This window comes from Pelobates fuscus, chromosome 5 (genome assembly GCF_036172605.1).
Source record: "Pelobates fuscus isolate aPelFus1 chromosome 5, aPelFus1.pri, whole genome shotgun sequence".
NCBI lineage: Eukaryota > Metazoa > Chordata > Amphibia > Anura > Pelobatidae > Pelobates > Pelobates fuscus.
This window is the reverse complement of record NC_086321.1, coordinates 104981223-105221877: the sequence shown is the minus strand read 5'-3', so window position 1 is coordinate 105221877 and position 240655 is coordinate 104981223. Positions and strand designations below refer to the sequence as shown.

Here is a 240655-nt window from a genome sequence, read left to right as displayed (position 1 = left end):
TCCAGTTCAAAAGTCATCAACACAAACTGCCTAACCCCCAGACAAGCTGGTCTTGGCCTAGTGAGGCCCACGCGAGTATTCATTTTACCTCACTCTAGTAAACAACAGCCTCCACCTTAGAAGCTCATGGGGCACCGCTGTGTCTTGCCCAGCCGCGGCTGTTACTGTTCACACATTTTTTTTTTTTTTTCTCTACAAACTTTAAGTTGTTCATTCGGATATGGCAAATTTCACTACTAATGCAAATTCAGCCTATTTCAATTGTACATAGCATTACAGTGATGCCTCAATTAGGTTCATGCTTTTACCTACTATATTTGGCCATATCTACTTTTATCATGCAATTCAGGTTGTCACCCTTTATTTTTATGTGTTTCTTTGTCTGCCTTCCGGGTATTCATGCACTCATTAGGCCTACATTATTTAGTATTTATGTGGCAAGGTGTTGCAACTGTCCAAACTCGGGACTATACATGTTGTTGAGGGAAGAAATATATAGACTTTTTATGTTTACTCTGAAAAAAAAATCCTTATCCTGTTTCAAGGGGAATATCTTCTAAATGTCTAAAAAATCTAACTAAAGAAACTCAAACTCTTAAAATTTATCATATGCATTTCAGTTGCCACCCTGTTTTAATGTTTTATTTGTCTGCCCTCTGAGTATTCAGGCACTCATTGAACCTATATTATTATGTGGCTAGGTGTTGCAACTCACTGCCTAAATTTATGTCAGGCCCAAACTCTGGCCTATACATGTGGTTTAAAAAAATAAATTAAAAAAGTGTGTGTATATATATGTGAAAAAATGTGCTGAAAAACTCGGCTTATACTCGAGTATATACGGTATATATATATTCCGTCATTGCAGCACTCCCCTTAAGGACGCTGGACAGAAAATTTCCGTCCAAAATGAAAATTAACCCCTGATTGCCACAATCGCGGCAATCGTGAGGTTAATCTTCCTGTAGTGTGTCTCCATATCGAAGGCACACTACCATGGGCAGTTTCACTGAGTCAGCCCATGTGATCGCTCTGACCGGGAGTCAGAACGATCACACGTGCTGCAGTGAAACCCGATCTGTTTCCCTGCAGCTCCGTGTGAGCTGTGAACTGCAGAGAGACAGATCGGTGCTGATCTGTCTCTGGCTGTAAAAAAATACAGTTAGTTACAAAATCCCCTCCCCCTCACCTTCAAATAAAATAAAATTCAAATAAAATTTAACCCCTTCCCTGCCCTTTGATCACTGCCTGCAGTAATCAAAATACAGATCACAGTATTTCACTGTGATCTGATTTTTTTTTAACCCCTGAGGGTTAACTTTTATTTTTTTTACTCCTCAGGGGTTAAATGTATTTAAATAATTCATTTAAATATTTTAAAATATTTATTTATTTAGCTAGGGTGGGTAGAAGTTAGTGGGGAAATTGGGGGATTTACGGTTAGGCTAGTTAGGGGTTAAAAGTAAAAAAAAAAAATAATTAAAAGTGAAAAAAACTTTTTAAAAGTTTACACAAAGTTTTAAAATAGTAAAATAAGTTGTTAAAAGCTAAATAAAACTTTAAAAGTTAAAAGTTAAACTTTAAAAAAGTTAAAAAAAATAAAAATAAAAAAAAAGGGGGGGAAATTATTACCATATTACCTCTACACTTGGTACAAGCGAGCGAAAAAAATGATACCACGCTAAGGTTTCAAATATGCCTTTTGAAACACCCTGGGGTATCTTCTTTAGGAAATAGTATGCCTTTGTGAAGTAATTGGAATACACAACCTATTAAAAAAAATTCCAAAGTGGGACATGGACCCAGCGTAAAAATTCTAACTTAAATGGCTGTGTCTCAAATGTGCCCCTTCAACGTTGTCATATACCTGGTAAAAGTGCATGCAGGGGTATTGCTGTACTCAGATGACATAGCGGAGCAACATATGATGTATTATACTGCTGTAGCACATATAAGGTTTGGTTTGCAAAATATATATTACAAACTCATTGAGTATGTCAAAAAGGCATAAAAAATGCGTATTACCACTACACTTGGTATAAGCTAGCTGAAAAATTATTTCACGCTAAGGTTCAAAACACGTCTTTTTAAATACCCTAGGGTGTCTTCTTTAAGAAAGGGTATGCCTTTATGGGGTAGCTGGAATAATTAACCTACAAAAAAACCTCCAAAGTGGGGTATGGACACAGCGTAAAAATGTAAAGTTTGAAAAACTTAAATGGCTTTGTCTCAAATGTGCCCCTTCAATGTCCGCATATACCTGGCAAAGGTAATTTTGGGGGTATTGCTGTGCTCAGACAACATAGCTGAGCAAGATAGGAAGTATTATATAGCCGTAGCACACATAAGGTTTGCAAAATATACAGTACAAACTCACTATGTGTGTCAAAAAAGCAGAAAAAATGCTTATTACCACTACACTTGGTACAAGCTAGCGGAAAAATTATTTTGCGCTAAGGTTCAAAATACGTCTTTTGAAATACCCTAGGGTGTCGTCTTAAAGAAATGGTATGCCTTTATAGGGTAGCTGGAATATATAGCCTGCTAAAAAACTCTATAGTGGGGTAACAACACAGAGTAAAACTTCAAAGTTTGAAAAAAACTGCAATGGCTGTGTCTGAAATGTGCCCCTTCAACGTCCACATATACCTGGCAAAGGTACATACGGGGGTATTGCTGTACTCAGACAAAATAGCTGAGCAACATATAAAGTATTCTAAAGCCGTAGCACACATAAGGTTTGCAAAATATACAGTACAAACTCACTGTGTGTCAAAAAAGCAGAAAAAAATGCGTATTACAACTACATTTGATACAAACTAACGGAAAAATTATCCCACGCTAAGGTTCAAAATTTGCCTTTGGAAATACCCTCGGGCGTCTTCTTTAACCCCTTAAGGACCAATCTTCTGAAATAAAAGGGAATCATGACATGTCAGACACGTCATGTGTCCTTAAGGGGCTAAGAAATAGTATGCCTTTTTGGGGTAGTTGGAAAAAGCTTGCTTACATATTTAAAAATAGAATACGGACCCATTAAAACTCTCCATGTAAATTCACACTTGAACTTGTCAACCTGAACTTGTCACGTCTCTTTCACAGCACTGTAACTTCACAAAATAGTGTCTAGGTCATACATTGGGCTTTTTGTTTTACTCAGAAGAGGTAACTGAGCATACTTAGGGGGGATTTATGACAGTGGCCCTTATCAAATGTAAGAAATACCCAGCGAAAATGCAACATGTATGCAAAAAAAATTTCAAAAAAATTCTCACCACAAAATTTGAAATAAATTGGTGAAAAAATGGTGGCAAGTTAAGGTATAATATATGCCTAATAACATACCCTGGAGTGTCTGCTTTCTCAAATGGAAAGGCCTTTGTGGGGTTATTTGAACAGTCAAATGGCTATAATGCCACAAAATCAGACATATGACCATCTATAAAAATTCCAACTATAGAAACTGATATAGCATGGTCTCCTATATGGCATTGTAGCTTCACAGAATAGGTATACAATGGGGGTATCGTTTTACTCAGCAGATGTAGCTGAACACAATATGGGGTTATGTACAGGGATAGCACACACTAGGTTTACAAAATACACATTACAAAAACCTTGTTATATGTGAATATGCCAAAATAGAGAAAAAACACAATTTTACTCCAATATTTAGCAGAGATTGGCGGTGAAATGGCTACGCAAAAAGTGTCAAACTAACCTTAGGTAAATAGCCTGTGATGTCTGCTTGATATAAATATATACTTTTGTGTGGCAATTTTGCTTCCTGTAATGGGTATTAAACTTCCAAGACAAACATACCAACTTCTAAAATTGTTTCACATTGAAATTTTATTTTAGACCTTGCAGTTTGTGACTTGTAACTTTCAAAATAAACTGAAATCCTACACATATTATGCATTTTGTAAATCAAGACACATAAATGAATTTATTTTGAATTACTTTTCCTAAGCTGGACATATTATACACACATTATTATTGCCAAAATTTGGGTAAAAAAGCATTTTTTTGTTTTTTTCCACATTATTTTGCATTTCTTTTGTAATAAATGAGAATTTATATATGTATATGTCACATCAAATTAAAGCCCTTTTTGTTGTCTAAAAAACGGTATATAATATGTGTTGGTACAGTAAATGAGAGAGATGCAAATTGCATTTGAACACAAACAGCAAAAAATGCAAAAATTGCTTGAGTCCTTAAGGGTATGTCCAGCTTCTGAAGCTGTGTCCTTAAGTGGTTAAGCCTTAACTAACTGTAGCTCGCCAATGTTGTCCTGTTTTCTCACATGTTTGCCGAAGTTACTTTCACATTTTTTTGGCAAATAACATTGTATTAATAGTTTGCTATTGTAGGTTATTCCAGGGTCATTTTGTATGGCCTACTGCTTACATTTCTGTATGATCTCTATTAATGCTGTATGCACTTGAAGGGACGCGCCGCTGCCCAAATACAACGAAGTGGAAATCACATTTATTTATGTAAGTTTTTCATGCGGTATACACTAAAACCGCTTGCAAAATCTGCAGTTCTCTTGTCTGCTGCTTCTGCCTGCTCTCCCTTCTAACCCTGCCGGGTATTTCTGTGGTTGTCCAATCGCACACTAAGTGCTTTGGGGGTCAAGAGTGCCCCTTTGAGTAAGTTTTCTCCAGTCATAAGCAATTTACAAGTAAGTATTAAGCCCTACTTTACGCGTGTTTTAACGTGCCCTACTCTGCCTAGTAGGGCTTTCAATTCGATTACTGCATTTTATGATTTGTCTGCTATGGCCTCATTCTACCACTCAAGCACATCGATTTTCCACCTAAATTCAGTCCGCATTTGACCGCGCTGGTTTCCTTATACAGTACAACCTCATCCACTTTTTTGACACTGTTAACTTTTCGGCCCACTTAGGTCGCTCGTTTATTGGTTGCACACATGTCAATCATATTTGCCCATATCAGGCCGGCTTAGGTATTGTGATTACTTTTACTGTCTTATTTGTAGGGTCTACACGCATTATGTAAACCTTATTCAGTCATGTTCAATTTAAGCAAGTTTTAGCTGATGTTAATATTACTGAGATATTCTACCATTGTTCTAGCATTTGCTGTTGCTTTCAACCCTAATCTTCCATGCCTGTTGTGTATGCATAAGTATTTTTCATCTTCCTAAGCATTCCACATGTAGTTTTTTATTTATTTATATGTATATCTTATAGCTCCTGTCTCTTCCTATCGATTAAGTACGGTTGTCATGGCCACTAACCTGTTCAGCCACTGTGGCATTCTAGAGGCCTCTCTTCCTGTTTAATTCTGTCTGCCAACACCCTGTTTTATTTGGCTCCATGGGTATGTATTTTATGATGCTTTATAAGTGTTTACATACAAGTTCTATTCAGTTTTACCATTTCATAAACTAGATGATTATTAGTAACTCTATCAGGTGCTCTACCATCTCATCACCAACATGTCTTGGCCACATACAACTTCTGCATAACCTTCACCTGCATTAATCCCAACACAGCAGCACAATCCTCCTGTAACTCAGGACACAAATTGGGACACCTTTTGGTATTCTACGCAATTTCTTACTCATGACTTTCACTACGCCTTTACAATGTGCGGTCATATGCCCCACAGTGGGCTACATGCCATGTCTTAATTCAAAACCTCATTTAGGCATTTCATTTGCATAACATCGGTCTTACAGGGTTTGCATACTACCCCATTATTCTACATGTCATTGGCAACATATCTATCGTTAAGACCCTCATTTGGCCATTCTCATGGGGTAGTTGTAATCCCTCCATTATGTACACTATCTTGACCTCACATTAAGCACTTCGGTTCTCCTATATCAATTTGGACGAGTTATTATATCCTTCATAGATCTCATATTGAAACTGCTTACAGATAGCAAGGTTGTGAATAAATGCTATATTGGTATTGTTTCAGGTCCAAGAACTTCACATGCGGCCGTACTGGGCCTTCATTTCATTCCCATCATATGTGGGCAGCCCAATATGACTGAATGCATAAGTACCTTTCGATGCATGGGGGTTATATGTATACACCACTCTTTCTTACAACATTTCATTATACCACTTATACTCGCTAGACCTATACAGCCCTAATTCTTCCTGCAAAACTGCATGGTATGTTAATAGCCTTATTCTATACATTGTATCCTTACTTCACATACTGTCACTTTGTTCTTGCACATGATTAGCAATGTTATGTCTCAATTTAACTACATTGAGACACCATATAATCTATTGTGTTGGTTGTATACTTGTCATCCTTTGGCATGGGCCTTATAGTCTGCCTCCACTGCATGCCATGTTACCATCCTTCTAGCCTAACTAATAATTCTACCTTTACAAATGGACTGGACCAAAAAAGAAAAACTAGGTATTCACTATTGGCCATTTCACAACACCTGCACCTTGGTATGCTTATCCTTCTTTTGTGCGTTCCATACATCCATACCCCTTCATACAGCCCTATTTCTCCATCCAGCAGCTCAGGACTAACATTGAGCACTCTGCCTTCCACTACAATACCTCTACACATGGCCCTCACTAAGCCTTCACTCCATACGTTTACACATGGCCCTCTATGGGCACTATGGCAATTCCGGCCCCTCATTTGGGCAGTTACATATGTCAATTTCAGCCCCACATTTGGGCAATTGCATACGTCAATTACGGCCCCTCAGTTTGGCAATAACATACGTCAATTTTCTAAAGTACGAGGGTCAAAGAAATACAACCTTTCATACTACATTCCAATATTACACATGGCCTCATTAGGCCCACGCAAGTCTTTTCCCTCTCTTGGCACACACCGGAGAACCTGGTACCTATCACTATGCATTTAACATATCCAGGCTTCTTAGGTCTGTCACTATTTTAACTGTTTAGTACCTCCACCTTAAGGTACTTGCTAGTTCTGGTATTTCAATTCCTAGAGTACACTATGGGATTTGATTAATGTGATGGTTGGGATTTTTCAGGGTGTTCTTTCTCATACACACTTCAGGTCCTTCTAGTGGAAGGATGTGCAGAGGGAACTCATGCCTAAATTTGGTACAAACAGGTATTGGGTCGGGGCTTTTGATGTAAACTGTTAATTTTCAGTTACTCCACATGTCTGCACTGTTATGTTTTATAATATGCCTTTCTGTCACTATGCCACTTGCGGCTGGTTATCCTCAACTTGATAATTTGGGAACCGCACCCTCACCTCCTGACATATACTTCACAGGGGTCTTGTTGTTCAATTATTCTGGCCAATCTTTCATGACCTATATCATGAAAGTCTCACCAGGTATGCTCTATGCCGACCATTGCATATCTGGAGGTATAGTCAACTGAGCCATTAATCACACTGTTCAATTTTCCTTTGTTAGTTTGGTAAAATATATTAATAGAGTATTTTGTGTTCTGGGCTCTTTGCACTTACTTTACTTACCTTACCGGCAAACTGGTGCATTTTCATTGGTGTTGGTGTCGTAGTTCTGAATTGGGTCTCTCTCTCTGGTTGGATCTCGGTAAACCTTTTTCTTTTGCCCTCCACTTTCCATTAACCTATTCTTACCATCAATTTCTAGCATAGCTTTCATTTATCTGCCAGGTGTATATCTTATCATGCCACATTTATTCTTTTGCATTTACGTTTAAGTCACCACGTAAGTGACTCGCTTTACGATACTACCTCCATTCTTACAATAATCACGTGCTCTACAAAACTTATCTTTAGCTTGGACTGGCTGTTAGGGAACCCTAAGTGGCCATAAGTAGTTTTCGGCTTCTTGTGCCATTATATAGCTGTCCTGCGAGGCCAACTCCCATCCTCAACTACGGAGGTATTCACCCCTTGGGCCAAATCATAGTTACTGCCTCGCATCTCCGCCCTCTTGGCAAAGCAGATAGGGCCTCACCAGTCACAGCCAACTTATTTTGAATCTCTTTAATCCTCACCGAGAGGCCAACACCCCACCACAACGTTCAGTGGCAAACATACCCAACGGGCCAAATCATAGGTAGAGCCTCTCATTGCCACTTGGCAACTAGTTAGGTTCCCAAGTCACCAATTTAGCTTAATTGTTTCACCACTTGGTATAACAAAGGTCAGCCAGTATCTTTGTGTTATAGGGTATCTCCCACTAACCAATTTTCTCTTTCAGGTATGGTTATAAATGCTGATAAAATATATTGATAGTTTAATGTAGACACGTATTAAGGTGTTAGACTATTAACTTTTTGCCCTCTTTTTACAGGCCTACTCGAATGTCGGTTCCGGCACACCACAACCGACTTGTGCACCACTAACATAACTCGGCTTATTGTCCCTGACTCTATTTCTATTTCTATTTCTATTTTTCTCATTTGTTAATTGTGGTGGACGAGATAGATTTCTCTTTTCCTACAGTCTAGAAACACATTCAGACACACATTCAGACACACACACAGACACACACACACAGACACACACACACAGACACACACACACACACACACATTCAGACACACATTCAGACACACATTCAGACACACACTCAGACACACATTCACTGACACACATTCACTGACACACATTCACTGACAGACATTCAGACACACATTCAGACACACATTCAGACACACATACACTGACAGACATATTGACACACATTCAGACACACATTCAGACACACATACACTGACAGACATATTGACACAAACTAAGACACACATTTCTTACCTTTTGCAGAAGGGTGACTTTCCTGGTTTCAAGTGTGCTGGATAGGGAGGTTGGAAGTTAGACTCTGGCACACCTGCCATGGTCGCCCCCTCTCTGCCTGCACCCCCTCCCGTCCAGCTCCAGTCTCTCTAGGAGGAAGTGACAGGCTGTCACTTCGTTCCATGCTGCCCATGTGAAAGGGGAACCCAACTGACTCCTGCTGACATATGCCCACCAGGTGGCCCACAGTGCATAGGCCACCCTTTTAGCCCTCTTAGTGTGCTGGCCCGCTGCCTGCAGCTATTTATTTTAGGATTGGCGATGCTAAAATAAATTGTTCTGAGCAGAGGGCAAATGTGACAGCTGCTTTGAGCCCCCCAAAGTAACTGGGCCCAGGGCAGCTGCCCCATATGCCCTGCATAAATGACGGCCCTACCAGTAATTAGGCAGTGTTAATTAGTAATGAAAATGTTGTATTATAAATTTAATTACAAAAACTGTTATTTGGAGTCTGTAACAGTAACATGTGTTGCAAGAGACAATCATGTTCTAATCTCCTGCCTGCAATAAACAGACTCCAATCCATATCTTTACAAGAGCCGATGGACATTGACTCCTGTAATCTACAGTTCAATATTTGAACTACACTCTACTTAATATATTATCAGAGAAAATCAAGAGTTCTCTAGTAATAAGTAATTATATATTTATCAGAAATTATAAGTAAAAAAAATTATATTGCAATCAGTGCTCTGGAAATATAGAAGTTGTTGTTATGGTGCCAGGAGGCCCCTGGTGCTGGCTCCTTATTATGAGTTATATCATTTATGAATGGTTTAACCACAAAGTCTGTCCTCCGGTGCTGGATCGCTCTCTCTCCCTGTCTTTCTGCTTCCTGAAATTCTAGTAAACAGGAGGCTCGAGCAGCATTGGGCAGGGTATATGTTTTTTTTTTTTTTTGTTTTTTTTTTATAAATGGGGAGTTACTGACTGGCTTAGAGCATGACCTGACCTCTAAATGTAAGCCAGCACCAAGGACCTAAGGGAAAGCATTGGATTGGCTGAGATCATCAAGACTGATGATCTCAGCCAAGGAGGTGAGCATGGGCGGGGCAAGTTGAGACTGGACCTGCATGGTACTGGAAAAAGCTGAGTAAATTACATTTTTAGCAAGGGGTAAGGTGGAATAAATGGCTATTTAGACCTATAGTGTCAGAAATAAACCCTTGTATAGCTAACACTATAGTGTTCCTTTAAGTGAAGTACTCAGGATTCATTATAGGCGAATATTGGTGCTTTTGTACTGCTTGTTTCACCATGTTCACCATGACATTGTTAAACTACTACTCACTGTAGTGAGAACTCCTTCAGCCCTGCTTGTATTTATTGTAATTTACAATTATATAATTACAAATTGTATATCAATTTGATATCTACTAGATGGCGGGACTCACCCACTCAGCCATGACCCTTGGGGACCTTATAGAAACTCAAGCCAGATCAATTTTACCACATGACAGGAGGCTTCATATTTGCATATCTTTCTTTACTGAAAACTCCAGCAGCATAGAAACAGTAACAACCAATCAGAGAAAAGATATGCTGCCCATAAAAGGGCCTGTCTATGACATCACTTCCTCTTTCTTTGCTGCTCCAGCCATCAACAGGTCAGAGTATTTTCTCCTACTGCTTCATTTACGTTTATTTTGCTTGATACTCATTAGTGTGTACTGTTTATGTTAGTTTTACATCATTATTGCCCTGACTACTTGTACCCGTTTTTCCCCTCTCTATATCTAACTGTCCCTGTATTTTGTTCGAAGTCTTTTCACCTTTTTCTCAGCGATCCGCGGGCGCGGACCTGCCTTTTCTGTCATGCAGGGGCTTGTGGGGACGGGTGGAGGGTAGCCGGGGTTTGTTTCTCCCTTTTACCTGTGTTTTGCCGCGTTCGGCATCTCGCTCGCGGCCGCGAGCGGGAACCCATTCCTCACGCGGCCGGCGGCCATCTTGGATCTTGCGGTTATCGCGAGATCCGCGGCGGCCGTCTCTCTCCTACACGGCGGTCCGGTACTCACCCGACCGCCGCCACGATACCGGGGATTGCCCTCAAGGGTACTTCCCCGCCTTCTCCCCTAGCCCCTTTCGTTTAGGCAGGGGAAAGTCACGTTCTACTACCCCCAGAGGGTAGAAGTTTTTGTTGTTTCGTTTTTCTCTGTGTATCTGCCTCAATAAGGCAAGAATAAATGCATGCACTTATATATATATGTATTTGAAGGCTCATTACTATACAGTTTGCATTGTCCTTACACTGACAGGACACATAACAATTTAAAGAGACATATGCTTATATTTGCATCCCTCAAGGGATTTGCTGGTATTACTTTACCCGTTCAGGGTATTTTCATATGGTTACCCTGCACAGGGTCATATTTCATTACTGCACCCAAGGGTGAAATTTATGTGGGTGTCCTCTGGGTATTTTTGCATGGCACACCACCTGGGGTGACCCCCCAGATACGCATGCAGGGCGATACGGCCCACTTTTTTGGTTGATGTGGGTGTCCTCTGGTTTCCACGGCACACCACCCGGGGTGAACCCCGAGAATATGCACGAGGGCTTAACTTATTCTATACACAGCCCTACCTGATTATATTACGTGCATAGAGCCTTCTATACATATACCCCTACACCGGGTTACTCCGGTTGTGGCGGGAACCGACATATAAATATATTTGCAATACGTTAAACCTCCACGTTTTTTTCCATTGAAACTTGTTTTCGCCCCACAGGTCAAAGATACCCCGGATCATGGAGGATACACAAAATAATCCAGACTTTCAAGCCATGATCAATACTGCCGTGGCGGCTTATGTGGAGAAGGCCCTCTTGCGAGCCCTCCCCCACAGTCAAGGCGACACTAGCCCGCCAGAACGCACGGAAGCGTCGGGCTCAGAAGTGTCCAAGGCCAAGAGGCACAGAAAGGCCTCGAGCCCCCCCTCCGCCAAAGCGAAGGGCAAGATGCCCGTCAAGCGGGTGAAGAGCGCGGACCGACAACCCGCACCCTCCGCACCCTCCGCACCCCTGTCCTCGGACGAGGCCTATGGCCCACACCCCCTGAATATGGTGGACTAATGGCAAAGGGACAGCTCACCCTCGGACGACGAGGAGTGGCAAGACCTACCACCCACTTCTTCGGCTTACGTCAAGGAGACCTTCTTAGGCAAAGATGCCGACGACGACCGCCCCTCCGGTCCGTCCGGAGATGGTGTCTTTATGGATGACCAGGGGATGCTGTTATTTGACCCGCGTACCATCCGGCATCCTCACTCCTCTGAATGGACATTGCCAGAGCATCTGGCGAAATTCATACATTACTGGTTGCGCAAGCCATTGGAAAAGGAGGTACGGACGCGCCTCCGGGCCGAATGCCCCAGACCGCTGATCCCCGACAAAGTGGCACTAACGCCAGAATTCGATGACACAATGGTGGTGTTTATGTCGCGCTCGGGCAGAGACCCATGCAAAGGGGTGGAAGAGGGCATGAAGGCGGCACAAGACAAAGTGCTAGATCTGCTAGGCCCCATAGCCAAGATGCTGTATTTCGCTGACCTGGCCCTCAGCCAAGACTCGCAACTGGACCCTCATGTCATACGCGAATGGGCCCAACGCGCAATATGTCTACTGGGCAACGCTAATGCAGCACTTTGCGTCGAGAGACGCAGATCGGCGCTGATCAAGATCGACAGCAAGCTCCTGGAACTGGGAGCCAAGGAATTTGGACCAAAGGCCCAGGGTCTACTATTTGGTGATGCCTTCATCTCAGAGCTAAAGCGACATGTGAACTTGTTCACAACCTTAAACAAGGCTCAGACCTCCCTCAGGCAGGTGTTCCACACTCCTCCCACAAGAGGTGTTTTTGGAAGGGCTGGCCGACAGCGGAACCGTGCCGCCAGCCGATTTTGGACCTCAGGTTCCAGGTCGTTTCCACAGACTTCAACCTTCTTCCCGTCCTCATCACAAAGGCCCTCTACGTTCCGAGGTGCAGGGAGGACCAGAGGTTTCAGAGGCCGTGGACGCAGCCGCTTCAATAATGGTGAGTCCTTCCGTACAAACCAATGTCCCAAAGTTTATTGCAGGCAACCTGTCTTCTTTTTTCGAGAACTGGGAACAGATTACCAAAGACGCCTGGGTTCTCCAAACGGTGCGCGGCTTCGTAATAGTCTTTGCCGCGCAACCCGTCCAAACCACCCCCCCTCCCCCGATCCACATGTCGTCAGAACAAAACCGACTGGTGGACGAAGAGATCCACACGCTCTTCGAGAAGGGCGCGATTCAATACGTGCCAGACGGGGGAGGCTTTATAAGCAATATATTCTTGGTCAAGAAGAAGACAGGCGAGTATCGGCCGGTTATCAACCTCCGACAACTAAACACCTTTGTGGTCTACAGACACTTCAAGATGGAAGGAATCCATCTTCTACAAGACCTTCTCGTCAAGAACGACTGGTTTACACACCTGGACCTCAAAGACGCGTATCTCACGGTCCCCGTGGACAAAGATTACCGTCAGTTTCTCCGCTTCAGATGGAGAGGACGGGTATGCCAATTTACTTGTCTGCCATTCGGCCTCAGCTCGGCTCCGTGGTGCTTCACGAAGCTATTGAGACCGGTGATGGCTCGCATCCGTACAAAGGGCATACGCTGTCTCGTATACTTGGACGATTTGCTGATCTTCTGCGAATCCGCGTCCAGGCTACGATCGCAGACGAGATTTGTAGTTCACTTACTGGAGTCCCTGGGATTCGTGGTGAACAGGCAAAAGTCGTCTCTCTCTCCATCCCAGTCGGTACAATTCCTGGGCTTCGACATCGATTCGAGGGAATGCGTACTACGCCTCCCCTCGAAAAAGATTGCCTCAATAAGGAAGGAAATCAGGCGAGTCTTGAAGATGGACTCGATACCGCTCAGGATGCTCGCTTGGATTGTAGGACTCCTGTCCTCATCCATTCAGGCGATATTCCCGGGCCCTCTACACTACAGGGCCATGCAACGGCTGAAAGCGGGATATCTGCGCATCGGACATTCCTACGACCACTGGATCCCACTCACTCGGGAGGTGAGATCAGAACTGCGATGGTGGTTGCTACACATACAAGCCTGGAACGGCAAGGCGATCTTCGGCCCCTCCCCGGACTTCATCGTGGAATCGGACGCCAGTTTGTGGGGATGGGGCGCCCACTGCTCAGAGGCCTCCATGGGGGGCCCATGGCAAGGAGAGGAGACCGACCTACACATCAACTGCCTGGAGTTGATTGCGGGTTCCTTCGCCATACGCAGTCTGGCCAAAGACAAGTTGATTTGCTGTATCCTACTTCGCATGGACAACATCTCAGCGGTGCAATACATCAACCGCCTGGGCGGAGCGAGGTCCAAAGACCTGACCGAAGCCACGAAGGACATTTACAGCTTCTGCATACGGAGGAACATCACGATACAGGCGGAATATCTCCCAGGGGTCTCCAACCTGACGGCGGACTGGTTCTCCCGGCACTGGAGAGACACCAGCGATTGGACACTCAACAAGGAGGTATTTCAGACACTACGACAACGGATGGGTCCGCTATCAATAGACTTGTTCGCCTCAAGGACCAACCACCAACTACGGAGATACTACAGCTGGCTTCCGGACCCGATGGGCGAAGCAGCGGATGCATTCCTTCAAGACTGGCCCTCTCTCGGGGCCTACGCCTTCCCTCCATTTTCTATGATTCCACGGGTACTACGGTACTTACGCACCCACAGGATATCGCTCCTGCTCATAACTCCTTCGGGGCTGGCCGGACAACCCTTCTCTATCGCTGAAACAACTCTCAGCCAAATTGGCCCTGTTGTTATGCCTCGTCTCTTTCCGACGGGTGTCTGACATTAGGGCTTTTGACGTGGACGGTTTCTCTCTCACTCCAGAGGGAGTCACTTTTTCCATTGCGAGACGGACTAAATCAGATTCGTCCTCTGTGTCTTACCCATAATTCGAATCAGACGCCAAACTGTGCGTCGTCAAGACACTTAGGAGATACGTAGAAATCACAGCCGCCCTCCGGCGCTCCGTGTCGGGCCAGTTGCTGCTTTCCTACGTAAAGCCTCACGGTCCAGTGTCTGCGACAACCCTGGCCAGATGGTTTCGCTGGTTACTACAGCTGGCAGGAATCGAATCTAGCTTTGGAGCACATTAGGTCAGAGGGGCGGCAGCATCCCAAGCATTCTTGGCAGGCGCCTCCCTAACCGACATTATGCGTTGTGCGGACTGGTCTCGGGAAAGTACGTTTCGTACTTTCTACTTCCGCCAAATTTTGCATGCTTCCTTCACACTAGTTAGGCCTAAGCTTTAAAAATGCAAATATAAAGCCTCCTGTCATGTGGTAAAATTGAAGATTATATTAGCTTTAGTGTACTAATAATCTTAATTTTAGTAATGACAGGAGGCGAATATTTCCCACCCTAGGGATGTTTTCCCCCCCAGTTTATCTAGGGTTTCAGGATTATGTCCTAGTGCTCAGGTAAGCATGCAAGCTCTTGTTGTATATGTTTTTCTTATTAGATACGTTGCTTGTTATTATATGTGGATTGTATAACTTATCAGATTTCCCTTAACTAGGTTGTGGTTGTTATGTTTTCACACGCTATGCTTTTGAAGTCCTATGTTTAATTGCATGATTACGCATCTTATTATCCATTAATGGTCAGATAGTCAATGTTTATGATATGCGGACATACTGCCACGCCAGAAACCTTTCACCTTTTTCTTTTTCTTTCAGCGTGAACATCCATTCTACAGGACGAAGACTCGTTTTCCACACCATCACATCATGGACCTACCAAAGTTTATGTTCCTAATATGTTGTTGAATTGTTACTCTGTATTGGTTTTGCTGTATTGACTGTTACTTTTTTCGCCTCAAAGAAAGAGGAAGTGATGTCATAGACAGGCCCTTTTATGGGCAGCATATCTTTTCTCTGATTGGTTGTTACTGTTTCTATGCTGCTGGAGTTTTCAGTAAAGAAAGATATGCAAATATTTGCCTCCTGTCATTACTAAAATTAAGATTATTAGTACACTAAAGCTAATATAATCTTCAATTTTAGACATACAAAATGCTAGGTCTAGTGGTGCCAGGTATAAGTTACGCTAAACGTGCAACACTAGTCTCGCTTCATAACATAGCCTGCGTGTCATTGCTAAATTAACCCTTTCATTCTGGAGTGGAGAGCAGTAAAATGAAATGTTGTCTTTTGTGGTGCTGAAAGAGAAATAAAATAGTAAAATTACAAAATAATACATCTAGGATCTGTGAAAGCTCAGTATGTATAAAAATAAAAATCCTTCTTGACTCCAGAATTCCAGTCAGTTTTTCCTTGAATCAAAAGGGGGAAAAAATCCAGAATATGTACAGAATCAGATAAAACAACCTAGGCTGATAATTTCATACCTTTGTTATAACTTTTACACGCCAAGCACCATAACTACCACAGAACACTGTAGTGCCCTTAGCAACATCGGACTGATGTAGCATATTGTTGCCTAGCCTGTTTTGTCTGTTTTTTTTTTTGTTTGTTTGTTTTACTTTTTCTTATATTTCAGAAGTGTACCAGCCTGGTATTTACTCTTGTCATCATGAACATATCCTGAAATTTATTAAGTGTTTCTATGTCTCATACTAACTCCTCGTGTCCCACCCCGATTCCCTCCTCCCCCCACCCCCACCTTATAAATTCAATCTTATTGAGAATTCCTGTCTATCAGTCTTGGTTTCCCCTACCTGCTTCCGAGAGAGAGAGCTCATCTTGCATCCTTTACATTACAATAATTTTTTTACAATGTTTTCTGCCCTTTTTAGGGAATTTTACACATTCATCCTTTTTTCTCCTATCTTCTTCCCTGTCCCCTCCCCTCCCTGTAGCTGGATATACATTGTTCCCTTGTTGATTATTGCACACTGTGATCAGAGAGGAGAAAAGATACAAGGAGAGAGGGAAAAAAAAAATGAATCAGAGAGTGCAGGAGGTCTCGAGAGGGAAATTCAGCACTATTGTGATGTATATTAGGTAAACTATTACATATTCTTTATCCATGTATCCCAGTCTTCTATTTGAGTATATCTATTTCCTAAGTTCACCAAGATACCCCTTTCCATTTTTGCCTGTCATATGACTTGTCCTGGGAATGTCCCTAATTTTCCAATTTCGCGCTAAAAGTGATTTAGCTGCCGTGATGATATGCAGCGTTAACATTAGTGTATTATTTGTCATTTTTGGCCAGTTCAAGTTTAACAAGACCACTTCAGGCTTTAAGACTAATTTCATTTCAGTTATTTGATATATTGCTTTGATTACCTCTTCCCAAGATTTGTTTATGGGTGCGCATTGCCACCATAAATGGATCAAATTGCCTTCATTAATGTTGCATTTCCAGCATCTATCTGATGATTCAGGGAAGATTTTCTTTAGACGTTTCGGTGTAAGGTACCATTTATTAGAGAGTTTGAATTGCGTTTCAGTAAGGTTTAGACAGTGTGTATATATTTAAATAATTTGTTTAGGGAACCTATCCACTCTTCTTCTGGTATATGTATATATGTATATGATCTTTTTCCCATTTATTAATCAATTCTATTGATTTATCGTGTCTCCATCTATATGTAACTTTGGCGCATTTTGGCAACAGATTTTTATAATTCTTTAGTTCAATTCTTTAGTTCAATCTTACATAGTTTAACTCTGTAAGATTTATATTTTTCTCCCCCTTTTTTTTCCAAGAGGTATTCTGTTATGAAGCCCTGAATTCTCAAATAATTTTTTTCTTTGAGGGGATATTAAATTACTCCATAATTTGATTTAAGGACTTGATTTTATGTTACATTAATATGTTTTTAAATTCCGTTATCCCCCCGGTTATCTATTTTAAGTATCTATTTTAATATTGTCTAACATATCTAAAATCATAGAGATTGGGAGCACGTCTATTATTCTGTTTCTGGATCCTATGTTCATTGCGAATTTGTCCTACAAGCTTGTTAATTCTTTGAGTATCTGTGATTTAGTTTGTGCCTACTGGCCTGGTAACATTTTGATATTTCTGGGTACCCCAATCCTCCATCTTGCCTAGCCCTCGCTAAAACTTTCATTTTAACCCTTGCTTTTTTACCTCCCCATACAAACTTAAAAAAAGATGAATGTAGTAATGATAGCCAATTTTCTGGGAAATTTAGAGGGATCATTCTCCATAAGTACAGCCATTTTGGTAAGATGTTGGTCCTGCCCGACCAGGAAAAGCCCAAACCTTTCCAATCCCTTTACTTTTTATTTGTTTGTTTTAATAGAGGTAAAAAGTTGGCTCCTATTAGATCTTTCAGATCTGAAGATAAAGTTATGCCTAAATACTTTAGCCTATCTTTATTTTCGGGGAGCCCGATGTTTTGTACGAGAAAGTCAGTTAACCTTTTATTCATATTTTTAGCTATAAATTCTACAGATTCATTCTGTAACCTGAGACTTTAGAGTATTTACTTTAGAAACTCTGGGACCGAAATTTTAGGTTCTTCTAATGATAGTAGGATATCATCTGCGTAGATATTTAATTTTATTTGTCCTACTGCATTCGTAAAACCTTTAATTTTGTTATTTTGTCTTACTGAAATTGCAAGGGGTTCTAACACCATTATATACAATAAGGGAGAAAGAGGGCACCCTTGACTGGTCCCGTTTTTAATATTGAAGTTTTGTAATGTAAAACCTGACCCTGTTACCATTGCTGATAAAGAGATTTAGAGAGCGGATATGGCTTGTAATATTGATCCAGTGATTCCAAATTATTTTAAGGTGGCGAACATGAAGCCCCATCCAACCCTGTCAAACACTTTCTCTGCGTCTACTGACAGTAACATTAGACATTGTTCTCTGTGTCTTCTAGTTTGTTTATTATTTTTCTAAAATTGTTGATTGAGGACCTCCCTGGTATAAATCCTACTTAATCATTATTATAATCACTGTGATATAACTATTTTTAATCTGTCAGCAAGGATAGTATTAATTAATCAAATGAGTCTGTACTTGGTAATCAGTTCTGGTTCTTTGTCTGCTTAAGGGATGGGGACAATATTCACTCTCAATAGCTCTCCAGGGTAACATCCTGGTTTTTATTATGCAGTTAAAATGGTAGTGGGTTCCCTTTTTTTTTGTAAATCTTTCTTTTATTATGGCACATGCGTTATGGGGTACAGAATAGAAAGAGGAGGCATTGCGGGGTAACACAGGTTAACAATAACAAGGTGGTATGCAATACACTCCTAGGAAAGACTGAAGTGCATCAAAATTAAATAAAATAAAGTAAAGAGAACTATCAATGCTTAACAATATTAGAGCAGCTACCCTGGTGCAGTCCTAAATTACCAACAGGTTTGTCAATGCACCTCATCTTATATTATGTCAACAAGCTTAAACCATTGACAAATAGCAGGTAAGGTATGTGCTGGACAATGCACATTTTTGATAAATAGGTATCCCTTATTACTGATCTATTATTTATTCATAAGACTCAGCCCAGATTTGGCCCACAATTGTGTATTCACATCTCTTAAAGGTACAGTACCTATTTGAGCAGCACCTCACCAGTACTTATTCCATTATCTACCTCTAAGCCACTAATATTAACTAGCTCCTGGATTATTTGCACTATCCTTTTGAGTGTTTGTCCCTGTCATTTTTCCATATAGGTTTCGGTTTACAGTTTACAGCTACCTAGTACTAGTCTTATTCCCTCTCCTCTGTGTGTTACATTAGGTATACCAGATTCACTTTCTTCGGTGTTCCTTCTTTGTTTGCAGTGGCTGCCATTTTTATCATGTGGCCTCTAGCTATGCTTTTGTAGACGCACCAGACCAGCCTAGTCTGTTGTCTTTAGCTATTTATAAGTCATTTATTGTCTTACTTTACTCTACTTAGTATTACTTATAATATAAGTTCCTGGAGCATTCCTCATCCCAAAACGTGTAACTTTGCATGTATCTACATTAAATATCATATATCTCATGATTGCCTACTTACAACCAGATGAGGATGATGACAGGCTCTGGCTGCAGTCTGGCTCCACTGGTTTGGTGTAGAACAGGCTCTCTGGAGGCTGTTTGTAACTGTGGTCACAAAAATCAATGCTTTGGGGGAACGGGACGTGTACACGGGTATGTGTAACGGATGCAAGGTGTGTTTATGTGTATGTAAGGGATGCATTGTGTGTGTCTGTTAAGGGTGCATTGATTGTCTCTAAGGGGTGAAGTGTGTGTGTGTGTGTGTGTGTGTAAGGGATGCATTGTGTGTTTCTGTGTGTAAGGTATGCAGTGTGTGTGTAAGGGATGCATTGTGTGTTTCTGTGTATGTGTGCAAGGGATGCATTGTGTGTTTCTCTGTGTGTAAGGGAAGCATGGTGTGTGTGTAGGGATGCATTGTGTGTGTGTGTTCATGTGTATGTGTGCAGTGGTGTATTTAGGATTTGGGCTGCCCTAGGCAGGAAGGTGCTCGGGCACAACCCTTCCCCCAATTTAAATTTTCCCCACCCCTTCCTGTCAAGGCCGCACTTTAACATACGCTCACTCACTGACAGACGCACACTCTCATTGACAGACGCACACTCTCATTGACAGACGCATACACTCATTGACAGACACACACTCTCATATACACTGACAAACAATGACATACACACTGTAACGGCACTTTCAGGTATATGAGGGGTTAATGCTGTTTAGGATGTTCCCTTCCAGAATGCGAAGGCAGCTAGCGAACACTCCAACCAGCTGAACAAGAATCATATGAACACTCTCCACTCCAAACAGCCAAACAGTAAATCCATACGAATAAATCCCCCCAAGTACGAGACAAAGCTCCATATTGAAGGTAAGCAGAGATCTTGTTTAATGGGGCTATCTGCCCGGTATTTATGCAAGTCTTCCACCAGGTGGACACTCCCCTAGGGGACCTGGTGGAAAACTGTGACAATAATAATACAGTATCCAATCACAGTGTTACAGGCATAAACACTCCCCTTTAGCTGTGAAGAACCCTCCTCTCTACCCTGGAGATAATTGAGAAGTAATTCAATTATCTCCCAGGATAGAGGCAAAACTCCATTTTACACGTGGCAGTAAAAACACATAAAAATATATAACATGAAAACTACTGAATGCACTAGGTACAATTAACATATCCCCAGATATCTTAGATCTGAGCGCACATTATTACCGAATGGCGCTCAGGTAACAAACATACAGTTCTATCGCCATGGAGCCAAAGACTTTCACATAGTCTTTTGTTATACGAATGGGCTTCATGGCATACCTATCTGGGGTAAGTCCATTCGTTCAGAAAAGTACCGAACGGGCCGGCGTTCGTATGCTGGATGAACAGAAGAAGGGAGGTCGGCGGCTTAAGCGGTGTTAGTGAGAAATAGTGTCCGTTTTTAGTTCCATGAAACCTTCGATGAACACCGCTGGGCATTCGTACATACGAACGACGACCACCCAGTCAGCATTTGACAATTAGGAAGTGTCTGCGGTTAACCACAACGTTCTGATGAGGCCAAGAGGTTAACCAGCAGCACACTTCCCTGCTGGGTGGCCGGCCGTTCGACAGTTGTTCGGTAAAAATAATAAATAAACGTAGGGGCTGCACAGACAGGGGAAATAGGCGAACAAACAGACGAATGGAGGGAAAAATAAAAGTAATTCACAGACAGATGGGCCTGTCACACACACTATTACTTGGACACTCACTGACAGACGCACGCACTCACTGACAGATGCACGCACTCACTGACAGATTCACGCACGCATTCACAGACGCACGCACTCACTGACAGACGCACGCACTCACTGACAGATGCACGCACTCACTCACTGGCAGACTCACGCACGCACTCACTGACAGATGCACGCACACACTCACATAGACATACACATTCACTTACAGACACACACATTCACTTACAGACACACACACATACACACTTACAGACACACACATTCACTTAGACACACACACACACACTTCTCCCAACACTCACAAATTATTATTTTTATTATATTTTAAATCCACCCAGCCTCCATGGGAAAGCTGGAGTGGATTCCTTACCTGTCCAGTGTGGCTGCTGGTCGGGTAGGCAGGGGGTGCACAGGCTGAATAGGTGGCGCTTAGTGATGCCGGGAGCCGGTCTGACGTCATATTCCGGCTCCCGGCTTCATCAAGCAGCGCGGAGGGAGCTGAGCAGGAAGTGAGCCGCCTGGGTGCTCAAATGTGGCCAGCCGGCCGGCTCTTGATCCCCCAAGGACGCGAGGCAAGCAAGGGATCTGCCTGGGCGTTTGGGGGGTGGCATTTTTTGCCTCCCCCTGCAAAGTGCCGCCCAAGGCAGATGCCTTGTTTGCCTAACAGAAGACACGTCCCTGCATGTGTGTGTGTGTATTGTGAAAGAGAGCTTGTGGGGTAGGATAGGGGCTGAGAGGGGAGCAGGAAAAAAAAAATATATATATATATACTGTATGTATGTGTATATATATATATATATATATACATTTATATATATATATATATATATATATATAAACATGTTTTTGTTGTTGTGTCGTACATCCCCCTTCGTGTATCTCTTGCAAGCCCTCCCAGCCCCTTTGTGTGTCTCCCTCCCAAGCCCCTCTGTGTCTCTTTCTCCCTTACCAACACTTTTGTGCTTCTCTTTCCCCTCTTCCTTAGCCTCTCTGTGTGTCTTCCACTCCCCTGTTCCTTAATAATCTCTTTCACTCCCACCTATCCTTTGGTGGTTTTCTCTCCTCCCCCTGTCCCTTAGAGCTCTCTCCTCTTGTCTCTTACTGCTCTCCCCTCCTGTCCCTTAGAGCTCACCCCTCCTGTCCCCTATTGCTCTCTCCTACCCGCCACCCCATTAGTGGTCTTTCCTTTCCTCCTTGGTGGTCTTTCCTCTCCCCTCCCCTAGTGGTCTCTCCTCTCCTGTCCCTTAGTGGTCTCTCCTCTCCCCTCTCCCCCCTTGGTGATCTCTTCTCTCTTCCCCCTCCCCTAGTGGTCTCTCCTGTTTCCCCTCCCTTAGTGGTCTCTCCTCTCCCCCGCCTCGTGTTCTATCCTCTCCCAACGCACCCAAGTGTTCTCTTCTCCCTCCCCTCCCCAGGTGGTCTATCCTTTTCCCCTCCTCCCCTGGTGGTCATTACCCTCCCCCCATGCCCAGGTGGCCTCTCCTCTCTCCCCCCCATGCCCAGGTAGCCTCTCCTCTCTCTCCCCCCCTCCTCAGGTGGTCTCTCCTTCTCTCTCTCCCCCCTCCCAGGTGGTCTCTCCTTCCCTCTTCCCCCCTCCCTCCCTCCTCCCCCAGGTGGCCTCTCCTTCCCCCTCTCTTGCCCGCTCCCTCCCCAGGTGGTCCTCCTACCTCTCTTTAGTGTAGCGTGGATGAGCTCCACTCCGGTCCACGGTACAGGAGCTTCTGTTTCCTGTACCCGGCCGGATTGAAAGGAAGCGCTCACTGAGTGAGCACTTCCTGTCAGTCCAGCCAGGTACAGGAAACAGATGTTCCTGTACCATGGACCTGAGCTAGGCCATGTTACATTGAGGGACTGGCAGGAGGGAGAGTGCTGCGTCCTTCCTAAGCGGCACCCTAGGCGACTGCCTAAGTTCCTATAGGAAGCGCCGGCCCTGAACACATGAGTTACATTACCCATTGCAAGATGAATTAAAAAAAGATTAAAGAGAAGTGGCCCTAAAATAGAGCCCTGAGGAATGACTTGAACTACTCCCTGCATTCTATCTTTGCAACTACTCTCAGCACTCTATATTTGAGCAAGTGTTTGAAGATCTTCTTCCTTCAGCCATAAAAACATGGCCTAATGAGCTTATAATGTTTTCTGGTTTGTAGTCTTAAATTAACATGCATCATGTTTTCTCCAGGTTTAGTGCACTTACACCAATAAATTAGATACAGAAGTCTGCCTGTGAGTTTCTCCAGCAAACAGCGCAGACTTTGTAAATAAATAAACTATAAAAAAAAATCAATGTCACATGTGAAACAGTGTAATGTAACAATAAATCCAAGTTAAAGTGACAGGGTAGGCACCCAGACCAGTTCATCTTATTGAAGTGGTCTGGGTGCAGTGTCCTTGTCCCCTTAAGCCTGCCACTGAAACATTGCAGATTTAGATAAACTGCAATGTTTTGTTTGCAGTGTTAAGACTGCCTCTAATGGTTGACTACCAATCAGCCACAGAGTGACATCTGTATGGTACATCTGTAAAAACAAAGGCAACATGTCAAACATGACAGGAGAAAATAATTTGTTTATTTCTGTAAGTACACTTCTCCATCTACAAAGTGCAGTCTTCGGTTGAGGATCTCAGCACAGTCAGAGGTTGCCACTGTGCGCATTCCATTCTTTTATTCATAGGAAGTCTTTTAAAAACTTTAGTGTAATATATTCTCAAGTGCTGCTTTAATTTGTTATAAGAACAAGTCACAGCAGATGATTTCACTATTATTATTATACATTTATTAAGTGGTAGCTCTCATGGCAAAGGTGCATAACTCATTATTGCACTATGGAATATTGTCTTTGAAGCTGGGACCTCCACAGAGGTCAGATGACAGAAGGGGTAGTGTAAATTGCATAGGAATGTGAAAAGGGAAAGATTAATCAAAGGCTCTGACAGGTGTGAGATTCTACACTTGAAAACCCTGAATACCTGGCTTCAACCATATGGCCGGTACTTATTAATTGATGAGTCAATTATTTATATGTTAATGGCTATTAGCCTTGTTCCAATATCATATCCAAAATAAAAAACATTAATATTTACCCACAGAATAATAATTAAGCCTCCTTTTTGTTATATTGGGAATGTGACAAGCGGCATCTTCTAAACAAGCTCAAACATGTTTGGCATAATTTAACCATAGGGGAAGGGATTGTGATGTCCGCTATATTGGGTCGCAAGTAAGGTGTGTGACATATATCTATGGAATGGAAAAATAATAACAAATTTGTAGATGCAATTATTATTTTTGTGGCATGTACATAAGAGAAGATAGAACCAAATGTTTCAATTTGGATTGATGTGGGTTTGGACACAAGGGGGTGGTCACTTGGTGTCTCTTTAGATACGCCTTAACTCCACCTCTGGGTTAGGTGTGGTAATCCACAGGGTATAAAAATAACAGAGAGAAATGTAGATTGGTTAGCTCCCCCTTAAAAAGAAGAAAAGGAGAGCTCGCCAATCAGCCTGGTATTTAGAAAAGAACACTGATTGATACAAAAAGATATCAATAGGTGTATCAAAAGATACCACGCATCTCTACAGGAAAAGCATATACTGGAAACACTCAATACAAATGTATCCTAACATAAACAGTGAGACACTGTAACTTTATTAGACACACTGTAGAGAGGATACAAAGTGTCAGTGTCCAGAGAAAGATGCTTTAAATCCTAGACATCCTCAGTGAATATACTCCAATACCCACTTAATAGTAGGTTAAATGCTAGCGTTTAGCGATATATTCCTATTGGGTACTCCACTGTGGAATGCCATAATAGATGTGATATCTCGAAATCTTAGAGAAGTTGGACAGATGAATCAATGGAGACAGTGTAGCATAGTGTAAAGAGGGACGTCGTCCAATGGCTTACAAGTAGTATTATTAGATAATAAGAGAGGACACAACCTGTCCGTTATTTAGAAGGCTTGTAAATCACTTATTGGATGCCTAAGAGTGATAGGGTAGGGTATATACAGTGATATAGGTGGTAGCATAAAGGACAAAAAGTGCCCAATAATTACCACTATTCTGGACTGTTATCCACTCCCCCCAACACCTTCATGGGTGTTCTAACGCTAGTAAAGACAGTATAGCATGATATAGGAGAGGATACAACCTGTCAGTATTCAATAGCTTACAGATAGCTTATTAGATGTCTAGGAGTGATAGGAAAGGGTATATACAGTGGTATAAATGGTAACATAAATGATAAATTCAATGCCTAATAGGCTGAGGCCCCTGACGAAGGAGTCCTGTACTCCGAAACGCGCGTCGGGTTTTTTGTTTGTGGATTTCCCTCACTCACCGAGCACACCACGATGCACGAGGGAATCCTTTTCTGACACCCGCTTTTTTTCTTTTTTTCGTTTGTTTAAATGATTGTTTATTTATTTTTCTTTTGAAGCTGGACTAGCATACTGACAACAGTCCAAGGGGACAGAGCATAGCGATTTACTAGAGCTAGAACACCCATGAAGGTGTTGGGGGGAGTTGATAGGAGCTCAGAATAGTGGTGACTATTAGGCATTGAATTTATCATTTATGTTACCATTTATACCACTGTATATACCCTTTCCTATCACTCCTAGACATCTAATAAGCTATCTGTAAGCTATTGAATACTGACAGGTTGTATCCTCTCCTATATCATGCTATACTGTCTTTACTAGCGTTAGAACACCCATGAAGGTGTTGGGGGGAGTGGATAACAGTCCAGAATAGTGGTAATTATTGGGCACTTTTTGTCCTTTATGCTACCACCTATATCACTGTATATACCCTACCCTATCACTCTTAGGCATCCAATAAGTGATTTACAAGCCTTCTAAATAACGGACAGGTTGTGTCCTCTCTTATTATCTAATAATACTACTTGTAAGCCATTGGACGACGTCCCTCTTTACACTATGCTACACTGTCTCCATTGATTCATCTGTCCAACTTCTCTAAGATTTCGAGATATCACATCTATTATGGCATTCCACAGTGGAGTACCCAATAGGAATATATCGCTAAACGCTAGCATTTAACCTACTATTAAGTGGGTATTGGAGTATATTCACTGAGGATGTCTAGGATTTAAAGCATCTTTCTCTGGACACTGACACTTTGTATCCTCTCTACAGTGTGTCTAATAAAGTTACAGTGTCTCACTGTTTATGTTAGGATACATTTGTATTGAGTGTTTCCAGTATATGCTTTTCCTGTAGAGATGCGTGGTATCTTTTGATACACCTATTGATATCTTTTTGTATCAATCAGTGTTCTTTTCTAAATACCAGGCTGATTGGCGAGCTCTCCTTTTCTTCTTTTTAAGGGGGAGCTAACCAATCTACATTTCTCTCTGTTATTTTTATGTATATACTAGGGTTCAAGCCCGCATTTAGGTGGAACTGGAACCACCACCCTGACCTCTCACCCTACTCTCTGATCCATAAGTTTACGGACCAGAGACGACGGGTTTCATAGCTTTACTAATCCACAGGGTATATCTCTAGTGATTCTGAAGTGTGCCTGGTACTTGCTTGAGGGGCAGAATTTAATTCTAAGTGAGTCACCATCTTTCCTACCAGAGATCCCCCTGGTGCATAAGTATTTACATTGAAGAGCTGCGTAAGTGATTAGGACTTTCAGTTATTTTATCCCTTTTGTTTTTATCTGTCATTGGTGTAAATAATTTTGATTGTCATCTATATTTTTGTATGCACTGTGACTATTTTTTGCTCATAATAAACATTCCTTTATTTAGTTCTGCCTTTGTCTGAGAAAGAATCACATTACCTGAAGAGACTAATGAGTTTTGTTGCAATTCCTTGAATATTGTGCTAAGTTGTATTTGGTGAGTTTTTATTATTGATTTACCTTTGGGACCAAGGCACCCCATTTATAAATTGAATTGGTGGTGGCAGCGTTAAAATAGTAATGGGTGGTGTTAAGTGTGGGTGGTGTTAAGAGCAATTTTGTCATTATTTCCGGTCTAGTGCAGACAAATAGTCACCACTACAACTACTTCACGCACACTCTTGAGGTAGGGTGCGTTCGTGACAGTAACCTGTGTAGATAGATAGATAGATAGATAGATTACAAGAATTGAGAATCCTACCCCTAAACTTATAATCTAGCATTTACACTGATCAGCCGCAACACTAAAACCACTGACAGGTGAAATGAATAACATTGAATAGGCAGCAATTAAACAGTCAGTTCTTGAATTTCAGGTTTTGGAAGCAGGAAAAATGGGCAAGTAAAAAGATCTGAGTTACTTTGACAAGGGCTAAATGACTGGGTCAGAGCATCTCCAAAATGGCAAGTCTTGTAGAGTGTTCCTGGTACTCAGTGGTTAGTATCTACCAAATGTGGTGCAAGAAAGCACCACCAGTAAACTGGCATTAGACTTAAGGACGCCCGAAGCTCATTAATGCATATGGGGTGTGATAGCTAGCTCGCTGTCATGGTAATAGCACGCAAGAATAGTCCAGATAGTCTAGAGGCAAGAAACCGATACGTCTTACCGGACCTTAGAATGGCCGGACTAGACGAGTACAAGAAAAGACAGAGTCCAGAACAAGCCGAGGTCAAGGGAACAGAGAGACAGCGTAAAGTAGAACAAGCCAAGGACTGGTACACAGGAGAGCAAACCGGCGGACTAACCAAGCAAGGATAAAGAGAAAGCGGAGTCAGGAACAAAGCCAAGGTCAAGCACCAAAAAAACCAACTGAACGAAGCAAGCACTAAAGGGAACTGAACAGAAACCACGATAGGGCAAGGTACTAAGGAACAGGTGAGTATAAATACCCTAGAGTTCACTTTGATTGGCCCCTGTCATATCTATGCCCCCAAAACGTGAGTGTATGGGGAATGTGGCATGACAGGTGCCAATGGGAGACTGTTTCTAATTTCGGCTCCCACTGTCACTTTAAGAGCGCGCCCGAGACACGCGGCACGCTCTTAGAGTCAGGCGGGACACGTAACCGCTTCTCGCGGTCACTGCCCGCCTTCCGGATTTCGCCGTCGGATGAGCCGCGCACGGCTCGTGCAGAAGCAGGACCGCGCGCAGCGAGAAGAGAGGACCCCGGCCGGCCCCTGGAGAGGGTAAGTACTGCTACACTCGCCTTTTCCTATTATACAAAACAACTACTTTGCTCAAATTCCATAAAATATTAATGCTGGCCGTCATAGAAATGTGTCAGAACACACAGTGCATTTCAGTTTTCTGCATATGGGGCTGCGTAGCCGCACACCAGTCAGAGTGCTCATGATGACCCTAGTCCACAGCTGAAAAGCACCTTCAATGGAGACATGAGTGGCAGGACTGGACCATGGAGCAATGGAAAAAAGTTGCCTGATCTGATCAATCATGTTTTCTTTCAGATCAGTTGGATGGCCGGTTGCATGTACTTCATTTACCTGTAGAAAAGATGGCAGCAGGAAGCACTGTTGGAAGAAGACATGCCAGCAATGTTCTGCTGGCTTAATCTGCGCTTGGCATTCATGTGGATGTTACTTTGACATGCCCCCCTATCTAGAGATTGTTGCAGACCTGATGACAGTGGCCTCTTTCAGCAGGATAGTGCATCCAGCCACACTGCAAAAAATGTTCAAGAATAGTTTGTTGAACATAACAAAGAGTTTAAGGTGTTGCCTTGGCCTCCAAATTCCCCAGACCTCTATCTGATTGAGCATCTGTGGAATGTTCTGCTACAACAAATTTGATCCATGAAGGCACCACCTTTAACTTGCAGAAATTAAAAGATTTGCTGCTAATTTCTTGGTGCACGATACCAGAGGTCACATTCAGAGGTTTTGTGGAGTCAATGCCTCGACACATCAGAACTGTTCTGGCAGCATGATTCAGACTTACAGGAGATTAGGCAGGTGTATTTAATGTTTAATTAAAGGCTAAATTGCTACAATTCACATAGCAATTCTGTTTATTTTTTATCTTTATACAAAGCAAACTGAATATGTAATTTTGGGGACCACAGATAAAAGGCAACCAGTATCTAGTTAGTGATTAGCTAACTTGTCCAAATTATCTATAATAACCAGGTTAATCATCTGAATATAAATGGAAGCAAATCTCACTCTGATTTTCTTAAGCATTGTATTGCATAAAGTCTGGATGGGCAATATGGGGAATGTACTTTATCCATTGCTACACATATTTGCATGCAACATGCAAAACCAGCATACTAAATTTTAAACTAACCCAGTTGCACTTGGTTATTTTATGGGGTGTGTTTCTTCTCTACCACCCTGTGCCAAATCTGATTCTCCCGCTGACACACACACATTCACTGACAGACACACACATACTAACACACACATACAGACACACTGACAAACACACACACACACACACATACTTGCTGACAGACACACACACACTCACTGACAGACACACTGACATACAGACACATACTGACAGACAGACCGATACATACAGACACACTGACAGACACACACATACTCACTGACAGACACACACATACTCACTGACAGACACTCACTGACAGACACACACACATACTCACTGACAGACACACGCATACTCACTGACAGACAGACACACATACACTCACAGACACACACACACTCACAGACAGACACACACTCACTTACAGACACACACTCATACAGACACACTGACAGACACACACACACTTACACACACATACTTTTTTTTTTATTGCTTCTTACCTTATGGAGCCGATGTGGGGCATCTCCCTGGGGTCCTTCCTGCTCCTCACTGCTCCCTCGCGTGGTTTAGTGGTGCTGGAATATGACGTCATATTCCTGCGCCCGGCTTCACTTCGGACGGCGAGCGAGGAAGCAGTGAGGAGTTGGAACACTGAGCTCCCTCGCTGGCCCTCCTCCTTGGCCGGGTAAGTTTTAGCAGAGTAGGCATCTGCAATATGGGGAAAGCAGGTGCCTACTCTGCTATGTACTCGCGGCTCGCCGGGCCGCAAAGATGGTCCTTGTGGGCAGCATGCGGCCCACGGGCCGCGAGTTTGACATGCTTGCCCTAGAAGGCTGTGGTTACTGTAAGATCTGTGACAAAATCCTACCTGTAAAAGAGGTGGTTTGTTACAAACTAGAAAAAAAAAGTCCTTCTTGACTCCAGAATGGCAGTCAGATTTCTCCTTGGATCAAGTAGCTATTACCCCGCTAATTAAAAATGATGTCCCTGTGTATTATATTTTTGCAAGTATTTATCTAATTGCTGTTTAAACATCCATACAGACTCTGATAGAATTAACTCTTTAAGCAGAGAATTCCACATCCTTATTGTTCTTACTATAAAAAAAAATATTTTCCTTAGACTAAATCTCCTTTCTTTTAGTCTAAATGCATGACCTCGTGTCCTATGTATAGTCCTGTTTATGAACAGATTTCCAGACCGATTTTTGGCTCTGAATATATTTTTATAATGCTATCAAATCTTCTCTGAGGCGCATTTTACAAACTATTAGATTTAGATTTGTTAACCTTTCATAACTAAAATGCTCCATTCCTTTTATCAATTTTGTAGCCCACCTCTGTACTTATTCTGTTGCTATAATATCCTACTTTATAACAGGTGCCAAAAATTGCACAGCATATTCAGGGTCTGGTCTTACCAGTGAGTTATCAAGAAGCAAAATTAATACCCTTATTTATACATGACAATACCTTACTGGCCTTAGCAACTGCAGATTGATATTGCATTTTGTTGCATAGCATGTTGTCTATAACAATTACAAAATCATTCTTATGTGTTATCACTAATTCACTACCATTTAGGGTGTATGTTGCTTTGGCATTCTTTACCCCAAAGTGCATAACTTTGTATTTTTCTACATTAAATTTAATTTACCATTTAAGTGCCTCGTCCCCCAATCTATCTAAATCCTTCTTCAACAAAGCAATATTCTGCTTACAATATATTACTTTACAGGGTTTTGTGTCATCTGCAAACACTGAAAGATGGTTTTAAATGCCTATTTCAAGATTGTTTATAAGTATGTTAAATAGAAGCGGACCCAGAACAGAACCCTGAGACACACCACTTACCATTTTTGTACAGCTTAAAAATTTAAATCTGCACTTTTTGCAAAATTAAAAAAGAGGACACACTCTTCACACATAATGCTTTTCAGCAAGATAAAGTTCTTTAGGGGTCTGGAGTGACCCTTTAATGACAACTCTCTGTACTTTATCTTGAAGCCATTATTCAACCCAAAAACAAGAATCTTTATCTAGATCAAATTCTTTTAGTTTGAACACTAACCTATTGTGAGGAACTGTATAAAAAACCTTGGAAAATTCCAAGTAGATTACATCCACTGCAACAGCTTGATCTATACTTCTACTTACTTCTTCATAGAATGCAATTAGGATAGTTTGACATGACCTATGTTTTATAAAACCTTGCTGATTATTGCTAGTATTAATATTCTTCACAATGAATTCCTGAGTATTATCCCTTAACAACCCTTCAAATACTTTCACAGCTACCGAAGTTACGCACACATTGTATAATTTCCAGTCAAATATTTCAAACCCTTTTAAATATAGAACCCACATCTGCCTTCTTCCAATCCTCCAGTACAATTCCTGAAAGAAAAAAAAATATTGAAAGATTAAAAACAGAGGTTCACTTATTTCCACAGCTCCTTAAATATTCGTGGGTGAATACCATCAGGCCTCAGAGCTTTATTTACATGAACTTTCTTTAGCTGCTGTAGCACCTTGTCTTGAGTCAACCAATCACAATTTTGCTCATAATGTGCAGCAATAATATGCATATCTCTCTCCATAGGATCCTCCTTAATATATACTGATGAAAATAGTTATTTTAAATGTCTGCCTTTTCCTGGTCTTCGTAAACGAAAACACCCATCTCTGTTTTTAGTGTACCTATGCTTTCATTTTTTTTTTTTTTTTTTATGATTTATGTATTGAAAGGAATGTTTGGGGTGTTTTTTCTCTCTTTGGTTGTCAATCTCTCAATTTCTAGCTTAGACTTTCTAATCGCATTTTAGCATTCATTATTGGCATCCTTATATAAATATCTTATATAGGGTGCCTCTGATTTAAATGTTTTAAATACCCTTTTCTTTTATCTTTAGTCTCTTTGTTTACTTTTATATTTATTACCAAATGGTACATACTAAGAAATGTACGTTTATAATGTTTTTGTGAAGATATTCCATTTATCCTCTTTCTTTTTTCCATAAAGAGTTTATGCCATTCAATATGTTGTAAAGCTGCCCTTGTCTTGCTGAAATAAGCCTTTTTAAAGTTACATATCTTGTATACCCCATGTGCTTTTGCTTTTTTGAGTTCATTTCAAATGACACCATATTGTGATCACTATTTCCTAAGTGCTCCCCTACCTGAATGTTGGTCAAAAGATCAACATTGTTTGTTATAACCAGATTTATGAGCGGCGGGTGGGGGCTAAATGTAAATTGAAAGCAACCAATCACAGTGTAATGAGTCAAATTACACTGCATGGGAAAATTCCAAAGAACTGTTTTTTTCAGTTTCTTTTGCGCTCTGGTTTTTTATTTATTTTTATTTTAACAGTTACGACGGGTATTAGGGATTTATATTTCGCCTTTTTGGGGATGAAAAATACGATTTTAGAAAAAAGACATCAAATGGTAAGTTATTTTTTATTTACAGGTGTTTAGTTTTCTTGTTCCCCCCTCACTATTTTTAGGATGAGGGGGGGTAGGTAGGTCTTTATTAAAAATATTTCAGGTGGGGGGGTCCAGTGAGCAGCCTTAGGCCCCTACTCGCAATATAGTTGGGGCTGAATTTACTAACACTAAGTTATCTTTACTTAGTATAAGTAAATTTGGCTGAAAGACCAATTTAGGTCTTTCAGCCTTTTGGTAGATAGATCCCTAATACCGATCCGAACAAAGTCCCGAATTGTGTCCTAACACGAATGGAGAAACTGTTCGGGACGTTTGGGAATACTGACAGGAAGCATCGCGAGATCATGGAGGAAAAGTAAGAATTGTGGGAAAATTTCTCTGACCACAGGAAACGGAGCACACTTTGCTCCTCCGCTGGTCATAGATGGTCAGGTGCAAGAAACCTCCATATGACAAAATAGTACTTTGTCTTATATTTTAAAGAAAACTAGAGTAGACAGGAATAAATGAAGAACAGATTCTGACAGAGGGAGAGAAGAGGAATCTATTGGGGAAAGGTAAGTTTGGCATGCCAGTGCCACTTTAAGCCTAAAAGAACATTGTTCCTCATCTCAATGCATGATATGACATCTAGTGGCTGTTATAGAAACTGCAATCTACATATTTCCAATACAATTCAAAGCATGATTTGTTCTTTATATAAATACAAAATTTTTTACAATTTTACTTTCATAGCCATAAGGGACATTCCAGGCACTACACATACACTACACATACATACAAAATAGAGAAATATTTTTTAAATTAATAAGTAAATGTGTGTAACTATAAAAGTTCTAAAGGCCTTTAAACTTACCTTTATTTTAGTGCTGAGACAGCTCTCCTCTCAGTTACAGGCAGACGGCTACACACAGTTACAAGCAGACAGTCACACAAGCTCAGTTACAGACAGACAGTCACACAGACACACACTCTGTTACAGACAGACAGTCACACACACAGTTACAGGCAGGCAGTCACACACAGTTACAGGCAGGCAGTCACACAAACATAGTTACAAGCAGACAGTCACACACAATCAGTTACAGGCACAGACAGGCACAGACAGACAGGCACAGACAGACAGGCACACGCACACACTCAGTTATAGGTAGACAGCCACACACAGGTACAGACAGACAGTCACTGTGACGAGAGCAATCTCGCCACTTGCATTGGAGAAGCCTGGTTGCTGGCCTGCTGCCTTTGGACTATGGACCAGACTTTAACCCCTTAAGGACCAAAGTTCTGGAATAAAAGGGAATCATGACATGTCACACATGTCATGTGTCCTTAAGGGGTTAAAATACTTTATTTTCCCTGCAGAAAGGCTTATTCGTGCCTTTCTGCCGGGGTGTTCGGTAGATTTTATCTACCGAACAAACTGCCGAAGGAGCGACCACCTGGGAGCTGAAGTGTGCGGCCAATTTACCTCCCTGAAGCTGCGGTTAACCGCAGCTTAATTGACGAATACAGGGTGGTCTTTGTTCGTTTACAGAACACGTGGCGGCGGCCATTTTAAAAGTCCTGAGCGGCCAGCAGTGTTCAGCGCTTACACCATGGATCTAAAAATGGACACTTATTTGCAGGAACACCGCTGAGCCGTCCGCCTCCTGGTTCTTATTTGTACCGATTGAACCGAACACAGGTTCATCCGGTATTTTATGTTATGTGAATGTGTTAACCCAGATAGCTATGCCATGGAGCCCATTCGTGTAGTTAAAGACTTTGGCTTCATGGCAATTGAACTGTGTGAATAGGATCTGAGCGCTATTCAGTAGTTTTGTGCGCCCAGATCCCAGCTATCTGGGGATATGTGACATGTCTGTGTTTTATGTATAAAATGTGACTTTGTGTATTTTAAAGTATTTTAATGCTTTGTGCTCACCACGTGCATAATGGAGTCTTGCCTCTGTCCTGGGAGATAATTGAATTACTTCTCAATTATCTCCAGGGCAGAAGGGAGGAAGCCAGGATGCATTGTGGGAAAATATTGTAACTGTATGTCCTAAACTGATACCTGTCTGTCTTTTGTTACAGTCTCCCATTTGGTCCCCTATGGGAGTGTCCACCAAGTGGGAGACCTGCATAAATACTGGGCGGGTAGCCCATAATAAACCAGACCACTGCTTGACCCTCAACACGGAGCCTTGTCTCGTTCTTGGGGGGATTTACTGTATGCTGTTAGAGACTGATTGCCAGGAGTGTAAGCTGATTGTCTGCTTTTCCTGTTCGTCTGCTAGCAGCTATTTGTGAGGTTCCAGTTCGGGAGGTGGAGTGCTATTTTGTATCCAGTTCGGGAGTTTGGTGTTCTGCAGTAGCTGTGCCTGTATCTTTGGAAGGGGAAGATCTACTAAACGGCTTTTAACCCCTTTTATGCCTGGGGGTGCCGTTACAGTCACACACACAGGAAAAGTCACACACACAGGTACACAAAGTCAGTCAGTCACACACACTTACCATTATGGGCTGGCAGGGGGGGGATGGGATGGAGGCAGTGCAATTCCTGTATTCTAGTTGTTGGGGAAGCAGGGATAATGTGAAGAGAACAAGAAATTTTTTCCAATAAATCTTTTATTCCATGTGGAAAAGGTTCATATGAGTGTCAATGTATGTATGTATACACGTTTTATAATGGCCCCCCCTACGCTTGTCACTGGCCCCCCATGTGGTCCCCCTAAATATGAATGCTGGAGACGCCACTGCCCCTACTGCCTGCAGCATTACTCTGATCTAGGCATGTGCATAGGGAATATTTTCGGTTCGGCATTCCGAAATTCGGGACTTCTGAAATTAGGGACTTTGGTTCGGTTCGGCACTTCGATACTTCGGCATTTCGGAATTTGGGCACTTCGGGACTTTCCTACTGTAGCTCTGAGGTAGGCAACATTTAAGATAGACTCTACACCTTCACATGTCATTGTGACTGTGTGGATCTACCTTCTTTCTTCCTTTCATTTTTTACTTTTTTTAAAAATTGTATACAGTGTAACATTCTTCACTCTTCCACTGGGTAAGTATATTAATTCTTAGGCAATACTGTGCTTTGGAACTTCGGCACTTCAACACTTCGGAACTTCGGCAACTTCGACACTTCGGCAATTCGGTAATTTCAGAGCTTCAGGACTTCGACAATTCATCTATTCGGACAGTCGAAAGTACCTGAATGTCCGAATTGCCCAAAACGAATTGCACATGTCTACTCTGATCTCCCACCAGTCCTGCAGAGCCGGCAGGGGAGAGGGAGGCACAGTTCCCGGTACTATCATCATAGCACCGGCAAAATATCTTGCGGCTCCCCTGTGTGCCCATTGCAGCGTGGCACACAGTTTGGGAACTGCTGATCTACTACATTATTACAATAAAAGCACATTGAATTTAAAGGACGATAGCAACATCTTCCCTTTCCTAGACATGCCGCATCTAAAAGCATGGCAAGTGGGAGCATAAGAGAGGAACGATCAAATGGAAAAAAGTTCAGACAAAACCAAACGCCATATGGACAAAGCGCTTTGGATGAAACAAGCTTTTTTGTCATGCACAAGTCTAAATACTATCTACTTTATAAAAATATATACTTTCATGCTTCAAATTTGGTTTCTGAACCATGCAAAATTTTTCAAAAATGATTTGGTATTGTGTTACTTGTAATTTGTGAGCTGTAACTGCGAAAAGTACATTGAAATCCTAGGCTTATGATGCACTCTATAATTCTGGATAAATATGCAAAAAATGAAACACAAAATGCAGCATTTTACAGTAATCAATGCATATACCATGATTATGAGTGGGGAAAAATGTACTTAACACTCAACGGGTGTGGCCATTGGCTAGCCCATGCACTTAGTGCCACCCAATGAGCAGGGTCCAAGTCGGCACTGTGGCCCTTTAACAGTGCGACCAAACCCTGTCAAATAGGTAGTGCTGGGAAGAAGTGAGTGCAAGTCACTTCCTCCTAGCTACATAAAGAGCCTGTACAGTGAGTCAGAAGGGGAAGGAGAACAATGAGAAAGCCTTGCCACACTTCCATCACCCTCAGCCAGCAGCAGGACCCCAGGGAAGCCACTGTTCTGCACACAAAATGTATGTTAACGGAAGGGTGGCTAAAAGTATAAAAATGATGACATGTATTTGTCATTGTGTTTATATGTGTGTATCTGAGTGTTTGGGCATGTGTAATCATGTTTCTGAGTGTTTGTGTGTATGTGTCGGTGTGTGTATCTGTGTGTGTTTATGTGTATGTGTATCTGCATAAGTATATATGTGTGCATACATTCCAGCAATCAAACGTCAACACTACATATAAACACACCCTGGCAATCAAACACAAACATTACATACAAATACATCAATTCATTCCAACAACAATGCTACACACAAATGTACAACCATATTTAAAAGCCAACTTTAAATATAAACACACTTGCCAATCAAATGCAAACATTACATACAAACACACCCATTCATTCAAACACCAATACTACACACAAACGTACACCCATATTTAAAAGCCAACTATACATACAAACACACCAATGCAATCAAACACACGTTACATTCAAACACAACACTGTATTAAAATTCCAAAATTATATACAAACACACCTCTTCACTCAAGCAACAATATTATACACAAAAGTACACCTGCCTTCAAAAGCAAACACCCCTTCAAACACACATACATACAACGCATTCCAATGGCAACAGTACATACAAATACACTACTACATGCACACACACATGAACCATACAAAAACATGCTTACAGACAAATACTGACAAACACGACCCTAAAAGGATGGGCAAATGGTAGAGCCTTAGCGGCATAACATTGTAGGAGTTGTACAACAGATGTGGATCTACCTTCTGGCCACCCTTGCACTAGAGGAGTGCAATTTTGTTTTCTTGTGCCAGGGTCTTATCTACATCAGTTCCACCACTGTTATCACCTACTGTATATTAGAATTCCGTGTTTTGGAGATGCTTTTTGTATGGTCCTCTCTTTATACATAGCAAATATTCAACCACATCCACTTTCAATTCCGCCTTAAAGATTTCAGATTTAAAAATTGCATGTGATAATATACACAACAGGAAACCATAGTCAGAAATGTACTACATCCCAAGAGCATGGCAATATAAAAATGTACAACTGTGAATTTTTTTCTCACATGCATTACTAAGAGTAATGCACAAGTTTATAATGCACACTCAGCTGCCTTAACTGTAGTTCTTAAAGTCTTTAGGCTTTTTCGGTACAGAACATATTTTTTTCGTTTTGTTTTGTAACTACATATTTCCTCTTTTCTAGTTTAAAGCTGACCTCTTACTTGGGTGTTTTTGTGGTTTCTGCAATAAGCCACACAAGCTATGTCTGCACACAAATTAAATTATAATGAAAAAAACTGTTAACTTAGCACAGAAACAGTCATATTCTTTCTACAGTACAATTCTCGGCAGCCTCAATGACTGTACCACCATTCTACTCTTGTGCAAGAGCCACCGTGGAAGTCAGTGCTCTAAGGAAAGCTCTGTGAGATACCTGACATGGGTAGTATCTCTTGCAATCACCTATATTTTTTATAGGAAGCTATGCATGTGATTTTGGTTATCAATGAAACTGAAATGCTGCTTGACACATTGAGATCCATATTTCAAAGTTATGCAATATATTTGAGGTATGCATCCACACTAAATCTTTATATTTAATTGTTCTAGAAATGTAAAGCAAGTCCACTCCAAATAATAGGCATTTTAACAAACAATTCGTTTTTGTTATTAAAGGGACACTCCAAACCCATGAAGTACTTTAGCTTGCTGAAAAACTTTACATGTGAAGAGTGTGTCCTCTTTTTTATTTTGGAAACAGTGTACATTTCAATAGAAACTGACGCTTTTATAAATTATACTGGTTATACCCCTCTGACTTTCCAAGCTGATAACTCATCTTGTTACTTCCTGGATGCTTAGCTCAGTGGAGCTGAACTCAAGAGACATCAACTCAAGTCTGGGCGTGGTTGGAAGGGGTGGGCTTACAAAGGCAGCAGACAAGAGAACTGCACGTTTTTGCAAGTTGCTTTGATATATAAACCCAATGAAAAATCACATAATTAAGTTCATGCTTTAATTTGGGGTATATCTACTAAACGGTGATTGTAAAAGAAATTGTATTTGGGCAGTGGAGTGTTCCTTTAACTGAACACTGCATTTCTTTTTTTCACAGTTTAGTTAATATATACCCAAACAAAACTTTTTTTTTGTTTGGAGGTACATGAAAAAACAGCTTGCAAAAGCTGCAGACCTGCTATCTTTGCAAACTCACCTTTTTTCTCACACAGGCTTTCAGTCTGCGGTGGGGAATACACCAATCAGAGGCTTGTCACTGAGAAGCCCTTTACCGTAGCCACGAGTACACATATTGTGTGTGGGGGTGCAGTCTGTGCGTGTGTATGGGGTCAGTATATGTGTGTGTGTGTGTGTGTGTATTGGTAAGTCTGTGTGTGTGTGTGTATGGGTTAGTCTGTGTGTGGGTGTGTGTGTGTGTGTATAGGGGCAGTCTGTGTGTGTGTATTGGTAAGTCTGTGTGTATGGGTCAGTCTGTGGGGGGGCAGTCTGTGTGTGTGTATGGGTCAGTCTATGTGGGGGTGCTAGTCTGTGTGTGTGTGTGTATGGATCAGTCTGTGTGTTTGTGGGGGGGTGGTCAGTCTGTGGATTTGTATGGATCAGTCTGTGTAAGTGTCTGAGCTCCAAGAGAGATATCTTTCATCTTGTGACCTTCCCTGTACCGATAGATAGGCAGCCTTCTCAACTACCATGGAGCTGTTTATGCCACCCCCTCCCTGCAAGGTAAGATCAGGGAAAGGGGAATATTATTTTTTTATTTGATTTTTTACTCTTATTAAAGAACACAGTACACCATCACAGACAGTGAACCCCCAACATACAGTAAACTCCAACCCACACAGAGTACATATTTGCATACACACACAGTGCACCCCTCAAACACGTCATCCCACACATCATCTCTTCACCCACATACACACTTCATCCCCATGTACATTCACCCCCACACAGACATACATATATACTTCACCCCATTACACACCAAATCATACACACATACACACCCCATTACATACACACATACACACATACACACTACAGCTCCTTGATAAGCACACAATGCAACCCCAATACACATACACTCACACTGCAGTCCCTAGATGCACACGCACACACTTTACAGGCCCTCTAAGCACACACAATCTCAAAAGCTCCTATACGTGAGCATGTGCTCACATCAGTGGTGTATCCTGGTTTTGTGCTGCCCTAGGCAGGACAAAACTCAGGTGCCCCCCCACCCAACCCTTCCCCCCGACCCCCGCCTTCTAAATACACACACACACACACACATTCACTGACAGATACGCATACATTAGCTAACAGAAACACACACACTCACTAACAGACACACACACACTCACTAACAGACACACTCACTAATAGACATACACACACACACTAACAGACACACTCACTGACATACACACTCCAACACTAACAGACACACTCACTAACAGACATAAACACACACACACACAGACACACACACACTAACAGACACACTCAGTCACTAACAGACAGACATACACACACTCACACACTAACAGACACACTCACAGACATACATACACACACACACACACACTCACACACTAACAGACTGACACACACACACACACACACACACACACTAACAGTCACACTCACTAACAGACATACACACACACACACACACAGACACAGACACACTAACAGACACACTCACACTCACTAACAGACACACTCACACTCACTAACAGACAGACATATACACATACACACAAACACACACTCACTCACATTAACACATTTTTTAAATTTTATTTACCCCCCCCCCCCCCCCCAGCCTCCTTACCTTTGGGAATGGGGGTGGGGGGTTCTCTATCTCCCTGGGGTCTTGTGGGGCTGCCAGTCGGACTGCTGGGCTGGTTGCTGGGCGGGCGGCGCTGGCGGGCGGCTGGCGAGGGAGCACTTCCTCTGAGCTGTCTGCTCAGCTCCCTCGCGTGCTGCAGAGTGAGGCTGGGAGCCGGAAGATGACGTCATATTCCGGCTCCCAGCCTCACTCTGCGGCGCGCGAGGGAGCTGAGCAGACAGCTCAGGGGGAGCTCTCCCTAGCCAGCCCATCATGACAGTTAGCCGCAAGGCTAACAAGACATTTGCCCTGGGCATTTGGGGGCAGCTTTTTTTGCCGCCCCCTGGAAAATGCCTCCCAAGGCAAATGCCTTGTTTGCCTCGCGGCTAAAACGTCCCTGGCTCACACTACAGCCCCTAATTACACATAGTACACCATAAACAGACTCCTATATATACACTTCACCTCAGCCCTTTCTAAACACCATGGGAAATTATCTCCTGAAAAGGTTTTCCAGTTTCCATGAAAAGGTGTCTTGCCTGTAATAAGGAAGGTGCAGCGGTGGAACTACACACAGTGCTCACACACATATATACACGTTTTATAACTGCCCCCTTACTTTTGTCCCTGGCCCCTCATGTGCCCCCCCTAAATATGAATCCTGGAGACGCCACTGTGCGCAACACATTAAAACGGTTGACAAAAAACACATGGTAGCATAAATTGTTTTAAAAAAATGTGTTGAAAAATTGCCAAGCAACAATTCCAAAAATATAAAACAGAGGAAGCAGTAAACAAAACCGTGGATGGGTTGTGCGTTAATATGCCATCTCAACACTCATATTAGTTTTATATTTTTTTATATTTTTTTTTATTGTATATATATTTTGTATGGGGTTTTGGAAACTTTTCAATAAAGGTCAATACTTTTTTGAACCCAGTTTATGCTATTATATGTATTTTTGGGGCGTTTTTTTTGTGAGCTGGATTAGACGTGAAAGATTTTTGCTTTAAAGCCACGCTGCCATTTTTATTTTCTCTTTATGTTTTCCTTTCCTTTTGTTCCTATATCTTAATTATTATATACATTATATATTCTATTATATATATACCTGCCTTTATTTATTTTCATTATCTTTTTTTTTCTTGTTCCTGATCTCAATATCCAGATGCCTCCATGTTTCTCCTCTATCCATGATGTCTGCAATTTGCCCTTCCATGAGATTCTTTTGACTAATGGATTATGGGTAAATTAACTTGACAAATAAAACAGAAGATCATGCTTTACATAGTATATAAAGATCAGAAAGAAAGGGGAAATAGAGGGACAAAAACTGATTATGGGACACCCCTGACCCCTATAGCAGTTTAGAATGCTGCAGTGCTTTACATGTCAAGTGTTTCCTTTTTTTCAATTTTATAAAAAGTTCAGATTGTAAGAGAAATTGGAAATTTTATAAATTAACCTTGTTACACCCCCTGGCTGTCAATCACACAACCGGTCCTGTTACTTCCTGGTTTGGCTAGCTCAGTAGAGCTAAACTCAAGAGGCAGCACTTGCCCAGAGCACCTGCTTTGCAAAGACTTCTCATTTAGCTGCATTGAAAAGTTTGTGATTGGACAGCCACAGAAAGTCTGGACGGGGTTAGAAGGGGAGGGTTTGCAAAGGCTTCAGACACGAGAACTGCAGGTTTTGCAAGCTGTTTTTACATATACTCCTAAATAAAATGCATAAATAAATGCATTCATGTTTTAATTGGGGGTAAATCTAAATAGTCATTTGTATTTTAATTGGATTTAAAATACAAATGACTATTTGTCAGTGATTTAACTCTTAACTGGCAGTGTAGTGTCTTTTTAATTTGAAGAAAAAAACCTGCAAAGTACCAATACTTTAAAATAGATCAATAATTAGATACATGCAAAATGCACACAATCATGGAATTTGTTACATATTCTAATCATTTATTTTCTACTGTGTAACTTTGCTTAGTTCCTCAATAAATGCACCTCACTGAGACGTGAACACCCATATCAGTATGGACAAAAGACTAAAGGGAAACTATAGTGCCAGGAAAACAAACTGATATTCCTGGCACTTTAATTTCCCCCTCTGTCAAGGCCCCTCCCATGTGGTGCAGAAGGGGTTAATGACCCCTTCAGTGACTTACTTGGGTCCAGCACCGATGTCCCTCGTCGCAGGGTCAGGTTCTGCCCACGCTGCTCCCCTGCCGCTGGCAACCGGCGGGAAGACATAATGCACATGCGCGGCAATGGCATAGTGTGAGGACGTCCAGCGTCGCTTAGATGACCAAATGGAGGTGTGAATAGGGCTATATAAACAAAGTAATTTAACCCCTAACTGGCAGAGAATTGAGCAGTGAGACTGCTGGGACATGATTTATACACCAAAACTGCTTCATTAAGCTAAAGTTGTTTTGGTGACTATATTGCCCCAACCATGCAAGGTAATTATTGCAGTTTATAAAAATTGCAGTGTATAATTACATGGTCAATGTTAAGGGTGATGGAAGTTGGCAACCAGACCACTTCAATGGACTAAAGTTGTTTGGGTGCCTACAGTGTCCCTGTAATAGCAATAATAGCTATTATATACTGGATAACAACATAGTAACATACTATTACAGTTAAATACTATGAAAAGATATGTGCTTTTCCTGTATACATAGTTACTATAACAATGACAATTTACTTGTTATACAATGATCTGCAGCAAGAGAAAGAAAACCTCCATTGACATGCATTGGGAAGTCTGTGATTGGACTGAAAGTCTGGGAGCTGCAGGTATGCAAGCTGTTTTTAGATTAACCCTCCAAAGTTTTCATTTAGAGTATATCCACTAAGCAATGATGTATTTTATACTTGGGCAGTGAAGTGTCCATTAACACATGTTTAAACGGACACTCCACTGCCCAAATACAAAATAAATTAAAAGAAATATGGTTTAGTAGATATCTCCCCAAATGAGAATGTGTATGCTTTTAATTATGCATTTTTAATTGGGGTTATATCCAAAAACAGCTTGCAAACCTGCAGTTTTCTTGTCTGTTGCCTTTGCAAATCTTCCCATTCTAACCCCACCCAGACTTTCTGTGTTTCTGTGGCTGTCCAATCACAGACTTCCCAATGCAGCTCAATGAGTTTTTGCAAGTCAGGTGCTCTGACCAATTCCTGCCTCTTGAGTTTAGAACCACTTAGCTCAAGAAACCAGGAAGTAACAGGATATGTTGTCTGACTGACAGCCAAGGTGGTGTAACCAGGTTAATTTATAAAAGTGCCAAATTCTATTGAAATCTGAACTTTTTGCAATTTGCAATTTGCAATTTTGTCTTTAACATGGATGTATGGACTGCTTTGTCTTTGCTTGCTAGCCAGCAGCTTGATAATGATTGTCAACAGTTGTGGAAAGGAGATTCCAGATAGTGTTGGAGTATTTATATGGAGCTAGGCGGATGAGACAGCTATCACTTGAAAGAAGTACGCATGTGCAAAACGTGTCTTGAAGCTGTAAGATGAGAAGTGGGTATCACCTTGGGTAATTAGCCACAAAAGTGTTTCTACATGTATTGTCTACTCTTGTCCTTTACTTTACCATGATGTATGTAAATGTAAGCATTTATTCTTTGAAACAGATTGTATTGCCTTAACCTCATTGAGTCGTGGAACTTTTCTGCACAGGATACTTTTGCCCTGTTTCCACTGAGCGGATCGGTTCGCTATTTTGGGTGTTTCCACTATGAAAGTGGTCCCTATAAGCGAACCATACCGATCCATTCAGGGTCCTGCTTCAGATGTATGGCCATAGGAAATGGAACGGTTCGGTAAGGGCGGAGCTACTATACAATCCATTGATTGGTGGACAGGAAGAGCATTTTTTCTAAACCCCGCATGGCCCTGAAAGGTCTGACATGCAGTGAAAACGCTCACCAGAATGGGCTGATCCATGCTAAACCTTCCAAACTGTACTGACCCGAACCGATCCGCTCAGTGGAAACGAGGCATTTCATTACCTGTAGGTCATACTGTCCTGAGGTTTCATTATATTTGTATGTTTAATATTGAGCCAAGTCTAGACTCTACTTCTCGTAAGTGACTGGAACTAGTGTTTCTCTTATAGAGGAATAGTCTATTCTCGTATTTTATGTTTTGTGGATGTAGTTATTGTTCCTCCATTTTACCTATATGAATATCTGTATGTCTATAATGAATTAAGTATTTTGCACATTTAGTGGTCTTTAGTTCCAAGGCATTATTACATATTTGCATAATTGCTAGAGATTCAGCTGAACAAGTTGGTAAAGCCATACTTAAACACAGATGTTTTTTTTTGTTTTTTTTTAGTACTTTATTTTTGTGTAAAAGTCTTGTTACAATAACAGCATACAATGGTTGGTGTACATTAGGTATAAGACATATTCAATTACAGTATTCCATACGTATTGTCGGTAGTTCTTTGTCTGCTCTTAGTATCAAGCATGTTATATAACAATGACATTTCACATTTTATGATATACACAAAACTTGGATATCCAACTATCGGTGTTCCTGGATCGATAAACTATCTACGCTATTGTGATCCTTTTAACCAAATTAAATCCTGAATTTCGGTAGTGGTTTGTGTCACCTTTCCCTCTTGGTGCTATCCTGGTCCAGCCAGGTCGTGTGATGCCTATGTTGCTTAGGGATTTGGCACTAAACCCTTTTCCGAGATTGGGATAAGAAGGAGTTAAGTAGTGAAAGAGACGAGAAGAGAGAATAGAAAAGGGGGGGGAGGAGGAGTAATATAGGAATAGTGGAGATGAAGGGGAGGTGTGCGTCAGGTCGGTGGGAGCCGGGAGTGTCCGATGCCTCTCCTTTTATGCTTATCTATTGAAGGTGTCTCTTTTAAGTGCATGCCTCGCCCAAAAGGTCGTGAAATGATGCGTCATAGGTTACGTCATTCGCGGAAAAGTTCGCTACTTGTCCATGGTTCCCAGATCTTTTCGAATCTAGCCATGGAGCCGCGCACCTTGGCTGTCAAATTATCCATGAGATATACTTCCTTCAAATTGGATATCACCTTCCGAATGGAAGGTAATTTTACCTGTAGCCATGACTGTGCTAGTGTTCTTCGTGCTGCCAGTGTTACTTTATGTACTAATTTTTGTTCCCTGTTAGTCCAGTCATCTAGGGATCTATTTAGCAGGTACGTCCAGGGGTTCAGCTCGGGCGCCCTGTGGAAGATCTGTCTAAGCAAGTCGTATATTTTCGACCAGTACGTTTGTACCTGAGGACATTCCCACCACATGTGGAGATATGTGCCCCTGTGGCCACATCCCCGCCAGCAGTCGTCGGATGGTGTTTGGTGCATATGAAATAGTTTTACCGGGGTGGTGTACCACCGAAACATGGTTTTAAAGGATTGTTCCTGGAGGGATACACATATGGATACTGCATTGTTCGCTTCCCATATTTCTCTCCATTCTGTTCCCTCCAGGACTTCTCCCAATTCTCTCTCCCATGTCTCAGTGTATGTGAGTGTTCCCCATTCTGCTGTTTCCGAGCATATGTGTGCGTACATTGTCGTGATAAGTCCTGCTGGTGTGGATTCGTTTAAGCACATTTTTTCATAAAATGTCAACGGGGTTTTCCCTGCTTGTTGTACGAGTGGGCGTCGTGCGAAGTCTTTAAGCTGTATGTACCGAAAAAAATCCCTGGGAGTGAGATGTGTCTCCTGTTTCAGTCGTTCGAATGTGACTATGCCTGCGCTTTCATACAGGTGGCAAGCCCTCTGTAAGCCTGCTCTTTCTAGGTTTGCGAATTCCCTGGCCTCCATTCCCGGAGGGAAGGCCCTGTTTCTTAATAGTGGTAGTAGAGGGGAAGGGGAGCTTGCCAATTTATATTTGGATGCCGATGCGTCCCAAATTCTCAGGGAGTTTAATATTGCTGGGCATGTGGTTCTGAGGATGGGTCTATCTTCCCTGGGCACCCACATGTGGTATTGTGGTAGATCAGGGCCAGTGAGGTGGGACTCCAGGTCCACCCATCTCCTTACTTCTAGCGGTGCATGCCACATGGCCACCTGTGCTAGTTGCGCCGCTAGGTAGTAGAAATAAAAGTGTGGGAGCCCTAAGCCTCCTCTCTGTCTATGTCTGTATAATATGTTTCGGGAGATTCTGTGGCGCCGATTTTGCCATATGAAGTTCCCGACTCCCTTTTGCAGTGGGGCTAAGTCGGATTTTAACAGTTTGATGGGTAGCGCTTGAAACAGAAAAAGGATGCGGGGAAGCACATTCATCTTAATAGTGTGAATACGCCCGATCCAGGAGATAGGTTTATCCTGCCATTTATCCAGGTCTCGCGTTAGTGTTCGTATGAGTGGTGTATAGTTTAAGTGATATAGTTTGGTATGGTCATTTGGAAGTTGTATCCCTAGGTATTTTATGTGATCCCTAGCTATGGGTATGTTATGAGTTGTCTGCAACGCCACCGTTTCCTCCGCGGACAGGCCCATGAGTAGGGTACTATATTTTTCCAGGTTGGCTCTGTAGCCTGAGAATGTTCCGAAACGAGACAGGACTTCGTGTAGTGCCGCCATTGACTCCTTCGGATTTGTAACTGTCAGTAGGACATCGTCTGCATAGGCAGACACTAAAAACTCTTGTCCTCCCACCGTTATGCCGCTTATATTCGGGTGCTTGCGCAGCGCCTGGAGCAATGGTTCCAGGGACAGCGCAAACAACATCGGGGAGAGGGGGCATCCCTGTCGGGTGCCATTCCCCAGTTGGAAGGGGATGCACCTAGCTCCGGTAATTTTGACCTGGGCAGATACTTGATGGTACATAGCTTTGATTGTGGCTATATACTTTCCCGGTAATCCCAGATATTCCAGTAGTTGGAACAGATAGGGCCATTCGACCCTGTCGAAGGCCTTCTCTGCGTCTATTGCGACTATTGCCGTGGGAATCGCCGTGGTCCGCTGTCTCCAAATGAGATCTATATTCCTCCTGGTATTTTCGAAGAGTTGTCTATCTGGTATAAAACCCACCTGGTCCGGGTGTATTAATGTTTTCAAATGAGGGTTGAGGCGATCTGCTAGGACTTTCGCTAGAATCTTTATGTCGTGATTAATTAGCGAGATGGGTCTGTAGTTGTCGGGGAGTAAGGGGTCTCTACCAGGTTTTTGAAGGAGTATAATGTTTGCCAAGGACATTCCGCTCTCCGGGGTGCCGCCATTCATAAAGTCGTTAAAAAGTCGCTCCAAGTGAGGTGTAAGGTCTTCTCTATACGTTTTATAGTAGGCCCCGGCGAACCCGTCTGGACCAGGGGCTTTATTACCCTTAAGCTGTGCGATTGCCCTGTCTATTTCGTCTCCGGTGATGGCTTCATCCATGCGTGTCGTCGCCACTGTCGGGAGTTTTGGTAGGTCAAGCTGGTTTAAGAAGGTGCTGACATCATTATTTGCCGCTGCCTGAGCGATGGGATCTCTTGGAGAATGGTTGTAGAGCGATTTGTAGTAATCTGTAAACACTTGCGCAATTTCCGATGGGGTGTTTTTTATGGTGCCATCTCTGTGTTTGATTGCAGTGATGTGTGTCCTATGTTGTCGTGGGCGCAGGGTCCTAGCTAAGAGAGTGTCCATCTTGTTGGATTTCTCGTAGAACAACCTTCTAGACCAGGTGATGGCTTTGGCAGCGTCGTCTAGAAGCAGTTCTGTGATAGAATGTCTAGTGCTTCCCAAGCGTTCCAGTATTTGCGGGGTTGGTGCCGTCTTATGTTGTTGCTCCTGTTTTCTCAGCACGTCTAACAGTTGGGTTAATCTCTGCGCCTTCAGTTTTTTCTTTCGAGTGGCCAATTTTATGCACGTGCCTCTGATCACTGCCTTATGCGCTGCCCAAATGGTGCTCGGGGACATGTCTGCAGTATCATTCGTATCGAAATATTCTCGTATGTCTTTTTGTATCTCCTCACGCGAGTCCTGATCCCTCAGTAAGTGAGGACGGAGTCTCCAATTCCACGATGTCGCTGTACACATGTTCCCCAGGGTAAGGGAAATATCTGCGTGGTCTGACCACGCTATGGAGCCTATCCCCGAGTCCAGGACCCTAGCCATGCATACGTTGTTCACAAGGAAGTGGTCGATCCTGGAGTAGGTCCCGTGTGGGGCTGAGAAAAAGGTGTAATCCTTCGTGCTGGGGTGTTGTGCCCGCCAGGCATCAATCAGACCAATGTCCTGCATGAATTCATGCAGAAGTTTGTCTTGGCTCCCCCTGCCCTGTGACCTCAATTGGCCTGGTTTGGAGCTCCTGTCCGCGGCCGGACACGGTACGGCGTTCATGTCTCCCCCCACAATGAGCATACCGTGTGGGAGTGCTTTGAGTTTAGTGGATAGGGTGTCCCAAAAAGCTACGTCTGGTGAGTTGGGAGCATAAATGTTAACCAGATGTATGGTATGGGAATGCATGGTGCCAGTGAGTATGATGTACCTCCCTCCTGGGTCTTGGTCGCTTGTTGTGATGTGTAATGGGCATCTACTGTGTATAAGGACCGCTACCCCATTGTTTTTTCTATGGGATCGCGCTTCATATGAGGTGGAGTATGTGCGGTCTCTTAGTTGGAGTGTCGTATTTTTGGGTATGTGCGTCTCTTGCAAGAAGGTGATGTCGGCGCCCATTCTCTTAACTTCCCTGAACATCAGTCGTCTCTTTTTGGGAGCGTTCAGTCCTTTAACGTTAATAGACGTCAGTTTTAGGGCCATACTTACGTTTGTGATGGGGGGCCGTGCTTATGCGTGTATGACGTCTGTCTTACGTGACACCTATGTGGGATCCCTATGGATGATTCCTGAGCACCACTCGGAGTGCCCACCGATTCCGACGCAGGTAGATGGGTGACAATAGAGGGGGCAGAAGGGAAAGTATAGAAAAGCTGAGAGAGTAAGAGAATAGTAAGAAATTGAAGATGTCTGGACTTACCAATCGCCAGACCGGAGTGGGGTGAAGTTATCCGTCCCATGTCCCCACTTTCAAGAGGGATATGAGACGAAGGTTCCTGTACCACGTGGTTGCCAGACCGCGTATATGGTACTTAATTGTGTAACGCAAACTGTTTTTAACCTTATATGTTCAACGACAACCCTTGCCTGGCTGTTCCTGGGGAGTCTTCAACCATGGGCCTTAACTATCATGGACGTGGGTGGGGTAGTGTGTCCCCATGCCCTCGGTAAATGTTCTGCTACACGGGCGGGGGGGGGGAGGGCAGAGGGCATCACCTAGACTTATATCTCGGGACTTTTATTTATTTATTTATTTTTTTTATTTGTTATTTTTTTTTTATTTATTTTTTTTTTTTTTTGGTTGTAAATTAGCTGATGTCCTATGTGTTAGTCAACAGGCACAGGCGTGTATCTACTCCCTGGTGAGATATGACGTGGAGCGCGAGGCATGCACACGCACGTCGCAGCTGCCACTGGTATACCCTGTCATGTGTACCCAAAAAGTGGAGGACCATCCGGGGCTTCCCCGTCTCAAAAAATGCCGCAGGGCCACAGGGTTGTCACACCCAGGGGAGGGGAGGGAGGGAGGGGGGGGGGATGCAGGTCCCTTCCCTTGGTCACAAAAAGGAAAGCATAAATACAACCTTATCTAGTCCATAGGGGCAAGCATTCGCAGTTCTAGTGGAGGTCTGTATGTTCCGCAAATACAACATTTAGTAACCACATTATCTAGGCACAATATGTACTTGATCTGGTTCCCCAAACTGCAAATATTCCCGATGTATTACCGTAGATGTTAATTGTAGAGGCTGGTCCCTGCCATCCGTAACGCACCCCCTCCCCCCCATGACCCCCTCCCCCCGACTCACCAGACAGTGCCCCCCGTAAGTGTGCACGTATGTCCCTCCCGCCGCCCATTGAAGTCCTGTCTTATGGTGGGGCTGTTTAAGCCGTCCGGATGAGCACCAGTAAGGTGTGTCCGTCAAAAGCATGGTCCGTTTAATGATTATGTCGTGGTGGATGGGTCAGTTCTGATACAGTATTTATAAGTCACTTCACTGTGGGTAAAGTACATAGCGGTCCCCTTGGGAGTGTGTGGGTTACCCTTCTGGCTAAGGGGTTTGTCCCTAGATGGTACGTTTACTTCAATGTGGTCGTCCGTCCGGTAGTAGTCGGTGGCAGGGTCGGGTAGTTATGGCGTCCTGGGGGATAGACAGTTATGTGGTTGGAGCTATCCGGGTTGGTTGTTGGCGTGTACTGCCATCGGGGGCCCGTGTACAGTCGTGTGTGTGTGTGTGAGTGGTATGCCCTGATTAAGTCTCATATTGGGATCATGGGTAGTAGTTTGCAATAGTCAGTCATGGTGTAGGTGTATAGGAGAACCAAAACTTAGCCGCTGGGGGCCATGCATATCTGCCAATCAGCACATACATTGCAATTAACATAATATTAGTGCCGCAAGTATAAGTAAGTGTCCCATACGCTGCAGTAGTTCTTATATCTGTCTCCTTGTAGGTGAGCCTGGTTTCCCCATCGGGGTATGCAGCGCTAGTATGCGGCCATGTCGGAGCTGCGTCATCCCAGCTCCTTTGTCCCCAGTGACTGTGCTGCCCCACCCAGCCCTCTTGTGGCTTAAGCGTTCTATATTTACAGTTTTACATTTGTCCCTGGCCCAACGCTATGTCCCGAGGCGGGACCTCCAGAGCCCGTCTCCAGCTTTCGTACCCCCCGTCCCCCTCCCCAATGTCCATGCCGCACACAGTTCCCGGTGAGTCTACATGTCCCACATCCATGTGTAAGTCTCCCCAGTTAATCTAGGTTGGTTGATTGAAACCTGTTTGCCCCAGTACCTTACTCTCCAGCGGTTTGCCATTCACTAGGGAGAGGTGGCAGTTCACCCGCGTCGTTCATCATGGAGGGTATCTGTGCCGGAGCCTGGAGCCCAAGGGCTGCAAATAGGGCTGTCACATCGTCGCCAGGTTGGAGGACGTAGGTCTTGCCATGTTTGAATGCTAGAAGTTTAAAGGGGTATCCCCAGGCGTACTTCACGTTGGCTGCTCTCAGGGTTTCCGTGATGGGCTTCCATTCCCGCCTCCGTTGTAGAGTAGCTGGAGCTAGGTCATGGTAGAGCGTGATGTCAGCGCCTTGGTAGCGGATTGGGCCTTCCCTGCCTCTCCTGATCAGTGCCTCCTTCGTCTGGAAGTGCAGGAACCGCATTATGATGTCTCTCGGGGTGTTAGTGTCTGATCTCCTGGTGCGCAGCGCCCTGTGGGCTCTTTCAATATGCCACAGGTGGTCTGGGAGCTCAGGAAGTAGAGGTTTGAGTATAGCCGTTACCACATCTATGACAGGGCCTTCCCCTGAGTTCTCTGGGAGGCCCCTCAGGCGTAGGTTATTACGGCGTGACCTGTTCGCCATGTCTTCTATGGCCAGCTCCGCTGCCGCCATTCTGGCGGTTAAGTGATTCACTTGGTGGATTGCTGTGTTATGTGCTGCTGTGGTAACCTCCAGCCTATGTTCTAATTGCGCGGTGCGTTCACCAATGGCGTGCATTTCGCTCCGCAGTACCTGTGTGGAGCGTTCAATTTCCCCTGCCAGGAATTCTTTCACCTCCGCCAGGGTCGCCAGTATAGTCGCTGTGTCCATGGAGCCCTGCTGCTGATTTCAGTGGGGATCTGGGCGATCCGGCGGCTTCTCGGCCTGTGCCGCCGCCATCTTGTGTACACGCGGGCCCACCTCGCGGCGTCGTAAAGAACTCAGCCACCGATGTTCCCGCGTCCGGTCCCCTTTTCGGGAGTTTCTTGGATTGCCGCTTGTCCATTCTCGACGGGTAAGCTCGGCTGTCGCTGGTTATTTTAGCAATCTGCGGTGTGGACGGAGCGGAGCTCTAGGCACACACGTCCAGCTCGCTCAGTGTCCAGGCCACTCCCCCTAAACACAGATGTTTTAACACTGTTATTGTTTAAAGATTTATGTTGCCTTATCAATCTGCAAAATATTGTGTTTGGCCTATTTTTTTCTCTTTTACATGTTGATGATTATCCTGAAAATCCAAGATACATATGAGTAAGCGTTACTTAGTACACCCCTGTATTTTATTGTTGAATAGCGTTATAGTAGTCATGCTGCTTGAAGTGTTCCTTTACTTCATTAAAAACCATAAACAAAAACAGTTTGGACTTGTTTATAGAAATCACATTACACCTTATATCAGTTTGTGCAAGGGTGATTTTTATTCAGGTGTATTTTGTATGTATTTTCACGTCCACCCGCATGACATCCCAAACTCCCAAAAACACACTTTAGAGAAGCCTATCAGCTCTCCCCTTAACCCCTTAAGGACCAAACTTCTGGAATAAAAGGGATTCATGACGTGTCACACACGTCATGTGTCCTTAAGGGGTTAAATCCGTATCCTCTGTAACCTTCATCTGCCACCACCCATCTACTGTGCTCCCTCCTTTCAAACCCTATCACATCATTATGTACAGTCAGATCTTTTCATTTTCTCACTTCCTTTGGCTATCTGTCCCTCATCCCTTTAGATCAGGGGTGCACAAAAGGTAGATCCTTAAAGGGACACTCCAGGCACCCAGACCACTTCTGCCCATTGGAGTGGTCTGGGTACCAACTCCCACTACTCCTAACCCTGCAAGTGTAATCATTGCAGTTTTCTATAAACTGCAATAATTACCTTGCAGGGTTAACTCCACCTCTAGTGGCTGTCTACTAGACAGCCACTAGAGGGAACTTCCTGGATTATAGCACAGATTATGCTAAAGCGTCGCTGGACGTCCTCACGCTGTGTGAGGACCTCCAGCGTCGCTCATTTCCCCATCGGAAAGCATTGAAAATCTTTTTCAATGCTTTCCAATGGGGAGCGCTAATGCGCATGCGTGGCATTGCCGCGCATGCGCATTAGATCTCCCTGGCTGGTGGGCGGGATCAGTCTCGCCCACCGGCCGATGGAGACAGTAGGAGGAGCGGCGCGGAGGAGGAGACAGCGACGAGGGACATCGTCGCTGCCTCAGGTAAGTCACTGAAGGGGTTTTCACCCCTTAAGTAACCGGGGATTGGGGGGTGGGAGGGAGAGGGAACCTGCAGTGCCAGGAAAATTGATTTTTTTCCTGGCACTGGAGATTCCCTTTAAATATTTTAACTACAGTTTCCATGATGCTTTGATGTTCTACCACATCTGGATCTATCTTGGGCACCCCTGCTTTAGCTCATACGATTGTATAGGAAGGACCAAACTCACCTACTGTCACCATATGTTATTCATCTATTGATAGAAGCAGTTACAGCACTGTGGAATATGTTGGAACAAAATAAATAATTGTAATTTAATTTCCAGGATAATAAAATGCTTCTCGAAACAGCTGGGAAATTACTTATGCTTGTAGGAGAAAATATTATTTTTCTGTGCGGTGACTGTCCATCAAGTAGCTCTGTGAAAGAGCCGACGTGCATATTTAAAGCAAAGCTGATACCAAAGGTTATGTACCTTGTGATACCTAGCCAACTTCCTTTAAGAAACTGTAACCAGGTTGATGTTTACAGGTAGGTAAAAGTCTGTTAAGTTAAATGAAGTGGTCCATCCTTAAACCACTAAAATAAAGGATTAAACCACTGGTAACTATAACAATAAAATGATGTGGACAGCTACATACAGGAACAAACGACTTGAAGAGAAGAGACTCAAATATAAAGTATGTAGTATGTGCGCTCTTGAATTGTATACAAAACGAAAAGAACTGTTTCCATAGAAAAACAAATATATATTTAAAAATAAAATAAAATCAAACCCTTAAAAAAAAAGGAGATCCTACTGTACTCCTTCCTCCTCTCTAAAGCACTCAGTTTCTATATAGAGACACTTCTCATATACAAGTGAATCCTGATAGTTCTAGATAGGCAGATGTTGAATACCTCAATCACAGCAGACTGTGGCAACAAGTTGTGCTCAATAATCAAAATACAAGGCTTAATTTATGGGACGAACAGGAAAATTGTGATATTTAAATATTCCAAAATACAAGTAGTAAAGTCTCAATAGATTTCTATTCCAAAAGAACGGGAGAGATATATACTCTAGAGACCAAAAAACTAGAGCTATATACTCTAAAGACCACAATCCCGTAGGATGTCAAAACAATTTACGAAAAAAAATCGAATAAATAAATAAAAATTCATAGTTAGGTCACCAGAACACTTCAAGCCGGAACTGTTGCAACAGTATCAATAAATGAAGCAACGTGTAGCAACCCAGCGTGAAGGGTTATGAAGTGTCAATATGTAACAAATATGAAACACCTAAATGTTGTGTCCCTCAGTACTGGGTCGGTGCTCGTCTATCTCCGATGTCACACGAAGAAGGGGGGATGACGCTAATGTGTATGCGCGGCGAGGTCATTAGGCCCTCCCCCGAGGAAAGTGTTGCCACAATGCTTTCCTATGGGGATATTTCTGATGCTGGATGTCCTCATGCAGAACATGTGGACATCCAGCATCAGTTAGGTGACCAAAAGTTGCCCAAAAAGCAGAGCGCCACTAGAGGCAGTCTTAACCCTGCAAGAATTAGACAGGCACTTGAGGCAGTCTTAACCCTGTAATGTAATTATTGCAGTTTATCAGAAACTGCAATAATTAACATTGCAGGGTTAAAGGAACAGGGACATTGCACTCAGACCACTTCAAGGAAATAAGGTGGTCTGGGTGCCTATAGTAGTGCTGGCCCGTCCATAGCCCAAGGTGGAGCCACAGCTCCAGGTGGCACTCTGGCAGGGGCAGCATTTTGCCGTCCTGTCAGTGGCGGGCTGGCGGCTCTCTAATTAGGCGGCTTGCCTAAGGTCTCGCGGCCGCCTAACTCGCCATAGGGCAAACAGACTATGTCAGGTCCTCGGTCCGTCACCGAGGACCCGACAACAGGAGGGAGCCCGTTGGCTTACCCGCTATGCTGCCGGGTGCAAGGCGGCCCCTCCAGTCTGTCCTGAGATGCAGAGAGCCAGCACAGTCTGCAGTGCTGCCGGGTGTAAGCTGCAGACTGTGCAGTGTCTCGCATCTCTGGCCAATCAGAGCATTGCCGCAGGTTACCACGGCAATGCTTTGACTTCTGGATATCGCAAAGCACTGCACAGTCTGCAGCTCACACCCGGCGGAGTAGCAGACTGTGCTGGCTCTCTACCTCTCAGGGCAGACTGGACCACCAGGGATCAAAGACACTGGACCACCAGGGAAAAAATAAAGGTCATTTTAAAATTACAATCCCCTCACTGTCACCCCACCGTGTCACCCTCTCCCTCCCTCAGTCACTCTACCACCCCCTCCCTTACTGTGTCACCCCTTCCCTCCCTCAGTCACTCTACCACCCCCTCCCTTACTGTGTCACCCCTTCCCTCCCTCAGTCACTCTACCACCCCCTCCCTGCCTCAGTCACTCTGCCACCCCCTCCCTCCCTCAGTCACTCTGCCACCCCATCCTTTACTGTGTCACCCGCTCCCTCCCTCAATCACTCTGCAACCCCCTCCCTCACTGTGTCACCCCTCACTCCCTCAGTCACTCTGCCACTCCCTCCTTAACTGTCACCCCCTCCTTTACTGTGTCACCCGCTCCCTCCCTCAATCATTCTACCACCACCTCTGTTACTGTGTCTCCCCTCCCTCCCTCAGTCACTCTGCCACCCCCTCTCTCCCTCAGTCACTCTGCCACCATTCACCCACTCTGTCACCTGTGTCACCCCCTCCCTCAGTCACTCTGCCACCCACTCTGTCACCCCCTCAATTACTCTGCCACCTGTCACCCACTCCCTCACTGTGTCACCCCCTACAGATGGCACTCTTGCATCTAAGATGCTTCAGATGCTTGCGGTCAATAGATCTCGTGAGGTTACATCTTATCGTTATTAAACGCTTGGTTCAATGTCAAGCTAATATTTTCCCATCAGCATAGAATAAACATAGAACCCGAGAACACATAATGTAAATTCACTTAAAATAACAAAACATTGCATAAAAATAAACTGGAACACGTTAAAAAGTATTTTTTATTTATCTTGCAGCCTAATTTAAAAATTGACAAAGTTATAAATAAGCAAAATAAGAGCTTAATAATAATTTTTATCCCAACAGTACATGTGTGAATGCAACTCTGGTACAGTTCAGAATAAAAATGGTAAACACTCTAAAACTTCAGAACCAGGTAATAAATATGTCTATATAGTGCAGCCCCCTGGTTTCATATATTTATATTTGGGAGTCTAGCCAGCTCCTTGGTTTTGCACCCCTCCCTGTCACAGGTGCCTCATCCCAGAGCCCTATTTAGCCTTGTACTGCAGAGAGCCCCAGATGGAATTTGTTCCCCAGGTAAATGGGTTGACCTCATAAGAGCAGACATTAGGCTGTTAGAGTAGGACCTGTCAAAGATCTGGTACATTGACGTTGTGGCAGGCTTATGCAATGTATGATAATATAATGCAACTAAACCAATTTTGCCTAGATTAGGTGTTTTTTTTTTTTTTTTAAATAATAATAAAATCTGTAAACATTGAAGTTCCTGTTTAGTGGATAAGTGAGTGCGCTGTATCTTGTGTATTATAGTGCAACATAGATATTTTTTTCTGTTCAATTAGGCTTTTGCAATATTAATCGATTTTATACATATTTATCATCACAGGTAATCTGGACAAAGACTAATATACATTGCTACAGTGTATTTTTCATGCTGAGCACCTACATGGTCAAAGTTGTAGTCATTGCTAGGGGGAAGCTTATACTTTATTTCACTCAAACAACCAAATGAAAGATCACTAGAATAGTACTCCACTGCAGCGTAACTTACCTGATCGGAGCAGCAATCCGATGATCCTGTACGGGCAGCACACACCGAACGGGTAAGCCATACGTGAGACCAGAATACCAGAGGTGCGAACACTACTCGTATTTGGAGCGCTTTCTTAAAGACACACAAGGGGCACCACATAAATTCTGGTTCTACGTGGTCCACATCGATCCAGCGTCCCCATTCATGCATGATTTTGGGTCGCACGTGTGATGTGGACTAAAAAAAGAAAATCACACCCAATAGTATAAAAGTTTTTTTGCCACCATCTACTATGCACTATCGTGGTTCCTTGTTCCAATCTGATTTTTCTGGTATTGCCCAGGGCAAGTTTTTGACTCTGAGTATTTCTGGTTAGTTTATACATCCTTCTGATTTTCCGTTTTCTTGACTCTGGCTAATTTTAGGATTCCTCGGTCTCTCCATTGTCCTAACCTAGACTTGTATTTTACTAGGATTTCTCTAGGTATGTCTTCTATCTGGTCAGCTATTGTTATTGTAGGTGTTAAGGTGGGTAGTTGTAGAACAGAACTTTCCTATACATCTTCTATCAGTTAAGAAGCATGGTGGGATTGCATTGAACACCTGGCATGTGCTTGTTTATGGCTATTCTTTTACGGACATCCTGGCGAGAATCAGCAACATGCTGTACAAGGAGATGTAAAGAGAAGGAGAGATAACAGCAAGCAGGGCTATGTTGTGACATTTTTCTGTCTATCTGTTAAGAGTAGGGGTTACATAGAAACATAGAATGTGATGGCAGATAAGAACCATTCAGCCCATCTAGTCTGCCCAATTTTCTAAATACTTTCATTAGTCCCTGGCCTTATCTTATAGTTAGGATAGCCTTATGCCTAAACTCCTTTACTGTGTTAACCTCTACCACTTCAGCTGGAAGGCTATTCCATGCATCCACTACCCTCTCAATAAAGTAATACTTCCTGATATTAATTTTAAACCTTTGCCCCTCAAATTTAAGACTATGTCCTCTTGTTGTGGTAGTTTTTCTTCTTTTAAATATAGTCTCCTTATCAGTTATCAGTTGCTTTGGGCTCAAGCCCCCATGTACTTCCGGAACCTAGCAACGTCCCTGGTCAAAATGTACAACATACATATTTTGTCCAGACCTCAGAGTTCATACAGATAATACATTGGTAAGCCTCTGTTCTTTAGAATATTTGGTCAAGATAAGCTAGGAATTTTTAATGTTTGTAAAAGGGTTTATTTGAATATTGCAATTAGGTATAAAATATATATTTGGCATATGATTTCATTACACATGTACTATAGCTCCAAGACTTGTGTTTTAGATTAGAATATACTTTGTTTTATATTTTAATGGGGATTATGTTTGCAGCCAAGAAGTTTCATTTTCATCCCCAGTTTAAATTACAAAAGCAATTTCTCTTTAATGATATTCTGTGGTGGGCATTTTCTGGTACTCTATTGCGCATATAAAAGTGATCTTTAACAATGTCTTCATATGAATGCATGTTTTTACTCATCGTTACAGTTTTCACACGTCTGTACTTAATTACTTTGTAGCAAAAGCTATTAGAGAAAAGTATTTTTTCCTTTCTGGATACACTACAATGCAGCGTTAACTAACTCGAGCTAGCTAGGTGGTCGAATTACACTAACTTTTCAATCAATGTTTAATATTTGTATAATAATTCTTTTTTTCTCACCATTAGTTAGATTCCATAGAACACATTGCACCGCAATTTGTTATGTGGGATAGATCACAGTCAAATTGACAACAATTCATATAATTGGTGACTTTTTTTTTATTGGAGATTTACTGAATTAAGAGTAATTGTAATATTTGTTTCCTATTTAGATGTGTCCATGCACAATGGTAGATGTCCCTGAGCAAGATACTGTATTTACATTGGCAATTAAAGTATTGTTGGATTTTGCTACATTGTTTGAACCCCGTCTTTCTGTCCCTTGCCAGGAGCCATATAGTATAGTTATATAGTTATATAAATTGCAAGCCAAGTATGGAAGATGCTTTGATTATCAATTTATGAATGCTTGCAGCATAGGAAGAGACTGGTTGATTTTTATGCTTGGTAGAGTTCATAGAATACTGTGCAATGGATTTAAGGCATTACTTTAAACCATGACTGTGCACCATGACCACTTCAGTGATTTGAAGTGGTCATGGTGCCTGGAGTTTATATGTGTAGCGTTTCACTTTAAAATGTTGTACATAAGGACTTTGTCAGATGTGTAACTTTACTTCCAGTAGTCTCATGAGCCAGCCTGAAACATGAATTGTGAAAACAAAACCCTTTAAGATATACTAGTGGAAAACAGTTATGGACACCTGATTTAAATAACAAGAAAAAATAGGTTATCTTATTTAAAATCCATGAAAGTTTCTCAGTGAGGAATAAAATAATTCTTTATCCAGTAACTATTACAAACCAAGACTTAATAGTGCTGCAATAAAGTCACATGCCAACGCCTTTTCGAGTTAAATAGCATACAAACCAGAGATGTTTCTCTATGGGACCAGCACATTTTCAGTGAGTTCCAAAGGAGAACACGTCCATTGCATCTTAGATCTCTGCCAGGTTTCTGCACTTGTGAGTTGCTGGTTGCCTTTAATTTCAATACTGCCTACAGACACCAGAAAGCCACTAATAATAATTCATTTTAAAAGGAAAACGTTCACGTCCCAGCACTTTTAATATTATGCTTAACTTATCTCTACAAGTGACAAATGTGTATTTGTGGCGTGCGTAAAATATAATTAAATGTAGAAATTCACACATCTTTATCCTGCAGCTGAGCTCATCCATCTTGGCTCCATATCTTTCAATGTTATAACCGCTGTCCTTTTCACATGGCAGTCAGGCATTATAGAGGAGCAAACAAACATTGGGGGAGATTTATCGAAGTTTCTGTTCTGCAAAGTGATGCAAATTTTAAAAGGGGAGGAGTTACCAATGAAATGTGCCTGTTGGTTCCACTAGCTTCCATTTACCCATGTTTAGTACTTGAGTCAACATTTTAGAACAGAACATTTTAATAACTCCCCCCAGTGTTTCGATATCGCCTCATTTACAATATTTGTTATGGACGTCATTGGCTGAACTGGATTATGTCACTTGCTACATGTTTGATACAAAATTTAGAAAAAAAAATGAGCATTTTTTGAAAAAATTGGTTAAAACAAGTTGTAAGTGATTTTCAATGTTTTATTCAGTGATGAAAGTTCTAAAATAGTGATAGTTTGCCTTTAAAGGAATTATTTAAAACCACATAACCAACATTATTTTGTTACCCTGGATGTTTTTTTATCAAAAAGAGTTCTCCTACCATATCATTCACATTGAGTTAATGTCAAAAGAGTTGTACTAAACATTTGTCACCTGTTCTGTTGGTTTTCAACTGTCATGCTGACTTTTTCATGTCATATAAATAAAAAATGTAAGACAAAAAACAAACACGTAACCAAATGTGCTTGTTGTACAGGACATGCATGCACAGTGGTTTCATTAATATCTAAGATGCATATCTAAGAAATAGTTTCTGTGCTTGAGATTACGAGATATGGCCAGAATTCCCACTGAGACCAAAGTGGGTGGGATCAATCAGCTGATGTTCTCAACCAATGAGCTGACAATGCACTACAGGACTTTGCTCACGAGATCTAATTTAAGCTCCTACCTGGAGCCTCCAGCTTTCGGGATTAAAAGAAAAGGGCAAGGGAGAAGTCAACTGGTCGGCCCTGGTTAAGAATTCAAACTAGCAACAAATGCTTCTACTACCATTTTACTATTGGCGAGTCCAGAGCATGCCGCCACCAAAAACACCACAAAGAGTTGTGGTGGTTTATGGTGCTTGAAGTGTTCCTTTAATGTAATTTAATGGGTGTAAAAGAACAAAAGCTTAGCAAGTCTCTTTTAATACAATTCATTCTGTATTCATTTGTGCAACCATGCAAATTCCACAAGAACCATTTATCTTTTAACGCAAGAAATAGTTGAGCACTTTATAGCACCATGAACAGACGGTGTAAACCTAACAGGTGTTTAATATAATCTTGAGTTAGCATTTTGATGTGCACATGATTATCTTGCAATATATGAAACATTTGGTTGTGGTATGTACTTCCTGAAATCGTAATTTATCTGAAATCACAATGTAGATGCCACATATTTTATATGCAACATTATTAAAGAGATTTATTTTTTTCTTTGAAATCATGAAGCTCATTATTCATCATTAATCAGCCAGAGCAGATATAAGGCACGCTAACATGCCAAAAGGTACAAACCTAACCGAAGTTACCTACAAAATTGTACATCACTGAAAACATAAAAAAATTCATCCACTGTAAAAAAAAAAAAAAAAAAAAGCAGCAAAGCCATACAAAATATAGGCTTTTAGAACAAAAGCAAAAGAAAGCTGCCTTTTATTCATTTACATATAAAGATCATACAAATGCAAATAGTATACACATTTGACATACATTAAGAAAAAAAATGTGCTAAAGTTTTTTTTTTTTTTTATTTATTTTTTTTGCATTATGTCACCTTGTAAAAGGCCATAAATATTCTTATCCCAGATGCATACTTTCAAGGTATGGAGTTTCCTGTGCATTTTCCTTTGAAACCACTGCTTAAAATGTGGATTTTTCATTTAGAAGCTATTATTTTGTCTGGTGTACAAGCATTACAGGACCAAATCTGCATAGAATAATTACGAAATAAAATATGTGTCCAGGGAGAGTCAGAAAATAGCATCACAGAAAAAAAGAATGAAGCAAACTGGTTCAAGTTTTATTTTTAGCAAACGAAATACTATTTTCTGAATGGTCCTTTAATCCTTCATAGCTCCTAGTTGTTTTCTTTTTTTTTCTATCCACATAGAATAATAAGGCCCTTGTATATTATTCAAGAGTTTAAATATTGTCTTCGTCCAACATTTTGTTGACACCATCACAGAGTCTTTGGAGATGGAGTTTGTAAGGTCCAAATGGATTATACAAAGCAGCCAAAAACTCACAATTGGAAAAGTGGTCGAACACATTATTGACACGTCCGTGAGACTTTGCTGTAAGGTGGCGTTGGATGACTTGATGAAGTAGCTCACTACACTCGTTCAACAATTTGGACAACACATTACGGTCAAATGTAAATTCAACTTGATGAAAGCTGACCACTGTCATAGCCAACTGATGGACCTTCCGCTTGAATTTTTCCATCATTGCAATTTCGTCCTGGTTAAACTGATTATTTCTATACAAAACTGCAAGTTTTATAACAATTTTTATGAGGTTTTTAATGATTTTTTCAGCCTCTTTCTTGCTTTGGGTGTATTCTTTCGTTACTTGATAAAGTTCATCTAATACTTCCCCACTGGTATCATCAATCAATGATGTTGCTATGTATTTAGAAGATGCCATCTTGCCAAGGATCTTCTTTTGGGCCTGTACTGCCAAATATTTGGAGTTGAAGACATCGGTTGCCACTGAAAATAAAGAAGAGTTAGTTAGTAGTGACCATACTAATCAATCAAGCAGCCTCCAAATTCCTCTCAGCAACAAATTTATATGTATACATAATTTTACGCATTTTAAATAATTTTTGCTCACTTACCAGGGTCACCCCTTTAGCACACAAAATCTTATGAAGTGAATTTTTCAGTCGCTTTGCATGTCAGTCAGAGTGTAGGGAAGGGTTTGTTTACATGTTACACTTAGTACATCGTGCCAATAGATTACTAGATAAAGAGATTGGAGATGACTTAATTTGCTTCATGTATTGATCCCTCACCCTTTTAGATTGTCACCTTGTTTGTGTAGGGTCCTTAACACCTACTGTTCCGGGATGTCAATCATGCTTTGTTAGAATTTAGGGTCTGTTTTGTTTACCTAATGTACAGCGCTATGAAATATGTTGGCGCTATAAAAATAAATAAATAATTGCAATAGTGATGTAGAAACGGTGTAGATAGAAATTTGCACAAGAGTTAAGGGGGTCATGCATTAATCACAGGAACATGCAAAATTATAACATTATTACAAAAACAGAAAAGGCTGCACATCTAGGTCAGGTTTTTTCTGAGACATGTAATTTAATTAGGGAGATATATATTAAAGCCTACTAAATTACAGCTTTATGACTCAGTAACGGTACAATCTACACCCTTGTCTGCCGTGATCTGGCAATAACACTTGGGAAATAGGCTCTATAACATGGACCTCATTTGTGACATGCACTGTACGCTGTACCATTTAAATTGCCAGTAGTGGCAGGACCTGGCTAATGCCAGACTCCTCACTAGTAAGGCAATGTGGCAAAAGCGCCCGATGACTGCCCAACAACATCCAAACACAGTGGCATCATACCACGGCATCTGAATGTGATCTGTGGATAGCGGAGCACCAAGTACATGTCAATCATGGCATGTCCCGGACTATTGCTGGATATCTCAAGCATGACACATCGCACACATTTTTTCAGAGGCTACACAGGCATCAAAACACTGTGACAAGCTGTCAAAGCATCCTGGTGCCTGGCAGCACATCATATTGTGCTGCAGGCTGTCTCCGGGTGCCCATATTGGAGAGTATGGAGCTGCTGTTGGACTTATTCATAATAAGGCAGTGCAATACTGCTTGATCATAACCACTACAGCAGGCTGTAGTGGTTATGATGCTCAGCGTAACATTCTAATGATAACAAATATACAATTATTTTCAGTTTTGAAAAAGGTTATATACATATTTCAGCCTGCCTTGTGTAAGACATGGATGTTTCTTTGCAAATGTACATCTGGCAACTTCGAGAGAGCTTTACTTCATACGAAATGTGTACATGTGTGCTAGTTATGGTTCTATGTATGAATTCCATGCACAAAGAAATCAGTGACTGTGGGCTAGTGGGTGTTGTTTGGAGAAATGAACAGTGTTTACATTTCCATAAAAAAAAATATATATATATATATATATATATACAAAGGCATGTACCTTTAATTGTACATTGTTAACATTTCATAGTGTCTCTGAAAATCCAAATGCATTCAGAATGAGGATACAATGGCATGTATTTATTGAGATAAAAGTCATTTATCCAATAAAATCCTATTTCCTGGTGGCAAAATAGTTACCAGAGTTAACGTTAATATTTCTGTTCCAGTTCTACGTTTACTTATCTCCCAAAGACTTAGCACCAATTAGGGAACCCCGCAAGGCACACACTCACATAATACTTCCCTGAGTCAAAGGGCCACCTTACACGCGATGACCCACAAATCGATAAAACCACTACCGGGCACCGCAAAACCCACAAAAGCCACCACCATGGCAGAGCCAGCTCCTAAGCCAATAGCACATTTCCACCGCCCCCAAGGCCCCCTAGGATCGGGGTCACGGACCACACTCACACCGCACAATCAACAACAAGGCACACAGGGCGACTTAAGGACAGGGATAACTAGGTTCACGCACAACAGACCCGGCCACAATGTCCTAGCCTGGGGTCACAATAGCGAGTTGTGTGGTACAAATCTATCGCCATGGCCACCACTAGGACACGCTTACACGAAACAAACGGTACACCTTATGTGGGCCTATGGCGATATAATGATAGATCTAGCAGGATTGTTGTAATATGTAACATTAATTATAAAAAACCTGTGCACTGTCTACTAATGCCAACTGTTTACCTATGTTATCTGTTTGAATACCGGAGAGAGCTGTTGTTGGATCTCTATCATTTGTGATATGCAATTGCACAACAAAAATAAAGAATAAAAAAAAAAAAATCCTTTTTCCTATTTCCATGCTTATCCTCTGTTATTTCCATGCTTCACTGTGGAACACGCAGGCTGCCCAGCTGCTGACAGTCATCCATTTCTAAACACAAGCAGATAATTAATAATAACAAGGAAACCTAACTACCTCCCTTTACTGATAATAGGGAAATGATTTAATAGGCCTGATGCTGACGCTGCTAGTGTCTGTCTCCTGTTAGATTGTCAGATCTCAGCGAGGAGCAGGGAATTTAAAAATGCTTGTGTCTATAAAAGTACAGGTCTGTTTTACATTGCGAATGCTCCAGGCCATGCTGGGAGCTCTCCAACGGTCACTACAGGTAGATGTAGCCCTACTCCGCACGGGGCCTGGTAGGCCGTATAGGCGCAGTAGACGTTACCTCAGAGCAGCACACTCAAACTATCGCTCAGCTCCGGCTAGACATCCAAACGCTTACGACAAGACAAGTGTAAACCTATGTTTTAAATAATGCTTACTGTAGCTGTTGTGGCTTTGTGAGCTTGTGTGTCATATCTTTGCACAAATAAAATAAAGCATTTGAAAAAATAAAAAAATACAAATTTGCACATATACTATTTGCCACAACACTACTACAACTTGTATGACATGTACTGCTTGACATTACTGTTGGGGCTTTGCAAGCCTGTTTGTAATATGCTGCACACAAAAATAAAGAATTTAAAATAAATAAAATAAACGGTTTGTAATGTATTTTTAAGTAATAGTATGTACCATACTTGTTTTACTGGTAACGTGTTAGCAAGATAACGATATCACATTTTTTGGGGGTTATATTATTCTTATTTAGTAATACTATCCAAACATACACAGATATCTTGTTGTTGTTTTGTACATAGTTTATTACTATTTATATTCCAACTTAAAAGCACAAAAGATTCATCTATTTTACATCTGTCTAAAGCACATCACTTTGACCTTCTTCTAGCAGCGAGCGATAAACGTATGGTAAATATGCAAAGAGTACATAAATCTACTTAAAAAACAAATTTAGTATAAAAACATGTTAGTAACTTTACTGAGAAAGATAAACCTAGCCAAATGCACAGCTTTGCCAAAATGTGTTCTGAGCACAGATTTATGCAGTATGTATTTCAAATAGGCTGTCTTTGAGTCCAAGCTCCTGACATTTTAATTGCAGGAAATAGTTTTTGGGCTATTTTTGGTTACAATGCTGGTCAGTAGTACAATTTAACAATTCATTTTCTTATTTCTCAGTGAATAGATTTTGTAAGTTGTGAAACATTTTTTTTTTAAATTCTTTATTTTAGTCATGCAGAGAATAACACACAAGTATGCAGTGACATTTCATGAGATTACATTTGACATGTGTAAACTATATGAGTAGTATGATATGTCAGAAATACTGCACGTTTTTTTTTTATAAGAAAAAGATAAGGACATCACAAACACAATTCTATAATGTTAGGTATAGAGAGAAGTCAGAGCGCTGTGGTATAGAATAGTTGTGAAACATTTTGAGGCATGACTCAGCTATGTACTTAAAGAGGAACTCTTACATGGCAGATGTAACATGGCAGTGACTAAATTACTGTAAAACGTTACCGCAGGCACTGGTTGCATTAAAGGCATACTCCAGTCTAAAAGTCATTCCCATTATTTGCATTGTATATATAATGCATTTAAATATATATATATATAATAAACAATACACAAGATCCAGCGCACTCTCCTATCTACTAAACAGCAACTTCAATGTTGACAGATTTTATTAGTTTTTAAGTTTTTTTAAAAACACCTAATCTAGGCAAAAAAAAATATAATGGGGATTTAGTTACATTATATGATCATACATTGCATAAGCCTGCCACAACACCAATGTACCCCATCTTTGGCAGGTCCTACTCTAACAGCCTCATGTCTGCTCTTATGAGATTAACCCACTTACTTGGGAAAAAATTCCATCTGAGGCTCTCTGCAGTACAAGGCTAAATAGGGACCTGAGATGAGGCACCTGTAACAGGGAGGGGTGCAAAACCAAGGAGTTGGCTAGACTCCCAAATATATATATATATATATATATATATATATATGAAACATGTATTGTTTATTGTATAATATGGCCCCCAGCAGCACCCCATTTAAGCATGTTCAGGTGAGTGCAACCATCCCCCATGTTCCATATATATATATATATATATATATATATATATATATATAATTAAAAATAAATAGAATCTACCGTACATACTCTAATCTATTGCGCCATCGAATCTAATGCGCATTCAAATTTTGGAAACTTTATTTTGCCAGTAAAGGTGCGGATAAAAAATACGGCAATTTTTTTCCCCCTTTTTTCTTTTTCATACCTTTAAAAATTCCTACTTTAGACAAACAGGCAAATCACAGCAACAAGTTCCTTCCAGACTATAAAGAGACTCAACCAATCAGGAGGCTTTTATTATGGTCTGCCGGGGCTGATCTTATCCTTTAAACTCTGCTCGGCAGGTGTTTATAGGATGTGAACTTCAGCCCTCAGTAGCACCGTTCACTAATTCTATAAGTGCATCTGGTGAATATGGAAAAAGCAGCCTTACCATTGCTGCTTCCAGTGTATGGTTAACCCTGTTCGCAGTTTTGTAAATTAGACTAATCACAGAGTTTGCCTGAATTGCCAACCCTGCATGAACACAGTCACAACTCAAACCCGCTCAGAAAGTCAGACAGTGTTGAGAGGGGTGTGTATGGCATGTGCCCACATACCTGACATGAAAATGTTTGTGTGCCGCAAACCAAGGACGTCACTGGTGATGCAAAATCGGCGTTCCACTATCCTTTTGTCTTTTGGCGCACTGTATGACACTAGCCAAATAAACTTTGGTCAATTCTATTTAAACCTCCTCCGCATGTCCATAGTTGCCCTGTTGTAGTTCTTGTTTGCCAAATAGCGCATTTCTATTTATTACTATACTTTCTTATACTGCCCTTGACCTTGCCTTTCTAATCTATTACATTAAACCTGGCCGCTCGGAGGACTGGGTTTGTGAGTTTGGGGTTCCTATATATCGTGACAAGTCACAATGAAAAAGGGCAAATTTATAACTGCAGTGATTTTTGCTAATAGTTGTGCAAGGACACAGAGAAAGGGGACCTTTTTCTTGCATAATTCAGCAATTAACATATACGTTTTTATAGTGCTTTTTATTTATTGTATGTAAAAGGAGTGTTATTACACTATATTGATGAAGCTCACCTTGTCTGCTTAATTAACTTATTGAGAACCAGAACTTCAAAAATCTGCCATCCCACTTTTTTTTAAAGAGTTTAATATTAGAGATACCAGCGGTTCGCACCTACACATTCCAATGACATACCTGGTGAAAGAATGCTGAGTGAACGGTGTAATCATGAGAGGGGTGCAAACTAAATTCCTACAGATCTAGTCAGATACCCCTTCTTAGTGCTCATGTTTATTCTGGATAAGCAGACAGGGGTTGGTTTTGTTTTGGGTTTTTTAAGCAGACCAGTCTAAACTAGTACAGTTTCACTTCTTTGAAAGAAACGGTTACAGGATATTGCCGTGCTGAGCAGGCTACTTATTCACCAGCTGCACGGACGGACAAGACAACAGGCTTTCTGAAACAGAATAATGAAATAAAGCACTTGACAGAATGAATAATGGTGTGATACAGGTGCAAATTTTCCACTCGTCCACTTTATCACAATACGCCTGACTGGCACAAATGACTTCTCACTCTATTTCAGCAATACCACTGTCATGGTGTGCTTACCCAGTACGGATTAGAGGTGCAGGCCACAAACAAGGGTTCTAATGAAATGAAATCAATTGATTGTTTGGCTGCTGTACTATAATACAAGTCGCAATAGGCAACTAAATCAAATGTCTATGTTGGCAAGTAATCATTTCAACACATCTGAATACAGACTTTCTTCTAGGCTTGGCCACACCATCTGTTTCTAATCCTTCTCCCATTCCTTGCCTTTAAATGTTAAATCTAATGCCTATGACAATCCTAATAAAAATTTAGGTGAAAACAAATCTGATTACTCATTGTTTGGTATAATTATAAATGTTTATAAATATATTTCTTTTTATTTATTTATTTATTTAAAAAAATGTTTAAACCATACAAAACAAAATTTCCGTATAACACATTATTCAAATTGAACTACCGTGTTTATAGTTCAGCTATTTTTGCTTAAAATGTGACATTCACTTTGGATCCCTGAAAATTCACATGTTGGAGAATAACCTGGAGTGATCATGAAAACAAGGATTCACTGTACCTTCTGCTGCTAGCTACAGTTAAAGTGGTAACATCACTTAAACTTTACATTAATCAACATAGAATAAACAGACCGTGTGTGTTCTGCTACTACTTATAGAAACAGCTCAGTAGGTTTTAAGATATGTTTAATAAACGTAACCCTCTGTGACATGGGGCAACATTGTGCTACTGGCGTGGATTACATCTAATTACCCCACTTTGTCAAAAGACATTCTAAAAACAAAGGCATGCAACAACTATTAAAAAAATAAAATAAAAACAACATCATATCGTGAGTAAAGAAAAAGCTAAATAAAGCAGCATAACGAAAATAGATTAAGAACACTGGAAATAGATTTTAAAAATATATATTTATATTGTGCTTCACAGATTTCACTTTTTTTTTATATCCACCTAAATTATTGAAAGTAAATGGTGAAAGTAAATGGTAAGGGGATTTTTGATGTTGTTCACTCCATTGGCACTTTGCGCTAAGCAAAAGCATGGCACCATCTTTACAGAACAAAGGTCAGGTAAATATTATATATCCACGGTTTTAAAGTAACCATTAACCAAAAGAAGAAATAGCACATGATGCTAATCCAACCGGTTTCGATTTATAGACTCGGTAAAATGCATTTTATTGTAAACATTTCAAATAGTTTCAGCTGTAGAAGATACAAGTCTTTAAGTAAAAGCAGAATTTTCGCAAATTGCATACATTTGGTAAGCAAACAAAAATATTTTGTAATCTACTGAACCATGGCCCTGTCAGTACATGAACACAATAATAAAATGGCAAGATGTTCTTTGGAAGGGATGTGTAACTTCCAGAAGTTCTTCCAAATTTCACTTTTACTCCACTATACTTACAACCCACTGCCTGTTCTTATGCAAATTTATAAAAAAAAAAAACACAAATACAAAAAAAATTTGAAAAATGAAAACAAAAGTGTAAAAACAATAAAAAAAAAAAACTGTTTTTAAATAACTATAGGATATCGAATCCAAACATAAAAAAGGGAATCCATTGTATCTATAATACTGGCATTCCGTGCTAAAATAGTCTATAAAAATCCTTTTCAGATTATTCTCGCATAAAGTATTTTTCAAAAACATTAAGGTGTGTTCACTTGGTATTCTGGATATTAACCGAGAATATCTAGCGTGCCTAGGAAAAGTGATACAGTTCTGTTGTATGTAGCACAACATTAGAAGAGCTTTATATTTTTCAAGTAAATAAAATAAAAGGGTTATATAATAGCAGGATAGTAGTTACTCATCACATGTGAGCATAAACCTGAAAAACGTCTTCAAGGAGACTGAATGTTCCTACTGTAACCTTCAAATACATGAATGTCATAGAAAGAGGCATTTCTAAATATAACTGTAATAAAGACTAGTATCTTTATTTCTAGTATCTTTATCTTTAAGGTTGCAGTTAGAGTATAGTGGATACTGGGGGAAAAACCCTTCTAGGGAAGACAGCAAAGGGTTAATACAGTAAATAAATCCAAGAATGTGTGGAATGTGCGTAAAGCTATTCAGAAAAAGAAATAAATAAAATATTCATCAGATTTCATAAGGGTAGACTGGTTGGGCAAGGGGTAGGTTTTATCTAGCATCACAATCAAAGAAAAATAATGGTAGAAAAAAATACTAGAGCTTTTTAATTTAATTTTACTACTCATGTAATTGGTTTTATAAGATGCTAGAACATTAATGAATTATAATAAGTGTGGTCACAACGTGACTATTCTCTAAGATGGGCCATGGCTGGTTACATAGAGGGGTAAATGAAATGGATGATGTGACGGTGCCCCCAAAGTCCCAGGCCCTATGCCACTTCCTTAGGTTGTCTTGTGGTTAACCTGGCTGTGGACCTGGAAAGCTAATTTTTAGAATACATATGAACAAATGACTTGCAAAGGTAGGCATAATGGGTATTGCTGTTCTCCAAAGCCAAGAATCAACCTTTAGGCCAAAGTTGTTTTACAGGAACGACTCTTCCACAACATTTCTCACCATTGATAAACACAAGTGGAAGAAATAATTGCCTCCTTCCATAAACCCCTCTATTGATCTGTTTACATGACATTGAAATTCGAACATTTTTAGTTTTATTTATTGCTGGCATTTATAAAGTGCCAATATTTTCTGCAGCACAGTACAATTGGGGAGAAAGACAAACAAAATAAAAACAGACCGATACAATAAGTAGAGGACTAACATTCCTGTTCTAATGTAATGGAGCTAAAATGACAACACACTTCATTTAATTTGGCACCCATAATCTGGAAAACACTGTATTACACACTGACTTGATTTCAGATACTGTCAAAACACATATCTTGAAATGATCTAAAATAATTATTTATAGCCTCCATACATACAAGGTTTTATTACCAGCAGTAAAAATTAAAGAGCGTAAAGCAACACTTAAAGCACCATATCCACTGCAGCGCTCTGTAGTGGTTATGGTGCCATGAGTGCACCAGACCCCCGAATGTAAGCGGTCAAACAGTTTCTCAATGATTTGACTTTTTACGTGCGGTCCACTGGCTTCTACTCCCTGCCTACTGCATTCCATTATTGAGAGCATGAGGTTTCTACTAGGAGCTTCTGTTTGCTCTCCTGTGCAAAGGGCCAGCTCAATGGCTGAGAGCAACGGATCACGCTCAGCCAATGATTGAAGCCCAGCACACCAGACACCGCTCAGAGAGAGCTTCCAGCTCTTATAGAGGCAGGGAGCAGTGCTTGGAGGATCCAGGTAAGCAGTCAGACTGGCTCCAAGGGGAACAAAACAACACTTTATTTAAAGGGACACTCCAGGCACCCAGACCACTTCTGCCCATTGGAGTGGTTTGGGTGCCAACTCCCACTACCCTTAATCCGGGAACTGTAAATATTGCAGTTTTCATAAACTGCAATAATTACCTTGCAGGGTTAAGTCCTCCCCTAGTGGCTGTCTACTTCCTGGTCCACAGCACAGGTTTTCTGTGCTATAGCGTCGCTAAAATCCCCATAGGAAAGCATTGAAAAGCATTTTCAATGTTTTCCTATGGAGCGGTCTGATGCATTAGGTCTCCCCTGCCGGCGTGCAGGATCAGTCTCCCCCGCCGGCTGACGTAATGAAGGGTAGGGGCGGCGGCGGAGGAAGAAGCAGCGACGCGAGACATGTCGCTGCCTCTGGTAAGTGAATGAAGGGGTTTTCCCCTTCAGCAACCGGGGATGGGAGGTGGGAGGCAGAGGGGACCTGCAGTGCCAGGAAAACAGATTGTTTTCCTGGCACTGGAGAGTCCCTTTAAAGTGGTTCTGCTATCAGAAATTGCATATATATATATATATATATATATATATATAACTAAACTTTCCTTGACTCTAAAGAGCATTTTACTTTTATTGCACTATGGGTAGTTAGGTGCTACTCAATAAATTACAGATGTGAATGGCAAAAATCTCTAACATGCTATCTACAGTTTTTTTCTGGTAATAACAGTTACGGACGGTTAGAGGTTAGAGCCGGGTTGTTATTCGAAGATGTCCTATAGAATGTAAGCTCGATCGAGCAGGGTCCTCTTCAACCTATTGTTCCTGTAAGTTTATTTGTAATTGTCCTATTTATAGTTAAATCCCCTTCTTAATATTGTAAAGCGCTACGGAATCTGTTGGCGCTATATAAATTGCAATAATAATAATAATAATGTCCACCTCCACACTGACAATCTTACTTGGGCAATATAATTGTAAATTGATACAATTAAAATGTTTTTGAGAAATCTCACCTTTAACACACATGTTGAAATGACCTTTGGCCATATTGCTTTCACCAAATTATTATTAAACAATCTCAGCTACACTGTAAACAGCCTGAAAGACCATGCCAAGACTAACACTTCAGCTGACTGTATTTTCCATATTTTTGTTTATTACTTTAACATGTTTCAGTCAGTTTGACCTTTCTCAAAATGACCTGATGGCTTAAGGAAGTCCACGCCAATCAAAACATTGGATTTTTAGATTAAATAAACTACGAAAAAAAGACTACTTGCAGGCAAAATTTAGGGGTTTAGTGCAAAGCCCCTGCAGCTATTGGTTTATCACCTTCTATTGCAAAACTGTGGATTCGGTACTGGTGAAATACGAGCTTGATGCAGCCCTGGCCATAAATGATTTTTGTTTTCATCATCTACATTAATCTTTGAGGCAATGAGTCAATACATGTTTTAAAACATCACTGAGCTCAGGGTTTTCTTGAGAGAACGGATCATAAGGTCAGTGTACATTCCTCCAATTTCTTTACAAACGGAAGCTCACTGTGCCATTCTGGCTTTAAACAGAAAGACAAGTAATAGTACAGTGACTTTGCCAAGTCTATTAGTTAAAGGACAACTGTCATCAAATTTTCCACTTTTTTTTTTTTTTTTAAGTTTACTACTTTTCACACATTTTACGATGGGACCTGCGTGTCCATTATATCCTGTCTGCTTGTTCAAACTCTAGATTCATGCTGTCGTACATTGATCAGGGCAAGCCCTGAAATGTTTATGTCTGAATAAAGCCATTTTGAAACCTTAAGTTTACTACTTTCAATGAAACCTAACGAGTCTATTTATATTATTATTATTGGCATTTATATAGAGCCAAATTATTCTGCAGTGCTTTACAATAATATAAAGAGGGGATTAGCCAACAAATGAGACATACTATTACACATTTTGAGAGGAATGAAAGGTTGATGAGGGCCTGCTTGAATGGTCCTACAGTCTAGCCTCTGAGTAGGCAACCTTTGGCATTCCAAATGTTGTGGACTACATCTCCCATAATGCAATAATTCTGGCAAAGCATTAGGGGAGATGTACTCCACAGCATCAGAAATGCCAAAGGTTGCCTACCAATGCAGATGTTCTTTCTCTGTAACAGTAGTGTCTGACAGTTCAAAGCATATGTACCACCCTCATATGACCTGCTTCGGCGGGTTGCTCTAAATGGAACACCCACTTTACTCCGTATGCTTAACTTTTATTGTTCATAACCCTCCCTGCCCCTCCACCTTTTTTCTCTCTCTCTCTCTTTGCCTTTCTCCTACCCCACCCCTCCCTGTCTAAATCCATGGTTGGTATATGTTTAGAGGCAGACTGCAATTTAGACCAGTCCTTTCGTCTTTTAATTTAATTTCTACATTTTGATATAATACTAAACACCGAATACACAGCTCATTTGATTCGACCTTAAGAGGTCTTTTCCTGTTTGACATTATACAAAGCACAATGTGGCTCCATCCAAAGTGAGCTATTTGATCTCTATAATAACATGTAACTTCAAACCTCTTAGGTATAATCTACATGGCTGGATCATACTGTAAATCAGACCTGCTTGTCTATTCTGACCTACAAAGAGATCTGCGAATCTCAACCTGCTTATTTGTTGGACCTGCGTGTACCAAACTGTTCTCAATTATACGGTTACATTTTTGAAAAAAAAATACCGTAGTAAATAAGTCAATGGGTATATAGATATTTCAAGCTGTCACTATGGCCCATGGCTGCACAATATGCCTAACAGTCAATTTTTACGTTTATACAGAAATTGTAGCGATCCAAAATTATTCGATGAACAGGCACAATTTTTAAAAACTAGACTGGTTGAAAAAAATTACGATGAAAAATCCTTAGACAATTTTATAAATAAAACTAAAGGAAAAGAACGGAAGGAAATTCTAAATAAAAAAACAGATAATGTAAAAAAGAAGGAAAGTTTCTCAAATGTTCCAATTGTTTTAAATTATAATGAAAATGCTAAACAGATTAAGCACATTATTAACAAATATTGGCACATTCTAAAATCAGAACCAACTCTTGGAAAAATCATAGGAGAAAAACCAGTTATTGTTTATAGAGGAGCAAAAAATCTAAAACAACATCTAACGACTAGTTTTATTAAGGAGAAAAAAGATAATAAAAACCTCTTTAACATTGAGCCGGGTTTCTATCCCTGCAAAACATGTGTTACTTGTAAGAAAACTTTATTTAAAAAACAAAAAATTACCTCCTTTGTTTCCCATTTTAATCATCATATTTTTCCTATCCGTCAGGTTTTGACATGCCACTCTACTAATGTCATATACCTCCTCTGGTGCCCATGTGGTCTGCAGTACATAGGGATGACCCCCAGGACCTTAAAAACCAGGATTGCGGAACACGTGGGCAATATCCAGAGGGGGTATATGAAACATAGTGTTTCAGCACACTTTGCCAAAAAACATAGAAGTGATCCATCCGTACTGTCATTTATGGCTATTTATAAGAAAGGAAAAAATTGGAGGGGTGAAAACAATGTAAAGGAGCTGGCAAAGATAGAGAGCAAATGGATTTTTGATATGGATTGCCTATTCCCTAAGGGTTTAAATTTAGATTTTGAGTTTTCTCATTTTCTGTAATATTTTTATCTTATTTATTCTTTATTATTCATTCCCCCTTTTTTTACTATCTCATTTTTTATATTTCCTTTTTGCCTATCTTTGGCCGGCTTCTACACCCCATTTATGTGTCTGCTCCACTATAAGCTTTGTTCACTTAAGTGGTTAATTGATATTGAGAGTTTACAAAGATGACAGTTTAAGAACCACTTTTGTGGATCTCCATTTGCTATATTATGTCTTATTTATGTATTTCTTGCTCTATATAATCAATTCTCTTTTAAATACAATTTTTTCCGAGACCGGAAACCACTGAACGCTGTATGCGTTCCACCGTGCGTTCCAACTGACGATGCCGGAAATGACGTCGTTCGCAATTACCGGAAGTGACGTATACGGAAGAAAAACACGCACAGGTGATCTGCAATGCCGGGCGCATTTAAGCAAGCCACGAGGATCCGAAAATCAGCACTGGAAGAAGGCCACCGAGCCGAAACGCGTCTGCTGTTATTCTATCATTTGATTGTATTTTATTTGTTCTTTATATTTACTCCTACGGTTTACTTTGTTTGGGGTAAGTGGATACCTTTATTTTATACCATTTGCTGTTTGGGTTCCACCCCCTTGTAACCGGGAGTTTGAGATTTTATATTTTTATTCATCAAATAAATTCTTTTTTACTACGGAATTCATCATATTTCTGCTTTGGAGTTTCGTTAGCCTGAATTGGCACCTTTGAGCCTGATATACAGAGCCTGGTACGGCTCTGGTAAATGTGAGTGGTAGTCCATCCTCATATTATTTACATATTTTCAGTATACAGTATACACTATGTTATGTTTTTTATTCTTATTTTATAGATAAGACTCTGCCACTCGCTTGTGCTCAGGTCGTATCTTATGGTTATTATTATTGTTTACTATTACACCTGTTTTGGGGATCTTTTCTCCCTATGTGGTCTCTGATACACACCTTTTACTTATTCGTAATAAATAAACCAACTATTAACCCCTTAAGACCGGAGGGCGTACTATTATGTCCTTTTAAAAGCGGCTCTAAACGCCGCCGGACGTAATAGTACGCCCTCCGGTTTTTAGTAACTTACCCGGTCGCTGGCGGTCCCACGCCGGCGATCGCGGTTCGGGGGACTCCCAGGGAGCCCCCCGCGGCACGTCCGCCCTCCAGGAGCCCTCCCGGCCATGTGAGAGTGAGGTCCTTGCGAGGACCTCACAATCACATGGCCGGTATAGCTGCCTGCTGCATTGCCAGCAGGGGGACCAACTGTAATGACAGTTGGTCCCCCTGCTGGCTGAAAATCAAATAAAAATGTTTTAAAACAGTGTAAAAATAAATAAATTATATACTTAGATCATATATATATATTATATATATATGATCTAAGTATATATATACACATATACACACATACACATACACCGTCTAGGTGTATTTTAATATTAATATATATATAATTATATATATATATTAATATCAAATTACACGTAGACTGATACTGATTAAATATATATATAATTATTGTTATATATATATTTATAAATAATATAAAAAAAATTAATATGTAAATACGTAAAAAAATTAAATAAAAAAAATAATTAAAAATAAAATATTAAAAAATATATAGATGTGTTTTATTTCGTTCTAACTGTATTCTGATATTAATATATATATATTTATATCAAAATACACTTATAACGAAATAATATATATATCTATATACATAAATATATACGTATATATCACTATATATATACCTATATATAAATAAAAATATTAAAAAAAAAATATATATATATATACGTATATATACACATATGTATATATATACATATATTAATTCTACACATATATTTATGTAATAATTTTACATAATTAGGTATCCTAATTAATTACAATTAGCGGGACCTGCCTGACCACCCATGCCGAAAGTATAGGGAATTTAATTTGCTAGCACTATATTTAACCCTATAACTTTCCAAGACACCATAAAACCTGTACATGGGGGGTACTGTTTTACTCGGGAGAATTCGCTGAACACAAATATTAGTGTTTCAAAACAGTAAAATGTATTACAACCATGATATCGCCAGTAAAAGTGAAGTTTTTTGCATTTTTCACGCACAAACAGCACTTACAGGGACGATATTATTGCTGCAATACTTTTTACTGTTTTGAAACACAAATATTTGTGTTCAGCGCAGTCTCCTGAGTACAACAGTACCCCTCATGTACAGGTTTTATGGTGTTTTCAAAAATTACAGCGTCAAATATAAGGCTTGTGTTTAATTTTTTTCACATTAAAATTCGCCAGATTGCTTACGTTGCCTTTATGACCCTATGGTAGCCCAAGAATGAAAATTACCCCTATGATGGCATACCATTTGCAATAGTAGACAACCAAAGGTATTGCAAATGGGGTATGTCCAGTCTTTTTTAGTAGCCACTTAGTCACAAACACTGGCCAAAATTGGCGTTTTTTGCATTTTTCACACACAAACAAATACAAACGCTAACTTTGGCCAGTGTTTGTGACCAAATGGCTACTAAAAAAGACTGGACATCGCTTATTTGCAATACCTTGGGTCGTCTACTATTGCAAATGGTATGCCATTATGGGTGTAAATTTATTTCCTGGGCTACTATACAGTCTCAAAGGCAACGTAACCAATCTGGCAAATTTCAATTTCAAATGTAACACGCTATATTTGACCCTGTAACTTCCCAAAACACCATAAAACCTGTACATAGGGGGTACTGTTTTACACGTGAGACTTTGCTGAATACAAATATGTGTATTTTATTGCAGTAAAAGCAAACAGTATTATGACATTGACAGTTAAAATGTCATGAAGAACGAAAAAAATCAAAAAAAATCTTATTTTCTCCCATTTTTTTCATATTAAATTATGTTTCATAGCTAAATATTTGACATTAAATTAAAGCCCTGTTTCCCCTGAATAAAATGATATATAATAAGGGGGGGTGCATTTAATATGAAAGAGGTGAATTACGGTTGGACAGACATATAGCGCAAATGCCAGGTTTTGTTTACGTTTTGTTTCGTTCACAACTTGTACATTTGGCTGCGGTGTTAAGGGGTTAAATAAACCGACATTCACAACAACAACAAAAAATTATATGTCATTTTAAAAGTGTTTTTTATTTGTTGCAACAATGCATTTAATGAATTTCACAATACACTGAATAATATACAAAATCCTGAATATACAGGATTATTATTGTTAGATTATTTATATAGCGCCAGCAAATTCCATAGCGCTGTACAATGGGTGGACTAACACGTAAATGTAAACAGACAAATGGACGCACAGGAACAGAGGGGTTGAGGGCCCTGCTCAATGAGTTTACATTCTAGAGGGAATAAAGAGAAACAAATATAACTTTAGACCAGGTCTCGTGGGACATGCTGTATCCCTGTATTACTATGAGACAGTGAATTTAAGACAAATATCTATTCACTTGTAGTTATTTAGTCTTTGAACCTACAAGAAGTTGATCATCAGGTCATGAAAATATGCAGACATTCTACCCAAGTTTATTTTACTAATATATGGCAGAAACAAGGTAAACTAAATCTACACCATGTGAGATTGAAACTATGTTCCCAGTAGGTGAAGATTGGTTAAGAGCTTAGGTCAGGTAGGCGATATATATTACTGGAGACATATGACCAATACAAGTCACATTGCATGAATTCAATGAAGAATGCACACCCTAAGTGTTCGATAGCAACTAGAAATCGACTCATTTGTAGCCATTTGTTGTTGGCAGCTGTTGTTCGGCTGCTTTAACTTCCCATTTGTCACACAGTGCAAGCCCCTCAACACTTCTGTCTACACTACTAGTCTTGTGCGCAGAATTTTACTAGGATACAAAGGCATACTTCTCATTATACATTCTATAGGTCTAGAAATAAATACATGCTTATTTAATCTCTTGTGCAGATGGAATATCACATGTAATTTAAAAGGGATTATTAGAATGCCAACATTGTCCTGACATTGCTCTATGGTGTCATATTAGAATATTCCAAAATGTGCCTTATGGTTCAATTCAGTAAGAGACAGTGAATCTATAAAAATTAATAATAATTAAAAAAAAATGTAAAAAAAAAATCTTAGAAGTGCAGAAATCATGGAAAATTTACTTTACTTGAAAAATAAAAAATTGTCATCGTTATACACTCAAATTTTATGTAAAATAGGATTCCAGTCTTATGGTCTTTTATTTAAATTTTTTTAAAGGAATTATGATTGAAAGTGGCATTTTTTTAATCACACGTGAGACTCTTTAAAAGCTGACAGAGCTTTCCTTTATATATGGGCTGTGCCAGCTTAATATAAGGTTATATATCATTGCAATGATTAAACTTTACCTTATGCAAAGGGAGAGTTACATAGAGATACAACTACGCATATGATGTTCAGGAAAAACAAACACGAACAATTAAACACATTAAAAAAACAGGGATAAAATAACACGTTTGACCAATTAATTGTAAAAATAATTCACTAACATATAGAAAAAATATGTAATAATAAAAAAATAAAAAAAATAGAAATATTTATCTCGGAATGACGTTCACTGTAAATCTTCAACTCTGCAAAACCAAGCCACAGCACCAACAACCTCAAACACAGCTGTTCGTGAACGAAGATAGCTGTGCCTGCACAAATTATACAGGATGTGTACAGCATAACCACACTGTACAAGAACCTTTATGGCCAGAAGAAATCTTATCTTCATCACGGGAGGTGTGTGTGTCTTGAACAGGGTGAAATGGGACTAACATCGTAATCCATTCAAAGGATATAGGTAATTACTTGGAGGATATTAATAAACACATCCAAGAGTGTATCACCATTAGTCATATAATGCACTATATTCTCAAAGTATCGAAATCCATAGCTCATGTCAATCAGTGAAATGAATGTATTCATAGAAAAACGGACCACTACATTAAGAAGTGCAAAACAGCAAGGAGGGCATATTAAATCTGATACAAAATTGGAATCCTGTTATGAGGGCACGGCCTCAGGCACTGCAATGCTAGCTGATCAGGCAGCAATTCATAGATTTTTTTCTAGGTATATGGTTAGAGGGGCCACTTTTAGTGGTTGGTAATGAAGGAGATAGATGGGCTTCATTCACCAGAGGGAGGGTGACCAGCACCCTCAGCACTCCAATGTCAAGGTACTACCCCAACATGCAAGCTAGAGGCAATTAAATAAAAGGATAAAAGTACTGAACCTTAGAGTGGCCGGGGTGAATGCTAGGAGCAAAGAATATAGTCCTAATATGGACAAAGGATAACCAGAGACATGCCAAGGTCAAGGATCGGAGAAAGTAGAATAATTGAGTACACAAGACCAAGGTCAGGAATTCCAGAGGTAAGAATAGTCGAAAAAAAGAGCCAAGCCAAAGCATAAAAACACACTGAATATATAACACATTCTCAGACAACTAAGACCGCGACAGGTCAAGTAAGTGATGTCAGAGAAGGACTTAAGCAGGCACAAGTGTGTGGTGATTGGCTGATGAAACATTGAGATAATTAGCAATATAGTATATATGTGTTTAATCTTCAAGTGTTTTGGGCTACTGTTGTTCAAAAATAGGATGGAACCAAGCATACGGCATCATGATGTCAACGCGCATGCTCCCTAGTGCGCTCATCAAATCTCTTCCTAGAGTCACGTCACTCCTGGGAGAAGTTTGTCACTTGCTTTTTGTGTTGACTGTTGTGCAATCTTCATAGTCAACACAGGTCTACTGGAGGCTTCGGGCATGTGCATGATATGATGTGCATGTTCTTGCAAGGGCAGAATGTAGAACTTCTGGCACCATCATCGAAGGATCACAAACTGGTGTAACCGACACAATGTTGGACAAGGTAACTTGTATCGTTCCCTGTGCCTGAAATGGTTAGTGGGATCTGGGGGCCAGACCCTTAAAAAAATGACAGAGCCACTTTAATGTAACAAAAATTAAAATAAAAAAATAACCTAAATAAATATTAAAACAACATTGCTGAAATTGTTTTTTTTTTTTTCCATATACCGTATATACTCGAGTATAAGCCGACCCGAATATAAGCCGAGGCCCAAAACTGGGAAAACGTATTGACTCGAGTATAAGACTAGGGTGGGAAATGCAGCAGCTACTGGTAAATTTCTAAATAAAATTAGATCCTAAAAAAATTATATTAATTGAATATTTATTTACAGTGTGTGTAAATAATGAGTGCAGTGTGTGTGTATGAGTGCAGTGTGTGTATATGAGTGCATTGTGTGTATATGAGTGCAGTGTGTGTATATGAGTGCAGTGTGTGTGTGTATGAATGCAGTGTGAGTGTGTGTGATGCAGTGTGTGTTTGTGTATGTGTTGCAGAGCCTTGGTGGGGGGTGGGCATTTTTATACATTTTTTTGTTTTATTATTATTTTTTAATTTACTATTATTTTTTAAATATTATTATTATTATTTTTATTATTATTTATATATATTTTTTTTTTCGTCCCCCCTCCCTGCTTGATACATGGCAGGGAGGGGGGCTCTCACTCCCTGGTGGTTCAGTGGCATTGGCAGTTCAGTGGAGGGGGGCTGGCAGGAAGCACTTACTTCTCCTGCAGCTCCTGTCAGCTCCCTTCTCCTCCGCGCCGGTCCGGTCAGCTCCCCTGTCAGCTCACAGTGTATGTCTCGCGGCCGGATCTCGCGAGACTTACACTGGGAGCTGACCGGACTGGAGCGGAGGAGGGGGGAGCTGACAGGAGCTGCAGGAGAGGTAAGAGCTTCCTGCCAGCCCCCCTCCTACACAGCCCCATTGTCTGTATTATGGCAATGTAAATTGCCGTAATACAGACATTGACTCTAGTATAAGTCGATTTGGGGTTTTTCGGCACAAAAAATGTGCTGAAAAACACGACTCATACTCGAGTATATACGGTACATTCCATTTGGTTTGTAGTGCAAACGTTTATGAGGTTTCTCTCTGCAAAACAGCAGCGCACCACCTCCATAAGCATTTAAGCTGAAACAAAAACAAGAATATGTGTATTTTTATACAATGTTTAGATAAGTGCAGTCACTAACTTTTTTCTGAGAAAAAAAGTTTTGCTATCCTGGTGATTATGAAAAAACAGTGAACAGATCCATTTCACAGCAGATAAGGAAGACCAGTTTGCCTCACTATCCTGAGATATTAAGTATCGAACAGCACTTACAAAAACATATATGGATCAACTGTGGAGTCTGCTGTCCCAGTTAAACAGAGAACAGAACAGCATTGGTCAGCTACTAAAAAAGTAAAGACCTGCAGGAACATATAGGGAAAAAATTAATATAGTGGTCTATATTATGGCTCTCTGCTTACCTTCATTTCAAATTAGATGGTTTAGATGTTCACAGTTACACCAATTGCCAATAAGTGGACCTTATAAAATACACTGAATAGCCACTACATTAAAACCACATGCCTATTATAGTATAGGCCTGCCTTGTGCTGTCAAAACAGCTCTCATGCATTGAGTCATGGACTCTAAAAGACCTCTGAACATGTCCTCTGGAATTTAACACTAAGGCGTTAGCAGCAGATCCTTTAAGTCCTGCAAGTTGCAAGGTGGGATCTACATGGATCAGATTTGTTGTTCAAGCACATCCCACATTGAGATCCCCATTGAGATCCGGGGAATATGAATGCCAAGGTAAGGCAAGGCAAGGCAACACCTTGAACTCTTTCTCATGTTCCTCAAATCATTCCTGAACAATTTGTGCAGTGAGGCAGGGTGCGTTATCCTGCTGAAAGTGGCCACTGCCTTTAGGGAACACCAGTGCAATGAAAGGTAGTACGAGGTCTGCAATAATCTCTACGTAGGTGGCACGTGTCAAAGTAACATTCATATTAATGCCAGGACCCAAGTTTTCCCAGCAGAACAATGCCTAGAACATAACACTGCCTCCGCTGCCTTTCCTTTTTCCTATAGTGCATCCCGCTGTCATTTCTTCCCCAGGTAAAAAAAAATATATTATAATCAAAGTAAACAAGTAATCCATTCACTAGTTCTAAAAAAAAATGTGATTCCTCAGACCAAGCAACCTTCTCATTCCTCTATGGTCCAGTTCTGAAATTTATGTCCCCAGTGAAGGCACTTTTGCAAGTAGATTGGGGTCACCATGGGCACTCTCAGCGTTCTGGGGCTACGTAATCCCATACACTACAAACTGCAATGCACTGTCTTCTGACACCTTTCTATCATGGTCAGCATTATGTTATAAGCAATTTGAGCAACCACAGCCACCACACTGCAAGCAAAAAAGTCAACATTTGAGATATCAAAAACTATGCTAAAATGACACTGTTGTCGGCCAAGGGCATTAAAAAGGCAAGGACTGACATTTACAAGGTAAGACTTTTAGAGCAAAAATAAACAAGGTATTTGACTGCAGAAGTCTGTTACTTTACAAAATACACACACCATATGTAGTATAGATTACATTCACACAAGTGTACACAAATGTATATTTAAGAACATGAATATACTTCACACTTTCTCATAGAGAATTCACTATGCGCCAGGTTTTTATCAGTGCTGGAACAAAGGGAAATATGTCCTGTAGTCATGGGCTTACTGAGCAATGAGGTATATCTCATGTGTCTGCAAATGTCGAAATCTAGTGCCAGGCAAAATATGGAGAATGTATTTCAAAATATGGAATGCAAATAGAGTCACATTTAACTATAGAATAAAATACATGTTTAAAAAGTAAGTGCAATTTATCTGATGTGAGAATTTTTAAAACATTGAGATTAAGCTGTTTAGTCTGCACTTTTTATTACGATCTCTTGCCAACAAAATCATATTTCTGATCAGCAGTTTTCCAAAGTACAGTTTGAACTTAAAGCATTGCTGAACGGATTTGTAAAACCATTCCAGAAAATGTACCAGCCATGTCGTAACCCTCAATACAAGGCTTTGTTTTATTTCCACTGTAAGCAATTCAATATTCAATGTTAGCTAGCGCTCGCTCTGTCAACAAAACAGCAGTTGTACAAAATGTAGCATAAAAACATGTATATATGTCTGTTAGGGTACATAGTGAGGCGGGAAAATATATATAAGCTCAAAAATCCCTCGACAAAAAAACAAAAACATCAATGAAGACAATTTGTAGGAAATTCATTCCAGATGGAAAACAAATGGCAACAGTGTTTCATCTAGAATTTCTACTGGTTAATTATTTGCCAAACCCCTGAATAAAAAGCCCATTTTAGAAAGCAGACTTAAAGAAACATACTCGCCAGAACACCCATATCCACACACAAAAAAAGGCATTTTCTAATAATTATAACCAACAATGTAAAAAGTTGAAAATAATCCTATTTTTTCAAGCTCACATTACTAAAGATGTACACCAGGTTTATCTAACTTATTTTGTACACAAGTCTAATTTAATTTAAGGCACTACTTAAAACACTTAAAACACTTTAGCTTGCTGATATGCTTGGTGAGTAAAGAGTGTGTCCTCTTTTTACATTTTACAAAAAGTGCAGATTATAATTAAATACTTTTATAAATGGATCTTGTTACACCCCACAGGCTGTCAATCAGACAACTGGTCCTATTACTTCCTGGGTTTTATTGTTGTTGTTGTTTCTTTAGCTCAGTGGAGTTCAACTCAAGAGGCGGGTAATTGCCCAGAACATCTGGACTTGAATGGCATGCTGGCAACAGACAGCCAATGGCAGCATGACCCTTCCCATGTTCCCCACTTAACCCGCGCTCCCAGATATCCTTCCCCCTCTAGTGGGGGAGTGATATAAGCAGGGGGAACTTGGCCTTGGTCGGGGAACAGGAGTTGCTGTTGTGTTTTTTTGGTTTTGAATTAAGGGACCAAGATGTAAAGGGTTACTATGACCAAAAACAGAGTTTTCTGAAAACACAATTTTTTTGTTTGGAGCAACCCTTTAAACAATGATAGTTTTTGGATAATGTGTAAACTAGGTTATATAATTCATGTCTATGGGTAGCCAATCTTTGTGGTTTTGTTTTAGTTTTTATTTTTCTTTTTCTTTTAAACACATCTGTTTATTGTACGAATGGATAGAGGAAGGAAAATATTCTGATTTCATAATTTACAATGTTTCTCGGTTCCATAATTTAAAGGGGAAGTGCGCCCTTGCAAGCAATGACTTTTTGAACTGTACAATTGTAATGCCAATATTAGATGTTTTGACATGCATTAGATCTCTTTCCCTTGATTTCGATCTAGCTATAGCCCATGTAAACACCTTTTAAAGATTTTTAACCAGTGATATCAATTTTGTTAAAGAATAAAAGTAGTTTAGGAGGTTTCAAATTATAAGGCAAAGTAAACATAATATTAAAAATCGTGAGAAGTGACCACTCCAAAACTGCAGTGTTTTGACTAACAGGGCTAAGGGGAGAGGGGCAAGGCACCCAGACCACTCCAATGAGCAGGCAGAAGTGGTCTGGGTGCCTACAGTATCCCTTTAAGCTATGTCACCATTACAAGTCCACTCTAGGTAACAGAAACATTATTATGTGTTTATGTGGTCAAAACACATACAACCAGAAATAAAATGTAAATTTTTATTATGAATATATTAAAATGATATTTGAAACATAAAACTCATTTGGGGAATTTTATGCCGTGTGTACATTGATTAAAGTGGTCCTTTAACAAAAGTGAGTCTTGAAAAGATTTTTTGGCACTGTCTGACCCAAGCATGTATACGGAAGAATGAGGTCATAAACTAAAGGTAGGGACGAATTTTCATCCGTTTTTTACACATACTTAATTTAACAAATAATCTATTTCCTTTCATAACTTGATGAAATTATGATTTTATTAACAGATAGTGTTGACCTGACAGTTCTCCTTTAACTTATCTTAAAACATAACTTTTCTTTCTGGAAGTATGTTTGGCAGTTCTTTACCTGGGAGTTATCCCTTATTTATGCAACCAATACGTTTTGATAGTCAACACTACCTTCCTAGTCCTAGTCTCTTGATATCTTACTGCTGTGGAGGTCTACAAGCGTCATGCACAGCCAGGTTTTAGTCTGACTACTTATGCATCACAATGCCAACAGCTGCCATTTAGTGATTTGAGCTAGGTGCTGCCTTACCTTGCGATGTTTCACTGTCAGATGACTCGCACTGCCCACTGCAGACCTGCTGCTCCATCTCTCTGGGCTCTCAGCCAGTCTGGCCCTCCCTCCCTTCCTTACACCAGGGCAGGCAGTGCTGTGACAACACAGAGCTCAGCACTGATAGGTCATCACAGGCTTACTAAGGGATAACAGATTGACCACTGCCCAGATAAATGTCACCACTACCCTTGTTGCCAGCAGCCAACAAAAAATACCGGCATTTAGATTGCTGATATTTTTGCAATACCGGCACTGTCCGAGTAGCAAAAATAAAACGTCTATGCCAGTAAAATACCAGCCAGGTGGCAACCCGACTTGCCTTTGTCCTCTAAATGTTTGGCCCCTCTTCACTATAGTGTAAGTTCCAAGTTTTTCACTAGCATATCAATACTTCCAGCCAGTAAATCACATCCAAATAAGTGCAAAATTTATATAACTAATGTATAAAGGGAACTTCTACTTTAGCGATATCAGTTAAGAGGGTTTTGACCACAGGTACCTAGATGTACCAGCAAAGTACTAACTCTCGCTCCCAATGAGCGGTATATCTTGGCATTGTTGTTTGACATGTGAGATCAATAAATTACAGTCATGGGAAAAAGAAAGTACACCCTCTTTAAATGTTTTACATATCAGGACATAGCAATCATCTGTTCCTTAGCAGGTCTTAAATTAGGGAAATACAACCTCAGATGAACAACAACAAATTACATATTATGCAGTGTCATGATTTATATAAAAAAAGAAGCCAAAATGGAGAAGCCATGTGTGAAAAACTAAGTACACCTTATGATTCAATATCTTGTAGAACCACCTATAGCAGCAATAACTTGAAGTAATGGTTTTCTATATGACTTTATCAGTCTCTCACATCGTTGTGGAGAGATTTTGGCCCACTTTTCCTTACAACGTTGCTTCAGCACTGAAAGGTTACTTTTAGTACTTTAGACCAGTGGTCCTCAACCCAGTCCTCACAGACCACCAACAGTCCAGGATTTATGTATTTCCCTTTTTTTATGCCAATGGAGATACTGACAAAACCTGGACTGTTGGCAGCCCATGAGGACTGGGTTGGGGACCACTGGCCTAAAGTACTAAAAGTACTGCTTTAGACCACTTTTCAGAAAACAAAATTTTTATATGTAACTGCTTATATGTGAAGAATTAAATAAAAATGGTCAAAAAATGGTTCTGAATATATGCAAGAAACCAGCTGTTATATATAGAATGCTTAGATTCCCGTAATGCCAGCAGAATGTGACTACTATGTGTGTGGGCATAATATAGCTAAAACAAGGCCATTTGTATTTCCAAGGGCCCTGCATGCTACCAATATGTCTTGAGGCCTCTACACTACCTCCTCTTGCACTACAGCCAGCGTTCTACTGATGCAGAACTGTGGATGTTCTAGGGTTTGTGGGCATTGTGCCATACTGGAGATCATATTCGGTCTGTACAAGGCACAAGGTCTGAAAAGAGCCCTGCCAATTAAATTAATTTTATCATCAGTTTACATCAAGTGCTATAAGCTCTGATAAATTTACGAGTGGGTTTGTAGTAAATATATGTTAATTTTGCTTGGTCATGTATAATGAAATCAGCTCCAAGCACATATAGGGCTTGTAATTGCATAGCATACATGCTGTGGAAAAGAGAACGCTATCACGTCGTTCTCCAGTTGTTAAAGCAACTGTATTTATGAAATCCTAATGCATATCGAGTTGGATTCTCACTGACATCCCAAACCAAAGATGCCAGAAGACAAAATACTACTTTGTCTTATGGACAAGCCTGCGTTTGACAAATCTGACTAAATGTGGAGCTCCACTGTCTACTTTTGTCCAATCCCAGCATCCATCACAAGTGACAGCAATGGGATTCAGGTATTGTCTCTCTCACTCATGAGACATGAGTCACGGAAGCTCTCGCATCCTCTTGGGATAATTGTGATGAAGCACAGCAAGGACACCAATGCCAGGAGTTGAGGAGGGGCCTTGATGAAGATGGTGGCCATCCGCCAGGGATAGCTTGAGGTAAGTAAATATTATTTGTTTGGAACAGCAAAGGAACTATTACCGGTGCTGCAAAGGGGCTTGCACGCTGGTGGGGCAGATCGGGTGACCCATGCACTTAGGGCTACCAATTGGATACCTGCAATATCAGATGCTGGGGGAAAGTAAGTGCCAGTCACATTGAAGCTTATCTGGAGAGCACTGCCCGGAATGTATGGAGGTGGAGGGAGCAACACAGGCAGCAGGGGTAAGAGAAGCAAGGAATGAACTGTTGTAGATCCCACACTCGCTCCCCTTAACCAGCAGCAACAGGACCCCAAGTAAGCAGCACTCCTGCACACATACATATGACAACAGGGCAATGGCTGCACATATAAAATACATTTATGTATGTCAGATTGTGTGTGTATATATGTCAGTTTGTATATCTGTGTGTAAAAGTGTGTGTATGTGTCAAGGTGTGTATCTGAGTGTATGTATGTGTATATGTCAGTGTATGTACCTGGGTGCTTATATGTGTGCATCTGTGTGTTAATGTGTTTGTATGTTTGTGTAAGTATCTATGTATGTATGTATGTATGTATGTATGCGGCAGCAATTAAACACCAACACAACACGCAGACCCCTGTATACACAAGTACACCACTGCATTCCAATGGCAACAGTACATACATATACTCTATACAAACACAGCATACAAATACAATGCAAATGGTAAATCTCCAGCTGGCATAGCAGTGTGGGTGTTGTATAACAGACAAGGAGCTACCTTTTGGCCCTCTTCCATTAAAGGGGGGCCCAAAAACATTTCTTGCACCAGGGCCCTCTCTACATTAGTTCTGTCACTGGTTTGTAACCACCTATTTGTTGGACCCATTGGAGGAGGAAGGAGAGATTTTACGACAAGGTATGCTACTGTGCGCAAATGTACTGTGCAGAATATTTTATCTAGATAGCAACTGCACTGATGCACTAACAGTACCTATACTGCACACGTATAATGTATTTTTTGTACATGTGCATATTTTACAACATGCTGTGTATTAAGGAAAATAATGCCATCAGGAGTTATGGATCAAACCTATTAAACCATGGAACCAAAGGTCGACTGGTTTAGTAAAGTTTCTAGAACCCAAAGATGGCATTATATTCAGCTAATATACATATTACCACCGTTATCTAGGTTTTATATTTTAAGGTATGGTTAGTGTGAGTGTTAAGGTAATTTAGGGATTAATGTTTTGCGACGGTATTAATGTAGTATAAGGGTTAATGTTTAGTGATAGTGTAATGATAAATGTGTAGTGTAGTGTGACTGGTTAGTGTATGGGGAAGGGGAATGGTTTTACTGTAAAGACAGTACTGTGATATACAAATCCAGGTGCTGACCGATAATAGTGGGAGTGCTGGGTGACAGCATGGTGCCACTCGAGGCTTTAACTCCCACTAATCTTCAGCATACACGGACATGCCTACCCAATATTAGTTCTCCTATACTGCATGGTGGGGACTCAAATTCTTGCCCATTTACTACGGGGAATAATTGCATGGACGATGTCACCATCTGTACAGTATGGAAACAAAAACATGACAAAATTTCTCTTTTCTCCTTTGAACATCAACATTTTTGGCAAATAGACTGCCGCCCAAAAATGTAAAAAAAAAATATTCGGGATAACCACATTTTTGTCATATGGTGGTTTGTCTCATCCAAATTGGTTAACGAAAAAAAGAAAGTAATAACTACATTAATTATTATATAATAACTATATTCATTATTTTACTACTCCTTTTTCTCATTTATTGGACAATTCTCACTTGGTCTGTAAATAAAATCCCCCCATCAATCATCACTTTATTTTACCGCCACGGGCAGTATTCAGATTTACATTTCAAAAAGAACATGCTCTAACATTGGACATTTTGTTTGATTTGTGATTAAGCTACATTTAGCTCAGAATTCAGGAATTGGAACAATCACCAGATTGATCCAAATTGGGCCGAATTACAGTTTGTATCAAAACAAATCTCCAAGTCTATTGGCAAACAGTTTTGCATCTGTCTATTATCCTTCTCTACAGCATGCTAATGGCTATGCAAAGAAATGACAAAACTAAATATTTTAGGTCACTCTTTTGACCCTAAATTCACTAAATTGCATTTTTAGACCAAAACTGCACATTCTGAAAGAAAATTTAGGCAAAGCCTTAGAGTAGATTCAAGTGACTACATTGCCAAGTTCAACTTTAAGAGTAAAATGGAATTTGACAGTGTTCAAATGAATTCAACAGAAGCCCGCCAGCTAACAGTCACAAAATTCCTATCAAGTTTATGAGACATTTTAATAGCTTCTTGTGAAAGTAAATAGAGAGCTGTTTCGGCTGTTCAACAACCCCACCACAGCAGGGCTTAATGAATAAAAGCACTGGAACCCAATACTCTGACAGAATTATTCACTAGAGTGTGACTTGTTGGCAAATCAAAGTGAATTTTACATTATAGCCAAAATAGCTGAACTGTAGACACTACTTGGAGACTCTTACTTATTCGGCTGTAGTGGCCTAAAATGCCTGCTTTAGTAAATAACTGTGACAGCACTGTTAAGGAGTCATTAAAGGGACACTCCACTGTCCAAGTACAAACTAAATAAAAAATCGCTGTTTTCTAGATATACCCCAAATGAAAACTTGCATACATTAAATTATGCATTTTTTTCATTGGAGTTACATCTAAAAATGGCTTGCAAAAACTGCAGATCTCTTGTCTGTTGCCTTTGCAAGCCCTCCTCTTCTAACCCCGCCCAGACTTTCTGTGGCTGTCCAATCACAGAATTCGATGAGAACGTTTTGCAAGGCAGCGGCTCTGGGCAATTGCTGCCTCTTGAGTTCAGTGCAAATAAGCTAGCCAAACCAGGAAGTAACAGGACATGTCTGCTTAAAAGCAAGGGGCTTTTCAGCAAGCTAAAATGCTTTAGTCTGGAGTTTCCATTTTAAAGTAAATTTACACATGCATAGCTCTACACATGTCTAACATGCAAAGTCAACTACCCAAATGTAATAAAAATGAAATGACAGTCATATGGTTCTCTTTACTCTTCGCTCATGTTATTTGGTTGCAAAACTGGCACTAAAAGGTTCAATAAAAACAATAATAGTGCTCTAAAATGTTGCATTCCTGGCTATGTCCTGTATAAGTATACAGGATACATAGTATACATGACAAATGATACGTATAGTGGATATATAAGGCCATACACAGTTCACAATATAATTACGGATAACGTTTTGTTACATTTTATAAAAACAAAATTGCATGCAGAAGACCAATTTGTGTTTTGTCTTATAGGCCATGCCATCACTGGCCACACTGACAGTGAATCTATATCAGACTTATCCTTTAACTGGTCATGTCCCATGGACACTTCAACATATTAATAGAGTATTTCAATAATTTCCCAGATTTGGGTTTTTCCATACTGCCCCCTTCTCATGGCATACAATCCTCTATGCCTTGCAAACGCACTACAACATATGAACTGCCTTCTCTGATTTAAGTAATAACATTTACAGATTATGCCATTTTATTGTATTAGTTTATTTGGGTTCCAGGATCCTGCAGAGAACATGTCTATCAAGTACTTCAGGAAATCCCACAATACTTGTGTAACATTCTTGGTGTCCGTATATCAAATACAGTGAGTTACCAATACACTTTTGGGTTAGAATTACCCGAACTGTTTTAAAATTAAATGTAAAACTATTTGGGTTAATATTAATGAACAGGAGTCCTCAATGTTTATTTACACAGTGGTGCAAGGCTTTACATTGCCAAATCTTTAACTTACAAAAATTGAATAGGATGCACAGCAGCAGCAGCATAAAAACCTGACATTTCACAAAATTGCATTAACTGTTCGAATCTGTACTTTTCCCTGGCATTTTTGTCTCATGTACAATGCAATTTCTGCAGGTAGTAAAGATGTTAATCTTTAGAAACTCACTTTAGCAACATAACCGCGAGCTGTGACCTTCATTTATACTGCCCCAGTAATAAACTTAAAATTGAAAACACTCTCGTAAAAAACATAGAATATGCTAAAAATATAAAATCAAAGAACCATAATTTAACTTAGCTGACCTCAAACATTAGTCAACGTGAGTGTGTATAAAAGGGATAGAGACCACCTGGCTCAAGTAGTCTTAATAAGCTTCCTGTGAGCAATGCAAGGAGTGTCTCAAATATTGCAACTATGGCACTGTAAGCCAGGGCTGTAATGTGAGTGTTGCCATAAGAATTTGCTGTCAAAACATTCACAACAAGAAAAGTTTCAAGCCTACCAATTCTTCATTCTCAAAACATTGCTAGCCTTCATTTAAATGGTCACCCAATGTGTCCTTGTACAAACTCCGCACGTGTGTGATGAATGATCCAATATTTGTGCTATGCTTTTGATTTAAAAATTCTATCTAAACGGAGAGTTATGCCAAATACACTTTTTTCTGGCAATTAATTTAAAGAGAGAGGGGTGTGGCTAAAGCAGTGCACAAGTTAATCAATAGTGCTATTATGAAGAAAGGACTTTGCATTTTTTTTTTTTTTAATTATGTAAAATCATTCTTCATGAATTCAGATTCAGAGATGGCCAAATCCCTTTCATTTTAATATATATATTTTAGAAATCTCTTTTTTATTTCCCGTTTAACTCTAGCTTCACAATCGCCTTTTGTACACAAAACAGTTGCTGGATGGAGCCTAAAGAAATGACCCTAATTCTGGGGAATAATTATGCTTTTTTTGGCTGGCTTCCAGATTTCCACGCCACGACTAGTAAAAGAAGTCTTTTTACTGTGGCACAGAAATTAGCCCTTGAAAGTCTAGCTAGCACATTTTGCTAAAATCAATCATAAAAGTAAAGAAAAAAAAAATAGGAAGTCACAAGCTGCACCAGCAGGAAGATGGCCCCAAATAGTCAGCTATCATCCCTTGTTTAATTTCAAATCTTCATCTCGCAGCCTAAGAAGAAATCTTTTACTGGGACTGTCGAAGCCTACTGATGTTTCCCTGAAGAACACATGTGCCAGTTCTTAAGCACTTAAAAAACGTTTCAGGAAATCTAAATAACAGCCTCAGACAAATCTGCCAAATTATTTACTTATTGCTTAACTGTAAAACACAATCTGTCGTTTCGTTTCACTGGAGCTGCAGCAAGAAAAGTCGTGTTAAATGTCATTAAAAATAAATAAATAAATCTGTAAATCTAGGCCTTTGAGAGAAAAAAAAGGGAAAAAAAAAACAATAATAAAACCTACCGTCTTTTGAGTCATCCCCCTCTAAACTCATAGTGTCAGTGAAAAGCACTGGAGACCAGATTACAGCTCAACTGACGTACACTCACAGAAGTTTCAAGTTAAAAAAAAAAGTTTAGGATGAAAGGGGGAAAGTTCTATGAGTTTAGCCAATCAGACTGCAGGAGTATGGACAGAAGCCCATCCCATTCTAAGCCACTGTCTGGAAAGAAACTGTATTCAGACAGAAGCATTTATTCAGGAGAACATTATTACAATGCAGGCACACAAAGTTTCCCTGTGATTTTTAGCTAGTTGGTGCAGGGGTGGAGAGTGACTTGCATTGACATGATAGGAATACAGGAAGAACAGGAGAGCAATGCTGCGTGTTTAAAATTTCTATACAGCAATTGTAGTAGCAAGATGCCCTGTGGCAAAAAAGTCCAGTAGGCAGGATTGATGTTACACAGCTTAATTATGGAAACCACCAGAGTCAGAGGTGTGTCATGAAATTATTTGGGTTTGGCCCAGGAAAACTGGATATGCAGCAGGAAATGGTGGAGTTGCAAGCATGTTGTTTTATTTTGAAACCCTTTGGAATGTACATACACTGCAGCTACAGATGTTCACACCTCTGTTAAGAAAGGGCTAAATACAGAGAATCGAAGTATATTAAGGTGACATTGATTACAAACTCCGAAAAGATAAATGGGCACAAGCAGGAGACTAAGCTGGAAAGACATGGCCCAGCAATGGTCTCCCCCGGTCTTCTGTGGAACAGGGTAATAATTTAAGGTGAGGTGTGTATAAGGGTTGTTTACTAAAATGAGAATTGCAAATTCATTTCAAATTTAGGGCCAAAGAAGCGGAGACAATTTTCAGCTATCCTGACCTTAAATTTGAAATTATTCTATGTTTAGTGAACAAGCCTGTATGAATGAGTTGGTTTGTGCAACCATCCACAGAGTTTAGAAAGGAAGGATATGTAAGTGGTGGGGCCCACACCTCCATTAACGTGGGATAATTGAGCGAAGTTCTCCCCAGCAATTATCCTCAGGACTCCTTATTAAAGGCACACTAGAGGCACCCAAATCCAGACCACTAAAGGTGCTTCCAAGATTCTAATGGACTCTGAGTCCCTTAAACAACTCTGGACCTCCTCACACTCTGCATGAGGACATCCAGCATCAGTAAAATCCACATAGGAACGTATTGAGGCAATGGTTTACTATGCGGAGGGTCTAATGCGCTTGCGGCACTCGCCCTGCTATTGCTATGTGCTATTTGCACATACATTGTGTGGTGGTATGTGGTTCAACATAGTTGAATGCATGTGGATATGCGGACCTAGCTGCACTACCCACATTACATGGCAATACTATCTTATAAGGAAGGCATAATTGGTTAAACCATTCCGTCACTATGGAATACCAGTAGGACACCCTACATCCTTCTCCTCTAACACTAGTGTGCCAACCTACAAAGCTTAATCCAGATCTCTATACCCCTAAATGTAATTGAGGCATACAGGTGTCTTTCATAAATATTTTTCAGTTACAAAAATAAATGAATGTGGGTTCCCCATTTCCAAATGCTTGAAAAGCGTTCTAAATGAAGGTTTTTACAGGAAAGTCACCAAAGGTCCAATCAAAGTGTGCGCTTATGACAAACATATTTTACACATAAAATCGATATTAGGCAGCCCGTAACAGAGTTCTGGGCAGCCAATGTCACATGCACTGGGGGTGCAACTAGCCGCCAGCACACAAGTAACCACATCTCTGAATGTGCAGTGTTTCAAGCTGAAACACCGCAAATCACGAATTCTACCACATCACCACTTCGGATCACTGACGTGGTCAAGGTGGTTGAAGTAACCCTTTAATTCTAGGTACGGTCAGTCAGTATTTATCATGATCTGCTTGACAGTTGAAATTAGAAGTTGTTTCTAGGTCTACGTTGCTTTGTGAATTTTGCACATTTACCATAAAAAAAGAAGAGGAGACAAGCAAGCTTAGCTCATTGTCTAAGACTCCTTACAATGGGTGGAGCTAGCGCGCTCCGAGCATAATAACCACTAGAGCAAGCTGTATGGTGCTTTGAGTGTTCTTTTAATAAATATTACATGCGCTAATTTTCTGTGAAGGTATCAATCAAGAAGAACTCATTTTGTGTTTTGTTTTGGTCAAAAAATAATAAATAAAGATCAATGTAGTTAAAACTTATTTGAATTTTTTTATTTTAAAGAGAGATATCGAAAAGTATCACAATGTGTGATACTTTTCAATATGTCTCTTTAAAATAAAGAAATAAAAACAAGTTTTAACTACATTTATTTATCATTTTTTGGTATAGATTTGCAGACAAAGTTCCACCCTTACCAAGCCTGCATTATTGAGCTCACTTTTTCTTTCTATATTGTTTTAGTCAAACCACTCAAACTGAGAGGAGGGGTTGCCCAAAGCCTATTTACACTATAGCAACCACAAATAACTGTATTGGATATGATGCTTAGGATGCCTCTTTAAAATAGAACACGTCTGTGTTACATTTAAGAGCTTTTAATGCAGTTTCATTTAGAGAAAAGAAGCATGTATTATATAAAATAGACCAACATTCAGTTTATTGGGCTGTTCTCCAACCCAGAACATAAAAGTGAGCCATGAGTGTATATGCAGTGCTGAGCCAAATTTACAGTTAACTACTTTAAGGGCCATACATTTACATTAGAGTTTGTGTGTGTGTAGACTACAGGATAGTCTGGAAGTAAATACTTCAGCAGTGGAATGATGTTTGCATGGAACGTATGTCAGGAATCTCCAAGTGTGTGTGTTAGGAAAAAAACTTTAAGGAGACAGAGAGGAGTTGAAATGAAATAATAGATAGGGGAAAAAAGGGTTTTAAAAGTAAAAAGACTAAGCTGGTTTTGTCATTGACTAAATGGGTTGCTGACAAGGTCACTTTCAGGTAAACATACATTTAATTTACACATTGTGCTTTTGATATCAGCAAGTATATAGACTAAAATATTTACATGACGAGCAGACCCTCTTCCTCCAAAATTATAGCAACAAACAAATAAACAAACACAATGTATGCCCCAACTGCAGAGAATGTGTATACATGGTATCTCAATGTCTAGTGCAGTGGTCCCCAACTCAGTCCTCATGGACCACCAACACTCCAGGATTTATGTATTTCCCTTTTTTATTTAAATGGAGATACTGACAAAGCCTGGACTGTTTTTGGTTCATGATGACTAGGTTGGGGACCACTGGTCTAGTGGATGGCTGAAAGCTAGGAATTGTGTGTGTGTTCTGGGGAACGATTATGGCATATTTACAGTAAACATATACAGGCAAGTAGGAAAGTTAGAGGGAAAAAAATAGTTTTTTGGGCAAAGGGGCAAGGTAGAACTATCTTGGGTATCCGGTCCAAAATACAATGTACATTTGCTGAACAAACAACATAATCACTGCAGCTCAGTGCATCTCTGTCTTCCTACACAGTGGCAGCAACACAGCAATCTTTGCCCATAGCCCTTCTTCTTTGTAAATGGCAGTGTCCTGTTGACTGCAATGGCTGTGATGCTCAGTAGGTTTCATTGATGGCAAAGGGAAATTATTATAAGCCCATACTCCGTGACTTTCTTGTATAAAGAAAAAAAACACACAAAAAAAACTATCCCTATGCTGACAACATTATAAATAATAAATATACATTTTCCTCTTCAACCCCACCATGGGAGAGGTATAGGAGGTATAATCTTGCTAACAGGAGGGACCTAGTGTCCCTCCAAGCCTCTAACCATGGACAGTAGGTGACAGATATACTGATATGAGGAAGGCCTAAGGTCCCATGCAACACCCACCCATGACTGATGGCTCAAATTAAATATACTGTGGTGGGGGGCCTTCATGAGCTCCAGGCAATTTCTCACAAACCAACAGTTTTTGGGTACATTTTTGCATCCATTAGCACCCTACATCGACTCTTAAGCTGCTCTACCCTGGGTCAAGCAAAAACTAGCTCTCTTGAGTGGACACAGCTTGGGTGAAGGCTCCGAATACTCTGCGGCCTGGTGCGCCCTGAGGCATGGAGAAGCAGCCGATCCCTCGCCCTGGAGTGACCACAGGTGATCTAAGCACTGGTTACTGTCCTGTTCCCTCCCACCATTGGACCGGTGGGGGTGATCCCAGTCTACAACCCACAGACTACTACGTTTTAGAGCCCTAGAAGTGCTGATACCGAGCGGTACACAAAATGGCAGATTCTGCGTGCTACTCTGACCCCAGTTGTGTAGAGATCAATGTGCTGGACAGGCTGAAGATTTTTGAACTGTTCTGGGAGAAACTAGCCACCTGCACGCTCATTAAGCCTGTTACCGTTGTTACCCAGCGATCTCAGGACCCAGCGCCTGGAAAGAAGCACAAGGTCTGGACAGCACCCACACACGTGCTCCAGGGGCAGAGGGGACACCTTGATAATAGGGAGAGAGTAAGGCGCAACTTACCCTCAAGTTTGCAAATGCAGAGAGCCTGCCTCTCCTTACAGTGTGGACACCTGCAGCAGCGGTATTGTAAAACTGAACCCTCCGGCTGAAGGTTGTTCTGGACGCCAACTGAGCTGGCATGCTTGGAGATGCACTCACCGACGCTGGCCTCTAAACGCCCCCAGAGGGGTATAGGATGAGCTTGGGACTGTGACTCTTGCTGGCATTTTCACCTGGAGATGCCTACACAACACACTTTCCTGCTACCATGCCCGTCTATATGCCTTAATGCTATATTCATATATTAACTATAGCTAATTATTTTAGGCCACACTATGCTTTGGAAGTTCACTTGCTAGTGATGGGGACCTTTGGGGTGTTACACTCTACAGTTTTAATGCTTGTATGTATATATATATATATATATATATATATATATATATATATATATATATATATATAAAAGCACTCTGTCTAGCTGGGCAACTACTCCTTACAATTACATTAGTTTCTTATGCTCCGATTAAAAACACTAGCAAGACTAAGATCAACCTTCATCGTGCTCCTAACTAGACATAACTGACCTAGCCCGTTTTATTTTGATGTGTCTACTTAAAAACGTGCTGTTTTCTCACATGCCCCACACTTTTATGCTAAGCTTTCTACTACACTTTCTACTGCTGTTGGAGCATTGCAAGTCTGTTTGTTTTGTCTATACATGCACATAAAAATAAAGATGGACAAATATACTGGGTGGGAGCAGGGGCGTATTAGCCGCGAGGCAAACAAGGCATTTGCCTTGGGCGGCATTTTCCAGGGGGCGGCAAAAAAAGCCGCCCCCAAACGCCCAGGGCAAATGTCTTGTTAGCCTTGCGGCTAACTGACATGCCGTCTGGGCGGGCGGTCTGCTGGGCGGCGCTGGCGGGCGGCTGGCGAGGGAGCACTTCCTCTGAGCTGTCTGCTCAGCTCCCTCGCGCGCCGCAGAGTGAGGCTGGGAGCCGGAATAAGACGTCATATTCCGGCTCCGCCTCCCAGCCTCACTGTGCGGCGCGCGAAGGAGCTGAGCAGACAGCTCAGAGGAAGTGCTCCCTCGCCAGCCGCCCGCCAGCGCCGCCCAGCAGCCACTGGACCACCAAGGAGAAATAGGAACCCCCCCCAGCATTCCCAAAGGTAAGGAGGCTGGGGGGGTTAAATTAAATTTTTTTTTTTTTAAAAATGTGTTAAATATGTGTGTGAGTATGTGTGTATGTCTGTTAGTGTGTGTCTGTTAGTGTGTGTGTGTGTGTGTGTGTGTATGTCTGTCTGTTAGTGTGTATGTCTGTTAGTGTGTGTGTGTATGTATGTCTGTCTGTTAGTGTGTCTGTTAGTGCGTGTGTGTGTATCTGCTAGTGAGTGTGTGTCTGTTAGACACACTCACACTCACTAACAGACACACACTAAGTGTGTGTGTGTTTCTGTTAGCGAGTGTGTGTTTCTGTTAGCTAGTGTATGCGTATCTGTCTGTGAATGTGTGTGTGTGTATTTAGAAGGCGGGGCGGGGGAAGGGTGGGGGTGGTGCGGACGGGGGGAAGGGTTGGATGGGGGTGGTGCGGGCGGGAGGGGGGCGCCTGAGTTTTGTCCTGCCTAGGGCAGCACAAAACCAGGATACACCACTGGGTGGGAGGACATGCCATTGTCCACCCTTCAAAAGATTATGTCCACCCCGCTCCAAAAAAAACAGAAAAATTCCTACCACTCTCACCTTTATTATAGTAACGGGGGCGGCAATAAAACTAATGTACATTTAAGGAAAAAAATTATATATAAGACGACATCTTTTTTTATAATCAGTGCAACTATTAAAAATAAAGACCTTATTCTCAAAAAACAAGACAAAAAACATAAAAATTGTGACCCATAACAAATAATACTTCTACACCCATGGAGGGCTATGCGCAGAGCTGTTGCTGACTCTTCTCACGTAGCTTAGATGGGTGGGATCAGTAAAAGGTGGGCGGTTATACCAATGGCAACCTTCAGCCAACCCCTTACGAAGTAACTCCCTCCCACTGATTATCCCCTCCTACTTTGTACCCTCGAGCCAATGCGCTATGCGATGAGGGAGGAGACACATCACAAGAGAGGATTGGTTAAAGGGGCTGTAATCGAGGCTGCAAAGAAGCAGGTGCCTCCAAAGATCCTGACTGGACAAAACGATCACATGATTGGCTCCCTTGCGGTTTAAATACGGCCTAGCCGGGCAGTTACACTCAAACCCTGGATGAAGGCGACTAGTAGTGCTGAAACGCGCGTCGGTTCACTTTGATTTATTTATTTTCTTAGCACAGCACAGTTTTTTAGCACGATGGTGTTTTCATAGCAGATGACATAAGAGGACAATTAAGCAGTTATGGTAGTATAAGGACTGAATTGGATCTACTTGTGAGGGGAACGATTGGGAGATTTTTGGGGTATACAGTTTTTTCGTTAATTTCCTGCACCTGCTTTCTTTTTAGATAATTGTTTTAGTTACTGACCTTGAAGTCGTTTTGATTACAGCAAGATAAGACAGCTGCTGCAAGTCTTCCCTCTTTTTGAGGGTACAGCACAGAGATACTCTCTGATTCTATCCAGCTCAAGTTATGCTCTTATCTATACAAGGTTATTTTTTATAGATCAAAAGAGACATTGTTTCTATATTGAGCTACATATTCAGACTGGCCTAACAAGTTGCAGTATTTGTTTAGAATCTCATGTTGTTTCCTATCTAATGATCACTATTCAGATATAATGAGCATCACTGTGTTTAACTCTGGTATAAACAAAAGGCTAAACCTCAGACCATATCTCCCATCCCCTTTTATTCATATCTACCCCCAACCGGTACCAACCCATATACTCTCCCCCTACCCACCTGCAGAGCCACTTAGTTGGTTTGTTAATGTTTATTTTTGGTTATTGTCCTTTTTTCTAATAAAGTAATACCTTTATTATTTATGTCTTGTTCATATCTATTAGGGATCCTTGTGTGTTGACTGGACCTTGAGCCAAGTGACATTCTTGTGCATCATTTGTGTGTAATGAAAGGATTACCCCCTAATTTAGGCTCCCTTAACACACCATATAGTCTCTCCAAGGGACTGTTTCTCACTTTTCAGATCACAACACTTTGATAAATCTATAACTGTGTATAATCACTTCTCTTTACTCAACAGACTTATTGCATAATTCTTGCAGTGTGTTTCAATATGGTAGACCTTGCCTTATTTGAGCAATTTAAATTAAAATGTAGCTTGTTTAAAGAATATAAAATACAAATAAATATTAAAAAGTAATAGTGTTTCACATTCTTTAGTAACCCTCTCAGAACAACCACTAATCAAAATGAAATATTTTTTGATAAATTGGAATACTTAAGCACAGCTCCAACCTGTTTCTGTATGATATATGGAGCAAGATTTTTCTAAATACACATCACTTTGTGAAGTTAACTTCGAGAACAAAAATTACATTCAAAACAAATTTGAAACCATTCTCTAAACACAAAACGAAGGTATGTAAAAAATACACAGCTGTTAATCTGGGAAAGGCACTAAAATGTAAAGTGAATGATACAATATTCAATAAAGGATACATATATATATATAATACAAATATTAAATTACTTATTTAATTAGGCAAGTATCCTGTTCTTAATTCGTTGTAAATAAAAGCATTCCTTCAATGATACATTTAATTGCATTCTGTATTTAAGATGTAATACTGAGGGAAGAACGGACGTTACGACTGTCACATTTTGTGGCCAGTTTTAAATCACAACGAATATAAAAATGTTTACTCACTTGATCTCAGCATTGCATTCAGTGATGATGTGAGGTTAATGGAAAAAAGAATCTGATATCTTCTAGATTAAGGCTATCCTTTTCATATGTTCAGTTTCCCCTGAACTGGTCACGTCCTCCCAGCCACCTAAGTGACAATACTAGCTTGCACAAGAATGTGATCCTACCTAAAACCTTCCACAGCAAACAGTCATTGTTTGATAAACAAAGAATAAAACAAGCCAAGTGGTTATTCTGGGTGTTTAATTTCACAATGTCGTGGAAGATATTTTACATATTGTCTTGCAACATGCATAAAGAGCCTGAGAGACAGACATAAAGTTTTATGACTAGTGAAAGTGATCTAATGATGCAAATGCAAAAACCTGTAATGCCTTTTTCATCGGAGTAGAAAAAAATCTGGAATATCTTCCTATTAACAAGTCTACTATAAGGCTGTGTTACGATTCTAGAGTGTTGATTAATGAAAAGTGGTAGGTGACATAGGTGGCTTTGAATTAATAGATTTTTACATTGTCATTTATGGTTTACATGATAACACACTCAATGTGCTAAAGTGGCCAGCAGACCTTAAAAAATATTACATTCTTAAGTTTTATTTTGATCTGAATATAAGTAGATACACAGCTTGTTGGGGATATGCCCACTGCATTTTGTTTCTACACATGTGATGTCCTGTGTATGGACTTTTATTTAGGTAAAACATATAAGTATTGATGTATTTTAATGTATGTTGGCTTTTTTAAAGGAATACTCCCAGCACCATAACTTAAAGCATGTTTTGGTGGTTGGTTATGTTGCCAGAAGTAAGTGGTCAAACCATTAGTTCCCTTGCTTTGAGGAACCCCAGAAGGTCCTGCATGGGCAGTGCAGGGTTTTCAGCTGATCACTTTCAATGAGCTAAGTCCTGCAACAATGTGCTTAGTCACGGCAGAGAGCTTCCAGTTCTCATAGAGGAGGCCATTAGCGCCCGACAAACCCCAGATAAGTTGTCAAACTGTAAACAAACAATTTGACTACCTATATTGGGACTATAACCACTAATGTGCAAAGTAGTGGTTTTGGTGCTCAGCGTGTTCCTTTAATGGAGTGCGTTCCCAAGTAACCCATTACATTTATGGGTACAAAGTAAATATTTCTCATATGAAACATTGGAGGCAGGAAACATCTCAAAGTAAGAAGCACCTATATTCACTAGATGTATAATAAATTGTTTTGTTCCACCTATTGCTCCATTTATTTTCTGATTTCTTCAACATACTGACACAGATGGCTATTCCGATGCATCAATGTGCAAAACAAATCTAAAAATATAAATATGTTTGTGACAGCCATAAGATTGCTGGTACATGAAAGAAAGGTCACAATGCTTCACAGGAAGAGATTATGAGGTGCAAGGAGACTCTCCTGTACCTGAAATAAATGTCAGTTTAATTTAACCCCTTTTATGCCAAAACGAGGTATGAAAGTATAGTAATGAATTTATGCTTCTTTCCATCACCCCACTGCAATTGTATCCAAGATTTACAAATATTAAAAAAATGAGTATATCACAAAGATGACTTATAAAAGTTGAGATAACATTAAACTGAGTACCCTGGTGTAAATTGGGTACATTTAGCTGTGATGACTTGATGAAGTAAATTGTGCATATAAAACTGGAATGAATGCTGGCTGGCCCAAATCAGGGATATTCACAGACAGAGTGCTTTTGAAGTGCTCTGCCCATGGGCAAAATGCCCCGAGCTCTCATTGCACAGCACTAGCACATATAATGATGTGGGACACCAAATATAGTGGGATAGGACCCCAAATTCAAGACTGATAGGTGAGTCTGGGTTTTGCGGATACCAGGAGAAGTTACCAGCCTGATTGTATTGTGACAACTGTAAAGTTTGGTGGAGGAGGGATAATGGTAAGGGTCTAGTTTTGAGGTGTTGGTCTAGGCCCCTTACTTCTAGTTAAGGGAAATCTTAATGTTTCAGCATACCAAGATATTCCAACTTTGAGGGAACAGTTTGGTGATGGCCCTTTTCTATTCCATCATGACTGTGCCACAGTGTACAAAGCAAGGTACATAAATACATGGTTGGATGACATTGGTGTGGACAGTGGGGTACCTACCACGGTCCCAGGGGTCGCAGCTGCGTGGACCAGGTAGGGACGCTGGGTGGACATTTAATATTAATAATTTGTGTGTGTCTGTAAGTGTATGTGTATGTCTAAATGTGTATGTGTCTGTGTGTGTCTCTGAGAGTGTATGTGTTTGTCTGTAAGTGTGTGTGTCTGAGTGTGTGTGTACCTGTCAGACTGAGTGTGTGTGTACCTGTCAGATTGAGTGTGTGTGAGCCTGTCAGACTGAGTGTATGTGTGCCTGTCAGACTGAGTGTGTGCCAGCCTGTTAGAGAGTGAGTGTGTGTGAGCCTGTCAGACTGAGTGTGTGAGCCTGTCAGACTGAGTGCGTGAGTCTGTCAGACTGAGTGTGTGTGTGTGCGAGCCTGTCAGAATGTGTGTGCGAGCCTGTCAGAATGTGTGCGCGCGCCTGTCAGAATGTGTGCGCGCGCATGTCAGAATGTGTGCGCGCGCCTGTCAGTGTGTGTGCGCGCGCCTGTCAGTGTGTGCGCGCGCCTGTCAGTGTGTGCGCGCGCCTGTCAGTGTGTGCGCGCGCCTGTCAGAATGTGTGCGCGCGCCTGTCAGTGTGTGCGCGCGCCTGTCAGTGTGTGCGCGCGCCTGTCAGTGTGTGCGCGCGCCTGTCAGTGTGTGCGCGCGCCTGTCAGTGTGTGCGTGCAAGCCTGTTGTCAACGTGAGTGTGTATGTGAGCTAGTTAGAGTGTATGCATGTGTGCGTTTAGATACCTGCCCCCTCCTATCCCATGAGGAAGGTGTTTTTATACACCTTTTTTTCCCACGCCGTGCCAGTTTCCCCACGGCTAGTCCCACCTCCATGGCTGAGATTATTAATCGTTTATGATCTCAGGTAAACCAATGCTTTCCCTTAGGAAAGCATTGGGAGGATTTTGTGCATACGCACCAAATGTGCCAATCCGCATCTCCTCATAGAGATGCATTAAATTAATTTATCTCTATGAGGAGCATTCAGCTTTTCTATGCAGAGGTTGGAGAAACTGAATGTGGGTGCTGCACACTGTGCAGCAGTGACCCAGGAGTCTCTAGTGGCCGTCTGAGTGACTGTCACTAGAGGTGTTACTAAGCAGCAATGTAAACCCTGCCTTTTTGCCTGAAAAGCCTGCAGGGACAGGCTATAGACACCAGAACAACTACATCAAGCTGTAGTGGTTCTGGTGACTATAGTGTCCCTTTAAAAATTGCATTTTCTCGTTAAAAATGACTCCTAATGTCTCCTAATTTTTTTAGCCGCTTCCTAGATTCCAAACAAATCTGTCAAGCCCTGGGCTAACCTTATTAAAGATGAAAAAGGTATGATGTTATTTGTCCTCATTTCAGTGTTTATATCAACAAAAACTGCAATTTCAGGAAAGGCGTGTAAACTTAACCACAATCGATACCTTTAAAAGGATTCTATAGTGCCAGGAAAACAAAGTTGTTTTCTTGGCACTATAGGTTCTTACAGTGCCCCCTCCCTTGCACCCCCCTCCCGTGGCGCTGACTGGGTTAAAACCCCTTCAGTCACTTACCTAAATCCAGCGCTGATGTCCCTCGGCACTGGGTCAGGCTTCACCCACGCTCCATTATGATTTATCTATAGAAAAGCATTAATCAATACTTTCCTATGGGGATTCCGGTGACGCTGGAACTCCTCATGCAAAGTCTAATCACTTGAAAGGAATAATGCAAACTCTGTCTCACCTACTGGAATGAAAGGAGTAGATCACATCTCATTTTTCCCATTTTGGAAACACACAAATTGGTAACAGATGGCTCAAACCATAAAAAGAAAGAATATACAGTGAAGTGTAATAAGAATACAGAACTCAAACTTAATTCCTCTACACAATGTATGGGCGGTCAAGAGATCCAAGCATAAGATTTGCTTGATTTAAAAAAAGGATGCAGTCGGAGGCTGTTTTTAAGTGTATAGCGACTTTGTCGCCATTAAACCTAAGTGCATTTGTTGTTTGCAAGGACATATTTCTCACCTCACCTGCACCGTTTATCATCTTTGTATGTACAGCATATATAAAGTTAGTGTACTTCACCATGTGATATTGTACAACTATATATCCATGTAAGCTTTATTGTGAGTTTCAAACATTTTAAGGAAAAAGCATATAACGTATGACTGTATTCCCGATTCAGCACACTATATGATATTGTTTAATATCTGTGTCCCACACCTTCACTAATAATACAGGGTTCATACTGGGTTAAAGTCTATGTAAACATCAACCACACCTTTTTAATTATTTAGATAATATATTTAAAATCTATTCAAAATAAATAAATATGTTAAACAGATACATAGTCGTAAATCAACTGCAGGATGACAAAGACCTCATTCTGGTATTTAGGGACTGAATTTAGCCGAGGTTTATAGGTTAAGTAGTTCATCCACCAGTTGCTGTTCCAATCACCATATAAGAAGCCTGGCACAGCATTAAGGACTGATAACAGCCAAGACATGACAACTGTCAATTTATACACAGCTTCCTTATTTCCTTCTCTGTTTAGTGAGTAGGACTTCGGTGTGCTACAAGGAGAAAAGACGCAGACCACACATACACAATCCCATAGGCGTGCGCAGCCTATTGCATTAGGGTGTGCACCCTAAAGCACAAACACACGCCGCATGTGTATGTGTGTATATATATACACACACTGCTGTGTGTGTGTGTGTGCTGTTAGTGTGCTGTGTTTAAGGGTGCTGCTGTGTGTGTGTATATGTGAGGGTGCTGTTAGTGTGATGTGTGTGAGGGTGCTGGTAGTGTGCTATGTGGGTGAGGGTGTTTGTGTGTGTGTGTGTGTGTGTTTGTGAGGGTGCTGTTTGGGTGTGAGGGTGTGTGTGTTTGTTAGGGTCCTGTTAGTGTGCTGTGTGTGTGAGGGTGCTGTTTGTGTGATGTGTGTGTGAGGGTGCTGTTTGTGTGATGTGTGTGTGATGGTGCTGTTTGTGTGATGTGTGTGGGTGTCGTGTATTTTTGAGGGTGCTGTTAGTGTGAGTACTGTATGTGTACTGTATGTGTGTGGGTGCTGTGTGTGTGCTGTTTGTGTGAGGGTGCTGTATTTCTGTAGGTGCTGTTTGTGTGTGGGTGCTGTATGTGTGTGTGTTCTGTATGTTTGGAGGGATTGTGGAGGTGGGGGCAGATTAGTAAATATCCCCCCTCCCTTCGTACCTTATGTAGGGAGGGGGGATCCTTGCTGCCATGTGCCATCCCTGGTGGTCCAGTGGAGAGTTAACTCTAGCCTGCGGGGCAACGCTAAGATATCACGAGAGGAACCTGGCGGAGCTGCTGTCTGGAGTTCCCTGGGTCCTCTCCTGCCTCCCTCCATGCTGCTGTGGGCCGGTGAGGTAGATCTTTGATCTCCCCGCCGGCCCATGGAGGCTTAGAACAGAGCCGGCACTCAGATAGCGCCGGTTCTGTGTGAGCCGACAGGGGAGAATAAAGTCCTGGGGAATAAAGTGTGGGAACTCTCCCAAGATTCCCACCCCCCAAAAAAAAATAATATACACTCCAGTGTGTGTGTGTGTGTGTGTGTGTGTGTGTGTGTATATATATATATATATATATATATATATATATATATAAAAAAAACGAAAAAGAGATAGCACTCCCAGGACTTGTAAGTAAAAATAAAACTTAACTTTTAATCAATCGGCAAGAGGTCGACGTTTCAGTCTGTTAACCACAGACTTTCATCAGGACTCATATATATATATATATATATATGTGCACACACACACACTGACACGCATACTCAGACACACACACATTCAGACACACACACACACTCATACATTCACAGACAAACATACACACACACACATTCACATACACTGACACACACTCATACATTCACAGATACACATACACAAACACATTCATATACACACACATTCACAGACACATACACTGACACACACTCATACATTCACAGATACACATACACACACACATTCACAGACACATACACTGACACACACTCATACATTCACAGATACACATACACACACACATTCATACACACACACACATTCATACATTCACAGATACACATACACACACATTCATATACACACACACATTCACATACACTGACACACACTCATACATTCACAGATACACATACACACACATTCATATACACACACACATTCAGACACATACACTGACACACACTCATACATTCACAGATACACATACACACACACATTCACAGACACATACACTGACACACACTCATACATTCACAGATACACATACACACACACATTCATACACACACACACATTCATACATTCACAGATACACATACACACACATTCATATACACACACACATTCACACATTCACAGACACCCATACATACATTCACAGACACACATACACACACATACAGACACATACACTGACACATATACACACACATTCACAGACACACAAACATTCACAGACATACAGACACACACATACACTGACACATATACACACACACATTCACAGACACCCAAATTATTATTTTTTAATTAAAAAATGTCCACCCAGCCTCCCTACCTGGAGTGCTGGCGTGGACTTGTCCCTGGGGTCCAGTGGGTCGGGTGCCTGTCTTCATCTCAGCCGCGGCGAGGGAGCTGTGTGCTCTCTGCTCCCTCTCACCGCGTGGGCTGTCTGCTGTAGCTGGGAGCCGGAATATGACGTCATATTCCGGCTCCGGCATCAGCAAATGGCGCGCGGCGAGAGGGAGCAGAGAGCACACAGCTCCCTCGCCGCGGCTGAGATAAAGACAGGCACCCGACCGGGGGGGGGGGGGGATTTGGGGTCCATCACCTCTTCCCCCCCCCCCCGCATGACAAAAAGAGCAGGAACTCTGTTCCTGCAGGACTTAATACATAGGCGTGCCGCGGGGATTAGGGTGTGCCCAGGCACACCCGGCACACCCCGTGCGCACGCCTATGCACAATCCTCAGCTCGGCGCTCAATTGCTGAAAATTACTTAATATTTACTATTACTATTTCATTATTTGACATAGGTTTTAAAAATATAGGCTTCGAGTTACTATTGATGATATATACTATAAGCTTGTTTGAGCAGGGTCCTCTTCAACCTATAGTTCTTGTAAGTTTTCTTGTAATTGTCCTATTTATAGTTAAATCCCCCCTCTCATAATATTGTAAAGCGCTACGGAATCTGTTGGCACTATATAAATGGCAATAATAATAATAATGTATAATATTTCAAGTTATTTAAAATCTTTGAATAAACTCAATATAAATAATACAAATGTAATATTATGAAGTTTAATTTTGTCATATTTTTATATTTTGTTTATATTTTTATGTGTTGAAAAATAATTTAAAAAAATTTATTCAAAAATATTAGATCATTTGAATAGCTTATCCAAAAAATATAAATCAAGGACATAATCTTTTAACTTGATTATGTGTTTTGTAGCATGCTTGAAATTTTTTTTAAACAAAAACAAATAAATAAATAATCATTCATTTTAGAGTAGAAAACTTGGAACTTGATTTAATAAACTTTCCAAATGGTTTAATTCGGTTTGAAACATTCCCAAATTATTTATCTGCAAAAAAATCCATATACTTTAATCACTTGAAAACTTTTCAAAAAGGATTGAATCACTTGTAAATCTTAATAAATCAAGGCCTTTGTTTGAGGAGCGATCTTGACTTTGAGACACTTTTATTTTTTATAAGTATGTAATTTTAATAGGTAATACAATTTATACTGTCTAATAATGCTAATATTTTCCATACCAAGAAGCTTTTGTAATTAACTACCATGTTTCTTTCTGTACCAAAATAAAGCATATTACTATAAAAATCTACCCAGGAATCACAATCCGTTATTAAAAACTTAACCCATACCAGAAAAGAGTTTAGGCATATCATTTGTTTTTATGACAGTCCCAATGTATTGTCGATCCTTAAAGAGTTAAAAGCTTGCCCCACGTGATCCTTTTTTAAAAAATTTTTTTGCAATGTTGATGCATAAACATTGCTGCTTTATGTTTGCAATACAAACAGAACCGTCTTCATTTGATCTAAATAAATCATCAAGACAAGATTGTCACCAACACTGTTCAACCAGAAAAATAATTATGCATGGTTCAAAAAGGGTTCCAATGAGAAGATATTTAGTTTTAGATATTATAGTTATAAGAGATTTTTGACACATATCTCCATAAATGTATTGTTCCTATTACATGTAATATAGTGTTACTTATATTAGGAATATGAAGAATTAATACCACAACTAATATAAGGTAACAGACAAAGAAATATTTTATATTAATCAAATGTCGGGCTGCATCACATACAGGAGAGCGACTTAATAATACTTAAAAATACAAATTGGTATGTGAGCGCTCCAAAAATAAAATATAATAAAATAGTGACCACTGAAGTACTGTACCTCAATTAATATATCAAATGAAAAAAAATAGAACCTAGTAGTAAACCAGGGTTAATATAAATTAATAAGTAGGTAGCATTAATAATCTTGCCATGTGTCAAAAGTATAAAACACATTTATTAGACATAGACACAATGTGAAGGCAACAAATTCATACCACATAAATATCGGCAACATAAGAGTCCAGAGCAAATGTCAGGAAAACAAAAGTTAGGCACAGTGTGGGGCCCCCTAAACACTGGCACATGGGCTACTGTTAAGAAATGTGCACATATAAAAAAATATATATGAAATATGGAAAAAAAGGGATGAGAAAAAGGTAGAATGGTTCCCCAGCTCCTGCACTATCCCTGTCGGGGGGAGCTCATAAACCGACCAGGCTAAGGGGGCAGGATCTGGGCTAAGGGTCTGGGCTAAGGGGGCAGCAATGGTGAAAACCCAGAGTACACAGAATAAATAGATACTCTGGGGATCAGCCAGAGCAACTTACCCTGTGCGCCCGACCTCCGAGCGAGGTAAGGGGAGCACGCCAACCCCTCAACACGAGATGTGAACGGGTGAGAGATCCGATCACGACAGCTACGACGACAACCGCAAATTAAGGTCCGGAACGGAGGTACAGCACAGAAGAATAGGTGAAAGACCATCTACGCGTTTCGTCCTTGCTAGAGGACTTTCTCAAGACAACGTCCAACTTTCACCAAAATGGGTATATATACCCTCTCCTAAAGTGGTCACAATTAATCAATTAGAACAAATTAAATAAAACAATTTAATTAAAGCAATAAAAATCCAAATACTGATGTACAATCAAATATAAAAAACATGGTATAAAGAAATAGTAAAAAATGTATATATAAAGATATATAAGAATTATAGGAATACACAAATGCTCACATTTATGCAGATAGGGACTACCTTCACCCCCTTTTTTTTAAATATAAAACAAGTATAACCCCTGAGATGTAAAAATAGAATTGCTACAAGAATAATTTGATAAATCTATTAATGTATATCTCCAATGTATGAATAAAGAGGTAACCAAAGGAATTCCAAATATTCTGAAAATTAAGGATTCAAGTGTAAATAACCTTAAAATATCTTGTAAGGCATACATATTCAATGTGGTAAGAGGTAGATCGATATTTCCTGGTACTAAATAAAAAAACAAATCAATATATATTAAACCCGACCTCTGAAATTGGGGACATTAAAGATATCTATGAAACAATTTCGAGAGAGAATCCCCCTCCATACTTAATACAGGGGTCATATAGGTGTACAAAGATGTATAAGCAACATAAACGTCATATGTAGATTTTGAATATAACAGATTTGGAATTTTGCCAAATTCCAAAACGTACATTCCAATTCTTAATATAACCAATTTGGGATATTAGCAAATTTTAAACCGTACATTCTACTTCTTCGTTTAACCCATAAGGGTTGAGAGTATTAAGCCGAAAAATCCACTTAGTTTCAGCAATAATCAGGGCCGAGTTCCTGTTACTGATTTTCTCTGGGATGTGTTTAATACCCATCACTACTACTTGAGCTGAATTGCTCTCATGGGCCATTTGGAAGTGCCTAGCCACCGGAGATTTCCTATCTTGATTGTGGATGGCTAGCCTGTGCTATGTCCCAAGTTGAAGCTATTATGGAGAGTATATTATTCATTTTGACCCATAACTATTTTTGTTTTAATGAGCAGTTCTACCTACAGGTTCAAGGGACGGCAATGGGGGGCGAGTTTTGCCCCAGCCTATGCAAATATCTTTATGGGTCTGTGGGAATCCACTCATATTTTTAATAATTCCAACTGGAGAGGTCATCTCAAATTTTATAAGCGTTTTATAGATGATATCTTGATTGTTTGGGAGGGCGATTTAAATGAAGCAAAAGAATTTGTACAATACCTCAACAATAATGAATGGGGGCTATCTTTCACGAGCAACATGAATAAAACCTCAATTGAATTTCTTGATCTGATTTTATGTGGCAGACCAGGTCGTGTTCTCACCAAAACATACAAGAAAGAGGTGGACGTAAATGGTTTCTTCCATTCGATGAGTGGCCATCATCCAACTTGGATAAATAATATCCCATATGGCCAATTCACGAGATTGCGCCGGAATTGCTGTTTGCTGGAGAATTTTGAAGAGGAGTCTTTAGACCTATGCCAGCGCTTCCTAGATAAGGATTACGATCCTAATGTCATCTGTCGAGCCTATTGTAAGGCTAGGGACCTCAATAGAGGCTCTCTAATTGACCTCCGTTCTAATGAGGAGATATTAGATCCATTATTGACTTCATCAGTGAAACATCTCAAGATCTTGTCATTATTGGAAAATCATCCCCCAAAAAGAATATTTACATCTCGAGGGAATTACCATATCAGCACTAGGGATGTTACCCAGAATAATGGTCCCATTTTTACCACCACTTTTAATAGGGCCTATAACCAGATCATTGCTATAATGTACAAGCATTGGTCTATTCTCAGATTAGATCCCTGGCTCAAATTTGGGATCTCGGAACTCCCTAGGGTGACTTTTCGGAAAAACAGAAACTTGAAGAACCTACTAGCTCCATCTAAATTTTCATCTAGTGATCCCCTCAATACACACACTTCCCATGGAGTGGGGAACTTCAAATGTGGTGCAACACGTTGCCTTACATGTCAATATATATGCCATGGGAAATCCGATTTTAGTTCCTCCTCCAATAATGAGAACTTTCAGGTATCCACTAGAATAACCTGCAATACTTCTTTTGTGGTGTATTTGCTCAAATGTACCTGTGGCCTATTGTATGTTGGTCAAACTACTAGATCTTTGAAAGCGAGGTTTAGGGAGCACAGGCTAGCCATCCACAATCAAGATAGGAAATCTCCGGTGGCTAGGCACTTCCAAATGGCCCATGAGAGCAATTCAGCTCAAGTAGTAGTGATGGGTATTGAACACATCCCAGAGAAAATCAGTAACAGGAACTCGGCCCTGATTATTGCTGAAACTAAGTGGATTTTTCGGCTTAATACTCTCAACCCTTATGGGTTAAACGAAGAAGTAGAATGTACGGTTTAAAATTTGCTAATATCCCAAATTGGTTATATTAAGAATTGGAATGTACGTTTTGGAATTTGGCAAAATTCCAAATCTGTTATATTCAAAATCTACATATGACGTTTATGTTGCTTATACATCTTTGTACACCTATATGACCCCTGTATTAAGTATGGAGGGGGATTCTCTCTCGAAATTGTTTCATAGATATCTTTAATGTCCCCAATTTCAGAGGTCGGGTTTAATATATATTGATTTGTTTTTTTATTTAGTACCAGGAAATATCGATCTACCTCTTACCACATTGAATATGTATGCCTTATAAGATATTTTAAGGTTATTTACACTTGAATCCTTAATTTTCAGAATATTTGGAATTCCTTTGGTTACCTCTTTATTCATACATTGGAGATATACATTAATAGATTTATCAAATTATTCTTGTAGCAATTCTATTTTTACATCTCAGGGGTTATACTTGTTTTATATTAAAAAAAAGGGGGGTGAAGGTAGTCCCTATCTGCATAAATGTGAGCATTTGTGTATTTCTATAATTCTTATATATCTTTATACATACATTTTTTACTATTTCTTTATACCATGTTTTTTATATGTGATTGTATATCAGTATTTGGATTTTTATTGCTTTAATTAAATTGTTTTATTTAATTTGTTCTAATTGATTAATTGTGACCACTTTAGGAGAGGGTATATATACCCATTTTGGTGAAAGATGGACGTTGTCTTGAGAAAGTCCTCTAGCAAGGACGAAACGCGTAGACGGTCTTTCATCTATTCTTCTGTGCTGTACCTCCGTTCCGGACCTTCATTTGCGGTCCGGCCGTGACTTGTGGTAGCGGTCGTGATCGGATCTCTCACCCGTTCACATCTCGTGTTGAGGGGTTGGCGTGCTCCCCTTACCTCGCTCGGAGGTCGGGCGCACAGGGTAAGTTGCTCTGGCTGATCCCCAGAGTATCTATTTATTCTGTGTACTCTGGGTTTTCACCATTGCTGCCCCCTTAGCCCAGACCCTTAGCCCAGATCCTGCCCCCTTAGCCTGGTCGGTTTATGAGCTCCCCCCGACAGGGATAGTGCAGGAGCTGGGGGCCCATTCTACCTTTTTCTCATCCCTTTTTTTCCATATTTCATATATATTTTTTTATATGTGCACATTTCTTACCAGTAGCCCATGTGCCAGTGTTTAGGGGGCCCCACACTGTGCCTAACTTTTGTTTTCCTGACATTTGCTCTGGACTCTTATGTTGCCGATATTTATGTGGTATGAATTTGTTGCCTTCACATTGTGTCTATGTCTAATAAATGTGTTTTATACTTTTGACACATGGCAAGATTATTAATGCTACCTACTTATTAATTTATATTAACCCTGGTTTACTACTAGGTTCTATTTTTTTTTTTTCATTTGATATATTAATTGAGGTACGGTACTTCAGTGGTCACTATTTTATTATATTTTATTTTTGGAGCGCTCACATACCAATTTGTATTATGAAGAATTAAAACAAATTTGGGGAATTTTCATTGTCCTCAAAGACAGGTTTTGAGGGGAAGGATGGGGGGAAACAGCACAATTCTTTCTCCATATATTCCTTTGAGCTGGAGAGTTTATCAATGCCTACTAGCATCATTATTTTACAGTACAGTATATATAGGATTTCAATAATATATCTATATTTGGAAGACAGACTAACATGACTTATGGTAACTAGCCAACAGATATAAAATGTCATTTTGTGATACAATAAAACACAACGCAGAAGTGTGGACTATTACACTGGCATAAAACATGTCTCTACAAAGGTTTATAGTACTGCAGAACTCCGCTTTCTGCAAAACACACAAATTGATAATGTTCTGGTTTTTCATGTCAACAAAGTCCTAAAATGTTGCAAACTAGTTTTCAGATCACAGTAGATCTTGAAGTTGACTGCACTTACTCGTAAACATGTGTGTGAGTCATATCATATCGGGTGGGCACACTGATGATGTCACATGCATGATGTCATGCACACTTTCCTTTTGCTGTTGAAAAACATGAAAAAGAGAATTCTTCCCAGATATTTCCTTCCATTTTTTGTTTTAATAATTTTTAGATATAAGTTATAAACAACTTTCTGTCTTTTTCCAAACGGAAGAAGATATTTTTGCTGCTACTGATTATTCTAGCTACAAGTATTGAGACATAAATACAGACACATAGATTGTTATTAAAGATACACCCTGGTCACCATAACAACTTAATCTAAATTAGGTAGTTAGGGTGCCAGGAGGCACGTGGATGCTCACTTACCTTAAGGAGATAAACTGTTCTCGTACCTTTTTTTTTTTTTACCCGTGGAGCAACTAATTGGCTTAGAGCGTGAACTGTCGGCTATAGCCAATCTGTGGCGGCACTACACACTTCCCGTAACTTAGTATAAGAAGTCGGATTCCGCTAGTGGGACCTGGAGATCAGCACTGGAGGCAATATTTGGGGTTAAACCATTCAAGAATGGTTTTAACCCTTAAGGTAAAAGAGCGCCTAGGCCTCCTGGTACCATTACAACTTAATTTAGATGAAGTTGTTATGATGTCTGGAGTGTTCCTTTAAGGCAAAATTTGATATGAAAAAACTAAAAGCCTAAGTTAGATTTGGGAACTCAGCAGAACAGAGGTGATGGCATCTGTTGGTATATTAAGCAACACATCATATTCAGCGAACTCAGAATAACAGTTTTAAAGTCGAAGTTCAATACAAACCTAAACTACTTTAATCACCTGTTGCCACCTACTGTATTACCTTTTTAACTGTTGGTGTCTCATAGGATGTCAAGGTTCAGAATAGAAATTGTTTACTTGTGGAGTGCAATGTTCCTTCTAGCACATATTATATCAAGTCTCTTTATCGTTTCAGCCAGCAGACATTGTTGCCACAATACAAATAAGCACACGTAACAAAAAAATTAAAAATATGCTTCCGAGCCAACAAGGTCATTGAGAACGTCTAAAAATGGTCAGTAATCATTCATGTGACTTATCAGAGTTAAAGAACTAGCTCTAAAGGAAACAAGGTGAAACATGTTATCCTGATCAGCTGAAGATGGTTTGAGGATTGCTTATTGCACTGCTAATGCACACAGGGAACAGATAGTTTTGTCAGTGTGTCTCATCTTAACTCACTTATGTACTCTTAAACAAACACAAGCTCAACTCTCTAGCATGTTTAGTAAAACAGTGTTCAGTATATACATCAACACATTCTATCCTCAATGTTGTTAAACACAAAAATATAACATGTGGCTACATGCTAGTTTTGACAAAAATATGAAGAGAACACATTTTAACATGCATAAATATGTATTAATGAACGGAATTGGCATTCAATGGTAGCAAAGTAACAATCTGAAACAACTTATTGGGATATCTCATACAACACAGTTGTAAACTCTACATGTAAGGAACAATGAAAAATAATGTAGTAGCTTAATGCTATTAAAATATAGCCGTTATTACCCATGCTGTGGTTTGCCCAGTGATCAAGCCATTGAGGAAATGCATAAACTAAAACTTAAAGAGAAAACACACGCGACGATTAAGGTGACAGCCCAGCAAATGGCTGAAACTGAAGCATCACCAATAGAAAAAAAACAACAACAAAAAAACATATGGAGAGAAAAAAAAAACAGGCAAAAAAATGAGAAAGCAATAAAAACAGTAATATTGCACAGAAAAAGTAATGGACAATTTCGATCAACACCCAGGTCTCAATTGATTACATACTTCAATGAAAAATGTATTTAATCTCTCAAATTAATGCAACATTCTAAATTAAACAGAATATACAATAAAGGAAGTGTGAAAATTAGATCACTCTTTACAGGAAGTGTTAGGAAGGCTTTGGAAGTCACATGCAGGAAGGTGTGCCTAGTGCTGCATAAACAAAGTGATTTAACTCCTAAATGGCAGAATATTGAGCAGTGAGATTGCAGGGGCAGGATATGTACATCAAAACAGCATCATTAAGCTAAAACTTGTTTTGGTGACTATAGTGTTCTTTTAAGGAAGTGTTTCCAAGCAGGGCCAGTCATGTAAACAAGTATACATGGAAGGGTGTGGGAGGGACAAGATGTACCATCCACCAACCGAACCTGGCATGATTGTATCATTAGTGAGAGGGTATTAACTCAAAGGTATTAACTCAAAGGGACACTCTAGGCTGACATTAACCCCTTTACCCCAACCATTTAAAAAATGGTCTTTACCCTGCATGCAGCTGTGTACATACATGCAAGGTTAGAGATAACCCAATATATCTGTATTTCCCACAGTGTCCATCTAATGGCTAGATTAAACTCATTCTATCTGTGGTTTAATTTTTGGTGGTGGAAGCACATAGGGTGCTTTAAAATTCCGTGCCTGCAGGCACTTGACATGTAAATCTAGCCCTGCCTATGTTTTAACCAACATCAATATTATCCTTTCAACCATTTTTAAAGTATAACAAAATTAAAAACACTTTAAAATAATATAGACATGTTTATAAAATAAATCTAGGGAAGAGAAAGGGAAATTACCATATATCCTCCCGAAACAGCTCACGGTGTTTGCATTGCCAGACAGTAGTTAGCACAACAGTAAAAATAATGTCAAAAAGATAAATACTGGTGTCACTTGCATCGTAAAAAACAAGTTCCATAAATCTTATTTTCATATGATAAATATGGTAAAGTAACAACTGCAAATCCAATCACAACCTCAAGATGGGGCAAGTGAGTCGAGTTGGACTTGCAATGCATAAAAAAGTCCTAAACATAACTAGATCCTTTACAAGCAGAGGAGTAAGCTAAACCAATTATGTTTGGTTTTTTTCTTGTGTTTGTTTGTTTGTTTGTGTTTTTGAAATAAAATTTCATCAGAGTGAACTGCTGATTACTTGGATGTCCTAATCTTAAAACTGCATTTATCTGAGGCCTTTAAATTGATGTATGATAATGTTTAAATTATCCAGCAATAAATGCACAGCTCGTGAAGTTCTAAATGCTGGATACATGGTGGTAATGAGAGCAATTTCTTATTGTATTACAGTGTTATTTTTGCTTTTATTTATTTCTTGTATATTTTTTTGGCAAAAGCAGATGCTGAAAACAAGCTAACGTCTAGGACAGGGATAGGCAACATTCAGCACTCCAGATGTTGTTGACTACACCCCCCATAATGCTCTTAACCCCATAATGCTGACAAAGCATCATGGGCGGTGTAGTCCAAAACATCTGGAAGACAGAAGGTTGCTTATGCCTGGTCTAGGACAAGGGAAACATATATTACTAAGAAAGCCAGTGTCAAGGAGCACAGACCGGAGAATAGTCAAAAACAAGCAAAAAGTCAGAATACCAGGAAAAGCTAACACACAAAAACTCACTCCTGGATTGCCACAAGGAAAAACCATGAAAGGGCAAAGCAGAGAGTGCAGTGAGGGCTTAAAGCGACACTAAAGGCACCTGCACCACTTCATCTAAATAAAGTGCTCTGGGTGCAGTGCCCCTGTCTTTTGAAGCTTGCTGTGTAATACATTGCACTCTGTAGGAACAGAAATGTTTAAATAACAGGGTTAGCACACTTTTAGTGGCGCTCAGGAAGACAGCCACAGGAAGCTCTTCCTCTGCTACAATTGGTTATAGATCAAATGTTGCTGCTAGATTAATTGTCCCAACATTTTGTCGCACATGCGCACTACACTCCTAATGTTTCTTTATGAGGAAGCACTGGATTGTCTGAGATCATCCATACTGATGATCTTATCAAAAAAGGCGGAGAGCAAGGAGAGCTGTTCAGCAAGGTCTGAAAGGTAAACAATACTAGGTAGGTCTCAAGAAACTACAGCATTAGAAATGCATGTTTGTAATGCTATAGTGTTCCTTTAAAAAGGTCTAAGATGCCAGTGATTCGCCAGTATCATTACTGTGACACTAAAGATGCCGGAGCAATGTCACCAAAATGATGCACAACGTTGAGCATCACAAGAGGACACAGATTCACAGTGACCTGGTCCCTACCGCCCACTAGTGGGTGTTTCAGGATTCCAGGTGGGCGGTAGGGATTTCCTCATTTGGAGAGATTGGGTGGGCGGGCAGGGGGCGAGCCGGCGGTATCCGTGAGACCGGGTACAGCCATCACAATTTGCGCAATCATATTATGCGCAAACAGAGAAGTCGTCTGAATATCACCGAAAGAGGAGACCTTCGTTTGTTCCTTACGAAAATCGAACCAGATATCAAATATTTAGTCTCGCAGCATCAACCTCAAGGATCTCAGTAATCACTAGTAAAGGTAATTTAAATTTACTTTATTGTTTTCTCATTAAACTTTATAAAGTTAAAAACATTATAAACATGCATTAAGTAGAAATAAAAAGATAAATGTACGGCGGAGCCAAGCCACGGAGCGGAGCGGACGCATGGCACTGCAGCTCCGACGACCAACGATAAAAATACCCTAACCAGACTGCAATAAACCGATCAAACCGATCGAAAACTCGGGGTGACAGAACCAGAACCAGCATGGGCCGTAAAACTAAGAAGCAAAAGCCCGAACAACCGAGAATGGGACTCGATATCGGAGCTATGTGGAGACAGGCCCACGGAGCGACAGGGCCCAAAATGGCCGACTACCCGACCACTTACTCCGATCTGTCGGATGATTTTTCCCAGGGGGAGGACGAACTTACCTCTCCTGGCCCACCGGTTACGACTTCCAAGCCCCTAGACCCAGACAATCAGCCTGTCACAACGACGGTACTCAAGGCGCTCCTGGCAGGTCTCCAATCCACGCTCCAATCAGAAATGGCGGGCCTCCGCACAGACCTCCAGGGTATCACGGGGAGGCTGGGCACTCTGGAAACTACCTCCACAGACACGGCGGCAAACATCAGCGCCATGCAAGAAGAGATACGGAACCTGCAGAGCACAACAGAGGGCTATGAACGGCGGTTCGCAGCAATGGAGGACGAACGCAGAGCGGCAAACCTAAAGGTGCGGGGAATCCCTGATGATATGCCAGCGGAAGAATTGCCACACTTTGTACGAAGACTCCTAGCAGCACTGCTACCGCAAAAACAGGCTAAAGCTGTAAGCCTGGATGGAGTCTTTCGGGTTCCCAAACCGATCAAAGCCCCGATAACGGCTTCCAGGGACACTATACTCCGCTTTCAGCGTAGGGAAGACAGAACAGCAGTAATGGCGGCAGCAAAAAACCAAGCCCTGTACCCCTTTGAATCCCTGTCTCTTACCTTTTTCGCGGACTTATCTGGCAGTACCCTGGCCTGGAGGCGGTCATTTAAGCCATTCACCTCTCTCTTGCAACAACGAGGCACGACATATAGATGGCACCTCAACCGCTCCCTGCTGATAACACATGGCGGGAATACGCACAAGGTCTACGATCTCCGGGGAGCAGAGGACCTACTACCTACACTGGGACTACCACCACAGGCTATGCGCCCTGCAGCTCAGTCCGGAGCCGCCAAACCGCAAAACAGATGGGACCCGGACAAAGTAAAAACTTTCGTCCCACGACGACCCAGACACGGCTCCCCTGCTGTCGATCCAACATGAAAGCCACCGAGGGCAAACACACTCACGCCACCTCTGTGGCCGGGACTGTTGAACCAACCCAAGTCAGAGTTACTTTCTTCAGACTCCACAGTTATTATTGCAGTTTATATGTTTTGTTTATTTTAACGGTTTTACTGTTGCAACCCACCGCTACTGGTATCTTGAACCTCGTTATAGCCACACCAGCGGCTGCAGTCAGCCGTATGCATGACACACTGGCCCACATCTGCCACCCACTAGATCAAACACTTATCCCCCTCCCCCCAGTGGATACAGGACAACATCCCCTAGCGGTAATCAGACGGGCACTTTCTACGCCCAGCAACTAGACCCCTCCCACGCTAGTCCACCACCTACTCAGCAATAGCGGGGTAGGCATGTCACGCTACAGCGTTACACACCACCCCACCAAGCATAATGCCTCCTGGAACAGCTAATGGATCTCCCAGAGGGGTACACCTCACTTTAGGGCACTCACTTCCTCCACGCAAACCGAATCACTCAGCGTGCCACATAGCGGAGAACCAATAGTTCCACTAAAGCCATTGACACTCACAAACTCTTGGGCACACAATACCCACCTTCTCAATCGTACCACCAACCTGCCCCTCCGAGGGTATCTGGTTCTCTCTTTCCCTCAATCTGACTATTACTAGCCTGCTTGTTTCAAAAACAATCTTAGCATACTGAACTAAATGTGTAGGGTTTGCATGCTCTCACTGAGGGGAATCCGACAGGCCTGTCAAAGGTGCTAGAGTTCCCTTGACAAATAGTCAGTGCAATAGCGTTGAACAAATATATTCATACTCATCATCAGACTCGTATAGTTACAATTGAAATTCGAAACTGTTTTAAGAATGTACCTAGCTTGTTTTATCAACCTTAATATAAAAACTGTGCGTTTTCGCTGTATGCTAAAAAAAAAAAAAAAAAAAAAAAAGCTAAATGTACGTACATTTATTTATTTTAAAACACCCTCCTTTCTAAAAAATATTCCGCACTTGCGCGAAAACTAGTGGGCGGTAAGGATGTTTTTCCATCAAGAAAGATGCATTAGTGGGCGGTAGGAAGAAAAAGGTTGACTACCACTGATTTAAAGCTAGCCTATTATGTCACAATCTGTGCCATGGATGACAATAGTAAGAAACGTAGTAGGATTAGACCAATCATGGGTTCCAGCGATTATTAGAGCCAATATTCAGCATTTTTCTGATAATAGTTTTTGGTCTTGTAGTTAACTGATATTATCAATAACTTACTCGCCTTTCCCAGTCACTGCACGCCGTCCTTGACATCTGGAAAATGCAGCCACCTGCCAATGTGGTGCCATGTTGCAACCTCGCATCTCTCTGAGCCTCTGAGTCCTGCATGCGAAACTCAGCTGAAGGCAGGTAGGTGAGTACTCGAATGTACTGGGCTGGCTGACTGAGAGTGATAGGAGTTTGACTGATGTCGGCAATCACACTCCTTTCAGGAGTACAGCACTGTACATGTTGGGATCTCAGTGCATACTGGCTGTCTGAGAGTGATAGGAGTTTCATTGCTATTAGTATGTGCAGTTAATACCAGATTTGTACAGAATTGGTGTTGCTTTTTCAAAACTTTAAATGTACAGAATATCAACGTGGGTTATGAGCAATCAGCCTAAAAGGCGACCAATAATCTGTATCGACAACAGCTCTGAAAAAATTATATTGGTCGATCCCTAAAACGTATATATCATGGAAAGCATTAGGAGAGAATAAAACAAAACTGTTCTGAATGGAGCACAAAACATGCAAATAAATGAAACCTTAAATAAACCCATGCACTGGAGGTGCGTCTGTTTATTCATATTTAAACTAATGAAGAAAATAGAATAGTGTTATTTGACACTACACAGTTAGCAGGGAAACTGAATAATCTAACTAAACACCAACTAGGAAGCATCTGGAAACACTTTGCTGCTCTCACTAAATACCCCAAGGCCTACAATTCTCTGCAAAAATATTCCCACCATCAAGGAGCACAACGTCATTCTCTGCATAGTATATTGTGACACTACAGCAGCTGTTGGTCAGAAGAAAACCCTTGAAATGTACTTGGAAATTGCACTCAGCCCTTAAAGGGTTACTCCAGCCCTTATAAATAGTGATGTCGCGAACACAAAATTTTCAGTTCGCGAATGGCGGACGCGAACTTCCGCAAACGTTCGCGAACCGGCGAACCGGGTGAACCGCCATTGACTTCAATGGGCAGGCGAATTTTAAAACCCACTGGGATTCTTTCTGGCCACAATAGTGATGGAAAAGTTGTTTCAAGGGGACTAACACCTGGACTGTGGCATGCCGGAGGGGGATCCATGGAAAACTCCCATGGAAAATTACACAGTTGATGCAGAGTCTGGTTTTAATCCATAAAGGGCATAAATCACCCAACATTCCTAAATCACAATGGATATGGATTGACACCTGACATATGACATATTGACACCTTGACATATGGATTGACACCTGTCCTCAGAGCCCCTGATACAAAATGACACAGAGCAGAATAGGGACTGTTCCCCCTACATAGGGTCACTTGGCAGACATGGATTGACACCTGTCCTCAGAGACCCTGATACACACTGACACAGAGGAGAATAGGGACTGTTCCCCCTACATAGGGTCACTTGGCAGACATGGATTGACACCTGTCCTCAGAGACCCTGATACACACTGACACAGAGGAGAATAGGGACTGTTCCCCCTACATAGGGTCACTTGGCAGATATGGATTGACACCTGTCCTCAGAGACCATGATACACACTGACACAGAGCAGAATAGAGACTGTTCCCCCTGTCAGGGTACTCACCTGTGAGACAGACGGCCAGACGTGGTCGCTCCTGGAATTCCCAGCAGGGGACTTGAACCGGGGTACTTGTCTATCCCAGTCCTGCTCTCTACCTCTGAGCCACAGCGGCTTTACCTGAGACTTCTGATTCCGGCCTTGTTCATCCTGGCTTGGCTACTACACCGGGGGCTGCACCTTGACTTGTCTGCTTCTCACCTGACTCTGATCTTCATTAGCAGGGTATTTAAACCCAGCCTCGCCCTGCACTCGTTGTCAAGTCTTTGATCTGTGTTCCTGTGTCGTACCAGTGTTCCTGTTTATTCTGCTTCGTATATTTGACCTCGGCTTGTGACTACGTTGATTCTACCTCTGGCATCCTTTGACCTCGGCTATCCCTCGACTATCCTGCTGGTTCTGTCCTTGCCTGTCCTGCGAATTTGGTACTGCATCCTGCACAGCCCCCGTGCACAGACCCACAGGCCAGGTGAATTCTTACCTGACCACCTCGGCCTGTGGCTATCTGCAAGGGTGAGCGACATATCTGCGCTACAGACTCCCAACTCAGGTAAGACCCTGACACCCCCTACATAGGGTCACTTGGCAGATATGGATTGACACCTGTCCTCAGAGCCCCTGATACACACTGACACAGAGCAGAATAGGGACTGTTACATCACTACTTATAAATATTTTTTAAAGTAAAATGAATAATGTCCTACTGGGCATTATTCTTTCAGGTCTCCCTTCCCGATCATTCTAAAAATAGTTTTTATAGAAGTTTTACTTACCTTAATCCAGCACCCGGGAAAAGCTTTCAATGCCCCCTCCTGATGTCGCAGCCAATGTACAGTCCAATCAAAGGCTTCTCTGAGCCAGCAAGAGGAGGTAATAGGGTGGGAGTGAGGGAGGGTAGGTAAGGAGGAGGAGGATTAAAAAAATAATTAAAAAAAAACTTAAAATGGAGGGGTTTAAGCAGTGTGAGGGCTGCAGGCATGGAGGGAGTTGACACATCAGACTCTTTTTAAGTGTCTGCTTGTAAGGGGATAATCACATTATTTCTGCTGCCAGCATGCAGTGCACGTTGAAGGCACACGTAAAATATGCACAACGTTGGCATTAGGCAGTCTGGAACAGAGTTCTGGGCTGAAAGTGTCACATGCGCCAGGGGTGCAACTAGCCCTTGGCACAAAAGTGCTAATTCCTGGTTGTGCATGGCTTCAAGCTGAAACACCGCACTGCCAGATTCCTTGCACCATGACCACTTCAAAAAGCAGAAGTGGTCATAGACTTTGCAGTAACCCTTTAATCAAAGAATATTAAAAAAAAAATATGTATTTTTAAATAACTCTTCTATTATTAGCAATTAAACTCAACTTGGAAAAATAATCTAGCAGCTAATTAATCACTGCGGAGATGAGCCTGTCAGAACTTAATTAATAGAATTTCTATTAAACACGGGCATAAACAACAGAGTAACAACATGGCTACAATAAATGTACTACATGTGCCTGCTTACACAGGATAGGCACATATCAGTACAACACAAATGAGTTTAGTGGCTTGTTCATAAAATATATCATTGGAATGTGTACTCAACAGATAACCAGCACTTGTTAACCACTGATTAGAGAGAGGGGTAACATGCTTTTATATAATTAGGAGAAATAGATCATAGAGACATAAAATATTTTGAGTGAAATGTTTAGCAGTAAACAGAAGGTGTGTAGAAGAGCTTTCTGAATATACTTTGTAAATATAACATTAAAGACATAACTATCATATTTACTATCATGCATATCAAACTCTGAGCAGAACAAAAATGCAAAATATAGTTTATTTGGAAGAAGCAAGTGCTTGTGTTTCATTTTTTTTATATATAATTTGTGTGCATCATCTACATAACATACATTCTGCAGTGTTTTAGTCAACATATGTTAAAGATGTATAAGAGTGTAAAAAAAGTATTGTCAAAGCAGACACATTTGACTTAAAGTGGCCCAGTATTTTTTGTTTCTTTCCTTATTTCCCCAATCTTATACTCTCACCTCCGCCGTGCCATTATAGATATATATATATATATATACTTCTAGCATGTAAGCTCATCGAGCAGGGCCCTCAACCCCCTCTGTTCCTGTACGTCCAGTGGTCTGACCTCAATTATGTGTCTGTTAGTCCACCCATTGTACAGCACTACGGAATTTGTTGGCGCTATATAAATAATAAAATAATAATAATATAAATATATTGTGATAAAGTGAAGGCAGAGAGGCCATTTAACCCCAGGGGGAGTATGTGTAGTTTGTGTTGTGAGCAACACAAAGCTAAGTTTAGTTATGGGCCCCTGGGGTGGAGCATTTGGAGGGCAGGGTGGGCCAATGCTCCACTCCACAGTTTAGTGGTTTTCTTGGGAGACCTAGATCCAGGCCAGGATTTTTTGGACTGTCTCCAACCCACTGCTCAGCTGCAGATAATCAGCTGTAGCAGTGGGAATAAACCCCTCCCTGCTAAAGATTGCTGGCTTCCTCCCTGGAAGCAGGTAGGAGAGAGGCTGTTCTCTCCAGTGAGAGAGTCAAGGAGACTGAGCACTGGGAGTGCAAAAGGAAAGCAGTCAAGGCTGGCTTGGATCACTGGGAGTGCAGAAAGGGAAACAGTTAAGGCTGGCTTGGAGCACTGGGAGTGCAGAAAGGGAAGCAGTCAAGGCTGGCTTGGAGCACTGGAGTGCTGAGAGCGAACAAAGACACTAGTTTGGTGAAACCAATAATTTTTGTTATAGTTTAACCCCTGAGAGATAGGGAATCTGATGTGAGTTAGTGCTCAGACGAGCTAGGCTTTTTGTTTATAGGGAATTGTGTTACATTATTGCATTTATGTTTTCATTTGCTGCTGCCTCATGTGTAAACTTACAAATAAAGTGCCTGGAATGAAGTTGCATTAAAAGACTGTGCATGATTTTGCCCTAGAGGACCGTGCTACCTGCTGACAAGGATCACAATATATATATATATATATTTATTTATTTATTTATTTATTTATTTATTTAGAGAGCAAACGGGTGAACAGGTGTCCACAGATAAAGAGAATACACAATGTTAATCAACAGAGTCAACTGTAGATAAGATACCCCTCAAGAAAGAGCAGGAAATTGTACTCCATCCATGAGGGAAATGCCAACAAATAACATACAGCCTAAAGATAAACACATGGGAGAAGGTGGCAGAAAACCAATGAAAAAGAAAAAAATGTGGCGAGGGATATGTACATTTATTATCTTTTCCTATCTCTAAATGGCACAATGAAGCCATGTTGTTCTAATTTGCTTACGATGTCTGCTGTTTGCCCTTCTGTGGGATTGGTTTTAGTAATGGATTATGGGAAAAGTAGATTGGCAAATGAAACAGATCTCCCCCAATTGCCAAGTTGTCACTGCTATACGACTGCTATACGTAAGGAAATGTAGCCCCTACTAATTATAATGTATTTTATTTGAATTAACACTTTCAGAAAGAAAATAAAATAAAAAGATATTCAGACACAGGGAGCTACATAGAAGCAGATGAAATATAACGTTTACCTTTGCTGACAAATCCACTTTAAGCAATAGACAAAATGGAAACATAACCCAAATCACGTTAGCTTACTGTAGTGGTTAGAGTGTAAGGAATGTTTGGGAACAGTTTTTGTAAATGCAGTAGTTTGCGAAGTGCAGGGTGGGGGATTCTGCACAGGTTGAAAGACAACAGGGGTAGTGCACAGAGCATTCCTCTCCCACCAAAGCAGGCACCTTCCAACGGGTTGCTTGTGGCGATGCCGCACAATAGGTGCTCTGTCTCTGTTTTGACTCTGAATGTGGAGCGGAGGGCTGCTGGTAATTCTTTGAACAGAGTGACTAGCTTCTTCACTTGTCCTGTACTGATGCTGGAGCCAGGATGTAATGTCAACCCAGCCCTGGCATCGTTGTAGAGCAGCATAAAGTAGAGGGAGATCGCAGCAACAAACCACTAGACCCCAGAGATGAGCTTCCACTCCAGCTCCCTTTCTCCTTTGTCACGATTCCTAAAACCCAAGCACTCCAAGACCAAACTCCTTGTGTTTCCTCCCTCTAAAGCTCTATCTGCACCGGTTTTCACAAACGTTAAACTATCATATCGTTACTCTGCAGGCCCATTGCCTTGGTGAGCTCTTTAAATCCGACATTTCTTTAACCCCTTACATAAAACCTATCACCAAAACGGTCGCTTTCACCTTAAAAACATTTCTTGTTTGCCCATTTCTCTTGTCCATGAACTCATTGTTTCCCTCCTTAATTATTGTAATTCTCTGCTTGTCGGCCTGAAAAGTGTCCAGATTGTCCCTTTACAGTCAATAAAGAATGCCTCTACCCCACTCATCTACCTTACATCCAGCAACTCTTACCCTTCTATCAGTTTCTACACAGGCTTCCTGTTTTATTTATGATTCGGTTCAAAGTTCTCGTGCTTATTTACAAGGCTTTTCTCGCTCATTAGCAGATATGCCTCTTTGCTCTGCTAATGACCAGTTACTGTCCCACTCTCACACCAGCCACCCAGACTCTCGCCTGCAGGTCTTCTCCAAGGCTGCACTGTCCTTATGGAATGCCACCCAACAGAACATTCGACTCTCCTAGTCTGTGTTGTACTTTTAAAAAAAATCCTTAAAAACACACTACCAGGTCTCCAATGAACTACTCATCCCTACATACTTTTAGATTGTTAGCTTGTTCGGGCAAGGTCCTCTTTATCCACTGGTGCAGTATGGTGTTTTGTTAGAATTAGGTGTTTTGTCTTGTTTACCTATTGCTGCTGAATATATTTGCACTATATAAATAATTGTAATTGTATGTGAATGGAAGTGTGTGTGAATCTGATTATGTGCATACCACTGAGGTGAAATTCAATAAAATACAAAATACAGCTGGGTATCGGGTGCTACCACTGAGGTGAACCATAAAATCTTCTCAAGTTTGGAAGGCAATGATAAGCTATGAGTTGCTTAAACCAGGTTGTTCATATGTTCGTACACGATCTCACTGTAACATATTTGTGCATACCTCTACTTAATCACAAAGAATATGTAGATGATGTAAAACCCATAAATATAATATATTTTGTGTATTCTTTTGTACTTACTATCAACATATCAATATGTAAGCAGTCTAAATTGCTTAAAAGGGTAAGGCAGGGCATAGATCCAAAGTAACGTCATGCATACTCACTTCCTGGTCTCCCCTTCGTTCCAATGTGTGTCCGTCACAAGCAAAGCAGAACTACGGGAAACAAAAAAGGCATTAATACAGGATAAAAACATCAAACACATTAATATATAACATTACTTTGCTACATAATTTCATCAATCTATGATCAACAGAATATTGGTGAATATGTGAAGGAAAACAGGTCACACATTTTATTTTACAACAGGAGGAATAAAAGCATACCACTTCATTTTTCCTAAACCTCCACTGCTAGAGTACATCCACCTATCAGTAAGATAGAACTGAGATACATTACATACACTTAGCTGTGAGTTAGACCACAAAATAGATAGATAGAGGCTCTTGTGAAACAACAGATCTTATCAATGCAAGACACCTCCGGAGACATTATGAAAGCAAGCCAATTACCAACCGCATTTAAAGCTAAAACAATCTAAAGACCACCCCATTAAAATACAATTTATTAACTCATAGTACTTACTATGAATACATAGACATACTACTTCTGAGAAAAAAAAAGTTGCATAATATACAGGGAGTGCAGAATTATTAGGCAAGTTGTATTTTTGAGGATTAATTTTATTATTGAACAACAACCATGTTCTCAATGAACCCCAAAAACTCATTAATATCAAAGCTGAATATTTTTGGAAGTAGTTTTTAGTTTGTTTTTAGTTATAGCTATTTTAGGGGGATATCTGTGTGTGCAGGTGACTATTACTGTGCATAATTATTAGGCAACTTAACAAAAAACAAATATATACCCATTTCAATTACCGTATTTATCGGCGTATAACACGCACTTTTTTCCCCTGAAAATAGGGGAAAAATCGTGGGTGCGTGTTATACGCCGATATCCCATAATTACTTACCTGTCCTGAAGCGTGGGCCGGCTTTACAGCGCGCACCGCGGTACAGGAACTTTAATTTAAGGTTCCGGTTTCCGGCGGGACTGAAAGGAAGTGTGCACACTATTGTGCACACTTCCTTTCAGTCCCGCCGGAAACCGGAACCTTAAATTAAAGTTCCTGTACCGCGGTGCGCGCTGTGAAGCCGGCCCACGCTTCAGGACAGGTAAGTAATTATGGGAGGGGAGGAAAGTACACTATGGGAGGGGAGGGGGAGGAAAGTACACTATGGGAGGGGAGGGGAGGGGAGGGGAGGGGGAGGAAAGTACACTATGGGAGGAGAGGGGGAGGAAAGTACACTATGGGAGGGGAGGGGGAGGAAAGTACACTATGGGAGGGGAGGGGGAGGAAAGTACACTATGGGAGGGGAGGGGGAGGAAAGTACACTATGGGAGGGGAGGGGGAGGAAAGTACACTATGGGAGGGGAGGGGGAGGAAAGTACACTATGGGAGGGGAGGGGGAGGAAAGTACACTATGGGAGGGGAGGGGGGGAGTACACTATGGGAGGGGAGGGGGGGAGTACACTATGGGAGGGGAGGGGGGGGAGTACACTATGGGAGGGGAGGGGGGGGAGTACACTATGGGAGGGGAGGGGGGGGAAAGTACACTATGGGAGGGGAGGGAGGGGGAGAATACTATGGGAGGGGAGGGGGGGAGAATACTATGGGAGGGGAGGGGGGGAGAATACTATGGGAGGGGAGGGGGGGAGAATACTATGGGAGGGGAGGGGGGGAGAATACTATGGGAGGGGAGGGGGGGAGAATACTATGGGAGGGGGGGGGGAGAATACTATGGAAGGGGAGGGGGGAGAATACTATGGGAGGGGGGGGGGGAGAATACTATGGGAGGGGAGGGGGGGAGAATACTATGGGAGGGGGGGGAGTACACTATGGGAGGGGAGGGGGGGGAAAGTACACTATGGGAGGGGAGGGAGGGGGAGAATACTATGGGAGGGGAGGGGGGGAGAATACTATGGGAGGGGAGGGGGGGAGAATACTATGGGAGGGGAGGGGGGGAGAATACTATGGGAGGGGAGGGGGGGAGAATACTATGGAAGGGGAGGGGGGAGAATACTATGGAAGGGGAGGGGGGAGAATACTATGGGAGGGGAGGGTGGGGAGAATACTATGGGAGGGGAGGGGGGAGAATACTATGGGAGGGGAGGGGGGGAGAATACTATGGGAGGGGGGGGGGAGAATACTATGGGAGGGGAGGGGGGGAGAATACTATGGGAGGGGGGGGAGAATACTATGGAAGGGGAGGGGGGAGAATACTATGGGAGGGGAGGGGGGGAGAATACTATGGAAGGGGAGGGGGGAGAATACTATGGGAGGGGAGGGTGGGAGAATACTATGGGAGGGGAGGGGGGAGAATACTATGGGAGGGGAGGGGGGAGAATACTATGGGAGGGGAGGGGGGAGAATACTATGGGAGGGGAGGGGGGGAGAATACTATGGGAGGAGGGGGGGAATACTATGGGGGGAGGGGGGGAGAATACTATGGGAGGGGGGGGAGAATACTATGGAAAGGGGGGGACACTATGGGATGAGGGGGGAATACTATGGGATGAGGGGGGGGAATACTATGGCATGAGGGGGGAAATTTCCTGGAATTTCTTTCTAAAAATGAGGTGCGTGTTATACGCCTGTGCGTGTTATACGCCGATAAATACGGTATTTATTTTTACCAGTGAAACCAATATAACATCTCAACATTCACAAATATACATTTCTGACATTCAAAAACACAACAAAAACAAATCAGTGACCAATATAGCCACCTTTCTTTGCAAGGACACTCAAAAGCCTGCCATCCATGGATTCTGTCAGTGTTTTGATCTGTTCACCATCAACATTGCGTGCAGCAGCAACCACAGCCTCCCAGACACTGTTCAGAGAGGTGTACTGTTTTCCCTCCTTGTAAATCTCACATTTGATGATGGACCACAGGTTCTCAATGGGGTTCAGATCAGGTGAACAAGGAGGCCATGTCATTAGATTTTCTTCTTTTATACCCTTTCTTGCCAGCCACGCTGTGGAGTACTTGGACGCGTGTGATGGAGCATTGTCCTGCATGAAAATCATGTTTTTCTTGAAGGATGCAGACTTCTTCCTGTACCACTGCTTGAAGAAGGTGTCTTCCAGAAACTGGGAGTTGAGCTTGACTCCATCCTCAACCCGAAAAGGCCCACAAGCTCATCTTTGATGATACCAGCCCAAACCAGTACTCCACCTCCACCTTGCTGGCGTCTGAGTCGGACTGGAGCTCTCTGCCCTTTACCAATCCAGCCACGGGCCCATCCATCTGGGCCATCAAGACTCACTCTCATTTCATCAGTCCATAAAACCTTAGAAAAATCAGTCTTGAGATATTTCTTGGCCCAGTCTTGACGTTTCAGCTTGTGTGTCTTGTTCAGTGGTGGTCGTCTTTCAGCCTTTCTTACCTTGGCCATGTCTCTGAGTATTGCACACCTTGTGCTTTCGGGCACTCCAGTGATGTTGCAGCTCTGAAATATGGCCAAACTGGTGGCAAGTGGCATCTTGGCAGCTGCACGCTTGACTTTTCTCAGTTCATGGGCAGTTATTTTGCGCCTTGGTTTCTCCACATGCTTCTTGCGACCCTGTTGACTATTTTGAATGAAATGCTTGATTGTTCGATGATCACGCTTCAGAAGCTTTGCAATTTTAAGAGTGCTGCATCCCTCTGCAAGATATCTCACTATTTTTAACTTTTCTGAGCCTGTCAAGTCCTTCTTTTGACCCATTTTGCCAAAGGAAAGGAGGTTGCCTAATAATTATGCACACCTGATATAGGGTGTTGATGTCATTAGACCACACCCTTCTCATTACAGAGATGCACATCACCTAATATGCTTAATTGGTAGTAGGCTTTCGAGCCTATACAGCTTGGAGTAAGACAACATGCATAAAGAGGATGATGTGGTCAAAATACTCATTTGCCTAATAATTCTGCACGCAGTGTAGAAGCAATAAAGCCTTACAGTTTGTTCAGACTAATGAAGAACCGTCTATTCTTCACGCAGAATAGTTGACAGCATAATACCAAAGGATACATTTCCCATTAAATGTTTTAAATGAGAAGCCCAAAATAACTCAATAATACAATTGCAATAAAAATGTGCATGATAGATCCGGCTCACTATCTCGCTTTAAAGAATAATCCGACAAGGAACATCTATTACCATCAGTAAATTAGACTGAACTCAGTGCCTTGCAATGTGCAAAATAACAACATCGCTTAAATAAAAATACAATAATATTTATTTTAGTTCTGATCTTTTACTATGACTGGTTTAACAGACGTTCTGATCTAATGCCCCCGCTCAAATAATTGCACCTGGTAAGTGAACACAAGTAAATTAAATTCCTTTTCAGATCAATGGGACATGATTACATCATACAACACATATGGACTAGCAGAACATGCTGGCGTGGTTTGTGACAAAACAAGTTAAATGACACTTCTAAGCTGGAGAATGGATTTGCGGAGAAGTATGGGGGAAGGGCTAATCAAGAACAGATTTTGTTTTATCCAAGGTGCTGTTCCAGTGAATATAATGTCATAGTTATAACAAAGGGTTTATTGCTTCCATACTTTGGATTTAACCATAATTACAAGCAATATGTGACTAAATGGCAGCATAGAAATACAGGCACTATATTTACATTATAATTGCTGTTATGTGGGGTTTATTCAACAAACACAGAATGTGTTGGGGAAACAAAAATCTGGAAAATATAGCCAATTAAATTAAATAAATATAAAATATATATATATATAATCTCCAGGGTCACAGTTTGCCTAAATATAGCTGTTCATTTTAAAATTCTTACTAATTCAGTATTTAGTGTTTCCTTGTATGTCACAACAATAACGGATTGAATGCATATGCTTAAGTGTTAATTTAGCGGATAATTTGTTTTATTTGTTTTGTGTGTAGCACAAAAAAAAACACACTAGACTGTTTGCTTTTTGCTTAAATAAGTTTATATTTTTTACTTAAAATCGTACATGCTACGTCTAGCTGTAAGTTTTTCAAGCAGGATCCTCATTAACCTTTTGTTCCTGTAACAGTTTGTAATTCTCATTAATTGTTACATTTCCCCCTTTATAATATTGTAAAGTGCTTCAGTGCTATGTTGCCGCTATATTGATGATGATGATGATGATGATGATGATGATGATGATGATGATGCTTTTCTTTTTCACTCATTACTTCAAAAGGTAAACTAAACAGAATAGTCTCAGGACTTTGGGTTATCTCTGATATGGAAAATTCCTAGTTTTAGTTCCAGAGCCATAATAATGGTCCATCTGATACATGTCCTGATATACTGTTACCACGTGGCTCGACAAATCCCAAAGTCAGCTTTTTATCTAAAACGGCCGACTGAGCAAATAATGGAGCCGGACATCAACCCACAGGAGCATGTAGGCGGCTGGCTCAGTGAGCATTGTAGCCGGCCGCCCTGGGCTTTATGGAGGCGACCAGCTCAGTGAGCGTTGTAGCCGGCCACCCTTGGCTTTAGGGAGGCGGCCGGCTGAATGAGCATTGTAGCTGGCCGTCCTGAGCTTCAGGGAGGTGTCCGGCTCAGTAAAGCATCAAGGCAGTCGGCTAGGGCAGCGTGCGAGGGAGTAGTGATCTTCCAGCGGCTCCTCTCTGCTCCCTCACGCTGTTTAATGATGCAGGAGTCGAAATATGACGTAATTTCGGCACCGGCATCACAGGTAGCAGAGAGGAGCTGCATGGTAGATTACTGCTCCCTCTCACACAAGAGAGAGCAACCCCACTGGACCCCAGGGAAAGTTCACTCAGCTCTCCCAAAGGAATTAAAATAATAAAAACAAAACCATAATAGAGGAAAATGAAAATAATGAGGTTGCTCAATGATAAGCTATAAAAATATTAAAAGACCACTATAGTGCCAGGAAAACATACTTGTTTTCCTGGCACTATAGTGCCCTGAGGGCTGGATAGAGAGGAAGGGGTTGAACTTCCCTCTTTCTCCAGCGCTGGGCGGGGAGCTCTCCTCCTCTCGGCTGAATGTGCATGCGCGGCAAGAGACGCGCGCGCATTCAGCCAGTCTCATAAGAAAGCATTCTCAATGCTTTCCTATGAACGCTGGCGTCTTCTCACTGTGATTTTCACAGTGAGAAGCACGCAAGCGCCTCTAGCGGCTGTCAATGAGACAGCCACTAGAGGCTGGATTAACCCTCAGTGTAAACATAGCAGTTTCTCTGAAACGTTGACTGTTGGAATAAAACCTGAGAAGTTTTTATTTACAAGACCCAGAGTGCTGGCTTTTTTCATTCATCTATACATTGTGCAGTTGAGCACCAGCCAATACTTCAAGGGATAGTTGGAGTGCAAAATTGTTTGGTATATATATATATATATATATATATATATATAGAAGGTCCCCTTACGTTCTTAAGAAGAGCCTCTGAAAAAGTATTATTTTCATGCAAGTAATGCAATAAAAACACTTTTTTTCACCTCATACTTTTGACCCTTCCTTCCAGTGTCTCACGGACATTGATTCTGCATTCAGTTTAATTTAGTAAACACATCATTCCCTCATAGAAATGAAAAAAAGAAAAAACAGGCAGCCCAACCACAAGAGCATCCGTTCTCATCATTTTACTGATCGTTCTTATTCAGTCCTTTTGCAAATTTCAACCACACAGATTATTAGCCATAACTGAGCCACTGTCCTGCGGAAATAAAAGCCACTTTTTAACTTGAAAATTTAACTAGAGAAATGAAGATGCATTTTTCTAAAAATTTACTTAAATGCACTGATCGCACACAGGTGCAATAAATTAATGTCAATGGACAGATAAGATTGGCAGGGAGAACCCAGCCCCTTCTTCACAGGAGTATATATATATATATATATATATATATATATATATATATATATATATATATATATATATATATATATATATATACATATACAAAAAAACAACACAATAATCTCTTAACACCTAAATGTAATAGGAAAATGAAAATGCAGCACTTATCTCAGTGGATAGTGATGACAGCTTCCTCCAGGGATTTCCCAGCAATAATCCCTTTAAAGCGGCACTGTCATGCCGAATTCCGTTTTTTTTTTAACCCCCCTCCCACCTCAACTACATCCAATCGACCCCCTAGTCATCCCCAAATGCCCCTATGCCCCCCACATTACCTATTTTTTATTCTTTATTTTCTGCCCCGATCTATATTCAGGGCGCCGCCATCTTTGTGTGGGTAGGTGAAGTCCCTGTGGGACACGTCATCTGCCCACACTAGATAGCCCTGAGATTCCCGCACATGCCCAGTGAAACATCTGGACATGCGAACGAGAATTTCACCTATTCATTCATTCATCAGACAGACGAATGAATGAATAGAAAAAATCAGACGAACAAACTAACACTGTGTATCAGTGTTAGTTTGTTCGTTCAGTTTATTACAAGGAGGGAGCTACCGGCGTGCAGCTCCCTCCTTGCAATATGTAAAGACAGAAGCGGCAGGGAGCAGTGCTCCCCACCACTTCCTAAGCCCCCCAGGTCCCCTCCTCACTCTATGGGGGTCAATATGACCCCCATAATAGCACAAGGGAGATTAAAATCTCCCCAATGCCCCTACTCGCTATATCGCGAGTAGGGGCATGTCCACTAAACAGTGAGCAGCCTGTGGCTGCTCACTGTAAAAAAAAAAGTGTAATAAGGGGGGGACGGGGGGCCTACTGTCCTCCCCCGCCGGCCCCCACCCCTGGACGGCGGGTGGGGGCCATAATGGGAATGAGGGGGGACCTACTGTCCTCCCCTCAGGCCCCCATCCCTGGGCGGCGGGTGGGGGCCATAATAGTAATAAGGGGGGGGGGGGACCTACTGTCCTCCACCCCCCGGCCCCCACCCCTGGGCGGCGGGTGGGGGCCATAATAGTAATAAGGGGGGGGGGATCTACTGTCCTCCCCCCCCCCCCGGCCCCCAACCCTGGGCGGCGGGTGGGGGCCATAACGATAATGGGGGGGGACCTACTGTCCTCCCCCCGCCCCCACCCCTGGGCGGCGGGTGGGGGCACTAAGTAAATTCCCCCCCCCCCATCAAGGTGACTAGGGGTGCCCAAGCCCCTAGTCACCCACCCCCCACCCAAATAAAAAATGCCCCTACCTACCCCCCTCACCCTAAAAAATAGTGAGGGGGGAATAAAATTGCTAACCTGTAAAGTAAAATTAAACTTACCATTCGACGTCTTCTTTTTTCTAAAATCTTCATTTTTCAGCCCCAAAAAAGGCCAAATAAAAAACCATCATAGCCGTCGAACTAAAAATAAAATAAAAAACCCGAGCGCAAAAAAAAAAAAACCCGACGAAAAAGAAAAAACCGGAGCGCACAAAAAAATAATCCATCTTCACCCATGGAGGGCTCCGCGCAGACTGAGCTCCGCAGGGCGGGGCAAGGCTTATAAAGCCTTGCCCCGCCCTGCAATTAGCCTAAGAACACTCTGATTGGTGGGTTTAAGCCAATCAGAGTGCTCTTTGTCATTTTACAAGCGTGGGAAAGTTCTTTGGAATTTTCCCACGCTTGTAAAATGTCACAGAGCACTGTGATTGGATGTCTTGAAATCCATCCAATCACAGTGCTCTGTGTCATTTTACAAGCGTGGGAAAGTTCTTTGGAATTTTCCCACGCTTGTAAAATGACACAGAGCACTGTGATTGGATGGCTTGAAATCCATCCAATCCCAGTGCTCTGTGTCATTTTACAAGCGTGGGAAAGTTCTTTGGAACTTTCCCACGCTTGTAAAATGACACAGAGCACTGTGATTGGATGGCTTGAAATCCATCCAATCACAGTGCTCTGTGTCATTTTACAAGCGTGGGAAAATTCCAAAGAACTTTCCCACGCTTGTAAAATGACACAGAGCACTGTGATTGGATGGCTTGAAATCCATCCAATCACAGTGCTCTGTGTCATTTTACAAGCGTGGGAAAGTTCTTTGGAACTTTCCCACGCTTGTAAAATGACACAGAGCACTGTGATTGGATGGCTTGAAATCCATCCAATCACAGTGCTCTGTGTCATTTTACAAGCGTGGGAAAATTCCAAAGAACTTTCCCACGCTTGTAAAATGACACAGAGCACTGTGATTGGATGGATTTCAAGCCATCCAATCACAGTGCTCTGTGTCATTTTACAAGCGTGGGAAAATTCCAAAGAACTTTCCCACGCTTGTAAAATGACACAGAGCACTGTGATTGGATGGATTTCAAGCCATCCAATCACAGTGCTCTGTGTCATTTTACAAGCGTGGGAAAATTCCAAAGAACTTTCCCACGCTTGTAAAATGACAAAGAGCACTCTGATTGGCTTAAACCCACCAATCAGAGTGTTCTTAGGCTAATTGCAGGGCGGGGCAAGGCTTTATAAGCCTTGCCCCGCCCTGCGGAGCTCAGTCTGCGCGGAGCCCTCCATGGGTGAAGATGGATTATTTTTTTTGTGCGCTCCGTTTTTTTCTTTTTCGTCGGGTTTTTTTTTTTTTGCGCTCGGGTTTTTTATTTTATTTTTAGTTCGACGGCTATGATGGTTTTTTTATTTGGCCTTTTTTGGGGCTGAAAAATGAAGATTTTAGAAAAAAGAAGACGTCGAATGGCAAGTTTAATTTTACTTTACAGGTTAGCAATTTTATTCCCCCCTCACTATTTTTTAGGGTGAGGGGGGTAGGTAGGGGCATTTTTTATTTGGGTGGGGGGTGGGTGACTAGGGGCTTGGGCACCCCTAGTCACCTTGATGGGGGGGGGGGGGGGATTTACTTAGTGCCCCCACCCGCCGCCCAGGGGTGGGGGCGGGGGGGGGGGGCAGTAGGTCTCCCCCCCCCTTATTACTATGATGGCCCCCACCCGCCGCCCAGGGGTGGGGGCCGGGGGGGGGGAGGACAGTAGGTCCCCCCCCCTCTTATTACTATGATGGCCCCCACCCGCCGCCCAGGGGTGGGGGCCGGGGGGGAGGACAGTAGGTCCCCCCCCCTACTACTATTATGGCCCCCACCCGCCGCCCAGGGGTGGGGGCCTGGGGGGGGAGGACAGTAGGTCCCCCCCCCCATTACTATTATGGCCCCCACCCGCCGGCCAGGGGTGGGGGCCGGGGGGGAGTACAGTAGGTCCCCCCCCCTACTACTATTATGGCCCCCACCCGCCGCCCATGGGTGGGGGCCGGGGGGGGGAGGACAGTAGGTCCCCCCCCCTCTTATTACCATTATGGCCCCCACCCGCCGCCCAGGGGTGGGGGCCGGGGGGGAGGACAGTAGGTCCCCCCCCCCCTTCATTACTATTATGGCCCCCACCCGCCGGCCAGGGGTGGGGGCCGGGGGGGAGGACAGTAGGTCCCCCCCCTCATTATCTTTATGGCCCTCACCCACCGCTCAGGGGTGGGGGCCGGGGGGGGGACAATAGGTCTCCCTCCCTTATTTTACTTTACGGCCCCCACCCGTCATTTAGGGGTGGGGGGCAATATTTTTTTTATTTTTTTTCTACAATGAGCAGCCACAGGCTGCTCACTGCTTACTAGACATGCCCCTACTCGCGGTATAGCGAGTAGGGGCATATTATTTACTAATACCAAGTCATTTTTACTTGGTGTTAGTAAATTTGGCTGAAAGACCAATTTAGGTCTTTCAGCCTTTTAGTAGATAGCTCCCTGATACCGTGGGAATTAGGGAGTTATCTACTAAGCGGCTGCAAGATGCAGCCACAGCAATGAATAGGATCGGAGTTTCATTCATTTGAATGAAATTCCGATCCGAACAAAGTACCGAATTACATCCTAACACCAATGGAGAAACAGTGCTCATTCTGTTAGGATGCAATTCGGCAGTTTTGCCGGCGTTCTGTCTAAGTGACAGGAAGCATTGTGGGAACTGGGAGGAAAGCTAGGGATCATGGGAAAATTGCTCTGACCAGCGGAAATGAAGCACACTTTGCTCCTCCGCTGGTCAGAGCTGGTCAAGCGGAGGAATCCTCCATAAGACAGAGTCCCTACTTTGTCTTATAATTTTAAAGAAAACTAAAGAAGAATGGAAGAAAAGAATAACAGATCCCGAGAGAGGGGGAGAAGAGGAAGAGATTGAGGAAAGGTAAGTTCGGCATGACAGTGCCGCTTTAAATACCGTATGTATACAAACAAAGAAGGAGACAGCTGCAGATCTACAATATGAATACAAAAACAAATAATAGTGTAACACTGTTGATAAAGTGTAAATGCGCTATGTAGAATATAACTCACAAGAAGGATGTAATATTGTCCAAGGGTGCCTCCCCTGATGTAGATGGGGGGTAAAAAAACACTCCTCCTGTTCCGAAGACGACGGAGTAAGACTCAGGGTTGTAGAGTAGAAAAATGTATTCTTTATTAAAATAAGTATAAAAATATATAAGCTCTTATAGTACTAGGTCCTACGCGTTTCGTCCACAAAGGACTTCCTCAGGGACCTCCTGGTATTTAAGTTTATAACAGCAATAACAAATGAACAATAATTGAGCTTATATATTTTTAGACTTATTTTATTAAAGAAGAAATCCGTCATCTTCGGAACAGGAGGTGTGTTTTTTTTACCCCCCATCTACATCAGGGGAGGCACCCTTGGGCGATATTACTTCATCATTCTTGTTAGTTATCTTCTACATAGTGCATTTACACTTTATCAACAGTGTTACACTATTATTTGTTTTTGTATTCATATTGTAGATCTGCAGCTGTATCCACCTTTGTTTGTATACATACTTCTTTACAGGAGCCAGATACTTTTAGTGCTTCTACAGATTTTTGCTCATGAGCTGTGACGGACACGTTTGTCATTCTTCCTATCATGCATACCCCCACCACCCAGATTCATACTTCCAAATGTTGGACTGTATATCCTAAACGCCTAGCGCTCTAAAAATACATATCTCATGTTCTGAGCGCATAGAAGCATATAAGATGAAACAAAGTATTAAACCTATAGAAATGTAATCGGAGGGCAGTGTGTTTCCCTTTTTTGTTTTGTTTTCTTTTTTTTTATTAAGCACATGAATTCTAACTGGAAAACAAGTTTTGTTTCCCCAGCCTCATCATGAAACACCTTTAGAAAGTTGTTAGAAGTTTTATTTGTACGTAATGTGTAATATATTCAGGGCCGGCGCTACCATAAAGCGGGACACGGGTGGCCGCCTTAGGGCACACCAGCCCACGGGGCGCCGGATCTGTTTGATCGGCAGGAGGTGAGCGAATAGCGCTGTCCTACTTCTGGTCTCTCCTTGTAGCATGGTAAAGCCACAGACCATAGTAGAGGAGCTTGTTTCAGGTAAGGGACACACAGGTGAAGATGCATATTTGGAGCAACAATGGCAACAAATCCTTGCTTGGCCCTGAATTTAATTTTTCTCATTGCATCTTTACCAAAGGAGCTGTAATCTAGAGTGCTGTGTTTAAAAATGCTACTTACATGCAACACATGCAGTTACTGTGCATGTGTTTTATTTGTAACGTTATTTCAACTCACGGCTACACTAATCAGACATTTCAGAATGCTGCAGCTCTCAGTGTCCTAGTATCATAGACAGACTGCAGACACTTCAGGAAGTGCAAGAAAAGGGGAACATGAAACCAGGAACAGGCAATGATGAGAAAACATTTTGCAAGTGATTCCATTCAAGTCCTTTCACAAACAAAACTGTTTAGCAAGAAATGTACAATTTGAATACATAGCATGTACTCAGAAAAGTAATGCTATCCCTTTAGTATGTAAAGCGCAGTATTTGTTGCACAAGCAGTGTCTACATAACCAGTGGGTGCCCTGCAGATGCCTGTAATACAGCAAAACAGAAAAAAAAGCCTGTTATATTGAGGAAGGAAGCTGTGGTTGAGCGAGATCATCAAGACATTAGCTGAGGCAGACTTCTTTATGTTTTAATAAACTGTAATTATACAGTGATGAAGCAAACATCTTACAGTAAACAGTTGTCTGCATTAACGTTAGGTCCCAAACGAACGCATTAACAAATAAATAATTTTTAAGCAATACGTTATTAAAATGTTTTATTTGATATATTATAAAAAGTATGCACAGCATATCCATCCAGGGCCCACTCAGAGCAGATACTGAACAATATTAAAAACTGGGAGAAGGAAGCATCATATAACACCAAGGTCCAGGCTTCTAGACTTGAAAGCAGACCACCGAATGCTCCCAGAACAGGAACCAGCCACCATCACAATGGGAGGTAAATAATAACAAATAGCCCACAATAAGAGCAGGTCAGACCCAGGACCTGATATGATACACACCTACTGGATAAAGAAACTATCAATGTTGCATGAAGGTCTAACAGCACAAATGGACCAGCTACTAGCAACAGGCTTCCACCCTGACTGGCTGAGCAATACTGGCCATGAAGGACCCTCACACCATCTGACCAATCACCTGCCTCCCCACAACATGGAAGGTCCTGTCAGGCATTATAGCCTTCAGAATTAATAAACATGAGAGTCAGTACATGATTAATATTCAAAAGAGGATTGGAAACTGCAGATCAGAACACCATCTGCTGGTAGACCAAGCAGTGACACGGAATTCTAAGACTAGGCAGACCAATCCGTGCAGAGTGTGGATTAACTACAAGAAAGCCTATAAAACAATTACACCTACATGGATAGTGGAATGCTTTGCCCTATACAAAGTGAGCAGAACACTAAGAACCTTCATCAAGAACTTGATGGGCAAGTGGAAAACAACTCTAGCAGCCAATTCCATAACAATAATTTTACATGTTTAATTTACCAAGATGGTGATGGGCTAACCCCAATGCTGTTCTGCTATCATCAGTCACGTACTCTACATGGACAACATCAAGCTGTATGCCAAGTGTGAGCAGGACACTGACTCATTGATCCACTTAACGAAGATATTCAGCAAGAACATTGCAATGTTGTTTGTACTAGGATTGGGAGGATGACAGCAAAAAGTTGGAAGATGATCAGGACAGAAGGAGTTCAAGGATCAGAAGGTCAAATAGGTGATGTAGAAAACAGATTGGCACTACCACGAACACATGGCAGCCATGAGGAAAAGCCAAGGAGGATAGCAACACCCAAATACCTCTAATGAGTCAGACAGGCCCAGCTCAGTGACAAAAAAATGATCCAACCCATTAACATACCAGTCATCAGGTACCCCGCTGGAATAATAACCTGGCCAAAAGAAGAGCTGATCACCATGTATATCCAGACCCAGAAACTACTCACTATGAATGGAGGATACCACCCGAAATCCAGTACCCAGAGACTGTACACCAGCCGGAAGGAAGGTCATGCTTGATGAGTGTCCCGGCATGGTTGACTCAGGCCTTCATCCTTCCGAGGTAGCTAAAATGAGTACCATTAAATTGGGTAATAGTAACAACCCCTGGATGTTGGGCTAAGGTAATATCCCCAGGACGTACTTGAAAACCAGAGTAATCTGAATGTCCCTTTCCCGGTTAAATACTTTGTTATTATTATTATTACTACTTATCACACAGTTAAAAGGTACTGTCATTTAATGCTAGGGGACTCAATATACCTGAGTGAAAGAAGCGTGCCCTCAGAGAATTTCATATGGCTTGAGCCTCAGTGGTATTTGTGCAAGAAATACATTTTAGAGGAGATATGGCACCTTGTGTGATCCCAGGTATCCTCTTGTTTTCTACAGTAATTTTACTGACGCGAAAGTCAGAGGTACAGCGATTTTATTATCGGGATTATTGGGGTTTTATACCTATTGCAAATTTAACGGATGATCAAGGTAGATATACAATGGTTAAAAGACATATTAATAATCACGTATATACCTTTGCCAATGTATATCTTCCTTATCATAAACAAGACTGGTATTTAGCTAACATTTTAAGACTTTGCTGAGGAACTCATTATTGTAGGTGGGATTTCAATGTTACATTGGACCCCCGACTGGATAACGCAGCTGCACCCCTCCATTATAATATGAAACTCAGACGTAGAATAAGAGCTCTCTTACATACCCACCTACTGGAAGATTGTTGGCGTATACAACACCCAATGGTGAGAGATTTTATTCAAATGCTAGACAAGCCTACTCAAGGATAGATTTACTAGTAGGTCTAGTTTCATGAGTAATAAGAGGTCGAGAAAGCGGTCTCCCATCAATGGCCTCGATGGCCAGGAGTGATGATCTCTCCTTGATGGGTAGGAAGTACTTACTGACAAATTGCATATCGATAAAGTTTCCTGCAGCACCTGAGTCTATCAGGGCTTTGCATGAGCAACGTTTCTTATTGCATAGAGCAGTAATATCCAGGAGAAATTTACTTTGGGTAGTACATGGGGACATATCCATCACACCTAAGACTTGTCCCCTTATGGTTCTTAGGTGCGGATGTTTTCCGGACATATGGGACAAGATTCTCTCATATGTCCTTTCTTGCCACAATATAGGCAAAGTCCCTCTTTTCTCCTAAACTATTTCTCTGCCTCCGACAGTCTCATAACCCCTAACTAGGTTCAGGTTCAGACTGTACGGAAAGGCAAGGGTCAACAGGTCTGGAGAAGCGAGGTGCCAGTGACATATTCATACATCTGGTTCTATTTCTTGTCATCGCCCTGTTCCTAAGTCGGTTATCTATATGCATCACATACATGATGTATTCATTTAACCTCTTTGGTAGATATTTTGCAGCAATTTCATCAAAGATAGCTTCGGATAATCCCTCGCTAAATGCAGAGACTAATCCGCTATTAGTCCAGTCTACCTCAGAAGCCAGGGTGCAGAATTCTATAGCATAATCTGAGACAGACCGGTTTCCTTGTTTGATACGCATTAGGGCAGTGGAAGCGTCATCCTCCCTTCCTAATGGTTCAAACGTTAATTTAAATTCCGCAAGGAATTCCTGGTAATTATAGGCAATAGTCCTATCACTTTCCCATAATGGATTGGCCCAAGCCAAGGCTTTACCTTTCAGTTGGTTCATTAAGTACCCAATTTTAGCTCTATCCGTGGGAAAGGACCCAGGTGAGGCTTCACAATGGTACTCAATCTGATTAAAATGTATATAGGATATAGAATGCACACCATAACAATCTCAAAAAAATATTTAAATTTTATTATGTACAAAAAAGTACCAGAATGTAAACATATAAGAAAAAATAAATATAAACAAAGTAACAGAAGTAAAGGCAGATACAATAAAATAATAGTAATAAATTACCACAAAAATCCTTACAAGCCTCAGACAGAAACACGAGTCACCAAACCCCCCCAACGTTTCGGCACCAACTGGCTGCCTTTATCAAGGGTACCCTTGATAAAGGCAGCCAGTTGGTGCCGAAACGTTGGGGGGGTTTGGTGACTCGTGTTTCTGTCTGAGGCTTGTAAGGATTTTTGTGGTAATTTATTACTATTATTTTATTGTATCTGCCTTTACTTCTGTTACTTTGTTTATATTTATTTTTTCTTATATGTTTACATTCTGGTACTTTTTTGTACATAATAAAATTTAAATATTTTTTTGAGATTGTTATGGTGTGCATTCTATATCCTATATACATTTGAATATTTAAAGCACTTGAGGGAGTGCTTATATGGTTTGCACCTGGCTGTTTTTATATTGTTTTGTCTCTCCATGTGCTGTTGATTTGAGAATACTCAATCTGATTAATAAATTTCCGACATTCTTGAATATTACCTTCAAAATGCAGGGGAGGTGATAGGGAGACAGTAGGTGCCATATATACTATAGGTGTAGGTACAGAAGGCGGGGGTCTAATTGCTGGAGGGACATCAGGCTGTAAATGAGCCGTACGTATTAGAAGCATATTAAAAGCCTGGGCAAATTGATCCATACGGTGATCATTTTCCTCTAGATTTCTCTCGCAAGCTGCTATGTGCTGACACAATTCTGCAGGATCTATTGCCATGTCGTAAAGTCAGGATTACTGCACGCAGAAATAGTATCACACCTAGGACTAAGGATAACGTCTAACTGGACCTTAGAATGGCCGGACTTAATGTATCCGAGAATAGTGAAAATACTTGCCGAGGTCAGGGACACAGAAGGAGACACAACGATTAGTAAAAGCCAAAAATCAAGGATACCAGAAATCATGGAAGTCAAAACGGAGCAAAAGTCAAAAACCAGAAAAACACGATCAGGAACACTCTCTCGGATAACCATTAAAGGGAAACCACGACAGGGCACTGATCAAAAGGCAATTTGGCTTTAAATAACCCTCTTGAAGCTGTAATTGGCTGTATATGGCCTCTGACCCCAAAACGTGCGTGCACATCTATAACGTGACATCACACGCACGTAAGCATCATCTTTAATATGGGCAAACTGGAACCGCAGCGGCTGGCGTCTCGGAAGGAAGGAGGTCGGGTAGCGGTTTGCCACAAGCAAGGTAAGTATTTATTATTTCTGTCGGCGTGACCGCTGTGTTTCTGTGAGGCCACGCCGACAGAATCCCGCGGAACCATGACACTCTTGTAATGTACGATTGATATACTATATGCAATAAAAAGAAAAGAAGAATATTGGATGGACCTGCCTAAGTCCAGATGGGAGATACCACACAGGGTAGTTGACAATGGTAGGGCTAAGATCCTGTGGAACATTTAGATCCAGACAATCAAGTAAGTAGTGGCCGACCAACCGGACATCATGGTGGTAGAGAAGGAATGGAAGACTGCATTCTTTGGATGCGGCAATACCCAGTCATTATAACATCAGAAGGGAGGTATATGAGAAGGTGGACAAATCCAAAGGGCTGAAAGAGGAGCTAGAAAGCATGAGGAAAGTGAATGCAGTAGTAGTCCTAGTTGTGACAAGAGCACTCAGGGCTGTGACCCTCAAGTTGGGGGAGTGGCTTCAGCAGATTCCAGGTAGGACATCTGAGATTGCTGTCCAGTAGAGTGCAGTTCTAGGAACAGCTAAGATACTGCGCAGAACCCTCAGACTCCCAGGCCTTTGGTATATGACCTAATAATGATGAGAGAAGAGGAGTAAGAATCACCTTTTTACTGCACAGAGAGGAGGCCGGTCACCTAAACAGTCACTTCAGCACTATTGTGTCAGAAATATATGTAGTTCTGACACTACATGTTCCTTTAATCCCTTTAAACGTAGAGCAAAGTACACAGACTGCATTCTTTATTTATTTTTTGTCTCTTGTTAAAACGCTTTTTGTTTTTTCTTGAAATGGCAAGTTTGAGTATCATATATTGCCAGTAAGAGTTTTGCAGTCCTATGGAGCACTGTAGTTTTCAGCAACCACAAACTGTGTTCTCCTTACTCAAGATTCAGATTTATTTAGAATTGAAAAATGCAATGACTCAGACTACAATTATGTTAAAGGGACACAATTGGAACTCCAGCAACTTCAGCTCATTCAAGTGGTCTGGGTGCAGTGTCCCTGTCCCCCTTAGGCCTGCATTGTAAAGCATTGCAGTTTTTGAGAAACAGCAATAGTTACATTGCAGGACCAAGACTGCCTCTAGGGAAGAGCCCAATGCGCTCACAGAGCTCACCGCGCATGTGCATTAGTCTCCCCCTCGGATGACGTCAGAGGAGATGGAGCGCCAACCCAGCACCAAGGGAGTTCGGCGCTGGTATTGAGTAAGTGTTAAAAAATATATATATATTTTTAACCTTTCTTTTCTTAACTTTTTTTAAAGTCCCTCGGCCATGGGTTGGGCTCCTCCTCCGACATCAGCATAGCTTACAGTTTGTAGTTTAGAGTTGAAAGGTTTGTTTATTTATTTGTTTTTGGGATAGACTGCCCAGTAATCTAATATGATAAAGGAGCACATCTATTATATTTTAATTAAAGTGTTCCTTTAATCTGCATCTATGGATGAGCCCAGGAAACCATGACATCGCCATGTGCTAGAGCAGGGGAACCAGGGCCACCTGATGGGCCCTATATCTTCAGGGGCCCTGTCAGCGCTGCGGCCGTGCAATAGTGCGACCGGGCCGCTTTAAAAAATTTAAGCCGCAAAGTAGGGCTGGTTGGTCACTTCCTCCCAGGCTGGTTGGTCAACGGTGGTTGGTCACTTCCTCCCAGCTCCCTCCGCGCAGGAGGGAAGAGAGACAGGCCGCAGGAGCCACGCCGACTCCCATCAGCCACAGCCACCCTCCTGCAAAAAAGTAAGCAAAATTAGCTGTGTGTGTGTGTGTGTGTATGTATGTAAGGATGTCAGTATGTATGCGTGTCAGTATATATGTATGTCAGTATGTGCGTATGTCAGTATGTGTGTGTCACGTCTAAACATTTGTTATGAAGGAACACAACTGCAGATTTCTTATAGTTTGAATATTTATTAAAGAAAGTAAATGGTATTGACTTTAATTCCAATTTACAGGTACTGTAGCTTTAAGTAGTAAACGATAACTGAAGTCCACAATTATATGCACTGTAGCTTTAAGTAGTAAACGATAACTGAAGTCCACAATTATATGCACTGTAGCTTTAAGTAGTAAACGATAACTGAATCAGCAAGAGTCCTTTAGTAGTATTAATTAATTAGGTGATAAGAAGTTACAATAGCTGTTCCATAGACTTTAACTGAAGTAAGACAGATGCAGCTAACTGAGACAAAGTATGAGTTGAAGTTAGCTGTAACGGGTTGGCTTTAACGAAGTACTTTGGAGACAGGAAATAACAGCTTTGAGATGCAACGCTTATCACAGAGGTTTTACTTAGCTTCCGGCACATAGAACACTGGTTCCCGAGATTTCCTCAGAGGCGGTTTATCCTGTATGGATAGAGTTCAGCTTTAGCCGTGGATGAGGAAAGGTGAAGGGAACTTGAAGTCTTCCAGTCCGGTCCGGTAACAGCAGGCTTTCACAACGATGTTGCAGCCGGTTCGTGAGTACGGAACGTAGTTCATTAATCCAGCGTCGATCAGCTGGTGCGGTCAGATTAAATAGGGAGACCGGGTCATGAAGAGGTGTGGCTAAGCTCCGTGGAACCAGGAAGTAAGGGGATATTATAATTAAGGCATGACAGTATCCCCTCCTTAATGAGCAACCTCTGGGTGCTATTGACTTGGCTTAGAAGGGTAACGTTTGTGAAACTGGGAAACTAATTTGTCAGCATGAACGTCAGAGGAGTTTTCCCATGTATCTTCATCCACTCCATATCCTTTCCATCTGATGAGATATTGTAAGGAGCCACGATGGATCCTTGAATCCAGTATACTTTGAATCTCATATTCTTCTTCACCCTGGACCAGTATGGGGTCAGGAGAAGTAGTGACATTCCTTTGGAAAGGGTCAGGATGATGAGGCTTCAACAAGGACAATTGATTGGATCTTTGGCATACAGAACAAGATTTGACATAAGATTCAATAGTTTGGTCTTGACGAGGCCACCAACAGTATCTTTTAGACAATTCAAGGGTCCTTTTCATACCTGGATGACCTGCCAGAGGAGAATCATGAATAAATTCAAGTACTTTAATTCTGAAAGAGGGAGGTACATAAATCCGGTCTTTAAAATAGTAGAGACCGTTTTTCTTAGATAATTTCATTGATTTAGGAAGTTCAAGAGCATCTTCACTGAGACCTTTAATGTCGTCAATAAGAGAAGATAAGATTCCAATGACTTTAGGCGAAGGAGGTTCTTGAGGAGTTTTGTGTTGAGAAAGGACAGCTCCAATTGCAAATTCCGAAGCATCCGTTTCAAGGACATAAGGATATGAAGGATTTGGAAGTTGAAGAATAGGAGCTGTTGTAAACTTTCTCTTTAATTCACCAATGACTGTAGGAGGAGGAGACTCCAGTTCGGTGTCAGAACAACATGAGGTTTTAGCTAGTTCTTTCATAGACTGAAGATTTGGAATACGTTGCAAGCATGTTTTCTTGCAATAATCAGAATCAAATGCAAGAGAGAAGGGAAACCATGAGATTTGAGGGTTGTGGTTCCTTAACCAGTTGATCCCCAATATAATAGGAAAAAATGGTGATGAGATGACATCAAATATAAGACTTTCCGTATGAGTATGATTGATGGTTACTTTTAGAGGGATGGATTCATGAAGTATTGGTCCCGATGAGATGAGGGACCCGTCAATCACTTTAACAGGTACAGAAGTTCTTTTACGAACACAAGGAATTTTATTCTTTGTTACAAAGGCTGAGTCGATGAATACTCCATTTGCACCGGAATCGATAACAGCCTTGGTTATGATTCTTTTATTGTCCCACTGTAATACAAGAACGATAGGGGACATTTGAGTATTTGCTGTAGAGGGAAGTACACTTAGGATGGAAGAGGCATGAGACTGCCTTCTGCCTTTTATCCGTTTCAATGAAGGACAATCAGAGACTAAATGAACTTGAGAGGCACAATACATGCAGAGGTTTAACATACGTCTTCGATTTTTCTCTTCAGGAGTGAGGGGACTTCTTATTATCCCTATTTCCATAGGTTCACTTGGTATGGAATTCTTATCTGGAGCTTTTGAGGGAGTGAAAGGTTTGTGGTCTTTTGAATGTGAAAGGGCTTTTTCGGCCTTTCTTTCTCTTAATCTTCTGTCAATGCTGATTGATAGGCGAATTAGAGCGTTCAAATTAGTAGGGAGTTCTGTTCTAGATAATTCATCTTTTACAGCTTCCGATAAACCAATTCGAAACTGGTTGCGCAATGTGATGTCATTCCATTGCGTTTCTATAGCCCATCTTTTGAATTCAGCAATGTAATCTTCAACGGGTCTATTTCTTTGCTGTAGTGTTCTGATTGTTAAATCAGCTGTAGCTTGTTTGTTAGGATCTTCATAGAGAAGAGACATGGCTTCAAAAAATTCATCTAGTGAATTTAAAATGGGGTCATCGTTTTCCAGAAAGGAATGAGCCCATGACATAGGTTCACCTCTTAGAAAGGAAATAACCGAACAAACTTTAGTTCTTTCTGTAGGATAGGATCTAGGTTTCAAAGCAATTAAAAGTTTGCAAGAGTTGAGGAACTCCCTGTATTTTGAACGATCTCCATAGAACTTTTCAGGGTTACACACAGCAGGATCACTAGCCGAGTGCAGAGTAGTATGAGGAGTATGAGTTTGTAAATCTCTGATATAAGTGAGAAGTCTTTCGTTAGTAACTTGCAGGTCTTGCACACTTTGGGCTAGTGCATTAACTCTTTGATTCAGCGTAGTTATAGTAGAATCGAAATCTGCTGGATCCATTACAATGGCTGGATTAATCTGTCACGTCTAAACATTTGTTATGAAGGAACACAACTGCAGATTTCTTATAGTTTGAATATTTATTAAAGAAAGTAAATGGTATTGACTTTAATTCCAATTTACAGGTACTGTAGCTTTAAGTAGTAAACGATAACTGAAGTCCACAATTATATGCACTGTAGCTTTAAGTAGTAAACGATAACTGAAGTCCACAATTATATGCACTGTAGCTTTAAGTAGTAAACGATAACTGAATCAGCAAGAGTCATTTAGTAGTATTAATTAATTAGGTGATAAGAAGTTACAATAGCTGTTCCATAGACTTTAACTGAAGTAAGACAGATGCAGCTAACTGAGACAAAGTATGAGTTGAAGTTAGCTGTAACGGGTTGGCTTTAACGAAGTACTTTGGAGACAGGAAATAACAGCTTTGAGATGCTGTGATGTAATTCCAGTAAAATACAAGTTTAGCAGGCTAAGATTGCCACAAGGCATATGTATGTATATGTGTTTGTAGTATCAGTTAGTTAATTACACGTAGCTAAGATACTGTTATCACTGTACTGACCAGGTGCAGGAATGTAAGAACTGGAATTACGCGTCCCTCTCCTTTGTATCAGATGAGCCACGTGGTTAGACCGGATGGATGAGTTTAGACTCTATTTATTAAATAGGTTAAGGGTATGTGTGGGTGTAGTTAATTGTGGGAGGAGCTACAGTGCTATATAAGGAATGTACTCTATGTATTCAGTACTCAGACTTTGCTGTATTTTGGTGACGCTAGTCCCTCTGAGTCCCGATCGGTGATCCAATAAAGAATCTCTTCCTTCCTGAAGAAACCTGTGTCCATCTCTCTGTGCTTGGCTTCCGTCAGTTTCTCCGGTATCATTTGGTGCATTGGCCGGGAAGCTCATCGTTCAACGGTAGCTGAGAGGCAGAGGCGTGAGACGGTCTATCTTTGCCCACGTTCTCTACGGCTGCACCCCTGAACTTCTGCGTGGACCTCCCTTCGTCTCGGCGCCACTGGTCTGTTGTCCAGGAGATCATCGGCCTCTACGTAAGAAGTGCTGGGGTGTCCCCGTCGATGAGTGTGAACTCAGGTTCAGGAACGAGGAGGTAAGATAACTGCTGTTTTAGACGGCAGGACCCGCTAGGGGTATACCGATTGTGCGGTAGGCCCAAAGGGGTTTTTGAATCTGTATCTGCCCCCTCTGTCGGAGGGAAGGAGCGAAGGCGCACCGCTCGATCGAACGCTCTTTAGTCAGACCGTTTGATTTGGTTAGTCAGGCGGGGTCCAGGTGTAAGATAGCCCTAGCCGGACACCGGTGTCTTGTCTAGACTAGCGTTCTAGGGTGTATATTACGTTCGCTAGGTCGGAGGGACCGGGAGACTAAGCGGCGCCTGTGTAAATTCGGTTCGCTAGTTCTCATCCTATCTGGGCTAAGTGGGAAGGCGTGTAAATTTGGAACCCACTAGACTTTTGATAGTGCGACTAAGAGGCGCCTGTGTAAATTCGGTTCTCTAGCTCGCTATATATGTGGTGATTGGGCAGTGTGGCTAACCAAAACGGGTGTATATAGTTTTAGGTAGTCCATTCAAGGTACTGGCCAATAGTTTAGTTGGGAATTGTAAATGTGTTAACGATTGTTTTAGTAAAGTGTATATCTTGTTAGATAGCGCGAGCTCAGCCGTCTAGCGAGAGTGTTAATAGTGTGTTGCTGTATTATAGTGCACGGTACCATAACCCTGTATATTTACTGACATTGTATAATAAGTACTAATCATTGTCGTCCATTGCATGTTTAACACCATAACCACTAATAATTGTATTGTGACCTTAACTTGTGCTTTGACCTATGCTAACCGTACTGTAACCGCTATTTGTAAAAGACGATGTTACTGGGGTGTGTTATAGACGGGTAATTCGTATATAGAGAATTATAGCGTGGGTGACTGTATAGTTACGCCAAAGGGCATAATATTGATTATATAGTGACTGGTGTAACAGCTGTGTGTGTACGGGAATTCCCTGAGTGTTTATTGTTATTGTGTACGTTTCACTTGGTAACCGTACCACGTGGTGCTGTTGCCAGAGGAAACGGGTGTGACTGTTGAATAGTACGCGTGTATAGTATTCGTTGTCGACGACGTTCCATTGTTAAGTATGGGTGCGTCGCAGTCAACGATTCCGGATCCCTTAGGATGTATGGTTAAGAATTTTAAAAAGGGATTCAAAGTTTGTGATTTTGGGGTAAAGATGTCTCCTGTACGTTTGGTCACTTTGTGTACTAGGGAGTGGCCTACTTTGGTTGCGGCATGGCCGCCACGTGGCAGTTTGGATCCAACTCTGGTACAGCGCTTACACGTGGCTGTATCGGGTAGGCCTGAACTTTACGGCCAGTTTCCTTATATTGACTGTTGGAGACAGGCCGTAAATGACTCGCCAAAATGGCTCCAGACATGCCACGAGGAGCAGTGTCGCCTCATGGTAGCTAGGACTTGCTCGTCCACTAGGACTGGTGTTAGGCCCATTTTGGACACGCCCCCTGAGTCCGAGATCCCTTTGCCGCCCCCTTACTTTCCGTTAAGAAGAAGTGACGCAAACGCAGGAAGTCCTGCACCCCTCCCCTCATTACCCTCATCCACTTCCGCTTCCTCCTCCAGTACAGGATCCACCCCCCCTCGTACTAAATCTCCCCTTCCGGAACCAGAATCCACCCCCATTAGAAACGAATATCCTGATTTGGCGCCACTTCAGACTTCCGGTCAAGCTTCATCTAGCTCGGCTCGAAGTGTTTTATTTACGACCTTTTCCCAAAACCGACCTCCCACATCCCCATACCCTATCTCTCCCCGACCGGAACCCATGACTGACGCCTCTCTACGTAGCCCCATCCAAACCCGACAGTTGACTGGTGCCCAACAATTAAAGCATTATCAGATGCCTCTTCGTCTGAATCCCGGGTCAGCTTATATCGATGCCGCAGGTCAAATGGCACACGCTGACCCAGTCTTCGTATATGTCCCATTTACCACAACCGATCTTTTAAACTGGAAGACCCATAATTCCTCGTATACTGAGAAACCACAAGCTATGACTGATCTGTTCACCTCAATAGTACAGACGCATAATCCAACATGGGCTGATTGCCAGCAGTTACTAATGACTTTATTTAACAATGAGGAAAGGACAAGAATAAATCAAGCAGCCATTAAAGCATTAGAGGATAGAGCCCGTGCTTTGAACCAAGCCAATCCAGCAGCATGGGCCGCGACACACTATCCCAACACCGATCCCGATTGGAACGTAAATGGTGCTGATATGGTTCAACTCAGAGCCTATAGAGACGCTATAATTGCTGGCATGAAAGCCGGAGGAAAGAAGGCTATTAATATGTCAAAGACAGTTGAGGTGATCCAGAAAAGCGATGAAGCGCCCAGTGTCTTTTATGACCGATTATTGGAGGCGTACCGCTTGTACACCCCCTTTAATCCGGAAGACGCAGACAATTCCCGAATGGTGAACTCCGCCTTTGTCAGCCAAGCTTACGGAGATATTAAGCGCAAGCTACAAAAGTTAGAAGGGTTTGCAGGTATGTCCATCACCCAACTAATGGAGGTAGCAAATAAGGTCTATATGAACAGGGATACAGAAAGTAAGAAAGAGGAAGAGCGCAAGATGCGTAAAAAGGCTGATATGCTAGCGGTAGCGATCGCAGGCGTAGATAAACGGGGCCCAGATAGAGGCGATAGTAGATGGAGTAGGGAGCCTTTGAGTAGGGATCAATGCGCGTATTGCAAGGAAGAAGGGCATTGGAGGAACGAGTGTCCACAAAGAGAACAGTCTGAGAGAGACAGACCTAGGTCAGGTTACGGAAACTTTAGAGGCAGAGCGAGAGGTAGAGGAGGCCCCGGAGGGAGTAATGGTTATAGAGGGAGTAATGGGAACAGAGGAAGTGTTAGGGAAGACAGGTATATTCCAGCAGCGCAAAGGTCCCGCGATAGAGAAGGTAGGGACTTTGTAGGATTGGCTGACACGGTCATGGAGGACTATTGATACCGACCGGGCTCCATCCCCCTTGGTCGAGCGGAGCCTATGGTCGATGTATCAATAGGGGGGAAAAGGAGTGCGTTCATGATCGACACTGGTGCTGAACATTCAGTGGTGACTAATCTAGTTGCTCCTCCATCTGGAAGGACTATTACTGTGATAGGAGCAACTGGAAGAAGTGCTGAAAAACCGGTTCTTAAAAGTCGACTCTGTACATTGGGAGGCCACGTAGTAAAACACCAATTCCTTTATATGCCTGAATGTCCAGTCCAATTGCTGGGACGTGATATGCTATCAAAATTACAAGCGCAGATTACGTTCCTACCAAATGGAACAACATCTTTAAAGTTTAATGGACCTTCAGGTATTATGACTTTATCTGTACCAAAGGAAGAAGAGTGGCGACTTTATACAGTGTTGACTAGCCAAAACCCTAGGAGTGATGAGACATTGTTTAACATACCAGGAGTTTGGGCAGAGAACAACCCAGCAGGACTGGCCCGCAATATTCCACCTATAAAAATTGAACTAAAACTTGGGGTTTATCCAGTAAGCCTAAGACAATACCACATCCCACAGAAGGCTAAGAAGAACATCCAATCCTATCTGGATAAATTCATACGGTATGGTATCCTAAAATTCTGTACTTCCCCCTGGAACACCCCATTGCTGCCTGTTCAAAAGCCCGGTACAGATGAGTATCGACCTGTACAGGACTTAAGAGCAGTCAATGATGCGGTTGTTAGCATACATCCAGTTGTACCCAATCCATATAACCTGCTTGCTTTAATTCCGGGCGGGGCTACTTACTTCACAGTCTTAGATCTCAAAGATGCCTTCTTTTGCCTCCGAATTGCCGCAGAAAGCCAATGTATTTTCGCTTTCCAATGGGAGAACGCTGTAACGGGCTCAAAACGCCAAATGACTTGGACAAGACTGCCCCAAGGGTTTAAAAATTCACCTACCCTATTTGGTTCAGCTCTAAGTCAAGATCTACTGGATTTCGAGTCTATCCCAGGAGAATGTGTATTGTTACAATATGTAGATGACTTGTTGATAGCAGCAGTTACAAAAGAAAAATGTCAGCAAGCAACGCACGATCTACTACACATTCTCTGGAAGGCAGGATACAAGGTGTCTAGAAAGAAGGCTCAGTTGTGTTTGCCAACTGTCAAGTATCTGGGATTCCATATCTCTGAAGGTCAAAGGATTATGGGGCCAGAGAGAAAAGAAGCTGTCTGCCAAATACCAATACCCAAGAATAGAAGACAAGTGCGAGAATTCTTGGGGGCAGCAGGCTTCTGTAGGATATGGATTCCCAGCTATGCGATACTGGCAAAACCTCTGTACGCAGCCATCAAAGGTACAGAGCACGACCCCTTCTTATGGACCCAAGAACAGCAAACGGCATTTGAAGATGTGAAGAAGGCTTTGATGAGTGCCCCAGCATTAGGTCTACCTGATCACACACGACCATTCTACTTATATGTACACGAGCAGAACTCCATTCCCTGCAGCCCTCACATCCTGGAAGCTGAGGTTCCATCGCACGGACGAAGACTGAGGATGACGGCGAAAGATGTGCTTTTGATTGTGTTTATTTACATGTGTTTTTATATTCAGGAAGGTAGAGGTACCGACACTCCTAGCTGTGAGGTATGCATTAAGACTACGAGAACAGGTAACCATATTTCCCAAACCCTAATTTGGCATTCACAGTACGAGTGTAAAGGAGAGGTATCAAAATGTAGATACCTAAATATAGACTATAGTGTGTGCCATTTAGGAGTAGGAGAACCTAAGTGCTTCAGTCCAGAGTATCAACCTCGTACAATTTGGTTGACTCTCAGGAATGGAGATCCTCAGGGGACCCTAATTAATAAGACGGTGTTAGAATCCGTACATTCTTCGGGTGTTCTGCTATTTGATGCATGTAAGGCGATATCAAGTGGTAGAAAACCGTGGAATGTATGTGGGGATCTTAGATGGGAGAGGACGTATGGGTCTAATGATAAATATATTTGTCCCAGTAGTAAAAATAAATATGTGAGTCCTAGATGCCCAAATAAAGACTATAACTTTTGTCCATATTGGTCTTGTGTGGGGTGGGCGACTTGGGGACAGACAGTAGATAAAGACATGATAGTGACTAAGTTGCCGACTAGCCCTTATTGTAAGTCTATGGAATGCAACCCAGTCCATATACTTATTAATAACCCCGACAAGTTCCTAGATAAGTATGGAAATTTATTTGGGTTTCAGATATACGGGACGGGTTTAGATCCTGGGACATTATTGTTTATAGGAATAGAGACTGATACGGTATCCTCCCAGACTCATCAAGTATACCATTCCTTTTATGAAGAGATGAGTATAGATAATAAGATCCCCCATAACGCTAAAAACCTGTTCATTGACCTAGCTGAAAGTATTGCCGGTAGTCTTAATGTTACCAACTGCTATGTGTGTGGAGGTACTAACATGGGAGACCAATGGCCTTGGGAAGCAAAGGAGGTAATGTCCGGTTCTGAGGCAGTTGACCAACTAATATCTACACAAGCCGATTATCATTTGAGTGTTAGAGGTAAATCTGAGTGGAGATTAAAGACCTCCATCATAGGTTATGTTTGCATAGCAAGGAAAGGAATAATGTATAATACTTCTGTAGGAGAATTAACTTGTCTAGGGCAAAAAGCTTATGATGATGATACTAAAAATACAACTTGGTGGTCGGCTTCAAATGTCTCAGAACCATCTAACCAGTTTGCTAGATATGCCAGTTTAAAGGATGTGTGGTTTGATTTATCCATCACATCTACCTGGAGAGCCCCAGCAAATTTGTACTGGATCTGTGGTAAGAAAGCCTATTCGGAGTTGCCACAGGACTGGGAAGGGGCATGTGTGTTGGGTATGCTCAAACCATCCTTCTTCTTGTTACCGATTGAAACAGGTGAGACTTTAGGTGTTAAAGTGTATGATGTGAATCATAGGAAGAAAAGGGGACCCTTAGAGATAGGCACCTGGGAAGATAATGAATGGCCTCCCCAGCGTATCATAGATTATTATGGGCCAGCCACGTGGGCAGAAGATGGTACCTTATTATAAGATTACAGGCGGTGGTTGAGATTATTACTAATGAGACCTCACAAGCACTCAATCTTCTAGCGAAGCATAATACCAGGATGAGGACAGCAGTGTACCAAAATAGATTAGCCTTGGATTACCTTTTGGCAGTAGAGGGAGGTGTATGTGGGAAGTTTAACCTGAGCAATTGCTGTCTTCAAATAGATGACGAAGGGCAAGCAATAGCTGAGCTTACTAGCCATATGGTTAAACTAGTGCATGTGCCTACTCAGGTATGGAAAGGGTACAATCCAAGTAGTTGGTTTGGTAGCTGGTATGAGTGGTTTGGAGGGCTTAAGGCAGTGGTAGGTGGAGTCCTACTGATTTTACTGTTGTGTCTACTCCTACCGTGTCTTATACCCTTAGTAGTTAGGTCTGTGCAAAGCCTGATAGGAAGTATAGCAGAGAGGAAGGCTGCTGCACAGATAATGGCCATATATAAATATGAGGCTTTAAATCAGGGAGAACCAATGCAGGAAGATGAGTGTTAAAAGATTCACATCATAAGATAAGTCTGGTCTGGTTCATGGTAACCTGAGGTATATGCAAACCAAGGTTAAGTGATGCCTCAAGTAATTGTGAAATATCAGAGGCATCAAAGGGGGGAATGTGATGTAATTCCAGTAAAATACAAGTTTAGCAGGCTAAGATTGCCACAAGGCATATGTATGTATATGTGTTTGTAGTATCAGTTAGTTAATTACACGTAGCTAAGATACTGTTATCACTGTACTGACCAGGTGCAGGAATGTAAGAACTGGAATTACGCGTCCCTCTCCTTTGTATCAGATGAGCCACGTGGTTAGACCGGATGGATGAGTTTAGACTCTATTTATTAAATAGGTTAAGGGTATGTGTGGGTGTAGTTAATTGTGGGAGGAGCTACAGTGCTATATAAGGAATGTACTCTATGTATTCAGTACTCAGACTTTGCTGTATTTTGGTGACGCTAGTCCCTCTGAGTCCCGATCGGTGATCCAATAAAGAATCTCTTCCTTCCTGAAGAAACCTGTGTCCATCTCTCTGTGCTTGGCTTCCGTCAGTTTCTCCGGTATCAATGCAACGCTTATCACAGAGGTTTTACTTAGCTTCCGGCACATAGAACACTGGTTCCCGAGATTTCCTCAGAGGCGGTTTATCCTGTATGGATAGAGTTCAGCTTTAGCCGTGGATGAGGAAAGGTGAAGGGAACTTGAAGTCTTCCAGTCCGGTCCGGTAACAGCAGGCTTTCACAACGATGTTGCAGCCGGTTCGTGAGTACGGAACGTAGTTCATTAATCCAGCGTCGATCAGCTGGTGCGGTCAGATTAAATAGGGAGACCGGGTCATGAAGAGGTGTGGCTAAGCTCCGTGGAACCAGGAAGTAAGGGGATATTATAATTAAGGCATGACAGTGTGTCAGTATGTATGCGTGTGTATGTCAGTATGTATGTGTGTATGTATGTATGTATATATGTCAGTATGTATGGATGTATGTCAGTATGTGTGTATGTATGTCAGCATGTATGTATGTGTGTATGTATGTTTGTCAGTATGTATGTTTGTCAGTATGTATGTGTGTGTGTGTGTATGTCAGTATGTATATATGTATGTATGGATGTCAGTATGTATGTATGTCAGTATGTATATATGTATGTATGTATGTATGTATCTGTATGTATGTATGCATCTATATGTGTGTGTGTGTGTGTGTGTGTATGTATTTCAGTATGTATGTATGTCTGTCTGTCTGTTTATGTATGTCAGTATGAGTGCGTGTTTTGTATTTATGCCCTTATGTGTGTGTGTGTGTGTGCAGTGTGCGTAGGAATTTGTTCATCATTTTTATAGTCCAGCCCCCAACAGTGTCTGAGGGACCATGAACTGGCCCCCTGTTTAAAAAGTTTGAGGACCCCTGTGCTAGAATTTGTCCAACATTCCCTATGCTATCTGTTGCCTTAAAAAAAAATATATACTCTAGGAACTCTAGATGGGATTTTACAAATTATTAGAACAAATACAGCAACACTTTCTGCATTCTGTAGCAGATTTGGCATCTATCCACTCAGCTTCATAAACTAAAGGGCACCAGCTCAGCATGAAGCAGACCAATCCTTTTCCCAGTGGTGGAGTGGAAAAAGATAAATCCTGGAATGGACTCTTCAGGGGCATGAAGAGATAAATACAAAGGCCACATTAGTTGAGCAGCATCATTTGCTACGGGATCTCATTCCTGCAAAGACATATACCACACTGACAGCCACTAAAGGCACAACCTAGACACTGACCAAGTTAAACTCTGTCACATGCAGCAGAAGCCCCCATTGGAAATAACTGGTACAATGCTTTCCTGTAGGGAAGCTTGGATGTGCATGCACATCACAACCCCTATACTTTTCTATGAAGAGCATTAGATTGGGACATTGTGGGAGGTAGAGTTAAGCAACGCCATGGAGAATCTGGAAAAAGGAAACTAAAATATTTTTTTATTGTATACTATTATTTAAAGGGACACTCCAGTGCCAGGAAAACAAACTGTTTTCCTGGCAATGCAGATACCCTCTCCCTCCCACCACCCACTCACTGAAGGGGTAAAAACGCCTTCAGTGACTTACCTGAGACTCCCGCCAATGTCCCTCGGCGGTGGTTTCGGGTCCGCCCACGCTCCTTCCCCATCGACGTCATCCGTCAGGGGAGACCGAAACCGCATGTGCGGCCGCCGCCGGGGGAGACCTAATGCGCATGCGCGGCAATGCCGTGCGCGCGCGCATTAAACCTCTCCATAGGAAAGCATTGAAGATGCTTTCAATGCTTTCCTATAGGGAATTGAGCGACGCTGGAGGTCCTCACACAGCGTGAGGACGTCCAGCGACGCTCTAGCACAGAAAACCTGTGCTAGAAACCAGGAAGTGCCCTCTAGTGGCTGTCTAGTAGGCAGCCACTAGAGGAGGAGTTAACCCTGCAAGGTAATTATTGCAGTTTATGAAAACTGCAATATTTACAGCTGCAGGATTAAGGGTAGTGGGAGTTGGCACACAGACCACTCCAATGGGCAGAAGTGGTCTGGGTGCCTGGGGTGTCCCTTTAACAAGAGAAGGAACACAAAACTGTTAGGAGTACAAATCTGTATTCCAAATGCTCTAATCTTCCCTTAAACCTCCCCCTCCCCCCCCCCCCCATTAGATTTTATTTTAGATTCATATTACAAGATTTAGAAAATGACCATCCATTTTAGACAAAAACAAAACCAGATCAAACATTGCAATTGAAGAGGAAAAAGAGAAATATGGTTTCATTTAACCTCTTCTCTCTATGCGGACTGTCCCCTTTTGCACCTACCTGAATTACAGAATGGAATCAATACAATTCATGAATTCCAAAAATCACTAGGGTTTAAAACAAAAAGTAATAACACATTAACATATTCAATATCCCTGACTACACAACACACTTGGAGAGCAAGTTGCTGCAGCCACACTGCACACCTTACACATATCACATCTCTGTATTGAACCAGCAGAACACAGACTATACCTTCAGGCACCCAACACAGAGCCCACCACGAGTTACCAACATTAAACTTTATATTTTGGCAACCACCTTTTCTATGGAATCACATCTCTATCACATGATAAATACCCTCTAGCTATGCTCTGTGAGGCTACGGCATCAGATAACAGTATACGGTATGTGCTTTTCACACCACCTAGTTTCTAAGAATCAGCTGTTGACAACAATCTTTACTTCCTTGACTACAGATACAGGTTTAACTGCAATCATCTTATTTCACTCTTTATTACGCTACTTTATATTTCTCCCCCAGACTGTTTCACTAGGACATAAGACAATTTTTTTCTGAATTTTTTTTCTGTATTTGTCTCATAAGGTGGATAAAAATAATTTTCAAACTCACTTTTGTTAAAGGAGCACTGTAATCACCGTATACACTGCCACCCGGGATTGCCCAGGCACCATCACTATGGCATAGTAAACTTTGACAGTTAGTGGGTCTGATGATGTCACTGCACTGCACTTGGAGTGACGCATGGAAGACTATGGAGAGCAACTCTTGTTTGACCAAAGGTGAATTTAAGGTCAAAATAGTCAAAATAGCCAAGTCCGCTATGCTTACCGTGAACGGCTTTGGCCTTACATTTGGAATTAATTTTCATTTCACTTAGAATTCTCGCGTTAGTGAATAACTCTGTAAAAGGTTCTTTTTTTTTTTTTACATATACTTCATTTAACAAAGAATCTATTTTCACTAACAACTTTATTAAATTACCCTTTTATTAAAAACTAGTCTTGAGGGGACAGATGTCCTTTAAATAAAAAGATAGAAAGAGAGAGAGAGAGAGAGAGAGAGAGGGGCGCACCGGTGTCCTTTTTTTAATCCTACAAACTCAAGTAAGCAAGGGCACAGGAAGGAATATAGAACCGGAATCAACATCTTGACCAGAATATTGCATTTCTTATACATTATGTTGTTCAAAAGCACTTTATAGCATTCCACAAGCCATAACATTCCCTTTATAATTATCTCTATACTCCTTCCGTACATGTAGGTTTAATTATATATAGTGCTGTTTGCGACCCTTCAGTTGTTCATTATTTCTAATATTTGTACTTGATATGGGCACTATAGAAAACTGTTAAATAAATAAATGTCAGTGACCTTTTTGCTCTTGCAAAGAACAATGTACATGATATATATATTATGTAAATATAGATATACAAAATCATGGACATGAAACAAGTCAAACATTACTTGGTTTAAAGGTTTGATTTGCTAATGAATAGCTATACTAGGAGATTATTTTATTTCTTTGCCATACCGTTTATAAACTCCATTTAACTGTCAAATTCTTTCAGATTCAGCATTCAGAGCAGGAAGTATTTTGGGGCCAGATGTAGGGATGTTGATAATACTGTATTTAATTCATACCTCTCAACATTTGAAATGGGCAAAAAGGGACACATTCATTTTAGGGATGTGGTCAGTGGCGAGGCAGTTCTGAGATTTTTTTTTTTTTTTTTTTTAATTCTTTATTTTTGATATGCAGGTGAGTAAAATAGTACTTGTATGGCCACAACGGCGTCAGCAACCTCTATTTTCATAGTTATAACAAAACAGTGTCGTGACATGTGGGGTTAGCATACATTTTAAAAAAAAAAATATTTAACGAGTAACGATGCAAGAAATAAGCGTATGAGTACTAGTTTACATGCTTAGACAATATATTGCTAGTTCAGGCTTAACTTTAGAACTTCACGTACGCTGGTACGGTGTTAAGGCGGTTTGCTCTGTTTACCTGACTATGTGATAAACATTTAGGCTATCATAACACAAATACATATATTAAGTTATCAGAATGAGAAGCTCCTGTTAAACACAAATGCAATGTGTAAGCTAGTGTATTTGCGAGAGCAATGCAAAGGACTATTAACAATTCTGCTCCCTCACTATACTGGTCTCAGCAGCAGGATTCAGAGAAAGTAAAAATATAAACAATAGTCAGTTCTGAGATTTTAATTTTTTTTTAGGTGACTTACTAAGAACAATTTCTGCACCTAAAATGTAATTTAGAACAAGAACTATGTACTTTATTTACACAGACTGATTTCTAAACACATTTATTTCAGTTTGAAGACATATTACTGTGAGTATTATTGCTGTGAAGCTTTGTTATTCACTCAAACACACCGACAATATGGAGATTATAGAAAAGAAGGTCATTAGGATAGAAAAGATCGAAAAAAAGGGATTTGGGCGGGAAATAGGAAATGCCCCTCCTAAATAGGGACAATTTGGAGATATATTTTTTGGTTCATTAAAAATGTAAAGTATGTAAAAAAAAAATCAAAAAAAAAAAATCATGGTGATGAAGGATAACAAATAAACTCCTTAACGATGGAAACAAATGTCCACATTCTGAACCAAACTAAATCTTGAATTTGAGCTACTGATTTGTTCCACCAAGATAAGTACCCCCATATGTGTTTTATGTCATTATATGTCATTTTATTTAAACATCCTCTATATATACCGAACACAACATTACATTTTTGCTTACAATATTTTTTACATATCAAGTGCAACTAATTAAAAATAACTCAAAATACATTTGTGTATCAGGCCTGATTACTAGATGCCTAATATGTTTAGGATCTAAATTAATTTTTGATAGTTAATGCTAACCCTATACCAACCATAACCCTTAACTAATTCTTACACTGATTAACTGCATGCCTACACTCTTACTCTTAACGTCAACCCTACACAATCCTTTACCCTAAAACAGCATTATCCCAGACCCAGAATTGAGCCTTACCTTACACTTACCCTAAATCTGACCACCCCAATACTAAGTGTAACCCTACTCTTACCCCTAAATCTAAAACTAATCCTACCCGAACCCTTAATGCAATATGGAAATGTATAGCATATACACGGGAACAGCTAAGGTCAGCAGAACAGAGATACACATTATTAATAAAGCTAGCCGAGGTCAGGATTACAGAAGTACACATGGTCAAAACAAGTCGAGATCCGAAATACCAGAAAAATGCACAATTTTAAAATAATTAATCTATAAAATATAATAAAGTGCTGCTCAGGAACCACAAAGAAACAACAACAGGGAAACAAGTAGATTGTGGAGGGGGGTTATACAGGTAGCAAAACAAGGTCATTAGCCAGCGTCTCCTCCCATCCCAAAGACTACCTAAAAAAAAATAATCTAATTTTTTTTATAATTTTATTGCCTTCCCAAAGCTTGCTTTTAAAATTGAATAAACCTGAAAACAACTGCTATATATGGTGAATTCATGAATTTAAACGCTCTAATTGAATATGTGACAAACTGTCACGGTTCTACCCATGCCATCTAGACGCTCGGTGTGGCCACCCCATAAGTGTCCAACAGGGAATTTGAACCTATGGCCTTCTGCATCCCAAGCCTGAATTCCTGCCTCTGAGCCACTTCTGAACTTTGGATCTAGACTTGTTATCCGGCATTGCCTGCAGCACTAGGGGGCTTGACTTCACCAGTGGCTCCAACCTGTCTGTCAATCTAAGTCCACCAGAGGCAGATGGATCTATATCCACCTATATAACACTGCCACTCCCTGAGGGCAGGGTCAGTTTGTTGTTTCTTGATCCTGTTGTTTAAGGCTGACTTGGCTTGTGACCCCTGCTTCTGGATCTTCGTTATTGCTTGTTCGCTTCCTGCCCTGACCTTTGGAACCGTGTCTGACTACTCTTCTGGATTTGCCCTTGTGTGTTTCCTGGTACCTAGTTACTGTTCCTGCCTAAGCTCCGGAGCACAGATTCACAGCCCAGGTAGCTCCTTATCTTGTTACCGTGGGCTGTGTTTATCTGCAAGGGTGAGCAAACATCTCTTCACTTTGGACTCCAACTAAAGTAAGCCGTGACACAAACGCCCTGTGGTCTGGTCGTTTGCCACAACCTCCTGGACCAGCCTGCCCCAGGATTATGGGCAATATAAATACCCTGAAAACTACTCTGTTCATGTGATTTAGGATTATGTTGTTCAGGAACCGAACAACCGCACAAACCAGAGACCATCCGGGAGCTTGTTAAGCCCAATTGACACCTTGTTACTAGTTCCACTGCAGTGTTCTAATTGTTCGTCTGGGTCATCTTGTTCGCATGAACACAGGTGTTTGGTTATTGAGTTCATGTAACTAAAATCGGACACAGAAACTCCCAAACACCGCTGGACTTCCATCATTGCCTGCGTTCGGTTCTATACGACTTAGAAGGGCTCTGTTCGGTGGAAACGTTCCCACGAACAAGGTGAACAAGCTTCAGGGTAGAACTATGGATTCCATTCGGTAGTTTGTTCGTTTTTAAACTACCAAACTTGACCAACCGTTAGAACTGATTTCATGGAACTGTTTTAAGCATAGGACCATATGCACGGTCGGTCATAATTATGACTTCCACTGAAATTCCGAACCCCTGAACCGATCTAGGTGATTTTTGGATATGTTGGTCACCCACATCGGGGCTATCAGGGGATGTAACCTTTGTGGGGGTTTTATGTGTTTTAAATGTATTTGGGGGCTTTTGTAATATTGTATGTTTTTCTGTGCCTGGAGATAGTTGAGTTAGTTCAGTTCCTGACTTAATTATCTCTCAGGCACAGAGAAGGAGTTTATAACTTGTAGCTAGTGCCCTCTCAGGTCCAGGAGAGGGATTATCCTGTTTGTGTGGGAGTGTCAGGGGCGTGCTTAACGGTGTCTGAAATTGTATAAAAGCAGGCCATCTGGCCAGATTAAAACATTCCAGCTTGTACTCCCAGAACTTTGTGTCGTCTGGTTACTGGGAGGGGAAAGGGCTAATCACTACTCGAGCTTGTTCCAGTGTGCAGGATTCAACGATGAAAGTCCCAGGACTGAATGTCGTCCAGTGCGTGGGGGTGGATAGAGCGAGTCCCCTATTCAGCTCCAGGAGGAAGCGGTTCCAGGACCCCAGTCAAGCCACGGCGACTGTGGGCATAAGTGCTGCGGTTTGTCCCCTGTTCCAGCTAGGAAGCAGTCTTTGGCGGAGGTACCCAGCCAGGGGTACAGGAAGCTCTTTTACAGCATACTTCGATCCTACTCACAAAATGTTGAATTTGTTAAAACAAACTTGGCCTTCATTCAGTTCAATAATCTAGCATTCAAACAATACAAGTCCTCTGTGGTTCTCTGTATTTATTATTAACCCAGTATTAGCCGTACTGAGCCATATTTATCACATTCCGAATGTTAATAGCTGAAATGCGTTCGAGTTACAAATACATGACTGCTGAATTTCCCTGCTAGAAAATAGAACAAACAAAAAAAGCTGCTAAAGTATGAGAAAGATTTGGAGGGACTCGGGCTTCGGGTTAACATTAGGGTGTACGAATTAGAGCAGCCTTGAAATATATGTGCAGTTACCCTTGTCTGCATCAGTTGAATTAGATCAACCAATGTGGCTGGTTGTAAGAAGCTGAATCAGTCACATTACATGGAAACAGTGGCCAAATAAAAGTGAGAATTAACTTTTTAAAGGGAAACTATAGTCACATAAACAACTTTAACTTGAAAGGAACACTGTAGCATTAGGAATCCAAACATGTTTTCCTGACACTAGTGTTTAACTATGTAATTACTCCCCCCCCTACCCCCTCTTAGACCACAGTAAACAGGTGTTTGAACTTACTTCTTTCCCATGCCACTTTGGCTACCTCCTTAGCTGAGATAATTAATCTTGATGATTTCAGTCAACCCATTTCCTATGCCATCGCATAGGAAAGCATGGGACTACTGCGCATGCATGGCAAAATGCTAAGCAGAGCCAAGCAGCATCTCCTCACAGTGATGCATTGAATCAAGGCATCTCCATGGGAAGTGTTCAGCATCTCCATGCAGAGCATAGTAGCAATGTTATGTATATATTTTTTTTGTTTCCAGGGTATTTATAATTGGTTTTCTTCCAACATCCGGATAAAGTTGCATCTTGAATAAATGTACTTGTTCCACCTATCATCACTGCTACAGTTTAATAGCAATATGATCATTTTATTTTGTGCCGAGCCAATGGTGACGGCAGCATGTGTCCTGACCATATTTTTAGTTTAGTTCTATTGCAGGAAGTTACAATGGTCTGTATGTATGGACAGTTTGAGAACAAGTTGATATACATGGTGTAAATACTTTTGAAACCAATGGAATTTTCCGTCAGTGTGGTCTGTGTTTAGAGTTTTACCCCAGGATCACACTATATGCATATGGCTTATTGTTTAATCAATCAGTGACAGGTCAGAATTAACAACACAACAATTAATTAGGATTTCTTCATCTTCAAACGACGATAACCATGTCATGATAAACTCAACAAAATGTTAGATTCAAGTAGGGATTGAAATATGTTGTTTAATAATTTGTGTTTTATATTGAAACGTTCATCTTCTAACTTTGGTCTTGATTTAAGATTTCCAAACTATTCATTACTATCAGAAAAACTTTATAAATGGTTAATCTACAAAATTCTCATAGACATTTATGGTGACTTCTTTAAATATATCATTTGGAAAATGTTTCTACCAGTACTGAATCATTTAAAAAATTGTGACCTACATATGTTATATAGTTCATGGATGATGGTACACTTGCTTAATGTAAAGACCACAACAAATTCTGAAAACAAGGAGTGCTTCAGTGATAGATAGTGACAGAAAATTAGTCGAGTCAACATTGGTATGATATGATTTAAGCAATTGTACACACTCCTTCACATTTATGGAAAATTAGAAATGAAATATCCTTATTAATTATAATCCATTCCCAAGCAGATATTATTTAACTGAGAGGAAAAAAAAAAAACTGGAAAGAAACGAATAAAATCAAACAATAGAATAACCAGCAGCATATTAATCATATCAATATGTATCAGTAGTGGGAAAGGCAACAAATATATAATATTGCCCAAAGGAATACATTTTGCAACAATTATTGCTATGAAGACAGGCAGAGGGGTCAGTTTGGTGTATACTAAACACCAGGATAATTCAATTAAAGAAGAGAAATGCTAAAATAATATAATAACTTGAGTGTCCCTACAGTACCTTCAAGGGCACCCCGCTGTGCCAATAGATCCCCAATCCTGAGGTCTATACAGTCCCTGTGATACAAAAACTAACAAACTACAGCTATCCCACATTCCCACTTCCCAAACAGATAATGGAATAAACAATAACTAGAAAAGAATAAACAATAAACTCATTATCACCAAGAACCTCTGACGAGCGTTTCGCCAATGAGGCGGATCAGATGACATTACTGTCTAGGAACACACCTAGTGGCAGTCACTCTGGCGGCTCAGAGGTGCACAGTGTGCAGCATTGACATTCATTCAGTGTCTATAAGCTCTGCATGGAGCTGCTGAACACTTCCTATAGAGATGCATTAAGACAATGCATCTCTATGAGGAGATGCTGATTGGCGAAACTCAGCATTTTGTAGCACATGCATATAAGCCTCCCAATGGATTACTATGGGAAAGTATTGAATTGGCTGAGATCATCAAATCTTATGATCTTAGTAAAGGAGAGGGAGCGGGTTGGGGTCAGCTGTGAGGGCACCAGTGCGGCACTGGAAATTAAGTGAGTGTTTTAGAAGCAAACGAGGGGCACCAGAAGCCTAAACAGGGACCCTAAAACTAGAATGTCAGGAACACGTTTGTATTCCTGACACTATAGTTTTCCTTTAAAACAAACACACTGTATATAAAGTTTCTGTCATGCCTTAACTACCGGTATTTCCTTGTCTCTTCCAGGTTGACGGAGTTTAGCCACACCCCCCTTCTCTGACACGGTCTCCCCACGCTACATAATGCGACCACGCCAGATACAAGACGCTGGATTATTGAACAGCGTTACCGCGATATCAAACCGGCTAAAGATTTTCTCCAACCCTTACCTGTGAACCGAACCGGACTGGAAATCTACAGACCCTCCTTCTCCTCTCCTCGACCACGGCTAGTATCTGGACCTTCCTCATCCTGCTTGACAAACTTCCCTCCCCAGAGGAGAACTCCGGGAACCTGATCTTTCCCCTATTTAAAGCTAAGTCAATTGCTATATCCGTAATAGGAGATTACCTGCTCTCAAGCCCGCTAATCCTTCCTGCTACAGCCTGCTCTCGAGTTCACTACGCATTCCTGCTACAGCCTGCTCTCAAGTCCTCTAAGCAATCCTGCTTCAACTTCATTTCTATTTTTGCTCTGTTTCCATGAACTTGCAAACTCCAATGTGCCATACTGCATGTATGCCAGAAGCTGCTTACTCCGTTTAAACCAACAGCAAAGTAATTAAAGATACAGTGCCTGTATTATCCGTAATTAAAGATACAGTTCCTGTACTGTCCACTAGTATCCTAGTCATCAATCTGAGTCCTAAGAGATCTGCAGTTGTGCTCCATTTAAATACATGTAAGCATTACAGTTTCACCCTCCAGTTAAGAACATACTAAAGTGATGGGTGGCAACCATTATTGGGGACCAAACACTGTCTACAAGTCTCCCAGCTGCCACCAACGTTCATAGATTGAAAATGTATTCTGATCTCCAAGCTGAAAAAACACACAAAAAAAAAAAACACACACTACAAATAACCACCAGAAAGCAATACAAACACATACAAAACAAGTTTATTTGTTCATTTCTAGAACAACTTAATCATTCCAGAGTCATTTTAAGAAGAAGAAAGTGACATTCGCCTAAGTTAAGGTGTGAATAAAAACTGAATCTTCTGAAGGATTTGGCAGACACATCTCACGATGTAGATTTTTGTTGTATAATGTTTAATACAAAATAAGCGAAGTAAAATTTCTATCCAAGTTTTCGATGCTATGTCCGCCTTTCCAAGCACAGTCTAAGAATTACAGCTGCAGTCTGTCCAAAACACAGAACCAATTCAACATGAACTGAACATCAGTGGAGCCCACTCCACAAGCAAAGCCATTTCCATGTTGTACACACTGCCTCCCTTTAATCAGTCTGCACTGAGCGCCTTGCTTCAGGGAGCATATCCATTAACCACATTCCACGCACCTCGTATAAACTTAAGGCACTCTGCTTTAACCCCTTTTGACTGTTGCATAGAGAAGCACTTCGTGTTTCTAAAACAGATATTAAAATGACAAGTTTAAACATATTTAAACTTCACACCTGAGAATGGAGGTCACACAGAAACGTAAATAACATTGAACTTTAAACCTCATCATCCAGGAATATATTTATTATTGTAATCAAAAAGAGGCAACCTTTTCCCATAGAGCTGCCCACTGGATAAATAAAATGTACAAGTAAACGTAGGCACAAAGCTGATTCACAACCCTGCTGAGATCCCAGTACCTGTATAGCATGTAGATCAATAACGGGTATAAAAATTTACAGAAAAGAAACAACACAACTAATAATTAACTAATAGTCAGCTGACGGCTCTAAGCCAAATCATCTCCGCCTCTGCCGAAGCCTTCCGCCAGGACCATAAACAGCTTAACCATTAATGGTAAGGAAACCCCAGGGACCTCCTGGTAAGACCACAAATTCACTTTGCTGAAGTTATGGTGCCCAGAGTGTTCCTTTAACTATATGTTCATGTGGCACTGGGACCAGCCTCATCATGAATGCTCTGGCTCAAGAATGAAGAGTGTCTGACCTTTATGGTGACATGCCTGACTGCAGGAGAACAAAGCACAGAGTCAATGGGTGTCCCTATCAGCCTTTCAGAACCCCAAATTGTCATATTTGGATAGAGTACAACAAGTTGTCATTAATGGTAAATTTTCAGGGTTGACAAAAGTGGTACGTGGTGTCCCTCAGGGTTCTGTTTTGGGACCAATTCTATTTAACATATTTATAAATGATCTTGAAATAGGCATTGAAAGCTATGTTTCAGTGTTTAAAGATGACACAAAACTTTGTAAAGTAATAAAATGGGAGCAGGATATTGCTTTGCTGCAAAGGGATTTGGATAGATTGGGGGATTGGGTACTAAAATTGCAGATTAAATTTAACGTAGAGAAATGCAAAGTTATGCACTTTGGGGTCAAGAATGCACAAGCAGCTTACAATCTAAATGGTAGTGAATTAGGGATAACCACACACACGAGAAGGATTTGGGAATTGTTATAGACAACAAATTAGGCAGCAATATACAATGTCAATCTGCAGTTGCCAAGTCCAGTAAGGTTTTGTCATGTATAAATAGGGGCATAAATTCTCGGGATAAAAATATAATTTTGCCTCTTTATGAATCACTGGTAAGACCACACCTTGAATATACTGTGCAATTTTGGACACCTGTTCTAAAGAAGGATATCATGGCACTAGAAAAAGTGCAGAGACAAGCTACACAATTGATAACAGGAATGGAGCATTTTAGTTATGAAGAAAGGTTAAAAAATGTAAATCTCTTTAGTTTGGAAAAACGGCACCTCAGAGGGGATATCATAAAATTGTACAAATATATTCGGGGCCAGTACAAACCATTATCTGGAAATCTATTCATGAAGAGGGCTATACATAGGACACGAGGTCACACATTTAGGCTGGAAGAAAGGAGATAGCAATAGGTATATGGAATTCTCTGCCTGAAGAGGTGGTTTTATCAGAGCCCATACAGACGTTTAAACTGCAATTGGATAAATTCTTTCAAAAACATAATATACAGGGACATAATTTCTAATTAGTGGGATAATAGCTGCTTGATCCAAGGAGACATATGACTGCTATTTTGGGGTCAGGAAGGAATTTTGTTCCTAGTTTGTTGCAAAATTGGAAGCTCTTCAGAGTGGGTTTTTGGCCTTCTTTTGGATCAACAGCAAACACATATGTGAGGAAGGCTGAACTTGATGGACCCAAGTCTCTTTTCAGCTATGTAACTATGTAACTATATCATCGCTGAAGTTCCAGCATAACATGTTACTTGGGAGTGCCTGATCCTAAGTGATAAACTTTAATTGCTTGCAGCCTCCTTTCTCGGTCCTTACCCCGCCAACTTGAGAATCAAGCCCGGTCAACCCACCTAAAAGCATCCCTGTCCAAAGGTAAAACTTTTGTGCCAAATTTTAAATAAATACTCTACTATAGCTCTTATTTTGACATGCTAACCTTATTTTGATAGCAGCATAATGATATAATATACCCTGTCATTTTATATATGATTTAAGAATAATATATATATAAAATTATTTTTTATTATTAATATAGTTTTTTTTCTATTGTAGCGCCAAAAGACCATACAATCAGTTAAATGCACATCTAAAATTTAAGTGCAACGAATAATAGCATAGAATAGTGGTAGTTGTTATAACACATGAATAACAATAACAATGAATACAACTGTCACATTGTCAGATAAGCATTTCACAATTTATAAAGTAACTTTAGCAAACAGATTACATTAGGACAATCAGAAAGGGTGGGTAGGAGCCCCGGCCTAGAGAGAGAGACCTAGTAAGTCACAACTACCAGGAATGAACATAAACCTAGCTATCATATAAAGGGGTACTAGCAAATAGGCATATTTATAAGAAAATAAAGGGGAAAAAAAAAAAAAAAAAAGGAAAAAAAACCAACAATAATAATACTATATAACAAAATTATAAGAAACTATTGGGCAATGAATGAGAGTGGAAAACCACAAGTTCCCCAGATAGGGCTCAAGTGCCTGTTGACTTAAGTGGACTTGCTGCCAGTTCCGAGCTCTGGTCGAAATCGGATCTTGCACGTGTCCCATAACTGAGAAGAGGTGGTTTCATCCAATGAAGGCCTTGTTGAGGGAGTTGGTAGGAATAGATTCAGAGTGGTTCAACAGATGAGAAAGCAAAACTCGCTTCTCCCTATGTAGAACAGATGAGAAAGCTGCAATTCCCTATGTGCCCATAAATACTCAGCAACTGACAAAAAATGTCTCCATAGTATGGCAGATTGAGATAAATAATTAAAGGAAAGAAAGTTCAGAATTTTCAATGTGGTAAGTGGGTGATTCGGGTGCAGCAGACTACGGAATGACTGAAAGCATATCAGCAAGTCCTTAGGGACTTCAGGTGGGGCTCTTGGAAACTTGGGAACCCTGAGGTGGTACGCAAAAATGGTTTTGGCTTTAGAAGGGGATAATAAAGAGAACAGCAGCCATCAGAGATAGTAATGAACTTCATTATTGGGTATGTCTTGTGAGACACCTCTAATCCTAAGGTTACGCTGTCACTTAATGTCCTCAAGCGTTGGCACTTTGCCTTCTATAAATTAGGTTGGCTTGCTTGAGCCTGTTCACCACCAACCGTGGTCTGAAAATAAATATGTCTGCCTTTCGCAGTGTCACTATCATCTTCCAGTGCCTGCAGATGAGTGGTTATAGGTCCCATCCTCCAAGACAAGTGAGAATGTCAGTTGTGAAAGGAGCTTTGCGTTCTTTGAGAAGATTCTGGATATCAGCTTTACTTGCTGGTAAGTGCTCCAGTGCTGTGATGGGACATGCCTGCTTATCCCCTGATGTATAATCTGAACTACAATAATTAATAGTTAACACCTCCTCTAGTAGCTGTCTGATGCTCTATGCAAGAGGACATCCAGCATATTGTACAACCTCATAGGAAAGCATTATACATGCTTTCCTATGGGAGAAATACTAATGTGAGTGCTGCCATTGCCACGCATCATGCACATTAGGTCTCCCCTGCCGGCTGACGATGGGAAAAGTACATCGTTGCTGGACCTTTCAACACTGGGGTTTAGATTTCTGAATATCTAGTCTCCTGACTATTTGTTCTTCTATAATCACATAAAAATGTCAATCTTATTATAACTCTGTTTGTTTTGGTTTTCATTTCATTGCATAGTTCGCACAGTTACGTATACACATATAAGCACATTTTATTTTTATACTCTAATTAAGGTAAGGAAGTCAGGATGCTCGAGGCCATGTTCTCATGTTCTCCCCTCATTTCATTCAAGGTAGAGAAAAAGTACAGTAAAGGCCATGTGTCCTGCAGCCACAGAACTCATGTAATACTTCCTGGGCCAGTCACAGAGATGATATCTGAATGAGTAATTGTGCAGAGCAATCTGAAAAAAAAAAGTTAAAATAAAACCTGCTGAAAACCTGAGCCAAGGACACAATTTCACATTGTTCAGCCCTGTGAGAAAGTATTCGCACTGCTGGGGCTGTTTCAGATAGACATGCAAATACACAAGTCACTTGCGGTTTAGTCTCGATTTGAACGAATTAATCAATAATAGGTGAGACTGTTCTACTGAATAATACTGACAAATAATAATAGAAAGAATGTTATACTTAATAATACTTTGAAAAGCAACTGTTTGTTTGAAGATAAAATACATTTTTCTTATTTTCACAGTTGCTTGAGTGATGGTTTTAAAGATTTACATAAAATAAATCAGAATATTTTGAAATCACTACTGAATTAAAATCTAAATGACAGATCGACTTTGCAGAAGTATTCTTTTAATATACAGGCTTCTTGTTGAGAGCTTAATTCTTACAATAAAATACTAATTACATTGAAATAAAAACCAATCACATCCTTTCAGTCTTATCAGGCCTTTTTTAAACAAAGTTTCTGCTTGTGCGTTACCCTCATTGACCGGTTTGGTGTTTGCTTTTCAGGCATTGCTTCCTCTCAAAAATAGCCACTATGAAACAATTGGATGAGATCCCAGGGAACTTTACTAAACAAATATAGCTACAGCACTGACACCACACCTTCTCCTACATATTTTATTTAGTATTTAAAGGGAAACTATAGTGCCAGAAAAAATACTTGTTTCCTGGCACTATAGCTTCCCCTTCCATCAAGTCCCCACCAACCCACGGTGGTGCAAAATGGGAAGTCCTTCTCTGATGTCAGCTGGCGGGGAGAGCTAATGTGCAATGGCCGCGCTCACATTATAACACCGCATAGGAAAGCATCATACAATGCTTTCCTATGGGCATTCCGGTGTGGGTTGAAGTCCTCATGCATAGTGTGAGGATGTCCAGCGCCATTTAGGCGACCAAATGTCACATAACGATGCAGAAGTCCATTTAGTGGCTGTCTGGTAGACAGCCACTAGAGGTGAAGTTAACCCATGAAGGTAATTATTGCAGTTTATAAAAAACTGCAATAATTAGCTTTGCTGCGTTAAGGGTGCTGGGACACTGCACCCAGACCACTTACCGTAAATGAGCTAAAGTGGTCTGGGTGCCTATTGTGTCCCTTTAATATAATAGCATATAGTATCCAAGGTATAATACAATAACCAGTAGTGAAAATATTATGAGTCTTAATTAAATGCACTCAGTAGTTAAACATATGCAATAATAAAGGAATATATAATAATTCAAATAATTACAATGTGGGATGAATCCCGCAAAAGGCACAAATCTGAACGGAAGAGAAGAGTGCCAGTATCGTAGTATGCTAAACAGCGCACACCCTTCACTTTACACCTGGTAAGTAATTGCACTCGCCTGCTATTTGGAGAACCAGAATCCAGTTGTAGAATTTTCTGATATGTAGTACATGTGTATCCAGGTAGTGTGTGTAAGTGAATTCCTTATAGAAATTATCCAGCTAGTTTCCAAGGTGGACACTTAAGTCATAAGCAATCTGCAAAGTTTTACTCAACCTCAATGAAGTGGTCATTGGCATTTTAGCCCTGCTCTTTCAAACATTACTGTTTAGTAGATTCAGCACTGTCATGAATGCAGGGTAAAACATGCCTCTAGTGGCTGTCTTCCACAGCCACTAGAGGTGCGTCCATGTTGAGAACCAAGTATGACAAGGGGTTATCATGAAATGCTGATCATAGAGACGCACTGGATTCAATGCTTCACTGTGAGAAGCATATCATTGTATGAGTGCTGTGCTCGCCACTAATCTTGTCTAATCTAGATGAGAAGCCAGGAAACAAAATCTCTGGGATGTCACAGAGGGAGGAGTGGACAGCAGTACCGATTGAGTCTCAGTGCTGGAAAAAAAAGGAAGTAAAAGGTTTTTAATTTAATCTAGGGAGCCTGCATCTAACAAGTGAGAACAGTATAGCGTTTGGAATACGTGTTTGTATTTCCTAACGCTGTAGTGTTTCTTTCAGTAAATACCATTTGCTTTTCCCACAATTCATGATTTACTGTAGTAGGTGGGGATTTCACCTCTCTGTATGGATATTCCCCTAACATTTGTCTCAAAAAAATACAGAATAAAATAATGCTAACAAGTTCTGTTTTACTCTCATTAGGGGGCCAGGTCATGATGTTAAACCCCATTACGGGGTGTTTGAAGAAAATTACAGTCCATCACTAGGAAGAGACACACAAGAAGATACAAACATAAAAAACACTACTGCTCAATGTTGTGTAAGAAGAATTGTTATTAGAGTCTTCCATTAGTTTCAGAAAATGAAAATTACCAAGGACAACAGTAATTATTTATTTATTTATTTAATTACCTGTAGACCAGTACCAGGACAGTCTCCCCACTGCAGCCTAAGCCTACTCTGGTGATATCATCAGTCACAAAATCTATGTTCAATCACACGCTTATTGTGGAGAATTCAATTACACTAGCCTTAAGTTTACCTAAAATTTACTTACGCTATGCTTACTTACTGTAAATTTTCACTTTGGTAGATAACCTTTATAGAGAAGCATTGGATGCTCACAGTGTCTGGAGCCAGCACACTTAATAAATAAATCTATTTTAGAACAAAGCCACTAGTGGCTAGCTGCACGGAAACTGCAAAATATAAACAATGCGGTTTATCAAAAACACCACTCTTTATAATAGCAAGGCTGCAAGGGCCATTATCTATACCCTAAATTGACTTGATTAGGATGAAGTTATTTTGGTGCATAGACTGACCCTACAAGCACTTTTTAGTATCATTCACAGGCATATTAATGACTAACAGAATGTACACATGAGAAGACTTCTACAACACTCCATAGTAACTGTAGGGTATGTTACAACTATATATACACAATCTGTGGGCTCGGAGATTATACTACTCATTTTTGAAACAAAAATGTTAGCAGGATCAGCACTGAAGTGGTCAACCTGGAGAAAGCAATTCTAGCAATTAAATAGACCTACTTTGTACACATTGTATCTAGAAATCGAGACAGATTGATGGTAATAATAAAAACAAAACAAAAAAACACAGACTAGATAATCTGATTACATCAACTAAATGGAGATGGACACAATATTTATTTATTTCAAGGTTCTACAATGCATCCTTTGCTTCCAAAAATCTCTTCATTCCTTCTGAGAATGTTGTGATACATATTCTTAAAGGAACACTCTACAACCTCAATCTCAACAAAGTTGTTATGGGGGTTGGGGTCCCTGGACGCCTTCTTCCCTTAAATCAATTAAACCAGTTTCAAACAGTTCCAAAGTTATGCCCTGGGGTTCCTATCAACACTGCCTCCTCTGTCCTCCCATCTACTCTACGGACACGAAGATTTGGCTGGGGTACTTGTGATAGACAGAGCTTAAGCTGACACTCTCAGCCTATTACTGGCTGTCCATTGCGAGTAATAGTAACAGACAGACAGGAAGCAAAACCAACATCAAATGAAAACCAATGAATAGACCTACTTTGTACACATTGCATCTAGAAATCGAGACAGATTGATGGTAATAATAAAAACAAAACAAAAAAACACAGACTAGATAATCTGATTACATCAACTAAATGGAGATGGACACAATATTTATTTATTTCAAGGTTCTACAATGCATCCTTTGCTTCCAAAAATCTATTCATTCCTTCTGAGAATGTTGTGATACATATTCTTAAAGGAACACTCTACAACCTCAATCTCAACAAAGTTGTTATGGGGGTTGGGGTCCCTGGACGCCTTCTTCCCTTAAATCAATTAAACCAGTTTCAAACAGTTCCAAAGTTATGCCCTGGGGTTCCTATCAACACTGCCTCCTCTGTCCTCCCATCTACTCTACGGACACGAAGATTTGGCTGGGGTACTTGTGATAGACAGAGCTTAAGCTGACACTCTTAGCCTATTACTGGCTGTCCATTGCGAGTAATAGTAACAGACAGACAGGAAGCAAAACCAACATCAAATGAAAACCAATGAATACACCCACTGTCATTCAATAACTTCAGTTATCAATCCTAACCCATCCTTCCCACCTGCATTCTATAGATATAGGAAGATAGATATTTGTATTATCATTTATGTAAGCAAAGATACATTTGACAGTAACAAAGACAACAACAAAAAAAGACATAAAAGGTATGTAGACATACACAATTTTATATATCAAGTTATATGTAACAGGATATAACAGAATAGTTAATGCTTTTTATAAAGATAAAGAATGACAATAGTTGGTCAGATAATCTTATAGACTAGGGACATTAATAACATCAGCATCTGGCCAGATAAGCATTAACATGGCTGTAAGAATACCATGTGAATTCAATGGAATCTAAACAGGCGTATTATAGATACTCCATAACCCTGAGTGCGGGGAGGAGGGAGTGAATCACAGTTGTTACTAGGAGAAAAGGATATGAGGAAATCAGTGCACTGTTAATCGTGAGAAGGAATATTTGAGTGCCAGAACAAAAAACAAAAAAACATAATACAAGTTGTTTTAAAATAGTAGAAACAGAAAATTAACAACTTGAAACTGCCAAAGTAGCAATCATTGAAAGACAAAAGGGAATTCCTATTAGGAGATATCAGAAGGTTCTTGATAGTGTACTCTATCAGGAGTGGAACTGATGGGGCATGAAGGTGACAAGGTCATCAGCATCCCAATTATGCGATGATCTTTGCTCCTTACTCAGACGTACAGGAACAATCAAGCCCAGAGTCAGCAGGACACTATCAGAACCTGAAGTCAATTACAACTTGTATCAAGGCAATTGTGATCTGCAAGTAATGGCATGGGAACGGGAGGGGCATTTATAGGAAATTGCAGCCTCCCATAGTTATAGTTATCACAGGAATGCGATTGCAGGGTGGAGCACCAGATATCATGGATAAATAAAAAGTGTATTGTCTTCAAAGTGTCTGGTTCCTCACCACATTCATATAGATAGCTTTCTCTCCACAGGTCATAAAGCACATGATGACATCTTGTGATTTTGGGAAAAAAGTAAAACCCATCTTCAGACATTCCTTTTGGAGAATGAACAACTAATAAACTGAGTTGTTACATTGTTTTACATAAATCTTTCATTGTTATGGATTGAGGAGTATAAACCACTTAAATGTGATCTTCTGTAGATTTCATCCTTTCAGTGAATGTGCTGAAGTCCTCCCTAAAAATTGCAGTTTCCTTAAATAGACCATGATGAGCATGAAGACTGGGCTTACCTCACCTCCAAATATATTATAAAGCGGCCCAGCTGAAAAACTTTATCAATGAAGAGTGTGTCCTCTTTTTTTATTTTGCAAAAAAGTGCAGATATCGATAGAAATCTACATTTTTGTACATTAAAGGGACACTATAGTCACCTGAACAACTTCAGCTTAATGAGGTTGTTCAGGTGAGAACTATATCTCCCTGCAGTCTCTCTCATGTAAACACTGTATTTTTTAAGAAAATACAGTGTTTACATTTATGCTAGGAACACCTCCAGTTGCAGTCACTCAGAGTGAACCAGAGGGACTTCGGAGTTGATGGAGGCATAATATGCCTCCATCCACTCAGATCTGCTGTCAGCAGAGCACATGGCAGCACGGTGCACAGCATCCTGTGATTCAGTATCTCCTCCCTCTGCATGCAGACACTGAACTTTCCTCATAGCAGTGGCGGATCCAGAGCCTGATCTCGGGAGGGGCACTTATAGATTATTTAAAAAATAATCCTGGCACAATAACCACTACAGCTCAGTGTAGTAGTTATGGTGCCAGTAGTGCCAGGATCCCAGCCCAGAGTAAGTAGTCATACCATTTAAGAACAGTTTGACAACTTACCTGGGGTCTGCTGGGATATAGGGCATAGGAGAAGTGGTGTGTGTTAGGGGTGAAGTGTGTGTGAAAGGTGCAGTGTGTGTGTGAGCGGTGAAGTGAGTGTGAGTGCGTAAGGGCGGCAGTGTGTGTGTTAGGGGGCACTGTATGTCTGTGTGGAGCAGTGTGTGTATGGGGGGGGCACTGTGTGTATAGGCGGGGTCGTGTGTGTGTGTGGGGGGGCAATGTGTGTATGGGGGGGCAGCAGTGTGTGTAGGGCACTGTATGTGTCTGTGTGTGTATGGGTGTGCAGTGTGTGCAGGGCAGTATGTGTATGGGGCAGTGTGTGTAGTGTGTATGGGGACAGTGTTTGTGGGGCAGTGTGTGTATGGGGACAGTGTTTGTGAGGCTGTGTGTGTATGGGGACAGTAACAAGAAAAAGGAAACTCAAAAGGCTGGAAAGTGGGGGGGGGGGGAGGAAAAGACACTCCCGTATCCCACTGCCGAGCCTCCAGAGTATAGAGGTCACCTGGACTGGTTAAAAGGGGGTAACCCTGGAAATTGTAGAAAAAAGGAAGAAAAAAAACCAAAAAGGGATGTCTTATATAAAGACCGCCCAGAGGGTAAATACCCAGTCCAATCTCAACAGTAGTATAGTTGCCAAAAAAATAATAATAAAAAAGCCTTTATTGAAATCTATTAAAAACCTGGGTTATCAGTGATGGACAGAATAATATAGGGAGAAATATGTATGGTAGGAACAGGGCTAGTCAGGAGCCTAATAGCCAAAAGGAACCCTCACAAAAAACGGAGAGGGGATAGAAGGCAATATGTACTCCCATACATAACTCAGGTAACAAAGCAGTAGGAGAGAACAGGGAAAGGGAGAAACACACACTCCCAACCAAACAGTAGTGCTATGCTAATACCCTATCTCCTATAAAACACCTTCGTGGGTGTTCTAATCTAAATGCTGTCATAACATCTGAAGCCCCAGGTTACACACACATGCTAGAAAAACATAAATGAAAAAGGTGCTCAGAGCAAAGTGCTCAAAGAGTATTAAAAACACAGAAGAACCCGACGTACGTTTCGGCGTGACCACACGCCGTCCTCAGGGGTATCAGCAGTGAGCAGAAACTGTCCGGGTGGTAAATTTATACCTTAAGCTCATAAGCTTTATTGTAATCACCTGTGATTGTGTCTAAGCTGCTCTGGTCCTCCTGCGAATGGGGCTGTGGGGGTGTGGTGTAACACACCATAGTGTCAGCCCACATTTCTATGTCAGAGGTGGCCAGAACAGAAAGCTGAACATAATCAGGTGGAAGGGAATTAACCCTTTGAGTGCCCCGCCCGGAACAGATATAAATGGATACTTACTATGTCTAAAGTGCAGTATCCATAGCTTAACAATTAACCCTTGGAATGTCCAAATTGTGTCATATAGGTCAAGTATGTGGATTGATTCTTATGGCTGTATTGTGTAGCTATTAGTACAATTAAAGAAACAACTTATAACCGTTGTAAACCAGTAAGGGATAAGTACAATGGCTATATGGGCAATCATACATAGAAGCCGACAATTATTTTTGTTTTTGCCACTGTAAATAGTAACCCATTAGTTTTGCAAACACAAAACAGACCCCTAAACTCTTAGACCTATAATACAAGTAAAGTGAATGGACATATGAACACCAAATATTAATAGAAATAAATAAAGAATATATACATATATACAGGCATAACTTAAGATACCATGTATTATCAGAATTATTGCAGTACTTTAAATAAACGGGGAATATGAAAACCCTTCATTTAACCCCAGGGGAGATAGCGTTTTGAGATGGTAAATCCAAAACGCCTCTCTTTGTCTTAGTTTTAGGTCCCAGTTTCCTTTCCTAGGAGGCTGTGGTACATGTTCAAGACCCATGAACCGGATGCCTGCCGAGGAGTGATTGTGATGTAGATGTAAATGCCTTGAGACGGGTGTTTCCAAACGTCTCTTGACAGAATTTACATGTTCACGTATCCTTAGCCTAAAGTGGCGAAAAGTCTTGCCTACATATTTTAGGCCACAGGAGCAAGACAGTAGGTAAACTACTCCTGTTGTGTTACAATTAAAGAAGGAACGTGGTTTGAAATTCATTAAGCCCTTGCTGTCAGAGGCCCTCTTGGTAATAAACGGGCATGCACTGCAGTGACCACATTGGAAAGAACCCATTGGTAGGTATTTTTGAAAATAACCTGACGGGGACGTAGTTGAGAGGTGACTAGGTGCTAGGATATCTCTCAAGTTTTTGCCCCTCCGTGCTGTAATTGAAGGGAGTGATGGCAGAATTTCCTTCAGATGCTTATCTGATTGGAGGATAGGCCAAAATTTTTATTTTTTTTTGAAAGACATTCAGCATAGTGTCCCATCCTGCATCATATGTACCGATGCAGCGTATTTTATTTTCCTCAGTCTTACGACCCCCATCTGTAATTAGGGTTTCCCGTTCAGTGTGGATTGCCCTCAGATAGGCTCTTTTTAGAACCCTATTTGGGTAACCTTTGGCCTTAAACATGTGACGCAGCTCATTTGCTTTTAATTTGAACTCCTCCATCGTGGAGCAGTTTTGTCGAAGTCTCAAATATTGGCCTATTGGGATACCGGATTTGAGTGATATGGGGTGATGACTAGACCAGCATAGCAGGTTATTTGAGGCTGTCTTCTTTCTGTACAAGGTTGTTTCAATTTTGCCTTCTTTAGATACCTGTAGTGCTAGATCTAGAAAGCAAAGGTTTTGACCCCCTACTTCACTAGTGAATCGTAAGTTAAAATCGTTGCTGTTCAGCAGACATACAAATTCTTTGAATCTCTCTGATGTATCAAGCCAAATCAAAAACACATCATCAATGTATCTTTTCCAATAGAAGATCTGATTAGTGTATGATTTCAGCTTGGGATCTGCCCTAATACACCTCTCCCACCAGCCTAGATGGAGATTGGCATATGAGGGCGCACAAGACGTCCCCATAGCTGTACCAGTGGTCTGGTGGAAGATTTTGCCATTGAACAGAAAGATATTACGAGTCAAAATGAATTCAAGTAATTCCATCACAAAATTCACATAATGTTCAGTGTGTGTAGTGTGTAATGTTCACAGTGTGTGTGTAGTGTGTGTATGGGGGCAGTGTGTGTATGGGGACAGTGTTTGTGGGGCAGTGTGTGTATGGGGACAGTGTTTGTGGGGCAGTGTATGTATGGGGACAGTGTTTGTGGGGCAGTGTGTGTATGGGGGCAGTGTGTGTATGGGGGCAGTGTTTGTGGGGCAGTGTGTGTATCGGGACAGTGTTTGTGGGGCAGTGTGTGTATCGGGACAGTGTTTGTGGGACACTGTGTGTATGGGGGCAGTGTTTGTCGGACACTGTGTGTATGGGGGCGGTGTTTGTGGGGCAGTGTGTGTATGGGGACAGTGTGTGTAGTGTGTGTATGGGGACAGTGTGTGTGTATGGGGGCAGTGTTTGTGGGGTAGTGTGTGTATGGGGCAGTGTTTGTGGGGCAGTGTGTGTATGGGGACAGTGTTTGTGAGGCAATGTGTGTATGGGGACAGTGTTTGTGGGGCAATGTGTGTATGGGGACAGTGTTTGTGGGACAGTGTGTGTATGGGGGCAGTGTGTGTATGGGGCAGTGTGTGTAGTGTGTGTATGGGGACAGTGTTTGTGGGGCAGTGTGTGTATGGGGTCAGTGTGTGTAGTGTGTGTATGGGGGCAGTGTTTGTTGTGCAGTGTGTGTATGGGGACAGTGTTTGTGGGGCAGTGTGTGTATGGGGACAGTGTTTGTGTGTATGGGGACAGTGTTTGTGTATGGGGTCAGTGTGTGTATGGGGTCAGTGTGTGTAGTGTGTGTATGGGGTCAGTGTGTGTAAGGGGGAAGTGTGTGTAAGGGGGAAGTGTGTGTAGTGTGTGTATGGGGTCAGTGTGTGTATGGGGTCAGTGTGTGTAGTGTGTGTATGTGGGACAGTGTGTGTATGGGGGGTAGGGGAAGGAGGGAAGGGAGGATTTTTAATAAATAAATAAAAAAAATTTAATAAAATAAATATATTTATGTCCCCCCTCCCTTCTTACCTTTATTGAGGACGAGGGGGGACATTTCTGGATCCCTGGTGGTTCCAGTGGGGAATCCCTGGTGGCCCAGTGGTTACAGTGAACTCTAGCCCGCGCTCCAGGGCTAGAGTTCACTCTCGCGAGATTTGGAGCATTGCCGTGGTAACCGCGGCAATGCTCCAAATCTCGCGTGAGGAGGACCCGGAGGAGCTGCGGCTCACATTGCAGGGTTGGCACTTGGGCAATGCCAGACCTGCACTACCCAGCCCTGCAGCCCTGCAATTGCCCCATTGCCCCCCCCCCCCCCGGATCCGCCAATGCCTCATAGAGATTCATTGATTCAATTAATCTCCATGAGGAGATGCTGATTGGCCAGGGCTGTGTTTGAATCATGCTGGCTCTGCCCCTGATCTGCCTCTTTGTCAGTCTAAGCCAATCCTATGGGGAAGCACTGATTGGATCATGCTACCACATGTCAGCAGACTGCTTGTTTTTCTGAGTCTAACTGCATGCAGATTTACAGCTTCTGGCTGTACTTTATTTATGGAGGCATGAGGGGCCCAGCGGGGCTAGATGGTGGTTTTAACACTATAGGGTCAGGAATACATGTTTGTGTTCCTGACCCTATAGTGATCCTTTAACCTGGTTATATCCCCTGGCTTTCAAGCAGACAACAGGTCTTTTTACATCCTGGTTTGGTTAGCTCAGTGTAGCTAAGCTTAAGAGGCAGCAATTGCCAACAGTTTTTTATTGTTTTATTGCAGAAATATTTTTTCTACTTCGTTATTTTCCATCAAGGCATATTCCTTCAAAATGTTTTTCACTGTAATATAATTAAATGCCTCCTGTGCAGGCAGACCATGGGTATGTTGCAACTCTGCAAATTTCTTAAAGGATCACTATAGTGTCAGGAAAACAAAGCGGTTTTTCTGACACTATAGTGCCCTGAGAGTGCCCCCACCCTCAGGATCCCCCTCCCGTGGCGCTGAAGGTGTTAAAACCCCTTCAGCAGCTTACCTTAATCCAGTGCCGGGCTCCCTCACCGCTGGTGACCTCTCCTCCCCCACTGACGTTAGCTCCCCCCGTCCGATGTCTGCAGAGCCGAATGAAAATGCGCGGCAAGTGCCGCGCACGCATTCACAGTGTCCATATGAAAGCATTTCTCAATGCTTTCCTATGGACGCTCTGTGCGATGGAGGCGAAATGTGCCTCCAGCGTCACAGATGCACTTCTAGTGGCTGCCCGAAAGACAGCCACTAGAGGCTGGATTAACCCCAAATGTAAACATAGCAGTTTGTTTGCATCTGAAGGGTTAAAACCTGAGGGACCTGGCACCCAGACCACTTCATTGAGCTGAAGTGGTCTGGATTACTATAGTGTCCCTTTAATAGAGATATTATCAACAAGTTGATACACCCTTTGTATTCCTGCTCTCCACCAGTGTTCTAGCGTTAGATTTTCTAAGTTGTTTTCGATTTCTTAAATATTTAGAAATGTCATAATTTTATTGGATAGGTTTTTTTTTTTTTTAAGTTGTTACACACTGGTAATATATGGTTATGTATCATACAACCATATTAACATACTTGTGTATTTTTCTTATTTTCAAGGTTCCAAATTAAAGTGGATAAATCCTTACACTGCATTTTTTGTCTCTAAATAATACCAATCTTCATAATTAAAAGCTGGATTATACATCTTATTGATATGGTCTACTTGCAGCATGATATTGTTGAACAATAGGAAAATCGCCCAATATGTCAGTACTGATACGTGGTATTTTTCCCTTCCAGACAAAATTCCAAAAACTTTGTTGGATTAACTGTAACCATGGAATTGGAAAGCTAAGTGGTAACATTCTAAATAAATAAACCCACCTGGGTAAAACATACGCCTTTATGGGGGCGTGGCCTAGCGGTCCGAGAAGATGGCAGCTTGATCCCTGAGCTCCCCGCTGGCTCGGCTTGTAACCTCGTTTAATCCGCACTCTGACCGCAGTGATGGGTAAGACTCATCGAGCCTCACATGCCCAAAGACCAGGGGATCCCCCAAAAGGAACCCCGACCCCGACAATGAAACGATACCTGCTCGCACAGGCGGACTTGGATCCGCAGGCCTCAAATGACTCCACTGAGTCGGACATTTTCTCCCAGCGTTCCCCAACGGGAGAGCAGGCCCTTGAAACGCGGGTGACAAGAGACCCTGCGATGCCGGACCTGATGGCCCTGCTAAAAGACTTACCCACGAAAACCGACCTCAAGACAGCCAACGCTGAGTTGCACTCCTCGATCACGGCGGAACTCCACGCTCTGAGAGAGGACTTACAAGGCCTCAACCAACGAGTATCGCAGATTGAAGCGGACTGTGACCACATGGCAGTGGCACAGGCTGCTAATACAGACATGCTGCAGCACCATACCACAGTGATGAGACAGATGGCCCTGCATATAGAGGACCTCGACAACCGGGGCAGACGCCAGAACATTAGGGTAAGGGGGGTCCCAGAGGAGTTGGATACCAAGGCCCCAGTACAGAGTACACTGATGGAGCTTTTCAATAGGCTCCTAGCTAGGCCGCCACTGACGCACATAGGCTTTATTAGAGCGCACCGGGCTCTGAGACCCCAAGGGCCCCCAGGGGGACCCCCCAGAGACATCATTTGCTGCATGGAGAGTTTCCAGCTTAAGGAAGAGATCCTACGCAAAGCGCGGGCCGCGGACAAGGTGTTGCTAGAAGGGTCGGACATCCAGCTATACCCAGATCTGTCCCCTGCTACACTGGCGTACCGGCGAGCCCTGAAACCTTTCACCAGGCAATTGCAGTCCGCCAACCTAAGGTACCGATGGTGCTTCCCCACAGGCCTTCAAGTAGCGACACCCTCAGGCCCCTTCATGGTCACGGGTGCAGAAGACTTAGAGACGCTTCAACGTGAGTTACATCTGCCGCCGGAGAAGCTAATCTGGCCGAACCCGCTCAGATTTTACACGGAAGGTCCTAGGCCTCAAGGCATGGGTCCCAAACCCCAACGACTGCGGAACCCCCGCATGCAGACGATAAGACCAGCGGGAACACAGAACTAACTGTATCACCGGCCCTGCCGCTCCCTGGGATTCTGACGAAATACACCAAGCCTTGAAAGGGAGGACTTGTATGCTTTTTTCACCCTCTATTTTCTCTTTGTTGCATCCATATCGCTTCGAACATCACCATTATTCTGAGCTTATCCACTCCATTCCTGGGACTTACAGTTGGCTTTCCGCCTCCAAACCCTGGGCCCGTGTGGAGCAGTCAGCGGACGAACGACCCGGAGTCTGGGGACAACCTTCCTCTTCCCGCTTCATTACCGCAAGTATGCCTAAGGGGACAAGGGGGGTACGGGACTACACGCTTCCCCACAACATAAGGACAGTGGGCCGAATAATTGGGGAGGGGGAGAGGGGGTGGCCCCGGGCCCTACTGAGTGGCATACCCTGCCTAATCATGGCATGGAGGGAGGGGGATAGACACTTTTCAGCCCTGGTCTTGTCCCCGCTTTTTATGCGAGGAGTTAGGGAGGACTACATGAACCACCCCTATAGTCACCCCGAAAGGCTAGAGCCCTCAGGCACAACCTATCAGGACAAACTGGGACGCTAACCGGCAAATGCCACCATACCACCCACACGAGACGGGGGAGCCAGCCACATCAGCACCAGTAGAGGGGTGATGCGGCCCACGCAGTTATACAGTGGGTCCCCTCAGACTTTATGGACCGTTGCTGCTCTCCCGGCTATCTTGATTTCACCCTTGCCGGGTTATAGAGGGTTACAGGAGAGCACTGTGCTAGGCCTTCTAGGGGCCAATTAGACATATGTTGTAGCATGTAGTACAGGGGCCGGATGGCTGATGGGGGTCAGGGCTGGGCTTGGGTGGAGGCATGTCACGGAGCCTAGGTGGGGGGGGGGGGGGAGTAAGGGGATGCATACGACCTCCGGGGGAGACCAAGGCGAAACTCTCACTACTCTAAGCTAGGTGGTTTTCTTTGACCCTAGATAATTGGGAATCACCCAGAAACCGGGGGGGTGACGGGCGAGGCACACTTAGACGAAGGACACCATGTTACATCGGTGGGCCGATCAGTCCACGAACTGCGGTCATGACACAGACCCTGCAAACATTTGCTTATAGAGGTACATCATAGGCTACACTCCCTGCGTAGTGAGCCAAGAGGCGGGGAGACGGGATGTCCTGACTGGGCGGAACTCCGGGGGCTCGCAGAGGCACGTGACGATCTTTCTGGGAGCGTCCTGGGCCCACTGGGTTCTGCCTACTTGGGGCTTCTTGGACTCCTTTGCTACCCTACTGGTTGGAGCGTTCTAACCCTAGGTGCGCGGTGCACCCCTCCTACCTACGGGAGGGGGGGGGTGATTACTGCCCTCCAACGCTCAACTCCATTTTTCGTTGTATATAGTGTTACTCATCCGTACCCAGTTTCTAGACCCAGAGGGTACGTTCCTTCCCCTCTCACCCTCTGACCTTCCCGGTTTTCCCCAAGTTACCCTATCCCGTACTCGCTATACATGATGACCGGACAGAAGTGACCGTATCACCTGTGAGCAACTGACACACACCCAGTATGTCTCTAATACCGGCCCCACTCACCATTTTCACACTGAACACTAGGGGACTAAACACGCCAGAAAAAAGGGCTGGAGCTCATAAGGACTTTAGGACAGCACGAGCATCCATAGTGTTTTTGCAAGAGACCCATTTTAGGGCAGGCTCACGACCCACGTTGACGAACCACCACTACCCCAGGGGGTACTATAGTGACTTCCAGGGAGGTAAATCCCGGGGCACGGCAATACTCCTGCATAGACACCTCCCATTTATAGAAACTGGGGTCCTGACGGACCCGGAGTGCCGCTTCCTGTTCCTCAAGGGGACGATCGCAGGTACTATGTATACTTTAGCCAACCTCTATGCCCCTAACCGGGGGCAATATAAATTCTTGGCTAAGACGCTCCGCACACTGGCGGGTTTCCAGGAAGGCATACTAATAGTGGGAGGGGATCTAAATGTAGCGTTAGACCCCAAGTGGGACTCCTCCTCGGGCCACACACACATCCCCTCACAATACCTTACAGCCATTAAAACTCTTCTGGCCAGGACTAAGCTAGTAGACTGTTGGAGAGCCTTCCACCCCGACGAAAAGGATTTCACCTTTTATTCCCACCCTCATAACTCCTACACCCGCATAGATTATCTACTAGTCCCCAGCTACCACATACCGCTAGTCTTACAGGCTGACCAAGGCACTGTGACGTGGTCGGACCACGCCCCAGTGATCATCAAATTACACTCCCCCCTCCACAGGCCCAAGATCTCCAAGTGGAGGTTGAATGAATCATTGCTTACAAACCCTACGATCACCTCGGACATAGGGGAGACACTAAGGGAATATTTCGCCTATAACACCTGCGAACAGACCTCCCCCACCATACGCTGGGAGGCACATAAGAGTGTCATAAGAGGCCACTCTCCTCAGCTTGCGTAGGGAACTAACTACACTCATTCACTCCACTCATCAAAGGGACGCTCTGCGAAATAGGGCTTTCTTCGCGATCCATGGGAACAAAAGTGGGAAACTTCTAGCGCGCATGCTAGCCAAAAGGCGCCACGACACGTACATAGACAGGATCCGAGACAAGGCGGGGGTCCTACACAGACACCCGGCCAAGATCCAGGAAATCATCCGCACATATTACGCAGGGTTGTACTCCCTCCCACGCCCCCACACCGACGCCCAGTCACGATCACTCAAGACCTCAATAGATGACTACCTAAAGACCCATACGCTCCCTTCTCTGACGGCAGCCACGGCCGACCAGCTGGATGAACCTATATCTATGGGGGAACTAGCGCTAGCTATTAAATCCATGAAACCGGGCAAGACACCGGGTCCAGACGGCCTGCCCATCAAATATTACAAAAGCTATGCCGAGATCCTATACCCCCCACTCCTAGACATGTTCAATGCCATCAGGGAGGGACACGAACTGCCCCCACAAGCGCTCATGACACACATCACTATAATCCCGAAAGAGGGTAAGGACCGGGAGCACTGCGGGAGTTATCGGCCCATATCCCTTATAAATAACGACATCAAACTGCTAGCGAAGGTCCTGGCGACCCGACTCCAGGTGCACGTACCCTCTCTGGTCCATCCGGACCAGGTGGGGTTTGTGATGGGCAGGGAAGCCAGGGATGACACCATAAGGGCCCTTACTATAATGCACAAAAAAACAGGGGACGACACGGGCCTTCTCCTGCTGTCCACGGACGCGGAGAAGGCCTTTGATAGGGTCTGCTGGACGTATATGTTCCAGACACTGTCACACTTGGGTGTGGGGCCGTACCTGCAGGGATGGATCAAGGCCCTGTACACTCATCCGACAGCACACGTCCTGGTCAATGGGGCGCCCACCGAGGCGTTCCCAATTCACAATGGAACGAGACAGGGGTGTCCCCTATCTCCGTTGCTGTTTGTCCTGGCCCTGGAACCCCTGCTCACTACTATCCGCCACCACCCAGACATCAAGGGAGTACACATAGGAGACACACACCATAAGCTTGCCGCGTACGCAGATGACCTCCTATTCTTTATAACACACCCAGAGATCTCCCTCCCCAATCTAGTGCAGGAATTCCAGACCTTCGGCAGGTTATCGGGGTACAAGATCAACTTCTCCAAGTCATATGTTTTAAATGTCAGCGTACCCACAAGGAGAACGACGCAGCTCCAACGCAGCTTCGCGTTCCAGTGGGCCGCTGATAAAATCCGCTACCTCGGCACCTGGCTGACGGTTAGGGAATCGGAGCTCTATACAGCAAATTTTGCCCCGATACTGGCTAGATTCCAAGCAGACATGAGGGAGTGGGCCCTACCGCACATCTCCTGGCTGGGCAGAATCCAAGTAATTAAAATTAACCTGCTACCGAGATTACTCTACCTCTTTCAGGCTCTGCCCATCTCGATCCCCACCTCATTCTTTACCACACTTCGACAAGCAATGGGAGCCTTTGTATGGGACGGGAGGAGACCCAGACTAAAATACGCACTACTCACCCAACCTAGGAACAAAGGGGGCGTAGCCCTACCCGATTTCCGGCAATACTACAAGGCATGCCATCTGCAACGGGTAGTGGAGTGGTCTAAAACTGGGGTCAGTAAATTATGGAAACAGGCGGAGGAGGGGTTGGCTGGGATCCCAGCCGCCCTCATCCCGTGGCTCCCCGGGGGGACCGACGGAAAGGAAACGCACTACTCCACATACACGAAAGCGACGCTGAAGGTATGGAGAGGGAGTGTCGGCAGACACACACTCTCCACATACCCGTCCCCACTGCTCCCCCTCACACACAATCCAGGCTTCCCACCAGGCAAGGACCCTAGGGCACTGAGGGCCCTGGTGCAATGCCCAATGCCGAGGTTGAGACATGTGTGCTCCGGTCAGGGGCTGAGGTCCTTAACTGACTTGTGTGGTGACCCTAACCAGCCGTTCACGACCCACTTCCGATACGCGCAACTAGTGAGCTACACCAAAACCTTACCACGGGCAGGAGCTCTCACGAGGGGAATCACTACCTTTGAACAACTCTGTGTAGACCCTGACCCATTACCACATGGTATTTCGCAGCTTTACACCCTCCTACAAACACACACACCCACGGCCACACCACGTTTTATGGGTAAATGGGAGGAGGCCCTTGACCATACATTCAGTGCAAGGGAATGGGAAAAGATATGTGAGATCACACACCACTGCTCCATATTTAGTAAGAGCCAGGAGATAGCTTATAAGATACTCACGCAATGGTACTGCACCCCAGACACAACTCAATACATACATGCCCATGGGACCAACATATGCTGGAGATGCACAAATGCACCGGGTACACCTATACATATTTGGTGGGCTTGCGAACTCATCCAACCATTCTGGAGGAAGATACACACAATCACATCCCGCTTCTCTGACAACCCACCACCATTAGAACCTGCAGCAATGCTGCTCCAACACACGACTATACCGATTTCTACGTACAAAAAATCGCTTACAATCCGTATCCTAAACATGGCCAAGCAAACTATACCACAATACTGGAAAAAGAGTGAGACTCCTTCCCTTCTCAAGTGGTTCACCCACATGGAGGAACTGAGAGCGGTGGAGGAGCTCTCCATGTTAGCAACTGAAAAACAGCGTCAGACATACTTGGACATCTGGACTCACTGGATACTGACTACGACGAAACAGGACTTCCTGACGATGCTACAAAACTAAATATAGGGCTATACTCTGCCTAAATGATTTAGGGGACGACGGACAGACCCTCCTCCTCCTTCCCTTCACTTTCCTAACCCTCTCCCTTCCCCACTACCCGAGAGTCACAAACGAGAAACGCTACCCAAAGGTCACGACGACATAAAGGCACTGGAAATGAGCCCTTACATGTTCACTTCCCTACAAAATGGCATTCCGCTGTCATAGTAAGCTGTCAATAGGGAACCTCAACAGACGCGAACCCCCACAGATGCAAATCAACAGATCAAGTACTCATCCCTCTCGCACAGGCAGATCACAAAAAGCCCTCGCAAGGGACACAAGGGAGGTAATAGAGAACTCTTCATTAGACACCTTAGAGGTAGCCAACTAGAGGGATCTTGTCTTAACCTGGGGGGACAACAGCTTAGCCAAGGGTGGTTACCCCTCTTCGGATGACCACAATGCAAGAGACGAATGGGAAGAGTTTGGGGGAGGGAGGGGGGGACTCACCTTCATGAGCTCTTACTGTTGTTGATATCTGGGACCTGCGTGTCCGACAGCCTTGTTGGGCCTGCGTGCCCGTTTTATGTTTGACTCGAACATGTTGTTGAAAATTGCACAGACCTGCGAGTCTATGCAGAAATGACCCTATTTTCCTCTTATATCCAGGAAATAAAAATTATATTTACAAAAAAAAAAAACATACGCCTTTATGATATTTATTCTTCCGTACCATGATATCTCCTTATTTCTCCATTCTTTTAGATCTGAAATTATCCAAGAAGTTACATTCAACTATTTTTTTTTATATATCTGTTGGAATAATTACTCCCAAGTAAGTAAAGGTATTTTTTTTAAAGTCAAAACTATAGCTGTTACAAATTCGCTCCCGTTCTTTTTTTTTTGTCAATCTTTTTTTTTATTGAGGCACAAGGGTACAGAATAGAAAGGAACGGAAATGCATGAATATACACAGAATAGGGTTACGATAGCGAAAACATTGTTAGTTACATTTCCATATTATCAATGCTTATTTTTTTATTTTTTTTGTAAGTCGCTTAACGTAAACTTGTCTGAAACAGGCTACGTTAGGATGTTATATGACGAGTGCGACCTTTCCAATATATAAGATTACATAAGAGCAAACGGGTTGAGCATTACAAACTAATGCTGGCATGCGAAAACCAAACTGATTCAAATTAAACAGGCTCAACAGGGTTATATGTAGTGCTAATATTGCTTGCAGGTCAAAAATGCAGTACATTCTTTATGGTATGGACAGTCTGGGAAAAAGCTTACTATCTCATGCTATTACGGTAAGTTTATCTGCACTACTGTGTCTGAAACAAGTTATACTATAGTAGTAGGCCGTGCGTATACGATGGGGTATGTTGATACACTGTGCCTTCAGGATACTAGACAGGTTTGTGCATACAGGGTCGGTTATTTGCGGGTTTAGGCAGCACTAAGCTAGGCAACGAGGGTAGTGACCCGCATTACTCAGGTCGTTAGAAAAAAAAAACCATGAGGCTGTCGACATGCAGTACAGCTAGCAAAACTAAAAAAATGATTATGCCAAATGAAATGTAAAACGTTTGTGTCTCTATGCGGTCATACAGTTACTGAGGTGTGAAAGCGTCCCATGTCCTCCTCTGTGTCTGGACCGGTAGCCGGGTTGTGGGCCGCTGGGACACCTCACCCGATGCCACTAGTGTGCTTAATGAGGCAGGCTTCTCCGTGGCATTGCGTGGTGGTCTTCTTGTTGTGACTGCCTGGATCCTCACGGTTCCCAGCTCCCCGTGCTGTGGGTGACTCTCTGTGTTTCCTGGGTGTTTGTCGCCCGGGTGCCTTGTGTCTTCGGCCCGAGGCCTTAGTAGGGCCCTTGCCACATGTCCATTGACCCCATCAACAGGGTCGGGGGCCCAAGGATTTGCCGGCGTGCGGCCTTGTCCTCAGGTATATGGAAGGCATGGGAGGGTTACCTCTGGGTGAGCCCCCAGCTCGGAAGAAGATTGTACGGTCCCAGTATCGACGTCTTCCCCTTGTGTGGTGAGGTGTGTCGGGTGGTTGGTTTTGGATGTTGTCAGGAGTGCGCCCGGATAAGGGCCTGCCTCTGCTCTGTGTCAGCCCCTATATGGGTTTGGTGAGCCCCGTGCAGGCTTCTTCCGCCGCTTCCCATTCTCGTTTCTGGAGGTGAGTGGCCTCGTCAGAGTCGCCATTGTGTGCTCTAGTCGAGGGTAGGTGTTTGTCGGGCGGATTCTATGCTTTGCCGCTGCTGCCTGCGGTTGCTGCCGCTTCGGCTCGCCAGTTCTACATGTCTGCCGTCTGCGGCTCACCCCGTGTGTCTCGGGGGTTCGCGGTGGCACCGGCTATGTCCGTGTGTGTGTCTGCTGCTTTGCGGAAGGTGTATTTGCACCCGCCTGTCGCTCCCTGGACGCCAGCTTCATCCAGAACTTGGCTAACAATTCGTCCAGCCTACTCTCAAGATCCGATTTCTCCGCGGGCCGGGTGCACGTGGCAGCAGCCATGCTGCTTTGCTTCGCATCTCCCCGCTGCTCACAAGGCGTCTCCGCCGGGGCAATTGTGGAAAGGTTGCTGTTCCAAGCTGGACCGGGATAACCCCCGCCGGTCCTGGGGGGGGGGGAATCAGGGCATCTGTGGGGCTGCACCTCCAGGGTACAGGCGAGGAGAGCGTCCGCCTCTCCCCGTTCCCGTCCCCTGCAGGCCTCGGCTTTCCACCCTGGGCTTCCGTTCTTTCGAGCTCTCAATATGGGTGTCAGGTTTGTCACCAGGTCGCCTCTGACATAGGTGGCCCATCCTGGTATCGTTATGTCTCGATTGTAAGTGGTTTTCATCGGAAAAAACGGCATATACAGCAGGAGCCCTTGCTTTCATGCGACTACTCTGCTTGCTGGCCTGGCCCCGCCCCCCGCTCCCGTTCTTTTTTAATCTAAATTGAAAAGTTGTGCGACAGTTTTGCTCATATTTAGTTTGTAACAAGAAATATAGCTGAATTTATCTAATTCTACCAATAGATACTTCAGTGATTTATTTGGATTTGGAAAAACAAAAAGCTTTACAGTAAAGGAAATGAATAAAGAGTATTAAAAAAAACACACACAAAAAAAAAGAGGCAGTAATTGCCAAGAATACCTGCCTTGAAAACCATTTTCATTGAGCTGCATTGGATTGGACAGCCACAGCAAATCTGGTTGGGATTCGAAGGGGAGGGTTTGCAAAGACATCAAACAAGAGAACTGCAGATTTTGCAAGCTGTTTTTAGATAGAACACCAATGAAAAATTGCATATATATTTTCACACACACACACACACACACAAAAAAAAAAAAAATACATTTATTTCTAATTTTAACTCCATGCAGGAGTGGTGTAACATCATCCAACCTCAGAGACCATCCGCACTAATTCTCTCATGGCTGTACAGAAGAAAATTCTGCGTCAATATGCCAACACCTATTGGAAACTCATCACAGAAAGTAGACGTGTTGAGAGGAGCAAGGAAGGGGTTCTTTTCCATTTAAGTGTCCTTGACGTTGAAATAAGGTGTTAAACAAGCTGGTGCCTACATACTTTTTGGTCATTGTTTGTGATAAGAAATGAAGAATGGGGTTTTACAGAATGTGAGTGGTGAATCAGATTTAGACTTGTCACTTTTCTAAATTATTTCTGTATTATAGATATCGATCATGGCCCAAACTTGCTTAGACAAAACACAATTTGTTCAATTTGTTCAACTGATTTGCTCTTGGTCACATTTCCGTAATGTTCAATGAAAAGTGGGGAGAAAAAAAAAGGAAGAACCCTGTAGCAAAAAAACAAAGAAAAAAAAAAAAAAAAAAGAAAGAAAGAAAGAAAGAAAGAAAGAAAGAAAGAAAGAAAGAAAGAAAGAAAGAAAGAAAGAAAGAAAGAAAGAAAGAAAGAAAGAAAGAAAGAAAGAAAGAAAGAAAGAAAGAAAGAAAGAAAGAAAGAAAGAAAGAAAGAAAGAAAGAAAGAAAGAAAGAAAGAAAGAAAGAAAGAAAGAAAGAAAGAAAGAAAAGACAATTCCTCAATAACCATCACTAATATTACAAAACTAGTTTGACGTTGAAGAACAATAATATGTTTTCGAAGTTGCATGTTAAAACCATTTGCTGACAGTACAATTGTTCGAGAGCGAACGTCAGCATTCTTTTTGAAACGGCACATATCACTAGGTCACGTGTCCTCCCTGTCAAACACAAGCATACAATTGCAGAGCTTTTATGTGCAGTTTGTTACACATGGAAACAGACATCCACATAATCTCCTTGGGTAGTCGGAATAAAATCATTTTAAGCCTAAAATATGCACTGTTCACTTTTCATTCTAACAGTTATGTTTAAAATAGAATGGCATTTTAACTCAAAGTTAATCCGAGAGCAAGAGAAATATAAACACTCTTCGTATTATTTAAAATAGAGGTTAAATTAGCAGTCACTTTATCAGACTGGATACTTTTAGATGCCAAATATGGCAACAGCATGAATAATTAATCTTTGGTTCAACCACTTCTAACATTTGCAATCCAGTAACACTGAAGATCATTTAGGAGCATAATGACTTTGTATTAACTCATTCTGATCAAGGCTTATGCGCAGAGACATTGCTGTTCAAAAGGTACGCGAATAAAAGCATCACTTTGAACGAATAGGTTGTATCTATCCATTAATCATTTTTATAACACATAAGAACCGGTCCTAAGAATTGTTGGCCGACGTGAAAGAAAACATGAAAAGGTCTATATAACAGTTTGCTGTGTTAAATATTTCTCATACAGTTACAGTTTAGAAGTTTGTGTCAAGTGGTCTTTTGTTTTTTTTCCCCCAACATGTTACAAATGTGTCTGTGTTATTTCATGTTTGTTTTTTGAAAATGTGTCCTTGTTAAAGTTGTTGATGTTATATTTACTGTTTTAAGACAATCTTTGGGTCTGCGCTGTTTGGATGTGAATTAGCTGCTCCTGCTGTGTAACTTGATTGATAGCAGAGGTCACCAAGTTACACACAGGGATTTGTTCAAACACAATACCAGCCCAGTACCAAAGCAGTTTTAGTTATTTATTTATTTCAGCTCATGTTTTACTCCCTACAAGTTTAGCTTTTGCTTTTTTTTTATTTTTTTATAAAAAATGTGGCAAATGAGATGCTTGATGATCTCCTTTAACAATAATGTGGTAGATTTATAAACAGGAAAGATTCATAAAGTAACCCTGTGATAAAAAAATAAAATAAAAACATGTGCTACTGTTCTCTGTGAAGGTTTATGAATGTATACAGCCTAACTAAAGAATATAATATGACTGACAGGGATGGAATCAACCTTTTGTTGGGGGATTTAGTGAGATGCATGATACTTTATCAGTATAACTAAATAATGCAACAATGATTGACAGGGATGGAGCCACAACCAATATGGTGATTGGTTTGTGTTTTACCATTACATTAAAAGTAAAAAACTTCTTAAATGTCTATCCTTGAAACATACTTTTCAGTGAGATGATAACTCTACCAGTTAGAAAAGAGAAAAAGGTAGAAAAACCCAGAAGCCCAGTGTTCCTTGGGGAAAAAAAGAAATTACACTTAAAAAAAAAATATATATAAAAAAAAAATCCAAATTCTTAACCCTTCCATAACAAAGGTTAGGTACAGTCCTTCATATCGTCAGAAATACCAGTGGTCAGGAATGAGTTAAGTGTCTTTCAGCAGACACATTTTCTTGTAAGAATGCAAACAGTCAAAGCATTGTGCCACATGACTTCAAAATCCACAGTCACCATATTCACATATAGGCTACAACACTCCAGCCATGCTATGGAGACAGAGAACCCATTAGACGGCATTTCACATGATTTATTCTACGCAAATAACTATGTACCTAAATATATAGCCATATTTGATAAGGCGAGATTTATTTATATGATATTTACTCACTGAGATATTAAACATTTTAGAATCTGTAACTTTGGTCCATGTGAACTCTTCATACATCCAAGAACTCAAGTGAGATTATCAAGAACCATGTTATATTATGATAAATCCTACTACAGTATCATGTCAATCCTATTTTCTACATGACCTCTATGAACTACAAATACGTCACCTGCAGTCTGATTCCACGCACCCAAACGTCACAACGCAGTGAAGGAACCAATAGTGATATAACAATGTTATTTAAAAATTTAGAATCAAAACAGGAGCTCTGAATGCCCCATACGCTGGATATTTTAATGTTAGAAAAGCACAAATTAAAATGAATATTTTTCCTTCAAGACATGGGTGTTGGCTTATATCTGCCAAGAACTTGTTATCAGTTCCTTAAAATAAAATCCAAAATAAATTTGCAACACACTGCAGTACAATATTTGGAAGGTACATTTATCTTGCAATGAAATTACACTGCAAGAGCTAAAAATGTAAACAACAACAAAATAAAAGTCCATAAATAACAGTACTTTTGAAATGATCACAGCCTGTTACTGTGAGCGCTCCTCTCTGGACAAACTTCCAAAAATAACAAAACATATCCCAACAGGAAAGCACAGAACTCCCTGAAGGCCCATAGTACGAATTATAAAATCATAACTAATTATTTGGACACAGTATCAATGTTCTAGTTTCTCATGACAAACATCTTAACATTGCGCAATACAGATTTTAACAAGCGAAACTAAAAGGAACACTTTGAGCACCATAACCACTGTAGCAGGAAACAGTTGTTATGGTGCTTGGAGTGTCCTTTTAGCGCAGTATCCATGGACCAGATGTAGGATGCAAATGTGTTTCCAAATTGGCCCTATATAACCTTTAATAATAATAATAATAATAATAGATTCTATATTTCCATTGGTTCTATGCTCTAGAACAAGAGGCACTCGTTTTGCATGACAAGTAGTTTACTGCTTCATTAACATTATGAATAAAAAAAAAAATATATATATATATATATATAATCTTCCTGGAAATGGTAGCCTAGATGTCATCTAGAAGTTATGTCTCTCTCTGTCTGGTTAGCAAGACTAGGTAATCAAACTATTTAACAATACATCACATTATATAGATTAGATGCTGATTACTCGTAGAAATAGCAGTCTTATTAGAATGACTATGCAGATAAAGGGATAACAATTGGAATCCTATGATAAGGCCACTGCACATGACCCCAGCAATACTAGAAGTTTAAATTATAACTTACATGTTTCCACACAAATTTACGTAATAACTGAAGACATTGTGTTACTTCCCCACAATGATATACAAATACTGCTTACGTGTGAACCTCCAACTGCCATATATAGTATGAACGACTATGAATTACAATTACGAACCTAGCTAGAATAGACCAGTTCACTAGGGCATGAAATAATGCAAATCTATGTTTGGGGAAACTTTCAGGAACATAGATGAGCGAATGACTAGGGCTTATTTTCAGGGTAGGTCATATATTAAGAGCATCCCCTAAAAATAAGCTAGGGCTTATTTTCAGGGGATGTCTTATTTTCGGGGAAACATGGTAGTTTCCATAAACATACAGGTTTATTCGTAAATAGCAAATTCTAGTGAAATAAATACTAAAATTGCAGAATTTAGGCAAACAGTGCTAATTCTGATGAATTCTCCAACTTGATCCTATTCAAGGTTGGACTATTTTAGTGTAAACTGTGCAATTTTGTATACAGTTCCTTGCTTAATGAAGAAACTCCACATTATATAATATTATTACAATTATTTCAAAATAGGTCAATCCAGAACACAAACTAAGGTACAATCTGCTTGTATGTGCTCCGAAGCTTTGTAAGGTTAGAACCACTGAAGAAATATTTCCTTACTTGAAAGATTCCAGATTAGTTTAAAGCGAAGGCGTTTCGAGGTTTTCAGGTTAGGTGCCCCATACATCTGGCACTCATCCACCGGAAAAGAAAAAAAAAAAAAACCTCAGAACAAGGCTTTTTCAGTCTCCAAGTGGCTGGCGTGCTCATACGAAGGTCAAATGTAATTTCTCCACTAATAATATTGAAACCTCTTTTTCTAATATTGTATTAAGGTTTTTAAATGAACAAATATATATATATATATATATATTTTTTTTTTACTTAATCGTCTGATTCATTTTATTCCTGTATCCTACGTTTATTACAAATTCTTTGTTTTAAAGTATCATGTAAAAACTCAAAGGGTTACTAAAAGCATCATACCCACTGGAGTCCACAGTAGTGGTTATAACACCAGGAGAACCTTAGCCCAGTTCCCCGGTAATGGGGCAAATCGTTTAGCAATGGTTTGCCTCCTTAGTTGGGTCTCCATTGGGTTCTGATGTTCCCTGAAGGTCCATTAACGTGTTTGTGGCTTCTGCAAATCGACATTCATTGGCGGAGAGCATCAGCAACGAAAGTAGCACAGAATTGACATTAGCCAACCTAGAACTCTAGTTCCAGGCTGTAGGATGAAACTCGTATGACACTGCCGGAGTTGGAGTTACGTCTCCGTCAGCAGGGCCAAAAGAAAGCAAAATGCTGCACATGCAGACTACAGGCGCCATGACCGCTTCAAATCACCAAAGTGGCAATGGGTCACGGATCAGCCATTGAAAAAATCCTTATACAATCCTTAATGTGTGATTCATTGCCAAAAACGAAAAACTAGTTATTTTTCTTAAACGTATTAGGGGACAGAGTATTAAATAATTGTTACCTATCATTTATAGCGACTTTTAAGAGGCAAAGTCATAGACAAACACAACATAATATACTGTGTCTGCAAATTCTGCAGACACTCATATCACCAAAGTAGTTATTTAGCATTCAAATGGTTTAATTTGAAAACATGATGTTTGGCCTTGCAGCAAAAAAAACAACCTGTAAACCTAGACGTTTGCCAGGTTAGGATTAGTGATGTCCCGAACAGTTCGCCAGGAACCGTTCGCCGGCGAACATAGCGTGTTCGCGCGATATTCGGTCTGCCCCTATTCATCTTCATTGAGTAAACTTTGACCCTGTACCTCACAGTCAGCAGAAACATTCCAGCCAATCAGCAGCAGACCCTCCCTCCCAGACCCTCCCACCTCCATGACGAATAGGGAGCATACCGAAACCGCTATGTTAGCCGGCGAACGGTTCCAGGCGAACTGTTCGGGACATCACTAGTTAGGATCATCTAAGCATAAAATAACCTTTATTCAGAGATTTGGTAATTTAATCTTCCAGTACCTTGGACGCTTCCGGGATGAAACAGCTCAAGAGCACTAGTCAACATTTCAGCATGGCTGTAGCACAGATTGAATTGAACATTTCCAAGCAGTCAAAAAGCTTAGTTTGGCAAATAGTTAAAAAAGACATAACCACTGATGTACAAGGATGTTACCCTGGCTAACGCTGTTATTTACTAAACCATGACTTGCCAGGAATTTGTGAGAGAAATGCAAAGGCCAAAGTAAGTTGACTGGAAACACCGCTGACTTGGAGAAATGTTACAAATTTGGCTATTTTGGCATTTCATTTGAAATTCCCTGGTGAATTCCCTACCATTCACAGTTTAAACCCTGCAGGTGTTTGAGGTTTTGTAGTTTGTTTTTTGTGTGTATATCTTAGACTTACTTAAGGCGTGACACATATCTGTAGTATTTATGAACTAGAAAGCCATATTTAAAAACCGAACATAAATTTTCTAAAGCAAGAGAATAGAGATGTACACACATGCGGGAGACCTGCCAAACCCTCTTTGCTAAGACAGTTCACTAACAGTAAAAAAATGTGCCCTTGAGTCCCGGATGTGTGAGCAACACTCATAATTTTGGTTCACAGGTTAATAGATCACCAGATTTGTTTTTAAAGCTTCAACACCCATTATGCTTTGCCAGCCTTTATTGTACAAAAACAACAAAAAAAGTTAACACACCTAGTTACTCAAGCTAAAGAATAGTAAATCATCACTAGGCACTTAGATTGCAGTTCTACAACAACTGGGGACCTTCCTTTTGGGCAGTCCTTATTTCCAAATATGTTTTGTTGTGTTCAGTCAATTCATGGATATGCCATAATAAAACAAAAACAGCTTACACCCTTCTACAAGTTTGAGAAGACAATGATGAAGAAATGTGATTGGATATCCCAAAATCCACACACACTCTGAGAAAAGAAATACAAATAAATATCTGCATTGCTACTTCTGTACACCAGCCCTCAAAACTCAATAGAGCCAATCAAAGATTTATATATATATACATACACACATACACACACACACACACACACACACACACGTCAAAAGGTAAAACATACATTAATAACCATTAATAAAGTCTATGGTTACCCCAAGTAACCATTTGACTGACTGCCAAAAGTGTTTTGCAAAGCAAAAATGATCTAATTCAAAGGGTTAATGGAAACAGTGAACTATTTGGACAACTTGTAGCCCTTAACCCTCCATGTTCAAGATTTGGCAGCACAAAGTATGACACATCTAACAAAGTTTGGCAAAGTAGTTTTGTGTGTTAATGTTTTAATTAGGGCTAGGCTTCACAGATTAGAATAATAGTGCCTTTAACCCATTCATTACAAGACAAGCAAGTTCATTTTAAATCAGGACTATCGACTGTCATGGTTAAACAGGGTTAACATATTCGATTTTCTTTTCAGAAGAATATGAATTCTATCAACACAATCAATGATCCCAGAGCATGCACACTTTTTTGCCATTGTGGATTATTTAAACAGACAAAAGTGGGTATGTTCCACCCAGTATGATTTGTGGATCCCATCTGTCAAGCTAGGGTTAATCAATCAGGATAACTTTGCCAGGTGCTGAAGGACAGCAATGGGTGCAGTTAACTCTGTCCTTGCCATGCCCATTTCGTCATTCCCATGGCACAGCAGGAGCAGGGTTAGCAGGTAAAGTTGAAGCACAGATTTCCACTGTTTACTCCCAGCAAGGGGAAACACGTTCACTCCCAGGGCTCCAACCATCAGCTTCTCTCTGCTTGCTCACTTACTTGGTATGCGTGTGTCCTGCAGCTGGTTATCACAGGGCTGGCTGAGGGAGATGAGATGGTAATTCCAAGTAATGATGATGTTTGCAATCAATGGCAGCAGCTCCCAGGTTAGCACATAGACAAAGTAAGGGAAGTAGCAGTGTACTGTGGACTCACAGCAGTCTGTGTGTGAACTTGGCTGTGGAGGAGGAGCTGAGAGCTGGGGGCGTCTAAAAGTGAGCGCCCCTGTGCAGTCTCTATGTGGAGCAGAGCACATAGCATAGCATGCAGCAACATGTCTGTACACACATAGCACAGTATGTGCAACAAGCATGGGCGGCTGTGCACATCAGGAGGGTGGACCTCTCTGCAAGAGCTTAGTACATTGTGGCTGCTCAGAGTGACAGGGGTTAAGCTGCCAGAGCCACAAATTACCTGTATATATAAATTGCTGATGGACAGTTTTCAAAAGTGCCTCCCTACAGTATGTATAATTCAAATGCTGCAGCATTCCACAGTGACTGAGTGTATGATTTCTTTCCTCCATCATTTGAACACTGCATACTGCAGGGCAGTGAAATAAACGGTTTATTCACTGAAACTTGATTTGTGGGAGAAAAAAAAACAATGTACTAAATTGGCATACTATTTGCAATCGTCTCCTTATTTCCAAGTAATTCACAGTTCTCAGTTTGGTGAAAGTGCCCTTGTTGCAAAGTTGGATTATGTTATCAAACTGTGTTTTATTCGCTTCTTAAACAAAGGAGAGCTCTGTCAGATATTCTGGGTTCAAGAAGGTATTTTTTTTTCCTAGTTTGTATTGCAAAGGTTTGGAAAATGGAGTTTTCAATTTGTGACAAACGCTCTTTTCCTCGTACTTTTGCCACAAACTCCTGGAGGAGTGTGGGTGCTGGCCTTCTGCCAACTGACTATGGTCCAGGTCTTAACCCACGAATGGTCCTCAGCGGTACTTAGCCGCGACCACTATGCAACTCATTTCGGCATTAGGACTCCATGGGTCCCCGTCACCTCAGCGGTATTTAGCCGCGAATGTTATGGAACTATTTTTGACATGACTGTTGACCCATGTAAACCTTCCCGCTGCCCAATAATTACACAGACACCTGTATAGTGGGTAAGGGCAATGGCCACAGTTTTATTAACTTTGAACCAGCATTAACTTCCAACTGTCAGCTGATGGTGGTGATTATATACCGGACAGATATCACTTCCAACTCCCAAAGTCCAAAGCAGCCTGCCTTCCGCCTTCAGGCCAAGCAGGCTGCGACTCCCCAATCTGAATCGGCACTTGCCTTCACGTGCGCTGGCCAGGTATCCCGCCACCGCGATGCCGGCCTCCTTCCCCCTCCCCCGGCATCGCGCTCTCTGTCGCCAGCACCCTCTCAATCCCCACTTGCAGCCCGACATTAAAAATATTCCGACCTATCAGATTTAGGTTGCTGTTGTCACCCTCTAATTCGACATGATTGACCACGATACCCTAAGCCGCCGGACAAACCTTGCAATGGTCATGTTGAGTTTCTCACCAACTGCGCTCGATCCCTTTTGCATGAGGCAGGTGCTGCCAACATGGCCTGGGAACCACCTCCGACCACACTACTGTAGCGTCCTGAAACAACACCATACACCGGGCAAAATCATCCTTTCTGGAGTGAATCAAGGCATCGTCCTCACCTGGCCCAGATCATTACCCCCAGCGTGAATAACCAGTATAATAGCCTCGGGGACGAACCTGCTGAGAAAACGACACTCTGGATAGACTTGACTCCAGGACAAAGCCCGAATACCCCTCGACCGAACATGAGCCGTGTCGTAGGAAAACCCCAAGTTATGGCCAAAGGGTGCTCCTCAGCCTGCCTTGCCGCCAAGTAGACGTATGAGTGCCCTAAAATCCATACGTAACGATGTGGAGTACCTAAAAGAACAAATAAGAACCCCAAACAACCACACCCGCCCCCATCCCCAACTACCAATGCACTATAACAGATGAGGCCGAACGTACAATTGAAACTACCAGAACCCCACCTACCCAACCTCTGCACCGATGCTGCGGGATAACCCAGCACGCTAGCCTGCATGGCCGCCTCGATACGGAAGGAATGGGCTGAGTAACCTGCCAGACTCCTCCCGCTAGCGACCAATTACTCCCTTAACACCTTAGAGAACTGATACCACGTCAATGTAGACCCATTCCGATGAACCAGCAGCGCCCCTCCGTCGCAAGAAGCAATGAAACAAACGCACCGGGCAAAACTCCCCACGCACTATACCAATCTGAATCCACGCACCCACTACCGCTTGATCCATCTTAGATTTGCTGATTCGTATATCCACAAACCCATCCGACCATCGTACGTCAGCCAACAGCAGCGGAGCCCCCGCCCGTCGGCTCGGAGCCAACAATTCCCCTATTCGAAATGCAACAAAGACACACAGCGAAAATGCCACTCTAAACAATTAAGCCTCATATTCTGAACTGCACACTCGCCACAACATTGCCAACAATTCCCAGGGCAACGGAACCAAAATCAGCCTTTGCCAATCTGGAACCCTCCTAGTGCGCCATCCCCTCAGTCCCAGTTGAATACTAAACTCCCTGGTGAGGTCCCGCCAACCTTGGAATCGAAACAAAAACTACAAAGCGGTCAGAGCCTTCTCCGCCGTGGCAAAGGACCGACCCCCCTTTAGTAAACTATTCAAGAATAGAAGGGTTACCTCGAAACGCCCCATGTCCGACGCCAGGCTCTTTTCCCCGGTCACGAACCCCAGCCATTTGGACCAGAAAGCCCAGTACGCTATCCACGATGACGCTGACAACGACACAAAACCAATCAATCCTCTGAACTGAGCTCCCATATAGACTTCGGGCAAGGTTACCCCTCCCGATCCTCAACAGGATTAAGTGCTGCAGCAACGCCAACACCAGCGGCGATGCAGACAAGGAACGATTAATCACGTGGTCAACACTAATGTTGTCCGTGTGAAAATTAACCGTCCTACCCCTCAAGTCCTCACCCCACAACTCGAGAGACACCACAATTGGGAAGAGTTCCAGAAATGTGAGGCTCTGCATGAGATCCACCATCGACCCTTAAAGTATGCCCCAAAGCCAATTGATCCTGACGCATCCGTGTAGAGTTCCAATGCCGAGTTATCCACCGCTGCTCGCAGCCAGCATGACCTACCTACATCTCCAGGAAGGAGCGCCACACCTGCAGATCCCCCTTGAGCTTCCTGGTTACCCTGATAAAATGAAACTGCTTCCGAATCCCCACCGTTGCCAAGGATAACCGTCAACAGAAAGCTCGACCCATGGGTAGCACCCGACGGGCAAATGCCAGGTGACCCAGCAAGACCTGAAACTTCCTCAACCCCTTTCACCAGATCAACCCACTGCAGCAGGACAAAGACCTTCTTATCCGGCAACCGAAAAATCATCCTGACGGAATCAATTTCCACCCCAAGGAACGACAGAACCTCCACCGGACCCTTCGTCTTCTTCCCCACTACCGGAATGCCAAAATCCGCCGCCACCTCACGGAAAACCCGCAGGAGCTCCTCACAAACTTGCCCGCCCCGCACTCCCACGAAAAGTCATCCAGGTAATGGGTAACCGATCCAAAACCCAAACCACCACCCACTCCAGAAAGGAGGCGAAAGTCTCAAAATATGAACAGGAGATGGCACACCCCATGGGCAGGCACATGTCATAATAAAACCACCCTTCAAAGTGGCAACCCAGGAGGTGAAAGCACTCCGGATGCACGGGCAACAATCGGAACGCGGATTCAATATCCAACTTTGCTAACAAGGCCCAAGCCGCGGACCAACTCCATCACCCTGTCGAACAACCCGTAGCGCACCCGGCTGAACTCCTTATCTATCACGTCATTAACAGACTCACCTGCTGGATAAGACAAGTGGTGAATCGTGCCATAGGCCCCTTCCTTCTTGTCGGGGACCAAACTCAACAGCGACACTCGAAGACTTTCAAACGGGGAGAAGGTAAACAGCTCCGCCATCCTCCCCAGGCGAACCTCCTTTTCGAGTTTTTCCCGCAACATCCCTTCCCTACCCTGAACCGAACGCAAATTGTGTGCAAAACGTGGCTCCAATGAATGAACAAAAGCAATCCAAAACCCCACCAAAAACCCATCCTCCAGAATCAACACCTCACGTCGCCTAGGGTACTGCACGAGCCATGGCGCCATTCTTACCACGCTCACCAGAGTCCATGCCTTTTGCTTCGGTCTCAGGAGCCCCCCCTTTTGGAAGCCTCTGTTTCCCTTTTTAGAAGCAGCACGCCGCTGGGTGAGCTCCTTCGCAGTGTGAGCACTCATGTCTCAACCTGCAGGAACTATACCACCTGCAGTGGCTCTCGTTAAAAAGCCCGTGTTTGGGCCCACCCAGCGCACCGGTGTGTCCGCCGGCTGCTCCCTGAAAGGGCGATGGCCAACTAGGGATCATGAGGAGCAGCCATTCTGCGTCCCAAAATCCAACTCCGGACATGCTGTCATCATCTGCCTAAACTGTTGGTCATATTGTAAACAGCATTGACCCCAATATATTTTGTAAGCCCCCAAAATTAGATCTAAGTACCTGAACAATGCAGGGAAGCTATCTGGGAAACAACGGGACAGAATACTCGCAAACACATTAAAGCCCTGCAACCAGTTCCCAAACGTGCGTGGGATCTGCTTGCTCTTCTCCCATCTCTCTGCCCTTAACCTCACTCTGTCGTCTCTCTGCCCCCAGACTCTCTGTGCCATCTCTCTGCCACCAGCATCTCTATGCCATGTCTCTTCATTTAGCCTCTCTGTGCCATTTCTCTGCCTCCAGTGAGGGCGACAGAGTGTGGGAGGGAGAGAGTGTGTGGGAGGGTGACAGACATTGTGTGTGTGGGATGGTGACAGTGTAAAGGGGACAGTGTGTGGGATAGATACATTTGTGTGGAGGGTGACAATGTGTGTGGGATGGTGACAATTTGTGTTGGATGGTGACAGTATGTGTGGGAGGGCGACAGTGTGGGAATGGTGACAATATGAAAGGTAGTGAGTGTGGGGTGATGGTGACAGTGTGGGAGGTGGTTACAGTTGGAGGGATGACAGTGGGGGTGATTGTAGCATGAGGGGATGGTGACAGTGGGGAGGTGGTAGTGTGTGTGAATGGTGGCAGTGTGGAGCGATGGTGACAGTGTGGGAGGTGGTTACAGTTGGGGGGATGACAGTGGCGATGATGGTAGCATGGGGCGGTGGTGACAGTGGGGAGGTGGTAGTGTGTGTGTGAATGGTGGCAGTGTGGAGCGATGGTGACAGTGTGGGACGTTATAATGTGAGGGGATGGTGACAGTGTGTGTAGGAGGGTGACAGTGAGTAAATGGTGACAATGTGTGGGGTGGTAGTGTGGGAGGGGAACAGTGTGTGGGTGATAGTGGGGGGGGGGGGGGGGGTGACCAGGGCCGGACTGGCCCACCGGGATACCGGGAAATTTCAAGTAGACAAGAGGGACTGAAACGTTGATCTTCTCTTAAATATTTCAATAAAAGTTACATTCTAAGAAAATCCGAGAGTGCAGCCAACTATTTCAATTGCCTATATATATATATATATATATATATATATATATATATATCCTACAATGACTTATGGGGCTGGCATAGATTTTTTTTCCAGGGCTGTTTCGTATCCCCAGTCCGGCCCTGGTGGTGACAGCGTGTGTGGGAGGGTGACAGTAGAGGGATGGTGACATTGTGGGGATGGGGACGATGTGGGGTGGTGACAGTGTGGGAGGTGGTGACAGAAGGATGGAAGGTGACAGTAGGGCGGTTTGGTGACTATGTGGGAGGGTGACAGTGTGGGAAGTGGTGACACTGGGAGGGGGAAGGTGACAGTGTGGGAGGTGGTGACAGTGGCAGTGATGGTGACAATATGGGAGGTGGTGACAGTGTAGGAAGTGGTGACAGTGGGGGGGATGGTGACAGTTGGGGTGGTGGTGACAGTGTGGGTGGTGGTGACAGTGTGGATGGTGGTGACGGTGTGGGAAGTGATGACAATGGGGGGATGGTGACAGTGGGGGGATGATGACAGTGATGGTGGTGACAATGGGTAGATGGTGACAGTGGCGGTGGTGGTGACAGTGTGGGAAGTGGTGACGATGGGGGAAGGGTAGTGTGAGGAATGGTGAGAGCTGGGGGGGGTGGTATTGTGAGGGGATGGTGGCTGTGGGGGGGGGGGCAGCATGTGGTGGGGCTCTGACTTAATTAAATAAGTTTTTTTATTTTTTAGTTGTAATCCATTCCATGGTGGTCCAGTGGTCTCCTCCTCCTTCCTGGTGGTCCAGTGGGGTAGGTCGACAATCCGCCAGAGCCTCCCTGTTTGCAGCTCCGCCGGCACTTGATGTCTCACAGCGTTGCCACGGGTTTGCTAGAGATCACAATATTTCTACTCCATGGTCTGCAAGGACCGAGGGCCGACACCTCAGTCAGCCAGGTTAATCACCGGTTTGGCGAACTTGTTACATTTTAGTAATAGGTTCGCATGAACCAGTGAGAACCGTCTGAATCCCACCATATTGTATGGGTCTGCTGCAACCAAGCCATTTCTTAAGGAAGCATCAGAGGAAAAGCCATGTGTAGCACCCCCAAGCAATCAACAGAATCCAGTAATCACATGCTTATCACTGCTAGGCAGCGTGACTGCTAGGCAGTTTAGGGTGCATAGGCTAGGGTGACTGACAGGAGGGGAGTACACAACACGCACTGTAATGTGAAAAAGCCACGTGCCATGGTAGAGGAGCTTCTGTTCCTCTACCCAGTCTGACAGGAAGTGCCAAACTGCTTCCTGTCAGACCGCATGGAGGGAACAGAAAATCCTCTCCGTGGCTCGCCCCTGATACAAGGAGAAGGAAGGTGAGCTAGCACGGGGTGGGGGTGGGGAGAGGCACTAGGAGGGACTGATTATTATTTTTCCACTGAGTGTTTTTTTTAATGTGTACATTGGTTATTAAACCTATTTGATTATCGTTAGTTTTCACATTTTTTTTTTACACCTGTATTTCTTCATCACACTCTGTTTTCCTTTAAAATGGTAACCCTTATTAGGATTTACACTCCTTTATTAGTTGTTTATAGACAACAGCTTTGGTCTGTAATGGTGTAATCCATTTGAATTTGAGAGGTTGGTACAGATGTTCACGTCTTCTTAATTGGTTATCACATACAATTTACCCACTTCTTTCTTTCCTACTTCCTAATGCTTTATTACATATTGAAAATGTGTGTCATTTTAATGAATTTCAGAGATTTATGCAAAATATGCCTGAGGGGAAAGAGACACACAGAAGGCTTGTGGAGGAGGGGGTGGGTGATTTGGAGACCAATTTGCTAAATAATCCATAGGGACATAATAATCACCAGAACCACTACAGCTTAATGTAGCGGTTCTGGTGTTAACAGCCTGTACCTGCAGGCTTTTTTTTTTTTTTAAGGGAGTGTTTATATTGATGGCTAGTAACACCTCTAGTGACAGTAACTCAGATAAGGTATATACACCACCCTTAGGGGGTACAGTACCAGAAAACAAATCAATGGAGCAATCGTAAGATCTGTAAGGAGTTAAAACATCAGTATGCACTCTGTTAAACACTTCTTTAACCTCCAGATAAGGGACAGGAACCTCAGTAGAAAGAGGAGCAGTAGTAGGTACATGTAATGTGCCCAATCTCAAGAAGGAGACAAAATAACTTGGAAGGTGATATGTTCTTTGGGTAAAGCCCCTACCGTTAAGGTGAGAGGTAAGGTTTCTTGTGTGATCAGAGGTTGGGACAGTGGTCTACCATCTATGGCCTCAACGGCCAAAGGTGTGGTTCTTTCTTTGAGCGGCACTACATGGTTGGTAACAAATTGTTTGTCTATAAAGTTATCAGCTGCACCAGAATCAACCAAAGCATCACACGAGAAATTTACATTATTGCTTTGGGCGAAAACAGAAAGCATAAACCTATTATAAGGCATACCAAGGGACATATACATCACACCTAAGCAGGGGCGTATTAGCCGCGAGGCAAACAAGGCATTTGCCTTGGGCGGCATTTTCCAGGGGGCGGCAAAAAACGCTGCCCCCAAATGCCCAGGGCAAATGCCTTGTTAGCTTCGCGGCTAACAGACATGCTGGGCGGTCGGGCGGCGCGGCCGGCGAGGGAGCACTTCCTCTGAGCTCTCTGCTCAGCTCCCTCGCGCGCCGCAGAGTGAGGCTGGGAGCCGGAATATGACGTCATATTCCGGCTCTGCCTTCCAGCCTCACTCTGCAGGCGGCGCGCGAGGGAGCTGAGCAGAGAGCTCAGAGGAAGTGCTCCCTCGTCGGCCGCGCCACCCGACCGCCCAGCAGCCACTGGACCACCAGGGAAACACACCTCTGCAGAGACACCCCCTCCCCCCCCTCAGCATTCCCAAAGGTAAGGAGGCTGGGGGGGTGTTTAAATAAATTTTAAAAAAATTGTTAAAGTGAGAGTGTGTCTGTGAGAGTGTGTCTGTGAGAGTGAGTCTGTGAGAGTGAGAGTGAGTCTGTGAGAGTGAGTCTGTGAGTGTGAGAGTGTGTCTGTGAGAGTGAGTCTGTGAGAGTGAGAGTGAGTCTGTGAGTGTGAGAGTGAGTCTGTGAGAGTGAGAGTGAATCTGTGAGAGTGAGTCTGTGAGAGTGAGTCTGTGAGAGTGTCTGTGTCTGTGAGTGTGTCTGTGAGAGTGTCTGTGTCTGTGAGAGTGTCTGTGTCTGTGAGTGTGTCTGTGAGTGTGTCTGTGAGAGTGTCTATGTCTGTGTCTGTGAGAGTGTCTGTGTCTGTGAGAGTGCCTGTGTCTGTGAGAGTGTCTGTTAGTCTGTGTGTGTGTGTGCTAGTGAGTGTGTGAGAGTGAGAGTGAGTCTGTGAGAGTGAGAGTGAGTCTGTGAGAGTGAGAGTGAGTCTGAGAGTGAGTCTGTGAGAGTGTCTGTGTCTGTGAGTGTGTCTGTGAGAGTGTCTGTGTCTGTGAGAGTGTCTGTGTCTGTGAGTGTGTCTGTGAGAGTGTCTGTGTCTGTGAGAGTGCCTGTGTCTGTGAGAGTGCCTGTGTCAGTGAGAGTGTCTGTTAGTCTGTGTGTGTGTGTGCTAGTGAGTGTGTGTGTCTGACTGTGTGTGTCTGTTAGTGTGTGTGTCTGACTGTGTGTGTGTTTGCCTGTGAGTGTGTGTGTATGTTAGTGAGTGTGTGTGTCTGCTAGTGAGTGTGTGTCTGTTAGTGTGTCTGTTAGTGAGTGTGAGTGTGTCTGTTAGTGTGTGTGTGTTTCTGTTAGCTAGTGTATGCGTATCTGTCAGTGAATGTGTGTATTTAGAAATGCGGGGGGAAGGGTTGGGTGGGGTGGCGCAGGGGGTAAACTTCTTAATTTCTCCTATATAGTTTTTAAACCTTCGATAGTCTCATCACCCTTAATTGCATGGGTTCGAGTTCAGAAGGGGGAGATGGAGCAGGTAAAACTATGCCAAAGAATCGATTGACACGTGAGAAAAAGACCTATTTTTAAATAGATTTCTTTTCCAATCTATTAATTTGCAAGCAAAATTGCTAGTACAAGAGGGAGCACCCAGGGGACAGTGCTCCCTCGCGCGCCCGCCAGCCAGCCAGCCGGGTGACAGCAAGGCCAGCAACACCACTGGACCCCAGGGAATTCCCCCAGCTCTCCCACAGGTAAGGAGGCTGGGGGGATTAAATAAAAAAAAACGTTTGAGTGTGTTAGTGTTAGTGAGTGTGTTAGTGTTAGTGAGTGTGTGTGTTAGTGAGTGTGTTAGTGAGTGTGTGTGTTAGTGTTAGTGAGTGTGTGTGTTAGTGAGTGAGTGTGTTAGTGTTAGTGAGTGTGTGTGTTAGTGTTAGAGTGTGTGTGTTAGTGTTAGTGAGTGTGTGTGTTAGTGTTAGTGTGTGTGTTAGTGTGTGTGTTAGTGTGTGTGTTAGTGTTAGAGTGTGTGTGTTAGTGGTCCTTTAAGTGTATGTGTTTATGCATGCACTGGCATACATACCGCGGTCGCACGGGTCGCAGCCCTCCAACCAGGTGCCCGCCGCCATGTGTTGCGGCCCCAGCCTGCGCAGAGTAAGCGCTCACGCGGGGGGGTGGGGGGGGGATGTGTATGCCACTGCCTCCATCCCACCTCCATGTCTGTATTTTTCCAGCATGTCCTGCTGGAAAAATAATCCCCAGAGTTGTAGAACATTATCAGACAAGAAGGAAGCACATTTACTTCCAAGATAACCTTGTATGTGGGTTGATTCATGCATCCTTCATAATGATGAATCTGTTTGATTCAAGCCTTGCTAAAGCACTCCCAGATCATCAAAGATCCCCACCAAATTTCAAAGTAGGTTTGATATGCTGTGGCTTGAAGGCCTCACCAGGTCTCTGTATAAACATTAGACAACTTGGTGCTGGACAAAGCAAAAAATTGGACTCATGATCAGAGATGATTCTTACTCCAGTCCTCTACAGTCCAAAATGTGTGGTCTTTTGCAAACCATTTTCTGGATAATCTTTGCTTTCCATTGATGAAGGTTTTTGTTTTTTTTTCTTCTAGATTTGCACAACTTTGTCCTTTGTCTAGGAGCATGTTTTGAACCGTCCTCTCCATGCACTTCACCTCAGCTGACATTTGCCATTATTTTTGTAGGTCACTTGATGTAATTCTACGGTTGTAGAGTGATATTCGAATGAGTTTAGGGTCATCCTGCTCAGTGAAGAGTTGTTTGTGCCCTCTGCCAGTCTGTAGCTTTGATATCCCCAATGTCTGCTTAAGGAAGAGATTCTTTATTGGATCACCGATCGGGACTCAGAGGGACTAATGTCACCAAAATACAGCAAGTTCTGACAATAGTGCAGGCTCCTTATATAGGCACATAACTCCTCCCATATTAAGCTCCACCCGCACATTCTCTTGACCAATCAATACAAATAAGAATTAACTTCCTGCTTGACCGCATGGCCTGTCCAGCACAATGGAGGAGGGGAATACTACATCCTGTATTCTTGCACATGCTCCGTACACTACTGATCGTATCTTGCCTCGTGCAACCAACTGATCGATACGTCAGCATATGCACGTACACATGCCACGTGGTAATCTCGGCCTACTAAATTTATTTTTACCGAGATTCCACCACACTACCACTATGTTTGCCATCCAGCTGGTTCCATTGCAAGAGGATAGTGTGGACCACTGAGATTTTGATTCAGGTGATCACCCAATCAGAACCTCACAACAAAATCTCCTTATGACTTAAGTATATATAAATAAGTAAAAGGAAAAAAGGTCTAACACCATTTATCTTTAACCTTTTTTCATTTATTTATATTTGTACACTTAAGTCATAAGGATATTTTGTTTACACACTTTGTGTGCTTAAAATCCATTACGGGATCATCTCTCGCCAGACGAATTCCATGTTGGAGCCTCTAAAGTCTGAGCCTGCTATATCTGGCTCAGCCATATGTGAGTGTAATAGTTGAACATGCACATTAGTCCTGAGAATATGTAATATACTACACTATATGTTGCCTTTTATCTTGTATTTTAGGCTAACTTCAAAATTGCTTATATGTTAATATTAAAAGAAAAATTATTGTGTGCTCTCACCTTATATTATATTGGTTATATGTCATTGTGTTTGAGTTGTGGGGAGGGACCTACACAGGGTGATTGTAGCAACCTTTCTTAATAACAATAACCCTTACCTATATTTTATTGTATGGAATTTTTTTTCACTGTATCAATAATTGTAATTGCAGCTGCTATTGCTATTTACATTGCAGGGCCTGTGTAATGAAGAGTTTGACAGCAATGTCAGTGTTATCAATGATTGACTGGTGGGGCTGCACATCAGTCTACATTGCTAGTCTTTTGGATGAGATAAGTCACTCCTGCTACTACTTTCATATTGCAGGCTCTATGTAATATGGGGTCACTGCTGTTGTCTTTTTTCAGTCTCCTCCCATTCTGGTAAGCGTTTTCTGCAATGAGACCAATTTGTTGCATAATAACCACAATTCTTGCATACAAAAACAAAAGAAAACCAGAATGTTTCCCAAGGTATTCATTTGAACAGTACATAATATACGCTATAATCAAGATTAAAAGGAATTGTTTATGTCAAATATATGTTACTATTGTTATAAAGATAGACCAACATATAAGCATATTGAAACACGCACACAAGCCGCTATAGGACATGGATTTATGGTCTATGTGTTAAACATGGGGAGTGATCTGAGATGTAGTTAGGAACTGGTCCTACAATGTATTAAAGCAGGGATGCCAAAAAACAGGGCTTGACAAAGCATTGGCTTAGCAGAGATAATCTCAGCCATGGAGGTGGGATCAGCCACGGTAAACCTGGTATGGTGTGGGGGGAAAAAAGTTAGTAAATACATCTTTGTCATGTGATCAAAGGGGGCAGGTAGCTAAACAGATACGCACACTCTCTGACTGAGACACACACACACTGACAGGCACACACCCTCTGAGACCCACAGAGAGAGGGAGAAACCCCCTCCCCCTCCTATTTGTATTTAAATCTACGCAGTCTCTCTACCTTTGGGAAAGCTGAGTGGGTCTTACTCTGGGGTCCAGCGGGGCTGCTCTCTAATCGTTCTGCATTTCCTCTCTGCTCCCCTGCGCGCCTTTATGTAGTGATGCCGGTGCCGGAGTGACGTCATATACCGGCTCCCGGCATTACTAAACAGCGCATGATGGAGCAGAGAAGAACTGCAGGAACATTACTGCTCCCTTGGGAGCCGCCATCATGCTTCCTGTGGCGCCGGCTTCAGTGTTTCCTGCATGGCTTAGCTGAAGGGCTGACAAATTTGGGGGATTTGTGAAACCCTGGCCGAAGAGGTTAGAATGACAAAGTATCATGGAAACTGCAGTTTCAAAACATCTGTAAATCTACCTTTTGGGCACCTTAGTAGTAAAGGAATGCACACTGGATTTGACATTATGTAGTCACAGTCTATGCTACAATGTATTACAGCGACACATCAGAAGTAATGTGACATGTAGTTTGGGAGAGGTTAGGGAATTGGCTGAAGAGTTAAATGGAAGCTCTTTATCTGTGATTGGTCACATGGGACGCACCAACAACATATACCAGTGGTCCTCAAACTGCGGCCAGATACGGCCCGCCAGGGTCTGGAACCCGGCCCCTGCACTAAGGGCCACCAGATGGGCCCTATATCTTCAGGGGCCCGGTCAGCACTGTGGCCGTGCAGTAGCGCGTCCGGGCCCCTTTAAAAAAAAAAACGCAGCCGGTGGTCACTTCCTCCCAGCTCCCTCTGTGCGGGAGGGAAGAGAGCCAGGCCACGGGAGCCACGCCGACTCCCATCAGCCACCCACCTGCAAAAAAAAGGTAAGAAAAATGAGTGTGTGTGTATGTATGTCTGTATGTCTGTCAGTATGTGTGTGTATGTGTGTATGTCAGTATCTCTGAATTTATGTCACTCTGTATGTCAGTATGTGTATGTATGTCTGTGTGTATCTGTATGTATGTCAGTATGTGTCTGTCTGTATGTCGGTCTGTGTGTAGGTCAGTATGTATGTATATATGTATGTGTGTATGTTTGTCTCTTTGTGTGTGTGTTTGTCTCTATCTGTGTGTCTGTGTGTGTGTAGTGTGCATAGGAATTTGTTATTTGTTATAGTTCGGCCCCCAACAGTGTCTGAGGGACCGTGAACTGGCCCCCTGTTTAAAATGTTTGAGGACCCCTGACCTATACAGAAGATCCAATGGTGAAAATGTTCCTATAATCATGTAATATACATGCCAAAAGCAGTGGGTTACTAGTAGAAAGTGCTAATCTGCAATACTAATGCATTTTTAAAAACAATAGAGTTGAGCACATAGAACATTTCCCTTCTTGAGACCTATTGTTTTACCAACATGAGAAACAAATTCAGAAAAATGGTGTTCTTGAAGATGTTTTTTTTTTTTTTTTCATCAGCTGAACTCCAAGACACTAAACAAATTAACAGTCTCTTTGATCCATCAGCCACTTGAGTCTTAGCACAATGTATTGCACCAATGGATTCATGGACGTCCGCAGGAATTTTTCCAGGGGGAGGAGCATAATTGTAATGACATCCATGCTTGGTCCCTTTTTGACAGTGTCATGAAAGGGAAGGGGCATAGTCATTATCACATAAAGCCAGGGTAAACAGCGTTTTCACAACTATGGTGTCAGGAATAGGTTTGTATTCCTGACACTATAGTGTTCCTTTAAGCAAATTAAAGGAAAATTCTGGTCATCATAACAACTTCATCTAAATTAAAATGTTATGATGCCAGGAAGCCCCTGGGTGCTCTCTTTCCTTTAAGGGGTTAAACCGCTCTCAAATGGTTTAACCCCAAAAGGCTTCCTCCAGCTCCAGATCTCCAGGTCACTCAGTGGTATTTATTTGGCTTCTGAAACGGAGTGTCAGGAAGTGCAGATTGACGTTAGGCATTGGTGCTGCAGATTGGTTAGCGTGGGCAGTTGACGCTCTAAGGCAATCGCTAGTTCCCGGTTCATAAAAATGTTTTCCTTTTTTATGAATGGGGAGCTACTGATTGGCTCAGAGTGCCAGCTGACCGCTCTAGCCAATCAGCAACACCCCTACCGAGCGGCACTCTGTGCTTCCTGACACTCAGTAAATAAAAGTGAACACATTAACACTAATATTTTTTTTTCCCTGTGGAGATGAGAAGGTCCAAAGTTTCCCTGCCAAGCCAGGGTACCAAAGCCTTATGATGTGGTGTCCAGAATAAAGTGGAGGGTTTACTTCACTAGTTCTTCCTGCTCCAATCTTCTTTTCTTCTCCTTCATTTGACACAGTCTTATTTTTCTTCTGACATTGTCTTCTCTCCTCCTTGGCTCCTTCTGCTCCTTTACCTTTCTGCTACTTCTGCCTTTTTTGCGCCCTTCTGCTCCTTTCTCTTTCTGATCCATTTCTGTTCCTTCTCCTATTTAACCTTTGTGCTCCTTGCTGTCCCTTTCTGCTACTTGCTACCCTTTTCTGCTCCTTTTCCTACTTTACCTTTGTACTCCTTCTGATTCTTTCTGCTCCTTTACCTTTCTGCTCCTTCTGTCCCTTTCTGCTCTTTGGAGACCCTTCCTGCTCCTTGCAGATCCTTCTACTACTTTACATTTGTGCTCCTTCTGCCACTTCCAGCTCATTGATGACCCTTTCTGCTCTTTGATGCCCTTTCCTGCTCATTTCTGTTCTTTCTCCTACTTTACATTTGTGCTCATTCTGTCCTTTCCTTCTCATTGCTGCCCTTTCCAGCTCCTTGCTGACCCTTTCTGCTCCTTCTACTTTACCTTTGAGCTGCTTTACCTTCCAGCTCCTTGCTGACCCTTCCTGCTTCTTGCTAACCCTTCCTTCTCCTTGCAGACCCTTCCTTCTCCTTGCAGACCCTTCCTGCTCCTTGGGAATAATGAGGGGATGGACTTTTGGTGCCTGTGCTTTGTATATGTGGCAGCTTGGTCTTCCCTAACCAGAGTCTCTTCTTTCTGGTGGTGTAGTTGGATTGCAGAAAGGGGTGCGGAGAGACAGCGCCTGTAGAATTGTTCTCAGATCCAGTGATATATAGAATGAAAAAAGAAACTTAATATAGTGTAGTAGAAAACACTTTGAAAAAGCCTGTTAAAGGAGAAACGCGTTAGTATTATCAATTTTATACCTTTTATTATCTCCAAATAAAGCTTATTGTGTTATACTGCTTTGGAGACTCTAGACCTATCTTTGGAAAAAAAAAATATTTTTTATCCTGGCATTTTTTATCCTGGAATTTGATCCTGAAGATTCTCACAGGAACATCTTCGGTGGGGAACATACCACCCAAGCCTTATAGGATTGAGCAATACCTGTATTTGCTCTCTGTTCGTGAGTATATTTAATTTTTTTTAAATCAGCTCATTACATACAGAGAGCACTATAGTCTGTTTTTATACTGTATACTGAGGACAGCTGACTGCCGACCAGTGGTACAACAATTCACAGCCTGAGAACAAAAAACTCACCAAGAAGTACCTGGATCTACCATTATATCCACAGACGGGGATTGTTCCGTCATGCGCATCAATCTGGAGCTGAACATAAGCTCCAGAAAATTGTAAGTGCATTTCTGTTATCTATACTCCACCAAGATTTTTAATATACTACACTATATTAAGTTTCTTTGTTCATTCTATATATCACTGGATCTGAGAACAATTCTACAGGCGCTGTCTTCCCGCACCCCTTTCTGCCTTCCTGCTCATTTCTGTTCTTTTGTGCTGCTTCTAATACTTTACCTTTGTGCTCCTTGCTGTCCCTTCCAGCTCATTGCTGCCCCTTTTTGTTCATTTTGGTTCCTTCTCCTTCCTGCTCTTTTCTGACCCTTCCAGTAGGCTGTCTCATCCATCCTTCACTTACCTGATCTATAAGCTGCCTCCCCCAATCCCTCACTTACCTGATCTATACGCTGCCTCCCCCAATCCCTTACTTACCTGATCTGTATGCTACACCCCCATCCCTCACTTACCTGATCTATAGGCTCCCCCCCACTTACCCGATCTATAGGCTCCCCCCCTCACTTACCTGATCTATAGGCTGTCTCTCCCCTCCCCCACTTCCCTGATCTATAGGCTGCCCCCCATGCCTCACTTCCCTGATCTATAGGTGCCCCCCCATATGCCTCACTTCCCTGATCTGTAGGCTTTCCCCCCCCCCCATGCCTCACTTCCCTGATCTGTAGGCTGCACCCCCATCCCTCACTTACCTGATCTGTAGACTGTCTCTGCATGCTGGGAGTTGCTGGCTGCACTCTGTGCTGCTCCCCTGCAGATTCAGTTAGGAGAGAGAAGCAGGGATAAATGTAGATTCCTATCCCTGTCTCTCTCTATGCAAAGTGCTGGTATTGCACTGTATTTGCAATCTCACATGCAAAATAGCAGAACAAGCTGAAAAATCCAGGGAGGGATGCCCATGCATGGATCTGTTGCTCTCTAGCCTGTTGGCCAGAGTCTTTTCCATTGGCTCCCCAGTATTTTTTTTTGTTTCCATGTGATCTAATGATGTGTGCGCAATTGATTTCTATATAAATTTTGAAAATGTGATGCTGACTATACTGTTAAAACTTAATTCAGCTGCTGTGACAATGATCAAGCTGATTATAAACATAATACAGGGAAGGTAAAGAAAATTTGATTGCAACAACTGTTTTTAAAAGATCTACAGTGAGATCAATGTGATTTTTAAAAGATCAATATGTGCAAAACCTCAGAAAAAAATAAGAACTTGGGGCCAGAGTCAACCTGTATGTTGTAGTAATGTTCGAGTATATTTTCTTTAACACACAATTGCAATATAGGTACATTTAAGAAAGGAGTGAATAGTTTCGGCTTAAATCCCATCATTGAGACAAAAAGCACACTGTAGATTTTAATATATGCATTGTTTTAAAAATGTAGGATAACACCATCTAGTGGTGAAATTCATGTTTAACATATAAAACATTACTTATGCTTTTTGAGCATTGGTTGTAAATTATGGAAAAAAAATTTAATTTATTTTCCAAACTAATTTTATTTTTTGCCATCTCCCATGTCTACCGTGGGTATACCAGATAAAGTTCAGCCTCTCTTCATCTGAAGAACTCCATAAACAGCCTGCAGAAGCAAAACTAACAGAACCAGGACAGTTTATTGACTTAACTGCAACGTGAAAAAGTTGTGTTCCTAATTCTGGAGGTATTAAAATCACATTATCTGTGCACATAGGGGTTGGTTTGGTCTTAAATTTCCCTTTTAATAATTCTCCCACTATGGGTATGATACCAACGAAGGCAGTTGTTTTATGGTGAAGCCATATCTATTTAATGGTCTTTGTATGGTTTTCACACTTTGGAATGCTAATCAGTTCTAAAATATGGTATTTTTTGGTTAGGAAATTGCTTAGGTTCTGGAATAGTTTGTCTCCCCTGTCCATTTGGATAGAGGTTTCCAGCTCACTTTGCACTGAAGGCTCTGGGGCAGATTCGGGTTTGCCTGAGGAGATGCAGAATATGCAGCACAGTTTTGAGCTTTTAATTCCAAGCATTCGCAGTGGTTTGGAGGTCCTGTATGCGCCATTCATACCGCGCTTTTTCTTCATGTGTCAGTTTCGTATGAGAATCGATGGTGCCATGCTTGTAGACACGCCCAAAGGAACACGCTTTTAATCAGGTTTCCCAAGCATGCATATTGGTGCAGTGTGTGTTCCATGATACTAGGCATGCGTTATAATGGAATTTGAAGGGACGGCATGCAAAATTCAAAACCAGTATTTTTTTGCTTTTGGTCTGGGAAGTAAAGTGTGTCCCTGATTCTGGTCTGAAGTGTGCTGTGCTGACCAGTGTTCCTTAACTCTACTCAAGAGGTAACCATTCTTATTCTGTTATTGTTTTTTCATAACATGGTACATTCCAAATTAGCGAATAGCTAATAGATTTAATTTTTTTTATAATTTCTTTTAGAATGGCTTCTCCCTCTGTCTCAACACATTCTGAAACTAGAATGCATAAGTGAGCTAACATATATATTTTATTGGGGGACTTTAAAGGAGCCATTTGGTCCCAAAATATCAATATATGACCTTATTGTTTTACAGCCACAGAAAAACTCATGATTCTTCACCAATGAAGCATAAGCAAAAATCTAACAGATGTTTGAACTGCAATCATATTGCTCCAGAAGGGAATAATTTATGCAGATCATGTCTTGTGGATGTAGCAGATGACAAAAATAGAAGTAGTTCAGACTTAAAGCAAGTGATATCTCAAGCAATAGATTAAGGTTTCAGATCAACTATAGAAATATTAGTCCCATCTAAGCATTCCAGAATTGAGCCTCCTTCCTCTGTGTCAGATGAAAACTTCAATATATTAGAAGTTTCTCAAGCAGAAGATAAGGAAGTAGACCACTCTTCTAGAACACTGGACTCTAGATCTGTAGATAAATTAATCATGCTAACAAAGGTTACTTTATAAATTTAAGAGAAATCTGATATCCAGAAATCTGACAGGCAAGCATGTCAAACTCAAAGTCTAGCACGGGCCACATAAACATAGGTTTATTTTGAAAAGTACAGTATAAAAAAACAACCCAGCATCCCTCTCTACTAAACCACAGTGCTACCCCCCCCCCCTCTACTAAATCCCAGTCCCCTCCCCCCCAATATACTAAATCCCAGTCCTCCCCCTCTACTTAATTGTAGCAGCCACCTCTAGCCAACAAGCATTGTCGCTGCCAGTATGCAACTCCGGAGCCCGGCCTCTGGTATACCCCAAATGGCGCCGTCCGCACCCTGTGCCAAATCTGACCCTCCCGCTACTTTTTAAAACCCTGTGAAGGTGGAGCACGTCAATGTTACGTTGGAATGTGACGTGGTGTTGTGTGCCTCCATGCACTCCACTGTCCAGTCTCAGCCAATGCAACACTTACCAACACACACACACTTTTTTTCCTTATTGCTCCCTACTTTTTGGAGCTGATGTGGGGCTTCTCCCTGGGCTCCAGTGGGGATCTTCTATCTGCTCCCTCATGCGCAGTTTAGTGATGCCAGCACCTGGCTTCACTACAGACAGCACGCAGGAGGGAGCAGGAACACTGAGCTCCCTAGCTGGGTAAGTTTTAGCAGAGTAGGCACCTGCTTTCCCCACATTACTCTGCTATAACATAAGCATGTACTCGCAGCTCGCTGGGCCGCAAAGATGCCCATTGACATGCTTGCTCTACGGTATATCCCTATTCTCATAAGGACTGCAGATCTTGGAACACCAATCCAAAATAACACACAGCAGTCATCCGCTTGGGTAAGAGGACAACTTTGCCAATAGATTCTATAGCTTACTTAAGAGAACCCATGGAGAAATGTGTTGACACGGATCTCATTAAATCCTACCTGTCTCTAAATTTGGCTCTTCGTCCGGCAGTGGCATTAACTAACTCTTTCTGGAGCATTGACGGTTAGGCTTGAAAATTTAGAAGATGACATTGCAAGAAGTGTACATAGAGAACATCTTATTAATAGTCTCAAGGACTTTAAATTAGCTACCGAGTTTTGCTCTGAGGTGTCTCTTGACATTGGCAAGAATGTGGCAAAAAGTATGGCCTTGTCAGTGGCATCTAGGAGAGCCTTATGGCTACATTAATGGGTTGCGGATAAGTATCTTTGTGTGGTCTGCCATTTCAAGGGGACTTGCTCTTTGGAATAGTGCTTGAGACGTGTATTTAAAATGCAGTGGATATGGGTGGGGGGAAGCCTTCCTTCCTCAAGAAAACTGGAGACCTTTGTCTTCATCCTGGAGATGTAAAAGATATAGAAAGACACAACTCTTTTCATAACAGCAGAACTTAGACCCAGAAGAGAGTATTCTAAAAACTTTCAAATCTCTTGAAAATTAGATACTCCCACAACTATGCTTATCGCAAGCGGTTTTCGATACTCTCTTGCAGTCAAGAAAAATATTCACATCTAATTGCTATCATCCTCTATGGGAGACTTTTTTTTCCTTCTTCCTTTTTATGCTCATTTGTTTCTCGGATCAAATTCTTCAAGCTTGACGAGAGAAGGGTATTAAACTAAGTACTTTGAAGGTGCAGACTTTCTATCACAGACAGCATTAGAGAGACACAATAAGCGCCAAATCAACTTTAGATTAATAGAGCAATTTTAATGTATATTGATCATGCCCTAAATTCTCTGCCATTTAGGAGCTAAATCACTTTTTGTTTCGGTCAATGCAGCCCTAGCAATAAGCTCCCCTGGCTCTGACTCCCACAGTCTGCATTGAAAAAAAAAAAATGGTTTCATTTTCAATCAGATTTTAACCTGCTTTAGAAATTATCTCCTGCCATTTAAATGTAACTAATCAATTAAAGCTAGGGCTACATAAACAAAGTGATTTAACTCCTCATGATAGAATTGAGCAGTGAGACAACAGGGACATGATCTATATACCCCAACTACTTCATAAAGCTAGTTGTTTTGGTGCCTATACTGTCCCTTTAAGGTTTTTAACACTATGAGCTACAGTAGCTTTTCTACTGATGTCAGTTCACCAGTTCTCCTTCATAGTACCAATTTTGGTTAGTACTTATGTACTCATATGCTCATCTCTTGATCTCAAATTTTCAGAAAATAGTTAAAGGATGTGCAGTTATAGGGACACTCCGAGCAACAAAACAACTTCTGCTAAAACCGGGGTTAAATCATTCGAAAAGGTAGGTTTCTTCCCAATGGGAAGTCACTGATTGGCTGAGAGCATTAGTCGACTGTTCCCAGTCAGTCGGTCGCAGTCTACGGTTCCTAAAACTGAAATTTCAGAAGACAGATGCCGCTGGAGGCAACTTTGGGGTTAAACCATTCAATAACTGTTTAAACCTCTAGAGCAGGGGTTCTCAACCCAGTCCTCAAGGACCCCCTACCAGTCTAGGATTTAGGGATTACTTTGGTGTGTCTAAGGTGTTTAGAAAACGAAAAACCTTAGACTCTAAGTCCAAGGTATTTTTATTTCTTTTTGTAAACACCTTAGACACACCCAGGTAATCCCTAGATCCTGGACTGGTAGAGGGTCCTTGAGGACTGGGTTGAGAACCCCTGCTCTAGAGGTAAGAGTGCCGCCAGGAGCCTTCTGGCACCATAAGTTCATTTAGATTAATAAGTTGTTTTGGGCCTGGAGTGTCCCTCTAACTACACATCCTTCAACTATTTTCTGTGAATTTGGGATCAAGAGATGAGGTAAGAGTGAGCCTGGGGACCTCCTGGCACAACAACTACTTTATTTAGAGGACTTGTTATGGTGCATAAACTCTACCTTTTAAGGGGAACGGTCACTTCTCTGGGAATTACAATATTCAAAATATTGAAAGTCCTCAATAGCAGGAGTTAACTTTTTTTAATTTTTTTATATAAAGCTCCACTTTCATTTAAAATTATTTAAAGATTCATCATATGACATCACAATCCAGTTTAATCAGGGAAAAGTGTGGGCATATTAAAAACCCTGGGAAGTGCGGCGTGGCTGCTCACCAAGATGGCCACCTGAGTTGCTAGCTCTGTATGTGGAGAATTTACAAAGCGACTAGAATAGCGATTTACCAGCCCAACGCAAAGATCCCACTGCAGTACAGCATAAAGAACCACCATGGCACAAAAATCTTGTGAAAAAAATAAAATAAAGGAAAAAGCTATGCTACGGGTCTCGGCCATGCCCTTGACTTTTGCCCAAGATGGCGACAATGGCCACAGATAGCCAGCTTCCTACTCTTATAGGAGTGACAACACATGCATCTATCTACCCACCTCAGCTCCAGCAACGGATTCCTCTGTTCATAAGATGCTGCAGGAACTGCAAACTTCCCTACAAGCCGAATTATCTAAATTTGCCAAAGACAGACATAGAAGCAGTGGGGGAGAGAACGACGCACTTGTAGGAGAAAGCAGAAGAGCTGATTGAGGCTCAGATTTCGTTGGCTGACGCCTACTCAGAGCTGCATGCTAAATTTGACCGTCCCAGTGACAAGGTGGCACACCATGAAGACAGGGATAGATGCAGCAATGTGAGACTGAGAAGGATCCCTGAAGACATCCCTCAGTTGCTCGAATCACATGCCACAGACCTGTTCAAATTACTAGCTCCAGAGCTCACCCAGCAAGAGCTACTAGAAGACCGCATCCATCGCTTACCCAAGCCAAAAAAACAGACATTTTTACTTACTGTAAATTCTTTTTTTCCTTAATATGGTGGCAGTACCATCGGGTTTTGCTCCCTTCCTGTGGACAAGCATCTAGCAAGATTAGTTATAATCAAGATAAACCCTCCCCCTTGCCCTATAAAACGGCAGCACTGCAAAACCTACCCCAGTAAGTAGCAAGAAAAAACACAGACAAACTTATACTGCAATATCAAAAACTATTAATATAGAGGGAGGGAAGCCGTACTGCCACCATATTAAGAAAAAAATAATTTACGATAAGTAAAAATTTCATTTTTTTCTGTCATATGGTGGCAGTACCATCGGGATATAGCAAGATCCCCATCCGGGTGGGTCTTATGCCACAACAGCCTTCAACACCTTACACCCAAACGCAGCTTCAGAGGAAGAGTATGCCTAGCCTATAGTGCTTGATGAAAGTGTTAAAGGAAGACCAAGATGCAGCTTTACATATGTCCTCTGGAGAAGCAAGCGCCCTTTCTGCCCACGAGGTAGCCATAGCACGGGTGGAATGGGCCTTGAGAGCAACTGGAACCTGGAAACCTCCTGTTGAATATGCCAAACTTATAGCCTGAATGAGCCAACGAGATAGGGAGTTGCGGGAAGCTTCCATTCCCTTGAATTTGCCCTGAAAATTAATAAACAGGTGGTCTGAAATCCTATATTCTTTAGTTCTGGCAAGGTATATAAGTAAAGCTCTTCTAACGTCCAACATATGCCATTTAAGTTCTTGGGGAGAGGAGGCATCACTACAAAAAGAAGGCAAAATAATTGGCTGATTAACGGTTTTTGAGGACAAGACCTTAGGCAAAAAGGAAGGTTTAGGATGGACAACCTTGTCTTTGTGGAAAACTGTAAAGTCATCCAAGGAGGACAGAGCTTGAAGCTCTCCAACTCTTTAGGCTGATGTGATGGGCACCAGAAACGCAACTTTAAGAGACAATATTTTCAAGGGGACCTCTTCCAAAGGTTCGAAGGGTGGTAAACAGAGGGCTTGTAAGACAAAGGATAAATCCCAGGAGGGAAACACGGATCTCAGAGGACGTCTGAGTCTGATGGACCTAAAAAAATCTTCTGAGTAGAACATGGGATGACAAATCCTTAATCAGGAAAGACTTTAGGCTGATGTCTGAACTTTAAGAGTAGACACACCCAGACCAGCTGAAAAACCATCAAGTAAGAAATGAAGAATGGTGTCCAGAGATGGATAAAGACTAAGGCAATGGTGCTCCTTACACCAGTGGAGAAATTTGACCCATATCCGAAAGTATATTTTTGAGGTAGACTGTCTGGTAGAGCGAAGTAAAATGGCTATTCTGTCTTCTTGTAGAACCTGGTTACGAAGAATTAGCCTCGCTTTAGCCAAGCCATCAATCTGAACATCTTCAGAATTTCCAGAGGCAGGTTCCTATTCACAATAAGGGTGTTCATGATTGGGAGTTCCCAACGTGCAGAGGCCATCTTCTTTAAAGCCGAAAGTCAGACCCTGTTCGGCCAATATGGGATTATCACTAATACCACTGCTCTGTCTGTTTATTTTTTGAAGAACTCTTGGGATTGGAGTCAGAGGAGGAAAGACGTAGGCCAGCCTGAAGTTTCATTCCATCGAAAGATCGTCTATCCACTGGAGGCCATCTGCTTTCAACAGGGAGGCAAATCTGTGGACTTTGGTGTTCGAAGCTCTTGCCATCAGGTCTACTTCCGGAACTCCAAACCTTTTTGTCAGGCTTTTGTATATACCTGGTTTAAAGGACCATTCTTTCTGATCCCATTTTCCCCTGCTTAGATCGTCGGCTATGACATTGTCGCTCCCTCTTATGTGTACTGACGAAATGTCTTCTACATTTTTTTTGTGACCACACCATCATTTCTGCGCATAGAAGATAAAGCGTGCTCACTTTGGTTCCTCCTTGGTGGTTGATGTATGAGACCACTGTGCAATTGTCTGATTGGATTTTGACCGCCTTCTGCTGCATCTATGGCCTGAAGTGATGAAGAGCACACAGTACTGCCTTTAACTCCTTGAAATTTGCGGATTCTTCCACTTCCCTGACTGACCAAATTCCCTGACACATGATGGTGCCAAGATGAGCTCCCCAACCGGTCTTGGAAGCATCGGTAGTGATTACTGACCAATTTTTTGGACGGAAGGATAAACCTCTTGAAAGGCTCTCTGAGGTTTTCCACCAAGTTAGCGGAGCCTTTACATGAGGGGATATCCAAAACCTTCTGTCTAAGCCTTCTTCCTTTCTTGACCAGGTCGAAAGAATATCCCACTGTAGAGGTCTTGCCTTGGACCTTGCCCATTTGACTGCGGGAAAGGCGGAAGTTAGAAGACCTAACACGCCCATGGCGTGTCTAAAGGAACAACTTTCTTCTTTCTGGAGACCGGAAACTACTCTTCGAATCTTCCTCCTCTTCTGCTTGGGAAGATGAATTGTCAGGGAGCTTTAATTCATTCTTAATCCGAGGAACTCTATTTCTCTTGTTGGAATTAGGACTGACTTCTTTAAATTCAAGATCCAACCGTGATCCTGAAGAATCTTGATGGTGAATTGCAGATCGTTGATAAGAAGACTTCTCATCTTTGCTATGAGGAGTCAGTCGTCCAGGTATGGGATAATTGATATACCTCTTTCCCTTAAATGGACTGTAATGGGAGTCAAGACTTTTGTGAATATCCTTGGGGCAGATGACAGACCGAACAGAAGGGCCCTGAACTGGAAATGGTCGAAGGACCTGCCCCTCTGTACTGCAAATCTTAGGAATCTTCTTGACAAGACCGCAATTGTGACATGCAGATATGCATCCTTCAGGTCTATTTTTACCATAAAGTCTCCTTCTTGCAAGAGTGGAAATATAGAGGCAATTGATTCCATGCGGAACCTCTGATATGGAATAAACCGGTTGATAGTTTTTAAATCCAGAATGGGACGAAAGGAGTGGTCTGAAACCAGGAATAATCTTGAGTACACTAGCTGAAATTTTTGAATCTCCGGTACTCTTTCTATGACCCCTTTTTGAAAAAGTAGCATGGCTTGAGAAATAAGGGCCTGCAACTTTCTTGAAGACTGATAAGCAGAGACCAGAAAGTTTGCTCTTGGCTTTTTTGTGAAAATTATCCTGTGGCCGTCTTGAATTAGTTTTAGAACCCATGGGCTGCTTGTGGTTCTTTCCCATGCATGTAAAAACCGTTGGAGTGTTCCTCCCACTCTTCTGGCATCAGAATCGTTTATCTTTATCTCTAAGATTTCTTAAAATCGCCTCTTTGTTCAAATCTCTGATTTTTTTTCTCTTCTTTGAAAATAATTAGGTTTCTCTTGATAGGATTTCCTGTACTTATATTGGAAATTCCTGTATCCTGTTTTCCAAGAGAACTTTCTATCTTGAGGGAGAGCCCTTTTGGTCTCTGACATCTGCTTAATAATTTCTTCCAATGGAGACCCAAACAGCTTCTGCTTTTCTAGAGGAAGCTTGCAAAGGACTGATTTCGATGCTGTATCAGCTGCCCATGACCTTAACCATAAGGCTCGCCTCGCCACAGATGACAATCCCATAATCCTGGATGCAAGCTTCAGAACCTCCACCGACATGTCTATCAAAAATTCATTAGACAATGGCATATTCAGAAACATACGGATAAGCTGTTTACAAGATATGATTTCTGCGGATCAGGATAAACAGCTTATCCGTATGTTTCAGAATATGCGACCAGTAAGGCCTTACATTGAAAACCAGCCGTTTGGTAAGCTCGCCTACAGGAGGTCTCAGCTCTTTTACCAATTGGATTTTTTGAAGGCAGAAATTTCCCCTGTGGGGATAGTGGTCTTTTTTGAAAGTTGCGCCACCTGCACATCCACCTTAGGGAGTTCTTCCCAAACCTCCTTGCCTGAAATTTTAAAGATCTCATTAAAGTGCCGAGATGTGAAAGCACATTTCTCAGGATTTTTCCATTCTCTGAATATTAAAATCCACGAGGGTTTGTTGAACAGTAGACCCTTTTTTGGGATAGCAAGACATATAAGAAATCAACACTGTGGGGATCCAGGAGGGGTTAGGTTCGCTGGGATTGAAAAAGTGACTATAGGTCGCAGGGGTGGTGACTTGGATCACACTCTCCTAAAAAGAGAGTGTTACTGGATCTATAGATTCAAAACATTGGCCCCCAATGGGCTAAATGAGGGGTTCACTTTTACCCCCTTCATCGATAAATAACAACACGTGGAAATCATATCTTTTGTATTATAAATGTATATATCATTTATTCAGACTGTATATATTTTACTTTATTCACTTAACTTTAGTCAAAGCATCGTTGGATCTCCGAACCCCATATACGCATGCTGGGCCACAATATAATGATCCATATCCATCCAATGGCTCATAATAATAGTCCCTTAAATTTAGGACTAACCCAATATTGACACTGCGGTGTCATTTTCATGGGCTCCATTGCTATTTTTGTAGCCGAAATATGTAAGGATCCATGTCCATTTAATGGCACATAATAATAGCCCCTTAATTTTAGGACTAATACTGACACCGTTGTGTCATATTCTGGGGCTCTATTGCTATTCTGTAGCCACTAAGTCCCAGTGGACACCTCTTAAAACCTCCCTGGAAATGTCTGCCTGGATGTAATGTGATGTGTCTTTACCCCATGGCCGTGCGAGATCAGCACACACATGGTTAACAGACACACTGCAGCCTTTCCACCAGACATACACCAATCGAAGGAGGTATCGTCACTAGGGGCGGGGCCTCACCCGCGATCGGCCAATCCTGGCGCGAACGCGGTATACACACTCCCAGCGTGAATTAAACGGAGGGGGTTACTTAAGGAGCCCGCGATGCTTTGACCCACTGTTTAGCCTCAGACGAAGGCGCGTTTAGCAGCGCCGAAACACGTGTTAGGTAGCAGTAGGGAGGACAAGTCTTGTTTGGACACCGACCAGTTTAGTTTCTCAGTCAATCAGCTAGCTAGTTCAGTATCATTAGAACTTCGTACAGTTTAGTAAGGGGACGGGGGAATTGTGGGTGACGGGGATTTCTTTAACCTTTGGTCAGATCGTGCAATTCATATTGCTAGTCAGCCTCTTCACAGAGCTGTCAACTAGACCTTCAATATATATACTTTTTCTCCCTCTCGCTGTTGTCCGTCCCCTGGTGACAGTATTGCTATAGATACTGTGCAAACTGCCACTATGTATCCGTGTATATGTTTAAACTAGCTGCTGAATACGTGAAGCCTTTCTATCGCTACTCTCTGTTACAATTGTTTCCTAAGTGTGCACAATTCTTGCCACAAGCAAGCACTCTTTATATGTAGGGATTGTGTTTAGCGATCACAGAAGCGGCTCATAATTATATTTTCTATTTTGGCAATTCCAGCTGGGATTGCTCATAAGAGACGAACTATACAGGTTGGGGGGATTTCTAGCTTTATCTAGCTTTATATCCTCCAGGAGATACCTCTAGGCCATCTATCCCCATCTAGACACCTGTCCTCCCATTTTAAGTTTACTTTTGTTTTCTTTTTTTAAACTCCCTATTGGAGTTTTTTACTACAGCAACTATTAAAGGTTATGTTTTATAACTTCATTGTATATATGTATAGTTATGCACCAGGGGGCGCCCTTTTTCACTTCACCAGTTCAGGTTTATTTTTCTACTAACACATGCATGTGAGGGTTATCCCCTGTCCTGGTCGCCCCTTGACACACACCCAGTTGCTTCCCCTCAGGGGTACCCAACTACTCTACCTTTTTTGGGATTTGCAGAGCCTTCTGTTGCAACAGCCAGGTTAACTTCCTTTATGAACCTACAGAGTTCTTCACCTGAGGAGGACCCTGATACGTCTGGATCTGTAGAGGTAGAACATTCCCTGGATAACGTTTCAGATACAGAGGATGACCTTTTTTTTTATCCTCTGATGTACTTCTTGCACCGCAGATTCCGCCTTTTTTGATTCTTTAATAGACTCCAAGGTCTGTGCCAAATTATCCTGAAACCAGGTTAGGAAAGATTGCATGTCTGCAGATAGAAAATAACTTAAAACTGGCATTTAAAAAATGTCTTAACTTTTGTTCTTTGAAAGAAATTACAGAGAATATTTTAAAGTTAAGATTACATTAATCTTAACCTCAAAATACCTCTGGGCCTGCTTGGGGGGGGGGGGGGGGGGGGTGTTGGTGACACGGCGTACCTCTTCTGGCAAACATCCATGCGGTCCGTGGGTACCTCCTCAGCTTATATACCTGCTTTTTCAGATTTTCGCAGCTTTTTTATTTTATTTTATTTTTTTAAAGTTTCCGGTTTGCGCATGCATCCTAGCACAACCAGAACTTTAGGTGGAACGCATCACCACCCAGGCGTGTGTTCCAAGCTTCAATCAGTTCCTACCTGTGCCTCAAGACCGCCTCCAGGAAGGACCAGCCGGAAACCTCTCGGCATAAAAAGCAACCTTTTTACCTGCTCCGTAACCGCCTCGGAAAGAGCATGGTCTCTCAGCTAACCACCCGGGCAGCTCTCGGACCGGATCCCCCAGACCATCAGTCTGTGTGTCTCACCTTCCAGATGCTGTGTCCGTCCCTCTCGGGACAGGAAAGGAAACTGGGGTAGGTTTTGCAGTGCTGCCGTTTTATAGGTCAAGGGGGAGGGTTTATATTGATTATAATTAATCTTGCTAGATGCTTGTCCACAGGAAGGGAGCAAAACCCGATGGTACTGCCACCATATGACAGAAAAAAATACCCTCATCTGTGCTTAGAGGCGTGATCACTAAGATGAATTACTTTACCTTAAAAGATAAATTCATGCAGGCATCTCGGCACACACGCATGTTACTGGGTAAATTCACAGACATCAAGCTGTTCTTTGATCTATCAGCGTCTACACTGCTCAAATGAAATGCCTTAAGCCCAGTCACTAAAGCTCTGAGAATAACCAACCTTACATACTAATGCGGCTTCATGGCACGATTGATCGTCCGCCACAACCAAACAACCCGACACGACTAAGAAGGCTGTAAACTGCTCAAAGAGTGGAAGATCCCAATGGAACCGCTGACTGAACAGGAGAAGAAGCAATCCACCCGTCTCTCATGGGTAAAACTCACCTCTGACTGGAATAATGTAGCCACAGCTAAGGAACTCTCTCCTTAGTTAAGACCAGTGCCCCAGACACATACACTAGAACAGTGTGTTCAGCACCATTCCCTTCTGTTGTGGCTTATTAGTCAGGTTTATGTTATGGTGAATATTAGGGATCGACCGATATTGATTTTTTAGAACCGATACCGATAATCTGTGAACTTTCAGGCCGATAGCCGATAACTTGCCGATATTCTGTACATTTACCATTTTGAAAAAATACAAACTATTTCTAAAGGTAAATGCACAACATATACATGCCACATGTAGTGAATGCAGTGTGTTTAGACAGGGTAGCTGTGTGTGTTTGTGTAGTGGATGCTCTGTGTATTTGTGTAGTGTGTATATAATGAATGAAGGGTTTGTTTGTGTAGTGTGTGTGTGTATATATATATATATATATAATGCAGATAGTGTGTGTGTGTATATAATGCAGTGTGTGTGTGTGTGTTTGTGAATATAATGCAGAGTGTGTGTGTGTTTGTGAATATAATGCAGAGTGTGTGTGTTTGTATAGTGTGCATGTGTATATAATGCAGAGTGTGTGTGTTTGTATAGTGTGCATGTGTATATAATGCAGAGTGTGTGTAGTTTGTGTATATAATGCAGTGTGTGTTTGTGTACTGTGTGTATATAATGCAGTGTGTGTATAACGCAGAGTGTGTGTGTTTGTATAGTGTGTATATAATGCAGTGTGTGTATATAATGCACTGTGTGTGTTTGTATAGTGTGCATATAATGCAGAGTGTGAGTGTGTTTGTGTATATAATGCAGTGTGTTTGTGTATATAATGCAGTGTGTGTTTGTGTAGTGTGTATATAATGAATGCAGAGTGTGTGTGTTTGTGTAGTGCGTGTATATAATGCAGAGTGTGTGTTTGTATAGTGCGTGTATATAATGCAGAGTGTGTGTTTGTATAGTGCGTGTATATAATGAATGCAGAGTGTGTGTGTGTGTGTGTGTATGTATATATATATATATATATATATATATAATGCAGAGTGTGTTTGTGAAGGGATGTGAATTGTGTAAAATAGGGGCGGGGGGCATTTTTTATTTTAATATTTATACGTTTTCTTTTTTGTCCCACCTCCCTGCTTGTTACCTGGCCAGGGAGGGGGGGGGGGGGGGCGATGGCATTCCCTGGTGGTCCAGTGGAATGTACTGAGTAGTGGGGGCCCACAGGAAGCGCTTACTTACCTTCCCAGCAGCTCCTTTCAGCTCCCTGTTAAAATCTCAAGGTCTGCGTGCCGCGCGGAGCGTTGCCATGGTAACCCGTGGGAACGCTCTGCAGCCGCGGGACTCGCGAGATTTACACAGAGAGCTGCAGGGAAGGTAAGTAAGCGCTTCCTGCGGGCTCCCCCAGGACCGGCAGGCTTGTAATGAGCCCGGCGGTCCTGGTATGTATTATCGGCAATATCGGTATCTCTATTGGCCGATATCGATATTGCCGAAAATACCAAATATAGTACGATATCGGTAAAACCGATAATCGGTCAATCCCTAGTGAACATACCCTACTTCACTGTTGTCCAAGTTACTATGCTATTCAGTTATGCAGTGGTTTACCACAGGTCTCTCTTAAATCGCCACAGGGCTCATATGGCTCTAAAATTTTCCTGTGTTAGGGGTACTCCCCCTAAGTAGGAGCGCACGCACCCACAAGGCTCCGCAGAGCCATGTTTACACAGCCAGTGCGTAGTCACACTATAATTGGCAGCGGTTTGTATATAGTTCATATTATTTTTCTTTTTACTTATAAATAGTTTCTACCTCCCCTTTCCCCCCACCCGGATATGTCCAACCCAATCTAGTAGGGCACCTACTAGAATGTCTAATGCACTGTCCCAGTCCTTTCTATCTAATGCCCAACTAAAGCCCCATGACCCCAATACTGTTCACCAAACAAGTACCACGCATCTTGATAACGCACATAATGCCTCTTAACAGTTTCGATGACCATCAGGGGGCTCAACTCTCCCAAGCAGATTGGCGCTAACTGAAGCAAAGAAATGTAAGGCCTATATAATGTTTTGTCAAGAAATGCACTTTAAATGGGGTGCGCGGCTCAAAGCAAAACCCTTATGACTTTCACTCCTGCTATAGAGCAAAGAATAGAGGTGTGTCAATCCTGATAAACAAATAAGTCTCCTTCACTTTGGTAAAAAAGGTGGGAGACAAAAGGGGCAGGTATTTAATGTTACAATGCTATATCAACAATGAACAGTATACTTTTATAAATGTATACGGTCCACATGATAACCAGACTGCCTTTTTAGAAAAGATATTTGCTCTAGCAGCACTACACAAATACGGCGAGGTAGTGATTGGGGGCGACACAAACTTTCTTCTAGACCCACTGCTGGACTCCACAGACAAGGTAGCAACCGCTACTGCTGCAAAGAGAGAATCTCTCTCCACCAAGTTAAGACAAACGATCTTGCAACATAACTTTCTGGACGCGTGGTGTGTACTACACCCCAATTACCACTCTATGGTACATAACATATACACACAGAGACAGGTTTCTGACACAAACAACTAATGCCCAAAATACAAAGTGTAACTTTGGAGTTGATATCGTGGTCGGAACATGCTCCCATAATATCATTATTGGAAAGATTCCCCTTCACAGGAACATGGAAACATAACGACTCACTTTTTCTTAAACCATCTATAGTCTAATCAGTAAAGACAGACCTGCATTCCTACTTTCAACTAAACACCGAAGACACTTGTGTATAAACGGTATGGCAGGCCCACAAAGCAATTATCAGAGGTAGTCTTATTAAGGCAGCCAGCTGTGGAGAAAAAAAACAAAAAACAGAGGACCAAATTATATACAGATACCATACAAGAACTCAGGTCTGAATCGAACTATAGGAACAAAAATGACCCATCACCCCATACTCAACATAAACTAAGGGCATTACAAACTAAACTTAAAGAATTAGACTAGTCCAAAACGACATACATGCTCCAAAGAGGCAATCACAAATTTATTTATTTTTGAAAGCCAGGCTGGCACACAGTAAGATCGCATACTTGAACACCTCTTCCCAAGGCAAGATCCTAAACCTTCAAGCTATTGGATGAGTTTGCCTCATACTATAGCTTGTTGTACAACCTAAGAGACTTAACCCAATCACCGGCAGAAGCCATAAAAGCATTTCTCAACACTATTGAGTTATCACACTTGACAGACGACAAACGGTCTAACACTCTCTAAACCCTTTGACAAACAGGAAATAGAGGAGTGATTAAAAATCTACCGACCCTATTATACATATATAGATTTCCTCTCCCCCTGGCTCACAGACCTGTTTAACAGTTGCTGCTGCAAAGGTGCTACACCGAGTGATATGTTGATAGCACATCTCCACTCTGCCCAAGCCTGGAAAGCTGCCGCCGACTTGCCCTAACTTTTGCCCCATCTAGTTCCTAAACACCAATGCGAAACTTTATGCTAAACTTATAGCAGGCCGGATGTCAGCAATTCTAACGTGAATTATACACCCTGACCAATCTGGCTTTGTCAAAGGGCGACAGGGGTCAAATGACACCAGGAAAATAATCAATATTATTTCCCATATGCACGTCAAAAGCGAGGGTCTTCTCCACCGGACGCGGAGAAGGCCTTCAACAGGCTTAATTGGCAATACATGTAGCAAGTCCTGCTTAAATACGGCTTCCCGCGACCATTTATTTCAGGAAGCTTAGTCCTCTAATTCTCCTAAAGCTAGAGTCTCTAATGCAGGCTCTCTCGCCACACCATTCCACATTACAAATGGCACCAGACAGGGCTGCCCTCTGTCCCCCCTGCAATTCATTCTTTCCCTGGAGTAACTTGCTGCCAAAATTAGAGACAATCCAGACATACGTTAGATAAGCCGACAGTATCGGTTCTAGTGCTATGACACCTGTTCCAAGAATACGGTACCCTTTCCTACTACAAGCTAAATCAATCAAAAACCCAGGCTCTGCCAATTGGTCTGCCGGCTGCAGTCGTTAGCCAACTCACCCACTCATACAAATTTGACTGGAGAAAGTCTAGCATAACGCATTAGGAGTCAAAAAAATAGTCCCCTCAAGAGAAACCATTTATAATTTGAATTACAAAACGCTGCCCCAAAGGTGCACTGAAAACTTCTCGAAATGGAGATCGGTTAGGCTTTCCTGGATGGGCAGAGTTAACACCACCAAAACGGTGATATTGCCAGAAATTCTGTATGTTTTCCAAATGTTCTCTATCCACATACCCCCTTTCCTTCTGTAGAAAATTGCAGAACATTATTAATAAATTTATCTGGGACTCCCGTAAACTGCGGATCCCGATGTCCCTCCTCCAGAAACGTCACCTCTAGCATTTGATCCTCACACATTCAAATAGTGTACGACCGATGCTGGCGGTCTGAGAAACCCAAGGCCTTTCCCTATGTTATAAAACATTGATTGGCGTCTCACCAGAGGTGCCACTACCTTTCATCAAGCAATGGGTACAGGACTGGTTAGCCTCAATTCACTGGCGTACCCCTGCGACCGGGTACCCGCCATGTTTTGCGGCCCTGGCCCGCGCAGCAAAGCGCCGGGGCCGCACGTGAAGGGGTCCATTGGGTGGCCCATGCTGTCAGGCCCACCCGATGGAGATGGATTTCCAGGGGCCCCGGTCAGCGCTGGGCGCTTTAACGACACAACCCTGAGATGATGTCAGACAGAGCTGGAAGGAAGTGACTGCCCCGGTCACTCCTCCCAGCTATCTGACAGCTGCGCGAGGAAGAAAGGAGTCAGAGTGGGAACTCTGACTCCCATCAGGCTGAGCCCCCACTGGACCCTAGGGAAAGTCACCCTCCTGCAAAAGGTAGGAAACAGGAGGGTGACTTAAA

The 240655-nt window shown here is 42.0% G+C and overlaps 1 protein-coding gene across 4 annotated transcripts; it reads right to left on the bottom strand.

Annotated features, from left to right (window-relative positions):
- Positions 1-62079: 62079 nt before the first annotated feature.
- TNFAIP8 (TNF alpha induced protein 8) lies at positions 62080-206051 on the bottom strand. 4 transcript variants are annotated; one of them, XM_063456936.1, is made up of 3 exons: positions 205853-206048; positions 130643-130693; positions 62080-63536 (listed from the first exon to the last, which is right to left on the bottom strand). In XM_063456936.1, coding segments are annotated over exons 2-3 (570 nt in total). In that variant the 5' UTR covers positions 130644-130693; positions 205853-206048; the 3' UTR covers positions 62080-62967. The 4 variants fall into 4 exon arrangements, with proteins under 4 accessions (XP_063313006.1, XP_063313007.1, XP_063313005.1 ...); XM_063456937.1 differs by lacking the exon at positions 130643-130693 and having other exon boundaries at positions 205853-206051; XM_063456935.1 differs by lacking the exons at positions 130643-130693; positions 205853-206048 and adding an exon at positions 103352-103417.
- Between the last annotated feature and the right edge of the window lie 34604 nt (positions 206052-240655).

Bases quoted from the DNA above. Each gene is read 5' to 3' on its own strand.
- TNFAIP8 (XM_063456934.1), bottom strand. From the start codon at position 95,093: ATGAGTTTAGAGGGGGATGACTCAAAAGACG. The intron at 63,537-95,062 runs GTAGGTTTTATT...CTTTATTTTCAG, and splicing joins GGGGGATGACTCAAAAGACG to TGGCAACCGATGTCTTCAAC.